General features: G+C 40.0%; 2 protein-coding genes across 5 annotated transcripts; one reads left to right on the top strand and one right to left on the bottom strand.

The window, feature by feature from the left end:
- Positions 1-13,958: 13,958 nt before the first annotated feature.
- Positions 13,959-30,382, bottom strand: TEX55 (testis expressed 55). The gene is made up of 5 exons (XM_065942108.1): positions 30,170-30,382; positions 28,793-30,064; positions 28,112-28,255; positions 24,334-24,396; positions 13,959-14,036 (listed from the first exon to the last, which is right to left on the bottom strand). Exons 1-5 carry the CDS (start codon positions 30,380-30,382, stop codon positions 13,959-13,961), a joined length of 1,770 nt encoding a protein of 589 aa, XP_065798180.1.
- Positions 30,383-88,010: 57,628 nt separating this feature from the next.
- On the top strand, positions 88,011-219,039 carry IGSF11 (immunoglobulin superfamily member 11). Of its 4 annotated transcripts, none has more exons than XM_065942574.1 (7): positions 88,011-88,382; positions 201,277-201,440; positions 203,401-203,608; positions 206,145-206,300; positions 214,002-214,124; positions 215,244-215,310; positions 216,738-219,039. In XM_065942574.1, the coding sequence occupies exons 1-7, from the start codon at positions 88,331-88,333 to the stop codon at positions 217,195-217,197; spliced, it is 1,230 nt and encodes a 409-aa protein (XP_065798646.1). In that variant the 5' UTR covers positions 88,011-88,330; the 3' UTR covers positions 217,198-219,039. The 4 variants fall into 4 exon arrangements, with proteins under 4 accessions (XP_065798646.1, XP_065798645.1, XP_065798647.1 ...); XM_065942573.1 differs by having other exon boundaries at positions 215,160-215,310; XM_065942575.1 differs by lacking the exon at positions 88,011-88,382 and adding an exon at positions 140,754-140,868 and having other exon boundaries at positions 215,160-215,310.
- The last annotated feature ends 69,319 nt before the right edge of the window (positions 219,040-288,358 follow it).

The raw sequence follows: 288,358 nt of genomic DNA, 5'->3' as shown, positions 1-288,358 counted from the left end.
ACTAGAACTAAACAATTCCTTACAAGGTTTGAAAACTGTATAACCCAAGCTACATATATAACTGAAATATGTATTTATATACAATCTAAGTGAGTTCTTTCTGTAGTGCTTAGCAATTCTATTCAGGCAAAAAATCATCAATAAACATGCTCTTTAATTAGAAAAACATTAAAATTCAAAAAAATTCAAAATGTCTTAAGTATCTTTAAAGCTATTTGTAAGTGGGATTTTAAGTTCATAAACATAAAGTAGTACTCATATTATTTGAAACTTAACCTGTATTATGTGTGGAAATGTTGTTAGAACAAAAATACAACCTGCAAACCCTGATGGAACCACCAACTGGTGCAGAGTGTAAATAAGTTATGTAAAAATAACATTGTGTAGATGAAGCTAATTTGTTGACTTTTTTCAACATTTACTAAGCAGAACTGTTTGTAGAGAAGAAACATGAATAAATTGCCTCACAGATCCCATTATGAATGGACAGGACCAAATGATTTCTGACAAGAAAGCTGGGAAACTTTCTCTCTGCTAGACTAATTTTTCTTTTGCTTTTCTGACTCTACAAGGAAACTGGAAGCCCACAAAGGTGCCTGTCTAGCTGAGATTTAGTCAGGAGATAGAGGTTTTCCCAGGGTTCTCAGATTTTTCTTGCTTTTTCTGTGAGGAAATGTGAGGTGGAAATCAGGATGGGTGAATAATACCCGACGGAAGAACTTTATCTCAGTTCTGAGAACTGAACCATATCAAAATAGCTGAGAAAGCAGTTGTACAGTTTAAAGTAAAAGATATTGTGAACAGTCACATGTCCTAACTTACAAAAAAAGTGACAGACTATATTCGTCAGGAAATGAACATCTTCCCCTCTCCCTTGCAGACAGCTCACTCCCTTCCCAGGAAAGCAACCCAGCCCCAAAGAGTGCAGGTATCTTCCCTGCGCAGTGGAATGGGTCTACTCACCTTACCCTTTCCTCCTCCTGGTACTGTGAAGGCTCCCTCTGCACGTTGCTCTGGCCAGAGGTGCTTTTCTACCCTGCACCAGTCCTTTGAACCTCTGGGACCAGGGAAGGGTGGTCTGTGATTGGGAGAAGGCATCTCACATGGGCTGAGCCTGATGCTGCCTAAGCCTGCCTCTCTAGGGCCGGAAGTAACAGGAAACTTTCAGCTAGTAGATTTCTGCTACCCTGGAATGTGTAATTCTGACAGATGGAAGCACCTGGACAGGGTTCAGCTCATCACACGTCTGGATTCCTCGTAGGTCTGGGCATCCTTGAACACACACTCAGGGCTTCTGTTTTGATTTTGATTTGTTTTGCTTTTATTAAAGTGTTTTAATCCTTAATTCTGCTCTTGGGCATTAAAAAGGCCTTTTTTGTTGTCCTGACTGTTCAGTCATGCTGGTACACATTTATGTGTCCAGGGTCATGTCTAGTTTCAATTTCTGTAACTTCCAGATGCTATGTCTATGGGGATAAGAATTGCCCAAGGAACGCCACACTGAGTTGGTCCAAAGACTGATAAGGGGCAGGAGACCTGGAAACAAAGAGGTTGAGATATAGAGAAAGGGCTCAAACAATCATTCCATGTTATCCAATTAATTTCTCCACTTCTCCTCTCCCCTTCCCTTTTTCTTTCAGCCTTTCCTCTGGAGCCATGTGTCATACACTAGCACCAACAATGTCTGAAAAAAATGTTTATTTCAGTGTCTGCATAACACACCATGGATACATGTATCATAGTTTATTTAGCCTGGTGTGAGTGATGGGTCTTGGCAGTCATGTTAGGATTTACTCAATGCCTTAAAATATAGATTTTCAGGGTTCTCATGGGTCAGGACCATCCTTCTAACAGGTTAGGTTTTTCAGGAACAGACTTGGAGACTGAGTATCGTGTGCAGTGTATTTATTAGTGAGTAAATACCCAGGGAAGAGAGAAGGGAGGGTGACGAAACAAGGTTGGCTGGAGAGGGATGTCAGTCTGCCATGCGGGTGGGACAGCCTCAGGAAACTCTGGAGGAAGATGGCCTGTTACAGTCGCTCTGCCTTGGTTCCCTCTATAATCAGTCCTTAGATACAGCTTGCCCTGGGAATGTGGCTTTTTGTAACAAAGGCAGTCCCTGAAGTGGGTGGCAGGGGAGGCAGGAACTGCGGTACTCTCAGGAGCTGGGCAGCATATTCCCCCTTGAAGGGGCCGGCACGGGGCATCTCTGTGTCCATCGCACGACTTATTCTTCCTCAGCTCTGCAGGGCCTGGTTAGGGAGAGCATTTTTCACACAGTGGAATTCTATGCAATTGTGATAGGAAAAATGAGGTCACAGAAAACCACTTCATTACATGGAAATATGTTCAGTTATTTACTCAATATTTATTTATATAAATATGCATCAAGAACTTATGAAGTGCCAAATACTTCCTAAGTACTACAAATAAAAAAAGCAGGTTACAAAATAGTTTGTACAATTCAACACGCTTTTTTTTTTAAAGTATGTATATGTACAAGTTAACTTAAAAGTTAGAAAGAAAAAGATTTTTAAAAGCTAGAAATAAATTAAATATACCAGGATTTTATCTGGATGATATGATATGAATGAGTTTTTGGTAGTCCATATATTTATAAATGATCCATATTGCAGAGAAATACATAAGTTATTAAAAATGTGCTCTTTTGGAAATCTTTGTGGTAAAGTAGCAAGGATCCAGACAAGGACATATGTTTCCATTCATATCTTAGGCAATATATGTTCTATTACTGGGAATATGTGGGGAGAAAACATGAATCTTTTCAAAACAGATTCAGTTCGGTTCAGTTTAGTCACTCAGTCATGTCCAACTCTTGGTGACCCCATGGACTGCAGCACGCCAGGCTTCCCTGTCCATCACCAACTCCCGGAACTTGCTCAGACTCATGTCCATTGAGTCAGTGATGCCATCCAACCATTTCATCCTCTGTCATCCCCTTCTCTTTTCACCTTCAATCTTTCCCAGCATCAGGGTCTTTTCAAATGAGTCAGTTCTTCACATCAGGTGGCCAGAGTATTGGAGTTTCAGCTTTAGCATCAGTCCTTCCAATGAATATTCAGGGCTGATCTCCTTTAGGATGGACTGGTTGGATCTCCTTGCAGTCCAAGGGACTCTCAAGAGTCTTCTCCAACACCACAGTTCAAAAGTGTCAATTCTTCAGCGCTCAGCTTTCTTTATAGTCCAACTCTCACATCCATACATGACTACTGGAAAAACCAAATCTTTGACTAGATGGAACTTTGTTGGCAAAACAATGTCTCTGCCTTTTAAATGCTGTCTAGGTTGGTCATAACTTTTCTTCCAAGGAGCAAGCATCTTTTAATTTCATGGCTGCAGTCATCATCTGCAGTGATTTTGGAGCCCCCCAAAATAAAGTTTGTCACTGTTTCCATTATTTCCCCATCTATTTGCCATGGAGTGATGGGACCAGATGCCATGATCTTAGCTTTCTGAATGTTCAGTTTTAAGCCAAATTTTTCACTCTCCTCTTTCACTTTCATCAAGAGGCTCTTTAGTTCTTCTTCACTTTCTGCCATAAGGGTGGTGTCATCTGCATATCTGAGGTTATTGATATTTCTCCTGGCAATCTTGATTCCAGCTTGTGCTTCATCCAGTCCAACATTTCTCATGATGTACTCTGCATATAAATTAAATAAGCAGGGTGACAATATACAGCCTTGACATACTCCTTTCCCTATTTGGAACCAGTCTGTTGTTCCATGTCCAGTTCTAACTGTTGCTTCTTGACCTGCATACAGATTTCTCAGGAGGCAGGTCATGTGGTCTGGTATTCCCATCTCTTTCAGAATTTTCCACAGTTTGTTGTGATCCACATAGTCAAAGGCTTTGGCATAGTCAAAAAAGCAGAAATAGATGTTTTTCTATATATATGGTTTTGTATATATGTTGTTATATGATATGGGGTAGATCAAAATAATTAAATAATAATTGCAGCAACATTAATTGGACACATGGAATTTCATTGCATGGATAAGCCATAATTTATTTGATCAATTTGTGGTTGGACAATTTTGAGGTTGGACAATTATCCCCACGTTTTTCTCATAAAAATTTGACACAAATCTTCTCTATGAAATTCTCCATGTTCAGTGTCATGGCTGGAAGCATGGTTTGACTACATCATGATTTCACTATGGGGCAGTTTTGGGGATGACAAGGTGTGGCTCCATTGGCGGGCAACTAAAATAAGAGTGTTACGGTCACAAAAAAGGAGGAGTCCTTTGTTACTCAAAGCATACTCCTCTCCCCTGTACCTGCCCACTCTGAGTCTGGAGCTGTCTGAGGCTCTGCCTGGAGAAATGCCTACAGTTAGACACCTCTGTTGGCTTTGAGGTGGGTCAGCTGTCCTGCTTTATCTGTTTTGGGCCCTGAAATCAAACAGATCTGATTTCTGTTTCCAGAAATTATAAAAATCTCAGGTTTCTCTCTCTTTTGCTTTGAGTATTAAAATAGACTTACTTCTTTTGGTAAATATTGACTGTAATTTTAAAGAAGTTTCAGGAGGACTGCTTTGGGATTTTTAAAAAATTTAAAAACACAGAAATAGGCAGACAATTCAGCTCTGTCCTATTGGACTCCCATCTCTTCATAAGAATAAGCCACAATAGCCACTGTCTATCTGGTGTCAACTTACTGAAAATTCTCCTATTAGGAGAAATAAAACAGCCTTTTCAGAGCCTAATAAGATTCTGGCACACATATTATTTGCACCTAAAATGACATAACTCTCTTTGTCTGAGTTTTAGCTTTACAATGTTTCCAACCAAATAACTGGCATGAAGTTTCAAGCACAGGTGCACAACCATCAACAACCATACCTGTCCACGTCCCCATTATGCAAAAATATATGTGCACACATGTGAGCACAAAAACATCAACAGACATTATTATACTTACATACTCACTTCTTATTCACAAGAAAAGATGGTTTACACAGTGTTAACACAAAAGTTGATGACATAATAGCAAAAGAAGGTAAGTGGAAGAGATAGGGTGAGTAAAACCGAGTCTGATTAGTTCTGACATATACACACCCATGGAAGCATCATGTCAATCAAGATGGTGACAAACCAATCAATCACTCCTGAAAGTGTCCTCCTATGCCTTTGTAATCCTTGCTTCTGCCCCCTTTCCCCCCAGACAACCATTGATCTTCTTCCTGCCACTATAGATTAGTTCACATTATCCAGAATTTAAAATACATGGAATCATACAGTAAAAAAAGAGAGAAAGAAATAATAGGAAGCTTTATTATAGAAAGTATCTCCCAATACATACATATATCAAATCATTACATTGTATACCTTAACCTTATGCAATGTTATTAATATATGTCAGTTATATCTCAGTGAGCTGGAAACACTCACAAACATGAAATAACAGAATGCTAATTTAAAAGAAAATAAAACGCATGCAGGAGACCAGAGTAAAACAAGGGAATTCATAGAGTGAGGGAAATAGAAGAATAATTTCAGAAGCCTGAGTCTTCCTGTTTCTACTGTGTCTGAGCCTCATAGCTATTCTCCTTCACTTTCCTGTGTCATAAAATGGACTTAAAACATTAACCTTCACATTAATAAAAAAAAACTTTATAGATATATAATTCATATACTGCAAACTTTACTCTTTTGAGGTGTATAATTCAGTGGTTTTAGGACAGTCAGAATTGTACAACTGTTACCACTATCTAATTCTAGAACATTTTCAACACCCACAAAAGAAACCTCATTCTCATTGCATTCACTCCCCACCACTTCCTCTCCCTCACCCCTGGCAACCACTTATCTGCTCTCCATCTCTGTGGGTGTGCCTGTTCTGGACATTTCACCTAAATGGGATCACATACTATGTGGCCTTTTGTTACTGGCTTTCTTTCACTTCACAGAATGCTTTTACGTTTCATCTAAGTCATAGTCATATATCAATACTCCATTTCTTGTTATTACCAAACAATATTCCATTGTATGTATATATATATATTTTCAACTTTTAAAAGTTGTAGTAGAAAACATATGGCAGTTACTATATTAACCATTTTTAAGTGTAAGTTTCAGTGGAGTGAAGTATAATATATTCACATTGCTGTGTAACAGATCTCTGGACCTTTTCTATTTTGCAGAACTGAAACTCTACCTGTGAAAACAATTCCCCATTTCCCCTCCCATAGTTCCTAATAACAACCATCCTACTTTGTCTATATGAATTTGACTATTTTAGATACCTCATAGAAGTGGATCACACAGTATTTATCCTGTTGTGACTGGCTTATTTCACTTAGCATAGTGTCCTCAGTGTTTATCCATGGTGCAGCATGTGTCAGAATTTCATTCCTTTCAAAGCTGAATAACATTACATTGTATATACAAACCACATTTTTATTTATTCACTCATCTATCAAACATCACATTTAAAAAATCCATTCATCACTTGCTGGGCATTTTTATTGTTTCCACTTTGGGGTTATTATGAACACTGCTATGAATATTCTTGTACAAGTGTTTTTTTTTTTTTTTTAATTTAAAATTTTAACACCAAAAGCATTTCGTATTGGGGTCTAGCTGATTAAAGGTGGTTTTAGGTGAACAGCAAAGGGACTCAGCCATACATATACATATATCTATTTTCCCCCAAACCTGTCTCCCATCTAGGCTGGCACATAACATTGAGCAGAGTTGCATTTGGTCTACAATATGTCTTTGCTGGATATCCATTTTATATTCTGTACAAGTTTTCTTTTTTTTTCCCATTTATTTTTATTAGTTGGAGGCTAATTACTTTACATATATTCTGTACAAGTTTTTGTATGGCCATATATTTTCAGTTGTCTTAGATATATTCCTAAGAGTGCAATTGCTGAGTCATAGATAATGTTAAAGTTTTTGAAGAATTGCCAAACTGTTTCCAAAACAGCTGCTCTATTTTACATTTCCATTAGCCGTATAACTATTCTAATTTCTCTACAGCTTTGCCAACACTTGTTATTGTCTGTCTTTTTGGTTATAGCCATCTCAGTGGATGTGAAGTAACATCTCATTGTGGTTTGGTTTACATTTCCCTAATGACAAATGATGTCATGTTTATTCTTTAAATGGAAGAGGGAAAGGGATGTGTCCCAGAAAAGTGTTCTAGTAGCTTGATTCTCAATTACTGTGAGGAGTAGAGGAGCACAGTGAGTGAGGGTCAGCAGGATTGCTCAGGGAAAAATCTAATATCAATACTATTGATAATAACATTACAAAAATAATAAGAACTTATAGTACCAGGCACTTTTGTAGGTGCTTTTTCATGTTATCTCATTCAATAACATTTGAGGCACTCACACTTCATATCTATAGGAATGACGCATCTTTTAGAAGCATACTTAAGGGATTCATTCTTTCAAGGGAAGTCATACTTATGAATCCTGCTTGTTCTGACATTAACTTTTATTCCCATTACCCTTTTTTCCCTATATGTCATGTCCTCTGCCAGTTTCACTCTGAAAAGGCTGGGACTCCTCTTCCTTTTCTAGTTGACAGCCAGCTCCACCTAGAGTCTCACCTTTCGTGTTTACTCCTGGTCTGGGACTACTTCCTACCACAAAGGGACCTAGAACTGAACATACTTTTCACTGATTGACTCAGTCTGAGTCACTGAGAGTGAGGCTTGATCTCCATTTTCTCCCTTTTTCTTTCAGTCAAACATATTTAGTCAGGAGCACTGTACCATACCAAGTCCATCCCCTCTGGTCCACTGCCTCATTGTGAAAGGTCAAAAGGACAGCTCTGAAATGCATCACACATTGCCAGTGAGAAGGGCTGAAGTGACTGTGGTGGACTAGTTTGAGGTGTTCTGCTTCATGGAACACAGTAAAGTGTTAGGGCTGAAAATCAGTGGACTAAATTTAGTAATTTCAGGTGTTACTGATAACATCCAAGTCTTTGATCACTAATAATATTGTTGATCCTTCAGTATTTGGGTCAATTTTGTTCTACCAGCTGATTAATTATATCTTAGTCATGCCTCTCAAAGTTTTCCCACAGGTTCACTGTAAGTTTATCAGCTTTCACCTAGTTTTGCCAGCCCACAGTCAACAGAAAGACTGCTTATCTGCCTGGAGAATATTTATTGAGTCTGGGCACAGGCACATTTTATGGACAATTGAAGGAAAAACGAAAGAAACTTTCAAGTTCTAAGCATAGATTTTAAAAATATAATTGTTAGACATAAAATTCAGGTATAAAAAAGGGATTTGTGCATGCCTGTTCAAACAGGAACTTAATTCATTGTAATACACCACATAGTTACACCAAGTCACCAGGGAAACAATATGAACAATCAAGTCTGCTTTAATACTCAAATAGAAATTAAATGAAAGTTTCAGACAATAGTAGTATCATATGATCATCTCAGTTATGATTGCTGAGTACTCTCAGACCATGTAGATCTCGTTAAGGCTTTTAGCTTTTAAATACCAGTTTGACTGGTTGCACATTCCACACAATGTAGACACTCTTCAGAGGATAAAGGTAATAAGGAAGTGACATTCTGCCTCTCCCACAGGTGTGTACAGAGTAGTATAACATGTTTCAGTTTTGCTGTAGGTTAAAAATCAGAAGACTATCCCAAGGAATAGATTAAATTGCATCCACTAATGTCAGACTGTAACAGGCAGGGTCAAAGGGGAAAATAGTAAAAATGTCTTGGAGGTATTAAGAAACAAGAAAAGAGATCGTACACCAATTATCTCCTAAAAGTACTGCTACAAATTATTATCTGCACATTTTCTGATTGAAAATTCTATAAACAACTTTGAGACATGATGGATTTGTATGCTTTTGGGAACTGCATATAAATTGCTAATATTCTTTTCTTGATCCTCTTTGGGATTTGTGAACATGTTTCTATTCAGTGCTTTGGAGAAATGAGTATTGAAATATCAATGCACGGATAAGTATATGTGTATATGTTTTGTATGATTAGCCAGAAGTATCTGTAACTGTTCTATGAATTTTACACAGATACTCAGTAGATTTTTACTTAAAAAATAAAAACATATTTAGGCAGAGTCACTATCAATAACCATTCAAAAATGATTTTTCAGAGTGGGCAACAGAACATAGTGTTGACATAGATGGTTGTAAACAATGTTGAGGAGAGATTCATTCTTTGTAGGTTTCACATTTGTTTCTGTTTTGTATCATTTCCTGTACCTGAGGAGAATGAAAAAAAAATTTTTTTTTCCACTTGCAGTTTTGATCTACTTGGTACTATCATATTTTGTAGGGTTAAAAATATATAGAAAATCAAAATATAGATGTCCTTATACTGACTTGAGTTCCCTGGCAGCTCGGATGGTAAAGTGTCTGCCCACAATGCGGGCGACCTGGGTTCAATCCCTGGGTCGGGAAGATCGCCTGGAGAAGGAAATGGCAACCCACTCCAGTACTCTTGCCTGGAGAATCCCATGGATGGAGGAGCCTGGTGGGCTACAGTTCATGGGGTTGCAAAGATTCAGACATGACTGAGTGACTTCACTTCACTTATACTGACTTGGTACAAATAATTTAGATTTTGATAGCTCAGGACTACATGTTGAAAACATCTAGGAGAATGATTAAAAGTATAATATTAAGAAAATTACTAGGGCAGTGACCTTCTTCTGTATGATACTGTAAGTACATAGCATATACATCAGTCAAAACCTATAATGTATAATAACACAAAGAGTGAAAGTCACTGAGTTGTGTCTAACTGTTTGCAACCCCATGGGCTATACAGTCCATGGGATTCTCCATGCCAGCATACTGGAGTGGGTAGCCATTCCCTTCTTCAGGGGATCTTCCCAACCCAGGGATCGAACCCAGATCTCCCACATTGCAGGCGGATTCTTTACTGTCTGAACCACTAGGGAAGCCCAAGAAAACTGGACTGGTTAGCCTATCCCTTCTCCAGCAGATCTTCCTGACCCAGAAATTGAACAGGGCACTCCTGCATTGCAGGCAGATTCTTTATCAACTGAGCTACCAGGGAAGCCCATACACAAAGAAACTTTATGTAAATCATGAACTTTAGTTAATAATAATGTATCAAACTGGCTGACCAATTGTAAGAAATGTACCACAATAATGCAGGATGTTAATAATAGAGGAAATGGGGGGAGGGGATGAGAGTAAGTGGGAACTCACTGTACATTCTGCTTAATTTTTCTATAGACCTAAAACTATTCTAAAAAATAAAGCATATTAATTAAGAAAATCACCTCAATATAAAACCAAAAAACAAACTGAGTATAACTTCTAAATAGAAAAATGGAACAATAAAGGAGGACAAAAATAGAGGAAAAGAAACAAAACAGGTGGGACAAATAGCATAGATTCAAACCCAAATATATCTTTAACAACATCAAATATAAAAGGACTACTCTAATTAAAAGCTTGCCAGATTTGAATAATTATAAAAATTATAACATACACAATTAATATTTATAAGAAAGATGTCTAAAATGTAATAGAGAAAAGTTAAAAGTAATAAAGATGGAAAATATATACCATATAAACACTGAGTAAAATAAATCTGGTGTAGCTATAACAATATTGGAAAGAGTAGTTAGAGTTCATGTTATACTTCTTAATGATAAAAAATTCAATTTACCAGAAAAATATAAGAATCTAAATTTATAAGCACCTAATAACATTAGCCCCAATTACATATATACAGCATAAATTGACAACAATATTGGAAAACTTGAATAACATGTTTAACAAACCTGATCCAGTGGGTATATTTAGACACTTCTCAATAACTGAAGAATAAATATTTTTTCAATCCCAATTAATTCATTCACAGCAATTAACTATATGTTGTATCATAAAGCAAGTAAATACATTTCAAAGATTTGAAATCTTGTTCTATGAATATAGTGCAATTGACTTTGAAATCAATAACCAAAGGGCAACAAGAAACCAATATTTAGGTATTTATATAAATAATCTACTGTCCAAAAATCCATATGTTGCAGAATAAATCATAAAGAAAATTAGAAACTATTTTGAACCAAATAAAGTAAAAATACCACACACTTAAATCTATGTGATAAAACTGTAAGAGCATATAGTATATATTAATAATATATAGCTTAATATATGAAGATCTCTTTCCTATATGCAGGAAGAAACACTAAAAAAATGAATTCTTCAAATAACACCTGTGTACTGTAGACAAAATACAAACCCCCCTCCAAAAGAAAAAACCTACAAACTGAAACAAAGCAAAAAGTCTTACAACTACGTGAAGGTTCTGGACAATAAGTAGGTAGGTTTTGAAGAGGACTCCAAACTTAGAGCAAGTGACCAACATGGAATGAATTCCTCAGTTTTCATAATTTTGACCCCAAAACAGTCATGACCCACAAACATAGTTGTGGCTGCACCAGAATACCTCAAATTCTAATAGAAAACCCATTGCTTTTCTGGAAGGAAAAATCACAGAAAGTGGCCTGGTCAAATGTCAGATGCTGAAGAGTGAGGGGGAATCCTCGAAGAGGGAAGGTCTGTGCATGAACTCTGCATACGCCTTAGGTTGCCTTCTGAAGCATGCATTCATAGGTCAGATTCAAACTAGTAGTAGCAAAGAGAAGTGACCACAGAAGGCAAGAGAGAGTGCTCATAGTTCAAATCTAACCATGTTAACAGCCAGTTAAACAAAAACAAGAGCTTCATCACTTGTCAGAAGAATATGATAGAACACAGTCTGCACAGCACAATATTTAAGGTGTTCAAGATACAATCGGAATTATCCTAGTTACAAGAAAACCTAGAGAATGCAATTCATTTTAAATGGAAAAGACAACCTTTACTTCTTCCTTTCTGATTTGGAAAGCTTTTACTTTTTAAATTTAAAGTAGCTATTTATACCTAATTGCTCTGGCTAGGACTTCCAGTGCAAGGAGCACATGGAGAGTAAATAAGCTATTCTCTATTTTTGTATATGTTTGAAATATTCAATAGTTGAAGAAAATTTACAGATAGACAGCATAAAAAGAACAACCAGAACATATTCTGTTCCTTGAAGGAGAAGAAAGGGGATAAGGGGGGAGGGATAGAAACAGTATTTGAAAAAAATGCTGGCTGCAAAAATCTCAAAATAGATGAAAAGCATTAAAACCCAAAGGTCTGGAACTCATATTTCCTTTAAGACCAGATTTCCCTCTTGTTTAAAACAACTAAAAAAATGAACAACATATAAGAAACAACGGTTTTCACGATATTAGGCAACAAAGGACAGTGCTCTGTGAAAGTCAGGAAAGAAATGAAGTGAGCCTTACAAGTGCTCTAGCCTCTTGTCTTCAGAAAGTTGTCTGGCCTCATAGCCAGGAAAGTGAACCCAAGAAGACCTCGGCAGACCCCTAAGATGAGCAGATGGAGCTGAGATCCTGGGGGAACCATGGTAGCTATAGTTCACAGGATAGAGTGCCAGAGAGGAGACAACTGCACAGAAAGAACTCTGGAATCTGCAGAAGTTCCCCTTGAAATAATCCCATGTGTGGATCAGTACACGTGTGTGAGGAAACTCCCCAAGGCCATGGAAAGAGCCAAGCCAAGGATATTGCCTATGATCACCAAACTGGAAAACCTAGCGTGATTCATGGCGCACTGGGGAGAGTACTCACAAGGGTCTTGCCTCAGCAGTAGGGAATACTTAGTCCTGTGAGGTGAGCAGAAGTAACGCCATGACAGACAGCTTAGATTAGGAGTAGGCCTTCCTACTTCTGGGTGGTAAGATTATAAGGCCACCTGGATACAACCAATCAGCTTTCGCTTAACAGTGACCGCTGTTTGCCAATTAGGAACGGGGCGGAAACCCCCGGGAAAGTCCCGCGCACGTGAAAGTTTTGAAAGATGTTTTTGTGTGTTTGACCAATGAAATTGCTTTGCAAACTTGTAACCAATCCGCTTAAACCAACTACCAATGGCGTGTGCTCACCCTATAAATTTGTGTAACAGCTTGGGCTCGGGGCTCTCTGACCCCGCACCACCATTACTTGTCTTTGCTAGTCAAGAAAAGTAAATTAATAACCTTTTGCTCTACAGAATGGCCCGCCTTCCAGGTTGGATGGCCTCTGGAAGGCACCTTTCAACCGTCCATCATACAGGCTGTGAAGGACAAGATTTTGGCTCCGGATCCCTGGGGCCATCCGGATCAGGTCCCCTATGTCATGGTTTGGCAGGATCTAGTGGAAGATCCGCCTAAGTGGTTAAAACCTTTCGTTCACAAACCTCCTAGCTCTTCTAATTCACAGGTCCTGGTGATGAAGGACCCCCCCCCCCCCCCCCGGAGAAAACCAAAAAGAAAGAGGACCCAAAACTAGTCTTTCAGGAATCATCTTATCCAAACCTGATAGATCTAGAGATCTGGAGATGAGGCCTCCGCCATATGTGCCCCCCTTGCAATTCCCTCTGAGGAGAGAAGCTCCCACAGGTGAACCGAGAGGACTAGGAGGGCCAACGGGAACCGACCATGAGGGGGGACCAGCATTGGGGACCCGGGGGAGAACTAGGGGAAATAGGGGTGGGCAAGACCCTGGGGACCCAGAGTTTCCTTCATCCACTGTTCAGGCACTCCCCGTCCGAGTGGGACCAGCTAACCCGGACGGAGAGCGAACCTATCAGTACTGGCCCTTTCCCACGAGTGACCTGTACAATTGGAAGACCCAAAACCCTCCTTTCTCAGAGAAACCCCAAGGCCTCTTTGACCTCTTAAATTCCATTTTGTTCACTCACAACCCCACCTGGGACGATTGTCAGCAGCTGTTGCAGGTGCTCTTCACCACAGAAGAACGGGAGTGAATTCTGGCAGAGGCGTGGAAACGGGTCCCGGGGGCCGAGGGGAGGCCAACCGCCCAGCCTCATCTCGTGGACGAGGGGTTTCCTCTGTTACAGCCTAACTGGGATTTTGAGCGAGCGGAAGGTAGGGATCGTCTCCGAGTGTACCGCCAGACTCTGAGGGCAGGCCTGCGGGCCACAGCAAGAAAGCCAACAAATTTGGCAAAGGTAAATTTAGTAAGGCAAGAGCACACTGAGAGCCTGGTAGCCTTCCTAGAGAGGCTGATGGAAGCTTTCAGGCAATATACACCTATGGACCCCCAGGCTGAGGAGTCATGCGCTGCAGTTCTGTTAGCCTTTGTAAATCAGGCAGCCCCAGATATTAGCAGGAAATTACAAAAGATAGAGGGATTGGGGGAACAGATGATATAGGATTTACTGAAAGCAGCTGAAAAGGTATTTAATAATAGGGAGACCCCAGAAGAAAGGGAAGAACGAATTCGACGGGAGGAAAGGGAATTAGCTGAGAAGATCAGGAAGGAAGATAGAGAATATAGAGCGAGGGAAAACTGGAAGAACCAGAGGGAGCTAGCCCAGATTCTTTTTGCGGGGATAAAGGCCAGAACAGAATTGAGGGAACCCCGAGACCCCTGGACGGGAGTAAAAGAGAATCCAAAAAGGCAGGCCCTAAAGAAAGATCAGTGCGCCTACTGCAAAGAACAGGGGCACTGGAAAAACGAGTGCCCTAAGAGGGACCCGAGGAGAGGAACGACCCAGAGAGAGAGAGAATCTCCCCTGGAACTTGAGTTCTATATGCGGGGGAAGACAGTGACTAGGGGAGTCAAGACTCGGCACCCCTCCCCGAGTCCTGGGTAACCATACATGTGGAGGGGAAACCCGTTGACTTCATGGAAGATACTGGTGCCCAACACTCTGTTTTAAATCAAAAACTGGGACCAATGTCTAAGAAAACCAGCTTGGTGCAAGGAGCCATGGGGACAAAAAGATATTGTTGGACCACAGAACGAAAAGTAGATCTGGGGACCCACCAGGTGTCCCATTCGTTTTTGGTGATACCAGAAGGCCCAGCCCCTCTACTTGGAAGAGACTTGTTGACTAAAGTTAATGCTCAGATTCATTTTGACCCTGGGGGAATGACAGTCACAGATGGACTTGGACAGCCGATACATGTCTTATCCCTAGCCTTAAGAGATGAATACAGACTTTTTGTGCCTAAGCCCTCAGAGACCATAGCACCAGATGTACAACCGTGGGTCCATAAATAACCGTTGGCCTGGGCTGAAACGGCAGGGATGGGACTGGCCAAACAGAGACATCCGGTCGTCATCGAGCTAAAGGCCGGGGCAACTCCTGTGAGGGTGAGACAGTACCCCATGAGCCAGGAAGCTTGGCGGGGGATCACTCCCCACATTTGACGTCTCATGGATGACCCGCCTCCCACAGGGGTTCAAGAACTCCCCTACCTTGTTTAATGAGGATTTGAGTGAGGACCTCTATGAATATCGGACTTGCCACCCAGAGGTCATTCTGCTACAATATGTGGATGACCTTATGTTGGCTGGAACCACAAAGGAGGCATGCAGCCGTGCCACCTGGGACCTCTTACAGACCCTAAGCACCTTGGGGTATCGCTCAACGAGGATACCACCCTCCAGAAGGATGACAAAGATGGATGAGATCCATCCATCCGAGATCAAAACAACAACCTGATATTGCCTGCCACCCTGGGTCATCACCTGTGTGAACACCTGCACACAACTACACACTTGAAGAAAGAAAGACCCTAACACTTCTCCAGATGACCTGCCTGAGGTTCCCTCGACAAAATGCAACTGTACGAGAGATAATTCAGACTTGCAAAGCATGCCAGCTGATGAGGGCAGAGAAGAAGCAGCACAGGGGAATGAGGTACCGAGGGGAAAAGCCAGGGCAACACTGGGAGATAGATTTTCACTGAGGTAAGGCCAGGCAAGTACGGGTATCGCTATCTGTTGGTTCTGGTAGATACCTTCTCAGGGTGGGTGGAGGCCTTCCCCACTAAGGGAGAGACAGCAATAGTGGTTGCTAAAAAGATCTTAGAGGAGATAGTGCCTAGGTACGGGCTGCCAGTGACTATGGGCTCTGATAACGGACCTGCATTTGTGAGCCAGATTGTACAAGGGCTGGCCTAAGCTCTGGGGACGAAATGGAAGTTACGTTGTGAATATAATCCCCAGAGCTCAGGACAGGTTGAGAGAATGAATCGGACCCTAAAAGAAACTTTGACAAAGTTGGCAATAGAGACTGGAGGGGACTGGGTGACCCTCCTTCCCTTCACACTCTTTCGGGCCTTATAAGACATGGCAAAAATTGGATTGTGCCAGAGGTTGGGGGTTGGTGGATTTGTTCACATACTGGGCTAACCCCATGTTTAAATGTGAAGGTTTTTAACCAGAGTCAAGAATTCTGTGTCTTGGTTGCTGTAATGTCAAAAATCTTATACCACTCTGAAGAGGTTATGTACTCACATTGGGACCGGGAAATGCTAAGACAAAAGAGAGATCCAATCAGTGCGATCACCATAGCAACCTTGTTCAGTCTTGGGCTGGCAGGAGCAGGGACAGGAATAGCTTCACTATCTCTGCAAGGCCAAGGGCTTTCCTCCCTACAAGTCGCTGTAGATGAAGATATAACTCGCATAGAAGAATCAATCAGTCACTTGGAGAAGTCTTTGACTTCCTTGTCTGAGGTGGTCTTGCAGAATAGGAGAGGATTAGACTTGATTTTTCTCCAACAAGGTGGGGTCTGCACGGCTCTGGGAGAAGAATGTTGTTTCTATGCAGACCATACAGGAGTGGTAAGAGAATCTATGGCAAAAGTGAGAGAGGGACTGGAGCAACGAAAGAGAGATTGGGAAGCCCAGCAGGGATAGTTTGAGTCTTGGTTTCAACGCTCTCCCTGGCTGACTACCTTAATTTCCACCCTCCTGGGTCCACTTATAGTGCTATTATTGATACTCACATTTGGCCCATGTATTCTGTTATATCCTGCTGCGTAATCAGAGAATCCTGCGTTGTTTTTCACACTAATAGCTTCTCTTGACTGAATGCCGACTAGTATCATTTATTAAAGAACGCCTCAACACCATTCAGATTATGGTGTTGAGACGACAATATCAGCCAGTGGCCCAGGATGGAGAAGAGGAAGATTCCTCTACTTGAACAACAGACAGGGGGGAATGTGAGGCGAGCAGAAGTAACGCCATGGCAGACAGCTTAGATTAGGAGTAGGCCTTCCTACTTCTGGGTGGTAAGATTATAAGGCCACCTGGATACAACCAATCAGATTTCACTTAACACTGACTGCTGTTTGCCAATTAGGAATGGGGCGGAAACCCCCGGGAAATTCCCGCGCACGTGAAAGTTTTGAAAGATGTTTTTGTGTGTTTGACCAATGAAATTGCTTTGCAAACTTGTAACCAATCCGCTTAAACCAACTACCAACGGCGTGTGCTCACCCTATAAATTTGTGTAACAGCTTGGGCTTGGGGCTGTCTGACCCCGCACCACTGCGTTGGATGCGACAGGAGCCCTAACTCGAGTCAGCAATAAACTTCCCTTTTTGCGAGTTGCATTGTCTTGGAGGCCTTCTCTCTTCCCGCTTGGGGATTCGGACATCAGGCATAACAGTCCAAGATGAACACTGTTCTGCCTCACTCAAAAAAAAATCTTGAAAACAAAGCTGGAAAGGATCAGATTGTTTCCAATTAAATCAGCTGGGTCCCCAAATAAAGTCCAAGAATATTTACATGAATGCCCTGACCCTCCAAAAAATCCAGTACCTACTAAGGTAACACTCATAATATATTGCACCAATCAAAAATTACCAGGCATGAAAGTGACAGTGTGAAAGTGTTAGTCGCTCAGTTGTGTCCGACTCTTTGTGACCCCAATGATTATAGCCTACCAGGCTTCTCTGTCTATGGGATTTTCTAGGCAAGAATACTGGAGTGGGTTGCCATTCCCTTTTCCAGGGGATCTTTCCAAACCAGGGATCAAACCTGGGTCTCCTGTACTGCAGGCAGATTCTTTACCATCTGAGCCTCTGGGCCACCTACCTACCACAATGTTATATGTCAGTTATATCTCAATAAAAAAATTACCAGGCATAAAAACAAGCAACAAAAACAATTATTACAACTATATTTTCTATGTTAAAAAAGTTAAGATATTGACACTACAGAAAAGATAAAAACTAAATTGGGGATGAAAAGTGTACTGTAGATACTGCACAACAAAAGATCAATACCCTTGAAGACAGCAATAGAAAATTGATATATGGAAAGGGAAAAAAAAAGTTAGAAAACATTAATAGAGAATTAGGAAACTGTGAGACAACTTCAATTGCCCTCATATATATATGTAACTGGGGCTCCCATAGGAGAGGGACAAGATAGAAAAGTGTTTGAGGAAACAGTGGCTGCCAAATTTCCAAATATGCTGAAAACCATAAGCCCATAAATTCTTAGTTCAAAGCACCAGAGCATAAGAAACATGAAGAAAAATACAACAATACCACTTTACGTGGGAGTGTAAACTTGTCTGAGTACTTTGGAAAACTTTCGGTTAGCCATCTGTTAAAGCTGAACTTATGTCAATAACCTATGACTTAGCAATTACACTTCTAGGTCTGAACCCAATAGAAATTCGTGCACATGTGCACCGAGACAAGTATATGAATGTTCACTGCAGCATTACTCATAACGACCAAAAAAAAAAAAAAAAAAAAAAGGAAAAAAATCAAACGTCTAACTCAGAATAGAGAATACAAAAATGAAAAGGAATGAATAATATGCACAAGATGAGAGAAACCTAGAAACATCAGTTCAGTTCAGTTCAGTTCAGTTCAGTCTCTCAATCATGTCTGACTCTCTGTGACCCCATGGGCCACGCCAGGCCTCCCTGTCTATCACCAACTACCAGAGTTTACTCAGACTCATGTACATTGAGTCAGGGATGTCATTCAACCATCCCATCCTCTGTCGTCCCCTTCTCCTCCCGCCTTCAATCTTTCCCAGCATAAGGGTCTTTTCAAATGAGTCTGCTCTTCACATCAGGTGTCCAAAGTATTGTAGTTTCAGCTTCAGCATCAGTCCTTCCAATGAATATTTAGGACTGATATCCTTTAGGATGGACTGGTTGGATCTCCTTGCAGTCCAAGGGACTCTTAAGAGTCTTCTCCAACAACACAGTTCAAAAGCATCAATTCTTCGGTGCTCAGCATTCTTTATAGTCAAACTCTCACATCCATATGTGATTACTGAAAAATCCATAGCTTTGACTAGACGGACCTTTGTAGGGAAAGTCTTTTCTGCTTTTTAATATGCTGTCTAGGTTGGTCATAACTTTTCCTCCAAGGAACAAGCATCTTTTAATTTCATGGCCACAGTCACCATTTGCAGTGATTTAGGAGCCACCCCAAAATAAAGTCTGTCACTGTTTCCACTCTTTCCCCATCTATTTGCCATGAAGTGATGGGACTGGATGCTATGATCTTAAGTTTTCTGAATGTTGAGCTTTAAGCCAACTTTTTCACTCTCCTCTTTCACTTTCATCAAGAGGCCCTTTAATTCTTCACTTTCTGCCATAAGGTGGTGTCATCTGCATATCTGAAGCTATTGATATTTTTCCCGGCAATCTTGATTCTAGCTTGTGCTTCATCCAGCCCAACATTTCTCATAATGTACTCTGCATATAAGTTAAATGAGCAGGGTGACAATATACAGCCTTGACATACTCCTTTTCCTATTTGGAACCAGTCTGTTGTTCCACGTCCAGTTCTAACTGTTGCTTCCTGACCTGCATACAGATTTCTTAGGAGGTAGGTCATGTGGTCTGGTATTCCCATCTCTTTAAGAATTTTTTATAGTTTGTCATGATCCACACAGTCAAAGGCTTTGTCATAGTCAATAAAGCAGATGTTTTTCTGGAACTCTCTCACTTTTTCGATGATTCAATGGACATTGGCAATTGATCTCTGGTTCCTCTGCCTTTTCTAAATTCAGCTTGAACGTCTGCAAGTTCACAGTTCATGAACTGTTGAAGCCTGGCTTGGAGAATTTTGAGCATTACTTTACTAGTGTGTGAGATGAGTGCAACTGTGCAGTAGTTTGAGCATTCTTTGGCATTGTCTTTCTTTAGGATTGGAATGAAAACTGACCTTTTCCAGTCCTGTGGCCACTGATGAATTTTTCAAATTTGCTGGCATATTGGGTGCACGACTTTGACAACATCATCTTTTAGGATTTGAAATAGTTCAACTGGAATTCCATCACCTCCACTAGCTTTGTTTGTAGTGATGCTTTCTAAGGCCCACTTGACTTCACATTCCAGGATGTCTGGCTCTAGGTGAGTGATCACACCATCGTGATTATCTGGGTCGTGAAGATCTTTTTTGTACAGTTCTTCTGTGTATTCTTGCCACCTCGTCTTAATATATTCTGCTTCTGTTAGGCTCATACCATTTCTGTCCTTTATTGAGCCTATCTTTGCATGAAAATTTCATTTGGTATCTCTAATTTTCTTGAAGAGATCTCTAGTCTTTCCCATTCTATTGTTTTCCTCTATTTCTTTGCACTGACCACTGAGAAAGGCTTTCTTATCTCTCCTTGCTATTCTTTGGAACTCTGCATTCAAATGGGTATATCTTTCCTTTTCTCCTTTGCCTTTTGGTTCTCTTCTTTTCATAGCTATTTGTAAGGCCTCCTCAGACAACTATTTTGCCTTTTTGCATTTCTTTTTCTTGGGGATGGTCTTGATCACTGCCTCCTGAACATCATCACAAACCTCCGTCCATAGTTCTTCAGGCACTCTATCAGATCTAGACCTTTGAATCTATTTGCCACTTCCACTGTATAATCATAAGGGATTTGATTTAGATCATACCTGAATGGTCTAGTGATTTTCCTTACTTTCTTTAAGTCTGAATTTGGCAATAAGAAGTTCATGATCTGAGCCACAGTCAGCTCCACAGTCAGCTCCACAGTCAGCTCAAAAGAAGCCGGCCTGCAAATAGTATGATTATCGGGTTCCATTTATATAAAATCCAAAAGAGTCAAGCTAATCTAGAAGCTAGAATAGTGGTTATTTTCTGGAAAAGAAAGGGTAGTTATTGGAAAGCAGTCACCATGTGGGATTCTGAGGAGATGAGAACTTACAGTCTTTTGACCTGACTGGTGATTTCCTGGCTCTGTTCAAGTAGTGATAGTCAAGCTGTGCAGATTTGATACCTGCAATTTTCTGTATGTATGCTTGAAAAGTTTTAAAAATGAAAATGTTTCCCCATATTACCAGGAGAAGGAAGAAAAATCATATAATCATCTCAACAGATATAGAAAAATAATTTGATAAAATTTAATAATTCATGGCAAAACTTCTCAGAAAACAAGTTATGAAGGGAACTGCCCTGATACTATTAGTAGCATTTATAAAGCACAATAAACACCATAATTAATGGTTAAATAAGGATTTTTTTTTTTAGATTGAGTGCCAGCAAGGTAAACCACGGTGGCTACTTCTATTCAACATTAATTCTGCTGGTGATCCCTAACCAGTGTTCTGTATCAGTCAGGATTCCAACAGGAAACAGCACTTTCAAAACAGAAAAATTCAAAGAGGTTTATTCATAAAAGTATTGTTTTAAAGAAGTAGGCATTAGGTAGTCACAGGAGATAATGCAATAATCCAAAGCTAGGAAACACTGAACTTTGAGACTGAAAGTCAAGAAGAGGGAACATTACTGTAATTCAGGAGAAAAGAGCTGTATAAAGTAAGATGCCTTAAGAGAACCAGTGACTTCCAGAAAACTCAGGACAGATAGATCATGGAGAAAAGGACAGAGGAATAAATCTAATCTCATTCTCTTTTCTCCTTCCCATCTTTCTCCACAGTTTCCTACTGGCTTAACCCACTATAAATCAAAAGGAATGAGAGCCTATTGATCTAGTCCATGCAGATAGCTTCTCTGCAGGGTAAAGAAGAGATGAAGGTAGATCTGAGGGGGTTATAAGACATGCAAAAAGACAGACAGAAAGAAAAGATAGGGATTGGAAAGGTTAAATATGATATGATTGTATACGCTGGAATACCCCAAATATCCACAAGTACTTGATTAGAAATATTGAGTTTAACAAGGTTGCTGCAAATAAGATCAACAAAAATTAGTTACATATCTATATGTCAGAAATTAGAACCTGAAGTTTTAAAAGTTTCTAGTTATAATAGCATCAAAATTATAAAATACCTGTGAATAAATCCATCAAAAGATATGTAAAATCTTTATGCAAATAATAATGATACTGGAAGAAATTAAAGACCTAGATAAATGGAAAGGATAAAACTTATTGTTTCAAGCTGGTATTCAATACTTCTCCCCAAATTGATCAACAGAGCTGAAGCAATCTCCCCACAAAATCCCATCAGTGTGTGCTAGTGTGTGTGTATGTGTGTAACTTCACAAATAATTCTAAATGCTGAAAAGGAAATGCACACCTAAGAAAAGACCCTGATGCTGGGAAAGACTGGGGGCAGGAGGAGAAGGGGACGACAGCGGATGAGATGGTTGGATGGCATCACCGACTCAATGGACATGGGTTTGGGTGGACTCCGGGAGTTAGTGATGGACAGGGAGGCCTGGCATGATGCTGTTCATGGGGTTGCAAAGAGTCAGACACAACTGAGCTACTGAACTGAACTGAACTGAAGAACAACTAAGATATTTTAAAAGAAGAATAAGATATGAGGACCTGCTCTGGTAGATATTAAAACCTATTATGGGGAATTCTAACTAAGAGATTCTAACTAAGAGCAAGGATCAACAAATATACTACAGGAGTCAAATAAAAAAACAGTGTGGAAAGTACTGTCTTTTCCTATAACGTGCTTCGTCAGTTGGATGTCTGCTTGAAAGAAAATAAAGCTCGACTTCACCTCACATCCTACACAAAATCAATTCCAAACTGATTCGATATAAATGTACAAAGCAAAACAAAACAAAATCCATAAAAAACTTCTACAAGATAATACAGGGACTAAGGTGAGGAGCTTGGGCTAAGAAGACACTTCTAATATAGGACACCAGATGTAATAAAATAAATTTGAATATATAAAAATTAAAAATTCCTGTTCATCAAAAGATAACTTTAAGAGATAAAATACGAAGGCAAAGAGTCAGAGAATATACATGTAACAAGCACATCAACAAAGAGCTCACAACCAGAATATATAGAGAACCATTGCAAATGATTTTAAAAGACAATATAATAGAAAAGAAATATTTCTAAATGGCCAATAAAGAAATGAAAAAGTATGCAACTGTTTTAGGACTCAGGAGAAATAAGTTGAACCTGCAATGATTTATTACTGTTCATCCATTAAAAAGGTTAATGCTGAAAAGACTGGTTAATACTGTTGGGTGTAAGTGGTAAGGATGTAAGACAACCAAAACTCTAATACACACTGCTAGTGGGAGTGTAAATTGGTGAAAATTTCCTTGGAAGATCATTTGATGTAATGTACTAGAGCTGAGCTACACATACTTTAGAATCCAGCATTCTCTCTTGTGGGTATGTACCCAAGGGAAATGCGTATTTATGTGTACCAAGAGACATGCGCATGAAAGTTCCTAGGAAAAAGTTTTGTAATAGGTTATCCTGAAGGTCCATATTTATCACAGAATGAATAAATTGTGGCATTTCAAGTGATGAATGCTATATAGCAATGAAAATAAATGAACTACAGCCACACACAATAGCATGGATTAATCTCACAGACATAGTTTTGAGTAAAAGAATGAACAAATGAATCTCTATTACATGGTCCCCTTTATATAAAGTTTAAAAGGTTGACAAGTCTACACAAATACAGAGAACAAACTAGTGGTTACCAATGTGGGGGCAGGGAGCAAATAATTGGGTGTAAGACAGGCTCAAGCATGTATTGTACAACATGGGGAATATAGACAATGTTTTGTAATAACTGTAAATGGAAAGTAAGCTTTAAAATTTGCATAAAAATTTAAAACTAAAAATATTTTTAAGTCTAAAAAATAAAGCAGTTTGGTTCTAGAAGTCACGTTCTTAACCACTAAATAAAATAAAATAAAAATTTCAAAAATCTGACAAGTCTAAACAAGAGTGTCTTATGGTTCATGTTTCATGGCAAAATTAAAAAGAAAAGTGAGAATGTCTTTACCATAAAAGTCAGAATAATAGTCCCTTTGTGGGAAGTGATAACCTTGAGGAAACCGAAGGGGACTTCTCAGACGCTGACGATATTTAGTTTTTTGTTTTTTAACCTGAATGGCAGTTACAGATATGCTCACTTCATGACCATTGACTGAGTTGCACAAGTTTTGTACACTTGTATATGTGCTATATTTTATAATAAAAAAAGAATAACAAGGTTGCTCTTTTTCTCCTATTCCATACCTGACCCAGCATAAAATTCAGGGGATCCTCTGGCTTTTCATAGACTAAGTTTTCAGTGATCTGCTGAGAGAGAGAAAGATATTACATTATGGTTCTGAACTAAACTTATGTGGTCAGGTTATACCTGAAGTAATATGTTGTATTAACCTAACAAGTACCACAGCAGTTTTTTTTTTTTTTTTTGGTATCACAGTATTTTAAAAAAATTCATATATGTCTACATATTGAAAAATTACTTCCTTACTACTGATAAGTTTAGGTAAATTAAGGTAAAATGTGGATGAATAAAGATTTAGTAATAAACAACAGTGGGTATTTTTCTAGTTTTTAAGATCAAAGAGGTAGTGAGAAGGTTTTGGAGGAAGTTTTTATTTTGAGAATTGTGATTTTGCCAGACTGAGAAATCAGTAAATAATTTACTTCAAAGAACAGTCAAAGAAACTATTTTGAGTAAAAATTTTAAAACACTATGATTTTTACATAGAAACTTCCTAAGGCATTTGATTCTAAAACGTTAAAATGATGTTCTGTGTTTGTAATAATAAATGAGAAAGCATATCAAAGACTTCAGAGACTCACTTTCATACGTTTTGTTGCTGTTGAATAACAAAAATTATTAATAAAGTAAACAGAATTCTCATTTGCAGGGAATAACAATAGGGCAAATTTCTGGTATAAAGTATTTTGATCTGTTTAATGCATGCAAGCTCATTAATTATTTCACATATATTTCTACTGAACACATTTATAACTAGTTTTACTTATCACAATGTTCAATGCATAAACACTGTTTTTTCTTGACAGATGAAGAAAATAGCTTACAGAATGATTAAAATTCTACTTTCTAGGGCTTCTGTCCTTCAGTTTAACAATTAGTAGTTCTTTGTTAAAGCCAGAAAGCCCAGCAGTTAGCATTCTTCCACAAAAGGACATTTTAAAGAAAGAAGTGGCATAGAATAACATTAATAAAGTAAATATCACTTATCCCTGTTATATGAGGACACTGAGATTCACAGAAATTAGGTAATCTCCTCCAAATTACAAAGATGAGAAGGAGCAAATTTAGCTTGGAGACTTGGGCTAATAGATTATGCAATTTGTATACTTTCCTCTACATCCTAGGTCTTTAAACTTAAATTTTTCCAGCTTAAATGTTTTCATGTGAGGTGGGCCATTCTAACCTGGGTTTCCCTGGTGGCTCAAATGGTAAAGAATCTACTTGCAGTGTGAGAGACCTGGGTTCAATTCCTGGGTTGGGAAGGTCCCCTGGAGGAGGGCATGGCAACCCACTCCAGTATTCTTGCCTGGAGAATCCCCATGGACAGAGAAGCCTGGCAGGCTACAGTCCATGGGGTCATAAAGAGTTGGACATGGCTGAGCGACTAAGCATGCATTCTTACTTACAACTTTATAACCACACAATAAAAAGTTACTTCATGTATGTATGTTATTACATATGTGTATAAGCCTTGCTGGATAATAATATTAACATTAAAATACACATTCAAGGAAAACAGAAACAAAGCAATCCACAAAGCAACAAAACTTTTAAATGTGATAATATATAATGCTATATTGGTCAAGGAATGTCATACTTTAAAGAAGGTTCCACCTCCATATCCTGAGGTCAGTAAGATTTGTAATTTCAAGAATTAAAAGTAAATTTTTGACAATTGATATAATTTTAATCATAATAGTATATCAGTGGATTATTTATTGACTCTAAGTAATTCTAGATCTTCATTCAGATAGTTGTCATTAGGCATCAACAGATAGGTAAAAGGAGAACTATAGCTTCATTTAATTTTTTAAAATTAATTAATTTATTTTAATTGGAGGCTAATTACTTTACAATATTGTGGTGGTTTTTGCCATACACTGACATGAATCAGCCATGGATGTACATGTGTCCCCTGGACCTGAACCCCCCTGCCACCTCCTTCCCCATACCATTCTTCTGGGTTGTCCCAGTGCACTGGCTTTGAGTGCCCTATTTCACATAGATGAAACAGTTCAAATAGATGAACTTGTTCATCTATTTCACATACGGTGATATACATGTTTCAAAGCTATTCTCTCAAATCATCCTATCCTCGCCTTCTCCCACAGAGTCCAAAAATCTGTTCTTTATATCTGTGTCTCTTTTGCTGTCTTGTATATAGTGTCGTTGTTACCATCTTTCTAAATTCTATATATATGTGTTAATATACTATATTGGTGTTTTTCTTTCTGATTTACGTCACTCTGTATAATAGGCTCCAGTTTCATCCACCTCATTAGAACTGATTCAAATGCATTCTTTATAATGGCTGAGTAATATTCCATTGTGTATATGTACCACAACTTTCTTATCCATTTGTCTGCTGATGGACACCTAGGTTGCTTCCATGTCCTGGCTGTTGTAAAGGAGAAGGCAATGGCAACTCACTCCAGTATTCTTGCCTGGAAAATTCCCTGGATGGAGGAGCCTGGTGGGCTGCAGTCCATGGGGTCGCTAAGAGTCGGGCATGACCGAGCGACTTCACTTTCACTTTTCACTTTCATGCATTGGAGATGGAAATGGCAACCCACTCCACTGTTCTCGCCTGGAGAATCCCAGGGATGGGAGAGCCTGGTGGGCTGCTGTCTATGGGGTCGCACAGAGTCGGACACGACTGAAGCGACTTAGCAGCAGCAGCAACTGTTGTAAACAGTGCTGCGATGAACAGTGGGGTACACGGTGTGTTTTTCAATTCTGGTTTCCTTGGTGTGTATGCCCAGCACTGGGATTGCTGGGTCATATGGCAGTTCTATTTCCAGTTTTTTAAGGAACCTCCACACTGTTCTCCGTAGTAGCTGTACTAGTTTGCATTCCCACCAATAGTGTAAGAGGGTTCCCTTTTCTCCATATCCTCTCCGGCATTTATTGTTTGAAGACTTCTTGATGGCAGCCATTCTGACTGGCGTGTGACGGTACCTCATTGTGGTTTTGAGTTGCATTTCTCTGATAATGAGTGATGTTGAGCATCTTTTCATGTGTTTGTTAGCCATCTGTATGTCTTCTTTGGAGAAATGTCTGTTTAGTTCTTTGGCCCATTTTTTGATTGGGTCATTTATTTTTCTGGAATTGAGCTGCATGAGTTGCTTGTATATTTTTGAGATTATTTCTTGGTCAGTTGTAAAAGCAACTTCTAATTACTTCATTTTTATGTGGTTTCTTGGGACTTTCCTGGTGGTCCAGTGGTTAAGACTTCACCTTCCAATGCAGAGGGGTATGGGTTGGATCCCTGGTGAGGGAGCTAAGATCCCACATGCCTTGTGGCCAAAAAACCAAAAAAGTAAATAAAAAGAAGCAATATTGTAACAAATTCAATAAAGAACTTAAAAATGTTCCACACTAAAAAAAATGTGGTTTCTTAGATGGTCACAAGTTGGTCATCTTTTGAAAATATTATATTCCTGCCTGGGAAATCTTTTTCTCTCCTTTTTAATTGCCAATATTTTGTCCCTCCTTCCTCAGTCCGGCTCAAACTTTAACCCTTGACCAATTTTATTCCCCTGGCAACCAAACTATCAAATCTCTAATTCCTCTAAAGGGCTTCATATTATGGTAAGAATCATTCATTTGGTGTTTATCATTTACTACCTTAGATTAATACTCTTAATGCATTTGCTGACTGACACTGAGATTATATCCTTTTTATAGCAAGCACCTTTTCTTGTACCTTTTAAGAGCTTCTCCTTTGTCTTTTATAATTACTTTAAAACTCACATTTTAAAAAGAGATTGAGAGGTTTACCTGGAATATTTGCAGAATGTGGTGTTTCTCCATGTATCGAAGTGAAACTTGATAAGGATCTTCATATACTATAGGAGGGAATCGCCTCTTAAAAGGTTGACTGTATACATCAGAAATCCTTTCCTGGTATGCTGAAAAATCATCCTAAAATGGAAATATCCCCCAAGAAAGTCTTTAATGCATAGAAAATTCCCAGAAGTTTTGTTGCTACTGTTGATGTTATCAGTGGAATTTGGTATTGACGGGATCTGAACTCTAGAAACTAAACACCTTAGGAGAGATCTGGCTGGTCCTCCAGGCAATGTAATGTACCTCAGGTCTTGAGAGGTGCCTTAGACATCACCAGTCTACTTTTCCCTTCACAGAAATAACCAACGGACTCCAAATTCCTTTCCTCTGGCAGAAGCTCAGAGAGGGGAAATGAGTTAGTTTCCCAGGGTTAGCAGCAGTACCAGGACTTGAAACCCAGGGTTCCTGCATCCTGGTTCATTGATCCTCCCTGAATGGCCTACTTAGGATAGCTGAGAAGGCAACGCATCTCGTTATCTCCCACCCTACTCCTGCCTTTCTGAATTATATGGGTTACACATACCACAGCATGTGCCCTCTGCCTGCATTCTCCCAGAACCCTGGCTTGATCTCCAACCTCCCAGGTGGGTATCAAATGTCCGTTTAACCTACAGGCTCGACTTCTGTGGGCTGAGGTTTTTCTCGACTGATGATATAGTCCAGTTTAGATGAAATGGAGGGAAACCTTTCAGAGTAGGCTTGTTCTTTGGTTTGTAAAGTACTGTTATCAAATGGCATGAAGACTCGCAGGTCAGCTACACTTTCAGTGTCAGTTTCATTGGAAGTCTTAGATATGCTGGCATCTGTCTGGCTAGGCTCAAATTTGCAGGGTTGCACTTTGAAGTCATCCTTTTCCTCTTCCATGCCGTAGCCAAGTTGTATGAATATGTTGTCATCAGACTGTTCTCCATAGTCAAACAGGTTGTCTTCTGTGTAATCATACTCTTCGCCCAGTAAGTCATCAGCCTGATCAGATTCACCACCAGCTTTGTCAGAGTCAGTCTCAGGGTGTTCATCTGGTTTAGTAGCCTGGTCATGCACTTTGCGGTGAGTCTTTGCAGCTCTTCTGTGGTCAACTTGGTCAGATGATCTCTGATCAACTCGTTCATAAGTTTTTGTCTCAATCAGCCCAGACAATCTACTTTCAATTTGTTGAGCAGTTCTTTGGTCAGCTGGTCGGGGCATTCTGTGATCACTCTGCCCATGGGCTCTTTGTAAAGATGGCACAGATGGCTTTCGGTCGAACTGTTCAGAAGCTCTTCTCTCAGCTAGGCTGGACGTTCTCCGTTCAGTTTGCTCGTAAGTACCTTGTTCAGGCAGGGCAGACATCTGGTTGTCAGTATGTTCAGACCTGACACCATCAGCTTGGCTAGATGCCTTGCTGTCCATCTGTTCTGACATCCTCTGATCAGCCTGATCAGATGTTCTATGACTGGCAAAATTAGCATGGTCAGATGCTCTGAGGTCAGCCTGATCAGATGGTCTTTTCCCCATGTGTTCATCTACTTTGTAGTCAGCTTGATTAACTATGTTGGATTCAGCTAGGCCAGACACCATTTGAGCAGTCTGGTCAGCTGCTCTGTCATCAGTCCAGTCATCTGCCTCCACTTCATACTGGTTCTGCCCGCTGTCTTCCTGGCCATCTGTGTGACTGTCATCTGGGGACTCGGCTGGTCTTTGGATTTCCGAGGATTCGGTGGCAGCCTCTTCTGGAGGCTTTTCCATCTTCTGCCCGGTACCCGACTGGTCCAGATTGCCAGACTCTGTGGGTGGGGCCGGACCTAGGTCGTCTAGGCAACCGTCAGAGCGTGTGTGAGTGACAACAATGCCCGTGGGCTTTCTTCCGGGCCTCCGCGCTGGTTCTTCCAGGCATGCTGGTGAACACTAGTGAGTGTCGGGCAGTGAGCGGGACTTCCTGCGGCTGCCTGGGGACCAGCTGCCTCTGGGCGCTCAGAGTGGATGCGAGCTCAGGATGTGAGCTCAACTCACCTTCTCCCAAGAAGAGGGGTGACTACAGGCTGGTGAGGGCTCTGTGAAACGGTGCCTTAGAGCGCTCCCCTCCTTGCTTTTTTCTTGCAGACGCCCAGCGTTGTGTGTGAAATTGGATCCTACAGGTCTCTCTGGAATCAACAGAACACGCGTCCAACCACACGAGGGCGGCATACCTAAACAGAGGTTACTGCTGCCATCAAACAGACCCATGATTGATTGGCTACTTGTATAACCACAGTTGTAGTGCAGAGTATGATTTTACTACTGGGTACTGTGATTGTAAATGGTCCTGCTAAAAGTTATTTTTCTTTATAAACTCTAATTGGTATTGTGGTGATGTTACCAAACTCTTTTTTCTTAAAAAAACAAAACAAAACTTAAAAAAATCCTGCCTTTACAAACAATGCCAGTACTGTTTTCGGTGGTACCAGGAAGGCTTTAGTCCTTCTAACACTCAAGGTACCAAAGTCATATATGGTTGGAGGGCTGGAAGGAGGAGAGAAAATGCAGTGAGAATGGATTTTAAAAGTACGCCATCCAATGGTCTTACAGCAGAAGGGAGCGTTAGGGTTAGGAGCCAGAGTTCCAGAAAGAAAAGGAGTAAGAAAAGCTAGGGAGAGATAGGAGAAGGAATATTTAACAGGTGGGGAATTTGCACTTGATGGTGGTCAATGGGGTCTACACTTTGATAGTTGCCCTCCCTTTTTGGAATAGATCTTAAGAATCCACTTCAGGCCAGCTTGCTCTCTTTTCTCAGGAGCAGATCAGTACAGAGGTGGTGACTTGGGAGTTTGGCTTTCCAGAGCCTAAATCACTGAGGCAAGCCAAGGATTGGTAATATAATGCCAGATATTCTTTTAATATGGGTTTAATTGCATTTGGTAATTAGAGATAAAACTTAAAATCCAAACGCAAATAGTAGTAATTAAGGAGTGAGAGGGAGAGTGGGTACTTTTGGTGCTGTACTTATGAGCAGGAGAATTGAGACACACTAAAATAAAATCATTTACCTAACAGTACCTAGCACATGGGCTTCCCAGGTGGCGCTAGTGGTGAAGAACCCACCTGCCAATGTAGAAGTTATAAGAAACATGGGTTAGATCCCTGGGTCGGGAAGATACCCTGGAGAAGGAAATGGCAACCCACTCCAGTATTCTTGCCTGGAGAATCTCATGGACAGAGGAGCCTGGTGGGCCACAGTCCATGGGGTCACAAAGAATTGGACATGACTGAGCGACTAACACCCACACACACCTAACACACAGTAGGTGCTCAAGATATGTTTGTTGAATATAAATATATTAAAGATTTGCCTTACTTATTTATCTAAAAATGTGTGAAGCAAATACATTCTTTGTTTGGAATAAAATAGGTGATGGGCTATGGCTTGCAACTTTACGGGGATATTGGTTTTGCAGATTTGTTTTTCCATTTATAAATTAAATATAATTATTGCTGAAGCCGAAACTCCAATACTTTGGCCACCTCATGTGAAGAGTTGACTCATTGGAAAAGACCCTGATGCTGGGAGGGGATCGGGGGCAGGAGGAGAAGGGGACGACAGAGGATGAGAAGGCTGGATGGCATCACCGACTCAATGGACATGAGTTTGAGTAAACTCCGGAAGTTGGTGATGGACAGGAAGGCCTGGCATGCTGCGATTCATGGGGTCTCAAAGAGTTGGACATGACTGAGCAGCTGAACTGAACTGAACTGGACTGATTGATTGTAGAAAAGTAAGTAAAACAAGCATAAATTTAAAAAGCTCCCCAAACACTCAGGGATAACCTTTATTAACATTTTGATGTATACCCTTTGAGAATTTTTCCCATGCAAATCTATATGCTTAATATCTATAGACATGTATTTTACAAAATGGAATCAAACCATGTAATTGTTCTATAAACTACATTGTGATTTAAAACTATGGTTTAAATGTTCTTCTATGTCAAGAAACATAATCCAAAGGACATTGGCTTTTGGCATTAGACCAAATTTGTTCCAACTCTGTATCTGTTACTTAATAGATTGTTAAATTTGAGCAAACCTCTTTATTTTTCTGAACTTCAATTTTCTAATCTGTGGATGAAAATGAGAATAATATAATACTTCTCAGAATTCTTGTGAAAACAAAATGAGATTTTATATATATATATATATATAGTTCATATATGCTTTATAAAGAGTAGCTATTTTAAAATATATATGTAATTTATTATATGCATTAATTTTTTGCTTTTAACAGTGCTGCATTGACTGTCATTGTACAAACATTTTACAAGCTTGTTATATTTCTTCCTTGAGATAAGTTTTCTGTTGCGGAATTGCCTGGGTAAGGAAATGTGCTCTTTCTGGTTCTTTGAAAGTACTATATTTAAAAATGTCTTCCAGAAAAGTTGGGCCAGTCTCTAGCTGCACCAGTAATTTATGAGAATGCTATACAGAGTCTAGTTCTGTATATACTTTTCATTTTCACTTATCTGATAAGTGAAACATATAATTTTGTTTTAATTTGTATTCTTTTTTACATGTTTAATAACCTTGGATTTTTGGGGTAAATTTTCTAGTCTTACCTTGTCTTTTCCTTTTTGATTTGTGAGAGCTTTTTATGTATTAAAAAGTTTAATTCTTCACTATATAAATTGCAAATAAAGTTTTCTGCCTTGTTTGCCACAGAGTTTTATATTTTTGATTATATTGTTTTTGCTGTTGTTGGCTCAGTCTCTTTATGCGTTATAGATCTGTTGAGATTTTCTATTATTTTGAGTCAGTTTTGATAATATGTTTCTAACAATGTGTCCATTTCATCTAGGTTATCTCTCCCTCTCTCTTTTTTGCTATACAGTTGTTCATACTATTCTCTTATAATCCTTTTTACTTCCATAAGGGTGATAGTAATATCCCCACTTTCAATTCTGACTTAAATTATTCACTACTACTCCATTTTTTTGTTCAGTCTAGCTCAAGGTTTGTTAATTTTGTTGATCTTTTCAAGGAATCAAATTTTCATTTTGTTGACTCTCTGTTTTTCTATACACTATTTCATTTATCTCTCCTCAATTCTTTAGAATAGAATTTCCTTCCATCTTCTAGTTTGAGTTTAGTTTGCTCTTCTCCTTATAGTTCTTTAAGGTGTAAAGTTATCAATTGAGATTTCTTCTTTTTTAATGTAGGCATTTTCAGCTCTAAATTTCCTCTGGACCTTAGTGTTCCCTGTATCCCATAAGTTTTGGTATGTTGTGTTTTTATTTCCATCCATCTCAAGGTATTTTCATCCATCCCAAAGTATATATTTCCTTTGTAATATTTTCTCATCCATTGGTTATTTTAAACTGTATGCTTTAATTTCAAAATATTTGTGAAATTTCCAGTTTTCATTCTGTTACTGATTTCTAGTGTCATTCCATGGCATGTATCAGAGAAGATACTTTTTAAGATTTCAGTCTTTCAAATTCATTGACTTGTTTTGTAACTAACATAAGTTCTGTCTTGGAGAATGTTCCTTGAAAAAGAATATTTATCAGCTATTTTGGGTGGAATGTTCTTTATATCTGTGAGGTCTGGTTGGTTTATAGTGTTGTTTAAGTCTTTTATTTTCTTATTGATCTTCTGTCTTGATATTCTATCCATTCGGCATCTGTGTCAGTCCTTCAGGTAGCCTTCAGACAAATCACAAAAGATAAACACAGTTCTTTGAGAACGGAGTGCATTCTGCTTCCTGTGGAACCAGGGACTATGGTTCCATACTGTGAACATGGACTACTATCTTCAAAACTGTGGCTGAGTTGAAAAGCTGGGAGCAAGGACAAGTGAAAATGCTGCAATAATTTTCTACTCTTCCTAAAGTTCCCTCTTTCTTGACTAAGCATTCACTTGGTTGCTGAAAAGCTTTGTCTACTTTCCAGAGTCCCAACAAAGTTGACTTACTGTTTTGACTTATTTCCCCATTGTTTCTACAGAAGGACAGGACCCTGGAGATATCCATTTCTGTCCATACTCTGCCATTTTCACTGCCATCATTACTCAATACCCCAGCCCTCTTTAAAGTTTTGAAAATGAGACATTGTATATGCACATCAGATTTTCAGTTTCTTTTGAAGAATTGGAAAATCTGCCAATACTGGGCTCACAGTTCCACATATCAACAATTGCCTGAGCAGCAGTTGCCCAGTTCAGGGAGGACATACATTCTTGGATTTCCCCACACTATCCTTTCTGCCCCTTAATTATTTAAGCTATCTGATTGGTTCCTCCATCCATTTTAATTTTCAATCTCTTTAGTATTACATGGTGACTAAGAGTTCAGGCCTTGAGCCAGACAAAACTGGGTTGAATGTTGTCTTCGCCACTTAAAGCCCATGTGTCTTTAGGTAAATGATGTGTCCTCTGTGATCTGTAGTGTCTTCACTTGTAAAATGAAGAAAAACACAGCTACTCAATGGAGTTGTTGAGAAGAATAAATGACATAATAAAGAATTTAGGCCAGTGCCTAACATTCAGCAAGTAAATAGTAGTTTGGTTATGAGTTTTAATGTAAGTTTATTAAAGTCATTTTTTATGTCCTTTGGTAATGTTTAGATTTTGCTTTTCTTATATGCTGACCATATTTGTTAAAAAAAGTTATTCTTACAGAGTTTTTGAGTTTTATTGTTGTGAGTTAGATTTTTTTCTATTGTATTTTCTGAATAGCTAATATGTAGGAAAGGTAATTTCTGTTTCTCTTTTGTACTGCCATCTTTTTTATTATTAAATCAAGTATATTTTCAGATTAATTTGATTTTTCTTAACAGAGGTAATGACAATTTTTCCCTCTTCCTGTATAATATTTATATCTCATTTTTTCTTTTCTAATGTTGAGTAGGACTCCCAAACAATGTTTAATAACTATGAAGACTATAGATGTCTTCATTTTATTCCCAAATATAACGAGAATATCCCATTAGATGCAATGCTTCGTTTTGATTTCTGATATACACCTATATAAAAGGGGCTTCCCAGGTGGCACTAGTGGTAAAGAACCTGCCTGCCAATGTAGGAGACATAAGAGACATCGGTTCAATCCCTGGGTTGGGAAGGTCCCCTGGAGGAGGGCATGGCAACCCACTCAGTATTCTTGCCTGAAGAATCCTATGAACAGAGGAACCTGGCAGGCTACAATCCATGGGGTCGCACAGAGACAGACATGACTGAAGTGACTTTAGTGCGTGCGCACACACACACACACCCATGGAAGTTACTTTCTAATTCTGTTTTATGAGGGATTTTAATTGGCTTTGAATTTTATCAACTAATTTGTAGCATCTATTGAAATAATCATATTATTTTCTTCATTAATTTATTCATGTGATTATATCAAGAGATTTAGAAATGTTAAGTCAGTTATCCATTCCTGGAATAAATCTTAGTTGGTTATCCTATTTTTTTTCTTTTAATGCAGTTCTGGAATAAGTTGCTAATATTTTATTTAGGGTGTTTGTACTTTATTAATCAGTAAAATTGCTCTGTTGTTACTTTTTCTTGTTTTATACTTATTAAGTTTTGGTGTCAGGATTATGTTAGCTTTCAAAATAATTTTTAAAACTTTATTTTTCTCTACCCTGTAATTGTTTGTATATGATCTATCCGTCCTTTAAAGCTTTGTTAAAGCTCACCTATAAAACCTCATGGTCTGGTCCTTGGAGGGGGCAGGGCTTATGGTTGTGGTGTGTACAAATCTTTTGTAGAATTTCCAGTTTATTCTATGGTATTGGTCTACTTAGATTTTTCTCCTTCTACTTGAAAAAATTTTAGATAATTCAACTTAACTAGGAAATTATTTCTGCTCAAATTTAAAGCTTCTTGAGCATAAAGTATTTTCTTATAATATTATTTCAATCTTCTCTACATTTGCTTATTTTTCCTTTTTAATTTCCAATATTGAGCCTTCTTTCTTGGTTACTGAGTCATACTTTAATATTTTTTTCAATGTTTCTTTGAACAGAGTTTTAAAATAAGTACCTCTTTTGTTTATTCTATTGTAAGTTCTTTTGGGATATTGTGTTCAGTTGCTCAGTTGTGTCCGACTCTTGGTGATTCCATGGACTGCAACAAGCCAGGCTTCACTGTCCTTCACTAACTCCCAGAGCTGGCTCGAACTCATGTCCAATGAGTTGGCGATGCCATCCAACCATCTCATCTTCTGTCATCCCCTTCTCCTCCTGCCTTCAATTTTTCCCAGCACCAGGGTCTTTTTGAATGAGTCTGCTCTTAGCATCAGGTGGCCAAAGTTTTTGGGGTGTTAAGGCTATAATTGCTTTCTACCAATTATTGTGAAAGTTCTGATTATCATAATTATATGAGCTGGAATATTGATATACATCCAGTAAGTACTCATATTAACATATTATAGCTATTAAAATCCCCTTTCATAAAATATATAAAATACTTCACTGTAAGTAAATTTATGTATGTATATATACATATGAAGTATATATATATACTGCTTTGCCAGAGCAGCTGTGAAGAGATACCCCACGTCCGAGTAAGTAAGTAAGTTAAGTAAGTAAGTAAGATGGTAGGCACTGAGAGATGGCATCAGAGGGCTGACAGACTGAAACCACATTCACAGACAACTAGCCAATCTGATCACATGGACCACAGCCTTGTCTAACTCCATGAAACTAAGCCATGCTGTGTGAGGCCACCCAAGATGGAGGGGTCATGGTGGAGGGGTCTGACAGAATGTGGTCCACTGGAGAAGGAAATGGCAAACCACTTCAGTATTCTTGCTTTGAGAACCCCATGAACAGTGTGAAAAGGCAAAAAATAGGACTCTGAAAGATGAACTCCGCAGGTCGGTAGGTGCCCAGTATGCTGCTGGAGATCAGCGGAGAAATAACTCCAGAAAGAATGAAGGGATGGAGTTAAAGCAAAAACAACACCCAATTGTGGATGGGACTGGTGATAGAGGCAAGGTCCGATGCTGTAAAGAGCAATGTTGCATAGGAACCTGGAATGTTAGGTCCATGAATCAAGGCAAATTGGAAGTGGCCAAACAGGAGATGGCAAGAGTGAGCGTTCACATTGTAGGAATCAGGGAACTAGGATGGACTGGAATGGATGAATTTAACTCAGATGAACATTATATATACTACTGTGGGCAGGAATCCCTTAGAAGAAATGGAGCAGCCATCACGATCAACAAAAGAGTCCGAAACACAGTACTTGGATGCAATCTCAAAAATGACAGAATGATTTCTGTTCGTTTCCAAGGCAAACCATTCAATATCATGGTAATCCAGGTCTATGCCCCGACCAGTAACGCTGAAGAAGCTGAAGTTGAATGGTTTTATGAAGACCTATAAGACGTTTTAGAACTTTTAGAACGTTTTAGAACACCCCAAAAAGATGTCTTTTTTGTTATAGGGGACTGGAATGAAAAGTAAGAAGTCATGAAATACCTGGAGTAACAGGCAAATTTGGCCTTGGAGTACAGAATGAAGCAGGGCAAAGGCTAATAGAGTTTTACCAAGAGAACACACTGGTCATAGCAAACACCCTTTCCCAACAACACAAAAGAAGACTACACATGGACATCACCAGATGGTCAACACCAAAATCAGATTGATTATGTTCTTTGCAGCCAAAGATGGAGAAACTCTATACAGTCAGCAAAAACAAGACCAGGAGCTGACTGTGGCTCAGATCATGAACTTCTTATTGCCAAATTCAGACTTAAATTGAAGAAAGTGGGGAAAACCACTAGACCATTCAGGTATGACCTAGATCAAATCCCTTATGACCATACAGTGGAAGTGAGGAATAGATTGAAGGGACTAGATCTGATAGACAGAGTGCCTGATGAACTATGGACGGAGGTTCATGACATTGTACAGAAGACAGGAATCAAGACCATCCCCAAGAAAAAGAAATGCAAAAAAGCAAAATGGCTGTCTGAGGAGGCCTTACAAATAGCTGTGAAAAGAAGAGAAGTGAAAAGCAAAAGAGAAAAGGAAAGTTATACCCATTTGAATGCAGAGTTCCAAGGAACAGGAAAGAGAGATAAGAAAACCTTCCTCAGTGATCAATGCAAAGAAATAGAAGAAAACAAGAGAATGGGAAAGACCAGAGATCTCTTCAAGAAAATCAGAGACACAAAGGGAACATTTCATTCAAAGATGGGCAGAATAAAGGACAGAAATGGTATGGGCCAAACAGAAGCAGAAGATATTAAGAAGAGGTGGCAAGAATACACAGAAGAACTGTACAAAAAAAGATCTTCACGACCCAGATAATCATGATGTTGTGATCACTCACACTCACCTAGAGCCAGACATCCTGGAATGTGAAGTTGAGTGGGCCTTAGGAAGCATCACTATGAATAAAACTAATGTAGGTGATGGAATTCCAGTTGAGCTATTTCAAATTCTAAAAGATGATGCTGTGAAAGTGCTGCACTCAATATGTCAGAAAACTTGGAACTCCACTGTGGCCACAGGACTGGAAAAGGTCAGTTTTCATTCCAATCCCAAAGAAAGGCAATGCCAAAGAATGCTCAAGCTACTGCACAATTGCACTCATCTCACACACTAGTAAAGTAATGCTCAAAATTCTCCAAGTCAGGCTTCAGCAATACGTGAACTGTGAACTTCCAGATGCTCAAGTTGGTTTTAGGAAAGGCAGAGGAACCAGAGATCAAATTGCCAGCATCCACTGGATCATCAAAAAAGCAAGAGAGTTCCAGAAAAACATCTATTTCTGCTTTATTGACTATGGCAAAGCCTTTGACTGTGTGGATCACAATAAACTGTGGGAAATTCTGAAAGAGATGGGCATATCAGACCACCTGACCTGCCTCTTGAGCAACCTGTATGCAGGTCAGGAAGCAACAGTTAGAACTGGACGTGGAGCAACAGACTGGTTCCAAATAGGAAAAGGAGTATGTCAAGGCTGTACATCGTCACACTGCTTGTTTAACTTCTATGCAGAGTACATCATGAGAAACGCTGGGCTGGAGGAAGCACAAGCTGGAATCAAGACTGCTGGGGAAATATCAATAATGTCAGATATACAGATGACTCAACCCTTATGGCAGAAAGTGAAGAAGAATTAAAGGGCTTCTTGATGAAAGTGAAAGAGGAGAGTGAAAAAGTTGGCTTAAAACTAAACATTCAGAAAACTAAGATCATAGCGTCCAGTCCCATCACTTCATGGCAAATAGATAGGGAAACAGTTACTAACTTTATTTTTTGGGGCTCCAAAAATTACTGCAGGTGGTGATTAAAGCCAGAAATTAAGAGACACTTACTCCTTGGAAGGAAAGTTATGACCAACCTAGACAGCATATTAAAAAGCAGAGACATTACTTTGCCAACAGCAGTCTGTCTAGTCAAGGCTATGGTTTTTCCAGTAGTCATGTATGGATGTGAGAGTTGGACTATAAAGAAAGCTGAGTGCTGAAGAATTGATGCTTTTGAACTGTGGTGTTGGAAAAGACTCTTGAGAGTCCGTTGAACTGCAAGGAGATCCAACCAGTCCATCCTAAGGCAGATCAGTCCTGGGTGTTCATTGGAAGGACTGATGTTGAAGCTGAAACTCCAATACTTTGGCCACCTGATGTGAAGAGCTGAGTCATTTGAAAAAACCCTGATGCTGGGAAAGATTGAGGGCAGGAGGAAAAGGGGACGACAGAGGATTAGATGGTTGGATGGCATCACCGACTCAATGGACATGAGTTTGGGTGGACTCTGGTAGTTGGTGATGGACAGGGAGGCCTGGAGTGTTGCGGTTCATGGGGTCACCAAGAGTCGGAAATGACTGAGTGACTGAACTGAACTGAACTGATATATGAAGTTGAAATTGACAGGATTAGTCAGAATACTGAGAACAGTGTGGAGATTCCTTAAAAAACTGGAAATAGAACTGCCACATGACCCAGCAATCCCACTGCTGGGCATACACACCAAGGAAACCAGAATTGAAAAAGATATGTGTACTCCAGTGTTCATCACAACACTGTTTATAATAGCCAGTACATGGAATCAACCTAGATGTCCATCAGCAGACGAATGGATAAGAAAGCTGTGGTACATATACATAATACAATATTACTCAGCCATTAAAAAGAATACATTTGAATCAGCTCTAATGAGGTGGACCAAACTGGAGCCTATTCTATTCTCAGAATACAGTGTTGTAACTTGACAAGCAAACAGAATTAATTGTCATATGCTTTAGTCACCAAATTTACATTGCTTTATCTTTCAGTGCGCACCTCTTTCCAGAAACTATTTTCACTTTAATAATTCTTTTTAATCTTCAATATGCAATCCTAGCATCTCTTGCTTTAATACAACAGTGAAACCAAGACATTTGAAAATGAGTTTAATTTAAATATTTTTTATAGCTTGGAATTAATATTTCACATGATTTAAAAGTTATAAAATTATTATAAATTTTGAGATTAGAACTAAATAATGTTGCAAATCATGAGGTTATGAGTAACTTATGAATTTTCAAGTACAGTAAAACCTTAGTTATTTTGAAAAAACAGTACATCTGCATTAGAAGGTTTAAGTTATTGGAGCACTTTTTATTTTTTATTTTTTTAGCTTTAAATTCTTTTTTTCAAATAAATTTATTTATTATAATGGAGGCTAGTTGCTTTACAATATTGTAGTGGTTTTGCCATACATTGACATGAATCTGCCATGGGTGTATATGTATTCCCCATCCTGAACTCCCCTCCCACCTCCCTCTCCACCCAATTCCTCTGGGTCATCTCTGCACCAGCCCCGAGCACCCTGTCTCATGCATTGAACCTGGACTGGTGATCCATTTCACATATGATAATATACATGTTTCAATGCTATTCTCCCAAATCATCCCATCCTTGCCCTCTCCCACAGAGTCCAAAAGACTGTTCTGTACATCTGTGTCTCTTTTGCTGTCTCACATATAGGGTTATTGTTACCATCTTTCTAAATTTCATATATATGTGTTAGTGTATTGGTGTTTTCCTTTCTGACTTACTTCACTCTGTATAATAGGCTCCAGTTTGGTCCACCTCATTAGAGCTGATTCAAATGTATTCTTTTTAATGGCTGAGTAATATTGCATTGTGTATATGTACCACAGCTTTCTTATCCATTCGTCTGCTGATGGACATCTAGGTTGCTTCCATGTACTGGTTATTATAAACAGTGTTGTGATGAACACTGGAGTACACATATCTTTTTCAATTCTGGTTTTCTTGATGTGTATGCCCAGCAGTGGGATTGCTGGGTCATGTGGCAGTTCTATTTCCAGTTTTTTAAGGAATCTCCACACTGTTCTCTGTAGTGGCTGTACTAGTTTGCATTCCCACCAACAGTGTAACACCCTCTCCAGCATTTATTGTTTGTAGACTTCTTGATGGCAGCCATTCTGACTGGCATGAGACAGTACTTCATTGTGGTTTTGAGTTGCATTTCTCTGATAATGAGTGATGTTGAGCATCTTTTCATGTGTTTGTTAGCCATCTGTATGTCTTCTTTGGAGAAATGTCTGTTTAGTTCTTTGGCCCATTTTTTGATTGGGTTGTTTATTTTTCTGGAATTGAGCTGCATGAGTTGCTTGTACATTTTTGAGATTAATTCTTTGTCAGTTGCTTCGTTTGTTATTATTTTCTCCTATTCTGAAGGCTGTCTTTTCACCTTGCTTATAGTTTCCTTCGTTGTGCAAAAGCTTTTAAGTTTAATTAGGTCCATTTGTTTATTTTTGCTTTTATTTCCATTACTCTGTGAGGTGGGTCATAGAGGATCCTGCTGTGAATTATGTCGGAGAGTGTTTTGCCTATGTTTTCCTCTAGGAGTTTTATAGTTTCTGGTCTTACATTTAGATCTTTAATCCATTTTGAGTTTATTTTTTTGTATGGTGTTAGAAAGTGTTCTAGTTTCATTCTTTTACAAGTGGTTGACCAGTTTTCCCAGCACCACTTATTAAAGAGAGTGTCTTTTCTCCATGGTATATTCTTGCCTCCTTTGTCAAAGATAAGGTGTCCATCGGTGTATGGATTTATCTCTGGGCTTTCTATTTTCTTCCATCGATCTATATTTCTGTCTTTGTGCCAGTACCATACTGTCTTGATGACTGTGGCTTTGTAGTAGAGTCTGAAGTCAGGTAGGTTGATTCCTCCAGTTCAATTCTTCTTTCTCAAGATTGCTTTGGCTATTCGAGGTTTTTTGTATTTCCATATAAATTGTGACATTATTTGTTCTAGTTCTGTGAAAAATACCATTTGTAGCCTGATAGGGATTGCATTGAATCTATAGATTGCTTTGTGTAGTATACTCATTTTCACTATATTGATCCTTCCAACCCCCAAACATGGTATATTTCTCCATCTATTTGTGTCCTCTTTGATTTCTTTCACCATTGTTTTATAGTTTTCTATATATAGGTTTTTTGTTTCTTTGGATAGATATATTCCTAAGTATTTTATTCTTTTTGTTGAAATGGTGAATGGAATTGTTTCCCTAATTTCTCTTACTGTTTTCTCATTGTTAGTATATAAGAATGCAAGGGGTTTCTTTGTGTTGATTTTATATCCTGCAACTTTGCTATATTCATTGATTAGCTCTAATAATTTTCTGGTGGAGTCTTTAGGGTTTTCTATGTAGAGGATCATGTCATCTGCAAACAGTGAGAGTTTTACTTCTTTTCCTATCTGGGTTCCTTTTATTTCTTTTTCTGCTTTGATTGCTGTGGCCAAAACTTCTAAAACTATGTTGAATCGTAGGGTGAGAGTGGGCACCCTTGTCTTGTTTCTGACTTTAGGGGAAATGCTTTCAATTTTTCACCATTGAGGATAATGTTTGCAGTGGGTTTGTCATATATAGCTTTTATTATATTGAGGTATGTTCTTTCTATTCCTGCTTTCTGGAGAGTTTTTATAATAAATGCATGTTGAATTTTGTCAAAGGCTTTCTCTGCATCTATTGAGATAATCATATGGTTTTTATCTTTCAATACATCTGCATTAGAAAGTTTAAGTTATTGGAGCACTTTTTAAAAAGCAGGTGTGTTAGGTGGCAAGTGGGGATAATAAACAGTTTAAGAGATGTCAATTATATTTTTGAGAAGCTCTCTTGAAAATTAGGCAAGAATGTTTTGAACTTTGCATGCATTTTGTATTGAAATGGATGCTTCTAAAGAAATTAAAAGTTGAAGAATTTCTCCTAAACTGTTAATATTATTGATTATCTAGTTAAATTAATATGACACTGCTCTCCTAAATTTTGGTAATATAATTAATTAAATCAATCTGTTTAATAAATCCACCCATTAAAATATCCTTTTATGACTTTTCAGGGCTTTGCACCATCAATTACCATCAACTACTCCTACCATCATCAATATCCCTTTCAGCTGACTTTAAACATGTTTAAGTTACAAACCAACAAAACCCTCCTTAGGATCCCCTTCCCTTCATAGCCCAGCATCTTAAAATAGCAGCCCATATTTCTTAATCTTACGTTTTCATCCCTCACTTGTCAACTCAGAGCAATCTGGTTTCTGCCTCTGTCATACTGAAATTGACAAAATATTTTTCAGTCCCTATCTTACTCAGTCTCTGCACTGTTTGGTACTGATAGCTATTCTTTCTTCAAGTTGCCTTCTCTGTTGTCAGTTTTCCTAAGTATTAAGCCTTCTTAGTTCCCTTCTAGTCTCTTACACCATTTATTCAGAGGCTCCTGATAGGAGTTCCCATTTTGGGCAGCTGACCAGCTCACATTTCTTTGTTTATCTCATATATGGTATTAGATATACAATGTTGGTGAGTTTCTATGCTAGAGGACCCAGCTTTCCTGGTCATAACTAATTGTTTCAGGATTAGAAATCTGACCCAAGCTGAACCATCAGATGCATACTAAATGAATTATGACATCTGGAATGAAGACAGGAAGAGGGAATCACTGATAGTAATCCAGTCCCATTACTTCTATCCTCCCAAGAGAAAGTAAATGAATCTTTTAGGCTGAGGTTCCTGTAATTGCCCAGTTCCTTTCCCCCTCTGACTGACTGATTGTTCAAACAGTTTCTTTTTGGTTCTGTGAGATACACACAATAAATCCTTTCCCTGCTTAAGTGCCCAACAGTCACTTTTTTTTTTTTTTTTTTATAAATTGACAAGAATAGTTTTTATTTAAGCAAATAAAAATCTTGATTGGCTCCTCTCTCATCTCTGACATTGAACACTGATCGTCACCACAGGGTTCTCTCTAGACCTGCTTCTCATTTTAAACACTTTGCTTGAGCATTTTCACTCAAAGCAATTACCTCTCTTCATGTAATTTAACTTATAGATTTATTTTAATTAAAAATTTTTTGTTTTATTTTTAGTCATTGGATTTTTTTCCTCATACTTCAAAAATCTCCTCCTTTTGGTTACATTTTATAATGTCCTCAACTCTCCATATTTCCCTTGCCTGAGTTGGAAAGAGGAACACAGAACTTTCTCTTATGCTTCTCTTCCTAGCCATCTCTTGTTGGAGTTATTGATTCTCTTCTTACTCTGCATGCTTTTCATAACCTCTTTCATCTGTTATCTTGATGCTGAAAATTTCAAACTGTATGCCTCTAACTGTCCAAAATCCTCACACATATCTCCAAGCACTTACTGGACAACTTCACTTTGCTGATCCAAAGATCTCTTAAACTCAACATGCCCAAAATTTAATTCAAAATCTTTTTCTTAAAATGATGTTTCTTCCTGTGTTGTAAGGTCACCACCTACCTAATCTCCCTCTCCCATGCCTAGTATTGTGTCAGCAAATGATGGCACGGCCTGTCTTTTCTACGGCCTGCAAGCTGAGACTGGTTTTCACATTTCTAACATGTTGTAATCACTTCATGGCAAATAGATGGGGAAAAAATGGAAACAGTGACAGACTATTTTCTTGGGTTCCAAAATCACTGCAGATGGTGACTGCAGCCATGAAATTAAAAGACACTTGCTGCTTTGGAAGAAAAGCTATGACCAACCTAGACAGCATATGAAAAAGCAGAGATATTACTTTGCCAACAAAATTCTATCTAGTCAAAGTTATGGTTTTTCCAGTAGTCATGTATGGCTGTGAGAGTTGGACTATAAAGAAAGCTGAGTGCTGAAGAAGTGATGCTTTTGAACTGTGGTGTTGGGGAAGATTTTTGAGAGTTCCTTGGACTGCAAGGAGATCAAACCAGTCAATCCTAAAGGAAATCAGTCCTGAAAATTCATTGGAAAGACTGATGTTGAAGCTGAAACTCCAATACTTTGGCCCCCTGATGCAAAGAACTGACTCATTAGAAAAGACCCTGATGCGTTATAATAAAATAAACAGGAAATTTACAGTTTTGTATTCCTCTGACCTACAATATCTAATCTGTGTGGACTGTCAAGACCACTAACTTTTGGATGTGCACCCAGGACATACAAAGGGTCAATAGGAAGCCAAACCAACCCTCTTGCATTCTTCCTCATTTATACTCTCTATCCTGTTTAAGTATTACTTTGTGAGAAGGCTAAAGTGAAAGCAACTTTGGATTGAGTTCAAGCTGTCATTCTTGCCTGTCTCTAAACCCAGTTAAGAATCTGTGGTTTGGAGTAGGGAATACAGTTTTCTCTTGTTTTTGCCTTATTTTGTTCTTTTTGGTTGTTGTTCTGTCACTAAGTCATGTCTGATTTTTTGTGAACCCATGGGACTGCAGCACACTAGGCTTCGCTGTTCTTCACTATCTCCCGGAGTTTGCTCAAAATTTTGTCCATTGAGTTGGTGATGCCATCCAACCATCTCATTCTCTGTTGCCCCCTTCTCCTCTTGCCCTCCATCTTTCCCAGCATCAGGGTCTTTTCCAATGAGTTGGCTCTTTGTATCAGATTGTCAAAGTATTGAAGTTTCAGCTTCAGCATCAGTCCTTCCAATGGATATTTAGGACTGATTTTCCTTTACTGTTGACTGGCTTGATTTACTTGCTGTCCAAGGGACTCTCAGGAGTCTTCTCCAGCACCATAGTTCCAATGCATCAATTCTTCATTTTGGTTGGTGTCTGGGAATTTATTTTTCTTTAGCATAAGGCTAAGTTTTTATCATAACTATGTATTTCTGAAAGCAATTTTATTAACACATATTTCACATACCATAAAATCCACTCATTTAATGTGTGGAGTTCAGTGTTTTGCAACCAACACCACAATCTAATTTTAGAGTATTTTTAACACTCCTAAAAGAAATTCCATACACATTAGCAGTCACTCCCCATTCCTCTCCCTTCTCCTCCTCCATTTCATCCCAACCCCAGGCAACCACTAGTCTATTTTCTGTGTCTATGGATTTGTCTATTCTGTACATTTCACATAAGTGGAATCATATGATCTGTATTTGGATTCTTTTTCACTTAGCATAATGTTTCCAAGGTTTGTAGCCTGTATCAACACTTCATTTCCTTTTTAATGTCAAATAGTTTTCATTATTTGAATATACCACATTTTATTTATCTGTTGATTAAATTTACATTGTTTCTGCTTTTTGGCTATATGAATAATGCTGTTATGAACATTTGTGTATGAGTTTTTGTGTGGATATATATTTTAATTTCTCTTTGGTTTACACTTAGGAGTGAAATTGCTGGGTCATATAATTCTCTGTGTAATATTTTGAGAAAGCGCCATACTGTTTTCCAAAATGGCTGCACAATTTTACATTCCCACAGTGTATGTAAGTTTATCCACATCCTTTTCGGCACTTGCTATTATGTCTATTATTTTAGCCATATTAGTAACTGTGAAGTGGTATATCTTTATGGTATTGATTTTCATTTCTCTGATGGCTGATGATGTTGAGCACCTTTTTATGTGCTTATTGGCCATTTGTATGTCTTTTCTGGAGAAATGTCTAATCAGAGTCTTTGCCCATTTTAAATTTAATAAATAATTAAAATTACTTGTATTCACTATTGCATTGAAGAACTACTTATATGTTCTAAACATAAATCCCATATAAAATGTACGATTTGCAAATATTTTATCCTCTGCTGTGTGTTGTCTTTTCACTTTCTTGATGGTATCATTTGAAATACAAAAGTGTTTTTAAAATTTTTATTGGAGTAGAATTGATTTACAATGTCGTGTTAGTTTTAGGTATACAGCAAAGTGAATCAGATATATACAAATATCCACTCTTCTTTTAATATTCTTTTCCCACATAGGCTATTACAAGAGTATTGAGTAGAGTTCCCCGTGCTATACAGTAGGTCCTTATTTTAGTTATCAGTTTTATATACAGTAGTGTGTATATGTCAATATTAATTTCCCAGAGTTGGCAACCTTCTTACCCTCTGGTAACTGTAAGTTTGTTTTCTCATCTGTAACTGTGTTTCTGTTTTATACATGAGTTCATTTATTGGCTTGTTTAAGATTCCACATATAAGTGATAGCATATGATATGTCTTTCTCTAACTTCTCTCTGTATGACAGTCTCTAAGTCTATCCATGTCTTTGCAAGTGGCACTATTCCATTCCTTTTTATGGCTGAGTGGTAGTCCAGTGTCTAAACGTACCACATCTTTATCCATTCCTCTGTTGAGGGACATTTGGTTTGCTTCTGTGTCCTAGCTATTGTCAACAGTGCTGCAAAGAACATTGGTATGCAGGTATCCTTTCGAACACGGTTTTCTGCAGATACATGCCCAGAAGTTGCTGGATGACCAAAAGTTTTAAATTTTAATGAAGTCCAATTAATTTTTTTTCTTTTGTGGCCTATGATTTTGGTGTCACATTTAAGAAACCACTGTCCAATCCTAGATCACAAAGATTTAGACCTGTTGAAGTAAAAAGCTCAATGTATCTCTGGTTTCCCAATCTGCAAAGAGCTTGGATACTTAACTCCTTACAGATTATGCAGAGGAGCTATAGTTTACTAAGGAAGATTGGATGAGTGTGTTACTGTTATGACAACTTGTTGAAATTCATGTAAATGACTTACTCCAAGGAGTAATATAGGAGAGGAGGGAGGTCAGAGCCCCTGGCTGGTGGCAGCTGTGACAGAGAAGCAGCATCCATCCTACTGCCCTGCTTTATGTTGGGACAACTGTCGATGATGCCATATGGATCTAAATTCAGTTAGCTTTAAGTAATTCATTTGGTTTGTGTGGGATTCAGTGATCTAGAATGGGTCCCATGGGTCCAAAGAGGTCTTTCTAAAAGTAACTACTTACAAATTTTAAAATGTAAAATTGACTTTTTATGATGTTACAACATAGAACCTCCATTTCTCCTTTTCCTCACCCCTCCCAGGTAAGAAGAAGAGATGTCTCTGGTGGGACTTTTGTTCTTGTGGGACTGCTTTTCTAGTACTGCTGAGTGACCTGGCATTAATAAAATTTTAACAGTATTAGCAGTTATGATTTCTGATGACCTTAGCCAAGGGAAAGGCTTTTATGATTCTGACCTCTTGTCCATTCTCCTTTTAGAAGATAATTTCATTTATTTACTTATTTATTGTTGTGCTAGGTCTTTGTTGATGTGCAGGCTTTTCTCTAGTTGCAGTGCCTGGGCTTCTCATTGCTGTCTGTGGCTTCCTTTGTTGTAGAGCATGGGTTCTAGGCATATGGTCTTCAGTAGTTGTGGCACACAGGCTCAGTAGTTGCAGCTCCCGGGCTCTAGAGCACAGGTTCAATAGTTGTGGCTCATGGGCTTAGATGCGCTGAAACATGTGGGATAACCCCAACTCAGGGATCAAACTTGTGTCTTCTGCGTTGGCAGGTGAATTCTTTACCATTGAGCCATCAGGGAAGCCTTTGTCGTGTTCTCTTATTGAAAGAAAGTCTCCCATTTTACAATCTTGGAAAAAAATGTTCATTTCAAAAAATGTTTATCATATACTTTTGTGTGCCAGGTAAGGTGGATACAATAGAAAACAAGATAGATAGTTTTTAACCTCAAGAACCTCATGTTCTAGAAAGAATCTTTGGTATGGAAGCAAGAAATTATAATTCTGTGTTAAGAGTTATGAAGGGAGAGACTTCACTGGTGGTTCAGTGGTTAAGACTCCGTGCTCCCAATGCAGGGGCCTGGGTTCAATTCCTGGTCAAGGAACCAGATCCTGCATGCTGCAACTAAGAGTTCGCATGCTGCAACTGAAGACCCTGTGTGCTGCAATTAACCAGTTGCAGCCAAAAAAAAAAAAAAAAAAAAAGAAGAACTATGAAGGGAGAAGTACAAGCAGCTGTTGGTGCAGGTAGATGAGGCACTTAACTCTCAGTTGAGGGGTCAGGAGCAGTGATGTAAGGGTGGCATAAAGTCTGGCCATTTTGTTGTTGTAGGACTTCTGCAGAGCCACAGTCCTGGTGCAGCTCCAACATCTACCAGCTTGTCACCTTGGACACAATTCTTGATATTTACCACCTCCAGTTTTCTCATATTTGAAATGGGGGAAATAATAGTACTCATCTTATTGGTTTTCTGTGAAAATAAATGTCAGTATATATAAATTGCTTAGCACAGTACCTCAGTAAACAATAAAAAATCATCATTATTATTTTGAGAGCTGAAGGGTTATAAGGCTTCCCTGGTGACTCAAGTGGTAAGAATCCACCTGCAGTGCAGGAGATGTGGGTTTGATCCCTGGGTTAGGAAGATCCCCTAGAGAAGGAAATGGCAACCCACTCCAGTATTCTTGCCTGGGAAATCCCATGGATGAGGAGCCTGGTGGGCTACAGTCCATGGGGTCACAAGAGTTGGATACTACTGAGAGACTGAACCAACCCCATGAAAGATTATCAAGGGTTAAGAAGTGCTCAGGAGATACTCAGTTACCTCCTACAAGGTCTGGAGAAGAATATTCCAGGCACGGAGAAGAGAACATGACTTGCCTGGAGGCAAAACAGATCATGGAGAGTTTGAGTAACTAAAAGAAACTCATTATGCTGTAATATTAGATATGAGAGATTGGAGAAAAACGAACAAGGCAGGAGACGTGGACAGAGACCTGATCATAGGCGTGTTTGGCCTTTATCTCCAGAGTATACAGTCATGAAAGGGTTTCTTGTAGGACACTGATAGGATCTGATCTGAATTTTAGGTCATTCTTATTATAATTGAAAAATGGGTATAAGGATAAGATCAGAAGTAGGGAGACTAATAAAAACTTTATTATAGAGGCTCCTGCTTTTAAATGGCCAAGTAAAGATGGCACTAAACTCTTCTGTCAGAAATTAATGCAAGATAAGAACAAAAAATAGAAATGCAAATGAAATCTTTGAAAAAAAAATTAGATGAAATCTCTAGCCCTGAACCATAATATATGAGGAAAAGTTACTGAGAACAGCTGTGGCCAAGTAAGAATATGAAGAGCTATAGAAAATTGCTGCATCTACATATTTCAGACAAAAATGACAAAATTTTCCAGAAAAGACACTATACCCTAAAGGGGAAAAAGCCCCCAACATTTCTGTGGTTTAAGTAATGGGAATGTGCTGTTATTGGGGTAAAGGGTAAAGAGGAGCATGAAAAAGAAATGGAAATATATAAATGTAATAGTTGCTGATATTATGGAGTAATAGATACTGTTCAAGAAAATAGATGATTAAATACATTACAAGTTTGTAGTTATCCTACAGATACACTTGCAAATGTGAAAAATAAAGTTTGTGTTATTAAGGGGCAAAAGAAGGTCCCGAACAGAGTGAACAGAGGGTAAAGAAAACCAACATGAATACATACATGCTTGCATATGGATAAAATGTCTTTGAAAGGACTTACACAACTTTGGTTAGCTGGGTCTCCTCTTTTTAAGAGAATTATGTCCCTGGGGGCCTGGGATGGGAGAGAAATGTTCATTGTACACCTTTGGGAAAGTTTTGAATTTTTTAACATTCCTTTCAAAAAATAACTTTTCTTAAAAGGAAATATTTAAAGTTTTTTTAAACTTGAATATAGTTGTTTTACAGTGTTGTATTAGTTTCTGCTGCACAGTGAAGTGAATCAGACATTTGTGTACATAAATCCGCTCCCTCCCCCACAACTCCCATCCCACCTCTCTAGGTCATCACCAAGCACCAAGCTGAGCATCCTGTGTTTTATAACATGTTCTCCCTAGCTATTTATTTTACACACAGTAGTGTATATATGCCAATTTCAATCTTTCATGTCATCCCACCCCCCTCCCCCCTTGTATCTGTATGTCTTGTTTCTACATATTAAAAATAAAAGAGAGAGAGAGAGTATTTAAGTCACGTGTGTAAGAGAAGATGGTAGCCTGAGCTGGCAAAATGGCAGTGAGGATGGAGAGAAGTAGATGGAGTGGCAGTGTTATCAGTTGGCATGGTGGATGGTGAGGAAGAGAGGTCAAAGATGGCACCTGAGTTTCTGCTAGCTTGGTAACTGGATAGGTGTGCCATTCCACAAGATGAGATACTCAAATTCCCTAAAGATCTGTCCACAGGCTTCATCCTTCATTTTATCTGTAGAGTTCTGTTATGTCATGCCTTTCTACCTCCCACCACTTCAATTTGCACCTCTTTGTGGACAATTTTTATATCTTTTATAAATTCTACATTACCTGGATTGAAGTTGTTGTCACTCAGTTGTGTCCCACTCTTTGCGACCCCGTAGACTGTAACCCAACAGGTTCCTCTGTCCATGGGGATTCTCTGGGCAGGAATACTGGAGTGGGTTGTCATGTCCTCTTCCAGGAGATCTTCCCAACCCAGGGATTGAACCCGGGTCTCCTGCATTGCAGGCAAACTGTTTACCATCCGAACCACCAGGGAAGCCCTTTACCTGGATTATCAAGTGCCAACTAGATGCTAATTCAAATACATATCCTTAACTAATTTTTGGACTAAAGAACCATCAAATTTAGATCTAAAAAGGGCCCTAGAAATTCATCCTGATCTCATCATTTTATTCTACCAATGAAAACCCTAAGGCACAGAAGCAATATGTGACTTAGATTTTTGTTAAAAATTTCCTTATGTTAGAACATGAATTTGCATGCTTCTGATCACTTCTCTTTATCTTTCTTTTAATTTTATTGAAAATAGCTGACATACAATATTGTATTAGTTGCAGGTATACAACATAATGATTCAACATTTATATACATTACAAATTGATCACCATAAGTCTAGTAACTCTCTGTCACCATGCACATATATTGCAATATTATTAACTATAGTCTCTATCCCCATGACCTACTTATTTTATAATTGCAAGTTTGCACCTCTTAATCCTTATCACCTGTTTTGTTGAAACTTCAAGCCCTTTCCCCTCTGGTGACCACAGTTCTATGAACCTGTTTCTGTTTTGTTTTTTTAGACCCCACATCTACATGAAACCATGCAGTATTTGTCTTTCTCCATCTAACACATTTTTCTTAGAATAATACCTTTTATGTCCACTCATGTCACATAGTCAGAGCTATAGTTTTTCCAGTGGTCATGTATGGATGTGAGAGTTGCTCTATAAAGAAAGTTGAGCGTCAAAGAACTGACACTTTTGAACTGTGGTGTTGGAGAAGACTTTTGAGCGTCCCTTGGACTGCAAGGAAATCAAACCAGTCAGCCCTAAAGGAAATCAGTCCTGAATATTCATTGGAAAGACTGATGCTGAAGCTGAAACTCCAATACTTTGGCCACCTATTGTGAAGAACTGACTCACTGGAAAAGACCCTGACACTGGGAAAGATTGAAGGTGGGAGGAGAAGGGGATGACAGAGGATGAGATGGTTGGATGACACCACCGAGTCAATGGACATGAGTTTGAGCAAGTTCTGGGAGTTGGTGATGGACAGGGAAGCCTGGCATGCTGCAGTCCATGGGGTCGCAAAGAGTCGGGCAAGACTGAGTCACTGAACTGAACTGCACTGAACTGATGTCACAAATGGCAAGATTTCATTTTTTTTTCTTTAATGGGTGCCTAATATTCCATTGTATATGTACCACATCTTCTTTATCCACTTATCTATTGATGAACATTTAGGTTCCTTCCATAAATAATGCTGTTATGAACATTTTAGTGTATATGTCCTTTTAAAATTAGCATTTTCAGGTTTTTTTTGGTATAAATACTCAGAAGTGGAACTGCTGGATTGTATGCCATTTCTATTTTTTATTTTTTTTAGGAACCACCATACTGTTTTCTGTAGTGGCTGTGTCAATTTACATTCCTGCTAACAGTATACAAGGGTTCCCTTTTCTTCCCAACCTTATCAACACTTGTTTTTCTTTGTCTTTTTGATGATAGTCATTCTGATAAGTGTTAGGTGATATCCCACTGTGGTTTTGATTTGCACTTCCCTGATATTTAGTGACAGTGAGTCTCTTTTCATGTGTCTGCTGTTCTGTTTGAGTGAATTCCATTATTCTGACTTCCAGATCACTTACGCATTCTTCTGTATTACTTAGTCTGCTATTCATTCCTTCTAGTGTGTTTTAAAAATTTCTGACATTGAATCATTTATTTTTGATTCGGTCATTTTTATATTTTCTAGATCCTTGTTCACATGATCAGTGTTTAGCTCAACTCTTTCCCCTAAATCAGTTAACATTTTTACTATCAATGTTTTGAATTCTTTTTCTGGCAAATTGTTTCCGTTTCATTATCTGTCTCTTCACGGATTTTATTTTGTTCTTTCAATTGAGAGAAGTTCCTCTGACTTTTCATTTTACTTGACCCTCTCTGATTCTGTGAATTAGGTGAAACCATCACCTACTGTGGACTTGAAGAGGTGTTCTTATGTGGAATGGCTCTATACAGACTGTGTGCCCAGGGCCTTTGGTGGGAGGGCTGTATTAGATGTGGACATCAGTTGTGTCTTTCCTCAGGGTGTGCTGGCATCTGTCACCTTGGTAGGAGGTGGGCTGGAGGTGGAGAGGCTAGAGCTGGCACCGAGTGTGAGGAGCGACTTGCTCTCTTCACAGGAGTCGTCACCACCCTGTGAAATTGCTGGAGCGGAAGCCCCAAAGGTCAGGCTTGAGCTGGCTCTACTCCCCATCCCCCGCTCCCCCCGCTTGTTTTCATGGTGTGTGTTCTTAGTCGCTCAGTCATGTCCAACTCTTTGTAACCCCATGGACTGTAACCCACCAGGCTCTGTCCATGGAATTCTCCAGGCAAGAACACTGGAGTGGGTTGCTATGTCCAGGCGATCTTCCCAACCCAGGGATCGAACCCTGTATTGCAGGCAAATTCTTTACCATCTGAGCCACCAGGGAAGCCCTTTTCATGGTAGTCATTTTATTTATTTATTTATTTTTGCTTAAATTTTTCTTGCACTGGATTTTTAAAAAACCTTTTATTTTGTATTAGAGTATACCTGATTAACAGTATTGTGATGGTTTCCGATGAATGGCAAAGGGACTCAGCCATACATATACATGTATCCATTTTCCCCTGAACTTCCCTCCCATCCAGGCTGCCACATAACAGTGAACAGAGTTCCCTGTGCTGTACAGTAGGTCCTTGCTGGTTATCGAGCATGTGTTTTCCCCTCTCCCTGCCCCTTCCTCAGAGGAGGGCAGTGCTGAAGCAAATGGGGCTCCTGGACATACAGAGGTCCTCTGCGCTGCCTGTGTAGGCGACTGTGGTTCCACCTAGACACAGCTTACAGCGGAGTCTTCCCCCAGTCCTAGCTGCCCCAGATCCAGTGCCTCAGCGCTGGAGTGTTCACTGGGCTTGGGCTGGGGCAGGAAATTCGGCAGCTGCAGGACAGATATCTATCTGCCCTGTCTCCCAGCTGGTCCTTGTTCGCAGCCTCTGCTGCTGCTGATTGTCTTGAACCTGCTCTGCATGGGAGGTGAGGTCTGTGTGGTTTCTCTGTATTAGGGAGTGAGCTGTGACAAAGTGGCTGCTCCCAGAAATCTGGACTGCCTCTAGGGTGCTGCTTGAAGAAACGCCAACAGTGGCCACTGCGGCCCCACCTAGGTTCCACCATGGGACTACGTTGCCTCCTCTGAGTCCCAGGATTGAGTTTTTCTCCCCAGTTCTGGCTGCCTCAGGTCCAGCGCTGTACTGTGGCGTGAAGTGAGAAGGGCAGGAGCGTTCAGTCAGTTCAGGCTGGGGCTGGGGCTGGAGGCGGAGGTGGGAAGCCCATCACCTGCTGGAGCAGACCTCTCTTGTCAAGTCGTCTTGTGCATACTCTTCACAGGTAGAGCTTAAGGCTTCTCCAGCCTCTCTCTCTGTCCCAACAATTCCCTGACCAGACAAGGGGGCTTGTCTCCTTCACACAGGACCCCAGGACTGGGATGCCCAGTCTGTGGCTTGACCCACTCACTCCCTGGGGTGAGTCTCTGCCCATCTGATCTCCCTTTTCCTCTGAGACCCCTCCTGGGGGCACAGGTCCTGACTCATCTCTTCTGTCCTACCCAATTACATGTGTATCTTTCTTATAGACTTGGTTGTATAGCAGCCCTTCTGCCAGTTTGCGGTTGGAATTGTTCCACCTGTAGATGTAGCTCCGATGTGCTCTTTGTGGGGGTGACCTCCGTGTCCTCTTGCTCTGCCGTCTTGATCGCTCTTTCCCTGAAACATCTTGGGTCAGTGTCTCTTTCTCTATTGCCGTTATTCCAGCTGGAGTCCAGATTCTTTGGCCTGGACCCTAGAGGTGGCCTTAAAACTGATCTCCTTAGCTTTAGACTTTCTCTTTTATATCTTCCAAATTATAGTAAAATGTTTATTTCTAAAAACATGAGTCTTATTGTGACCTCTTAATTTTTTCACTAACTGTTCTTGGAAATAGATAAAAAGTACAAATTTCTTGGAGGGCATTCATAGCTTGCATGATTTGTAACTAATTCATGTTTCTGATTTCATTTTTGAATATATCTGCCATTGCATCCATACCTGACTACTCATCTTTTCCAAAATTCAATCTGTGCTTTTCCATTAATGTTTATTATTTCACTTTTCCCTTCCACCTGAGGCAACTTTTCCCTTGTTTATTTTTATTGAAGATTTATTTGTCTTTCAAGAGCCTGTTCATTTGCTACTTACTTTAGGAAGATTTCAGGGCAAAGTTTTCCCTTACTTTCATGTCTTTGAGATTGTACCACCAACAGAATAGTATTCTGACAGATTTCTTTCCAGTTTAGTGGTATATGTGTATATGTACTTCTCTCTTTACATGCAGAGACTATTTCTTTTTCATTTTGGTATACTCCACCAATTTTTCCTCTTTCACAACTTTTGCACATTCTAGATGCCCAGAAAAAAATTTGGATTAAATTTGAGGCTATTTGTGTCTCCTCTGCAGAGCTTCAGTGATCTGGAACTGGTTTGAGAACTGAGGTTAGAAACTGGAGGAATTAATCATGAGTATTTAGGTAATAACAGACTAGACGTACTCTTGAGTGACTTGTTATACTTCTAAATGGCATTCTTCACTTGTGGCTTTTTGGTGAAATTTTCATATGTCTACTTATTTTGAAATGTATTACACTTGGTGCAAATTTTTAAAAAGTGAAAAATATTTAATATGACTGACTTCCCAGATTGACTAAATTACAAATGCAAATAAGTTTGCTACTGCAGATATTAATATAAAATTGGAAATAAAATGCTGAATATTTAGAAAAATATTTGAATGAAGAATTGTTTTATTGTTTAAGAGGATGAGTCATTTAGCTGATAAGAGTATGGCCTTTTTGTACACTACGTAACTTTTTCCACTAGAGGGCAGGAGTGACTTAATGATTGCACCAGATCAGTTCAGTTCAGTTCAGTCAGTCAGTCATGTCCGACTCTTTGTGATCTCATGAACTACAGCAAGTCAGGCTTCCCTGTCCATCACCAACTCCCGGAGCTTACTCAAACTCATGTCCATCGAGTCGGTGATGCCATCCAACCATCTCATGCTCTGTCATCCTCTCCTCCTCCTGCCTTCAATCTTTCCCAGCATCAGGGTCTTTTCCAATGAGTCAGTTCTTTGCATCAGGTGGCCGAAGTACTGGAGTTTCAGCTTCAGCTGAAAATGATTGCACCAGGCAATAGTAAAATGCTTTGGGATTATCTTGAAAGACAGTTTCCAATGCAAAACTGGATAAAATGCATTTGCAATTAATTTAAAAACCACATATTCTGTTGACTTTCTGGTTAAGTGGAAATTAATCTCTAGTATTAGCTGTTAAGCTTAGTAGACAAATTGTGATTTATTTTAGAACATTTCTCTCACCTTAGTTTTCAGTTTTATTTCTCATTTCATATATTGATGTGTTAAGTTCTGTTCTGTGGTAGGCTCTGTGCTTTTCCTGGGAATATAAAGTCAAATAAGACATACCCTAGCTTCAGAAAACCCCGTTTCATTAAAAAAAAGTTTTGAGGTACAAATATGTATATGACATAATGCATTGAATGCGTACAATGAATGAGGCACTGTTCTATGTGTTTTACTTCTGTTGTCTGACTTACTACTCACAACAACTCTGAGAAGTATTAGGCATTAGTATTCCTGTTTATAGGTGTAAATAGAGGCTCAAAGAGGTTAAGTACCTTGCTAAGTATCACACAACATTTAAATGGTGGGGCCAGTGTTTGAATTTAGGTAATATAACATGACACCTGGCCTCTTAATCATTGTGCTACTAAAGTATTTCCCGCAATAAGTTCTATTCTCAGAAAATAATCACTTGTGGAGAAATGAGACATCCTGGGGAAATAAATAGTGTCTTATGAATTAAGTGCTTCCTCTTGAGGACTATGATAGAGTGTCAATAAAGGTACTTATCTTTCTCACCTGGATTCTGAAGTTTAATGGATAAGACGAGATTAGGGGCCAAATAAGACAAAAGATGGGGCCAAAATATCACCATTATCACTGATAGAAACCAAATTGCAGGATTTGGCTTTAGGTCTCTTTGCCAGGTGGGCCTGTTGATGCTGAGCTCAGGACTGGCAGTTTCTCCTTAGCCCTCTATGAAGGGTAGCCCAGGCTTAGTAAGCCTCACCCACAGCCTTCCAGTCAGTGCTTGCTCCCAGAAGAACAGAGTCCCTAAAGGAGCAGTGATATGAGTTTTTCCCATAGATACCTCATACCCCTCAAAAGAAGGCAGACTCCAGTTCAAGCATGCCTAATTTATTCTTCCCAAATTATCTACCAGATAAATCACTCCATCTCCTTGGAGCAGAGAGACACCAGTAATTACAGTGAAGTAAATACCAGAAGTAGTGGCAATGCATGCCTCTAATATTTTCTCTCTCCTGTCAGCTGCTTACTAGTTACTTTTTTTTTTAGAAAACCATTGGCTTCCCCCAAATATGTATACATCCCAGTCCTCAAGCCTGTGAATGTTAGGTTATACGCGTCCCAGTGGTAAAGAATCTGCCTGCCAATGCAGGAGACATGGGTCCAATTACTGGTCCAGGAAGATCCCACATGCCATGGAGCAACTAAGCCCATGTGCCACAGCTATTGAGCCTGTGCTGTAGAGCCTGGGCGCTGCAACGACTGAAGCCCACACGCTAGAGCCTGTGTTCTGCAATGAGAAACCAGTGCAATGAGAAGCCAGTGCAATGAGAAGCCAGTGCACTGCAACTACAGCAGGGCCCGCATTTGTTGCAACTAGAGAAAGAGTCACACAACAGTGAAGATCCAGTGCCAAAAATAAATAAATAAATACATCTTTTTAAAAGGAGGAATTATGATGCAGGTGGAATTAAGTTTGCTAATCAGCTGACCGTAAAATGGGAGATTATCCTGGTTTATCCAGGTGTGGTACGGACTGAGTGTGTTCCTCCACAATTCCTGTGCTGAAGCCTTAACCACTAATGTGATGGTATTTGAAGGGGCCTTTGGGCAGTAATTGGTTTTAGATTAGGCCATGAAAGTGAGGCCCTCATGATGGGATTAATGCTCTTGGAAGAAGAGGAGTATCTCTGTGAGCATCCATGGAAGAAAGGCCCTGTGAGCATAAAACAAGAAGGCAGCTGTTTGCAGGCCAGGAAGAGAGCTCTCATAGGAGCTCAGCTGCACTGGCACCTGATTTTAGGCTTCCAGCCTCCAGAGCTGCGAGAAAACAAATGTCTTTTGTTTGAGTCACATAGTGCACATATTTGGCTGCACTGCTCAGCTTGTGAGATCTTAATTCCTCAAGCAGGGATCGAACCCACGCTCCCTGAAGTAGAAGCATGGAGTCCTATCCACTGGACTGCCAGGAAGTCCCCGTGGTACTTTGTCACCACAGTTCAAGCTAAGAAAAATGGGTACGGTTACCCTTAAATGTCGAAGCATCACACAGATGGCAATGTGACAGAGTATAGTCCTCCTAATTGTGGAAAAATAGACTTTTTGACAAAACAGTGTTTGATGCAAGTGGGACGCCTGGTCCAGAGGAGGGTATGGTGTGGATCAGAAGGAGTGAAGCTCAGTGAATTAAAAAGCAGAAACTCCACAGCTGTCTGCCTTACCTAAGGCCCCAGGAGATGAAATGAGGCCTGTGTGACACAAACTTGTAGCCCATCAAGGCAGATGCCACTTTCTCTGTTTCCCTATTATATGCCCTGGCATTTAATAAAGGCCCAAATATCCAGTCTTTCCCAGTTATGCTCCTGGACATAAAGAAAAGAAACATTGTGCAGCTTGGAAATATAAAATAGCACAAATTTACAACCTAGAGGCAAATGTGACGAGGGCATTAGTCATCTGCAAGGAGACCCAAAGGGAAGAAAGAATTTCATACAGGCTCAGGAAATCTGATCTATCTAGCCCCTTTCTCCATTTGGAGAGTACTCGGAGTTTCTGGACTTTATTATCATCAATAAAAGTTGTGTTTCCTTTTATGAAGGGAAAGCCATCTATGTGTTCATTTGTTCTAGTGGCACATTTATGCCCAAGAGCTTGGGCCATGAGGAGTAGGCCAGTTAAGAAAGCCTTGGGGACAAGCATGTCCACCAAGAGGTACTTTCTCACCAAGATGAGTACTTGAGAGATATGACCGTTTAACCATGGTAGATTTAATTTAATACATCCATTGCTCATTTGGTGACTCCTTTTTAACTACTAAACATTGCACTTAGGTATTTGCTAGAGATAAAATATGTAAGCATATAGTTCTTGTCCTTAATAAGCTCAAAGTATACTTTGAAAAAAAGACATGTACATGGATAGCTAGAACACAGTATAAGTAAAAAATAAAGATGTTTATGAAGCAATCTTCAATGGCCCCAGAGCATCCCTGTGTGCTCTTGGGGATATGCCAAGAATACAAGGCTCTGAGTTCCCTTTCCTCAGGGTTGCATTTGCAGCAGGCAATCTTGAGCATAAAGGAATGTCTCCCCGAGACCAAAAAATACGCTTGCTGCCTACTCACTGTAAAAGTGTAGTGTTCCTGTCCTGTGATGCAGCCCACTGCATATGTGAATGACTCTCCAGACCATCCTGCATCATCCCTGTGAGCCTTGGAGGACCCGAGGACCCAGCACACAGGAAACTTTGGCTACCACTTCTGTCATCATGAAGTCCTCTGTCTTTAATCTAGACATCTCATGTCTTCTGCCAGCACCATGAAATAGTAATAAGCTAGTTTGTCAGCTTGTATGTAGACACTTCACAATTTCTTACTGCCTTGGGGAAGTAACCTGAGACTTGAAGAATGAATATGCATTGTCTAGGTTGACAAGAAGGTCACGTGTACCACTTAGATAATACTGAGTCAGGCAGAGCTGCCCTATGATGGCTTTCGCTCTCTTTAACTCTGAGCCTCATAGATCTACCTGGTTCATTGGTTCTGTTCTTGGAAAAATGATGTGCATATTCTCCTTGCAATAGATCTTTAATAGTTCATGGTTCCTAGTGTAAGGGAGAGGGTATCTCTGATCTAGGCATGAGCCACAATCTGAAGTGTGTGTGTCTGTGTGTGTGTGTGTGTGTGAGAGAGAGAGAGAGAGAGGGAGAGAGAGAGAGAGAGAGAGAGAGAGAGAGGTTGATTCAGATCCTTGCTTTTTCAAATAATTCTGTTTGTTTTGACTTTGATACTTTTCCTTGGCTCATTTTAATGTGAAAATTTCCTGAACCTTTAGAATGAAGAGGGTTTGGGGAAGAGTTTTTGTTTGTTTGTTTAATTTCACAGAACTTTGTCTTTTGTGTGGTGTTAAAAACATGGTGGCTTGCATTCCAGGGTTTTCTGGCTTTGTTTACCTGTACAACTTTGGCCCAGACATTCTTACTCCTTTTCTCACATTCGGCTCGAGTTTGATTGCACCTGCATCTGTTCTCATTGTTCTGCCCTCCCCTTGTACTCCTGACTGTAATAACTTCTCCTTCCTGAAGGATCTGACTGATAAAGGGGTTCTGTTGTCAAATCCATCAGAAGATGCCTTTGTTTCCTCCACAAAACAGGCACCCGTACCATACAAGTTTTGTGGCTATTAATTGGTCATCTACACATCTATTTGTGTTTTGTGGTTTGTAAGCAATATCTTGTTATTCAACTTTCAAATAAATGTTGTTCTTGGGTTTTTGACTTTGCTATCTAGTTGCCTTCCAGTTTTCATGTGAAGATTTGAAACAATGAAAAAATTATGCTGCCTCTGCCCCTTCTTCTTAGGATCCATATTAAAATTCTTATCAAGTGTAACTATTTATAGCATTAGCTGGGCCACTGTAATCATGCCACATGCTGTCCCTGACGCATCTACCTGAGGCATTTTACAAGAATACTACAGCTTTATGAAGCTATCCTTGAAAATGTCTTCAGATCATTTTCCCTGTTGTATCTAGTATATCTTCTGATCTTAATTTGATTTCTCTCTTGGAAGCAATCTTGTTGATTAGCTGACATGAATAAATACCCTTGGTAGTTCTACTTATCATGATAAATTATTTACATATTCAGTTCAGATTAACCCTTATTTTGGTCCCATTGTTTGTGCCAGGCACTGTTAGCTAGGCATCAGAGGCACAGAGTTGAATAAGCTGTAGACCCTGCACTGAGGAGCTCACAGGTACATTTGTTTGCTGGTGTTAGGGATGTGTCCTCACCTCAGATGATGTCAGACACCTAAAAGCAACCTCTGATGTGGAGAAGAAATTTGGACATTCTATTATAACTAGTAAAATTTCCGGGAGGTAAAAGGAAACAAAGAATGTTACTGAACCTCGCGTTATTGTGGAGGACAAGACTCTGAGTACTGATATTAAAAGCTCCTGGTGTTTGTTAATAATCTCAAAATATATTATGAACACATACACCTGGAGAAGCAAATGGCAATCCACTCCAATATTCCTTCTTGGGAAATCCCATGGATAGAGGAGCCTAGTGGGCTACAGTCCATGGGGTCACAAGAGTCAGACACAACTTAGTGATTAAACAAAAAATACATACACACACACATATATATGATTGAATGTTTATGTTCCTCCAAAATGCATAGGTTAAAACCTTAATTCCCAAGGTGATGGTATTAGGAGATGGGATCTTTGGGAGATAATCAGGTTGTGAAGGTGAAACCCTCATGGATGGGATTAGTGCCCTTATAAGAGAGGCCCCAGAAGAGATCTCTTGCCTCATCTACCACTGAGGACACATAGTGAGGGATGACAGTCTACAAGGAAGAGGGTCTCACCAGACACTGAATCTTCTGACACCTTGATCTCTGACTTCCCAACCTCCAGGCCTGGGAGAAAAAAATTTCTGTTGTTTATAAGCCACCTAATCTATGTTTTAAAAAAATTTATTGGAGTATAGTTGCTTTACAATGTTGTGTTAGTTCTGCTGTACAGCAGACTTGAATCAGCTAATGTATTCACATGTATCCCCTCTTTTTTGGATTTACTTCCCATTTAGGTCACCAAAAAGCATTGAGTAGAGTTCCCTGTGTGATACAGTAGGTTCTCATTGGTTATCTATTTTTTACATAGTAGCATATAGATGTCAATCTCAATCTCCCAATCCATCCCACCCCCTTTCCCCCCATGGTGTCGATACATTTGTCCTCTGTGTCTGTGTATGGTGTTTTATGATAGCCTCCCAAGCAAAGACTATATATATATATATATATATATATATGTAAAATTTTTGTGATGAGAGTGCTTATCCTAAAGACCAGTTAGATCACTTATTCCCAGGAAGACTAGGAAGGGAACTGGGAATAAACAACAGAGAAATAGTCCATGAAGTTAACTCAAGGAATTAGAAAAATAATCCACAATTTATAGTGCTACATTTGTGTTTAAATTGTCAATTGAGACTTCGTGATTATAGTTTTATCTTAAAACACAATACTAACAATTTACTTTGAAGCTGTGTTATCCTTACCTGGTACTCTTCTTTTTATACCCCCTTGAGGCAGGATAGTTTTGTTTGTTTACCTTTGAGAACCCTGCTTGTTTTTGAAGTTTTGGTCACAGAGGCATGCTAAGTTGACATTTGCAGTGAAAGTTTATCATGTCTTCCAGATCCTTCTCTTAGGATTTCAGTAAAATTTAGTTTTCTGTGGTTATAAATATTTGAACATACAAACTCTGAAGACTAAACACAGATGAACAGAATTTTATGTTCTGAACAACGAAACTTAAAACTGTTGGTCCTTTAATGGACCGGAACCCGGTGGTCCGGAGTCGACGATGAGAGAGTGAAAGAAGGAGAGAGGCTAATATTCCCTGAGTTATGCAGCTGGCTTCAGCGCTCCAGGGAATCAGCCAGAAATAGAGAGAGAGAGAGAGAGAGAGAGAGAGAGAGAGAGAGAGAGAAAAGAAAGAAAGACTTGGGGACCAAAGCTCTGATGGAGCAAAGGTGTTTTAATCAACATGGTGTGGGCATATATACTGTAGTTATTCTCAGCAAAGATAAAGATTAAAATTCCAAACTTACAAAACACAAGGCGATCCCTATTAAAGAGAGAAGAGGGAACTTATCACCATAATGAGACACTAACAAAGGAAATGCCTGGATTCCTCAGCCCAGGGAAAGACGTGCCTCTCCTCTTAATTCATGAATATTCAGGAATTAATAAGGGCCAAAGGTTTCCTGACAGATCCGTAACAGCACATGGGAAGCCTCCTGTTAAATGCTTCCTGACAAAAACAATATCAATTAAACAGAAATATTAAATGATGAGCATGATTACTACTGTGCTTCATGAAGTTTAAGGACATATAATAAGTAGTGAAATTTGTCACCGAAGTATTATCTGTTGAAGAATAGTATAGGCATAATCCATAACTGTAGGGATGATGTTGAGATTATGAGATTTAATACATTATACACTATTTTCTGTATTAGTACTCCTAGAAGAAATTTTTCTTTGTTTTTGGCACCTGGAATAGTTATGCTGCTCCTAAACCACTGTTTTGTTTACCTTGTAGGCACCTTGGACTTTCTAACTGATCATGTTTCTATTTGCATTACCTGTCAGGAAGTTCAGAGTCAAATCTGTGGCTGACCCATAGTAAGTTTGAAGGCTCTTCTGGCATATGTTATCTATCCTAATCTGACACCTCATCTTACTTTCACTCTGCCATTATTTCTTTCCATTAATTTCTATTATAACATATTCAGTCAATTCAGTTCAGTTGCTCAGTCGTGTCCGACTTTTTGCAACCCCATGGACTGCACCCTGCCAGGCCTCCCAGTCCATTGCCAACTTCTGGAGTTTACTCAAACTCAAGTCCATTAAGACAGTGATGCCATTCAACCATCTCATCCTCTGTTGTCCCCTTCTTCTCCCACCTTCAATCTTTCCCAGCATCAGGGTCTTTTCAAATGAGTCAGTTCTTCACATCAGGTGGCCAAAGTATTGGAGTTTCAGCTCCAACATCAGCCCTTCCAATGAACATTCAGGACTGATTTCCTTTAGGATGGACTGGTTGGATCTCCTTGCAGCCCAAGGGACTCTCAAGAGTCTTCTCCAACACCACAGTTCAAAAGCATCAATTCTTTGGGACTCAGCTTTCATTATAGTCCAACTCTCACATCCATACAAGACTACTGGAAAAACCATAGCTTTGACTAGAGAGACCTTTGTTGACAAAGTAATGTCTCTGCTTTTTAATATGCTGTCTAGGTTGATCATAGCTTTTTTTCCCAAGGAGTAAGCATCTTTTAATTTCATGGCTGCAATCACCATCAGCAGTGATTTTGGAGCCAAAACAAATAAAGTCTCTCACTGTTTCCACTGTTTTCCATCTATTTGCCATGAAGTGATGGGACCAGATGCCATGATCTTAGTTTTCTGAACGCTGAATTTTAAGCCAACTTTTTCACTCCCCTCTTTCACTTTCATCAAAAGGCTCTTTAGTTCTTCACTTTCTGCCATAAAGGTGGTGTCATCTGAATATCTGAAGTTATTGATATTTCTCCCAGCAATCTTGATTCCAGCTTGTGCTTCATCCAGCCCAGCATTTCTCATGATGTACTCTGCATTTAAGTTAAGTAAGCAGGGTGGCAATATACAGCCTTGACGTACTCCTTTCCCAATTTGGAACCAGTCTGTTGTTCCATGTCCAGTTCTAACTGTTGCTTCCTGACCTGCACACAGATTTCTCAGGTGGCAGGTCAGGTGGTCTGGTATTCCCATCTCTTTAAGAATTTTCCATAGTTTGTCATGATCCACACAGTCAAAGGCTTTGGCATAGTCAACAAAGCAGAAATAGATATTTTTCTGGAACTCTCTTGCTTTTTTGATGATCCAGCGGATGTTGGCAATTTGATTTCTTGTTTCTCTGCCTTTTCTAAATCCAGCTTGAACATCTGGAAGTATATGGTTCACGTACTGTTGAAGCCTGGCTTGTAGAATTTTGAGCATTACTTTACTAGCATGTAAGATATTGTTTTAATTCTTTGATGAGCCTCTAAATTTTAATTAAGAGATTCAAATAAACAAAGTGAACAGCTCACATAAATAATTATAAGTGGTAAGTATTTACACAGTCTAGCTCAGTTGTGCTGTGTTGGTACTGAATATGAGGAAGCGGGTAATTTCTCTAAACTCTATATGAAGAACTCAGACCCATAATGTAGAAGGAAACAGGAAGTCAGGTTTAATAATTTCTCTCATTGGAGCATCTCACACCTTGTATGTTCTGAGGACTGTGACTTCAAACTCTCTTCCTTTTCTTCCCTGGTCTCCGTGTTCAGTACTTGCCTTACAGTACAGATCCAAGAAATGTTACAAAGGGAGACTTCTTGCCCCCAGATATCTTCCTTGTTGCCTAAAATTCTACCAGACATAGGTTTATTTGGACAGCCAGCAAATGCCTGTGGATAAGTACAGCTTTATAAAACTAACAGAACTTTAGAGAGCCCAAACAATTCTCTTTTTATAAATGAGGAAATTGAGGCTCCTTGAGGTAAAGCAATTTGCCCAAAGGTGTACAGTTTATAAATGGTAAAAACCAGGAGTGGAAGTCTTGACTCAAAACCCAAAGTGTATCAGAAAATAGATTTTTAAAAGAACTGTATAGCATGGTATAGTTCGTTATATATATTTGGTGTATACTTGAGCTTCCCTTGTAGCTCAGTCTGTAAAGAATCTACTTAGCATTTGTAACATTCTCTACTGAATGAGTGTTGCCTCTGGAGCTGGTGGGAGACCACCTAGGTCTTATGGATTCGGTATTCATCTAGGTATGATGGTCATGAAAATGAGAATGGAAATCCAGTAGAGGAGGAAGAGGCAGACTGGAGAAATGAATATGTGAGAACAAGAAGCAATAAACCAGAGAGGGAAAAGAAATAAGGGATAAGACTGTGAGGAAAAGCAGAGGCAAATGGAAAAGATAGAGACAAAAACAGTAGTGAAAGAGACAGAAGAAGGAGAATAAAGGGGAGCAAAATAAAAACAGGCCAGAAAATGGGACTCTGAGAATGAAAAGTGAGTAAGAAAGACACAGTGAAGACTAATAAATGAAAGGGATGAGGAAAGCCCCCCATAGGCAGTCAGATGTTCAACCAGATGTTGTAAATAGCAGATGGAACAGCACATTTAATGCTTAATACTAAAAGAAATTGGATATTTCTCGTACTTTCTAAGTTGTGGAAAGGCACCAATATGTTGCCCTAAAATGAAATCAATCCAACAGTTAAAAAAGTAAACAAATAAATAAAAACCAAAACTTTCTGGATAAAATTTTAGAAAGAGGAACTTCATTAATATATTAATAGATTTTTGGTCTACAGGGAAGTAGTTACACTAGGCTATTAAAAACAACTGTCACCCTAGGTAGGGTCTATCTTCCTTTAAAGATGCAAATTAGGCAAGGACTCTCAAATGTTACTTTGGATAAGAAAGTTACAATTATCTGCTATAATAATGTGCTCTTTGGTTCTTGCTTTATTTCACAGTGGCTTTAATTAAAGGCCTAGTGATGTTGGAAAGTCACATTAATTATTCATCTGCAAACATTTACATAGACTTCCCTGCTCCCCTTCAATAAATTATCAACTTCACATCTCCATAATTTAATCAAAATGACTAAAAATACACCATCTCCAGTCCCTGCCCCTCCTCCCTGGGCTTTGTCTCTTTAGCATTATTTGTTACTGGAGAAGACTTCCCACTGTTATGAAGAAAGAAGAGAAGAAAATCTGTCTGCTGAAATTGTGTGGCTAGTGTTTAGTTTTTTTTTCCCACACTGTCATATTGATTGGAATAAAGCTGTAGTTTGCAAACGTCCATAATTTTTTTGGAGCAAGATAAGAGGTACTGTGGAATCATGCTATTATTAAAAGACAACATGATGTTGGGATATATTAATAGAAGCATAATAATTCAAGAATAAAGCAGCAGTTTCTCCTATAAGTCTCTGAGTGTGAAGAATCAAAGCTTCAGCCACTAAGCATATAGAAAACTCTTAAAAAGGGGAAACTTCTAGGGGTCACAGTTGAAGGACAAGAATAAGTACAGTTAGACAGCCAAATGTAAAATTAGAAATACCACTTAAACTTTTCTCAAGAAGGCAAAATGTGTGATTTGATAAGTAGTTACTTAGTAGGTCTACAGTTTGGTCTAACTCTTAAAGGTATGTTGGCAAATGGTTAATTCCAAGGACTCACAAAGGATGGTAATGGGAAGAACATGGACTTTGGAGTCAGCTGGACCTGAGTTCAAATCTGAACTCGGCCATTTATGAGTGCTCTGATTTCAGACACTTATTGAACTTTTCAAAGTCTTATTGATAATGCCTTGGCCCAGAAGCATTTACTTGATCACAAGGAGCAGAAATCCTTTCAAGCCCAATTAAGTATAGCAGATTTACTAAAAGGAAACAAAGGAATCCCATGAAACACACATACACTAAATACAGCCCAGTTTTATAGAATTGGAAAGCTTACAGACCGCTTTTATTTTTCTCTGGATATTCTCGTAGATTCTCTTATTTATGATTCCTGTCTTAAGATTTGTATTTCCTAAACTAAAAAGGATCTAGATAAACGGAAGTACATCTCATGTTTGTGGATCCAAAAACTTAATATTGTTGAGAGAACCATACTTCATAAATTGATCTGGAGAGTCATACAGTCCCTATCAAAATTCCAGCTCTTTTTTTTTTCCTTATGTACATTGTCAAGCTGACTCTAAAATTCACATAGAAATCCCAGGAGAACTAGAATGATCTTGAAAACAAAGTTGGAAGACTCATACTTCCTGATTTTAAAACTTAATACAAAGCTATAGGAATCAAGACAGTGAGGTTATGGTGTGAAAATAGACCTATCCAGTGGAATATAATTGAGAGTCCCCAAATAGATCCATACATTTAAGGTCAGTTTATTTTTGACAAAGATGCCAGAATATTCAATAGTAAAGAGTAGTCTTCTCAATAGGGGGCACTGAAGCAACTGGATATTCATATACCAAAGAATGAAGTTGGACCTTTACCTGTAGCACATGCAAAAATTAACTTAAAATGGATCAAAGACAGAAAGTTAAAAGTGCAAAACTCTCAGAAAGGAAATTAGTCTATATCATTATGACCTTGGATTAGGGAATGGTTTCTGAAATATGACACCAAAAGTGCAGGCAACAAAAGCAAAACCAGATAAATTGGATTACATCAAAACAAAAACATTTGTATATCAAAGGACACTATCAAAAGACTGAAAAGACAATCCAAAGAATAGGAGGATATGCTTGCAAATAATTTATCTGATAAGGGTCTAGTATTCAGAATATATAAAGGACTCCTGCAGCTCAGCAATAGAAAAAGGCTCAAAATGAAAAGCAACACAATTTAAAAATAGGCTAAGGACTTGAATAAACATTTCTCTGAAGAAGATACACAATTAGCCAATAAATACGTTAAGATGCTCAGTATCATTAAGAATTAGGAAAACACCTGTCAAAACCACAAGGAAATACCACTTCACACCTACTAGGAACTATAATCAAAGGGGTAATAATAATAAATGAGATGATAATAAATGTTGGCTAATATGTAAGGAAACTAGAAACTTTAAACACTGTTAGGGAGGGTGTAAAATGGTATAGCCACTTTAGAAACAGTCTGGCAGTTCCTCAAAATGTTAAACACAGAGTTTGCTATATGACCCAGCAATTCTACTACCAAAATACAAAAACTTGTACATGAGTGGTCATGGAAGCATTATTAGTAATAGCCTAACATGGAAACAGTTCACATATCCATCAACTGAAGGATGGATAAACAAAATATTGTATATCTATACAATGATTTCATAAGAGGAATAAAGTTCTGATACATATTAGAACATGGATGAGCCTTGAAATAAACTACTAAGTGAAAGAAAACTGCCATAGAAAACCACAGACTATATGATTCTGAGTATATGAAATGTCCAGAGCAGAAAAATGGATAGAGACAGAAAGTATATTAGTGGTTACCTAGGAATTGGAATTGGAGAGTGACTGCAGATAAATATGGAATGTCTTTGGAGAGAAGAAAATGTTTTAAAATTTACAGTGGTGATGATTGTACAACTTTGTGACTATACTAAATACCATTGAGTCATACACCTTAAATTGGTGAATAATGTGATAGATGAATTCTCAATAAGGCTTTTTAAAAAAATTCATATTTTCTGACCAGCGGTGACTCTAGCTTACTTACTGGGAGCCATGGGGGAAGGATTTAATGTGACATCTAAGGCTCCCAAGCCAGGCTTCAACAGTACGTGAACTGTGATCTTCCAGATGTTCAAGCTGGATTTAGAAAAGGCAGAGGAACAAGAGATCAAATTGCCAGCATCCACTGGATCACCAAAAAAGTGAGAGAGTTCCAGAAAAACATCTACTTCTGCTTTGTTGACTACGCCAAAGCCTTTGACTGTGTGAACCACAATAAACTGTAGAAAATTCTTCAAGAGATGAGAATACCAGACCACCTGACCTGCCACCTGAGAAATCTGTATGTACGTCAGGAAGCAACAGTTAGAACTGGACATGAAGCAACAGACTGGTTCCAAATTGGGAAAAGAGTACATCAAGACTGTATATTGTCATTCTGCAATAACATATTATTAATAACAAATAATATATTATTTAACTTATATGGAATCAAGATTGCTGGGAGAAATATCAATAACCTCAGATATTCAGATGATACCACCCTTATGGCAGAAAGTGAAGAAGAACTAAAGAGTCTCTTGATGAAAGTGAAAGAGGAGAGTGAAAAAGTTGGCTTAAAGTTCAACATTCAGAAAACTAAGATCATGGCATCCAGTCCCATCATGTCATGGCAAATAGATGGGGAAACAAAGGAAACAGTGAGAGACTTTATTTTTCTGGGCTCCAAAATCACTGCAGATGATGACTGCAGCCATGAAATTAAAAGATGCTTTTCCTTGGAAGAAAAGCTATGACCAACCTAGACAGCATATTAAAAAGTGGAGACATTCTTTTGCCAACAAAGGTCCGTCTAGTCAAAGCTTTGGTCCTTCCAGTAGTCATGTATAGATGTGAGAGTTGGACTATAATGAAAGCTGAGTCCCAAAGAATTGATGCTTTTGAACTGTGGTGTTGGAGAAGACTCTTGAGAGTCCCTTGGACTGCAAGGAGATCCAACCAGTCCATCCTAAAGGAAATCAGTGCTGAATATTCATTGGAAGGACTGATACTGAAGCTGAAGCTCCAATACTTTTATCACCTGATGTGAAGAACTGACTCCTTGGAAAAGACCCTGCTGCTGGGAAAGATTGAAGGTGGGAGGAGAAGGGGATGACAGAGGATGAGATGGTTGGATGGCATCACTGACTCGATGGACATGAGTTTTAGAAAGCTGCGAGAGTTGGTGATGGACAGGGAAGGCTGGATTGCTGCAGTCCATGGGGTCACAAAGAGTCAGACATTACTGAGCGACTGAACTGAACTGAAGTCTCCCAAACTGGGTCACAGCTTGTCAAAAATGTAATTTGGGAGTAATTGATGATTATTTTCTAATACAAAAATACCCTGTATATCTCAATATTGGGAGAATTCAATGAGATGTAAGAAACACCAAGAAAGGTGCCTAATTATGTTCTCCTTTACCAAACTGCTTTACCTTTCACTTCTTGAAAGATTGAAACAACCATGGTTAGATATATTACAATTCTTTGTGGCATGGTTACCTGGGAAGATGAAGCAAGCTGAATCTATGAAAGTGACAAGGTGAAAGTGAAAGTGTAGTCGCTCAGTTGTGTCCGACTCTTTGTGATCATATCGACGGTATGTAGCCGCCAGGATCCTCAGTCCATGGGATTTTCCAGGCAAGAATACTGGAGTGGGTTACTATTTCCTTCTCCAGGAGATCTTCTGGACCCAGCGATTGGACTCAGGCTTTTGAAAGGTGGTGACCTACTGAGTTTATGTAGTTAAATTTGATACTCTGGATTTCTAATAAAACTTTTGCTATATGAGTGTGGTTTTTCAGATAAGGGTTAGTCTGTGGCCTCAGTCTTAATCAGATCTCTCATTCGACTGTGGCATTGTGCTGGCTACAAATAACCATCAGTGTTTCTCTTCATGTTTTCTTGTACTGTTTCCTCTGAGAGAGCAGCCATCAACAGGTAACAACTCCTGCAAGGTCACCTCGGGGACTTCTGATTATGCAAACTAAGCCTTTCTCAGAAGTATGAACATTTATTTTGGTATCAGTTTCTTTATATCCCCAGATAGCATAAACTAGATTAAGTAGATCAGATCTTTTTATAATTACACAGTTTTGCTTGGCTCCATTGGTGATGGAGAGCAGAATGCGTTGGCACTGGTTACTTTGACATAGCCAGAAGTATCTCTGAATCCTGCATAGTCTCAGAATATACAAAATGCTTAGCAGTTTGAGAGCCAGGATCCGGATGATACTAAACACTTATGCTGTAGATAAATATAGGGCAGCACTGCTGGTACTTCTGCATCTGTTTTATACATGGTTTATTTTTAATAGGCCGCTTTCACACTACTTGTTGTCACCACTTCGTGTTATAATAGGTAGAGTGGGAAAGTGGATAGAAGATGGAATTTATAGTCAGACAGACGTGTCAATTCCCCATTATTTCTACAAGTAGGAATTACATTCCCTGTATATGTCACTTCACCTTTATGTGATGAACATAATTCTTCCTGAGCTGGGGTGAGGAATAAATCATGTATGTAGAACCATCCTGCACATATTCTTGCTGAGGAACTAGGGTTAAAAGTTAGACTATTTATTTCTTTGGTCTAGAAGAACTGTAATATAGCGTGTGCTCTAAAGTCAGAACATCTGAATTCCAACTTCACAACATACGTATTTTAGTCTTGGTTAAGGTGCCTTATGGACCTCAGTTTCTGCCTTTGTAAATGGAAGATACTTCCTAGTAGTATTGCTGTCAGGGTTAAATGAGACAATGCAAAATGCCCTGCACCCAGCAGGGGCTCAAAAACATCACTCCTCCTACCCAGTGCTTTTTCTCCCAGAGCTGTCTCCTACTTTAGAGAATCATTGCTCTATGGAATTGCAGTGCTGGGAAGACAGAGATCTCCATTGCCATTGCCATGACAACAGAATCAGAGACGTGAAAAATTTCCTACCAAAGCAGTGAGCAACTGTTAACAAATAGCACCTTTTTAATCGGTAGCAAGTATGTGATTTCTTTCCTCCTCTTTCCCTCTTTGCTTTAACTAGTGCCACCAATCCTAGTTGTTTACTGTGAAAGGATCAAAAGGAAAGGATGAAGATTGATTTTCTGATTGGGTAAATGTTAGCAGTGCTATCTAATACATTACTATCACCTACCTATTAATTGCTGGCTTCAGAATACTGTAGAATATACCTGGGGTTTTATTATTATCTGAAATTTAGACCTTTGCAAAGTTAGTATCTGCATTTTCAGATGTATTTAAATTATACTTTACAATCTTTACAAGTTAAAATAGTTGTCTAGTCTTTCTTTCACCCTCCAAATAGGATTATTTCTAAGAGGAATTTTTCTCCTCTTTGATTTGACATATCTAAAGTTGATTCAGTTAATTTCTGTAGTAATATATTTCACTCCCTCACAGTTGTTATGGCTTTAATAGACTTTTGCTCTTTTACTATGTTACATAGTATAATGCTATTTTAAAACAATATATTCCACATAAAACATATTTTAAAAGATTGCACTGAAAGCCTACTTCCTTAAAAGCAGTTTGGTAGAACTGTGACCAAGGTCAAGGTTCAGGGATCAGTAAAGAGTTATTTCACAAAGAAGGTTAGATGGCAAGTAATTCTGACTTAGAAAGCAGAGGGTGTGTCCCTGTATGTTACGGCCCAGCATTCTTGCATCAAACTGATGAAACAAGTGCCAATTCATTGTCCCTGGAATCACCAAGGGTGTCCAATCAATATAGGACCCAAGAAATATTCCCAATAGTTGAGCTTTAGTTTGAAGTACCACCAGGTGGCGCTAAACCACAGCTAGGACAGGAATAGATATGGATCTAGCAAGAGGACCTCTGGAATTCCTGGCCAGTTAGCCAATGTATTGATCTCAGTTTTTTTTTTTTTTTTTTTTTAACCTCATACTACTGTTGCTATGGATTTTGCATGCTATAATTCTTTATTTTACACTCAACAATTATGCCTGGATTTTTCTATGCCTGTTAAATTGGTGAGGGACTGCATCGAAGCTCTGCACTTTTAGTAGTTGGGGGACAGGGTAGGTGTGGTTGTGAGACAAAAGTATTTGTTAAAGCAAATGAGCCTTGAAGTCTCTCATTTCAAAGATCCATACACAAGTTTTCTCAGTTTGTTCTATGGATATATCTTGATTCCAAACACTAAATGAATTCAAATATTTGCTTATGACTGCAAAAAGTTTTTGGTGAAAATATAAGCTCCACAAAATGGATATTTTATCCCCTTGACGGCAGACTTTCAAATAGAGTCAGTGATCTACACTAATGATAACAAGAACGGCAGATAACATTACTTGCCAGGCCAATTATCTGCCAGTCCCTAGTAGCAGTAGCAGTGTTAGTCACTCAGTCGTGTCTGATTCTTTGTGACCTCATGCACTGTATGTAGCCTTCCAGGTTCCTCTGTCCATGGGGTTCTCCAGGTAAGAATACTGGAGTGGGTTGCCATTCACTTCTCCAGAGGATCTTCCCGACCCAGGGATCATACCTGGGTCTCTTGCTTTGCTGGCAGATTCTTTACCATCTGAGCCACCAGGGAAGTCCCTATAATAGGCATTTTCACATATGTTACCTCATTGAATCCTTACGATAACCATGAAGTAGGAAATAAGATAATTTTTATAAAGGACACAGTTGAGGCAAAAAGAGGTTAAGTGGCTTTCTAAAAATTATTAAAAAATAAAGCAGAGTTGAAACTGAGCAAACCTTTTGTCATTTAGAAGTTCAAATGCAAACTCTACATTTGCATTTGCCATATTTGATTTTAGATATCAAAAAGGCATATGATAGAAACCTGCCAAGACCCACAGGACAAGAAGAAGTGTATTATTTCCAGAAATTTGATATATAATATAAAATATCTGCCTATTTAAAAAGCTACAGTAAAATCTTAGTAAGAGCCATATTACAGATATATAAAATTTACTTAAGAGTAGGTCTCTTAGCCTGGGTTCCCATGAATATTTGTTTTGAGTCAAAGGCATATTTAGAGTTGGTTTATTTAAAAAGTAACTTCAGAAGAGAGGGTTAATTGATGAGGAAGTGAAAAGGGAGGGAGGAAAAGCCAGTTAGGTTGTGTTCATTGTCAGCTGGTTACTACTGATCATGCCAGGACCTTCTGAGGAGCTTTCGAACTGAGAACTGTAGCTTGTATGCAAGGAAGAAGGATTATCCACTGGCTCCATCCCACATTGGTCAAGTGTCCCTGTAAGTGTGGGGATCCTTGTGCTGCCAGATTCCTGCCGGTGTCCCAGGCAACAGTGTCAGAGACGCTCCCCAGTAGGAAGGGGTACTTGGTATAGGCCACTGTGAAGCAAGTCACTGTTAGGTTATTCATTGGGAAGCTGAGCTAAGCCTCCAGCAAGGCTGGAATGAGAGGTAGGGCTGAGAAGATCTAACACAGTGCACAGGAAAGGTCCCTAATACTAGGGGACAGTTCCCTTAGAATTATAGAGTGTTAACATGTGGGTTTTGGTAATAATGAGTAAATACATGTTAATTTTTCTAAAATGGTATTAAGGCTATGAACCAACTTATTAGAAGTAAAATATCTTTTAGGCCATCTAACTTTTTCCTTATTGTGTTACTATAAACATCAGTGTGCCTCACTGTTTTTTAATTTGAATTCTATTTTTATGGTTGCTTCTGATTTTATTATTAATGGTACACAAAATCCAGATATTATTGATTCCTTCAAGCTCATTAATTATAAAAGTTTAGATTAATTTTTAAGAGGATGTTTAACTATGTAAGTTAACTATGTAAGTCTATATCTTTTAAAGGAGAATATTCATGAACAGATTCAGAAAACAGGATAACATCTAAATCAACAATTTTTTAACATTAAAAAGTAGCAGAAGTATTATCAGTTCTGATAGTGAATCAGGTTGCTAATTCAAATAGAGATATCAAGGTCTAGTGGAAAGAACAGTGGCCTTTGAGTCCGAAAGGTTGGGTTTTACTATGTGGTTTTTACTACTTAAAAGAGTTGAGTGATCTTGACAAAGCAGTTCAAAGCATCTCTGAATCTCAGTTTTCTTCAGTTGAAAACATGAGTAAAACCATGTAACTCACAGGGTTTTTAGTGAGGATTTATATGAGACTACATACCCTGAAATACTTAACATGGTGCCTAGCATATAGTAAGTATGCCATAAATATAGGTGAAATTAAATCTGAAATGTATGCCCAACTGAGTATACCAATCCATATACTGATATGTATGTTACCAGACCAGAGGCCATCGTTTTGAAATATCTGGTTCTTGTTATGGCTTGTTTCTTCATATCTTTTGAGTACTAGCCTAGAAAGATCTCCGATGGCTCTCATCAAGTACGACTTTCCCCATTTGAAGTATGTTAGTGAGCATCTCTAATGCCCTTCTAATGCCCTTTTTCCTTTCTAGGAAAAAACCTCAGAACACTTTAATCCTAAAGACAGTGTTCTTTGTGGCAAGCAACAGAAATGGATGGTGATTAGTTAAAGCAGAGAAAGTCTAGGACGTTGGGTAACTGGTGGAAAAGATGGGAAGTCTAAAGGATCAGAAAGGAAGCTAGGTAGCCAAAACGACGCTGTGGGAACAATCCAGTGAGGTCTCACTGGGCAGTTCCTGGCACCACCACCACTGCTGGCGCCGTGTACTGGATGCCACACCTGGCTGCCCTGACTGCACGCTGGTTGCTAGGAGGCGGGGAAGCACTTCTGGCTTCTGCAGTGGAGAGAGTGCTCTGCTTCCCATTGAGAATCAAACTTCGGGGAATTCTATGAACACTGGAAGAGGGTCTTCATGCTTAACAGTCAAAAAATGTTAACAACCAAAACATTTGAGTCTATCCCTTCTGATACCCAACATCTGCCCATACATTTTTCTTTATGTTTACACTTAAAAATGGGCTTCCCTGATAGCTCAGTTGGTAAAGAATCCGCCTGCAATTTAGGAGACCTTGGTTCAATTTCTGGGTGAGGAGGTTCCCCTGGAGAGAGATACGCTACCCACTCCAGTATTCTTGCGTTTCCCTGGTGGCTCAGACGGTAAAGAATCCACTCGCAATGCGGGAGACCTGGGTTCGATCTCTGGGTTGGGAATTCCCCTGGAGGAAGGCATGGCAAGCCACTCCAGTATTCTTGCCTGGAGAATCTCCATGGACAGAGGAGCCTGGCGGGCTACAGTCCATGGCGTTGCAGAGACAGACACGACTGAGCGACTGAGCACAGCACACACTTAAAAACTAGAATCCCCATGGACAGAGGAGCCTAGCGCGCTACATTTCATGGCATCTCAGAATCAGACATGATGGAGCGACTAACACAGCACATATTTAAAAACATTCCCAATAGCTGAACTTTAATTGAGGTACTACCAGGTGGCAATAAACCACAGCCAGTTCAGGAATAGATAAGGACCTAGCAACAGGACCCCTGGAATTCCTGGCCAGCTATTAATCCAGGAGAAGAGGGCAGCAGAGGATGAGATGGTTGGGTGTCATCTCGGACTCAATGGACATTGTTGTTCATTCGCTCAGTCGTGTCTGACTCTTTGCGACACCATGGACTGCAACAGTCCAGGTTTCCCCGTCCATCACCATCTCCCTGAGCTTGCTCAGACTCATCCAGGTGTCATCCAGGTGTCTCCTTCAGTGGACATGAACTTGGGCAAACAGCAGGAGATAGAGACAGGGAGCCCTGCTGGGCTGCAGTCCATGAGGTCTCAAAGAGTTGGACATTACTTAGTGACTGAAAAACAATATTTAAAAAATGTATAATGTGCGTTATCTTCCTTACATTGGAAATATAACCCAATTCTTCTCTTCCAGTTTAGAAGACAACCCAAAGTCTAATATTAGTTACATTTTCCAGATTTAAGTTCAATGGGTTGTTCTTCTGTCATGATAGTATTCAGTCTGTGAACTGACTGTAAAATTATCTGCCACCATCATGTCTAAATGAAATAGTAAAGGAAAAGGAAAGAAACAGAAAGCTAGTTAAAATTGTAACTATATAAATAACAGGAAAAAATGAGATTATTGTGGCTACAGACCTTATTTCTGAAATAAATCTTTATCAACCCTAAATCTTAGAGGTTATTTTAGTACACTCTTAGAAAGCATCTGAGTTTCATTCCATGCCTTGAGCCCAGAATTTAGGAATTTAAGCATGCTATTTTCTTACTTTAAGCAGTCTAGTGCCATTAAAAGTAGCCCTACCCTATAGTTCTTCATGCTGACTTTACTGTCCTCCAAGAGTGAGAACCAGCTTTCTCAAAGCCTTGCTTTCATAGGAACTTAACGAAATGGTTGTATAATTTTTTTCTCCTTTCATCTCTTAATGTAGTGAATAGCACTATTTTTCAGATAACCCAATCTTACATTCCTGAAATAAATCCAATTGATGTGATGTATTATCCTTTTCATATTTCACTGGACTTGATTGCTAATATGCATTTGCATCTCTTGAGATGATGAAAGTTGGACCCTTTTCCTTTCTCCCACTAAATTTCCAATATTTGATATTCAGTATAATACTAGCATCATAAAATCAGTTGAGGAGTGTTTCCTACTTTTTCTGTATTCTCATAGTTTGCAAAAGATTGGAAATTTTAATTTCCTGAATATATGATTAAAAGTGCTATTAAAATTGTCTGGATCTGAAGATTTATTCATAGGAAGATTTTAAACTATTATTTTAATTACCTTATTCATATGAGATTATTCAGTTTTTCTCTGTATTTTTGAGCAAGAGTTTATAAGTTATATTTTTCTAGGAATTTGTTCATTTCTTTCAAGTTTTCACATTTATTGGCATAAAATTATTCATTATTCTTCTTATCTTTAAATGTCTGCAGCATCTATACTGATGTCTCTCCTTTTTTATTCTGATATTATTTGAGAGCTCTCCCTCTCTCATTTTAATTTTTGATTAGTCTCACTAGTCTAGTTAATTTAATTAAACTTCTCAAGGTACCAACTTTTGACTGAGTTTATCTTCTCTATATGTTTGTTTAATATTTTATTAATTTTACCCTTTTCTTATCTTATTCCTTCTAATTTCTTTGGGTATATTTTATTTTCCTTGTCAAACTTCTTAAGCTGTATCTTAATTCATTAGTGTTTAGGCTTTCATCCTTTTTTTAAAACATCAAAGTATAGTTGATTTACAATATGTTAGTTTCAGGTATATAACAAAATGATTCAGTAAAATATACTATGGTTTTCAGATTATTTTTCATTATAGGTTATTATAAGATATTGAATATTGTTTCCTGTTTTATTTATTTTTTTGACAGTCTCTCATTCATGTCCGACCCTTTTTGACCCCATGGACTTTATAGCCCATGGAATTCTCCAGGCCAGAATACTGGAGTGGGTGGCCTTTCCCTTCTCCAGGGGATATTCCCAACCCAGGGATCAAACCCAGCTCTCCTGCATTGCAGGTGGATTATTTACCTGCTGAGCCACCAGGGAAGCCCATTTCCTATGTTACACCTTGTTGCTTATTTATTTTATAGATGGTATTGTGTATCTGTTAATCCCATATTCCCAAATTATCCCCCTCCCTCTCTTTCCTTTTTGGCAACCATAAGTTTGTTGTCTAAGACTGCGTTTGCTTTTGTTTTGTAAACAGATTCATTTGTATTATTTTTAGATTCCATGTATAAGTGATATCTACAATATTTGTCTTTCTCTGTCTGAATTTCGCTCAGTATTATAAGCTCTAAGTTCTTCCATGTTGCTGCAAAAGGCATTATTTCATTCTTTTTCATGACTAATAGTCCATCGTGTATATATATATATACATAGTACTTCTTTATTCATTCATCTGTTGATGGACATTTAAGTTGCTGCCTTGTCTTGGCTATTGAAAATAGTGCTGCTACAGTCATTGGGGTGCACATATCTTTTTGCTTTAGAATTTTAGTCTTTTCTGAATATATGCCCAGGAGTAGGACTACTAGATAATATGGTAGCTCTATTTTTATTTAAGAACCCTCCATACTCCTCTCCACAGGGCGTGTACTAGTTTACATTCCCACCAGCAGTGTAGGAGGATTCTCTTTTCTCTACACCCTCCCCAGCATTATTTGTAGACCTTTTGATGATAGCCATTCAGACATGAGTGTGGTGCATTATAGCTTTGATTTGCATTTCTCTAATAATTAGTGACACTGAGCATCTTTTCATGTGCATGTTTGTCAACTGTATATTTTCTTTGGAGAAATGTCTATTTAGGTCTTCTGCCCATTTTTTGATTGGGTTGTGCTTTTGTTTTATTTTTGATGTTGAGTTGTATGAGGTATTTCTATAATTTGGAAATTAACCCCATATTAGGTGCATCATTTGCAACTATTTTCTCCCAATTTGTAGGTTTTTTTTTTTTTCATTTTATATATGGTCTCTTCTGCTATGCAAAAGCCTTTAACTTTGATTAGGTCTCATTTGCTTTTTTTTCGCTTTTATATCTTTTGCCCTGGGAGGCAGATCTAAGAAAATATTGCTACAATTTATATCAGAAAAAGTTTTTAGGCTTTCATCTTTTTTCATGTAGACATTTAAGGCTCTAAGTTTCCCTCCAAATATATATTCTAGCTGTGTTGGACAGGCTTTGATATCTTTATTATTGTTTTCTTCTAAATACTTTAGCTTCCTTTATGATTTAGTTTTGGGTTTTGAATTATTTAGAGGTGACTTTATAAGCATCCAAATGTGCGTGTGCATGTGTGTGTTTTCATCCTGTTATTGATATACAGCTTAATATAATTGTGACCAGAGAATGCATTCTGATTAGTTTCAATCCTGTGAAATTTTGCTTCAATCACTGATCTACCTATTAGGATGGTTATTCAGTGTCAGGTGGCTCCATGTTAAAGAATCTGCCTGCCAATGAAAGAGATGCACGTTTGATCCCTGGGTCTGGAAGATCCTCTGGGGAAGGAAATGGCAACTCTCTCCAGTATCATTGCCTGGGAAATACCAATGGACAGAGAAACCTGGTGGGCTACAGTTCATGGGGTCGCAAAAGAGTCATACACAACTTAGTATACATTTCTTAGTGATTAAACAAGTGTGTAACAAGCACTGTTAAGGTACCAATATTTCAGCCATAAATAAGATAGATTAAAGTCCCAGTCTTCTTTGGTTCTATTGAGTGACAGAGACAATAAACAAACATGATTATTAAGTAAACTGTAGTGTATTAGAGATTGAGTGCTAAAAAAAGTACAGTAGGGAAAGGAATTTTAAAATGTCTTTAAAACTTTATCTTACATAGAAGGGTCAGTTAAGGCCTCACTTCAGGTGACGAGTACGACTTAAAGGAAGTGAAAGGAGAGGTATACAAAAATCTAGTGAAAGAACAATTTCAGTGGCCCTGAGGTAAACATTTCCCGACAAATGTTTGTCTAATGAAAGTCTGTCTAATGAAAGTCATGGGTTTACCAGTAGTCATGTATGGATGTGAGAGTTGGACTATAAAGAAAGCTGAGCACCGAAGAATTAATGCTTTTGAATTGTGGTGTTGGAGAAGACTCTTGAGAGTCCCTTGGACAGAAAGGAGATCAAATGAGTCTATCCTAAAGGAAGTAAGTCCTGAATATTCACTGGAAAGACTGATGCTGAAGCTGAAGCTCTAAGAGTTTTGTCACCTGATGTGAAGAACTGACTCCTTGGAAAAGACCCTGCTGCTGGAAAAGATTGAAGGTGGGAGGAGAAGGGGACAACAGAGGATGAGATGGTTGGATGGCATCACTGACTTGAAGGATATGAGTTTGAGTAAGCTCTAGGAGTTGGTGATGGATAGAGAAGCCTGGTGTGCTGCAGTCCATGGGGTAACCAAGAGTTGGACATGACTAAGCGACTGAACAGAACTGAGGTAAACATGTTCCTGCTTATTCAAGAAACACTGGGGAGATCACTGTAGTGAGAGCTGAATGAGCCAAGGGAAAACAGAAGAAGAGATTAGAGAGATAACAGGGGACTAGATCACACAAGGCCTTGTGGTAAACAGAATAATGTCCCTTTCCCCACCAAAGATGCCTACTTCCTAACCCCTAGAGCCCATGGATATGTTGCCTTACATGGCAGAGGAGAATTATGGTTGCAGATGGAGATAAGATCTTTCTTCAACTGAACTGGAGGTGAGGAGATTATCCAAGTGGGCCCACTCAAATCACAAGAGTCCTTAAGTGTGGAGGGAAGCAGGAGAGAGAGTCAGAGGGATGGCAGTGAGAGAAGGTGAGAGGTCTATGTTGATGGCTCTGAAGATGGAGGAAGGGGGCTGTGAGCCACAGAAAACAGGTAGCCTCTAGAAGCTGAAGAGGTAAGGAAATGGATGCTCCAGAAAGGAACACAGTCCTGCTCCCTCTGTAGATGAGAAAGCTACCATGTGAGACTTTGGACTTTTGACTTCAGAACTATCAGATAATAATTTGTGTGATTGCATGCCATTACATTTACACTGATTTGTTACAGCAGCAATAGGAATCTAATACAAGCCCTTTTGTTTATAGGACTTGTACTTTCACTCTCAGTGAGACAGGAAGCTATTGGCAGGACTTAGGTCGAGGAGTGACTTGACCTGACCTAATAGGGTAACTCTGGATGCTCTGTTGAGAATAGCACATACTATTAATAGAGGATTCCTTCTTTCTTCTAGATTTTAGCTTGACTTTTCTATATTTTATTGAGAGCTCATCAATTCATGTAAGATTAAAAAAATAATTTCACATTTTTTGTAAGTCGAGGTCTCTCATCTATTTTGTTGTCAGCAATTAAAGTTTGATCTATACTTTAAACTTCTATGAAAAACTCATCGAATTTGAAAAACATAATATTATTGGTTGCTAATACCCCAATGTATAGAATCAAGTGACAGAGGTTGAAACAGATTATTTTAGATTCGTGAAAACTGGTAAAGAGAATTTGAAGAATACTTCAAAACTATTTTCCTTATAAGAAAGAATAAAAAAAATTTTCAGGTGTCGTAAAATGCTTCTTATGCTATTGCCCTTTCCAAGTCCTAAAAAACCTAGCAGTTCTGTTTAAAATTTGCCATTACAATGAATTCAATAGCACTGTTAAACTGAACCCTGCTCAGAGAATGACTTTGTCTAAAAACAAATGTGTTCATACTAAAATGGTTTCAGAGAAAACAGCTAACTTTTCTCAAGATGAATGAAGATGTGGAACTTCACTTCGGCAATACTCACCATAGTGATAGGGATTGGCTACAGTGAGGGGGTGGGGGACGGAGATGCTATTTGCCCTCCTGTAAGTCCTGTCTAGCAAGCATTAACAGAGGCGTAGGCAAAAACAGATATAGGAAAGACTAATCTGTTTATCTAGGTTATAAATTGATCCAAAATTTGAGGAGGATGTTTTAAAATAACAAATGATCTATTTATGTCTTAACATACAGTAGACACTTATTAGTTTGCTTGTCGTTTTACTCTCATGATTCCACTATTATCTTCTCTACTCCTTTATTATTATTTCAGACTTTACTGCCTCTTCACAAAGGGGAATGGGGAAGAATTCCTCTTAAACTTTACTTTTAAAAGGATCAGGCTCATAAGAAAAGAACTAAATAGTGCCATTTGCAGCAACATGGATGGACCTAGAGATTATCTACTGAGGGAAGGAAATCAGAGAAAGACAAATATCATACGATATTACTTATAGGGAAAGTGAAAGCTGCTCAGTTGTGACCGACTCTTCAATCCCATGGACTGTAGCCTGCCAGGCTCCTCTGTCCATGGAATTCTCCTGGCCAGAATACTGGAGTGGGTAGTGTATCTGTTCTCTAGGGGATCTTCCCAACCCAGGAATTGAACCAGGGTCTCCTGAATTGCAGGCGGACTCTTTACCAGCTGAGCTACCAAAGAAGTGCTTCACTTATATGTGAACTCTAAAAAAAATGTACAGATGCACTTATTTACAAAATAGAAATAGAGTCACAGACGTAGAACAAGCTTATGGTTGCCAGGGGGAAAGTAGGGAGGGGGGATGAACCGGGAGATTGGGAATGACGTATACACCGTATTTAAAATAGGAACAAATAAGGACCTGCTGTATAGCACAGGGAACTCCATTCAGCACTCTAATTGCCTATATGGGAAAAGAATCTAAAAAAGAGTGGAGATATACATCTATATATCTACATGTATAGCTGATTCACTTTGCTGTATAGCAGAAACTAATACAACATTGTAAATAAACTATGTTCCAATAAAAATTGGAGGAAAAAAAGGACCAGGCTCTGCTCTAGACTATATATGGTTATAAACAGTGAGGTTAAAATAGTTACAGAATGAGTTACGGGCTCAAACAAGGATCAACAAGAAATTTTCTAACTTTATGAATGATATTCTTATAAAATATTCCATAGACATTCTCTAAACATAAATTAACCTTTAATTACATACCCGAATGGAGAAGGATAGGTGGTATTAATAATTTAAAATAGCTAATTAAAATAATTTATATTTAGCTTTGTAAAGCCTTTTAATTCCCTCCACAGTTTTTCTTTTCTAATTATGTTTCTCCTAAACTAATCATAAATTTAATTTTCTCTTCTTGAATGCAGAGTAACTGACTGTGGAAAGAGATGGTCTCGAATTTTGATGGGTGGAGGAGAAAAACTGGCGTAGGACTAAAACTTGAATTTGGATAACTCCTATTTAAATATTGACAGGTTGACTGTATTCGAAGGTCATCAGTGTTTTTTATTTTTTAAGATTTTTTTTTTTTTAAATGTGGACCATTTTTAAAGTCTTTATTGAATTTGTTACAACATTGCTTCTGTTGGTTTATGTTTTGGTCTTTTGGTCATGAGGCACGTGGCATCTTAGCTCCCCAACCAGGGATTGAACCTACCCTCCCTGCATTTGAAGGCGAAGTCCCAACCACTGTAAAAAGACCACCAGGGAAGACTAGGTCATCAGTGGTTTTGATCCAAGATTAATATTCACTATAACATAGTCCCTTGCCCCAGTTGCTTCTCTCTGCATTTCTTCCTTGGTCAGATAGAACCCTATCTGAGTTCCAGAGGTGAGGGCGGTGCTTGTCTTATTCAAGTTTTACCGCTATTCCTGTGCTGGTGGGGGGTGGTGGTAGTGGGATGAATGTTGGGGAGGCAACAGCAGCATTAAGGTTTAAGAAAAATAGCTTTAAGACATTATGGTGGATATAGAATTTTTTAAATGTTGGTTTATAAAGAGATTAAAGAAAGACTCTGTGGTGTGGTTGAAAACTTTTGGGTTGGTCCCGGCTCCACCCATTGGTGTCCATTGATCTTTTGGAGACTTCGTGTCTTAGTTGAGTGAAGAAGGGGTAATACTACTTACCTTACATACTCCCTGGGGTTGCCATGAAGATTAAATCAGACAATATATGTGTAAGCACTTTGAAATTTATAAAGTATTATACAAATGAAAGATGCTGTCTGTTGCTTTAGCACTCAGAATAATTAAGAGATTTAAAGAAATCCTACTGTGGTTATAAGGCAGACTAGAATAAAAGAGTTGGTAAAACTCATTACTAATAAAAAATTTACTCCGAGCACATGCCGGGAGTATAAGCTCTGTGAATTAAATAGCACATCTTTTTTTCTTTGTTTCCTGTGAGAGTGTCCTTTTGAACGCCTCTGTGTGCAGCACTTGGAGTTTCCAGTACTCTGATCTGCTTCCTTTGAGTCCACCATCTACCATCTGCCCCCATACTTCTGGGCAGCCAGATTGCCTCCTGAAATCTGATCAGTCCCAGTCTCCCTTCAGAAGCCACGCTTCTTTTTCAATTAGAAGGACTGTTCCACGGAACTGTGAGCTCTCTATCCTCTCAGTAACACAGCAGCTCCTGTTTGGGAAGGCAGAGTACACTATGGTGACAAAGAGGCAGGACAGCTCTCTTCCTTTGCTACACGACACTGTAGATGTATCCCAAGTGCCACTGGAAGCCATGTAAGGGTAAGGCTCATATATTTTGTGTTCAGCCCTCAACCCAGTGCCTTACACAGTGTGCTCAGTAAATATTTACTGAACTGAATTGCTAAAAAAGTGTATCATATCAGGTAACTTGCTTTTCAAGGCTTTTCAGCCTCAATTACTAGATTATTTAATTATAGAATAAGTATTTTATCTCTGTATTTAAATATAGGATTATAGTGAAGCAAAGTTCTGCCCCAAGAAACACCTTGCTCTTCTCCTTATATTACTGACTCTTTAAAAAAATTTTTTTTTCCATTTATTTTTATTAGTTGGAGGCTAATTACTTTACAATATTGTAGTGGTTTTTGTCAATATTACTGACTCTTATACCTTACTTGGGCCTGGGTTAGAATGTAGGAATAAGTACAAGACAAAGTCAGGAACTGAACTGGATGGATTAAAAAGAAATCTAGTCCTTACTCTGGAGTTTAAAAGAATGAAGGAAGTGATGAAATATTTAAAATGTTTGATTTCTGTTAATATAAAAAATTCTACACTGTCATATCATTCATTTCTTGCCATTAGAAATCTAGTCATGGATTCTAGCAAGCTGGAAATAGCAAAATTGAGGCATTTAAAACTCCTAAACAAATTGTATCTTTTCAGGGCATTCTTGTTAAAAGTGATTGGTATTTCTTAATGTGGTTCTTTTTTAAACTTGAAATTGTAATAGCAACATTTTCAGAAGAGAAAAAATGCATCCCTAATTCCACCATCTTGATACTAATTTTTATGTATGCCTCCCAATCTTTGTCCAAATGTATAGGCATTTTTTTTCTTTTTGTCTTTCTTCTGTGCTTTCTATTTTCGTTTCTGAGTTGCCCTGGAAGGACTGTATCTGCCAGATGGGGGCTCAGAATTTCTGAATGGCTCCAAGAATTCTAATCTATGCTGCTGTAGAAATTATCCAGGACAGTCTGACATTACAGAGGGCGTTATGTATGTCCTCAAATCTAGAAGGCTTGGGTGAGAGACTGAAGTAGAATGGGACTATGGGCTTTAAGAAAGAGAGCAGCAACCTCATTGTTAGAGAAATGAAGACAAGGTTTTATAAGGAAAGATACAGGTAGATATTTAAGTAAAATAATTTCAGATGCCATGAAGGTCTCTCTTCCCACCCAACCAAAACAATAAACAAAAAAATAGAAACCCAACCAAAGTGATCAACTACCACAACAAAAACATCTCTAGTTAACATGAAAATAAATTTTTCTAATTTTACTACTCAACAAATACTTGAAATTAGTTTAAGAAAGCAAAAAGGTTTAAAACAAAATTTTTACATACTGTTAAGTTGACCTAAGTCTTCCATGGTACTGCCCCTATGCTCCTTTGAAGAAAGAAAAGGGGTAGTTAGAAAAATAAAAGATATAGGACAAACTTCATCAACTCAACTTTGCCAGGGTCAGGTTTTTTTGGACTATTTAGGCTACAAAAGAAAGGACCGGGAGAAAGTGAAAGGGCGAAACAAACGTGAAAAGAATCTTGGAGGTTGGGACGCAGGCGGTGGTGAAGTGCCTCGTGGAGCTCTCTGGGGCTCAGGACTGTCACCACGGGTCCGCGGAGTGGATCCGGGGAGGAGAGGGGCGCTGGCTGCCTGCGAGGAGGACGCCCGCCTTCGGTCCCCGGCGCTCGCGGAGGCGTGCGGGGAGCGGGCGTTTCAGCTCACAGGTGGCCACAGCCGCGCCAGCTGCGCGCCGCGCCCGCTCCGCGGGTGGGCCGCCAGGCGTCGCGCTGGAGCCGCGGTTGCCCGGGAGACCGAGAGGGGCGAGTGGGCGGCGCGGAGCCGAGCCGCAGCCGGGCTGCCGCCCGAGTAGCCGGGCGAGAGTTGGGGGGAGTGGCTGTCCCCAGGCGGCGCGAGGGGCCGGCGGGTCCTGGGGCAGTGCGAGGTGGCCGTGGCGCCGCGGGGCGAGGCCGGCGAGCCCGGGACGCACCTGCGCGCAGCTCAGCCTCTGTGAAGCCGGGCGGCGCGGGAGCGCCTGGTCTGCAGGTCCCACCGTCCCAGCCCCGCCGGGCGGACTGCGGCCAGGAGGCTAGTCTGTGAGGTCCGGGCTGCCCCAAGAGCGTCGAGGGCCCGGCCCGCGCCTCGGCTGCCGCGACGAGGAGCCGGGCGGGCGGCGGGCGCGCTCCCCGCGGCCCCGGGATGACTTGTCGCGGCTCCCCTCTGGCGCCTTTGCTGCTCTTCTCTCTGCACGGTGAGTGGCCCTCCCATCCTCTCCCCTCCTGGTGGGGCCAGGCGGGGCCGGCGGGCCGGGGGGGAAGGCTGTCTCGCCGGGGCGGGTCTTGGGAACCCAACTTTCTCGGGGGCCATATTCGTGAGTGTCGGCGAGGCCCCGCACGGCTCAGGTGTTAGGATCCGAGAGGTGACTGCGCCCCCCGCCCGGCTACCGCTGGTCCTGAACCCGACTCCGACCGTGACCGCGTCTTTGCCCCCTCTAGATAACGAACTCCCTTACTTTCTGGGTCCAGGGAGAAACGGGTTTTAGAATCGTTTCCGTTACCAGGCGGCTGCAGGAACATTGGAAATGTTTTTAAAATAATTGGAACACTTTAAGTTGCAGTTTTCACCAAATCGTTAAAGAGCATGTGCCGGTTATGACTGAAAATGTGATCTCTATTAAAAAACACACACAAAAAAACTGTACAGTACGTACACGAGATTTGAAAACAATTTATTTTTTAATGGTTGAGCTTCTTCCCCAAGGAATTAAATCGATTTACAAAAATACATAGAACATAGCCATATTAGAACAAAAGAAATAAACATGTTTAATTTTCTTGTTAACTGTCTTCTAAAAATATACATTTAAATTTTGATTTCTACTTAATCTTCTTAAATTTTACGTTCTAAGACTAGCTGTCGTGTTGAGACCCTGTTTTCATTTTATACAAGTGACTTTTTTTGGTGTGTGTGTGTTTCCTGTCCTGTGGAATCAAGTTTTCTGTTCCTTTTAATTCATTGTTGAGATTTACTGAGATTTATTCTGAAGGCTTTTATTTAAAAAGCAGGATAACTGGTTTATGGAGTTTTGTGGTTAATACTGTTTCTTTTTGAAGATACTGGTATGTTCCCCATAATTTTATAACCTTATTTGAACTATTAATGTACCCATAGATCTTGAAGTAACTTAATTTTAGTTGACTTAAATTTGTACAGATTCAGTTTAAGGGCAGGGAGAAATACAAAACTGCATATCTTTTCCATAGGAGCAAGAGAAGGAAATGTTCAAAATTATAGATAACTTTTCAGGACCTTAGTAGGTATATATTTGGTGATGATGTACAAAGTGACATTTGTATGTGCTTTATATAAATATGTACTTGCCAATTAACTTTGTCTGGTCACTACTTTGAGAAGGCCAATATTTTTTCTGTCCAACTTTCTTTTAGCGTGAAATGAGATAGAGTAAGTGAACTTTTAAATAATCCCTCGGACATAACTGAAACTGTTTTAAATATTACTGTGAGAACAGCTGACTATTTTGGTAAAAAATATGTTGTTAGCCTTCATCTGTTACAATAAATGCCACCCTCTTCTTGTAAATAGCGTTTGTGTATGGTTGAGTTTTGAATTATTAGGCAGTACTTTTTAAAAGAGTTGGTGAAATTTGCAGAATCAGCCTTACAAGGTCATCTGATGTGTTTTTTTTCCTTCAGCAGATCTATTCCTAAACATACTGGGATGTTTTTAAAGACTTCCAAGGACATTTCAGCCTTTGTGATAATCTATTTTGTAGAGGTACTTGTGTGCCTCAAAAAACTGTTCATTTTTTCAACGAGTGTTTACTGAGCCTCCACTCTGGGCACTTGGGTGGGGCAGGATAGTGTTGGGAGACAAAGATGCACGAGTTTCTCCACCTGTAAAAAATACCTTGTCCACCTCCTGTAAGGAGTTTGCAGTTTTCAGACAAGCTGCAAGCATGCACAAGTGAGTTATGATACAAGGAATATATGAGTGCCATTTGTTGTTGTTGGTGGTGATATCAAGGGAGACTTCATGGAAAAGTTTACTTTTGATCTGGACTTTGAGTAGGGTTTGAATTGGCTGAGATGGGAGTGTTTGGTTTTCTAAGCCAAAGAAACAGCCTGGCTGTAGGATACGAAGTAGAAAGTGCCTGGACATATTCTGGAAAGGCCAGGCTATTGCTGCTGGAGCAGGAGATATGTATGCAAAGCAGGAAGGGCTAAAAAGGTAGTAAAAGGATGATAGAGAATGTTGACTGCTGAGTTTAGGTTTTATTCAGTGGGCCATGGACACGACACTGATACTGTTTGCTTAAGAGGGGGTGGGGATGAGGATGAACAGCTGCTGAGTGCCCAGCATAACCGTCTCCAGGAGAGTACCAGGTCCTGACTGCATATTAAATTCCTGAGCCAGGCAATGGCAGCGTTGGCATGGATGGACTAGGGCCCATTCTGAGAATTTACAGTGTGGAAGGAGGGGGAAAGGTGGATTTCAGGTGCAACAAAGTTGGCTCCATTACAGAAGGGCAAAAGGGAAATGGATGCCAGATAAATAACCATGATGGCAGTGGCCACTACAATGGGAGAATAAAGGTAGAAATAGTCTTTTACATTTTGGAAAGAAAATGATGGTCAAGAAATTTTTTTTTTTTATTTCATTCTCTGTGGAGTAACTTCAAAGGCAATTTAAATTGAAAAGTTAACTTCTGTTATGTTCTAAAAGTGGGTTTAGTTCAGTTCAGTTGCTCAGTCATGTCCGACTCTTTGCGACTGCAGCACACCAGACCTCTCTGTCTATCACCAACTCCCGGATGCCCTCCAGCCATCCCATGCTCTGTTGTCCCCTTCTCCTCCTGCCCTCAATCTTTCCCAGTATCAGGGGCTTTTCAGCTAAGTCAGCTCTTCTCATCAGGTGGCCAAAGTATTGGAGTTTCAGCTTCAGCATCAGTCCTTCAAATGAATATTTAGGACTGATCTCCTTTAGGATGGTCTGGTTGGATCTCCTTGCAGTCCAAGGGACTCTCAAGAGTCTTCTCCAGCTCCACGGTTCAAAAGCATCAATTCTTCGGGACTCAGCTGTCTTTATAGACCAGCTCTCACATCCATACATGACTTCTGGAAAAACCATAGCTTTGACTAAATGGACCTTTGTTGGCAAAATAATGTCTCTGCTTTTTAATCTGCTGTCTAGGTTGGTCATAACTTTTCTTCCAGGGAACAAGCGTCTTTTAATTTCATGGCTGCAGTCACCATCTGCAGTGATTTAGGAGCCCCCCAACATAAAGTCAGTCACTGTTTCCACTGTTTCCCTATCTGTTTGCCATGAAGTGATGCGACCATCAAGGCTATGGTTTTTCCAGTAGTCATGTATGGATGTGAGAGTTGAACTGTAAAGAAAGCTGAGCGCCAAAAAATTGATGCTTTTGAACTGTGGTGTTGGAGAAGACTCTTGAGAGTCCCTTGGACTGCAAGGAGATCCAACCAGTCCATCCTAAATGAGATCAGTCCTGAATGTTCATTGGAAGGACTGATGTTGAAGCTGAAACTCTAATACTTTGGCCACCTGATGCAAAGAGCTGACTTATTTGAAAAGACCCTGATGCTGGGAAAGATTGAGGGCAGGAGAAGAAGGGGATGACAGAGGATGAGATGGTTGGATGGCATCACCGACTCAATGGACATGAGTTTGGGTAAACTCCAGGAGTTGGTGATGGACAGGGAGGCCTGGCGTGCTGCGGTCCACAAGGTCACAAAGAGTCGGACACGACTGAGCGACTGAACTGAACTGATGGGACCAGATGCCATGATCTTAGTTTTCTGAACGTTGAGTTTTAAGACAACTTTTTCACACTCCTCTTTCACTTTCATCAAGAGGCTCTTTAGTTCTTCTCTTTCTGCTGTTAAGTGTGGTGTCATCTGCATATCTGAGGTTATTGATATTTCTCCCAGCAATCTCGATTCCATCTTGTGCTTCATCCAGTCCAGCATTTCTCATTATGTACTCTTCATATAAGTTAAATAAGCAGAGTGATAATATACAACCTTGACGTACTCCTTTCCCAATTTGGAACCAGATCTCCTGACCTGCCTCCTGAGAAATCTGTTTGCAGGTCAAGAAGCAACAGTTAGAACTGGACATGAAACAACAGACTGTTTCCAAATTAGGAAAAGAGTACCAGTGGGTTAGGTATATCTAAAGTGGTTTTTTTTTTTTTTTTCATTTATTTTTATTAGTTGGAGGCTAATTCTTTACAATATTGTAGTGGATTTTGTCATACATTGACATGAATCAGCCATGGATTTACATGTATTCCCCATCCCGATCCCCCCTCCCACCTCCCTCTCCACCTGATTCCTCTGGGTCTTCCCAGTGCACCAGGCCCGAGCACTTGTCTCATGCATCCAACCTGGGCTGGTGATCTGTTTCACCATAGACAATATACATGTTTTGATGCTGTTCTCTCGAAACATCCCACCCTCGCCTTCTCCCACAGAGTCCAAAAGTCTGTTCTGTACATCTGTGTCTCTTTTTCTGTTTTGCATATAGGGTTATCATTACCATCTTTCTAAATTCCATATATGTGTTAGTATGCTGTAATGTTCTTTATCTTTCTGGCTTACTTCACTCTGTATAATGGGCTCCAGTTTCATCCATCTCATTAGAACTGATTCAAATGAATTCTTTTTAACGGCTGAGTAATATTCCAAAGAAGACATACAGATGGCTAACACATGAAAAGATGCTCAACTTCACTCATTATCAGAGAAATGCAGCTCAAAACCACAATGAGGTACCATTACATGCCAGTCAGGATGGCTGCTATCCAAAATTCTACAAGCAATAAATGCTGGAAAGGGTGTGGAGAAAAGGGAACCCTATTACACTGTTGGTGGGAATGCAAACTAGTAGAGCTGATATGGAGAACAGTGTGGAGATTTCTTAAAAAACTGGAAATAGAACTGCCATGTGACCCAGCAATCCCACTCCTGGGCATACACACCGAGGAAGCCAGATCTGAAAGAGACACGTGCTCCCCATTGTTCATCACAGCACTGTTTATAATAGCCAGGACATGGAAGAAACCTAGATGCCCATCAGCAGACGAATGGATAAGGAAGCTGTGGTACATAAAGTGTTTTTTGTATTACTTGTGGTTCCTTAAAATAGCAGGTAAGCTTCCAGAATCTGGAGAAAATATGTAAAAGACAACATGAAATGAAAATGAGAAGAATTATGAGCCTGAGTGTTAGCATTATGAAACATTTACTGTGAACTTCCATTGCCTAGCTTTAACTTTACTTATGGAACTTTTTGGAAGGATTCACTTTTTAGTAAAAATTTGTAGTTTGACCTACATGAAAGGTGACAGCCACTGGGTGAAAATTTTAGAGAAATTAAGTTCAGTATTCAACATGGACTACTCAGGAAGCAGTTTACATATTAAATCAGCAAGTGCTTCAAAAATGTGATGCTTAGAACTGTTGTTAGACCCAAGGTAGTGATGCAGTGGGTAAAGACCCCCCCCTCCCCGCCCAGTATGTGGCCAATATGTGGCACATTTTCAAATGTGTTTTCACACTTTGACAGTGGAAGCATTTATAATGAAAGCCTCATCTGAATCTTCAAGCTTACGCCATGTGATTTAGTGTCACACCAGGCGGTGTGCTGATGCACAAGTTTCTTTAGTTGTTCTGAGTTACACAAAACACCATTCTGGAAGTGAAAATTGGGAAAATTGTGGCGTTCCCCTAAAATTCTCACCTGTAACTGGTTCATTTAGAAAAGGGATTCTGATCTGTTATCTACACCTGTGTATCAGTTTATATTTCAGGCAGTTTGAGGAAGGATTGCTGACTTTCTGGTAGTCTGATGACCTCAGGTGAAGACAGTCCCCTCAGTTTCCTCGTCCCTTGTTCGATGAGGACTCTCTGGCACTTACACATCTAACTCTGTGTTTTGAGAGCAGCTTCAGAACATCTGGAGGCTCTGAAATCCTCCCTTGATTGTACTTGGAGAGAAGCTAGTTTAAGAGAGGTTGTCAGTTCTTGGGTGGTATTCAACATACCATCTGATTTGAGCTGATTTTGGTCTTAAAAGTGGGAAGTTAATTAGTTTACTTATTAGTTAAGCTGATCTTACTAAACTGGAAGGATTTCTTCCCATTACTGTTTGGGTAATTGATTTCCTCTGTGCCTGGTTTCCTACCACGTAACAAGGACTGTAGTAGTAATTTGCATCGGTGATGGTTTTAAAATTGCAGAAATGTGAAGTCAAAGAAAGAAAAATCTGTTTCCTAATTTCATAAATCAGAGACTCAGTCATTGATCTGATATCAGTTCATTGTTATCATTATTAGTTACTATGTAGAATGCTGTATGGTGTGGTTCTGCCTCAGTGATGTGTTATAGGGAGATCATGTTTTCATAAATATCATTAATTTTTTGTTTTTGTAGAACAAGATTAAACTAATGCAATTTACCAGTGTGAACAAGAAGTCTATTCAATAAAACATTCTTTGAAGTAGTCTACTTACTGGTTTCTCTTCATTTAGCATTTTCATCTTAAGAGGAGTAACAAACTGACAGATTAGATGCACACTTATTTAGAAGAGCATTGCCTGTGAGGAAGTTGAGGTCTCAGAAGTGCTGAGTTCAGGAAACTCTTGTATCACAGAAAGTTCTTTGGGAGAATCTTCAGAGAATTAGGTTAATGTTGCTGTTGTTTTTCAGTAGCTAAGTCATGTCTGACTCTTTGCGACCCCGTGGACTGCAGCATGCTAGGCTTCCCTGTCCTTCACTAGGTTAACATTAGTGGCTAAGAAAGAAAGTGGGGGGGGGGGGAGGGAAAGGAAAATAGTGGGTCAGGGTTTAGAGTTGGGATGATGGTTAAAGTAGGTTTGTGGGAAATTCAAAATTTTTTTCATGGTGGATCACAACTATGTAATAATGCAGTCTGACATTCTGAATGTAACTCTAATGTAATGGCGCCACTTCTGGGCCATTCTTTTTTTTTTTTTTAATTTAGTTTTTTATTTTAATTAGCGGGTAGTTACTTTACAGTATTGTGATGGCCTCTGCCATACGTCAGCATGAATCGGCCGTAGGGGTACACGTGTCCTCTCTCTCCTGAATCCCCCTCTCACTTCCCTCCCCACCCCATCCCTCCAGGTTGTTACAGAGCACCTGCTTTGGGTTCCCAGCGTCATATATCAGACTCGCAGTGGCTATCTGTTTCACCTATGGTAATGGATATGTTTCAGTGCTGTCCTCTCAAGTCATCCCACCCTCTCCTTCTCCCACTGAAAGACATAAAGTCTGTTCTCTATGTCTGTCTCCTTTGTTGCCCTTCATAGAGGATTGTTGGTATTATCTTTCTCAATTCCATATATATGTGTTATTATATGATATTTGTCTTTCTCTTTCTGACTTACTTCACTCTGTATAAGAGGGTCTAGATTCATCCACCTCATTAGAACTGACTCAAATGCTTTCCTTTTTTTAGGTGAGTAATATTCTGTTGTGTATATGTATCACAACTTTCTTATCCATTCATCTGCTCTTGGACATCTAGGTTACTTCCATGTCCTAGCTATTATAAACAGTGCTGCAGTGAATATTGGGGTACATGTGTCTTTTTCAATTATGGTTTCCTTAGCGTGTATGCCCAGTATGGGGTTGTTGGACTGTATGGTACTTTTATTCCTAGTTTTTAAAGGAATCTCCCTATTGTTCTCCATAGTGGTTGTACCAGTTTGCATTCCTACCAACAGTATAAGAGGGTTTCCTTTTTTCCACGCCCTCTCCAATGTTTATTGTTTGTAGACTTTTTGATGATGGCCATTCTGAATGAGATGATACCTGATTGTTGTTTTGATTTGCATTTCTCTAATAATGAACAATGTTGAGCATCTTTTCATGTGTTTATTAGCCATCTATAGGTCTTTATTGGAGAAATGTCTGTTTAGGTCTTCTGCCCACTTTTTGATTGGGTCGTTTGTTTTTCTGGTATTGAGCTGCATGAGCTGCTTGTATATTTTTGGAGATTAATTTTGACAGTTCTTTCATTTGCTATTACTTTCTTCCATTCTGAGGGTTGTCTTTTCACCTTGCCTATAGTTTTCTTCATTGTGCAAAAGCTTTTAAGTTTAATTAAGTCTCATTTGTTTATTTTTGTTATTTACGTTACTCTAGGAAGTGGATCATTGAGGATCTTGCTGTGATTTATTAGAAGACTCGTTAATCTGAAGTTTTTTAAATGAAAAGAAATTTAAAATTTCACCAAAGTCTATTGAAGATCACATCAGTGGAAGCTTAAGACATGTTCACATTTGTTTTCTCATTAATGTTGTTTCTTTTCTCTCTTTCCTTCCCATCTTCTCCTTCCATTTTGGAGAATGTTATGTTCTGTTAGTAGCATCAGATTCTTCTTAAGTAAGTATATCTAGCTATTGGATATTGTAGTTGCTTCCAGTTATTCTGTTTTACCTATTCCAGGATTGATATCAACAAATAAAACCCCTGTAGCCAACCAGGCAGACCCAGAAATCACCTTAAAAGCTAGAATTGGTGGGTGTGTATGAGATTGTGGACCTGGTTCTACAGTTTCCCCTTGTTCCATGAGGTTAACTTTATCATATAATTGTGTGTGTGTGTGTATGTGTGTATATACATTTTCCCTAAAAGACAGTACCATGCCTAGCATAGAGTAAGTGCTCAGTAAATAATTGTGACTGAATGAATGAGTGGTTACTAAAGCAGATGGTACTTCCCTGTGCTTGGATTGCCTGAAAAACATGCTTTTTTTTCTGTTAAAGAAAAATAATTTCTTTAAAATTTTCCTCAGGGATTTGATTTGATTGTCAGCTTTAGCTGATCCTTAAACCTTGCTATGTGTTTTGTGAAACAGAGGTGAAAGCGTTCTATTTTCACAGTCTTTTCAAATTCTGTGACTTTACAAGTTTATGTAGAAATGCTGTACTTATATACCTTTTAAAATTGCTTCTTAGCTTCTCTTTAATCCTAAAACTTTGAAGTTGTCTATCTCAAGAATTTTTTTCCCCTAAAGAATTTCTAAACATTTTGCTCCATGTACTGAAGAGTGATGTTGGACTTTTGGGAATCCGTTTAGAACCTCGAAGTTTCCCATTCATGTAGCTGGTGTTCTTAGTCCTGAAGGCCTGTATGTTGGAACTAATATCCCAAGAATAGAGATAATTAATTAACATCTCATATGGTCTAAGCTTCCCAGGTGGCGCAGTGGTAAAGAATCTGGCTGCCAACTTGGGAGAGGTGTGTTTGATCCTTTGGCGGGGAGGATTCCCTGGAGGAGGAAATGGCAACCCACTTAAGTATTTTTGCCTGGAAAATCCTATGGACAGAGGAGCATGGTGGGCTACAGTCCATGGGGGTCTCAGAGAGTCAGACATGACTGAGCAATGAGCATGCACATGGCATGGTCTAAGCCCTCTCTCCCCTTTCCCACGTGCATCCAGTACTAGAAAAGTTTTTTTAGGAATTAGGAGCATTAGCTCAGTCAGCCTCACATGGGAGGCATTATAACCTCCTCCTGGTGGGGCTTGCTAGTTGTCCTCCCCTTTCATTCCCTTTCCTTCCCTGAAGTCTATGTACTTTAAGCCACAGTTTCTTCCTGCTGTGATTCATTCCTTAGGGACCATCCTTTCAGTCTGCAGTGATGTTTATATCTCTCAAAATGTCCAAAGCTGTTTTCTAATCATAACTGCATCCTCAGCAATGTGCTTGCAAATGCCTTGATGTTATCATCATTTAAATTTAAGTATCAACAGTTTTAAGTATCATTACACTAATCTTTGTTTCTTTGGACCAGGCACATCACTGTCAGCTATACAACTTCTGTCAGTCATCATTGGTCAAGATCGTTTGCCAGAACACAAAATTCGTGGCAAAGGAAAAGTCTGAAGTGTAGTGAACATCACTTGTTGCAGAACATATTCAAATCAGGCTGGTTAGCATTTGATGTTTTCATTGGTTAAGAAAGTTTGTAGTACAGTTAACTTTTGTGTATTGTCCGTGTGTAAATACAGATTGCTGTACTTGTACTTGTTGGCCAAGACTTAAGACAGTAGGAAGAACACATGAAAAATATGTTAACAGTACACTACAAAGATTCTCAGACTTTTTGGTGTTAAGGATTATTGGGACCTTAAAGATTATTAAGTGCCAGGAGTGCTTTGTTTATGTGGGTTATGTCTGTCGATATTTACCATGTGCTGTGCTTAGTTGCTCAGAGGTGTCTGTCTCTTTGTGACCCCCGTGGACTGTAGCCCGCCAGGCTCCTCTGTCCATGGAATTCTCCAGGCAAGAATACTGGAGTGGGTTGCCATTTCCTACTCAGGGATCTTCCCAACCCAGGAAAGACACATCTCTTGTGTCTCCTGCATTGGCAGGCTTATTTACCACTAGCACCACCCAGGAAGCCCACAAATTTACTATATTAGAAGCCAAAAGTGAGAAAATTAAAAAATATGTATTAATCAATTAAAAATAACAGTAATATATTCATTATATGTTGACATAATACATTTCTGTGACACATGTGGGTTTTTCTCAAGCCAAAAAATATTACCAAGAAGAGTGGCATTGTTTTACATTTTTAGAAATCTCTTAAATGTCAGGCTCACTGGAAGACAGCTAGATTCTCCTATCTGCTTTTGTATTCAATTTATTATGATGTTTTGGTTTGGTTGAACGACATGAAGAATATCTGGCCTCTTACAACTATGTATTTGGAAAAGGAAGGAGTATGTTGATAACATTTTCAGATAATTTTGTTTATTCTTTGATATTCCACCAAAATACTTTAAGTGGTAGTATCTAAAAGATTGGGCTTCCCGGGTGGCTCACTGGTAAAGAACCCACATGCCAATGCAGGAGACACAAGAGGGTTTCATCCCTGAGTCGAGAAGATCTCTTGGAAGAGGAAATGGCAACCCACTCCAGTATTCTTGCCTGGAAAATTCCATGGACAGAGAAGCCTGATGGGCTACAGTCCATGGGGTTGAAAAGAGTCAGAAACGACTTAGCAACTGAGCACACATACATCTTAAAGACTGGTTGCAGTGAAGATTCTGAAACCATATCAGTAAACGTTTTTTACTCCGTTATATTAAAGTTCACTTTAATAGATTTTAAACACTGCACTTTAAATGGATCATATACTCATGCGTGTTTTTTTGGTAGCATTATTCATTGATTGTTTGAAAAATGTTGGTTCACCGATGCAGATCTTGCAGATGTTGACATGTATTGCATTTTATAAAACATAAAAAGATAATCACATTTAATACCGACATTGACCTCATCAGCACAGCCTTTTAGTGTTGGGAAACTGTTAAAGTTCACAGTGGCAGATACAAGCTTTCCAAAATTTTAATATTTATTACAACTTTATCATTGGCAACAGATAGTTGTTGGTTACTTCCCTCAAAATGAGAGTCTTGCTTTGTTTGGTTTTGAGAAAATGTCATCCAGCTTCCTAAGTCTGACTGATTAGTCTGTGAGTTGTTCTTTCAAGTACAAGGGCTAATCCAAGGGAAAGGGGATGGTTGAGTTAGCCTTGAACTCTAACTGCTGGCCCAGCGCTTCTCCTTAGGACCCCACTTGACTGTATAGCTGCATATGGGATTCCTATTTCATGCTGCCCATTCTGTCACACAGAATACTAGAAAAGGTCAGGATGCAATGAAACTGCTGTTGTTGCTTCACAAAGACATTTAAAAAAACTGGATTTCTTTTTTTAACCGTGAGTGCGTGATGGTGATGACTGCAGCCTTCTCCCACGGTTTCGTGACAGTGCCTTGACTTATGCCAAGGTGCCAGTAGTTTCACCCACCACTGCTTCTGCACCATAAGTGCAAATGTCAACTTGGGCAAGAAGGCAGAAAGTACTTTACCAGTATTAAGAAAAAAGCTTTTACCTCTTGGACCTTCTGACAGGATCTTGGAGACCCCCATGGGTCTATTGACTAGTCTTGAAATGCTGGTATAGTGTAATGAGATGTTAGTCTTTTTTTTTTTTTTAAAGTTTTAGGCACAAATAACTGCATAATTATTCTATGTTATGGGGGATGGCATTAAATGGAGTTTGTATGCATTTTAAAAAATAAATACTATAGTGTAAAATTCTTTATTTTTGTATAATTTTTTAAATTGTAAAAGTGGCATATCTTAGCTGTAAAAATTCAAACATTGCAGAAATGTTTAAGAATTGACTCAAACCCACCTCCACCCACTGAATTCTCTGCTTTTACTGTGCATTGTTCCAGCCCTTTCTTGAACCACAAACAAAGCCTGCATGTGTATGTATTTTTTTTTTAAATAATGCCATAAATACTCTTCTGTAACTTATTTTTAAACCATAACAATTTAATATGGGTATTTTACCACATCTATTACATTATCCTTAGTGATCATTTGGTATTTCACAGCATGTATAATTTATTTAACTGTTTCTCCATTATTAGATATTTATGTTGTTTCTAATTTTTTATATTAACTTTGTAGCAGACATCTTTGGACACATAACCTATAAATTTGTGTTGAAATTTTTATTGTCTAGGTTGCCCAAAGTGAAATTTTTTGGTTGTACATGTTTAGCATCACATAAAATAGCATCACGTAAAAGTTTATGGGTTTGTAGAGTCAGCTCAGATTTGAATTCTTGACTTGTCATTTATTTGTTCTATGACTTTGGGAATGTTATTGATGTCCTGAGCTTGGGCTTGATTATCTTGTAAAGTAGAAATAACCTTCTCAGTGTGTTGAGAAGTACTCAATTAAGTGAAATGACACATCTCTAAACTGTGTAGCATAGTGCCTGGCAAGTAGGAAATGAAAATGCTTGGTTAGTGGCAGTTAGTCATAAGAATTGCTAAGCCCCAGTTTGAGTCAGGAAGCAAGAGTCCTAACCAGGGTTATCAGTGGAGGTGTGACCTGGGACCCATCAAACTGCTAGTTCTCCAGGCCTGCTTGCTTTTGCAAAATGAGGGATTAGGTGGTTAGGTGATCTCTTCTTTTCCAGCTCTGTGTCTTCATGGTTCTTTAACTTGGTTTTCAAGTATTGAGAATATCGGCAATAAGATAAGCTGGAGAAAGCATATGACTGGTGTTAACATATTTATAAAGCTTTTCCTAAAATAGTTATTTGACTTACCTTGCCCTCTCCCCCTATTAATTTAATAAAACTTTTTGGTGATACCTATTCTAGGAAATAAAACCATCTCATCTGTTGTAGAAAGATTATAAAAAGTGGTTTCAAATATAAAAATTATATTTTAAAATTAGCTTCTGTTCACTTTAGCTCAGGCTATGTACATACATCTTTATTTTCTTAAATCCTTTGTAGCATAGATAGGTATTGTATGTGCCAGGAGAGGGTTAGTTGTGAACAGACTTATGAAAAAACGTTTTACCATAATCACTGTATCCTGGTCCTTTAACTTGATTTTTAGGACCTTTCTCTGCTTTTATCACATAATGACTGCTCTTGGTCTAAGCCAGGCATTTGTGGTTATTTAGTCGCTGAGTTGTGTCCAATTCTTTGTGACCTCATGGACTGTGGCCCACCAGGCTCTGCTGTCCATGGGACTCCCCAGGTAAGAATGCTGGAGTGGTTTGTCATTTCCTTCTCCAGGGGTCTTCCTGACTCAGGGATTGAACCCACATCTCTTGTGTTGTCATGTGAATTCTCTGTTGCTGAGCCACCAGTGTCTAAAATGTATCTGGACTGGGTCACATGATGTTTATAGACATTTTTGTAGTGCTGCTATTGACTAAAAGTGAAAAGCCTGTGAGCTTTTAAAAAACAATGAGTTTTAGTCAAGGAGGTAGTGATGAAAGCTTTGGAGGGGTGTGGTTGGACACATCTTAACTCTGACTTATGTCATTGATAGTGTTTCCCAGCTGTTCTTTGTGAATTTTCATGAAAGAGGATGTTTTTATGCAAAACCAGGTGGTCTCCCAAATGGACAGTTGGTCACATTGACAGAACTTCCAAAATAATTCTAAGATTTTGTAAACTCACTGCCTACTGTGTTTTCTTGGTATGATTTGTTTTCAGATTAAATTTTTTTCTGAAACTAAAACACACTAGTAGAGAAGATTCTTAAGGTTTGTCCTCCAAAGTAGTTTTAGAAACAAACATGATTCGTTTTCATAAAAATACTTTCTGAAAATGTGACTTTGAATTCTTGCTAATTTGTGATTTCATTGTCCTCAGAGCAAAGCATGTTTCAATTGCCCTTTGATATCTCCAGTTTCCATGTTAACATTTGCACTTCTTTGGAGAAATAAATTGTGCTCTTCCCTTCTCCCTTCCTAGTTACTTTGGATTCACGTGGTTGAGTTGTCTTTCTGATTAGTAAGAAAGTGTAACGTTGTGAGCCACGGGGAACTGGACCACTGAGGCCTCTTAGAGCCCTTTAATTCCATAATGTCCTTGATCTGACGAAGCCGCTCAGCAAATCTCTTCACAATTTCCACGACCAAGCCATCTGCCTGTATTGAAATAAATCAAATCTGCTTACTCTGTCAGTGTCTAACGAGTTTTCTATAAACTGATGATGTTGACCATGAGCACAGAAATAATTTGCAATCTTGAGCACTTCCTCTTGAATTCTCATCTAAGATTCTCTTGACAAAGTGGAAGTCGGCCTGCCAGCTTTCTCTTTGACTTGAGTCAGAGGGTAACGGATCTGTTCCCCCACTCCCCGTGGTGTAGTTACTCACTCAGGGGCAGTGAGTAAATTTCTTCTTCAGCTTTTCCACATCCAGGTTAAACTTCACAAAACCTGTACTTGCCCTTCTACTTTATATATACTTGCTAATATAGAAACATACACACAGTTATCTAATTTTACATGTTGCAGTTTGCATACACACACACACACATTTATGTTTAAATCTCAGGCAGACTGATTTTGTATGTTGCCCAAGCTTCTGATATTGTCTGGACTTTGGACACTGTGGCAGCATCACACTGGGCAAGTGTATAATCCCATGGCCTGTGCCTAGGCAAAATAATAATAATTATTATTTTTTTCACATCTGAGAACCACCAAATCTAAACCGTTTCTTCTTAGTGTTCTTAATTTCTTGCTCTCCTTTCTTTTCTCACTACCTTCATTAATTTATATCCTTAAGTTTACATTATTCTGACACTTTTCTAGTGGTTCTTTATTTCGCCTTTCTTCTCTTTGATCCATCCTTTATTCTGTGCCAGGTTGCTTTCCTGTCAAACACTGTTTTCATTATATCCCTCCCTTCCTTCAATAGCGATAACAACTGCATACTCTGAAAATCTTTAATTAGTCACTCAGCCTTTTCCTTTATGTGAGCTAAGTTTAAGTAGCTTCCCACTTTCTTCTAACATGTTCCTGCTGCCTTTCTAAAATTCGTACTTTGTTCAGTTCACTGAGGAATGACATACATAATCATTTTGGGGATCATATTTCAAAGTTGCTGTATTTATTAGAAAAGAGAGTAGTGACCAGGACTAAAATTTGTTAAACCATAATATACACACAATAGTGTAGTAATATTGAGTAGTACTTAGTGAATATTAGTCATGTCATACTTAGGTATCATATCATACTTAGGTATCATATTATACTTAGTGAATAAGTCATATCATACTTAGGTAGCCATCATCTAGATCCAAAGGCAGTGCATTGCCCACATCCAGTAGCCCCCAGAGACCCTCTCAATCATCCTACCATTCTCTGCTCCCCCAAGGTAACCACTTTTTAAAAAATTTATTGAAAGTATAGCTGGTTTACAATGTTGTGTTAATTTCTGCCTACAGCAAAGTGATTGAGTTATGCATGTATATGCTTTTTATTATTCTTTTCCATTATGGTTTATCACAGGATATTGACTGTACTTCCCTGTGCTATACAGTAGGACCTTGTTATTTATCCATCCTATATTAGATAGTTTGCATCTGTGAATTCCAAACTCTTGATCCTTCCATCTCCATTTGTCCTCCCTCTTGGTAACCACAAATCTATTCTTTATGTCTGTGAGTCTGTTTATTTTTTATAGATGTGTTCATTTGTGTCATATTTTAGATTTTACATCGAAGTGATGTCATATGGTATTTGTCTTTCTCTGACTTTACTTAGTATGATAGCCTCTGGATCCATCTGTGTTGCTACAAATGGCATGATTTCATTCTTTTCCGTGACTAATACTCCACTGTATATACCTCATCTTCTTTACCTGTTGATCTGTTGATGGGCGTTTAGGTTTTTTCATGTCTTGGCTATTGTGACTAGTGCTACTTTGAACATAGGGTTGCGTGTATCTTTCCAAATTATAATTTTGTCTGGGAATATGCTCAGGAGTGGGATTGCTAGGTCATAGGGCAACTCTGTTTTTAGTTTTTTGAAGCATCTCCACACTGTTTTCCATAATGGTTGCACCAGTTTACATTCCCACCAACAGTGTAGGAAGGTTTCCTTTTTTCCATACCTTCTCCAGCATTTATTATTTGTAGACTTTATAATGATGGCTGTTCTGATTGGTGTGAGGTGATACCTCATTGTAGTGTTGATTTGCATTTCTCTGATAATTAGCAATGATGAGCATCTTTTCATGTGTCTATTGGCCATCAGTATAGCTTCTTTGGAAAAATGTCTATGGAGGTCTTCTGCCCATTTTTTGATTGAATTGTTTGTTTTTTTTTGTTACCAGGTTGTATGGGCTGTTTGTATATTTTGGAAATTAAGCACTTGTTGGGCACATCATTTGCAGGTGTTTTCTCCCAGTTTGTAGGTTGTCTTTTTGTTGTTGTTAGTGGTTTCCTTTGTTGTACAGAAGCTTATAAATTTGATTAGGTCCCATTTGTTAATTTTTGCTTTTATTTCTATTACTTTTGGAGACTGACAAAGGTAACCACTTTTTGACTTCTAATACCAGAAATTAGTCTGTTTTTAAATTTATATAAGTAGAATAATTCTTATTCAGTATGTATTCCTTTGTGTCTAGCTTTGAAAATTCACCACTGATTATGTGATTTATCCACACTGCCACATGTAGCTGTAATTTCTTTACCTCTGTTACAGTATAGCACTTTAGTGTGTGAATATAGCACTATATGGATTTATCCATCCTACTGCTCATAGACATTTGGGTGGTTTCTAGTTTGACAATGAACAACAAACACTGCTGTGAGCATTCTTGTATGTGTCTTTGGACACATAATCAGAGTTAGGAATACACTTAAGAAACAAATTGCATGTATTCAGCCTTAGTAGATACTGTCATTTTCCCAAAGTGACTGTGCTGATCTTTACACCCTCCTAGCAGTTTATCCATTTTCTCTACATCCTGGTGAATATCAAGTACTGTCAACTTGTTTTACTTTAGTCCTTCTGATGGGCAAATAAAGGTATCACACTGTGTGTGCCTTTTGCAGGTATTTTGTACTTGGTTGATTACTAATGAGGTTGCTCACCTTTCCCCCTTCTTACTGGCCATTTAGGTGTCTTCTTTTGTGAACTGTCTGTTCAAGTCTTTTACCAGTTTAAAAAAAATAGCTTTATTGAGATATAATTAGCATACCATATTTTTCACTTGTTTAAAGTATACAGTGATTTTTGGTGTATTAAATTGGTAATTTTTAGGAATTGTGGTAAAATGTTACATAAAATTAGCCATTTTAAATTGCCGACATCTGTTGGATCATGGAAGAAGCAAGGGAATTCCAGAAAAACTTCTGCTTCATTGACTATGCTAAAGTGTTTGACTCTGGATCACAACAAACTGTGGAAAATTCTTAAAAGAGATGGGAATATCCGACCACCTTACCGTATCCTGAGAAACCTGTATGCAGGTCAAGAAGCAAAAGTTAAAACTGGTTCCAAATTGGGAAAGGAGTATGTTAAGGCTGTGTATTGTCACACTGCTTATTTAACTTATATGCAGAGTATACCATGCAAAATGCTGGACTGGATGAAGCACAATCCAGAATCAAGATTACCAGGAGAAATATCAACAACCTCAGATATGCAGATGATACCACTCACATGGCAGAAAGTGAAGAGGAATTAAAGGGCATCTTGATGAAAGTGAAAGAGGAGAGTGAAAAGGCTGGCATAAAATTCAGCATTCAAAAAGTGAAGATCATGGCCTCTGGTTCCATCACGTCATGGCAAATAAATGAGGAAACAGTGACAGACTTTATTTTCTTGGGCTCCAAAATTGCCGTCTATGGTGACTGCAGCATTAAATTAAGACACTTGCTCCTTGGAAGAAAAGCTATGACAAACCTAGATAGCATATGAAAAAGCAGAGACATCACTTTGCCAGCAAAGGTCCATATAGTCAAAGCTATGGTTTTTCCAGTAATCATGTCTGGATGTGAGAGTTGGACCACAAAGAAGTCTGAGCACTGAAGAATTGATGTTTTCAAATTCTTCTCCAGAATTGGTGCTGGAGAAGACTCTTGAGAATCCCTTGCACAGCAAGGAGATCAAACCAGTCAATCCTAAAGGAAATCAACCCTGAATATTCATTGGAAGGACTGATGCTGAAGCTCCAATACTTTGGCCACATGATGCTAACTCATTGGGAAAGACCCTGATGCTGGGAAAGATTGAGGACAGGAGGAGAAGGGGACGACAGAGGCTGAGATGGTTGGTTGACGTCATCAAGTCAATGGATATGAGTCTGAGCAAATTCTAGGAGATAGTGAAGGACTGGGAAGCCTGGCGTGCTGAAGTCCATGGGGTCGCAAAGAACAGGACACCACTGAGCGACTGAACCATAGCAAACCTTTTGCCATTCAGTGTGAAATTCAGTGGCATTAACACTTTCACAGTGTTGTCCAACCACCATTACTGTCTGTTTCTGAAACATTTTTATCATCCCAAACAGAAATTCAGTAAATATTAATAATAGCTGCCTGTTTATGCTTCCCCAGGCCCTGGTAACATCTGATCAATTTAGATATCTTTGAATTTGCCTAATCTAGGTGTTTCATATAGGTGCAGTCATACAGTATTTGTCCTTTTGTGACTGACTGACTTCACTTAGCATGGTTTCAGGGTTCATCCATGTTGCAGCAGGTATCAGAACTTCATCCCTTTTTGTGACTGAATAATATTTCTTTGTTATATATATGCTACTTTTATTTCTTTACCTTTTGACAAGCCCTTGGGTTTTTGCCAGGTTTTTTTATTTTTATTTTTTGATTAAGGCAATCACTTTTTATTATATAGTACCAAAGGCATGATCTATGAAAGAAATATTGGTAAGCTGGAATTTTAATTCAAAATTTCTGCTCTATAAAAGACAATATTAAGAGAATGAGAAGAAAAAAACACAGACTAAGAGAAATACTTGTGAAAGACACTTCTGATAATGGACTATTGTCCAATATGTAATACAACTATTAAAACTCAACAATAAAAAAACAACTGCCTAATTCAAGATGGGCCCAAAACCTTAAAAGACATTTCACCAAAAAGACATTCAGATAGCAAATATACACATAAAAAGATGTTCCACATCATATGTCATTAGGGAAATGGAAATTAACACAGCAATAACATATCCACTACACACCTACCTGAATGGCCAAAATCCAAAACACTGAAACACCAAATGCTGATGGGGATGTAAAGCAACAGGAATTATCTGTCATTGCTGTTGGGAATGCAAAATGACACAGCTACTTTGGAAGACAAGTTGTCTGTTTCTTATAAAACTAAGCATACTCTTATATGATGCAGGAATAAGAGGAGTTGAAAACTTAGGTAGACACAAAAACTTGCACACAAATGTTTTGACAGCCTTGTTTACAGACTCTAAACTGGAAATAAGCAAGATGTCTTTCTTTAGGTGAACAGATAAATAAATGGTGGGACATGAAGACAATGGTATATTATTCAGTACTGAAGAAACATGAACTATCAAATCGTGAAAAGATATGGAGGAAACTTGAATGCATATTACTATGTGAAAGAAGTGAATCTGAAAAGGCTCAGTTCAGTTCAGTTCAGTTGCTCAGTTGTGTGCGACTCTTTGTGACCCCATGGACTGCAGCATGCCAGGCCTCCCTGTCCATCACCAACTCCCAAAGATTACTCAAACTCATGTCCATTGTGTCGGTGATGCCATCCAGCCATCCCATCACCATCCAACCATCCAAGCCAGTAAACTTTGAAAGTCTGTGTATCTTTTTTCCCCTTGATTTGTTTAGGTTTTAAAAATACTTTTGCCGAAATACAGGCACTTTATTGGTTATATGGGTCACAAAATCTTTTACCTGTGACTTGCCTTTTCACCTTTATACTTTAGTATCTTTTAAAGAACAGTTCTTAATTGTAATTTATTTGGTTTTGACACTTTTTTCTTTTTGACTAACACTTTTTGTGTCTTGGCTAAGATATCTCTGCCTGTAATCTTCTAAAAGCTGTACTGTTTATCTTCTATATTTTGACCTGTAGTCCCCCTGAAATTGGTTTTTCATGTGTGTGATGAGAATTGGGAGTCAAGTACTAAAGCTTACTTTTTGTGGTAGTTTACTCTTTTACATTTATGTCTAGTCTTCTTGGTTAAGTAAGTGCTTTGAGTTGGTTTTATATTTCATTTTACCTCCAGGAGCTAGTATATTGCCTTGCACCTGGTAAGAGATAAGTAAATGCTTATTAATAATGGTCAGGTTGTAAAGGCTCATTTCCCAAAAGACACATAGGGACCCATACAGAACAGTATGAAATCTAACTTTCTTCTTAAATTGATGTTGTTGTTGTTTAGTTGCTAAATCACGTCTGACTCTTTTGTGATCCCATGGACTATAGCCTGCCCAGTTTCGCTGTTGTGAGATTTCCCAGGCAAGAATCCTGGAGTGGGTTGCCATTTCCCTATCCACGGGATCTTCCTGACCCAGGGACCGAACCCACATCTCCTGCAGACAGGGAGGTTCTTTGCCACTGAGCCACCAAGGAAGCCCACTTCTTCTTAAATAGCATTCATATGTTAGTTTCCAGCGTTAATTTCTTCTCGCTGTGTTTTGGAGACCTGTCTCCCGCCGCCTCCTCTGTCGCCACTGCTGTCTTGACCACCGTCATCCTTCTCCTTCGTTAATACCATCCTCAGCATCTGGAACTGAAGCTGAGTTCTAAATCTCATGATCTTAATTTCCCCATTATGTAGTACTCTCCTTTTAAGGTAATAATTTTAGTTTTATAATAGTATTTTATATTGTTGAGTACCTTGCATCACAACAACGTCACCTTCCATTTGTTTTGTCCCAGGAATTTTAATCTGTGGTCCAAAAATCATTTTCAGAGATGTCACAGAAATTTTTGTGTTGTGTTTGGTATTTTCTATGAGAATGTCTCAGCCTTTAAAAGTTTATTCTTTAATTTTCCAATAAACTGTTCATAAACCCATGCTATTACACCACTGTACTTAGGCATTGTGGGTCATAGAGAGTATTCGATATGGTACTTGGTCTTAAAGAACCTAACACATGTGTTCAGTTCAGTCGCTCAGTTGTGTCAGACTCTTTTCGACCCCACGGATTGCAGCACCCCAGGCCTCCCTGTCTATCACCAACTCCCAGAGTTTACTCAAACTCATGCCTATTGAGTCGGTGATGCCATCCAACCATCTCATCCTCTGTCTTCCCCTTCTCCTCCCGTCTTCAATCTTTGCCAGCATCTGGGTCTTTTCAAATGAGTCAGTTCTTCGCATCAGGTGACCAAAGCATTGGAGTGTCAGCTTTAGCATCCGTCTTTCCAATGAATATTCAGGACCGATTTCCTTTATGATGGACTGGTAGCTATGGTTAGAATTGTAAGCACAGTTACAACTTGGAGATTTATGTGAATCAGAAAAGGAATAATTGTGGAACACGTCAGAATCAGGTGAAGAACTGAAGTGCAGATATGTCGTAAAGTGTCAAGTGGAAGAAGACAGAGGCAGGTGGTTAATGGCCGTGTGCACTGCCCATGGTCTTCATCCCAGTTGATGAGGCAGAACACCCTTGTTTTTTCTGTACTCAGCAGTTTTTAAAGAGAAAAGGGTTTGTTATGGTTCAGGAATCTGAGGATAGAAAGATGAAAAAGTATACAGTCTAGTCTTTAGGACTCCATGAGTTTAGTCTAAAAGACAACATTATTATTTAATTTGTTACATTAATGGTATGAATGCAGTCTTGTCTTCTGCTCAGTCCTCATTGTTGTTTTGACAAACCAAGTCATTTTCCTGGGTGGTATGGTTCTAGGGGTCTGCCAGCTCTGCAGTCAGCCACTTTCAACATGCACCGGAGTGATGGCTTGGAGGCTTTGCAGAAGGCAGGAGGCCTCTGGGGCAGTGCTCCTGGTCCCCAGGGGCCTGCATGAAGTGTGAGAGAGACCTGGTAGTGCTTGTGCATCCTGGTGAGGGGACCATGGAGGTCCTAGGTTAGAATGAAGAGACCTGCATGTGCAGGAATTTCAGCATCAGAGACAAGTGGCCAGTACCCCTGTGTAAGGATGGGAACCAGCACACACGCAACACTGGTCCCCATTCAGCATGACCACTGGAAAGAATACCCCACAGAGCATCAGTCTTAACCTGCTACTCCTAGGCTAATAAACAGTGAGTTAAGATACTTTATAGGAGAGAGGCCAGTAAAGACCCAGAGGACTTTGTGTGGCTGTGAGGGTCAGCTCTCTTCTCTGCCATGGGGTAGTTTGAGAACTCTCTCCTTCATGCAGTCAGATAGCATCTTGAAGAAAAGCAGGATGAGGGGAAGGAAATCTAAAAGACAGCATTTATGTGAGCCATCTAAAAGAGACATTTGTTAGATTACTTAAAGAAGTTGTTCAGATTATTGGATCAGCCTTAGAGGAGTAGATTGGGCTGAATTTGGTTATTCCCTTCATGCCCACTATCCATCCTGTTTTGGGGTGAGTTGTTGGGAAGTGAGAAGTGGTAAGAAGATCATATTAGTTTGAGAGAAAATGTACCTTTTTTTTTTTTGCATATGCTTGTTTATTAACAAAGAAATGCAAATTTACTTATTGCTGTCCTCTTGATAACATTAGGTTTAGATGCGTGGCCAATCCCACAGAATCTAATGGCCTCCTCTGGCCAGATGCGCTGGTATTGAGATTTGTCCTAGTTTTTAACTTAAGCTGATGTACCAACATGGTAGCAAATGTGTAAGCAATTGCAGGAACCATACTACAGTGCTTTATTGAATCTCAATAAATGATCTTTTCTTTGAAGAAAAGCCTCTTTATTTGCTTGATCACTTGGAGTGCTTTTTAAAAATACTTGGATTTGGCAGGCTTTTTGGATACTGAGGTGCCCACAGTGAACTGAATGTGGTTAAACAGCTTGGAACATTGGAGCTGAATAGGCTCTGGGCACATGTGCCAAAGGGTAGCAAGCCAAGCCATCCTGTCTCCAGAGCCAGCCCTGCCAGGCTTCAGCTCTGCTGCTCCACCACTTCTGGATGCCTCTCTAAGTCAGCATGTTTCTCCTGCTTTTATGTCCAAGTTTCCAGTCTAGATGTCAAGTTTCCATTAAGGTTGTAGCTGCCATGATTGGGGACCCTGTGCCATGCGCCATTGCCCAGGCATTTTAGGTATGTTTACTTGGTAATCCTTAAGACAAGCCTGTGAAATAGATGGATATTAACCCTGTTTCCAAGCAAGAAAGTTGATTGTGTGGTTGGAGAGCGAATGAATTTCAGTACCTAGGAGAGTAAATGCCTAGAAGAGTAAGCAAGATAATATATAAAGTACTTAGTACTGTGACAGGCTCAGACAGTGATTGGATTACATTTTCTCTTTTAAACTGACTTTGTGGTGGTTTTGTCCCCATTCTGTGACTTCACTGGACAAGAAGTTGGGGGACTTCTATTTGAGCTGTGTGAGCAAGACTTAAAACACCGTTAGAACCTAAGCATGTGGAGATTGTGGTGCTCCAGCTTGTGAAAGTCAAAATGAAACCTAAACTGTGAGGGAGTAAGCAAGTCCAGCACAGCTGTGTTTTTTCCTTCAAGAGGACTGCTTTAGTCTTTGCTTTTATGGATTAGATACCAACCCTAAAAACCCCTTTTTCTGCCTCCTTCCCTCTGTCTCTCTCCCCTCCTACCTTGCTGGTGCCTTATGGATTTGCTTGGTGTGCCTGGGGAATAGTATAGCATGAGCCATAAGAGTTTAGAATTTTGTTTCTATGTATTTCACATAAGTTTGCATGTTGGAAGATTTGTAAGTTCTCAAATTCAAAGGGGAATGATTAAAAAATTATTATTCCAAGAAGAAACTGTGCTTGGCCTGTGGGTTAGACACTGCAGCTGGTAGAAGTACACAACTCCACTCCTGCCTACATTGAGCTGACAGTTTCCAAGGAGGGGAGGGAGGAAACACTTTTTTGAATGCTTACTAGATATTCACCCTTCAAGTATACATGATATAATTAGTTTTTACCACATCTTTGAATATTTCCATTTTATAAACAAGGAAAGGTTAAATAAGGCCACAGCTCTTATGATTTTGGTATCCAAAACCTACTCTCTTCTCACTTCAGGAAAAGGAGAGCAAGAAAACAGTCATTTCAGCTTGAAATCCCCTTTTCTCCTCTTCCTTCTGGGCCTGGAAAATAAGGCTTGTGCTTCTGGACCCAGGTTGGATGTCACCTCCCATGTGGTTTCCTAGAGTTGGCTTTTTCCCTCCCTAAATCCATAGTGTGTCGTTCAGACTTTAGCCCGTCCTGTTATCCTGTTCTCTGTAATCTGCACACTTACTTCTTTGTTTTACCCTCTTCCTTCCTTACCTTTAGGCACTGCACCTGGCACACAGCCAGTGCTTAATAGATATTTGCTTTATAAAAATGAAGTGATGATTGTACAGTTCAAGCTATACAGACAACTGAACTTCCGAGAGACTTTATGGAGCAACTGGGAACTAGCAGTCTCTCTCAGCGTCTGAGAAGGATTTAGCTGGGCCCAGGGGAGGCGGGGCCCAGCGGATTGGGGAGGGTGGGAATGGGGGGGGACAGCCTTGGAAGTGGTCCCATGTAGAGGAGCATTGATGGCTCCTGTCAGGAAGCAATGTGAGTTAAATTTGGATGCCACATTTATTATTTCAGCTCTTTGAAAACTGCCCCTAATGATATCTCTCTTCTTTTGTTTCCTCAAAATTAATTATCTTTTTGTAGCTATGGCAACTCATTTGAAACTCTATTATGCTTGTAATCTGTACCCATTGAACTATTTGCTTCAGCATTCTAAACATTTTCCTGCATAGTCAATAGTTCTATATTTACAGCGTTCTCTTCCTTCTGGTGAAAATTGGCTTTTCCCTTTAGATTTCTAAAGATGAGTTAAAAAAGAATTAGGAGTGACAGCCTGACTAATGAATTACCATAAATGACCATCATCTTTGTCACTAACGTTCATGCCATTATCTGCTCCTACTGACATACTTCTAGGCCGTCTTTACTTTGAGGAGCTTTGAACGCGTGGCACACACCACCCTGGTTTCCCTGATTTCCCTGGTTCTCAGGGCCCCTATACCCTCACCCCTGGGAGTCACCTCCCACCCTCCCTCGCGGGCTCCAGCAGTTCAGCGGGACACCCTTCGTGCCTCCTTGCCTAGCTTTGGTCCAGCTGGTGACACTGTGTGTGTGTGTGTCTGTGTGCGCGCGCGCACGCGCTTGTTCTCTTTCTGTGTGCTGTTCATTCTGTTGCTAGCCTTCCCAGCTCAGCCTTCCTCCTGGTTTCAGACAACTTGTCTTTTAATTTTCTGCCTGCAGGACTTTTGCACCTGCAGCCTAGCTCTCGCGGGTAAACTAGATGGTCAGAGGGTTCCCTGTTTCCTTCTCTTTTTAGGTCAAGTTTGTTTAGCCTTCAAATCTTTTTCTTCATTGGAATGTGAGGCACAAGCCAACTCTCCCATTGAGTGGCTGACTTAGATGAAGAGATGGCCCTAATGCATGTGGTGCATAGAAAGAGTCTGTAACACTGAGTCCCCTTGTCATCTTAAAATGCCTTTTCACTTATAATGCATTGGTAGGCTAAGAATAATGTATTAATAGCTGACAGGGAAAGAAATTATGTTAAGAACTTCAGTCTCCTTAGATCACAGTAAACGTGCTTTTAAAGCTTTTACAACCTTGTGATTGGTGTTTGCGTCCTCCCAATAGATCAGTTTCCTTAGTGAAGTTACGCAGTGGTGGTGGTTACACTCTGTGCTGGGTCTCTGTCTCTGAAACACTTGTAGTTGTGTTAGATAAGCTGAATCTTAACATAAGAATTTGAAGCTGACTCCTGTTACTTGTATGGTTTTTATCTCTAATTAAGTGACTCCCTGTTGCTAAGAGCAGTAATAAAAATGTTAACAATTTCGTCTGAGACTGTCATTGCTATAGTGTTACTTATACCACAGTAGCTTATGCTGGGAAGATATTCAACAAAGGTTAATGGACCCAGAAAATGGTTATTTCTCTGAGAAATAAGGTTAGGGGGCTTTATCAACAGTTATATCCGATGTTTATCATCATTTGTAAACAGCATCTTGGAGAATGCTTGTTTTTCTTGTCCTCTTACCTTATTTTTGTACTTTAGAAATGTAAAATCATTCTGTTTCAATTGTGTTTATTTTAAAAATGCTTTTAAGCTGTTTTAGTATTTGCTGAATATTTACCTTCCAACATATGTGACTTATACTTTAATGGTAATAAAAAAGCATATAAATAAATATTGATTGATCTGCTCTGGGGTTTACTGTTGAACGTTTCATACTAGAAGGGGAGACTTCTTATGCTTTCAGGGGCTTTTTGAGAACATTTCTGCAGCTGTCATACAGTCCCAGAGTGGTAGATCCAGAAAGCATCATCAGCCCCTGGTTTCTTTTCTTTGCTCATCTCTTTCTTCCTTCCCCTCCTGCCTCTATTCTGGCACTATTCAGGTTGTATAATAAGGAACAATAAAGTGTAAGTGGCAGAGTTGAGACCAGAATCTGGGTTAATGCTCTTTCCAATAAAGGCCAAGCAATGTTTCAGTTACTTTTTCTGTCTTGTTTACACTAATTTTAGCTGCTGTAAAGTCAAACGTCATCTCTTCCTAGTGTCTGTCTCTATCACACCACCACCACAACAAAATATTACACAAGAAAATTGTACATATACCATGAGTGTACACAGGTGTGAATAAATAGCACATGTGTTTGTGTGATTGTGGTAGGGTCATTTAAACACAATGCAGGTGTTGTGTGCACTGTATATAAACGTACATATATATGTGTCTGTATATATATATATATATATATATATATATATATATATATAAAATATATATGTATATATTAGATTCCCTGCCCTTAGCTAGTAGTATGCTTCTGTCATGTCTTCCTATTCTAGACTGGGTAAGAGGAAGCAGACAAGAAAATACGCAAATTTCATTTCAGAATCTGTAGCAGCTGGAGTGAACGTCAAACAGATGGGCTTTTCCACCCTGATTATCCTAACTTCCTAAATTTAGAAATACACGCTTTAAAAGAATGTAAATTACCCGAGGGGTTGGTGTAGCACATGCCAGGCAGTGCTAACGAGTGCAAATAGATGTCATCTGCTGACTTAGATGAATCTCATCTCTACTTCTGGGTCTCTGTTATTTCATTCCCTTTGGATTTGTTTTATGTCACTGCTTTCCTTTCTGAAAGTGTAGTGTCAAGACTCTTTTCACTATATATATATATATATATATATATATATATATATATATATATATAGGTGAATATTATTTTAAAATGGTGAAATTTATATAGTGTCTTAAACCAAAATAGTGTTTAATCTGTCTTATTGCTCAAAATTCTTTCTAACTAGTGGGAAAGGATAGGAAAGAGATGTTAGATGAGCAGTTTCTTGTATCTTAACTTTGCAGCTAATTAGCCAGGTGAATTTGGACAAGATACTCTGCTATCAAATGGGTGAACTGGCCTCAGTGGTCTCTTAATGTACCTTTCAGTTATAATGTTCTTTGTTTCTGAAAATTATCTGTATCTAAATTATTTTGTGCAGTGTTGTGGCCGAAAAATCTAGCTCAGTGCCTGGCAGATAGTAGGTATTTAATAAACATTATCAAAAGAATCAATACAGTCTTACATTTTCAATGTACAAAATTCATTGGGCAAATTATTTCAGAGCTAAGTGTTTTATAGCCCACCCTGTCCCTATTAGAATAACTATATATATTTCTCTTCCTGTGTCTTACAGTTGAGGAGATCAGCAGTCATCCAGGGACATAAAAAGCAATGTCCAAATAAGTGAGGAGGTTTGAATATACACATAACCTCCATTGGAATGTGAGTTGAATGGGGAATCATATTTTATGCAAGTTAACATGTCGATGGAATCTCCTTTATTCCAAAGTTACAGAAGGGAAAGCAGAAAATGATCTGTAAGTCCGCCACCAAGGAAGGTGAATGTTCGTTATCAGAAACGACCCAAAAGCTTCACATTAGGGGGTGAGTAGGAGTTCAGGAAGTAGGGGGTAATGGTGAAGGGAGGCGCACGAAAGAGCCGGCCCTTCTGGCAGAGAGGGTAGCTGAGCAGAGTACAGAGGCGTAAAGTAGCCTGAGCCGCCAGCAGTTCTGCGTGCCCGGAGGGTAGGGTTCCACGGGAGCAGGGGCCAGAGGTGGGCCAGAAGGTTAGGCCGGCAGAGGGATCTGGGCTACCGGAGAGCAGCGGGACGCTGTCCCAGGTTCTTTAGGAGGAAAAACTTGTTCAGCTTTGTTCTTGTGACAGTTTGACTTTAGCAGCAGGGTGGAGGATGGATTGGAAGTGGACCCGAAGAGAGATGGTGAGGTCAGCTAACAGGTTGTTGTGGTAACTCAGGATCATGTGAGGTTCCTCATGGAGGCTGATAGATGACGTCCAAGAAGAGAGGTACGCTCTCGGTGAATCTTTAACATAAAGTCGACATTGATTGCTGTTTCAAGCTGTCCGCCTCCCGAAGTGAAGATTTGTAAAGAGAATATTTTTCTGCTCAGAATGATGAAAATGTAAGTAGGAAAAATGTGTTAAGTTTGTGAGAGTTTCATTAGTATATGGATAAATGTGAGTAATTGAAGTATGGAGCCTGAAATCTAGCCATTTGCAACTATGTTCTAGTTCTGTAGTGGGCGCCCAGGCTAGACCTTGGAAATCTAGATAGCATGGTAGACAAAGAAATTCAGTTTCAGTTAAAACAGTATTCATCTGAGCATAAACTAAACCAAATCAGTGATCTCACCTTGCAAATGATCACTCACCTCCCTTGGTGATGGACTTACAGATCATTTTCTGCTTTGCCTCCTGTAACTTTGGAACAAAGGAGATTCCATTGACATGTTAACTTGCATAAAATGTGATTCCCCTTTTAGCGGGGAGGTACACAATTATGAGGGCTTCCCAGGTAGCACTAGTTGTAAAGAACCTGCCTGCCAATGCAGGAGACATAAGAGACATTGGTTTGATGTTTGAGTCAAGCAGATCCCCTGAAGGAGGGCATGGCAACCCACTCCAGTGTTCTTGCCTGGAGAATCCCCATGGACAGAGGAGCCTTGCAGGCTACAGGCCATGGGGTTACAAAAGAATCTGACACAACTGAAGCAACTTAGCATGCATGCACACAATTATGAGTACATTGAATAAAGCATGTACAGCCATAGTGTAGCCCTTATTTGGGAATTCTGTAAGGTTTGGGAAATGTCATAGTGAGTAATCCTGAGAAATGGCAGGTCTTTGTGGTTTTTCTTTTCTTGAATTTGCCTGGAGAGACTAATCACTGATGGTTTGCCAGGTTCTCTGAATGTCTGACGATCTGTAGGCCTCAATGCTCTTTTTAAAGATTCTGATTAAGTTGTATCTTGCACTTCCTGGAATGGGTCCTCTCCCATGGTCCCAGGAGGAGGGAGCAGTGTCTCCTCTTTCTTTTTACCTTCGACTCCCCAGTAGTAGTACATTAAACTAAAGTAGGCTTATTAACTCTAGCTGCCCTCCCACACACCACAGTGAAATGGTTTTTAAAAATTTACGTCCCATTTACTTAGGGTATTTTTGGTATGGAAATGGAACATGATTTATTTGTTTAGTTTGGTTGAGGTAATTACAGCCTTTACTGAACCATGATTTTGTGGAAGGTAGTAAGATGGTGAGTTGCCTGTGACTGGGTCACTCATCTTACTTTAGAAGATGAGTGGACATTGATTTTGTTTTTTTTAATCCACTTTGATATGGTATAGTTTGAGTACAAAAATCTGCATCCATTTTAAAGTATACAGTTTGATGACAGTTGTATATATCTCTGTGGACCCACCACTGAAGTCAGGATATGGAACATTTCTACTGCCTCTGTAGATTATCTGTCTCATTTTGCTTCCCTCCCTCACTCCCTCTGTCTCTTGCCTCAGGAAACTATTGATCTGCTTGCTGCCCCTGTGTATAGGTGTGCATTTTCCGGAAATTTTGTAATTGGGATTAAGCAGTATGTGCTCCTTTGTGTCTAGATTCTTTCACTCAGTGTGGTAATTTTGCCATGTGTTTGCATGCATCGATTTATTGCTTTTTATTGCTGAGTGGAACCCTTTTGCAGGGGTATACTACAACTTGCTTTTCCATTCTCCTATGGAGGAACATTTCAGTTATTTTCCAGTTTGGGGGCTATTCTTGTATGAATCTTTGTGTGAACACAATCCTTTGGGGTAAATAATTTTTAGTGGAATGGTTGATGCTTAACTTTCTAAGGAAACTAGCAAACTGTTTTCTAAAGCAGTTGAGTCTTTTTTTTTTTTTCACCCTAACTACTAGTGTGTGAGAGTTTTAGTTGTTTTCCATTATTGCCAAGGCTTGTTGTGGTCAGTGTTTTAAAATTTTAGCCATTCTAGTGGATGTGTAGTGTGTTCTCATGGTTTCAGTTTGTATTTCTACGATGACTAGTGATGTTGAGCATCTCTTCATTTGCTTAATAGTCATTTGTATAATTTCTTTAGGGAAGTGAAAGCGAAAGTCGCTCAGTCATGTCTGACTCTTTGCAAGCCCAAGGACTATACAGTCCATGGAATTCTCCAGGCCAGAATACTGAAGTGGGTAGCCTTTCCCTTCTCCAGGGGATCTTCCCAACCCAGGGATCAAACCCATTTATATTAGTTATTAGGGAAATGTTTGTTCAAATTCTATTGCCAATTTTTAAAAAAGGGTTTGTTTGTCTTACTGTTGAGTTTTAAGAGTTATTTGTGTACTCTGGATACCATTTTTTTGGTCAAATATAAGTATTGCGAATATTTTCTGCCTTTTTGTGGATTGCTTTTTTACTTTATTAGTGGTGTCTTTCGAAGAGCAGAAGAATTTTGAAAAGTCCTCTATAATTTTTTTCTTTTATAGTGTTTGTGTTTTGTGTCCTGTCTAAGAAATGTTTACCAAAAGTTGCAGGTATTTTCTCCTATGTTTTCATCTATGAGATTTATAGTTTTAACTTTTACATAAATGTCTATGTAATGCTTGGAATTGATTTTTTGTAATTCAAGGTGAGTTAAGGGTAGATATTTACTTTTTTAAAATGCAAATATTCAGTTGTTCCCAATACTTTTTGTTTAAATGATGTTCTTTTCCTCTGTTGACTTATTATATTGTTATCCTTATTATTTCTTTCTCTCTATTTAATTAGTCTTTACTCTTCTTTTTCTAGCTTCTTTCAGTGGAACCTTAAGTTACTATTTTAGACCTTTTTTCCTCTCCAACATAGGCATGTATAGCTTTAACTACTTCCTAGTTAAAAGAGTAACTTAACTAGGCTAAACTCTCTGGCTTCTAAACTGCTTCTCTGAACTGCTAGGGCTTCCTATTGCAGTAGCATCTCTTGTTGCAGAGCAGGGGTGCATGGACTTCAGTAATTGTGGCACGTGGGCTCAGTAGTTGCAAGTCTTAGGCTGTAGAGCATAGGCTTAATAGTTGTGGCTTACAGGCTTAGTTGCTCCACGGTATGTGCAATCTTCCTGGACCAGGGATCAGACTTGTGTCTCCTGCATTGGCAGACAGATTCTTTACCATTGAATTATTAGGGAAGCCATTCCTTTTAAACTGATGGCAACTTGTTTTATGGGGAACACATGCTAGCTTTTGGCAAATGTACAATGTGCACTTGAAAATAATGTATATTTTGAAATTATTGGAGGTCATGGTGGTTGATAATGCTATTCCAATTCTCTTTTTTCATTATTAATATTTTGTTATGTCTTTTAATTGCTGAAAGATGGGTGTTAAAATCTTCTGTTGTCGTGGAATTATTTGTTTCACTCTAGTTCTGTCTGTTTTTGCTCGTGCTTTTTAGCATCTGTTATGAGGCTCTTACACAGTTAGATTGTGATGTCCTTCTGATGATTATCTGTTGATCTGATGATTATCTATTATTATCTGTAATAATGTTATCCATTAGCATCTATGCTAAGTTGCTCAACTGTGTCCTATTCTCTGCAACCACACAGAGTATACTCACCAATCTCCTCTGTCCATGGGACTTTCCAGGCAAGAATACTGGAGTGTATTGCTATTTCCTCATCCAGGGGATCTTCCCAATTCAGGGATCGAACCCATGTCTCAGGCATCTCCTGCATTAGCAGGCTAATTCTTTACCACTGAGCCATCTGGGAATCCCACTTTTGAGCTATTCTTCTTTATTCTATTTTTGGTGATTGCTCTAGAGATTATAATATGCATCCTTAACTTGTGGTACATTTAAATTTGATATTGTACCATTTTACCTAAAATATAAAATCCTTACAAACATAAAAATCCATCTACTATAATTCTCACTGTCCTTTATATATTTTTGACATATGTCTTGCATCTACATGTGTTATAAACCTAAAAGGCAATTTTTGTGTCAAATGGTCATACTTATTTTAAAGAAATTCAGAGAAAAATATTGTTTTATGTTTACCTAGATAATAGACATTTCTGATACTTTTCATTCATTCATGAAGATTCAGGTTTTCCTCTGTCTCAATTTCCCTTCAGCCTGAAGAACTTTCTTTAGCGTTTCTTAATGTGTAAGTCTGCTCGTGACAAATTTTCTTAGGTTCCTTTATCTGAAAATGTCTGTCAGTCTTTCATTCTTCAGGGGTATTTTTGCTGAATATCTTATTGCTAGGTTGGCAATTTAAAAAATTATGTTTCTTTGGCTGCGCTGTGGGGTCTTAGTTGTGGCATGCAGGGTCTTTAGTTGTGGCATGTGAACTCCTAGTTGTGGCCTGTGGAATATAGTCCCCTGACCAGGAATCAAAGCAGGACCCCTGCATTGTAAGCACCGAATCTTAGCCACTGGACCACCAGGGAAATACCATCGGTTGGCAGTTTTTAGAATTTATTTTTCTCTTTTGCAAAGAATAGTGTTCAGTTGTCTTCTGCCTTCTGTGATTTTGGATAAGAAGTCTATAGTCACTGAGATCAGTTCTTCTCTGTATGTAAATATTTTCCTTTTCTCTGACTGACTTTAAAATTTTTCTCTTAGGTTCCCCCCCACTCCCCAAACATTTTGACTGTGACTTCTTAAGTGTAGTTTTCTTTGAATTTATCCTGTTTGGGTTTCACTGAACTTCTCGAATCTGTAAATTTATGCCATTTACCGCATTTGGGGAGTTTGTGGTCATTATTTCTTCATATATTTTTCTCTGCCCCATTTGTTCTCTCTTCTCTTTCTTGGAATACAGTTACTGTAAGCCAGCATTCTGAAATTGGTACACATTACCTATTTCTTAGATTCTGTTCCTGTTTTTTAAATCTTTTATTTCTTCTTGAGTGTAGATGGTTTCTACTACTCTGTTCTCAAGTTCATTTTTTTCCTTCCTTTATTTCCTTTCTGCTTTAAGCTTATACAGTGAGCTTTTAAATTTCAGATTTTTTCCAAGTTCTAAAATTTTCATTTTGTTCTTAAAATGTTTATTTGCCAAGATTTCTTTATTTTCATTCATTACAAGTATACATTCATTGTCTTTGTTGAACGTTCTTGTTAAAGCTAATTTAAAATCCTTGTCTGCTTCATTTTGAGATTAGCATCTGTCAGTTATTTTTTTGAGAATGGATCAAATTTTCTTAACTTTTTATATGTGGGTAATTTTAGAGGGTATTTTTGACATTGTGAATGTTACATTGTGGAGACTGTTTCTCTTATCCCTCTCTGAAGTTTATTGATTATTTTTTTCTATTGTAAGCAGATATTTAAGTTGGCTAGACTCAAACTGCAAACTCTGCCATCCCTGTGGTGACGACAATGGTCCTGGTCTCATTTCAGGCTGTCTTAGCTTTGCCTTGTACATACGTGGTTTGGGTGTCAGCCACAGACTCGTACAGTACCTGTACAAAACTTTGGACTGTCTTCCTCTATCCTCTGCAGGGTTTCTCCCTCACTGTCTGATTTCCTTTGTTGCTTTGGGCTGTGATTTCTTCTGCCAGAAAGATGATGAATTTTTCAGTGGGATTTTTAATCTCCACATGTTGTGGCCATGATGAGTGGCAGTTCATTTCATAGTTTAGACTAATTTTGGTTGGGTCCCACACAGATATGCTTCAGAAGTCTGCCAGAGACTAGGGCAGTTTTTGTTAAGAGTTTCATGTTCTGCTTGTCTGGCTCTCTCCTTATCAGGGTCTTCCCTCACGGTCTGATTGCTCTGGTTTCCCTGAACTTCTGTCCCTGGTTCTTCGGGTCATTAAGAGGGATAGGTTTCTTAAAGTGAGAGTTTAGTGGTTCAGCTCCACCACCACCCCTGTGGCTGTTTTCAGGGCAAAGTTGCAGACTTGAAACTCACATCACACCATCGCTTCTTCCAAGGTTAGACTTCCCTTCCAGACACGTTTTCTTTTGTTCACTTGCTAGAGCCCTCAGGTAGTTGTTTTCTCATGTGTTGTCCAGACTTTTAGTTGCTATTTGTGGGAGGATTAATTTATAGAGGTTTATTCTTCCAAACTGGAAATAGGCCTCACAATGATTCTTTTTTTCCCCAAGTACCTTTATCTCAATAACCTCTTAAGTAGGAAGGTTGGGTTGGATCACTTCTTAGTTCATTTTTAGCTAGTATCATTCCTTGAGTTCAAAAGTATATTTTCTTAAGGGGACCTGGTGGCCTGTTCTTGGCTGCTGTTCTTGAGTGTTGAAGTATTAAGAGAAGCATCTTGGTGTTTGCTCCCATCTTTCTTGCCTATCCCTTTCTTGCTGTGTTCATTATCTTTATTCCTTTTAATCAGGGCTACTGGGAATCCCGGGTGGATCTCCGTAACCTCATGCACACTGCTTTGCTAGAGGAGGCCCAGTACTTGGATATACTCTGTGTGTGATGTCCCCTGGTTCTAAGTCCAGTTGGCTCTGAAATCGGAGTCTGAGGAAGGGAGACTGGCTGAGGACATGCAGAGCCCCTGAGGGCAGCCTCTGGGATGACTCTTCCCTTCCTAACTTCCTCTGCTTTCCCTTTATCCCTTACGCCTCCATCTCTTCTTTCCCCTTGCTTGCTCATTCTTCTCCCTCCTCTCCTCATTCTTCTGATTAATTTTACTAGATTAATATTCAAAATCATATCAAAATAGTATCTTATGTTTCCTAGCCAGTAAAACATTATCTTTTTAAATTGTCTGTTTCATTTGAAATCTAGGTATAATATATTTTAAGGTAGATGTTAGGTCTTTTATAGAACCTAGCCTTCCTCACTTTGTAGATTAGCTGAAAATAGTGTGACAGAACAGTAGGAAGTGGAGCAAGAAACTCCATGAACTCCCAATTCTGTGGGAATGGAATTACCTGGAAAGGCTGAGTGTAAACAAAATAATCTTTTTATCTGTTAGTTCCTATCGATTCTCTGTTCAAACTCCTAAATTATTATTAATATTAGCTTTTCTTTTGGTGGTGTTATGGATATTTCAAAGGGTGTGTTATGGAAGAAGGTGCGAGATGGGGAGAAAGTTTTGATAGAAGAATTTCAAATATCTTACTTGAACACTGTCGGTTGGTCTGTAGAATTTACAGTCTGAGAGACTGAGCACAAGTGATTACAAGTAGATTAAGGAATGTATACTCTTCATGCTCATGGGCATGTTTATTTGTAAAAGAGGCTAAGCCCTACTTCAAGAAAACTTCAGAGACTTATTTAGAATGACCAACATTATCTGAAAGAGGTCTTTTAGGGGACGATGTGCACCATTAACATTCAGCACAGCTTCCTCATCCTGGAAACTCTTTGATTCTTTTCTTTTCTTTCTCTTTCTTCTATTCTGATTTCAGTTTCTATGCAGGATCTTTCAGCACTCAGATTTAGACTGTGAATTGCAGACAAATGCATGGCAGAGAGAGGAATAGAGAAAAGTAGGAGAAAGGTTGACTTTCCTGAAAAGATTTCACAGTGAAACTTTATTTTTGGTTTAGATGTTTAGGAATTGATTGAGTTCAAGGCCACATTCCAAAGCTTACTGTAACAAACTTTGAACTATCTGTTTCTGTATTTGTTTTGACCTTCATTGCAGATTATAAATGTTGCTCTTTCTTTTTCTTTCTTGGAGGTACCTGAAATAAGTAATCTTGAGTAGGGGTCATCTTGCTTTAGTTATTTTTTTTAAAACCAAGAAATGTGTATTCTTCTGGATGGAAGACTGTCAAGATTCCAGCGCACAGTCATTCACTGTATGACATTGGTCAAATTAATCACTCATGAGTGTCAGCTTCCTCATCCATATAATGAGCTAAATGGAGAAGATAAACTTGAAAGTCTGTGTCAGTTTTGACTCAGTGATTGGGAGGACATTTGGGAACTTTGAGGAGGGCATGGCAACCCACTCCAGTATTCTTGCCTGCAGAATCCCATGGACAGAGGAGCCTGGCAGGCTATAGTCCACAGGGTCGCAAAGGGTCGGACACGACTGAAGCGACCTAGTACAGCACAGCAGGGAACTTTGATGAGGCTGTTTTAGTAGAGGGTTTGAAACTGAAGCATCCTGAAAGAAAAAGGAGGAGGTAGTGGATGTGAATTACATATTTGGGCAGCTTGACCTGAAAAAGGAGAGAAATATGACAGTAATTAGAAGAGTCAGCAGGGTCAAAAGAAATTTTTCAACAAAACAAAAATTTTTGTTTTTTTGAAGCCGTGAAAGGAGGGATCCTAAAAAAGGGTGCACCTGAAATGTGAAGTGGATGGCTGATGAAACAAACAAGATCTTGGTGGAGGCTGAGAGATGCTCTAAGTCAAGGAAGGAGTTACCCTACCTCCTGTGGGATAGGAGAGAAGGGCAAAAACTGAAACGATGGACACCACAGTGTGGTAGAGAGACCGTCTTGAATTTCTTCTAGAAAAGGTGAAAAGTGAAGTGTTTGCCAGGAGTTGAAAGAGTAGGATGAGAAAGGAATTAAGAAAGATGAATCTTTGGAAGAGCTGTTAAAGACTATCTGCTATGAACTCAGTGAGAGATGAATAATGGGAATATCCATCTGAAGTTGCATAGTGAATCAAAAAGCAACTTTTCAAACAAACTTTTCTGTTCATTTTGTCTTATATTTTTAGATTTGTGATTTTTGTTCCCCAACAACTCTGGGTGTCAGTTGGTCACTGGTAGTGTACGCACCTTGCTGTGTTTCTCACCTTTTTTTTTTTTTTTTTAACCTGAGACCCTGTTTCTTAAGAACCTCCTTATGAATTAATTTTTACAAAGCATTAAGTAATTTTGGGCCAGTACAAGCTAATGTGGTTAAAATAAAAGTGATCTTAAATGAACATTCTGTTATTAAGTAGTATTGTTGTAAAATTTATGTTTAATTTATGTTTTGATTTAGCATTATAAATGAAGAGACATTTTGACTTTTTTACTTAAGTGATATGCAGTATGATTAGAAAAAGTAAATATTTTCATAACATTTTGCTTAATCATTTCTAATGAGAATTTTTCAAGAGCTTGTGTTTCTACTGCCTTTTCCTTGTAGCCCTGAAGGAAACCCATTGTAATGAAATGAAGGAACCCATTGTAGCTGCTGTTTCAGTCATTGGTGGGACATAGAAAGGATCTGAGACAAAATTAATTCTTTAAGATTGCTGTATTCCATGTGATTCAAATAGGCATGCATTGAGCAGTTTTAAGTTACAGATGTGATTGTGATAGTTCCTTTACAAAATGGTTTTATCCCTGTGATTATTGAGTATCACATTTTTGAAAGTGCTCATTTCTTTTAAAATAATCTTAGAAATGGTTTACTTTTAAAAAAATGTTACTGAACATTTCTTTCTTGGAATAAGGTTATGCATTCACATAGCTCACATTTGAAAAAAATAAATAAAGGAATGGTGGTGGTTTAGTCACTGTCATGTCTGACTCTTGTGACCTCGTGGACAGTAGCTTGCCAGACTCCTCTGTCCATGGGATTTTCCAGGCAGGAATACTGGAGTGAGTTGTCATTTCCTTCTCCATGGGATCTTCCAGACCCAGGAATTGAACCCGGGTCTCCTGCATTGCAGGCAGATTATTTGCTGACTGAGCTATGAGGGAAGCCCTAAATAAATAAAATAAAAGAATAAAAATAAAAGTAAATGAATGCTTCATTGAAAGATTTTCCTTGACTCCACTCCTCCAGTATGTCTCCTCCACAGGGCAACCTGTGTATTGTTAGCTGTTTTTTTTTTTTTTTTTTTAGAGTTACTTAAAGTACAGCCCCCCTCCTTTTTTCCCTACATAAGTAGAAGTACATTACCTGTATGTTTTTTCATTTTTTTTAAGTCTGCATAATATTTTGTTGTGTTAGTGTACCATAACTTGTCTTCCCTGTTGATGAATACTTAGGTGGTTTCTAATCTTTTACTATTATAAAAAATGCTAAGATGAAAAAATTTATACACACACACACATTATTTTCCATGTGTAAGGAGGTTGCTGAATTAATTTAATCACATTAAATAAAGTACCATTTGTCAGATTTTAAGATTACATGCTTTGGGACATGAATAGAAAGTACAGATTGAAATACAGTGTTGTACTGAGGCATCAAAAATAAATAAAAATCTTACTTTGTCACCCCATGTAGTATTTTGTCTTATTTTTAAAAAAATTATTTTGAGGCTTTCATTTTGAATACAGTAATAGATAATAAATATTTCAAGCTTACAAATATTTCAAGCTATTTGTAAGTAGTTTTTGGGCAGATGACACATTGTGATGGCTGTCTTTACTCTATGTTGATGGAAAGTCACTTTTGATGTTGTATCTGTATCTTCCCTTTTTTTCCCAGTGGATTTTGAAGTATTGGAGACATTTTGCAAGGTGTAAGAAACTTGACCAAATAGTGCAATATATAGAACTGGTAAAAATTATCTTGAGTTGAAGTTGCAGGGTTTAATGTTTGCATTTTTATTGACATATTTCAATAATTCTTATGTTTTTTGTAGTTAACCAGTGGTTCTTAATAGATATCAATAAACGATATATGACTAAACAGAAATCAGTTTAAAGCCTTAGTACTGTCAAAGTCACCAGGCTGTCTGTGTTCACCTGAACAGACAGCCAACTGAGTAGCAGGTCATAAGCTGAACCCTTCTTCCATTATAGCCATATGTGCTCCCTGAATATGTAGAAAGAGGTTCTCAAAAGTTCTGTTTTAAAAGTTTAGATATTTGAATACCTATTTTATTATTGACTTAAAAACTGAATACTGTCTCATTGAACTTGAAGGGTTTTTTACAGTAGTTAAGAAACACTGAAATTGGGAAAAGTCAAAGAAGAAAAAGGATTTGGAAGTTGTGATCAGTGTCTGCTCACCTGCATTTGAAACAGTAATTGTTACTTAAATTCTCTGGAAGCTTTTCATGTTTATTTGTCACGTACAATACTTTATGTTAAATGCTTTGCACAATACCATAGGAAGCCCACGTAAGTCATAATTCAATTATTATTGTCTAAATATCCTTGTAGCAGCCACATTCTGAGTCAGCTCTCTAGGGTTAGTAGGAGAGAGGAAGGGAGGTAGCTCTTGTATTTGTTCCCTAAATCGTTAACTTAGCCACATCCTCAGACTGAGAAACTGCCAGGAGTAATTGTCAGAATATGAACTTCCAGGCACTGCCCCAGATGTACTGTCTGAGAGCCAGGAATGATTTATGATTAACTCATTGAAAAGGCATTTGGAAATTGGTGAGGACATCAGATAACAGAGTTATTGCAAAAACAGTTTGAAGGAAGTGCCCAAATCATAGACTTTGCCACCAAATCGCTCTTTGTAAAGATCCCACCACAACTCCAGTGCTATCTGAGTGGTTTCTCTTGTCCTTGAAATGCTAACCTAGACCTGACCTGGAGCTGCGGAATTTCAGATTAGAGAGACACTTTAATCTTTTCTAAGAAGCTGAGCTTGCTTCAAGCTTTATTAACTTAGTTCATGATTATCTAAAATAGTCTTAGTCCTGTTTACCATAGATAACTCTACTTCTGTTAGTTCTGAAATAGTGAAGCCAAATGTCACTGGGATCCAGGCCCAGGGAACTCTGCTTAGATGTCCCATAGGCGCCTCAAACCCAGCTGGTGTGTAACTTGTCACCTTGCCCCGGACCTGATAGTCTTTCTCTCATTTTTTCACTGTAGTAGGCTGTGAATACCCTAAGATGAATAAAGACACGTTCTCTGTCTTGGACATTGAATGCAAGGGGAGATTTATGGAAGGCTTTCCACTTTAAAAATATTATCCTGTGCGTAGACTGGATCACAGTGAATCAAGGATAGTGGTGAGCAGGCTATGTTTGGAGAAATCAAGGAGTGAGATGGTGATGGCATGAACCAGAGTGGCAACAGTGGTGATAGAAGTGGTGGATAAATGAAACAAATTTTGGAATTAGAATCAGTGGCACTTGGTGATGGACTGAATGTGGGGAGTTGGGGGGTGGGGCAGCTCTGGTGATCCGATCAAAGGTGATTCCCAGCTTTCTGACTCAAGCACTAGCATCAGCCTGGTGCCATGTACTGAGGTAGGAAACTCCACACTGGAGAACAGGTTAGGTGGGGGCAAGAGTTAAATTTTGAGAATTATTAGACTTGAGATATCTTTAGGAAAGTCAACTGTCTCTTGTACGTTTCCTCTTATCAATGACATTAATCCTCTTCATTCAGGCTAGAAGTCCAGAAATTATCCATAATTCTTTCATTTTCCTCATTCTCTACATTCAGTAGAAATCTTATCAACTCTATACCTCTTGAGAGCTTTCTGAACTCTTTTTTTCCCCTTTCGCCATTACTAGTGCTTATTTTAAGCATTGGTCATTTCCCCCTGGACTGTTGCACTAGCTTCCTAATAATCTCCAGTTTCCTATGATCCTCTTTTCAGTCCAGAGTTCTCCATACCTTTTTCTGCCAGATCACAAAGGATTCTTCTGTGCTGGGGGAGAGGGAGTGGGAATTGAGGGGCAGTGTCCAGCCACTGTTTCAACCGGGAGAGCTTTGGTTTTTTAACATCTTGGGTTTCTTTGTAAAATTTCATTTGAAAGTACATTTAAATTAATAACATAGGTCAGTCAAAACTGGAAAACCTCTTCGCCTATTGACTTTTCATCCTACAGACAGTTACTTGAATGATATTTCTAAAATGAATCTGATCATGTCATTCACTGCTTAAAACCTTTCAATGACTGACAACCTGTAGGGTAAGGTTTAAAATTTATAGCATATCTGTATGACCTCTTGTGCTTCATCTTCGAACATTTTCACCGGTTCTGTTCCCAGTTTCTTTCAGTTCCCTGAGCCTCTTTAGCTTGGTTCTGGTTTGCTTCCTTTCTTCCACCCCCTTCCCCACACCACTGCCTTTGACAAGTCCTTTGAAGCCCTTCTCAGATGTTATCATTCCTATAAAACAGTTATGGGTCATCTCTGGACATAATTAACTACTCCTTTCTCTGTATCATTTCTCTGCCCCCATACTTATACTAGTTTGCACCCTGGGCATTGGACCTGAACATGTGCATACATGTCTGTCTTAGACTTACAGGCTATAAACCCCTTGGGCATTGGGCCCACGGTATCCTTTGTCTGTCTATTGTAAACACAGTCCTTGGCCTGTGGTGGACTTCCATCAATGTTTGTTGATGTAAATGCAGCCAAAATTGGCAGGAAGAGCTGCTAGCTTTTGTTAATTCTTAGAAATTCAAGGTGTTCGGAATGTAAATATTGGGTCCTTTGGTGCCCCCAGAGCCAGCCCTATTCTAGACAAATACTTGGAATATGAACACATGTTGGTTGGTGTGATAATTGTTCTACTTCGTCGATTGTGCCAGGCCCCACCTGATATCACGTAGCTTGTGGGGTGACTTTTAGGAGTGCATAAAGTTTTGCAGTTTGGCATATTAAAAAAAAGCTTTATTGCAGTATAGTTTACGTACCATAGTTCAGTTGAGTTCAGTTCAGTTGCTCAGTCATGTCCGACTCTTTGTGACCCCATGAACCGCAGCATGCCAGGCTTCCCTGTCCATCACCAACTCCCAGAGTCCATCCAAACCCATGTTCATTGAGTTGGTGATGCCATCCAACCATCTCATCCTCTGTCATCCCCTTCTCCTCCTGCCCCCAATCCTTCCCAGCATCTGGGTCTTTTCAAATGAGTCAACTCTTTGCATGAGGTGGCCAAAGTACTGGAGCTTCAGCTTAAGCATCAGTCCTACCAATGAACACCCAGGACTGATCTCCTTTAGGATGGACTGGTTGGATCTCCTTGCAGTCCAAGGGACTCTCAAGAGTCTTCTCCAACACCACAGTTCAAAAGCATCAATTCTTCAGTGCTCAGCTTTGTTTACAGTCCAACGCTCATATCCATACATGACCACTGGAAACACCGTAGCCTTGACTAGATGGACCTTTGTTGACCAAATAATGTCTCTGGTTTTTAATATGCTGTCTAGGTTGGTCATAACTTTCCTTCCAAGGAATAAGCGTCTTTTGATTTCATGGCTACAATCACCATCTGCAGTGATTTTGGAGCCCAGAAAAATAAAGCCAGCCACTGCTTCCACTGTTTCCCCATTTGCCATGAAGTGATGGGAGTGGATGCCAGTTTCTGATCCAGGAACTGGATCTTAGTTTTCTGAATGTTGCTCTTTAAGCCAACTTTTTCCACTCTCCTCTTTCACTTTCATCAAGAGGTTCTTTAGTTCTTCTTCACTTTCTGCCATAAGGGTGATGTCATCTGTTTATCTGAGGTTATTGATATTTCTCCCGGCAATCTTAATTCCAGCTTGTGCTTCATCTAGCCCAGCATTTCTCATGATGTACTCTGCATATAAGTTATATAAGCAGGGTGACAATATACAGCGTTGATGTACTCCTTTCCCTATTTGGAACCAGTCTGTTGTTCCATGTCCAGTTCTAGCTGTTGTTTCCTGACATACATACAGGTTTCTCAAGAGGCAGGTCAGGTGGTCTGGTATTCACCTCTCTTTCAGAATTTTCCACAGTTTGTTGTGATCCACACAGTCAAAGACTTTGGCATAGTCAATAAAGCAGAAATAGATGTTTTTCTGGAACTCTTGCTTTTTCGATGATCCAGAGGATGTTGCCAATTTGATCTCTGGTTCCTATGCCTTTTCTAAAACCAGCTTGAATATCTGTTAAGTTCATGGTTCATGTATTGCTGAAGCCTGGCTTGGAGAATTTTGAGCACTACTTTACTAGCGTGTGAGATGAGTGCAATTGTATGGTAGTTTGGGCGTTCTTTGGCATTGCCTTTCTTTGGGATTGGAATGAAAATTGACCCTTTCCAGTCCTGTGGCCACTGCTGAGTTTTCCAAATTTGCTGACATATTGAGTGCAGCACTTTCCCAGCATCATCTTTCAGGATTTGAAATAGCTCAACTGGAATTCCATCACCTCCATCAGCTTTGTTCATAGTGATGTTTTCTAAGGCCCACTTGACTTCACATTCCACCATTTACCCATTTAGACAGTGCTTTTCAGTATACAGATTTGTGTATCCATCACCATAGTGTAATTTTAGAATGTTTTTAGCCTGCCAGAAAGAAAACTTATATCCATTAGCAGTCATTCTCCCCTCTCTCACACCCCTTCCTCGTACTGGGCAGCCTCTAGCCTATTTTCTGTCTCTATAGAGTTACCTGTCTGAACATTTCATATCAGTAGAATCCTACAATATGTGGTCTTTTATGAATGCCTTGTTTCCCTTAGCATAGTGTTTTTGAGGTTCGTTCATATTTATCATGTATCAGTACTTCATTCCATTTGTTTAGTGCTGAATAATATTACATGTGTGGATATACAAACTTCTGTATATCCATTCATCAGTTTGTGGACGTTTGGATTGTTTCCATTTTTTGGCTTTTATAAATACTGCTTATGAACATTGACGTACAGGTTTTATGTGGACATATGTTTTCATTTTTCTTGGATATATATCCAGTAAAATGTCTGGATCTTGAGGCAACCCTCTGTTTAACTGCTAAACTATTTTCCAGAGTGGCTGTTCCAACGTGGTCGCACCATTTTACATTCTCCCCAGCAGTGTGTCAGTTTCTCCACCTCTTCACCATTACTTGTTGCTATCTTTTTTTCAGGAACATGACATTTTTTAAAATTAGAGAATTGTTTTACAATGTTGTGTTGGTTTCTGCCATACAGCAACATAAATTAGTCCTAAGTATACATATATCCTCTCCCTCTTGAACTTCCCTCCCACCCCACCATCCCAACCCTCCAGGATCGTCACGGAGCACTGAGCTGAGCTCCGTGCATTGTAGCTATTCTAGTAGGTTTGAAGTGGTATCTTATTGTGGTTTTGCATTTTCCTAATAACACTAGGCATATTTTCATGTGCTCATTGGCCATTTGTATGTTTTTTTTGAAGAAATGTTTTATTCAAACCCTTCGTCAGTTCTTTTAATTATTTTTTGTCTTTTTATTATTAAATTTTAAGATTTCTTTGTAGATGTTGGATGCAAGTTCCTTATCAGACATGTGATTTATAAATATCTTCTCTCACTCTGTTGATTGCCTTTTCGCTTTCTTGGTGGTGTGAAGCACAAGCATTTTAAATTTTGATCAAGTTTAATTTATCAGTTCTTCGCTTTTTTGCTTGTGCTTTTGGTACATATCGAAGAAATCATTGCTAAACTCTGGTTCAATTTCTTAAACTTCTCTTTTTCCATTGAACTTTTTTCTTCACTCCCAAAGTGGCTATGGAATCTTTGTAGTTTATCTGACAGCCTGTGACTTTTTATAGCCCCAGTTTCACAATGCTGGGTCCATAAATCAGGTAGACCAAAATTGCATGAGTGCTTGGAGGTAGGGTGAGGATGGTAACTATTTGTCTTGCTTTCTGGAAGAGGTATTTGCTAGAATCTTTTAATCTGGTGAATAAAAGCTTTTAAAATGTAGATCCAAATGTTGTATAAACAGGCCTCGCAATCTTTCACTAAATGTTTAAGGAATACTATCTAAATTAACTGTGTGCTGGAATCTTGGACTGTGGTTTACACTTGTATGTATGTAATAAGATATTTACAAAAGGGGAGTATTTGGGTGAAGTCTACCAGTGTAAGTTAACAACTGGGAGACCCATAACACCAGATTCATGTCTGCTATGTAAAATTATTCAAAATGTGAGTAACCTTCATAGTCTTTATTGTTTATTTCACATTTTGGAATATGTTTGTGATGATTCTGGTGCAATTCCCTGTTCTTCCTTTTAGTGCCAGTTTAAGGAATTGCTAATTGTCCATTCTTGCTGGAAAGTACTGATTTCCATTTGAATATCACAGTCTTTTTTGCTAAAACTTTCCTATGGTTGATTCGAGCAAATACAAGAAGCCTTCTGTTTGTGGACTGAATGTTCAGCCAGCCGTGACGTGGCCACTATTCTCAATGAAGCTTATTCATCACTTTCTGTGCTGGTGCATTGTACGGGCCTTGCCGAGGATCCTGGGGACTTTGAATGGAGAGCTTCTCCTCTGCTTACCTCCATACCCTGTTGGTATTAGGCAGTTCTGCTCTCGATCTTTTCCAGAGCTTGTGGATAATTAGGTCTTTTTGTTTTCCATTGATTCCCAATAGTGTCATGGAGATGATAGGCACTGATTGAGAATCTGTTCTTTTTCTAATAAGAGAATGACAGCTGATGCTCTGAGAGGGAGTTTCGTGTTTTCTTTTTGTATACTTGAATATTTGTCTTGGACTCAGTGTCATTTTACACATAGACAATATTATATTTCTACAAAATAAAATGAAATGCCTGTTGATCTTAGATTCAGAGCTTATTACTCTCTAGGTAAACTAAACTTTTTTATATTTAATATTGTATACTTGTTGAATAATTAGGTTAAATTTGCGGATTAATTGTGGAATTTCACATGTAGATAGAGATGTTCAGATAGAAAAGGAGTTTTTTTTTGTTCTAGCCCATGACTAGAAGGTAGTTGCAGTTGTTATAAAACTAAGCCTATTATATACTTTGGAAAAATAATGTGCCCTGAAACGTAGCAGGCACTTACTATGAGAGCCTGAGAGAACACAATCAGATCACCATATCATGGATATTGGGACTGCTTCACAACCGCAGTGTTTGGATAAGTGCTGTTCCCTGTGTGTTGGTTATGACCAAATGGGGGTATACGTATCCATGGTAGAATACCCATCATAGAATAATATTTGAATTGTTTTGACTGCGTCTTACAACAGGCTTATTTTTTCAAAATATATATTTTAAAAATTTTATTTTATATTGGAGCATAGTTGATTAGCAATGTTATATTTACTGTATCACAGCAAAGTGATTCAGTTATACATGCACATGTATTTTGAATTCTTTTCCCATTTAAATTATTACAGAATATTGAGCAGAATTCCCTGTGCTATACAGTAGATCCTGTGTGTACATGTCAACCCCAAATGCCCAACCTATACCTTTCTGTCTAGTAATCACAAATTCATTCCCTAAGTCTGTATATTTCTGTTTTGTTAATAAGTTCATTTGCATCATTTTTAAAGTGATATTAAATGATATCTGTCTGACTTATTCACTTGGTATGATAATTTCCAGGTCTATCTTTGTTGCTCCAAGTAGCATTATTTCATTCTCTTTAATGGCCGAGTAATATTCCATTGTATATATGTACCACATCTCCTTTATCCATTCATCTGTTATGGACATTTAGGTTGCTTCCATGTCTTGGCTATTGTCAACAGCACTCCAGTAAACATTGGGGTGCCTGTGTCCTTTTGAACCATGTTTTTCTCTGGATCCATGCCCAAGAATGGGATTGCTGGATCATGTGGTAGCTCTGTGTTTAGTTTTTAAAGAAACCTCCATATGCTACTCCATAGTGACTGTACCAATTTACATTCTCACCAACAGTGTAGGAGGGTTCCCTTTTCTCCACACCCTCTCCAGCATTTATTGTTTGTAGACTTTTTGATGATGGCCATTTTGACTGTTGTGAGGTGGTATCTCATTGTAGTTTTGATTTGCATTTCTCTAATAATTAGCAGAAAATTGGAGATACCAAGGGAACATGTCATGCAAAAATGGGCTCAATAAAGGACAGAAATGATATGGACCTAACAGAAGCAGAAGATATTAAGAAGAGGTGGCAAGAATGCACAGAAGAATTGTACAAAAAAGACCTTCATGACCCACATAATCACAATGGTGTGATCACTCACCTAGAGCCAGACATCCTGGAATGTGAAGTCAAGTGGGCCTTAGAAAGCATCACTATGAACAAAGCTAGTGGATGTGATGGAATTCCAGTTGTGCTATTTAAAATCCTGAAAGATGATGCTGTGAAAATGCTGCACTCAATATGCCAGCAAATTTGGAAAACTCAGCAGTGGCCACAGGACTGGAAAGGGTCAGTTTTCATTCCAATCCCTAACGAAGGCAATGCCAAAGAATGCTCAAACTACCGCACAATTGCACTCATCTCACATACTAGTCAAGTAATGGTCAAAATTCTCCAAGCCAGGCTTCAGCAATACGTGAACTGAGAACTTCCAAATGTTCAAGCTGGTTTTAGAAAAGGTATAGGAACCAGAGATCAAATTGGCAACATCCTCTGGACCATCGAAAAAGCAAGAGAGTTCCAGAAAAACATCTATTACTGCTTTATTGACTATGGCAAAGCCTTTGACTGTGTGGATCACAATAAACTGTGGAAAATTCTGAAAGAGAGGTGAATACCAGACCACTTGACCTGCCTCTTGAGAAACCTGTATGCAGGTCAGGAAACAACAGTTAGAACTGGACATGGAACAACAGACTGGTTCTAAACATGGAAAGGAGTACGTCAAGGCTGTATATTGTCACCCTGCTTATTTAACTTATATGCAGAGTACATCATGAGAAATGCTGGGCTAGATGAAGCACAAGCTGGAATTAAGATTGCCGGGAGAAATATCAATAACCTCAGATATGCAGATGATACCACCCTTATGGCAGGAAGTGAAGAGGAACTAAAAAGCCTCTTGATGAAAGTGAAAGAGGAAAGTGAAAAAGTTGACTTAAAACTAAACATTCAGAAAACTAAGATCATGGCATCTGGTCCCATCACCTCATGGCAAATAGATGGGGAGACAGTGGAAATAGTGTCAGACTTTATTTTTCTGGGCTCCAAAACCACTGCAGATGGTGATTGCAGCCATGAAATTAAAAGATGCTTACTCCTTGAAAGGGAAGTTGTGACCAACCTAGATAGCGTATTAAAAAGCAGACACATTACTTTGCCAACAAAGGTCTGTCTGGTCAAGGCTATGGTTTTTCCAGTGGTCATGTGGATGTGAGAGTTGGACTGTGAAGAAAGCTGAGTGCCGAAAAATTCATGCTTTTGAACTGTGGTGTTGGAGAAGACTCTTGAGAGTCCTTTGGACTGCAAGAAGATCCAATCAGTCCGTCCTGAAGGAGATAAGTCCTGGGTGTTCATTGGAAGGACTGATGCTGAAGCTGAAACTCCAGTACTTTGGCCACCTCATGCGAAGAGTTGACTCATTGGAAAAGACCCTGATGCTGGGAAGGATTGGGGGCAGGAGGAGAAGGGGACAACAGAGGATGAGATGGCTGGATGGTATCACCGACTCAATGCTGCGATTCATGGGGTTGCAAAGAATCGGACAGAACTGTGTGACTGAACTGAACTGATGGGTTGTCTTGGTATATACTTGCTCTGCATTCTCCACTCCTGTTGCTTTCTCTCAGCAGTCACTGAGTTTCACGGACTCACTGAATAAGCCTGTGACCTCTATTCTAAGAGGAAGCCTGGCTCTGGATCTCTGTGGAGTTTACAGTGAGTTTGGGAGGGCTGCTCTTGCCCTGAAGACTGGGTGCTTCCAGAGGAGCTGGCTGGTTCAATAGTTTTCATTTGAGGGACTGTCTTGCCCCAGGCACATTTCAGGAAACACTTACCTTCATAAGGTTTAGATTGTCTGCGTTCTCTCTCTTGATAGCCCACAAACAGATGAAGGCTTGGCAGAGCTTCTCCTCTGCTTACCTCCATACACTGTTGGTATTAAGCAGTTGCATTCTTGACCTTTTCCAGACCTTGTAGATAATTTTTGTAGACCTCTTTGTTTTCCATTGATTCCCAGTAGTGTCATGGAGATGATAAGACTGATTGAGAATCTGTTCTTTTTTTTAATAACAAAATGGCAATTAATGCTCTTAGAGGTAGTTTTATGTTTTCTTCTTGTATTCTTGAATGTTTATCTTAGATCCAGTGTCATTTTACACAGACGTACACGATATTACATTTCTACTAATTCCTCCCCACCTATCACCACAGACAGACAGACAGACAGACACACACGTACACACTATACCCTTTCACATTAAAAACAACTCTTCCCCCCAAGAAATAGGATGTGGCTCTGAATTCTTTGATTTACCTACTTTAATTCTAATCTAAATTTATGTGTAATAGTTGATAATGATTTACTTATTTGAGTATGATCTGTGATATAAGTGATTTTTTTCCTTGAAAATAGTTCTGATTCCAACAGGTCAACACATTCTAGGTGTATTCTGCTGAATAAAAATGACTTATCGTCTGCTACTTAAAAAAATAAAAAATTAAATGTTTCTCTAAGTCATTCTGTCTTGGTGGTTTTCCTTGACGTGATGCGCGTTTTCTTCACTTCCCACCTAGATTATTTTCTAGTATGTTCATAACTGGCCTCTATCCCTCCCTGTCCTCTCTCCCTTCAAATCTACCTACTGCACTTCTGAAAGAATGACTTTAATGAAAATGCAAGCTCTTCTCCTGGTTAGAAAAATGCCCTGTGGTTCCCATGTGTTTTGGGTAAAGTCTAACCTATAAAGTCACTCTTTAAATCTTCGTGGCTTAACTTTCTGCACTTTTACTGTTTACTGCTTTGTCTCAGAGTCTGTGTGGTAAACATACTGCCTACTTTTATGACCCCCCGATTCCTTTCATGTCCCACTGTGTCTGGCATATCCTTTGTACTCAAAGGTTATCTCCTCTCAGGAGCCTCTCTGAACAGGCCATCTGTCTTCATCTGTGCTCACACAGTATCGTATTGTATATAGCACTTCTGATATATCACTTTATTGCTCTGTGTACCAATACTTCCGTAAAATGTAATAAAAATGAAATAGAAAAGTGAGGTATAAAGAAGACTGAGACTAGAAAACCTCATTTCAAAATTATTAGATTCAACAGAACTAAAATTACTAAGTTTCTAAATGTTTATGCTCAGTTTTTGAACTTAACTAAGTTGCATTTTGAGCAGCACTGTTTTATAACTTATCAGTTTTGCAGTTCTCTGCAGGTGTGTTTGCTTCCCTGACTAGTCTGGGGCTACATCTTGTTTGTCTTGTGTTTTCTTTGTCTGACTTTCCCTCCTTTGTCCCCTGGTCCTTTCCTCCACCTCCCAACCTCCCGCCAACCCCAAACTAGGTCGTAAAATAGTACACGACACAATCAGTGAATGTTGAGTGAATTAAGTGTAGCAGTGGTTTCATTACCTTTTGGTCACAACTGGCTTGCGCTTCAGTTTGCAAAGTCACGTGGGTAGAGCTTTGTGTTCATTCATACAGGTAGTACTTGGAACTTGGTGATGCCATAGTGAAGTTCTGTTGGGGAGAGGGCTTGCTGACTCAGTTTGCAGTACATGCAGTCATATTGCACTCTGCCTAATTTCAGTTGTCTCTGCATGCACGCAGGACATCTCCACATTCTTAGCACAAGTGATAAAATAGTTCTCTGCTGTAGAGGAGGAGTAGAGAACTAGTAACACCACTGAAGCAAACTTTTAGCAAATAGTTGCTTTGAGGAGAATGTTTGCTGCCAGTTACAAATGGAATGCTTCTAATTTTTCTGGTTTTGCTGACATATCACATGCACATGCCAGGTCTTCTGGGATGATCCTTGGGGACCTCCAGCCCTCACACCTGGTTCACAGTTCATTAGTCTGTTTGTCTTCAGGATCTGCCTTTTTTTTGAAAGTTGTGGTTACCCAGCTTCAGGAGCTGAGAGCTTGCTGCATATCTGTGATTTTGAAACAGGGTTCTACTGTGGTGGAAAGCCCTGGAAACCTGAGTTCCAGCCCAGGCCTCACTTCTAGTGGATCGTATGACTCTGGGCAGGTCATACTCCCTTTATAACTTGTGTCCTCGTTTGAAAATCCAGACTAGATTATTTGTAGGGTTTGTCCTTTAACGCTTCCCTTTGGTTCCTGTGGGAATTGATGTTTGCCTGCTTCGATTTTTGTCATTTAGCTCTGGCTGGTGACTGTCATATATGTACTGTGGCAGCATTTACCATATTATATTGGTATTCTCTTTGCTTTTTTCCCTCCCCTAGCGCACTGTAGTTTCTTCAAAGACATCTTATTCATCTTTGTGTTACCTATTCTTGGCCCAGTGTCTCAGTTCATGCCCATTAATGTTGGTTGACTAGTTAAGCTGCACTCTGTCCTTTGTTTTTGCTACAGAGCTTTGTTTAGCACTGTACCTACCAGGGAAGGAACCTTGCATTGGTTGCATATTTGATATCCAGTTAATATATTGCAGAACTGTTCCACGTTGTGGATATCATGAAATGCAACTGGAGTGATGCTGATCAGTCACATGACTGTGTACAGCAGGTGAGAGCTGTGGTTATTCTTTGACTGTTCTCCTCTGGAGGGTTTCAGTGATTATTAGCTTGATGAAGGGTTTTGAGTTGGTAGTCCACTGTCTGGTCTGTCTTGGTCTCTGGAAACTGAGAGAAAGATGTGAGTTCTCTGCCCACAGCCTGCCAAGCCCTGCATGACAGCCTGCCAAGAATCTCAAGTCACATGCCCAGAGAGTGGCTGCTACATTTTTCCTTGCTCATCTTTTTCAAGGCTGCTGTTGTCGGGCTCTCTGCCTGGTGTCCCTGAATTGTAGCTCTTTTAGTTCTCTGGGTGGTGAACTCCAAACATTGTTGAGCAGCTGATGCAGTCTTTACTGGGGCTGGATTACCTCCACTGAGTAGGCTAAGCATGTGTCTCTGCCACCACATTGCCTGGCAGGATTTGCAGCCACGACCTGAACACTGAGCCCATAGTCCTCAGTCCCCACGACGTTCCGCAGAATGTCCCGAGCCCACAGAGTGCGCCAGTGTGGCATGTGCAGCAGCCTGTCCTAACCCCTGTCCTGGAGGAGAGGACCCCTCGTCCTGTTTGGTGAGCTCATGGACTAACCCTCGTGCTCATTAGCTTCTCTAGGTAGGTATCCATTGCGCGTCCTGTCTGCAGAACCGAACCCTGTGCCTCTCAGTAAGAGCTGTCATACACCAAAGTGTTCAGGTACCATGAGGAAGATTTGTACTTTGAGTTATATTGCGATGGTGGTAATAGATTAAAACTGAGCCTCTACACACATTTTCTTGATCCACGTGTTTGCAAAATGGTTCACAAGGTTAGAAATTTAATAGATGGAATCTAGTGGAATGACAACACTAATTAAGCTCAAGTTTGTAGAACCAGTAGCCTTAAGTTTCCTTAACACAGTGCTCTAAGTAATAGCTGTGGTCTTAGAAGAACCCCATTGCCCTGAGTCACCTATTCTGATGAGAAATGTGGAGAAAAGAGACAATTGTGAGTCTGGAGGAGAACTTTGAAAATTTCCCTTTTTTTCATCCTTATATGGCCTTTTCTTTCCAATTAATTTCTGTGTTGCTTTGGGAGAATTTATTTTCTGAGCTGCAGTTTCCTTCTTTGTAAAAACAAGATACTGTCACTACTCACTTATGTGGCAAATTAAACATTAAGCATCACGTGAAGGTGTGTACTTGTTGTGGTGTCCGGCTGATCTGTGGAAATCTAATAAAGGTTCCTTGTCATTTCCCGTGAAATTGAACATATAAATCCCTCATGTATATTTATGCTGAAAACTAGGAGAAGATGTTACAAATAGCATCAAGTAGAAATTGAGGCACTTAATGAAAAAAATGTAGTGAGTATTTCTTAGGCACCAGGCACTGTGAGTGGAGGAGAAGACGGCTTCCTCGAGCTGCTGGCGGTCTTATCGGGTAATACAGAGAAACAGGCAGGCGTTTGCAGAGGGTGTGCTGCGGGGGTGTGGAGGGAGGGCGCTCGTTCCTGCGGCGAGAAGGGCAGAAGCGGTGGCCAAAGGTCAGGCAGGGTTCCTGAGGGAATGTTCTTTTAAAAGTTTTTATTGGAATATAGTTGATTTACAGTGTTGTGTTAGCTTCAGGTGTCGGCAAAGTAAATCAGTTATACATATAACCACTCTTTTTAAAAAAATTCTTTTCCCATATAGGCCATTGCAGAATATTGAGTAGAGTCCTCTGTATACAGCAGGTTCTTATTAGTTATCTACTTTATAGACAGTAGTGTGTTTATGTCGATCCCAGACTTCCTCCATGGTCTGGTGGTTGGTTCAGACTGCCCTGGACATTCGTTTGATCCCTGGTGGGGAAGTTTCATGTGCCTTGTAGCGTGGCCAAAAAAAAAAAAAAAGTATTTGAACTGTGGCTTGTTGACAAGGGGAAGGAGGTTCCAGGCAGAGGGGACTACACGGGGAATACACCAGAAAGACAAAAAAGTGCAAAGTAGCACGGAGCGTGCATCAAGTTATTCAGGCTTACTTCATTGTGACGATGTGGCCAGTGCTGGGAGAGGAAGCTGTTGATGGCAGACCCACAGAAGGCCTTTCTGTCATGCTGTGAAACTTGATTTGTATCTTATGGAGAAAGGGCTCGTCATCCCAAGGCCCTGTTCTGGGGTGTGGCATGCCCAAATCTGCATTTTATTTTTTTGTACTTGAAGCATAGTTAATTTACAATGTTGTACCAATCTCTGCTATATAATAAAGTGACTTAATTATATACACATAGACAGCCTTTTTTAAAATATTTTTTCCATTATGGTTTCAGATTTGCATGTTAGAAGTATCCCTCCAGTTCAAGAGCATAGAATCTACTGGTGAGAGATACAATGTGGAGAAGGTGGGGCAGATGCTAAGAGGCTGGTGCAGGAGTTCAGAGGAGAGACAATGAGAGTCTGAACTGAGAGAGCATGTGGCAGGAGGGATGAAAAGGAGGACACCAATAGAGGAGGTGGAATCTGTGATTTCTTCATCTTAAAAGGTGAAAATGAACCTAGGGGAATCGTCTAGGTTCTTGCTTCAGTTGCACAGGAATGGAGAATAAAGGAGGAAGGTCAGATTTTGGAAAAAGAAGTTAAATTCAGTTCTGGACAGATTGAATTGGTGCTGCTTGTAAAATGTGACCCAAGGGAAGGGAGAATTAGGAAACAGTTCAATATGTGGGTCTAGGGCTTAAGGCAGGTCAGAGCCAGAGATGTAGCTTTTCATCTTGATCAATAATGATGATGTAGCATGCAAGTAAAATGGTTCCTTTGTACTGTGACAGAGGGACAGGCATTTGTAATATTGAATATATCACAAATGAAGCCGTCAGTAAAAATGTCTGGTAGATACCCCTCTCTTCCTACCTCAGTTCTCTTGTTTGTAGAGATAGGATCCCGTTATCTCCCTTTTCTTGCCCAATCCCCATAGTGCCTTTTCATTTGAAATACTGCTTCAAAATTAAGTAAGATTGAACTTTGAAGAGTCTTAAATTTTAATGTGATACTTTGCATAACTCCAAGCTGTATTTTAATGTGGCTTCGCATAACGTCTGATACCTCTGGGAGTCCTTATTAGCAATTTATTATTATTATTATTATCATTAGCTCTCAGAAAAAAAGTTGAGAGAAAATTATTAGGACAACCAGATGCATTCTCTAGTCTATAGAAGGGGTAAGTGTGATGTCTGGCAGCCGTGGCCTTTTGTCCTCTCACTTGGCACACCCTGCCGCCGTCTCCTGGGGGCTCTGCAGATTTAGGTCAGAAGCAAGGTGTCACTGAGAGGCAGTGCTCAGTGACAAAGTTTTCGAAGCTCCTACTTTCTTGGAGAATCTTCCACATCCTCACTTTATTCCTGCCATTCCCTCTTCTTTTCTTCATCCTACTTCAGTAAACTTAGGAAATCTTACTCTTGGATATTTTCATTCTATTTGTTTGTGGTCTATACATATTTTCCTTAGTTTTCTTCTTGTTGGTGTTGAGATTGAGGGCAACCTGTCCCGTTACTATCCTCTTCTGTTTGAATATGCATAGAAAATCAGCCGTGCTGCTCTGCTTTCCTCGAAATTATAGCTTTACCTGTTTTAAATTTTTCTTTCCCTCTCTCCTACTGTCCATTAAGATGACAAGTACTCTAGGTTCAATTACTGCTGCTTCCGCTGCCCCCGCGTTCCAGATATACCTCTTAAGGTTCTGTGCTGTGTTGCTCTACCTCCATGACAAACCACATTGCCTTAAATACCTCTTATACTGGGATGTTCACTGTCTCATATGGCTCATTTCATCTTCAGCGTCAGTTGTCAAAGCACCTTCTTTATATAACACGTGATATTGTGATATAGTAACCAGTGTACTTTCTCTTCCTGGTATTCCCTGCTGCCCTCTGACAGTTTTACTTTCCCTGGTTAGCAGTGGAGGGAAGAGACACATCAGCAGAGAAGAGGCAAGTGTCTGGTTGTTGAGTTTCAGAAATTTACAGTGTCTGAGTCTGACTGTAAAACTACATTTGGAAAAGTCAGGAGAAAAGAATTTTGTAGACAAGTTGAGAAAGAACCTTCTGGAGGAGGGCATGGCAACCCGCTCCAGTATTCTAGCCTGGAGGATCCCCATGGACAGCGAAGCCTGGAGGGCTACAGTCCGTGGGGGTCACAAAGAGTTGGACATGACTGAGCAACTAAGCTCACAGGAGTTGAGAGAGCCCAGATACTGGCCTTGTACTTGAGAGGACCTCTGGGAAGGGTTGATGAAATCTAGAGGAAGGTGGACTTCTCCTTAAGACTTCACAGCAGAACTGCAAAGATTACGTTTCTGCCCCTTGGCAAGATGGGGACTCATGATCAAAATTAAGTTTAGTTACTGAAAAAAATGTAGAGAATGAAGTTATCACATTTCTTGCACATTTCTGATATGTAGACTGAGATTTGTATGTATTATCTCTATTTTGAATAACAGTGAGATGCAGTGGAAAATTGCACAGGCTTAGAAACCAGTTTAATTTGGGTTTAAATCATGTAATATCCTAGTCAAGTTACTTAATCTCTCTGAGTCTATTTTTTTCATTCGTGTAACTGGAATAAAAATACCCACCTCGTGGGAGTGTTTTGATGCTTAGATGAAAGATACATACAGTCTCTAGAGTGATGTCTGGCTTAGTAATAGGCACTCAAAATATTCTTTTCATTTAATTTTTTCTCTCAGTATTGCCTCTTATTTTGTCCTCTCAAGACTTAATAGAACATATCTAAATACCTCTTTCATCTTATGGGCTTACACATACTTGAAGACGAGTATCCTTAGCAGTGCCTCACACCGTCTTGCATATTTGAGAAGCAGTGTGATGTATTGCATTCTGGAGTCCATTGCCTGGATTTGAATCCCAGCTAGGCCTCTTACGAGCTTTGGTAAGCTACCTAACTTCTTTGGCCCTCAGTTTCCTTGTTTGTAAAATGGCATAATGATAATATTACCTATCTAGAGGTGGTTTTGGATATTAAAGATGCATGGTAGTTAATTAGGCATAGAATAAGTAGCTCTTGGTGACAGAGACAGTGGTACCTGGTTACCTGGTCCTGTTTTATTTTCCTCTTTAGAGCCAGGCCAAGACTGCTTTTTCTTACCTTCCTGGCAGTTAGGTTGGGGCCGCTTATTTATTCTACATAGTAGATTATAAGTGGAGGTGACAGGTGTCATTTATGAGCCAAAGCACTTTGCCATATGGGTTGCAGAGACCTGCGTGTTGAGTTGATGGTATCACAAGGTGATACTAGACTGGATGCCTGAGTCACCGTTTAGTAGAGGACTTTTGGATCTACAGAGAGTATTGTGTGAGCAAGAAGTAAACTTTGTTTAAAGCTGCCAAGAATTCAGGGTTAATTTGCCTAACCATGGGGCATGATGTAGTCTATGAAGATTAATATATTGTGGCTATTATGATTACTGACTAGTTGAATACTAAATGAAAGAAACTGTCAAGAGGCCTTTTCATTGAAGGCATTAAGGAGAGAGGAGGGGATTTTATTAAGGAAACAGGGCTAAGAGAGGGACATTAATTTTTCTGTTTGATAGAGGTTACATGAAAGTTTATGTCTGGGTGATAAAATTCTTTGGTTGTCGTCTTCTTGCTCCATATCCTATAATAGAAATTTACTTGTTTTAAAGGTTCTTGTATCTTGTTAAACTTCAAACAGTTGTGTTTTGGAATGGTAATTGATAATTTTATTAGTCAGTGAGTTAGCTCAGCTTGTAAAGAATCTGCCTGCAATGCAGGAGACCCTGTTCGATTCCTGGGCTAGGAAGACCCCCTGGAGAAGGGATAGGCTACCCACTCCAGTAGTCATGGGCTTCCCTGGTGGCTTAGATGGTAAAGAATCCACCTGAAATGTGGGGGGCCTGGATTTGATCCGTGGGTCAGGAAGATCTCTGGAGGAGGGCATGGCAACCCACTCTAGTATTCTTGCCTGGAGAATCCCTATGGACAGAAGAGCCTTCAGGGCTACAGTCCATGGGGTTGCAAAGAGTAAGACACGACTGAGCGACTTAAGCACATTATCAGATACCACTTGATAGTACTGACATCAGCACAAGAGGAGTTTGAAAAGATAGCCCCAAAGTTAGAGCTTGTTGTTACCATTAGCCAGAGAAAAAAGTTGGGAAAATAAACTTATTTATAAGGAGAAGATAGTGACTTCACTTTTGGGCATTGAGTTTGAAGGGTATTAACATGGTAGTTGGAAGTGTGACTTCTACTTCTCTTTGGAAGCTGGGCTAAGAGTGCTTTAGATGAAGACTTTTTGTTGTTACCCTCAAATAACCCCAGTCCCTGATTTTATACTTGATAGAACATATCTTAGAAATTTTAGAACAAGTTTGTGGAAATATATGATTTATTATATAAACTTTGGACAAACTTTCTGTGAGCACATCTTTTGTTCAGTGAGAGGTACAAATTTATCTGCTATATGTAATAATGAAAGCTATATGAAATGAGTAAAAAAATTTTTTTAAGGAAAGGTACTACTGATGAAAATAGAAAAGTAGAATGGCACTTTAAAAAATATATATTTGGCGTTGTGAACAAAGTAATTTTTCTTTTTCAGGACAAAGTTTCTTCAATAAAAAGATAAAGAGATGAGAATTTCTTCTCTGTCAAATTTAATCTGTAGCCATCTGCTGCTGTATCTCATTATGTTCTTCTGTAATTAGAGCAATTAGGATGAGGCTTGTACTATATATTGGTCTTGGAAAGAGGGTTGATCTATTTGCAGGCTCATTTTGAGAGACTGGAGATTAATGGCCTAATCTTTTTTGTAAACTGATGGAAACTGAGAAATGTTTACTCAAAGAAGGGCAATTTTTTCTCTTCTCTGTAGTGTTGCTTTCTTATCACTATGGTGATGAGGTATCTTGATAAATATGTTTTTTAATGAGATTAACTCAGAAGATAATAGAGAAGAAAGATTGTAGAAGAGTGGAGAGGAGATGAGCTCTGTGGAGTGCTGATTGTGGTAGAAGCCTCTCCCCCAAACTGAACTGCTTGTTCAAAGAAAGGAATGGAGAATAGGAGGAGAATTGAAAGGAGACGTGTTAGAGAAGCGCTGAAGTCTCTTTGGGGGAGTCAGACACATGAATGTGGTTTGTGTGCTGAATAAGAGCACTTGGATTAGGTGCTGTAACAAGATGTGTTAAAGAATTGTGGGACCCCTTGAGCAGGACTGCACGCCCCTCAACATGCGCAGCTAGAATTAGTGTGCGTTTCCATGTCCTGGACGGGACTGAGTTCTTCCTCGCTGCTCCGTTTCCCTCCTCGCTCTTTCATCTTCATTGCAGCTACTAATACATTAGTGGTGATTCTCATTACCAACAACTAAACTGTTGCGTTATTTTCCAACTGATCTTTGTTAAACCATTATCTACTACCACTCAGTCTACCTGTGGCCACCAAATACATTTTTATGAAACATCATTTCTGTCTCTCTTTTTATTGACATGCTTTCTGCATTGTCCAAAATGCCATGCTTCTTATCCTGGTACTCAAGGATATGAATCCTAGCGTTCATGTCTCTTGAAAGGAGACTGACCCATGTTATCATCCATAGATCTTCTGCATGAATCCTACTATTTGAAGCTAGTTTAGTGTCTTCCTTGTCTTAGGAATGTTTCATGTTCATGTCTGTTGCTGATTCTCCACATGAGCTGTTTTTCTTTCTGAAACCCTCCTTGTTTCTCCAAGTCCTAATCCGTGGTCCACCTCAGTACTTAAATATCCTCAATATTTTCTACCACTATTGTCTTTTATGTTTTTATTTAATAGTCTGTACAGTGCTCAGAATAGTTGTTCATAATGTAATGGAGGCTGAAAAGTTGGTGGTGATTGAACCATGCACCTTTAAAGGAAGTGGAAGAACTTTAGAGATTGAGATTGGCCCTTCTTGTTCTGAATTTCAAGTGGTTGTGGCACCAGGTCTCTGGGGACTCAGACAGATGAGTCAGCTGAAAGAAATGAATTGGGTCTTTATTTCGTTTATTCGTTTAACCTTCTGTCAGAGCCCTGGTGGCACTGAATTCCACTATGCTCAGACAGTTGACAGAGACGACCATTTTCTCTAGTTTTAAGGGGACTTATCCTGGATGCACTGAGTGTGTTTAGCTTCTGGGTGGGTGCCCGGGGCTGCATGCATGGAACAGTTAATTCTAGGGGCTGTCCGTGCTCCGCTCTATTCAGATCAGAGCTTATTTATGAGTGCCAGGCCACTGCTGAGCTTGGCACATGCTGGTGGGCAGGGGAGGCCTGCTGGCTCTGCACATATGACAAGTTCTGCTCCTGCTGCGTGGGGCTTATGCTGGGGTGAGAGAGCAGCAGAGGGGCAAAACACTGGGAGTGAGAGACTGGGAGTGAGCAGCAGGAGCAGAAAGAAAAGGAGGTATTAAAACACACACACACACACACACACACACAGAGGGGATTGGCACCACGTTCCAAGTCGAAGCGGCCAGGGAGAGCAGGATTGTCTTTCTCAGTATCTTGCATCTTTATCTGGATCCTACTATCACCTGGAAGTAACTGACTCCAACCTTTTCTTCATTTACACTGTAATCTATGCCTTATCCCAACTCTCCTTTAAAAAGGTGTTAACTCTGTAATAAAGGTGTCCATATTTTACTTCTGCAGAGTTACCAACGTCTGTATTTTAGCTATGCCAGTGAGACCCTGATCTGCATTTCTGAAACTGTTTCATTTATCCTTGAATTATACCTCCAAAGCATTAAGCTATAGGTTTTACAGTCATGGCATCTGCCCAGAGTGACCAGGACACAGCTGTTCAGCGCTATAACCATACTTTATGTTTCCAGCACATAGCTTTTATTGCTTCAAAATGGCAAATTAAGAGTGATAGTGGTAAAGAACCCACCTGCCAATGCAGGAGACGTAAGAGACGTGGGTTTGATCCCTGGGTCAGGAAGATCCCTTGGAGGAGGACATGGCAACCAACTGTAGTAGTCTTGCTTGGAGAATCCCATGGACAGAGGAGCTTGGCGGGTTACAGTTCATATGGTTGCAAAGAGTTGGACTCAACTGAAGTGACTTAGCATGCCACAGGAATTGCACATCTGTGCAAATGCATCCATTCAACAACTGCTTATTAAGCAAGTATTCTCTGATGTGAAAAATGTGAAGATCCTTGTCCTCACAGAACCTCCATTTTGGCAAAGAGAGACAGACAATAAACAGTAAAAAAAAAAAAAAAAAAAAAAAAAAGATAATATATGCTATGTTAGGAGGTGGTGTGTGCACGGAGCAACAGAGAAAGGAGAGAACGGCAAGGAAGTAATGAGCATACATATAGATTAATATTTTCTATTTTAATACATTTAAACATTACATTAAAAATATATATAATTTGAAGAGATTGTACTTTTTCATGGATTTTTAGGACTAGGAGGAGTTGGGCATTCAGATCCTGGTTTCTGGACCCTACAGGAATAATTGGTTGTTTAGTCCTGTCCACTTGGGACTGGAAAGGACAGGAATAACCACCACTCCTCCCAACTGAAGTCTGTGGACCAAAATTTAGTGAGAAGAGGCTCCAAAGCAGAGAAAACAATGAATTTTCCCTTTCTGTTCTCACGGACTTGCTCCTTAAAGGTAGAAAGTCACTTTGTTCTAATATTTGTCTTCAATGTACAGCAATAATAATTTGAGTTTTAGGTATTTTTGATTAAATGCTTTTTGATTGAATAGATTTAAGTATGAGTTTGGGAATACGTCTTCCTGAAAATACCATTCTTCATTCTTTATTTACACACTGAAATATTCAGGTGCAAAGAAGGGCTTAAAATGGTGAGCGGGGAAAGCGTGTGTTTCCTTTATCAACTGATTCTGCTTTCAACCTCCTATGCTCCCCTTTTCTTCCTATCACTTCTCTTTAGGATATTCAGTGTTACTAAAATGAGGAACTGTATTTCAGAGTCAAGATCAAACCACATGGCCTGGCATAGTCCTCAGTTTTTGATGTTCTGTTTTCCATGTGCACACATTAAACTTTTTCCCTTAGGTATTTATTTTCTGTTGCCGGATTTTCACTCCCCAAAGTTCGCTAATCTGACTGGAGCTGACCTAGTAATTTACAACGTGCAAGTCGCTCTCTACTGTAGGCCCCGTCTGTATCAATGCCCAGGGTGCCTGTTACGTACTTCAGTTATTCAGTGCTTTTTGCTCTCCAACACTGTAATTGACTCTGCTTCTGTTTCTTCAGGTTGTCCTCTGAGGTAGCTGTCAGTACATCTTTCAGTGCCAAGGCTTGCCAGGATGCTCCTCCAGGCTCTGGTGGGGTGTGCAGAGCTGGGCCAGGCTCCGTTGTGTCAGCCTGTGTTTGCCTGTTCTGCTTCAGCTGCCCAGCTGCGTGTGTGTGGAGGCAGCACAGCATTATTCTTGGTTTCTTTTTCAGGTACCTTTCCACCCCGCCACCAAAATAAATAACCTATGTGCCAATACCTGCAAAAGAAGAAACTGTTTAATAGAGAAGTGAGATGGAAAGGCAGATTTTAGGGTTTAAAGATTTAAAAATTTTTTTTAAAAGATCAGTTGTGCTCTTTCATAAAACTTGTGTATCTATTTGAAATCTGATAGTAGTTTTGAAAACCATAGTAATGAATGTATTGCTGAGAAACAACTTAATGGTACTACTACTACTAATAATATAGTATTCTAGTACTAGATTTTAAGTATCAAATCCCTTTCTGCTGGCATTTAAACTGTCACCTTGAACCACAAAAACCTATGTGAATGTGATTCAAAACCAGAGTCAGAACCCTTTCACTCTAAACTGGCATCTGTTTTGATAATGCCATTATTTTCCTAATCTCAAAGGCTAGAAAAACCATGGGTTGATTTTCTTTCTTTCTCAGTATCCTCTATTTCTGTCAAACTTTCCCATCAGTTTTTCCTTCTGATGTTTCTCACCTTGCTTATGTCCTCTACATTCCCAAAGATCCCCTGGCATAGGTCCTCTTTCCCTCCCACTTGGTTTGATGTGATGATGTTTACAGTATTGGCCAGTGCCCGCCTCCTCCCTGCTCTTTCTCTTATGCTTGCCCTCTTTTCATTTGGCGATCTCTCTTATTGTTTTTAATGAAAAGGTTAAACACAGCATAGTCCATACAATATAAGATTCAAGTTCTTAACTTTTCAGTTTTAGAAATCAAGCTCGAGGCATAAAGGGAATTGGTGAGGAAGATGCCAGATCTGCTCTTCCAGTCCTCAGAAAAGTAGAGCTTGGTGTGGTGGCATAGAGCTCCCATGTGCCCAGCAAGGGAGGGGGACCTGAGACAGCTCTGCTAGTGTCCATGGCCGGGATAACTTAGGAGGCAACAGGGAGACGCCTGTGTGCAGGGAGGGGTGTGCATGTGCCCAGGAGAGAGCCAGACTTGCAGAAGGCTTGTGGGAGGGATGAGGACGATGAGGGCACGATCTGGGTAGACCTGTTGGAAGAGCCTCAGGTGTTTGCAGGGATCAAGGCAAGTGATGCTCTTCACCCATCCTGTCTCCAGATCCCCCAAATCTAGTGTTTTGTAATACTTTCAGAATGTAGATGTAACCTCTGAGAAAGAAGAAACCAGAAATCAGTTGCAATTACCCTGAATTAACTGAAATTTAGTTGGACCATTCAGTGGAATGGTGGCCCCCAGACAGTCGTTCAGTTCAGTGGTACAGAAATAGGCTCCAGGGTCTTGCATGCTTGAAGTGCTGCTTGGCAGTATGTCTACCTGTTACTCTAGCTCTTTTCCAGGGCCACCTTCCTAATCTTGCCCTTTCCACGGAGGACTCCACCTGGCTGTTTGTAATATGTGGCTCGGATTTCCAGGTTCTTCATAGTCCATTTCCACCCTATCGTTTCCCACTGTTTTCCAAATCGACCCTCTCATTTTTGCAGGCCTATCTCTTGATTAGTCTCATATCTGCCAGAGAATTTAGCTTCCCACCCAGCTGATCTGTATTTGCTTATATTTTTCCTCTTTATATTCAGACAAGGGTGGTGCCTCTCCTCTCTTACGCCAGTCTAAATCCTATCCATTTTCAAGGTTCAGCCCAGATTGCACTACTTTTCTCAAAGGTTTTTTTTTTTTTTTTTTTTTTAAATTTCAAAGTCACAACCCTAGTTTAAAAAACAATTACAGTACTGCCTAGCACTTAGTTACATAGTGCTACTTGTGTCTTGATTTTTGTTTTGCAGTCATTAATTTTTATTTATCAAACTAGAAGATATACTTCTTGGGAATATCGGTTGTATGCCACCATATTTTTCTTGCATTCTCTTGAATATAATACTCTGTGCACATGATGGGCATAGAATAGTTGATGGAAAATTACTCATTAATTAGCAGGGTAGAAGCCATTGCTTCTGCATCGTACACATTTTGTATGTGAGATGAATTTTATCTGTTTTACTCTGTGTATTTCTACATCTCTGCCACTCTCGTAGTTAAAGAAGCAACAGTGGGTGGATGCACTGTGCATGTCTCTGACGAGTAAACAAAACTGATTTGCTATATTTTTAGAAAGCTTGATGGTCTTCTTTTTTCAAGTGTCACCTAAAAATAGGTAGCTGAAATAAGTACTTTGAGAGTTTTAATGCAGTAATACTTTGGTACAAAGACTTTTGGAATATGGCCACCTATAGGTTTAACCTCTTTAGTTATTACTTTCTCAGAGTTATTGAAATACCTTATTTAATTTTTTTTAATTATGAAAAATTAGGGCTTCCCAGGTGGCGTTAGTGGTAAAGAACCCACCTGCTAATGCAGGAGATAAAAGAGACCCAGGTTTGATCCCTGGGTTGGGAAGATCCCCTGGAGAAGGAAATGGCAACCACTCCAGTATTCTTGCCTGGAGAAGCCCATGGACAGAGGAGCCTGGCAGGCTGCAGTCCGAGGGGTTTCAAAGAGTCGGACACGACTGAAGCAACTTAGCACTATTAAAAATTACCTGACATTAATTAGCATCCCTTGTAGATACAACCTCAAAAGAATAATTTTATCATGGATTCCAGTTCTATGTTTTATTTGTTTGAAAGAAGCTCTGCTGCTTTCCTGTCCTGTTCTGTATTCCTTTTTTATTCAATGTTTAGAGCCTCTTTGTTGGAGGATCATCTTCCATTAGGTTTTGGAGAGGTTAGCTCTTCCTTTCCCATATTACCTCTCTGGCTGTAATAATTCCCTGGAGTCCCAGGGCAGGCAAGACGTGAGAAAGGAAGGAAGGAGCTGAAAGCTGAGAGGCTTCAGGCATGCAGGACATGATCCCCCTCTCACTCTCACTGGCTGTGCATCTGTTTTCCCCAGGTCACAGGAGAACTCAGAACCATTTTGTAGAAGTTGGTCAGTTGTCCTTCTTTCATTCAGTTCAGTTCAGTCACTCAGTCGTGTCCGACTCTTTGTGACCCCATGAACCGCAGCACGCCAGGTCTCCCTGTCCATCACCAACTCCTGGAGTTTACCCAAACTCATGTCCATTGAATCAGTGATGCCATCCAACCATCTCATCCTCTGTTGTCCCCTTCTCATCCTGCCTTCAATCTTTCCCAACATCAGGGTCTTTTTAAATGAGTCAGCTCTTCACATCAGGTGGCCAAAATATTGGCCTTTCAGCTTCAACATCAGTCCTTCCAATGAACACCCAGGCCTAATCTCCTTTAGGATGGACTGATTGGATCTCCTTGCAGTCTAAGGGACTCTCAAGAGTCTTCTCCAACACCACAGTTCAAAAGCATCAATTCTTCTGTGCTCATCTTTCTTTATAGTCCAACTCTCACATCCATACATGACTACTGGAAAAACCATAGCCTTGACTAGACTTTGTTGACAAAGTAATGTTTCTGCTTTTTAATATGCTGTCAAGCTTGGTCATAAGAGTAAGCGTCTTTTAATTTCATGGCTACAGTCACCATCTGCAGTGATTTTGGAGCCCAGAAAAATACAGTCAGCCACTGTTTCCTCATCTATTTGCCACAAAGTGAAGGGACCAGATGCCAAGATCTTAGTTTTCTAAATGTTAAACTTTAAGCCACCTTTTTCACTCTCCTCTTTCACTTTCATCAAGAGGCTGTTTAGTTCTTCTTCACTTTCTGCCATAAGGGTGGTGTCATCTGCATATCTGAGATTATTGATATTTCTCCCAGAAATCTTGATTCCAGCTTGTGCTTCCTCCAGCTTAGCGTTTCTCATGATGTACTCTGCATATAAGTTAAATAAGCAGGGTGAAAATATACAGCCTTGATGTACTGCTTTCCCAGTTTGGAACCAGTCTGTTGTTCCATGTCCAGTTCTAACTGTTGCTTCCTGACCTGCATACAGGTTTCTCAAGAGGCAGGTCAAGTGGTCTGGTATGCCCATCTCTTTCAGAATTTTCCACAGTTTATTGTGATCCACACAGTCAAAGGATTTGATATAGTCAATAAAGCAGAAGTAGATGTTTTTCTGGAACTTTCTTGCTTTTTCTATGATCCAGCAGATGTTTGTAATTTGATTTCTTGTTCCTGTGCCTTTTCTAAAACCAGCTTGAACATCTGGAAGTTCACGGTTCATGTATTGCTGAAGCCCGGCTTGGAGAATTTTGAGCATTACTTTACTAGCGTGTGAGATGAGTGCAAATAGGGAGGACCTATAAAACATGTATCCTTTTTCACATGTAAAAGGAGGTAGTACATTTAATATTTTTTAAAATTTCAAATGACCCCTTAGAATTTGAGTTTTGTAATACTCTGCTTTTGGAGTCTTATCTGAGTTTTTTTAATTAGGCAACTTTAAAAAAATGATAGCATCACCAACTCAATGAATGTGAATTTGACCAAACTGCAGGAGATAGTGAAGGATAGAGCAGTCTGGGTATTATAGTCCATGGGGTCGCAAAAGAGTTGGACATGACTTAGCAACTGGACAGCAAACAAAAGAATGGTGTGATGTGTGTGTGCACAAACACATATGTGCATGCACGCATACATACAAACACATACTTTCCTACCCAGTAATGACATTGGTAATAGCCTGTCACAGTAGGGTTATTAGAAATTGTCCCTTATTGTGAGAATAAGGAAGAAGATGAATTAACTTTGGGAAGAATCTTTCCCCATTCAGTGATAACTGCTTGTCAGTGACTAGTTAAAAAGAACTAAATAAAATAAATAGAAAATCCTCTACAAAGAAAAGGAGTACAACTACGTTTATTCACTTGCTTGCTTATGCACTTATTTAACATGTTTCAGTAGATGGTGTTAAGGAAAAGCACTTGGTACCATGAGAAACAATGTACAGGAAAGGCGGCCTTTCTGAGAAGGACTCTTTAAGGAAATGATGTCTCAGTTGACACTTGAAAAGCTAATAGGAATCAGAGTAAAGGATGGAAGAAGGGGTTGTTGCCTTGAAGGTTGGAAATAGCTGTGTGCGTTGGAGGACCTGAGGGCTGGACATTTGGCAAAGCGACTGAGGGGCTGAGTGGCAGGTGCTAGAATGCAGCTTCATTTAGAAATGCTTATGTTTAGCTTTTAAAAGATGATTCTTAGGTTCAGGATTGACAAATAGCTGTGGAAAGTGAAATAGTTTGTTTTGGATCATCAGTTTGCCAAAACAGTAGATTCTTATACAGTCATGTCTGAATCTTATTAGAGAATGTAAAGCAAGCCTAGAGGAGAGATTTAACACAGGTCATACTGTGGTCAGTAGCCTTTATAAACCTTTTACTTTAATGAGTGGAATACCTAGACATTTACTTGATATATATGTATATGTTATTCTGTTGCTGAATTGTGTCCTACTCTTTGCAACTCCATGGACTGTGGCACGCCAGGTTCCCCGTCCTTCGCTGTCTCCCAGAGTTTGCTTAGACTCATGCCTGTCGAGTCTGTGATGCCATCTGACCATCTCATCCTCTGCTGCTCTCTTTTCCTTTTGCCTTTGATCTTTCCCAGCATCAGGGTCTTTTCCAGTGAGTCGGCTTTTTGCGTTAGGTGGCCAGAGTATTGGAGCTTCAGCTTCATTATTAGTCCTTCCAATGAAAGTTTAGGGTTGATTTCTATTAGGATTGACTGTTTTGATCTCCTTGCAGTCCAAGGGACTCTCAAGTCTTCCCTAGCACCACAATTTGAAAGCATCAGTTCTTCACTGTTCAGCCTTCTTTATGCTCCAGCTCTCACGTTCATACATGACTACTGGAAAAACCATAGCTTTTGACTATACAGACATCTGTTGGCAAAGTAATCTCTCTGCTTTATAATACGAGGTCTAGGTTTGTCATAGCTTTCCTTCCAAGGAGCAGATGTCTTTTAATTTCATGGCTGCAGTCACTATGTTTCTGCCTCTATCTATATATCTATATTTATCTATATGTGTATCAGTTCAGTTCAGTCACTTAGTCGTGTCTGACTCTTTGCGACTCCATGAATCACAGCATGCCAGGCCTCCCTGTCCAGCACAAACTCCCGGAGGTTACTCAAACTCATGCCCAATCCAGTCGGTGATGCCATACAGCCATCTCATCCTCTGTCATCCCCTTATCTTGCCCCCAATCCCTCCCAGCATCAGGGTTTTTTCCAATAAGTCAGCTCTTCGCATGAGGTGGCCAAAGTATTAGAGTTTCAGCTTCAGCATCAGTCCTTCCAATGAACACCCAGGACTGATCTCCTGATGGACTGGTTGGATCTCCTTGCAGTCCAAGGGACTCTCAAGAGTCTTCTCCAACACCACAGTTCAAAAGCATCAATTTTTTGGCGCTCAGCTTTCTTCACAGTCCAACTCTCACATCCATACATGACCACTGGAAAAACCATAGCCTTGACCAGACAGACCTTTGTTGGCAAAGTAATGTCTCTGCTGGCATTAATTCTTGAAACTCAGTTTTCTTGGCTTCCCCATGTGTTTAGTAACCTTTAGAACTTGGGTTACTTCACTGAGAGTATAACAATATGTTTGTGTTTAGAACCCTTCTTTCAGTACTTATTTAACTTTAGAATGTGTATCTTTTTTTCCCCTCTCTCCTTTCCCTTCCCCAGCTTATCTGTTAGGTAGAATTACAGAAGGCAGCCGGAGCAGTTGTCTCTTCCAGACGTGGTGCTGTGTTACCAACTCCTGTGCAGACAGAGCCCCCCACATTCCAGAGTTACCCTGGGCATGGAAGTGAGATGAAAGGAGAGGAAGGAGCTCTGGGTAGGCGGGTGAAGATGTGGGTGTTCACTTTATGAAAGAATACACTGGATATAGAGATTAGGAAGTAGTGAATATTTTTTTACTTGGCTGTCTTAAATTTAAGTCTATATTTGGCCCTTACTAGGGAGAAATATCAAGAACCTCAGATGTGCAGATTACACCACCCTTATGGCAGAGAGTGAAGAGGAACTGAAAAGCCTCTTGATGAAAGTGAAAGAAGAGAGTGAAAAAGTTGGCTTAAAGCTTAACATTCAGAAAACTAAGATCATGGCATCTGGTCCGATCACCTCATGGGAAATAGATGAGGAGACAGTACAAACAGTGTCAGATTTTATTTTTTTGGGCTCCAAAATCACTGTGGATGGTGACCAGCCATGAAATTGAAAGGCGCTTACTCCTTGGAAGGGAAGTTATGACCAACCTAGATAGCATATTAAAGAGCAGAGACATTACTTTGCCAACAAAGGTCCGTCTAGTCAAAGCTATTGTTTTTCCAATAGTCATGAATGGATGTGAGAGTTGGAGTATAAAGAAAGCTGAGCACTGAAGAATTAATGCTTTTGAACGGTGGTGTTGGAGAAGACTCCTCAGAGTCCCTTAGACAGCAAGGAGAACCAGGCCATCCATCCTAAAGGAAATCAGTCCTGAATGTCCATTGGAAGGACTGATGCTGAAGCTACAATGTCAATACCTTGGCCACATGATGCAAAGAACTGACTCATGTGAAAAGACCCTGATCCTGGCAAAGATTGAAGGTGCAATGAGAAGGGGATAACAGAGGAGGATGAGACGGTTGGATGGCATCACCGACTCAATGGACATAGGTTTGAGTAAAGTCTGGCCATTGTTCATGGACAGGGAGGCCTGGCATGCTGCAGTCCGTGGTGTCGCAAAGAGTCAGACATGACTGAGTGACTGAAGTGAGCAATGTTGTTTAGTTTATATTGCTATTTTTGTCTTCTGCAAAAGTTTATTTTCTTTTTTTAATACTTTATTTTATATTGGAGTATAATTGGCTAGCAATGTTGTGTTAGCTTCCAGTATACAGCAAAGTGATTCAATTATACATATATCTATTCTTTTCAAATTATTTTTCCCATTTAGATTCTTACAGAGTGTTCTGCAGAGTTTCCTGTGCTATAGAGTAGATCCTTGTTATCTATTTTAAATAAAGTAGTGTGTACATGTCAATCCCAAACATAAAAAAAAAAAATAAAAAACAGACATTACTTTGCCAACAAAGGTCCGTCTGGTCAAGGCTATGGTTTTTCCAGTGGTCATGTATGGATGTGAGAGTTGGACTGTGAAGAAAGCTGAGTGCCGAAAAATTGATGCTTTTGAACTGTGGTGTTGGAGAAGACTCTTGAGAGTCCCTTGGACTGCAAGGAGATATAACCAGTCCATCCTGAAGGAGATCAGTCCTGGGTGTTCATTGAAAGGACTGATGCTGAAGCTGAAACTCCAATACTTTGGCTACCTCATGTGAAGAGTTGACTCATTGGAAAAGACCCTGATGCTGGGAAGGATTGGGGGCAGGAGGAGAAGGGGATGACAGAGGATGAGATGGCTGGATGGCATCACCGACTGGATCGGGCATGAGTTTGAGTAAACTCCGGGAGTTTGTGCTGGACAGGGAGGCCTGGCGTGCTGCAATTCATGGGGTCGCAAAGAGTTGGACACGACTGAGCGACTGAACTGAACTGAACTGAGTATAATCCAACTGCTTTTCATTTGGGTAAAAATATACTCCTTTGATATTGGGCTTCCTTGGTAGCTTAGATGGTAAAGAATCCCCCTGCAGTACAGGAGAGCTGGATTCAATTCCTGAGTTGGGAAGATTCCCCTGGAGAAGGAAATGGCACCCCACTCCAGTATTCTTACCTGGAGAATTCCATGGACAGAAGAGCCTGGTGGGCTACAGCCCATGTGATCTCGAAGAGTTGGACATGACTGAGTGACTAACACTTTCACTTTTTCATAGTCTTTTGATATACTGTCTTGGTGCTACCTTTGTACTAATCTAAGTCTGGAGGTCCTTTTGTATGTAATTGGAGATTTGTGATAAGGAAGTGGAAGTTGCCTACAAGAATGAGTTTGTGTAATCTTCTATAAGCCCTCATAAATAAGACAAATTTTTATTTGTGTGGGGTGTTTAAGGAGTCATCTTATTTGGAGTTATATTGTATTACCTGTGAAAGAGCCATATGCTCAGTCTTAAAAGAGAAAATCTAATAGCTTAAAAGTATAAAATGTCTTTTCTTCTTTTTGTTTGCACCTTCTCTCTTGCTTTGTTTTTCTTTCTGCAAGTAACTTGTGTATTTGCTGTTATATGCACACGTACCTTAAGTTAGTGTTTTCAAACCCTTTTCTCAGCCTGTGACATACTGAGAGGAAGTCCACAACACTGACCCCCTTCCCTTCCTCTTTAGTACTGCCCATTCTTTAACCCACCCTCATCATCTATGTGTATGTTAACTGTTTATGAAATGCTGTGTTATGTTGACACTTTATGAAATGCCGTAGTTAATACACCATCATAGCTCATTCAACTTTCTGAAAATTTTCCCACTTACTTGGTATTTTACTTACAAATCTGCAAAGAAAGTATGCAAACCCAGAAGGTAAAGATACCCAAGACCATCTTTCCCAAGGTCCCCCAGTATACAGAATGCCACAGATGAGTCAAGAGGTAGCAACTGGAAGAACTCAAGAGAAGTGAGTGCATCCTTTAGGCTTTGGCGGGGCTGGGGGTGGGGGAGTTGGTGGAGTGTTGGAGTGATTTTAGAAAACTGTGGAAGTCTGACCGAGAGGGCCTCTCAAGGATCTTTCTGGCTCTAATATTCTGAGACCTAAAAAATGTTGCCTAGCCAGGGACCACTGAAAACAAAAGGTTTCTGTGCATAGTGGAGCTCACTGTACTCCTGACCCAGGAAACCTGGCAGTGATGCCCATCATAAGACTGTCATTAGTCAATTAAAATCAATACCAATTAGTGAGTATTAATTAAAATTACTCCCTCCCTAAGGAAAAAGACATTGATTCTTTGTTTCTATATATAGATAAAAGCATTGGCTCTCTTTCTATATTTAAATAAATATAAGTATAATTTTTCTTCCCCAAATCAGAGAAAAGTAATAACGCTGAATATCTTTAATGTATCTAATAATAGTAATCTTGTGCCTTTAGGTTGCATGACTTATAGCACCTCAGCACCATCAAACAGCGCTCTGTCTTTCATTCTTGTTTCACATAGTTCATCTGCCCTCATCGCCCATCTCCACGGTCCCCTGTCCACTCGGGAACATAATTCTCCCCCACGGCTAGTGTACTTCCTCAACCCTCGTTAGAATGATGGTGCCACAGAATCAAAACAGCTGATGTAAATGAAGAGAAGTGTTATTTCTGTCACAAGTACTTTGATTATTGTATGTTTATTGTGTAGTTTTTGACTTCTGGGTGAATGCCAGTGATCATTGTTGTAGCATCCTATTTTCAGAGAGACAAACCACCGAATTACAGAATGTCAGTGGTAGACTGGGCCGTGACGAGCCCGGCGACCTTCAAGTTTTAGCATGCATGGATTCCCTGTGAAGCTTATTAGAGATACCTAGGGTTTGGGTTTTTACCACCTCAGGTTCTGATTCTGAAGTTCGGTCCTTGAATCAGCAATTTTAAACACACACCTCAGATAATCCTGGTGCGTGTGGCTCAGGGACCTTGTCTCTGTAGGTCACCAGAGCCCAGTGAGTCCCTCTCTAGCACACCCAGGTTAGGAATATGGGCTGCTCATTCTGCAGTTTTACAATGTAGCAAAGTGGCCACAAATCTGCTACCTTTGTGGGCTGAGGTTTTAAAGACCACCAAAGACTTGGTTGCCAAATCCAGTGTGGTCGACTTGCAGGCTTCATAATATATTGACTTTAAAATACAAGTTGATTTTGTGGTTTTTTGTGTGTGTGCCTCTGTGACTCTCCCCCGACTCCCCTGTCCCCTTACTTTTACCTTCTCCTGGTAGTCGCCTTACCCTTCTTCATTCATCCTTACTCTCTTTCTCCAGTTCCCCTTTCTCTGCCTGCCCCTGAACCGTGGTGTGCTATGGAGTTCTGGCTCTTATTTTTGTCTTTTCTTGAATGACCTTTTGTTCATTGTTATGACCTCATGGCCCCTTTGTTCGTCTGTGACTCTTAAACCTTGCCCTTGACCTGTTTTTCCCAGCTACATCCTGAGTATTTTCATTTGCTTGTCCCTTAGAATTTTCAAACTCAGTGTCTAAAATTGAACCCCAAATCATTTTCCCCCAAACCCTTCTTCTACCCATCTTTCATGTTTTAGTGAATGATCCCACCAGTGGCCTACCCAAAGTGCTTGATAACCAGAGTAGATTATTTTTTGACACCTTTCCTTTTTAATATAAAATTATTTTCAGTAATGATCACGAAATGAAACAAATTATAATGGCCAGGAAATAAATTTTTCTCATTTTGAAATTTGTGTTAAATATAGTCATGCCAATAACAAAGTAAATACTACAATACAAAATGAAAACTTCTGAATCACAGGAATAAGATTATATTGATATAATAATTGAAAAAAGAGGGAAAGTATGTGAAAAAACACTTCCAGAAGAGTTCAATTCACAAGTTTCAGAGAGTGATTTGCAGGTAGAAGCACAGAATTGAAATAATTCAAGCCGTATTTCTTCCCTTAAAATCACTGTGCTAATTGATGTTTACTAGGACTCTACTCTTCAAACACAGGACCGTGTAGTTGGAGACATTCGTGGGTTGGAGACAGGATCTGCACGTGAAGAGAGCTCCAGTGTGTATGGGAGGCCAGGCCGTAAAATTACATAGATATAAATCCTGTATAATTCGTGATTTCTATAAAATAACTTCTATGTGGAATGTAATGTTTATTAAAGGTTAAGTAATAAAAATGTGCCAAGTCAGTGTTTCCATATGTATTATATTACTAAAACTTAATCATGGCAGTTGTTTAGACCAGCACATCTTCTCAGGGAGTAGTTTATTAATGATAACATTGTTTAGAATTACTGGTTCATGGTGAAAAGAAGCTGACTCTCGTCTACTTTGTTATTACCACTGTTTTTAAATTGACTGTAAACGGTGCACCGCAGTGCTGTCCAGCTCACTCTGCACTGCGCTCAGTCGCTGTTGTGTCCGACTCTTTGTGACCCCATGGACTGTAGCCTGCCAGGCTCCTCTGTCCAGGGGGATCTCTAGGCAAGAATACTGGAATGGGCTGCCATGCCCTCCTCTTGAGGATTTTCCCAACCCAGGGATCCAACCCAGGTCTCCTGTGTTGCAGATGGATTCTTTACCAGCTGAGCTGCCAGGGAAGCCCCCAGCTCATTTCTATGTCCTTACTGTTCCACTGGATCCTGCCATCACATGTTCACCTCAAGCCAGGCACCTTAGAATCACATTCAAAAATTTCTTCTTCTTTTTTTTTTTTTTGAGTTTATTTTGTTTGTCTTTTTTAAACTTTTCCATTATATGGTTAATTCATTAATTGAGATTTTCTTTTTCCTAACATGAACATTTTTGGCAAATTTCCCTTTACCACTTAATAAAATAGCTTTTTTTTTTGAGCAGTAACTTATATACAGTAAAATTGACCCTTTTTCTAGTGTACGGAGCTGTGAGTTTTGAGAAATGGATATGGTTGTATGAGTGTGAGAGAGGCTGTGGGCCTGCGGACACCTAGTCCTAGAGTCTCTCTGCAGGGCTTCATCACCATAGCCAGCTTTTAGGACCACAGGCCCTATAGTAAGTGTCAGCAGCACTTTCCAGACCAGCCCAGGACCAGCCACATCTCAGCAAGAACCAGTCGAAGGAAGAGAGCCACCAGTACTTCAATACACAGATCAAGGCCCTCTTCCCCCCCTCACTGGAAAGATCTTGTGAGCCTCTGTATATGGTATTCCTTTTTTCCTCCTTTATCATCTGAATTACTAGGAGAAACAAATGCTATTAAATATAATAAATCAGTCATCAGAGCTAATAATTTCTTTGTTGGATGTGGATGTATATGCATTATTACACAGCCTTATGGTATACATTTTATATGTACAAATTTAGCACACTGCTTTTTATAGAATTACATATTCTGTTTTTTATCACCTAATATTAGAACATGATCATTTTCCCTTTTCCCTAAATGTTTTTCAGAAGCATTTTTTTAAAAAGTTTTATAATAGTTTGTTGAGGCAGCATTTCTTTGGATTATTGCTGGACATCAAGATTGTTTTAAAATGTTCACCATTTTAAATAATCCTGTGATACAATTCTTTGTAAATCTTTGCATCTTTGATTGTTTCCTTGAGATAGATTCCTTGAACTGGTATTACTGGGCCAGGAAATAGGAACAGTTTCAAAATACTAGGTAGTAGATAATTTTAGTGATCCTTTAAGCCGGTGGCTCAGTCAGTAGTCTGCCTGCAATGCAGGAGACCTGGGTTTGATCCCTGGTCTGGGAAGATCTCCTGGAGAAGGTAATGGCAACCCCCGCATTCCCTCCAGTATTCTTGCCTGGGAAATCCCATGGACAGAGGAGCCTGGTGGGCTACAGTCCATAAGCTGCAAGAGTTGGACACAACTGAGCGATTAAACCTATCTATCTAAGCCTTGACTAAGGGCTGAGCTACATTACCTGAATATAGCCTTTTCATTCCACACATTTGTTATTTTTTAATAAAAAAAAAAAACGGCAGCACCAATTAAAATACCAACCTGTGTGCACACATGTATGTGTATGCATACACACATCACATCACACACACAGACCAACTGTTCTATCTAATCAAGGTTTTCCAATCCATCCTCTCCTAAAAAATGCGGGCACCTACTGTCTGTCTTTTCTCCCTGAGGGACCTCTCACTTCTGATATTAATTACTTTTCTCTGTGAATTCAGATGACCAGCTAAGAATAGCTTTGGTAGTCACTTCTGGGGCAGAGTCACATATCTTAGAATATTATTCCTCACCTATTACTCATGAAGAGTAACATATTTCTTTGAGGAATTTATTGCTGTTTCCCTTGTCTGGAGTATGGTCCTACCTCTTTGCTGTTGAATTGTTCTTCTCCCTGTATTTTTGAAGTCCTGTCAGTTTTCTCCTTTTCTGACATCTGGCAGTGTATGTAATCTGAGTTAGACATCTTAACCTAGTGGCTTTGATCTTCTCTAAGCAGAGCCCTATGGCCTACAGTTCACGATAGATAACCAAATAGAATAAAAATTGACTCCTTGTTTTTTTTTTTTTTTTGCTTTTATTATTTTTTTTCATTTATTTATAGTAGTTGGAGGCTAATTACTTTACAGTATTGTAGTGGTTTTTGCCATACATTGACATGAATCAGCCATGGATTTACATGTGTTCCCCATCCTGAACCCCCCTCCCACCTCCCTCTCCATCCCATCCCTCTGGGTCATCCCAGTGCACCAGCCCTGAGCACTTGTCTCATGCATCCAACCTGGACTGGCGATCTGTTTCACACGTGATAGTATACATGTTTCAGTGCTATTCTCTCAGATCATCCCACCCTCACCTTCTCCCACAGAGTCCAAAAGTCTGTTCTGTACATCTGTGTTTCTTTTTCTGTCTTGCATATAGGGTTTATCGGAGGGCAGATAGCCTGTTTTCATTTCTTACCTAATCTAGGTATCGCCTCCAAAGTGCAGTCTTTAACATCCAGTGAAATCTGGTATATCCAACTTTATTTTTTAGTAAAGTGGAGTTCTCTCTCAGCACATGTTTTGCAGGTGTCTCTGCAGTCCATAACATTCAGCAGAAGTAAAATTACTGCTGGGAGGAAAGAGGGGAGTTAGCACTTGGAACATCTGAAATGGGATGTTGGCTTTTGTTGCTTTTGTGTTCCGCACCATGCTTAACTCAGCACTAAGGACAAAATTTACCCTGGTAAATATCTGTTCCCTGTCCATCTGTACTTCATTTTACTGTTATAATAATGTCTTTTGTAATAGTGAGGTGTTGAAGAATATTTGTTTTAAAGTATGCTTATTAATCCTTCAGGTCAACATCTGATCTCGTCATTAACTCAGCTTTTTACTCACTGCACTTAAATCTAGTGTTGTTAATTTTTGAATCATTCCAGTGGCAGAAGAAATCATGGCTATCGCATGTTTTCATTTCTTGAGGTTACTGTTGTGAATATGCACATATGCCTTTGTAATAATGTTCTTTATTTTGCTCCTTTTTTGCCATTTTTTTAAGATTAATTTTTAATCGGAAGAAAATTGCTTTATAATGTCGTGTTGGTTTCTGCCATACAACAATGCAAATCAGCCATGATTGTACATATATCACCTCCCTCTTGAGCCTCCCTCCCCTCTCCCCCCACCCCACCTGTCTAGGTCATCACAGAAATCCAGGCTGGGCTCCCTGTGTCATATAGCAACTTCTCACCAGCTCTTTATTTTACACATGGTAGTGTACATATGTTGATGCTACTTTCTTCCATTCAGCCCACTCTCTCCTTCCCCCACTGTGTCCACAAGTCCATTCTCCAATATCTGAGTCTTATTCCTTCCCTGCAAGTAGGTTTACCAGTACCATTCTTCTAGATCTCACATATATGCATTAATATGCAGTATTTGTTTTTCTGTTTCTGACTTACTTTACTCTGTATAACAGGCTCTAGGTTCACCCACCTCGCTAGAACTGACTCAAATTTGTTCATTTTTATGACTGAGTAATATTCCATTGTATATATGAACCACAATTTCTGTATCCATTCATCTGTTGATGGGCGTCTAGCTTACTTCCACATCCTAGCTATTGTAAGTAGTGCTGCTATGTACGTTGGACTAAATGTGTCTTTTTCATTTATGTTTTCTCAAGATGTGTGCTCAGTAGTAAGATTGCTGGGTCATATGGTAGTTTATTTCTAGTTTTTTAGGAATCTCCATGCTGTTCTCCATAGTGGCTGTATCAATTTACATTCCCACCAACAGTGCAGAGGGTTCCCTTTTATCCACCTCCTCTCTAGCATTTATCATTTGCAGATCTTTTTAATGATGACCTTTCTGACTGGTGTGAGGTGATTCCTCTTATAACACCAGTTTTGTTGTTTTCACTGGTTTGGAATGTTGGAGATTAATGCACTGCTTACTGCAAGATCCCTAGGCTCTCATATGAGACGTCTATGCGTACATTGTGATAAAGTAAGGAACGGGAAAAATTAAGTTACCAAGTTTAGTCACAAAATATACCTATATTCCCTCTTGCTTTTCCCTCTTAAAAGTGTGAGTAGTGATCACAGTGATGTTGGCTTAGGATGGCTTCTGGATTCTGGTCCACTGCCACATTTATCAGCTTTTCTCTCTTCTTCCTTCATTAGAGAACAGCAATGATATTCATCAGTGGCAAGGTTAGTTGTGAACTTTAACCCTTCTTTTATGCAACTTTGAATTTTTTAAAAGTTCCATATCTTGTGAAGTATTATAGAGGAGTTTGCAGAAATATTTCTGATTCTGAGGAAAGAAGTGACTTGCAAGTGATTGTAGAATAAGTAATGTTAAGTTTATGATTCCCATTTTGTTTTGGATTCCCATTTTGTTTTGGATTCCCATTTTATTTTGGATTTCCAGTTTTGGACTTCAGTACCTTTGACTTTAGGAAAAAAGCTGTACAGCTACTATGAACATCACTCATTTTGCTAATGTCTCCTAATCAAACCAGAAATATGTAACAGGCTCAGTAGCCCAGAGAGAGTAGGAAGGTAAGGAAATTTGGGAGGTGATGTCCTTTCTTGGAGATAAAAAAGGGAATAATGGTTTCTTGAGTCCTGTTCTGGTTGGTAACAGAACCGCCTGTTCTTTACTCTGCTGGTAGAGAAGGCACTTTCCTCTGAAACCTCTCCTAGCAGTTGCTTGCTATTTCAAAGTAGAAATTACTTTTACTCTGTAAAACAGAGGTGACTAGTAACTGCATTGAAAACTTCGTTTGAAATATGTTGCTTGTAAAATAAGTGATGATTGGAGGAAATAAACTCATCTGTAAGGCATGAAGAGCATGGTGATTAGGAGCATGCTTAGATTCTGGAGGCAGACTTCTTATGTTCAGAATTTGGCTCTGTCATTTAGCAGTAAATTACAAATTACTTAAGCCCTCTTTGTCTCACTTTTCTTATCTGTATATTAATAGTAGCAATACTTATTTAAAGGTTGTAAAGATTGATCTATTACATGTGAACTTAGGATGGTTCTTAATACATTTTAAGTGTTCATTAAAGGGCTAGATGATATTAAAAATATCATTATTTTAAACAGAAACATCACTTGAAGCTTTCTAATACATAAATGTGCAGTGTTTTGTGAAAAGAAATCAGAAAAATAATACCACTCCATTTTGTAGAAGTAGCAAAGTCTAATGCTTGTGTGTATGTGTCTAGGGAAATCAAGAAATGTTAGCTATAATGGCCAACTGGAGAGTACCCTGTCTGAGTGTGTTTAATTTAGATTAAGAGCATAAAATACTGTGATCACCAAACCAAACCCATTTTTCAGTCAAGTTTGGTCTATGGCTCACTTGTTTGCAATCTCTTGGTATGGAGGAAATATGCATGGTGAATAGTTTAGCTTTACAGAAGGACATAAGAGCCTAAAACTGTGCTACCCATTGGTCATACATGGACATTAAATTAGTTAAAATTAAAATTCAGTTCCTCAGTCTCACTAGCTACAATTCAGGTGCTTAGTAGTGACTTGTGTCTAGTAATATATCAGATAATGTATATATAGAACAGTTTTATCATTACAGAAAGTTCTGTTGTGTAGAATGATCTAATGGTTTATAAAAATATTTACACATTACTTTCCACCAATTCATATGTACCTTCATGAGAAATGGTCAGGTCAAAGGCAGTGGACTAGTAGTTTACAGTAGTATGGAACTGGGAAGATTTGTTTTCTGGTTGATGTTTACATTATAGCTACTAATCCATTCCTTAGCAGAAGTCTATAAGTTTGTTTTTGAAGTATTTTTAAGAAAGTGTTTTGGTGATTGTAGGCTTTGGACATTAGTGGATCTTGTTTGAGGAGAAAATTCTATAGGGTTAGGGGAATGGAAAGGGTGGTTTTTCCCACTGGACTTCAAAGAATACATTACCAATGTCTTTCTAGGGATGAATGGCAAAATTGAGTTGAGGTATATATGTGTTTGCATTTAGGTGTACTTCCCACTAACTCAGAAAAATACATCAGTGAGAAACTTAAATATTCTTCATAGAATTTATAAAATGCTTATTGCCTTGTACGTTTTTACTGTCATAATGATAATGGTGCATCTCTTATTGGTAATCAGTGTTTACTATTGCCCTTTACCATGTATAATGGGAAATAGAACACTTTTAATCATTTAATGATGATTTGAAAAATTTTCACTGTGTTAAACAACTGGAGGAAGCTTAAACAGGTGATGGGGTGATGTAACAGATCAGATTCCTTAGGGCTCTTCAGCTTAGAGGATGGGATTATATCTCTATTTCCAGTCATGATAGAGCCCATGTGTTACTCCTTAAACAAAAGAAGAATATAGAGGGAGCATGTATATGGCTATGGTTTCTTTAGAAAGAGCAGTAGCCTCAAATATATGTGCCTGGGGTGGGGGACTACCAGTTTTTCCTGAACGAATCTGTACTCCCATTCCTGACTCAATAATTATATGGAACAACAGACTGGTTCCAAATGGGGAAAGGAGTACATCAAAGTTGTACATTGTCACCCTGCTTATTTAACCTATATGTAGAGTACATCATGCGAAATGCCAGGCTGGATGAAGCACGACCTGGAATCAAGATTGCCAGGAGAAATATCAATAACCTCAGATACACAGATGATACCACCCTTATGGCAGAAAGTGAAGAAGAACTAAAGAGCCTCTTGATGAAAGTGAAAGAGAAGAATGAAAAATTTGGCTCAAAACTCAACATTCAGAAAACTAAGATCATGTCATCTGGTCCCATCACTTTATGGCAAATAGATGGGGAAAAAATGGAACAGTGAGAGACTTGTTTTTTTGCACTCCAAAATCACTGCAGATGGTGACTGCAGCCATGAAATTAAAAGATGCTTGCTCCTTGGAAGAAAAGCTATGACCAACCTAGACAGCATATTAAAAAGTAGAGAATTTACTTTGCCAACAAAGGTCTGTCTAGTCAAAGTTATGGTTTTTCTAGTAGTCATGTATGGATGTGAAAGTTGGACTATACAGAAAGCTGAGTGCCAAAGAATGGATGTTTTTGAACTGTGGTGCTGGAGAAGACTCTTGAGAGTCCCTTGGACTGCATGGAGATCCAAACAGTCCATCCTAAAGGAAATCAGTCCTGAATATTCATTAGAAGGACTGATGTTGAAGCTGAAACTCCAGTACTTTGGCCATCTGATTCGAAGAACTGACTCATTGGAAGAGACCCTGATGCTGGGAAAGATTGAACCCCAGAGAAGGGGACGACAGAAGATGAGATGGTTGGATGGCATCACCAACTCGATGGACATGAGTCTGAGCAAGCTCCGGGAGTTGGTGATGTACAGGGAGGTCTGGCATGGTGCAGTCCATGGGGTCTCAAAGAGTCGGACATGACTGAGCAACTTAACTGACTGAACCGAATTCTTTGTTTTCTGCCTCTTTTTTAAGCTTTTTCCACTGGCAACTGTCCCCTCACCTTCCAACCTAATTAAGTTATTTTGAACCTTGGGTTTGAGGACTGTAACCCATATACCGATTTTTATTGGTGAATTAATTTCAGATAGTGAAAGTGAAAGTCACTCAGTCATGTCCGACTCTTTGCAACCCCATGGAACAGTGCATGGAATTATCCAGGCCAGAATACTGGAGGGGGTGGCTGTTCCCTTTTCCAGGGGGTCTTCCAAACCCAGATCTCCCACTTTGCAGGCGGATTCTTTGCCAGTTGAGCCACCAGGGAAGCCCGAATTTCATATATTACACTCACATTAAGTGACTATATCCCTTCTCTAAGAGGTGAAGTATGCAGAGGCATATATTTGAGATATGTGCATTTTTCTGTATATTTATGTTTCAAAAGTTTTACATTAAAATATGAAGTATAGCTAATTTTATCTTATTTGTCAGTGTTGGATTTATTTACTTTTGGTAAATAGTTTTTCTTGCTAATCTGTCAATTTAAAGAAATTTATTGTTCTTTAATTTTGTATCTGATTATAAACGTAACTATTACAGAGGATGAGATGATTGGATGGCATCACTGACACAGTGGACATGAGTTTGAGTAAACTCCAGGAATTGGTGACGGACAGAGAGGCTGGTATGCTGAGTCCATGGGGTCGCAAAGAGTTGGACACGACTGAGTGACTGAACTGAACTGAACTGATTATAAATTTTATTTATTTTGTTATTTGCTGATAACACACAAGCATTCAGAGCTATACATTTTCCTGTAAGTGCTAGTTTGGCTGCATTCCAAATATGTCAGGATTATAGAGAAAAACATCTATGGCATTCCATGACAAAGCCAAGGGGTTAATTCAAACCTGACCCATCATTGCCACAGGGAAGACCCCTCACCTTGATTATACTTTTTTTAAGGCACTCTGGGGGAAGAAACTTCGAGCAGCGTGGAGAGAATCTCCCTGAAGTCTGTTAGGAATCACTGAAAAGTCATTAAGCAGATACCTACCTGGATACATGGGAAAGAAATAAAAAACTGAATCAGAGATCCTCAGTTTGGCCCAATTGGAAACCCACAGTTTACTCAAAGAATTTAACGAAAAGATAAAAAGGCTGATTGACTTTTGCACCTCTACAACATAAGTTCTGAATTAACTTTAATATCTGCTGAAATGTACCTTCACTTCATGTCTTAATCAATGTTGGGGCTCAAATTATGGTTATTCCTGAGGATTCTAATAAATTTAAACAATTTAAATTTAAACCCTGAATATAGGGATCCTATTAAATTTTAATAAGGTATCCCCTATACTCTTAGAGAAATTACCAGATATATAGTAGAGAAAGAACAGGCATGTCTTACTGTACCCATTGAAATTAATGCCTTGCCTAAATTCCCCATGGTCATAGCATTTATTGCCCCCAGATATCCTGAGTTTAGCATGAATGCTCTGACCCAGTGAATGATACCTTGAATTATATCTTTGGCACTTACAGTTGGCTTGGAAACATAGGATTTCCTTGAATTTTTCCCCACTCCTTGATTAAAATAGCTAATATTGCCCAATGTAAATGAGAATAAAGCCCTCAAGAACTAAAACCCATATATAAGACCTTTTAAGAGAAAGGGTGATGATTTGTACCTTTTTTGTTAACACATTTTAACAGCGCAACCTGGCCTGTTTTTAAACTCAGATAGAATGAATGGTGCCTCTCAGTATATTGCCATAACCTTTGAACCATGATCCTACCTATTAAGGTCTCCCTAATATTATGGAGATTACTGACTCCATCTAATCAACAGCTTACAGTCATAGATTTGGCTAATATGTGTTTAACAACAGAGTCTGTTTAGTTTAGTTTAGTCTGTTGTTTAACAACAACATTGAAACAGAGTCTGTTTCAATAGCTTCTGCAGTGAAGTCTGCCTCTGTCTTTGAAAGGAGATAGTACATCTTTGGCCAGCTCTCCTTGGGGTCCATCATTAGTCCTATTATTGCACACAGACTTCGTGGGCAAGATCGTAACCACATCCAGCTTTCTACAAAAGCACAAGTATGACATTGCCTTGGTGACATTCTCCTCCAGGGAGATCCACTTCACGCACTTATTCAGGACAAAGGACATGGGCCATTGCCCCACACATAGTGCAGGGCCCTGCGGTTAACAGTCCTGAAAATTGTTTGATAAACTGAGAGCCACTCTATCTCTGACACTGTCAAGAAGCAGCTCATGGCTCTTTCAGCACCCACAAATGTTCAAATAGGCTAAACATCTTTCTGGGCTTGGAGACAACATATTTTTCATTAAAGAATTTTACTTAAGCGAATATATGCTGTTACTTGCAAACCAGCCAATCTGAAATGGGACTCTGTACAACAAAAGACTGTGAAATCTGTCCAGATGGTGACACAGTGGCACTCCTGTTGGTGCCTCTCCTCCCACCCCAAGACTTCTTAATTGCAGGGGCTTTAGCAACCTCCTCTCATGCCTCCTAGAATCTCTGGACCACCCAAACTGCCCACCATTGTCTGTTGACTTTTGATTGTATAAGCTGGCCTCCTGGGCTTCACGCTGTTTGCCCTTAGATTGAGAGATCTGGAAACAGGCTCTTCTAGGCCTGAGCCATAACCTTCTGGACTGTCTCAGCCTGCAGAATCTCTTTTTGTCTCCCCAGAAGCTCTTCTCTGTTGAGCTGCAATGAAACACGCCGTCTGTATGCACACTCGTCTTCAGCCGAAGACTTAAGGGGAACCCTGTGTAGAATCTGGAACTCATTATTTTTACAACTTTACTCTCTTTTTACAGCTTTTAAAGACTTATTCCACAAATTCCACCCACCTCAGCAGCCCCGAATTTGAATTTCTGCCTTTTTAGCTTAGGGAGTGTGCTATGTTCTGCTTGAACTCAACTTGTCTTCACTAAGTCTAGGATGAGCCTCCAGGAAGGAGACTGGGATTGTCATGGGACTCACCTTGCTATAGTTCTGATGCCCCTTTTCCAAGTTCTGAAAACAACTGCTTCATGTATTTTGCTCTGTTTTATAGCTATTTGTGCACAGTGAGAGGGAGAATATGATACTGTTTGGTCTTTTATGGCTGGTAGTAGAAGTTTTATACACACACACACACACACACACACACACACAATTTTTTTTTTTTACTAGTAGTTGGTAACAGCTTTATCCTAACCATTTCAAGTAGTATCATTGGCTTTATCCAATATTATGCTATGTTTTAATTGTACATTATACTAAGCTTCATTTACAGGATCTAGACCAGATGTTGATCTAGATAGTATAATCATACTTTTATTTCTTAAATAGCTGTTGAGTTACTTGTAGGTTTTTTACAGAACTTATCTTTACAGTAATATGACCAGATTCAGCTGCATATAATTATGGTACATGGTTTATATATATTATGCTTTACACTTTTTACTGAATTCAACTCTCGAAATAGTTATAGAACTTTAAAAAATACTTTTGAATTTTTATACAGTGTAATGAGATTATCATAAATGGAATATTCTGGTATTAATTATAGCCAAAAAGCTTTTGTATTTTCCCTATGATAGAGTAAGTTTTCAAACATCTGTTTAGTTTGAATTCATGCAGAAACATTAATACTAATGTTTGATTTTCTAATTTAGAGAATATTTAATAATGTTTTCATGGGGATTCTGGCCTGATATGTTAGAAGGTGGGGAGGCATGAAACATAGATAATTGAAATTATTTAAACTACCAATTTTAATGTCGTCTCTATAATTTTAATCTCTTTCCATCCGAAAACTTTAAAATAACTAAGTTTCCTAGAAATTATTAGAATGGGCTGATTTCACAGTCATTTTCTTTCTCTCTATCACCCATCATTTGGCAAATGTCCAAATGAATAGTGGAATAAATAACAGTGCAAAAGATAAAGAATCATGAATTTCGGACTTCTTATTTATAAATATTTGAGATTTATTCCTGGGTATTTGCTTTTCTGTCTTTTGTACAGTAAATCTGATACAGTGGAAAAGACACTGAACTGGGCCTTGAGGTCTAGTACTAACGGTGATTTCAGACCTGTGATTTCCCTGTTGTGGGGGAAGTTTTTCATTTATGAAATAAGTGAATCGGTTTAGATGATATTTAAGATCACTTTCTACTCTTAAATTCTGAAAAACTTCAAATGAAAAATTAAACATTAAAATGACACTATGATCTAGGATTTACCTTTACTTTTACATGAAAAGTTAAAGAATCTGTGAGCTCTGTAGGGAATGGCACATAAAGTCATCCAAAATAAATACTTTCAAAGAGACTCTTAATGAAAGAAGACAGAAGAGCAACGATGGCAAATGCCATCTGGTCACTGATTTGGTTTCCGAATACAGTTTGGGTGACTGATACTTTAAGGAATAGAAAATTCACTGTAGGCAGGAATAGCAGTCTCAGAGTTCCCTAAGCTTAATACAACTGGGAAATGAAAGCTAGTAAATAAGGGAAGATTGAAGCAATCTGTACAGCTTAAATGCTTTTTTTCTTTAAGCTTCAGTTTATAAAATTGAGAAACTATTTCTAGACCACTGTCTGATTTAAAAGCCACCTGAGTAAGTGTACCACCCCACCGCTAGATTGGTGGGAGTTTGTCATTTTTGTCAAACCTCAAAGATATTGCCTGAATTGATTGTTTTTTCTTCCAGACTGTGTTCCCATCTCCGTTGGCACAGTTACAGTTTTGCCTAAGAACACTTGCCACTAAATATTGGTGTGTGGGCATCTGGAGAAGGCTATTTCTATCACCTCCTAATTAAAAAATAGGAAATACTCTCCTACACTGTAGGTGGAAATGTAAATTGGCACAGCCAGTATAGAGAACAGTATGGAGGTTCCTTAAAAAAACTAAAAATAGAGCTACCATATGACCCTGCAGTCCCACGTTTGGGCATATACCTAGAGAAAAACGTAGTCTGAAAGAATACAGGCACCCCAGTGTTCATTTCAGCACTGTTTACAATAGCCAAGACATGGAAGCAGTCTCAATGTCCATCAACAGAGGAATTGGTAAAGAAGATAGTATACATATGTATATAAAATAGAGTATTACTCAGCCATTAAAAAAGAAAGAAACAATGCCATTTGCAGCAACTTGGGATGGACCTAGATATTGTCATGCTGTAGTGAGGTCAGAGAAATAAATACCATATGATATCTCCCTTACATGCTGAGTCTAAAATGGTACAAATGAAATTATTTACAAAACAGAAACAGACTCACAGACTTAGAGGATTTATGGTTGCCATGGGTGAAAGAATGGGGGTGGGAGAGATTGGAGTTTGGAATTGACAGGTACACCCTACTCTATATAAAATGGATAACCAACAAGGTCCTACTATATAGCACAGGGAACTCTGCTCAATGTTATGTGGCAGCCTGGTGGGAGAGGAGTTTGGGGAAGAATGGATAGATGTATATATATGACTGAGTCCCTATGCTGTCTACCTGAAACTGTCATGACATTGTTCTTTGGCTATACTCCAGTATAAAATAAAAAGTTTAAAAAGCAAGGAAATGATTATCTTAAGTGGAACAACTAATGAACTTTAAACTGAGCTGCTTATCTGATTCAGCCTTCATTTTTCAGACATTTTTGTTTGTTGTTAGTGTTTTATACACATACACATAACTTGAGATGTAATGTTGAGACTGGTCATTACCTTGTAATTGAGGAGTGGGTTACTCAGATTGGGGATTGTGTGGACCTCTGGCCTCAGAGTCACTTTCCCCTTTATTGATCACTTCGGAGTCTGGCTTCAAGGAGAGAAGTGAGATAAAAGATGTTTCCTTTGAGGATATTTTCATTAGGAAACTAGGTTGAGAATGGCCTTCAATTTCTCCTTTTTATGTGCCATGGAAAAAAATTTAATCATTTGAAAATTGTAGCTAATGTGGCAGTCTTATTTTTCTCCTAATCTTCAGCTTAGCAGCTACTTTATTCATGCAGTTTTTTTAATACTGTTCCTTTTTCTTTTTTGGGGTATCCAACCCAACTGATTTTTATCTCCAGATTTTCAGGTTGTTTATGTGTGTATATGTATATGTTTGTGTGTATGTATGTGTGTATAGACACACATGTACACCAGTGCTTCTATGGTTTTTAATTATTCAGTCAAAAGCCATTTTGCTTCTAATAGTCTTCCTTTTGTGTGGCTGAATCTGAAAATCACAGACAAATTTGAATGGCCATGGAATTGTCTGAAGGATTACATTGGAATGATGTGAGACTCTTTGTCCAGCTCATAGAGCATTGTGGGAGTGGCCTTCTTGGGTTTGGGGCTTAAGGTGGTATGTCGTGTACAAGGACAAGTTGTTAGGGCCTAGAACTGCTGCTTCTAGTATCCAACCGGAAGCTGTTTGGGGAAGGGAGAAAAGGAGTGAAGAACTTGTAAGAATCACATGGAAGGAACGTATTACTCAGGTTGTAAAAGTAGGTGTATTACCTCACATCTGAGAGTGCTTTATGATTTTCAAAGCCCTTTGCCTCAGAAGTCAGTGAAAGCAGCTTCTCTCGTTATGACTACAGTGGGGCTGGAGAAATATCACTCTAACGCCATTATTCTCAGGGACCGCTTAGTTTTTGCAGAGAAGTGGCAGCTGTGCAGAAAGTTCTCACCTGCTCGGAATCTCCAGTTCCCCATCATTTTTTCTCATGCCAAAGAAAACACCCCTCGACCAGCCTGTCTGGGCTTCCTCTGAAGGTCGTTTGATGAAAATTCAACTGAAATTGTCTCTGAACCTGAGGCAGCTCTGGAAGGGCTGGATAACCAGAGTGGGCGCCCACACACCCTCTGCGCTGAGCACATAGTCCTAGGACGCCAGGGAAGAGTCATACCCTCCAGTTTACCGTTTGGGCTCTTGTGAGGCAGTTGCAGACCATGAGTCAGCCCTGCTTCCATGGTATTTCTCCTGAGACCCAAGGACTCAGCACTGTACTTAGGCTGAGAGAATTAAAAGTGCATATCTTCTGTATACCATTTATCACTGTTGTGTTTGATTGATTAACAGCTGTATTTCTGCTAAATTGTAGATTCCGTGAGGGTAGAAGCTGTGTCTCCTGTTTGCCGCTCGCCCTGGTGCCTGGCATTGGGTTGGCTGCCTGAATTAATGTGTAAAATGTGATCAGCCAGGGCTCCCATGAGCCTCGGGGCCGAAGTGGAAGCATGAAGAGTATGGTTCTCCTGTGCTTCCCAGACCCTGGACCCCAGCCAGTGCCTCTTCCTTCTCTCCCCCTCCTCCCGTCTCCTGCTCACCACACACACCGGTACTCTGGCTTAGTTCCCTTCTCATGCTAGAAAGAATTAGCGATATTCTTTCCTATTAAATAATAATATACCTGTCATTATTTTCTCCCTATTCCTCATCCATTTAACCTGTTTTGTCCAAATCCTTTATTGCCTTTCCTTTCCCTATATTTTAATAAGGGGACCCATAGAAATTTATCTTCCTGTGACATGCAAATTACCAGATGTAAATATATGAACTGAGCCAGTAATAAGACTTCACTGTTTAGTCAGAGAACCTACTGGTGAGAAAACATCCCAGAATTCCTCGTGGGGAGACCTGCTGGATTCTAGTGTAGGTTTTAACAGGCACCCAGAGGGTAGGAATGGCAGCAGTGAGAAGATGCATAATACAGTCTGTTCCTCAAAAGAGTAGGTCTTGCAGGGGAACACTCGTTCATCTAATGTTGTCATTCCCACTGCAGCCCTAAAACTTCTTTTCCTTTCTAGGCAGTGGCGCTCTGGGGTGCCATGCTTTTTCTGACGACATCATGCTTCGCGACAGCTGCCTGGGTGCAGGCCCTCTTCATGACGAAACCTGATGTTTTATGTGCCTCTGTTAATCCTAAACTTGAATGTCAAAGTTAAGCCAGAACAGGGGAACAGTGACTGCAGACTAGGGCAAGTTGGTTCCCGAAGAATGACTGTAGTCCTTTCTTGCTTTTACCTGACATAAGAGCCCTTGTCAGTGGAGTAAACTCTTCTCATTTTCTGGTTTTTCTAGTTTTAAACTTTTCACTCCGGTGTAATGTGCAATGGACATGAAGTCACAATCTTACACTACTGTCATAACACTCTTATTTAGGAATAGTAGGTGAGGTAAATGCTGTTCTTCTGGACCAAACATTGGGACATCTGTTAAGCCTCAAAAGATTTTTTTTTTTTAGTTAAATAGGCTCATTTTAGAGATTAAATCTGTTGTGAAGTGCTATAAATATGTTGCCGAATATAAGTGCCAAAGAAAAACAAGCATACCAGGCTTGCTTAGTTCTATTTTTTAGTGGTTAATCTTCCACAGAAATATGAGATTATAAAGGACTGTGTAGTATTTTTAAAAACCATTACTGAATTCTGCAGTTTTGTAGGATTTATATGTAAGAGTGTATGTGTGCGCACACACACACGCGCATATATAACATAATATGTGTATTTTTTATCTTCTCATCTGTCTCTTGCCACTGCAGTTCTGTGGTTGCTATGGAGAAGGTTATGATAAGGAAAAGCATCAGAAGGTTAAAAGTTCTTCCTGCCTCTGGGACAGAAATAACCATCCCGCCGCCCCATCTCTTTACGCCCTCCCACTCCTGTGATGATCTCCAGTCCTGCACCACCTATTGCTGACAGAGGATGGCTTCATGCTGTAGTTTAAAAATGACACGGAAGAGCTAATTCTCCTCTTTTTTTACTTGTCAGCTTTGTCGTGTTATCATTTTAGTAGAGGCACAAAATGAAAGGCAAGAATAGGAACATTAGGGTGAATTGTCACTTCGCACATTTCTGCTTTGTGTGGGTGGGCCTTTTTCTTCTGTTTTATTTGTGTGTTTAAAATTTTAGTTTATTCTTATATTTGCTGGTCAGAGGGAGGACAGGCTTAGAGAAAGGACCTGATGTAGAACAGTTTGGATTTGGTTAATCTGCTTAGAAATAACATTAATCAGTGGCTCAGATACTGTCAACAATACAGGGCCTTCTAGCCCCATTACCTTCCCTGATCGTTCTCTTCTTGCTTGTCCTTCCTCTGCAGTCTTTGGTTTCGTTTAGATTTGCCTTTTTATTTCTACTGGGTTGTTTCCTACTCTTTCTTTGATATTTTTATTTCATATTTAAATTTTTGAACTTCACTCCTGCTTTGTTATGTCAATGTATTCAGTCTTTTACCTTTTTACTTGGGTCATGGAGGATATGAATATGCAGTAATCCATTTACCAAAAGCATTTTTCTCTTAAATATATGCTTAAGCATAACTTTATATATAAAAAAAAACTAAGATCATGGCATCTGGCCTAACTTTATATAGCTGTTAATAATTAAAATAACACAGCTGTAGGTATATGTCAAAAATAAGTATATGACCATTATTTTCTTGGGAAATTTCATGCCATTGGGACAATTGTGATTCTAGGTGAATATATACTTTCTTCTTTTTTGTTACCTAGTACTACTAAGATAACTTTGGTTATCTTCCTGAGATCAGATTCAATTATTATGCATTAAGGGATTCCTTTAAACCAGGTCCTTAAGGTACCCTTCATCCAAGTGACTTTGTGAAGATGATATTTTTGTCCCTTTTCTTAAAAATGCAAGAAAACTTAAGACTCAAAGGGTTTAACGTGTCCAAAGTTACACAGCTAGTAAGTAGCTGTCCCTGGATTCTAAGTCCTGCGCCCTTTCCATTGCTACTAGGAGGCTGTATGAAGTAGTGGTTAGGAAAGGCCCTGGAGTCAGACTAGACACTGATTTGAATCCCAGTTCTATCTGGGAATTTTTTCCTTTTAGTTTTTTTTAGCATCTTTGGACCTTGGCATCTTATGTTTAAAATATGATTACTAATCCTCTCACTTCCCAGTCTTGTTTGTTGGTAGGCTTATAAATGTACTTAGAATATTTGGCATATAAATTCTTGATGAATATTATCAAACACATATTGAACATTTGCTGTGTTATTGACCTGGGCATATAGTTTCTACTCAGAATCTGTCGAGGAAGTCTTCTGACAGTTTTAAGGAGGTACAGAGTGCTGTGAAATACAACAGTTCTGGAGGCCAGGGAAGATTTGAAATCTGAATGATAGCTAGGAATTAGAAGGATCATTATGGGGTGTGTGTGTGAGTATTTCAAGCTATGGGAAGAGAACATATAAGTCCAGGTGAGACACTGTATTCCTGGACCTGAGAAAAGTCCATGAGGGAGAAAGGGCTGTGAGACTGGTTAGAAAAACAGGCAAAGGCCATATTCAGCAGGTCTGAAGGTCATGGAAAGTACTTAGACACATTGTGTCAGGATGTAATTCTGATGTCATTCATATTGCCTCTGTCTGCATTCTTAGATTTCTAAGTTTCTATTAGGATAGATAACAAAATTCTCTATTTTCACATTTTTTAGTTGCAGTATAATTGATATAAACAATGCATTAAAGTGTGCAACATACTGATTTGATATTTGTGTACTGCAAAATGAAGGGGCTTCCCAGGTGACTCAGTGGTAAAGAATCTGCCTGCCAATGCAGGAGATGTATGTTTGACCCCTGGGTCTGGAAGATCCCCTGGAGAAGGAAATGGCAACCCACTCCAGCATCCTTGCCTGGAAAATCCCATGGACGGAGAGGGGAGCCTGGTGGGCTACAGTCCATAGGGGCACAGCGAGTTGGGCGTAACTGAGTGCCTGAGCACACACAAGAGCACATTGCAAAACGATCGCCACAGTATGTCCAGGTAACATCTGTCACCATACGTAAAATTTATTTTTCTTGTGGTCAGAACTTTTAAGATTTTTTCGCCTAGCTCATTTATTTGAAATTTGAAATATGCGATAAAGTTTATTAACTCTAGTCATCATGCTGCACATTGCATCCTCATGACTTTAGAAGTAGAAATGTGTGTCTTTAGACCCCCTATTTGGACCACCCTCTTGCCTTAGACAGGTAATAATCTGTTCTCTATATCCTTGACCTTGGTGTTTCTGTTTTTTTTTTTTTTTTTGTTCCACATATAAGTAAGATAATATGATATTTATCATTTTCTGTCTGATTGTACTTGGCATAATGTTTTCATGGTCCATTCACGTTATTGCAAGTGGTGAGATTTCATTCTCTATGGCTGAGTAATATCCTACTGTACATATATATCACATTTTCATTATCTGTTTATCCATCTGTGGACCTTTGGTTGTTTCCATGACTTAGCTATTGTAAGTAATACTGAAACAAGCATGGGGGTACAGAAATATTTTCAAATTAGTGTTTTCATCTTCTTCAGGTAAATACTGAGAAGCGGAATTGTTGGATCATATGGTAGTTCTAGTTTTTAATTTTTTGAGGAGGCTCTATGTTGTTTTTCATAGTGACTGTGCCAGTGTATCAACATATCTCCACAAACAGTACAGACATGGATTCTCTTGTCTCCACATCCTTGCCAACAGTTTTTATTTCTAGACTTTTTCACATAGCCATTCTGACAGGTGTGAGGTGATATCTCATTGTGGTTTTGATTTGCATTTCCCTGGTGATTAATGAAAGGTGAGGTTGAACATTTTTCATATACCTGTTGGCCATCTGTATGTCATTTTTGGAAAGATCCTCCGCCCCTTTTTCAGTTGGACTGTTTGTGTATTTTTTACTGTTGAATTACATGAGTTCTTTTTATATTTTGGATGTTAACCCCTTATCAGATATTTTTTCCATTCTGTAGGTTGCCTGTTTGTTTTGCTGATCTTACTTCCTCCACATTTTAAATCTCTTATCTTTTCATGTTGTACACACTGAAGAATGCTTTAAACTAGTTAGATAAGCTGTTACTGACACAAACATATTCTGCAAATCAAGAAAATTTTTAAAAAAGTAGTGTTTAGTTTGGAAAGAGGCAGTATTATTGGTGAACAAGAATAAAATTTCAGTTGAGTCGTTTTTTTAAAAAAGAATTTAATTGGCTTCAGAATATAACATCCTTCCTGATGGTTTCAGATGGCTTTATTTGTTCATAAATAACTCGACTTTTGATTTAGCCTCTTTTATCATATGAATGCTTCATTAAACAAATGGAGCTCGCTCATTATAGCCAAGTGGGGCAGTATTCAACCACATGGTGAAGTTGAGAGTACGTGGTTGTATTTAACAGTAAAGGCCATTTATCTGGCCTTTTGCCATCTGGAAACTCTAGTTAGTATTCCCAATATAAATCTTCAATCTGCTAACCTGATTGATACTGGCGTTTAGCTATAGTATCACAATGTCAGAAAGGCCTATAAAAATATAAACTAAAGAATTCTGTAATTTCTTTAGGGAACACAACAAAACTACACCAGGAAAGAAAAGTACATTCTTCCCACCCTAGTCATTGTCTGGGTTAAAAGCCTACATTTTAGAAGTTCTTTAGAAAACTAAACAGTAAAAACATTTTTACTTTCCACTGCCTGGAAAAGGTCAGTGACTTGCATGTTCAAATTTGGCAAAAGGTTGCCCCTGTTAGTAAAAAGCAACCCTGAAACTCTGAAAACACTGAATAAAATAGCTCATAGAGTGTCAATTTTCTCTCCCTGTGCCCTGCCCTCTGTGTAAATAGTGATTTCTGAAAGCATGGAGATTTAAAAAAAAAAAAAAAAAGCCTATCATATAATCCTTGGGGCATTCAGATTTACTTTTAAATCATACTTATTCCTAGGACCTGTAGAGGTGTGTAAGAAATGCTATTCATCTATTTAAGTTAAATTCAAATTTGAAGCTCTCTTCTTATCAAGCTGGCAGTAAATTTAATATCACTTATTATTGGGGCTCCCTCCTTCATACTGCAAGGGCTCGTATAGAGCCAAAACACTGGCAGAGGGACCCCTCTGGTCCTCTATGGCGTAATTACTAACATTCCCCATGTTTGAGCTGCAGAGTTGGCTAAAGTTTAGCTCTGCAACTCTGTGCTGTGTAGAACACAGGGCATCTTGTGGTGCAGAGGCCCAGTGTCCAGGGGCAGCCGTCTTTTCTGAGGCATTGTGGTTTCCCTTGGCCTCTGAGGTAACAGAGCTTGGAACCCCTCTTCTCTGGGAAGTTGGCCGGGCATCCATTGCCTTCCTACCAGCCCCATTTCTCCTCTCTCAAGCTCAGAGAGAGCCCTTCCTGCCTCCTCTTCCTCAGGACTGTTTCCTCAGTGAGCCTAGGCTTTCCCTAGAGATAGGAAGCCTATTTGTCTTTGCTAGTTCCAGCTTTCCACCTTTCAAAAGCTTCTGAAGTGAGGAAATACAGAGTGCTTAATTAACAAAGAAAGTCTAGAAGAGGTAGGGGAGAAGAAAGAGAAAGAGCTTTCAGTGTTTTCATTTACTGCCTGTTGTTATCAACATCTGTCCTATTCATATCTGATCATTATATATTGAGCATCATTTCTGCATTTGGAGAAGTGTCCACTTTATGAATCCATCTTCCCTGGGTCAGAAATAGAACTCAAATTTCTAGCCTCTTCTGCCGCTTAGACGTCGTTCTCCAGTTGGAGGCACTGAGGTGAAACCGTGAGTTGGACAAGAACCATGTGCAGAACAGGCTCTGTGCTGAGCATGGACCATGGCAGAGAGTGTGGCTCTAGGGGAGGAGGTGGTGTAGGGTTGAGTGCCTGGTGGAGACCCGGCATTAGTATTAGTTGCGGTAGGATTCTGACATTTGGGGTTTGGTGACAGGGACAGATACAGCAGTTTTCTTATCAAGCCAGTTTTAGAACATAGTTTTGGGTGTTTTCCAAGAAATTTAGCCCTGAGCTTGCTTTTCTGGATGTCTCAGTGATTGTGTGAACTCATGAAAATCAGATTAATCTTGAATCTCTTCACTGCAAGGGATCCAACCAGTCAATCCTAAAGGAAATCAGTCCTGAATATTCACTGGAAGGACTGATGCTGAAGCTGAAACTCTTAATACTTTGGCCATCTGATGCAAAGAACTGACTTAGTGGAAAAGATCCTGATGCTGTGAAAGATTGAAGGCGGGAGAAGAAGGGGATGACAGAGGATGAGATGGCTGGATGGTATCACTGACTCAATGGACATGAGTTTGAGTAGGCTCTGGGAGTTGGTGATGGATAGGGAGGCCTGGTGTGCTGCAGTCCAACTCACAAAGAGTTGGACACAACTGAGCAACTGAACTGAACTGAACTGATGACCCAAAGAAGTTAGGCCCCCATGTAGTCTTCCCAATGCCCTCTTTCCTCTCTGCTCAAGCTCCAGTCCATTTTCTGCCCCCATGGTTTTCCTTTTACCACAATAACAAATTTTTTAAAAATGTGAATACATACTGTATATAGTTTTTGTTTCTGTGTTCTTTTGCTTAGCTTACTGCCTTTGATATTTATCCATGTTGTATGTGTCAGAAGTTGGTTCCTTTCTGTTAATGAGTAATTTTCCAGTGTATGGCTATGCCACAATTATTTTTTTCATTCTTGGGTTGGTGTGCATTTGAGTTTTTCCCAATTTTTCTTGGCTATTGTGAGTAAAAATGCTATGAACATTTGCATATAAGATTTTTTTGTGTGGATGTATGTTTTTACATCTCTTGGAGAAATACCTAGGATTAGAATTTTTGGATATTATGGTTAAATACTAACTGCAGTATGCCAGGCTCCTCTGTCCTCCACTATCCCCTGGAGTTTGCTCAAATTCACGTCCATTGAGTTAGTGATACTGTCTAACCTTATTATACCTCTTCTGCCTTGTTCCCCTTTTGCCTTCAGGCTTTCCTAGCATCAGAGTCTTTTCCAGTGAATCAGCTCTTCACATCAGGTGGCCAAAGTATTGGAGCTTCAGTATCAGTCCTTCCAGTGAATACTCTGGGTTGATTTCTTCTAGGATTGACTGATTGGATCTCTTTGCTGTCCAAGGGACTCTCAGGAGTCTTCTCCACTGCAATTCAAAAGCATCAGTTCTTCGGTAGTCAGCCTTCTTTATGGTCCAGCTCTCACATCCATACATGACTACTGGGAAAACCACAGCTTTGACCAAATGGATCCTTGTTGGCAAACTCATGTCTCTGCTTTTTCATATGCTACCTAGGTTTGTCATAGCTTTCCTTCCAAGGAGCAAATGTCTTTTGATTTCATGGCTGCAGTCACTGTCTTCAGTGGTTTTGGAGTCCAAGAAAATAAAATCTGTCATTGCTCCCCCATTTTCCCCTCCCATTTGCCATGAAGTAGTAAGACTGGATATCATGATCTTAGTTTTTTGAATGTTGAGTTTTAAGTCAGCTTTTTCACTCTTCTCTTTCACCCTCATCAAGAGCTCTTTAGTTCCTCTTCACGTTCTGCCATTAGAGTGGTATCTGCATATCTGAGGTTGTTGCTATTTCTTCCAACAGTCTTGATTCCTACTTATGATTTATCCAGTCCGGCATTTCACATGAGGTACTCTGCATATAAGTTAAATAAGCAAGGTGACAATATACAGCTTTGTCATACTCCCTTCCAAGTTTTGAATGAGTCAGTTGTTCCTTGTAAGGTTCTAACTTGCTTCTTGACCCACATACAGGTTTCTCATGAGACAGGTAAGGTAGTCTGGTCTTTCCATCTCTTTAAGGATTTTCCACAGTTTGTTGTGATCCACTTAGTCAAAAGCTTTAGCATAGTCAATGAAGCAGAAGTAAATGTTTTTTAGGAACTCCCTTACTTTTTCCATGATCCATCAAATGTTGGCAATTTGATTTCCGGTTCCTTTATCTTTTCTAAACCCAGTTTGTACATCTGGAAGTTCTCAGTTTATATACTACTGAAGCCTTGCTTGAAGGATTTTGAGCATAACCTTATTGGCATGTGAAATGAGTGCAAATGGTACAGTAGTTTCATTCTTTGGCATTGCCTTTCTTTGGAATTGAAATGAAAACTGACCTTTTCCAGTCCTATGGCCACTGCTGAGTTTTCCAAATTTGCTAACATAGTGAGTGCAACACTTTAACAGCATCATCATTTAGTATTTGAACTAGCTCAACTGGTCCTATTCTTAAATGCTGTAGCTTATGGTATGTTTTAAAAATCATATATTGCAAGTTCTCAAACTTCTTTCTTTTTCAGAATTTGGCTGTTTTAATCTTCACTTTTACACATACATTCTAGAAGCAGTTGATTTATTTCTACAAAGTAGTTAACTGGAATTTTGATTAGGGTTGTATTAAATCAATGAATGAATTTGGAGAGACTTGACATCTTAACATTATTAAAATTGATGGCCATGGCTTGTCTTTTTATTTAGGTCCTTAAATTTTTCTCAGGAACATTTTATAATTTTCATTGTATAGGTGATACAGATAGTTTGTTAAAGTTCTTCCCAAGTGTTTCATCTTTTTGGTGCTATTGTAAAAGTGATATTATTTTAAATTTTAATTTCCAAATATTCACTGCTATTGCATAGAAATATAGTTGATATTTGAATACTGACTTCGACTTCTGCAGCCTTGGTCAACTGATTTATTAATTAGAGTTAGAGTTTGTTACATTTTAGTAGGTTCATTTGAATTTTTAATGGAGATGATTGTGTTATCTACAAATAATTTGTATAATTTTTCTTTTCCAGTCTATATGACTTTTGTTTCTTATCCTTGCTTATTGCAATGGCTGGGACCTCTATGTTGAAAGGATGTGGTGAAAGCAGATATCCTTGCCTTGTTTCTGATCACAGAGGAAAGCAGGTTTAGCCATTAAGTGAAAGTTGTCTTTTGTCATTAAATATAATGTTATCTCTCTTTTTTTGTAGATTCTTGTTACCAGTTTATGGAAGTTTATACTCTTCCTTGTTTGAAGAGAATTTTTATAATAAGTAAATATTTTTGTCATTTTTTCTGTACTCATTGAAAAGATTACATGCACACATACACACACATTTATATTTTTTAGTATATTGGCTTGATAAATTATGTTGATTTCAAATACTGAATGAATGTTTCATTTAAAGGGTAAATATCACTTTTGTCATGATTAATTATTTTTCTATATATTGCTGGATTCAATTTGCTAATAATTTGTTAAAGGCTTTATGCCTATATTTAGAAGGGATGTTAGTCTGTAATTTTCTTAGCATATATTGTCTTTGTTGGATTTTGGTATCAGGGTAGTTTCAGCCTCATAAAATGAGTTGGGGAGTGTTCCCTTTTTATTCTGGAAGAATTTATATATAGAATTGGCATTATTTTTTCATTAATCATTTGGCAGAGTTCACAATTGAAACCATTTGGACCTGGTATTATCTTGGTCAGTGGATTCTTAAATGCAAATTAACTCATTGTTTTAAATGAACATAGGGCTAGTCAGGTCATATGTTTTATAGACAGCTTTGGTAGTTTCTGTCTTTCAAGGGATTTGTTCATTTCATCTGTATTTCCAAATATATGTTAGCATAAAGTTATTTGTAATATCCCTTTGTTATTCTTTCAGTGTCTCTAGGATCTGTAGCTACGTCCCTTCTTTCATAATGGTAATTTATATCTTCTCTTAATCAGTTTGGCTAAAGATTGATCAATTATTGACTTCTCAGAGAACCAGCTGGTGATTTCAGTGATTTAATTCATTAATAATTTTCCTGTCTTCATTTTTAAAATTTCATATTATCTTTAAAAAATAATAATTCTTTTAATTATTTATTTTTGGCTGTGCTGGTTCTTTGTTGCTGTGCATGGGCTTTGTCACTGTGCGTGGCTTTTCTGTAGTTGCAGAGAGTGGGGGCTACTCTTTGTTGCAGTAGATGGCTTCTCATTGTGGTGGCTTCTCTCATTACAGAGCATGGGCTCTAGGGTGTGTGGGCCTTAGCAGTGACAGCACATGGGCTCAATGGGTGCAGTTCCTGGGCCCTCGAGCACATGCTCCATAACTGTGGTGCACCAGCTTAGTTGCTCCATGTCATGTGGGATCTTCCTGGACCAGGGATCAAACCTGTGTCTCCTGTATTGGCAGATGCATTCTTTATCACTGAGACACCAGGGAGGCTCTGCATTCTATATTATTTTATACTTTTCTTCTTTCGACTTGCTTCTGATTTTTGTTTATTTCTTAAGGTAGGTGCTAAGGTTGTTGATTATAAACCTTTCTTCTTTTATACTATGAGCATTTAGATGCTATTAATTTTCCTCTGACCTCAGACATGGGGTAACTCCTCTCGGTTGCTGCCCCTGACCTTGGATGTGGGGTAGCTCCTCTCAGCCGCTCCTGCGCCGTTGCAGCCTGGCGCTCTTGGTTACAATGGTGTGATCACTCACCTAGAGCCAGACATCCTGGAATGTGAAGTCAAGTGGGCCTTAAAAAGCATTACTATGAACAAAGCTAGTGGATGTGATGGAATTCCAGTTGAGCTGTTTCAAATCCTGAAAGATGATGCTGTGAAAGTGCTGCACTCAATATGCCAGCAAATTTGGAAAACTCAGCAGTGGCCACAGGACTGGAAAAAGTCCGTTTTCATTCCAATCCCTAACAATGGCAATGCCAAAGAATGCTCAAACTACCGCACAAGTGCACTCATCTCACACGCTAGTAAAGTAATGGTCAACATTCTCCAAGCCAGGCTTCAGCAATGCATGAACCATGAACTTCCAGATGTTCAAGCTGGTTTAGAAAAGGCAGAGGAACTAGAGATCAAATTGCCAACATCTGCTGGATCATAGAAAAAGCAAGAGAGTTCCAGAAAAAACATCTATTTCTGGTTTATTGACTACGCCAAAGCCTTTGTGTGGATCACAATAAGCTATGTAAAATTCTGAAAGAGATGGGACTACCAGACCACCTGACCTGTCTCTTGAGAAATCTGTATGCAGGTCAGGAAGCAACAGATAGAACTGGACATAGAACAACAGACTGGATCCAAATTGGGAAAGGAGTACATCAAGGCTGTATATTGTCACCCTGCTTATTTAACTTACATGCAGAGTACATCATGAAAAATGCTTGGATGGAAGAAGCACAAGCTGGACTCAAGATTGCTGGGAGAAATATCAATAACCTCAGATATGCAGATGACACCACCCTTATGGCAGAAAGTGAAAAGGAACTAGAAAGCCTCTTGACGAAAATGAAAGAGGAAAGCAAAAAGGTTGACTTAAAGCTTAACATTCAGACAACTAAGATCATAGCATCTGGTCCCATCACTTCATGGGAAATAGATGGGGAGACAGTGGAAACAGTATCAGACTTTATTTTTGGGGGCTCCAAAATCACTGCAGATGGTGATTGCAGCTATGAAATTAAAAGACGCTTACTCCTTGGAAGGAAACTTATGACCAACCTAGATAGCGTATTAAAAAGCAGACACATTACTTTGCCAACAAAGGTCTGTCTAGTCAAGGCTATGGTTTTTCTAATGGTCATGTATGGATGTGAGAGTTGGACTGTGAAGAAAACTGAGCATCGAAGAATTGATGCTTTTGAAGTGTGGTGTTGGAGAAGACTCTTGAGAGTCCCTTGGACTGCAAGGAGATCCAACCAGTCCCATCCTGAAGGAGATCAGTCCTGGATGTTCATTGGAAGGACTGATGCTGAAGCTGAAACTCCAGTACTTTGGCTACCTCACGCGAAGAGTTAACTCATTGGAAAAGACCCTGATGCTGGGAGGGATTGGGGGCAGGAGGAGAAGGGGATGACAGAGGATGAGATGGCTGGATAGCATCACCGACTCGATGGACATGAATTTGGGTAAACTCTGGGAGTTTGTGATGGACAGGGAGGCCTGGCGTGCTGCAATTCTTGGGGTCGCAGAGTCGGACACCGCTGAACAACTGAACTGAACTGAAATTTTCCTCAAAATAATGCTTCATTGCCTCCCATAAAATTTTATATTTTGTGTTTTAAATTTTATGCAATTCAAAAAATTGTCTGATTTTCCTTGAAATTTGGCCTTTGATCCATGAATTATTTAGAAGTGGATTTTTATAAACATTCGATGATTTTCTGGATTTCTTTCTGTTATTGTGTTCTAATTTATTTCATATTCTTTGTGTGATTTTTAATTATTTTATGTTTGTTAAAGTTTATTTTATAGCTCAGATAATGAGCTGTCTTGGTGAATGTTACACATGCACTTGAAATACTATGTATTTCATGATGTTGGGTAGTGTGTCCTAAAAAAATCTCAGTTATGTTAAGTTCATTGGTAGTGTTTGGTCAGCTAGTTCAGTTGCTCAGTCGTGTCCAACTCTTTGCGACCCCAAGGACTGCAGCACGCCAGGGTTCCCTGTCCATCACCAACTCCTGGAGCTTACTCAAATTTGTGTCCATCGAGTTGGTGATGCCATCCAGCCATCTATCCTCTGTTGTCCCCTTCTCCTCCTGCCCCCAATCCCTCCCAGCATCAGGGTCTTTTCCATGGAGTTAACTCTTCACATGAGGTGGCCAAAGTACTGGAGTTTCAGCTTCAGCATCAGTCCTTCCAATGAACACCCAGGACTGATCTCCTTTAGGATGGACTGGTTGGATCTCCTTGCAGTCCAAGGGACTCTCAAGAGTCTTCTCCAACACCACAGTTCAAAAGCATCAATTTTTTGGCACTCAACTTTCTTCACAGTCCAACTCTCACATCCATACATGACCAATGGAAAAACCATAGCCTTGACTAGACAGACCTTTGTTGGCAAAGTGATGTGTCTGCTTTTTAATATGCTATCTAGGTTGGTCATAAGTTTCCTTCCAAGGAGTAAGCGTCTTTTAATTTCATAGCTGCAGTCACCATCTGCAGTGATTTTGGAGCCCCCCAAAGTAAAGTCTGACACTGTTTCCACTGTTTCCCTATCTATTTCCCATGAAGTGATGGGACCAGATGCCATGACTGTAGTAGCAATCATATTATCACGTTCATCATGACATTGCAAAACCAGGTCTATCTTTGTGGCTTGCTTCTTTATACATATCATTTTAATCACATTACTCAGTTTTACAAAAGGATTTGCAAACCCAGATATTCATAGCAGATAGGCGGGTATCCTGACTGAGTAAAGTGGACCATATTGTAAACAGCAGGGAGTGGTGGGGACTATGGCAATGGGGAGAACTCATAATTTGTCTGAAAAGGCAGGACTAATCAATTGCCATGAGAAATAGAGGCCCAATATTACTAACACCTACAATTTTTAAAGATAAGTTGGTAATCTAGAGTTTTATATTATTTAGTTGTAATTGAAGGTACTTAAAAATGCTGAGTGGGTCATATAAGCCGAACAGAATATCTGTGTAAATCACATGTAACCTTGCTAGTCTGTAGTCAGTCTTGTAAGGGAATTCCTAAATGGAGTAGGACATCTGTGCCCTAAGCCAGGTGTAAAATCAGAAGAGGGTGATTGTAGTGGGAGTCTCACTGTAGAAGATTCCTGTAAGGTCACATCACGTTCTAGGAATTATCGCTGAATAGAAGTCACCCATGTAACAGATATGCCGTGTCATGAAGGGGCCAGATAGGCATGTGTGTATACTTTTGATTGCTTGCAAAGTCACAGAGGGGCATGCTAATTAATGTAGAGTATGAGCATTGATTCAGTACAAGGCCTTGGCCTCCCTCTGGACCTCTGTCTCATCTCCGGGCCTGCTCTAAGGAAATAGTTTCACTGTTTGGGTCCCCTGGCATGCAGTTTGCCCTTGGCATGTTTCTTGAGGAATGCTTGTTGTTGTTAACGGGAAGTCAGTGAGAAGGCACTGCTGTGACCTTTAAAGAGACGCCGTGATATCATGGAATTACAACACTGTAATACCATGGGACATGTATACAGTCAGAAGATGAAGATGTTTACCTTTATGGTAGACTGCCTTGGTATACCAACAATCAAGTATGCATATTGTTTAATATGGCATAAAATGAAGTAGAGACTTGGCAGTGGTCCTATAAATTGATTAATGTTGATGACCTGTGCATAATAGAGCCATCTACATTGATCAAATTAACCAAATATTTACTCTTCATTTAGTTTAGTGCTGTGTTGATGGCCAACACCTAATTTAATGTCAGTTAACACATTGTTTTCTAATTAAGATTGCAGTTAATATTATGTAATGAACATCTGGTGGCTCAGAAAGTAAAGAATCTCCTTACAATGCAGGAGACCTGGGTTCAAACCTTGGGTCAGGAAGATCCTCTGGAGTAGGAGATGGCAACCCACTCCAATATTCTTGCCTGGAGAATTCCATGGACACAGGAACCTGGTGGATTACAATGTATAGGGTTGCAAAGAATTGGACACGACTGAGCGAGTTAGATTTTCATTTTAACATTATATAATAATAATAGTTGTAAAGATAGATTATTTCATCTGATTAAAAATTGCTTGAAATATGAAGAGAAAATGATTTCTTTAAAAATCCCTACAATGTTAGAGACTTGTGTTATTCCATAATTTCTTCTGGGAAATGAATATAGCATAAAATTTTCATTTTTTTGAAATTTATTTCAGTTTGATGGAACTAAAAAACTGAATTTGAAAAAACTAAGTGAATTGTATAACTTTTGTATCCATGAAATAACACTTAAATCATGTGGGAATCATGTAAGCCAATACACATTATGTGACAGCTGATACTAACATTTTGGGTGAAAGGACAGCATAGGTCTCCCCAAGTACCATAACATCCTTTGATGCTTTGCTAACCATATTCCCAGAGCACTGTTCTGGGAGTTGGGCTCATCCTGAAATATGAAAACATGCTCTGTAGACATTGGCAAACACTATTTCAACATCTCAGTTGGAATGCTGTGCCAATGCCCCTTCTGAACTTCGAGTGTTCTGGCTCTCATGGAGTTGTAGGGGAGGCCTTGTGTCCTTTGAGTCCAGCCCATCACTGTCAAATTCCTTTGTTCTCTTGGCTGTGTAGTGTGGATGATCCTTCTTCAGATTTCTAAGGATTCTTTGCTGCCAGCTTTTTTTCCCTCTAACATGTACCTCTTAGTCTGAAAAAAAAAAAGTGAATCTTTCTGTTTTAAATCTTGGGAAATAGAGGTTTAAAGAAAGAGTATAGACAACTGTTATTTATGGTTTCAACTCTTGGGAGGAAACAGGGCCATGTGCTTTATGTTTGTCTTGTTTAATTGCTAAGAGTCATTCAGAATTCATGAGTTGACTTAATTTTTCTTGGGCAAAAGTACTAAGAAAAGATTCAAGTCTGCAAAATGCTGCCAATTCAACTCTTAAATTATGCATTTTACATGTAAACATTGCAAATTGTAAGATATTTTAAATGAATTTTTAATTCAGTTATTTAACATTAAAGTTTAAATTCTTGCCTAGAGTTTCAAACATGGAAGTACACTCTAAAAGAAAGTATTTCATTAAAAAAATAATAAAATAGAAAAAAATTAATTATTTAAATCTTGAAACACACTCATCTCCTTCCTTCTTTACTCTTTTGAAGAAATTTTCATTTTTATTCAGTATGTTAAATAGGAATCTTGAGACACAATCACAAAGCAACTTTTTGTTTTCCAGTAGTCTGTTTAAATTTATTCAAGATCCACTTTTTCTAGATGAAAATTTAAGCAGGTTACACATTTTTTTCTGATCACTCTGAGTTTAAAAATAAAGCAAGAAAATCTCGATTTATACACAGATATATATGCGTAGTTCTCAGAATGCTAGTGATCCACCCAGTAGTCCAGAGGTCAGCCTCCAGCTTCCTTCTGCGAGTTGTCTCATTAAATAGCCCTTTCAGACAGAAGCTAAGGCAACCCTGCGCCAGCTTTTACGTGTGTTCACCTCTCATCCACTCAGATGTCCTTTGCCGTGACAGATTCAGGGAAAGTAGGCCCTTTTGCTGGGTAGGAGTGGAATGGGACTGACTGCACACCACACCTCTCCACGAAGTCTCTTTACTGACATTCACACCTCAGCAATTTATTCTCTATGTAGTCCTAAAAGTTACATTGTCAGGTTTCAGCCATCTTTGTGCAAATCCTTCAGTACAGTCAGTCTTAAAATTTGTTTTGATATCTTGTATCTTATATCTGACATTTTAGGGTGTTGGATGACTTGCCAAATTCTGTTCATAGAGAATTCTGATAGCTCAGAAACATAACAGACTGTTTATGTTAAGTTCTGTATGTGAGGCTGACAGCAGAGAAGATACATTAATGTTTATAAATAAATTGAGTTTTTAATTGTACAGTTTTGGTCTTCTTAGTAAAGAAGTGCCCCATCACCTTAATCATATTACAAGCGATAATATCATTTGCTTTGGAGATATGGTCTGGGGAAGAGTTTGAAATGGTAGAAAATATACTCCATCAAAAGTCAGAAGAAATAGGTCCTAGTTTTAAGACCTTTGGCAAGACTATCTCTTTGGACCATAGTATTTTCACGTGCAAATTGACTTGTTGAGTTTTTATGGTGGGCTTACTGTATTGGAGTTATTTGTGTACCTCACAGTATTCTAATGAAATTATCTTAAGTAATTACACTGATCAGAGTATGATTACAAGTTGTATATGTTCAAAATGAAAGAACACTGCTTTATAAGACCCTGATCTTTCCCTGAGGGGTTAGGAAAGGCTTTTCTGATAGAAGATAACACTTGAGTTGATAGGAAGAATGAGTAGGAGGTTATTAAGTAAAGCATTGGGTGTGGAACAGAGCAAATCAGAGGAAAAGCAGAAGACAGAGCAAAGGCTCTGACTGAAGAAGTCAAGAGAAATTTAATTGGTAAAATGAATCAGATTTGATCATGGATTGGGTTTGGGTGATAGTAAGAGAATAGAAATAATCAGTGAAGATTTCTAAATTTCTGACTTGTCCAACTTGATTTCTAGTTGAGCCCTTTGCTAGCACAGGGAACTCTAGAAAGGAGCAGATAGGTATATAGGGGATGCAGGCATAGAGATGGAGATCAGGAATTTGATCTTGGACAAGTTGACTTGAGGTACCTTTGAGATAGCTACTTGGAGATACGAGAAGTATTCAGATGTGGAAAGAAAACCAGAAATAAATTATATCACTGAAGCTACAGGAAAACTCTGTTTCAAGGAGAGGACAATAGTCATTACTGTTAGATGCTCCTGAGGGTCCAAGAATGAATTCAAGAGTTTTGGAGCCATCAGGAGATCTCTGGGAAACCTAGGGAGAACTGTTGTTAAGAAGTCATGGTGGCCAGAGTGGATTAAAGACTGAATGGTAGAAGAGTCTGGAGAAAGTGGGTATAGGCCGCTCTTTCAAACAGATCAATGGTGAGGTATCAGAGAGAGGGCAGCTCCTGGAGGAAACTATGGGCTGGAAGGAGGGAGGAGTTTTGCACTAAGTGGAAATACTTGAGTATGTTTAAATGCTGTCAGAAAGTCTTAAGTGTAGAAGGGGGAGGTTGAGGTTACACGAGAGGGGACAGTCTATGATAAGGTTACTGAGAGGGCCAGGAGGATGGAATATAAATTATGCTCAGATGAGGGGGCGGGGTTCGCCTTAGATGAGCTTCTCTAAGAGGAGAGAGGAAAAAGAGGACTAGGCAGATCGAAGCTGACTTGTAGGTTTGGAAGCAGATGAGGGAGTTTTCATCTGATGACTTTATGCAAAAATCCGTACTAATTTAAAGTTTTGTGATTCTGTAATAGAGTAGTGATAATAATAATAAACATTTATGGACTAATCTCTATGTGCTATGTGGTGGTTAATTAATTAAGTATGGTAGTTAAGTATACATTCTCTGTAGATAAAGTGTCTGTATTTGAATCCAAGGCTTACTACTTTCTATGTGACCCTGGGTGTTCACGGGAAGGACTGATGCTAAAACTGAAACTCCAATACTTTGGCCACCTCATGCAAAGAGTTGACTTATTGGAAAAGACCCTGATGCTGGGAGGGATTGGGGGCAGGAGGAGAAGGGGACGACAGAGGATGAGATGGCTGGATGGCATCACCAACTCGATAAACTTGAGTTTGAGTAAACTCTGGGAGTTGGTGATGGACAGGGAGGCCTGGCGTGCTGTGATTCATGGGGTCGCAAAGAGTCGGACGCGACTGAACTGAACTGAACTGATGTGGCCCTGAATTATGTGACCTAGAACTGGTTGTTATTCTCTCTGGGCCTCAATATCTTATATATAAGCTATAAAATATATAAGATCTCCAGGGGATCTTCCCAATCCAGGGATCAAACCCAGGTCTCCCACATTGCAGGAGGATTGTTTACCAGTTGAGCTACCTGGGAAGTCATAAAGTACCTTATAGTATTAAATGAGAGAGAGAGTGTGTGTATGCACATGTGTGTGTATGCACATGTGTATGTTTATATATCCAGTTCCAGTTCAGTCGCTCAGTCGTGTCCGACTCTTTGTGATCCCATGAACCGCAGTGCACCAGGCCTCCCTGTCCATCACCAGCTCCCGGAGTTTGCCCAAACTCATGTCCATTGAGTCAGGGATGCCATCACCCATTTCATCCTCTGTCGTCCCCTTCTCCTCCTGCCCTCAATCTTTCCCAGCATCAGGGTCTTTTCAAATGAGTTAGCTCTTCACATCAGGTGGCCAAAGTATTGGAGTTTCAGCTTCAACATCAGTCCTTCCAATGAACACCCAGGACAGATCTCCTTTAGGATGGACTGGTTGGATCTCCTTGCAGTCCAAGGGACTCTCAAGAGTCTTCTCTAACACCACAGTTCAAAAGCATCAATTCTTTGGTGCTCGGCTTTCTTTATAGTCCAACTCTCAAATCCATACATGACTACTGGAAAAACCATAGCCTTGACTAGATGGACCTTTGTTGACAAAGTAAAATCTCTGCTTTTTAATATGCTATCCAAGTTGATCATAACTTTCCTTCCAAGGAGCAAGCATCTTTTAATTTCATGGCTGCAATCACCATCTGCAGTGAATTTGGAGCCCCCCCAAATAAAGTCAGTCACTGTTCCCACTGTTTCCCCATCTATTTGCCATGAAGTGATGGGACCGGATGCCATGATCTTAGTTTTCTGAATGTTTAAGCTTTAAGCCAACTTTTCCACTCTCCCCTTTAACTTTCATCAGGAGGCTTTTTAGTTCTTCACTTTAGTGCTTAATTGAATAGTCATTAGAAGGACCGATGCTGAAGCTGAAGCTCCAGTACTTTGGCCACCTGATGCAAAGAGCTAATTCGTTAGAGAAAAACCTGATACTGGAAACGATTGAGGGCAGGAGGAGAAGGGGGCGACAGAAGATGAGATGGTTGGATGACATCACTGGTTTCAACGGATATGGGTTTGAACAAACTCTGGGAGATAGTAAAGGACCTGAGAGCCTGGCATGCTGCAGTCCATGGGGTCAAAAAGAGTTGGACACAAATTAGTGACTGAATAACAGCAATGTGGACTTGCTATGTGTGTTGTCAGCTAAAGTAGTGACTGAGGGAGCAGTCATCATCAGCCATCAGCATCAGATACCACCTTCATTACATTCTTCTGATGATGAAAGTATTAGCCTTATTTTACAAATAAGCAATGTAATCAGAGAATAACTGACTTATTTGAGGCCCCACAGCAAAGCAGATGAAAGAGTCAGATTTCAAAGTAGGCCTTATCCAGCTTCAAATCTATGCTTTTATGAGTTTTGAAAGCAGCTTATATAGAATATTTCTTCTGTAGTTATCTCAGTGCCTGAGATTTCGTAGTTAACCTTATGTAAAAATGAGAAGTATCCAGCATTATAATTCAACTATACTTCAGTAAAAAAAAAATTAAAAGATGGGAGGTAAGTGAAGTCAGTCTTGCACAGCTGCTGCCACCCCCGAGTCTGCCCTCTGCCAGCAGTCCTGCTCCTGCCTCTCATCCCCAGCCCTGGTCCTGCCAATCTCCTCTTCCTCTACTGGAATCCTGACATGTCTTGGTAGTTTTCCCACCTACATCTCTATCTTTCATTCTTTACCTTTCACTGCCTCCCCCCCTTTTTCTCATTTGTGTCAAAGATTGTGTAACTTCAGCTTGAAATTAGTGATTTGAGGGTTGAGGGTGTACGTTATCCTGTACAGTTAAAGGGGATGGGGCACATCCCCTGTGCTGCTTCTTTGGAGTGACATCTGAAGAATGAAGTGATGGAGGTTTTGTGCCAGCTTGCTGTCCACAGTTACTTTAAAATTTTTATTTTATTTTATTTATTTATCTATTTTTGGCTTTGCCGGTTCTTCATTGCTGCACAGGCTTTTCTCTAGTTGTGGTGAGTGGAGGCTGCTCTCTAGTTGTGGTGTGTGGACTTCTCATGGCAGCGGTTTCTCTTGTGGAGCATGGGCTTTAGTGCATTTGGGCTGAGTAGTTACAGCTCTCAGGCTCTAGAGCACATGCTCACTAGTTGTGATGCATGAGCTTTGTTGCTCTGTGGCATGAGGGATCTTCCTGGACTAGAGATTGAACTTGTGTCTTCTGTATTGGCAAACCAATTCTTTACCACTGAGCCGCCAGGGGAGCACCCACACTTACTTTTAAAAACATCTCCACTACATTTATAATAATCATTGGAACAAATACCCTCCCTTTACCTATTTCTACCCAGGAGGTGGCTTTTTCCTGCCATTGCCTGTTCTGTGATCAAATGACCTTTGCTGTTTGCCTCTTAGGTTCTTTCAATTTTCCTTTTTAAAATTGAGAGACTTTCCCTAAAGTTATTTAACTTAAAAACTTTTCCTGATGTTATCAAGTGCTTTATATTCTACCACAGATGGCTCATTTTATGAAACATTTTATCCTGCAAATTTAACTCCCCAGTTTCATCAGACTATATGTGAAGAACAGGAAGTTTTATAGAATAAAGATGCTATGAACATTTATTTTTTATACTAATTATAATCATAGAAGTATGTTATTTTGTTACTTTTTTGGGAGAACTGAGATAATATCACTTCAAAATAAAACAGTTTGAGATACTGCCATGGACATAATGTATTTTTCATAGAATAATTTCTTTGTTAGATTCCTCTCACTTAACCTCCTGTTATTCCCATACTGTTCTACAGTCCCAGGGGGCAGGCATTCTTTTCAGAAGAGATAACAGTTGATTTTGACTTGCCAGGAATTAGCTCTGGTAAGTTACTGTTTCCTTTTTTAAAATTTTAATAACGATACTGGGGTATAATTTATACTACAAAGAACTCACCCATTTAAAATATAAAATTAAGTTATTTTTAGTAGACTTGTAGGGTTACACAGCTATCAGAATAAATCAGTTTTAGTTTTCCATTGCCCTGGAAAGTTCCGTTGAACCTATTTGCATCAGTCTCTTTTCCTTTCTCTCTAGTCCGTGCAGCCAAGCCACTGATTTGCCTCTTCTCACTATGGATTTGCCTTTTCTGAACTTTTCGTATTAGTGGAATAGTACAGTATATATAAAGAGTTGGACACGACTGAGTGACTGAACTGAACTGAACTGAGGCTTTTGAATCTGGGGTCCTTTTACTTAGCAAAATTTTTTTGAGAGGCTCATCCATGTTGTAACATGTATTAGTAACTTGTTGCATTTTATTTATGCATAGTATTTCATTGTATGGATATACCACGTTTTGTTTATTCATCAGCTAATGGATATTTATATTTTTTCCATTCACAAGTATGAGATCAATAATGCTGTTATAAGCGTTCATAGTCTTTGCATGGACATATATTTTCATTTTCAATCTACTTCGGTAGATTCCTAGGAATGAAATTTCTGGGTTGTATGGTAAGTTTACTCCATGTCTATGTTAAATTTTTTTAAGGAACTGAAACTATTTTCTGAAGTTATTGTACCATTTTACATTCCCAGTAGCAGTAAATGAGGAGGATTCCAGTTCTGTATACCCTCATCAGTGTTTCATATTGTCTGGATTATAGCCGTTCCAGTGGCTGTGTGATAGCCTTATTATGGTTTCAGTTTGCCGTTTCCTAGTGAGCATCTTTCCATGTGTTTACTAATTACCTTTGTTAAAATACTTACTCAGATTTTTGCCCATTTTAATATTAGGCTGTCTTACTGTTGAGCTGTAATAGTTCTTTATATGCTATAGACAAATCCTTTGTCAGGGGTGTAGTTTACAGATATGTTTCCCAGTCTATACTTTGATTTTTTTATCTTCTTAATTAAACCTTTTGAAGTACAAACTTTTAAAAAATTTTAGTGAAGTCTAGATTATTGTTTTCTTTTATGATTTATGGTCCTGGTGACACATCTAAGACCTCTTTGACTAACCCAAGGCCACAAAAATTTTCTCCTATATTTATGTCTAGAAGTTTTATAGCTTTAATGCTTTCATTCAGGTTTATGATATATTTTTGAATTGATTTTTGTGTATGTGGTGACGTAAGGTCTGAGTTAAACTTTTTGCATATTAATATTGAACTGTTCCAGTATGATTTGTTGAAAGGACTATTTTTTCCCATTTAATTGTCTTCTGCCTCTGTTGAAAGCATTTGATCATAAATACAGGGTTTATTTCAGAACTGTCAATCCTGTGCCATTTGTCTGGGAATCTGTTCTTATGCCAGTACTGCACTGTCTTGATTGCTATGGCCAATTTATAGCAAATTTTGAAATCAGATAGTGTAACTTTTCCAAATTTCTTCTTCTTTTTTGGTATTCTTTTGGCTATTCTAGTTCTTTGCCTTTTCATGTGTTTTATAATTAGTATCCACAGGAAGTCTGCTTCAATTTTTATTGGTTTTACTCTCTATCTGTAGACCAGTTAGGGTAGGATTGGTGTCTGACAATACTGAATCTTCCAACTCATGAGGGTTGCATATCTGTCCTTTTATTTAGTCTTTTTTTATTTTTATTTATTTATTTATTTTTTAGTCTTTTTTTTAAAATTTCTTTCATTGAATTTTATAGTTTTCAGGGTATAGATCCTGGACATATTTTGTGAATTTACAGTGTTGTGCAATGATGCTTTAAAATATTTTCAGTCTATGTCTCATCCCTCATCACCATTAAAACTTTGCTCAACTGCTTTCGGTTAATTTTTCCCAGTTTGTATTCGAATCTGGCAAAAATAAGATAGTGTTTTATAAATCAGTAGCCTCTAAAATTTTTATTTATAGTTTCTAAGAAGTAAAGGGATGACCAATTTTTATTACTTTGACTTAGTGAATGGCCAGTAGATGTTTAATAAGTACTGTCATGGCAGTCTGTCTACATTACTGATAATATAAAACACAAGCTCTCTCTGAAGGGATTTGGCCTATCACATGACCTCCTGTTCCTGCTTCTCTAGGTGTTGCGGCTTCCCTGGAAGTCTCCGAGAGCCCTGGGAGTGTTCAGGTTGCCCGGGGTCAGACAGCAGTCCTGCCCTGTACGTTCACCACCAGCGCCGCCCTCATTAACCTCAATGTCATTTGGATGGTCATTCCTCTCTCCAACGCAAACCAGCCTGAGCAGGTACTTCTGTTCCATCCTGTGCTGCCACTGAGATTTTAATCTTTTTATAAGAGGTGGGTAGGAAAGTGTCTTGAATACATATTTGATTTCTAGAATAAGGTCATACTTTCAGTATGCCTGTGCTGTTTTAAGTCCTAGTCCTACATTGTTAGCCAACTATCAAAAGAAGCTATCCTCTTTGTGAAAGACTTTAAAAAAAATTAAGACATGTCAAGAGGATCCTTCTGAGGAATATGTAGGAATCTGGAATCTTATCAGAAGACATTGTTGATAGGAAATACTGAGACAGTAAAAGAAAGGTATATTTTGACAGGAGGGGACTGGCACTGACATAGGTGGATGAGCAAGTACTTTTTAAAGGTAGTGATAATACTATTAAGGAAGTAACTTTAGATAGTATTAATAATGCTTGATTTATTTGGTTAATTGCAGAAGTATTTTAAAATAAAGCCAGGCACACTAGTCATCTTCCAAGATGTTCAAATAGAAGCTACTACCTCATAAGCTATATCAGTTACAGGTAAAAGACCCCATTACATGTGATACCCATTACAGAAAATAATGCTCAGAAAATTAGTGAATCGTGACCATGACTATACCTTTCCTTCCCAAAGTTAACTTATTTCTGTTATGAAGTTTTTCTGCTTCAGTAGAATTTTTACTGCCTAAAAATATTTGATAAGCCAAGTTTTCTGATAGGAAAATTAAATATATGTGTTTGACAGTAACTTCTTCTAGTTCTTTTGTCCATGGGCCTTTTATAATTAGACTGAGATCATTTTGTTCAACCTCATCATTTGAGGAGTCAATGATAGAGGCAAGGAAAGACTTGCAAATATTTACAGGTAGAGCTTGGATAAAACCAGGTACCTCACTGTCAGCCTAAAGAGCCTTTTTGAAACTTCATTCTGAGTCCTCTGTCATGAATTCAGTTCAGTTCAGTTCAGTCACTCAGTCGTGTCCAACTCTTTGTGACCCCATGAATCGCAGCATGCCAGGCCTCCCTGTCCATCACCAACTCCCAGCGTTTATTCAAACTCATGCCTAGTCGGTGATGCCATGCAGTCATCTCATCCTCTGTCGTCCTCTTCTCCTCCTGCCCCCAATCCCTCCCAACATCAGGGTCTTTTCCAATGGGTCAGTTCTTTGCATCAGGTGGCCAAAGTACTAGAGTTTCAGCTTCAGCATCAATCCTTCCAATGAACACCTGGGACTGATCTCCTTCAGGATGGACTGGTTGGATCTCCTTGCAGTCCAAGGGACTCTCAAGAGTCTTCTCCAACACCATAGTTCAAAAGCATCAATTTTTTGGTGCTCAGCTTTCCTCACAGGTCAACTCTCACATCCATACATGACCACTGGAAAAAACCATAGCCTTGACCAGACAGACCTTTGTTGGCAAAGTAATGTGTCTGCTTTTTAATATGCTGTCTAGGTTGGTCATGACTTTCCTTCCAAGGAGTAAGCGTCTTTTAATTTCATGGCTGCAATCACCAGAATAGTTGGCTTTAATAAATAAATTGACATAAGAAAAGCAGTCATGGATTGTAACTCTTCTTCCCTTTTTTGACATTCATTTATATCCAGTCTATAACTTGATCTTATCATTTTGTGACCTAGTAAGCATGAGAATGTCAGTGCTAGTTTAACTTTTTATTTTGAAATTAATTTTTTGAACTGGTAAAAATATTTATGGACCAAAAGTAAGGTATCATAAAATGCACTTTATATATTCTGATGAGTTAGCTAAAGATACAGTGTTGTTCCAGTTTGGTATGTAGGAATTTAAAACCCCTGGATACCTACAAATAGGTGCTATAGTAAAAAGTTGGTGACAACTTTAAGATTAGAAATAAAATTTTCCGATGTTTGGTATAGTCTGCTCTTTACTGTATAGTTCCTGTTATGTGTTTAAAAGGAGATGCATTGGCCAAATGATTTCTTTTGCTTTCCTTTGCAGGTCATTCTCTATCAAGGTGGACAGATGTTTGATGGTGCCCCCCGATTCCATGGTCGGGTAGGATTTACAGGCACCATGCCAGCCACCAATGTCTCCATCTTCATTAACAACACTCAGCTGTCAGATACAGGCACCTACCAGTGTTTGGTTAACAACCTTCCAGATAGAGGTGGCCGGAATATTGGGGTCACTGGTCTCACAGTTTTGGGTGAGTGACAGGGCATGTTCCAGGTACTCTGGCTTTACTTGCAAATTTACTCCCAGGCACATTTACTTCTGCCATTTCTTCTGCAGACTCTGACTGCTGTGTCTTTTTCCTGTCCTCTCTCCTTGTAGCCACATCTGGACTCTGCTTCTCTGTGCTTCTTCATATAGTCTCTGCACCCATTACTCCATTTCAGGTGGTTCTCAAAAGCTTACTTCTTAAATGACTTTTCCTGAAGGTGGAGAAAGGCAGTAAAAATACCATCAAAAGTAGCCCCTCACTTTTCCTAAGCTTTTTTGTGTGTGCCCAGTCACTTCAGTCATGTCCTACTCTTTGCAACCCTGTGGACTGTAGCACCAGGCTCCTCTACCCATCAGATTCTTCATGCAAGAATACTGGAGTTGGTTGCCATGCCCTCCTCCATTTGATATTCCCAACCCAGGGATTGAACCCATGTCTCTTGTATCTCCTGCATTGGCAGGCGGGTTCTTTACCATTGGTGCTACCTGGGAAGCCCAAGCTTTTATAGGATAAGACATTGTTGGATGCAAATTAAATCATGGATGTTTGATAACGTGTAGGGAGCAGGGAGCTTCGAACACATGAGAATAAATTTGCTACTACTTACTATTTATGTGATGCTAAATAGGCCCACAACTCTTCTAAGCTTTAACTCTTGTTCTGGCAGAATTTTAATAATACCTCCTTTTACTTTCAAAACTATCATTGTTTGGATGATAAATTATATGATCAACTCAGTCTTAATACTGAGACCAAATAGATTTAGAGCCTTTTCCAAGGTTATGTGGTTTTCCCTGGTGGCTCAGTTGGTAAGGAATCTGCCTGCAACACGGGAGACCTGGGTTTGATCCTTGGGTCGGGAAGATCCCCTGGAGAAGGACATGGCTACTCACTCCAGTATTCTTGTTTGGTAAATCCCATGAACAGAGGAGCATGGTGGTCCATGGAGTTGCAAGAGTTGAACACGACTTATTAACTAAACCACCAACAGCCACCAACATCAAGGTTATGTAGACTTTGAATGACAGTAAAGCTCAGATTAAAATGTAGATCTCTTTGCTCAAACCAGTATTCTTTCCATTATACCATGCAGGTAGACTTAATTTATCTTTGCTAAATTAACTTCATCCTAAACATGTTTTATTTCTCAGTTCTGCTGCTTCTGAGATAAAGTGCTGCCTCATAAATGGATGTTTGTGGTAGAAGTGGCTACATTGAGCTCTTTTGGGGAGACTGAGAAGTACTTAGAGAAGGCTGATGCTCTGGACTGTCCTCCATCCTACTCAGGTCTCAGAATCGACTCCAGGATTTCTTGGCACATGCTCCCCCTTTTCCCTTCCACTGTTGAGTCACTTGGGGATACCAGTGTTTTTTACTATAAAACTACCACCTTCTTCCTTTAGTGTTCTTTCTTGGAAAAGTTTGTGTTTCACATCCTTTGTGTCCTTATCTTTCTTAATGATAATAAAATGTCCATGTGTTACTATCAAGTAGTAGATATACTTGAACCTCATTCTAACTCCCCCTACTATAGAATAGAAGTTGGTATAAAGTTAGTGTGTCTGGTTTTGTTAGTAGAGTTAACTGTGTTCTTAAGTAGAGTTAAGACCAATGTTAAGGTGGTTTTAGCAAAGAGTAGCTGGCAGGGTAAGTGAGTACTATTCCTTGAAATATCTTCTTTACAAATGGGCTCTTTCATAAATAATTAAAAATTTTTAATTATGGTAAAATATAACAGAAATTTACCATCTTAGCCAGTTTTTAAGTGAGCAATTCAGTGGTGTTTGGACTAATCTCCAGAACTTTCTTCAACTTGCAAAGATAAAACTCCACCCATTAAATGACATTTTTGTGTCCCCTCAGCTGCTGGAAGTCACTGTTCTGTTTTCTTTTTCTGTGAATTTGAGTACCCTAGGGACCGCATATAAGTGGAGTCATACATTATTTGTCTTTTTATAACTGAATTTTTTCACTTAACATTATATTCTCCAGCTACCTCCATGTTGTAGCCTGTGTCAGAATTTCCTTACTTATCAAGGCTAAATAATACTCCACTGTATGTCCATACTATATTTTGTTCACCCATCTATCTATAGACACTTGGGTTATTTCTACCTTTTAACTATTGTGAATAATGCCGCTGTGAACTTGTGTGAATTCAGTAATGCTTTTAAAAGCAATAGGTTGACAGAGGATTTTAAAAATAATTTGGGTACAGATCTTTGGAAGAATAAAACAAGTTAAACTAAAACCATAAGGTATCTTGAAAATGTAATCAGAAGCTGTTGCCCTTTTTACATACTTGCTCCCTGCCAGCTGAAGCTGTCGCCCCTGCACTCGTGACCAAGTCCTGTGAACAGTAGACACCATTCACTGGCCTTGCTCACGAGGAGGTCTTCTGGTATGTGCTCCCCAACAGTGCCCTCTGAGCTTCCAGTGTGCTGAATGTTGATGTGTCTTCTGTCATCCTCTGGCTCATGGTAAATGTGTCCTCTGTTACTTACTCTTCCTGTTACAGTTCCCCCTTCTGCCCCACACTGCCAAATCCAAGGGTCACAGGATATCGGCAGCGATGTCATCCTGCTCTGTAGCTCAGAGGAAGGCATTCCTCGACCAACTTACCTTTGGGAGAAGTTAGACAATACCCTCAAACTACCTCCAACAGCGACTCAGGGTATGTATGGTGTTGCTTTGTCCATTTAATTCATTATCATGGAAAATTTCAATTCACAGGTGATTCACAAAGTAATTAACTTTAATAGATTTTGAGAGCTTGTTTGGAGGTTCTAGCAGGGGAGCACAGCTGCTCGTATACCCTTGACTGAAGACCGGTCCTCCTCTATCGGGGATGGTCGTCCTCTTCGACCGAGCGCGCAGCTCCGGGAGGGACGCACATGGAGCGGTGAGGGAGGAAGGGGACACCCGCCTAGCCAGCCAGATCAGCTGAATCAACCCTGGCGATCAATGGGGTGACAGATGTCGCAACCAGATCGCCCTGACATCCAAAGAACACACTGTATTTGTAACTGCTGAAAAGCTATCAGGATTGTTTTGTGTTTTCAGCTCTAAAGAGAATAAAACTATTTTCTTTCATCTTCTCATTGCTGACTTTATAAAATGTATCTTATCCAGTGGTAACTATATATGGAAATTCTGTTTCTTTGTGGTGAAGATTTAAAATAGCTAATTGGTAGTTTCTTTGAATTGCTAACTGTAAAATAATCCTTGAAGTTTGTAACTGAGAATCTACTTTCTACTTAAGAAACAATTGCCTGTGTTAGTATGAGAAACATCCACATAGTTATGAGAGGGTTAATCATCCTTTTCAGCCTCAAGTCTAATTAGAGGAGGAAGATGGGAAAGAGAGCAGGAAAAGGCCTCAGATCATGGGAGATTAAGGAGTTAATCACAGCAGAGAGGTAAAGATGGAGGAGGCATGAGTATCATTGAGGGCTTACTGCATGTAAGTCCAACTGCTTAGATTTGATATTAAAGTAAACATCCTTGAAAACTGAGGAAAATGTATGAAATGAGGGAAATTCTATAATTATATATAATTTCTATTTCAAGGAGATAAATTTTTGCTATCTTGTGTGTTACATCATCTCTAATACAGATCATATCTCTTCTAGCATCCTCAGGGAAGATTTACAGATCTTAAGGAGCTGGCAATTAATGGGGAGGTCCCAAACAATCTTAGTTATGCTTGATAAGTTTGAATCATATTGATGGTGTATGCTTGTCATGGGAAGGAAAGTCCTAAGTTCTATGGTGAAGTTGGACATGAAAGAACCAGGATCACCAGCCTCTTAAGAGCATTTCAGTTTCCTTTAAGAATTCCCACAGAAATTATTAATGGATCTTCCCATCACTTTTTAATTAACCTACCCCAGTATTATTTTAAAAACCAATTTTTCACCATAATAACTTCTGGGTTATTCTAATAATGATTACTACAATGCTGTTGTTCCTTACTGATTTTTTATTGCTAGATGTTTTAACCATACAGTGAGGCTAAATAGCCTTTTTTTTTTCTTTCGTGGCCTGATTTATTAATCTTAATGTTGTAAGTGGCATGTTTAGAATAGCTCTTATCTTTAAATCCTGAAAACTATATTCAAGTCCTATATTGTCCTAAATAGTAACTATTTCTATGACAGTTCACCTCTTTGGGCCTGTGTTATCCTTTTTGTGTGTGTGTTGTCTTTTTGTAAAATAAAGGGATTTAGCAGTATCATCTCTAACTCCTCTGTATCAGTATTAAGATTCTATGATTTATAGCATTTCTTTGAAATATTGGTCTGAGTTTGGAATTGCAAATAAAGTTTAAAAATGGTTGTATGTAACCTGTGAGTATCTGTAGAAAGAGCCTTCCATACCTACTTGTTTCTGAATAAATAGATATTAGTCAAATTTCTTGATATCTTCTTTGCAACTTGCATATTCTTTGGTACTTGAGGTGTAAAAGTGAACATTAATGCCAAAGATGACAGCATGTGTCTTGTAAATTCCAACTCTGGATTGGTTGTCAGACTTAACTTTGGATAACTTTGTCTATTATAATAATACACATTAAGTGAGTCTGATTTTTAATTAAATGTACCTCTTAATATCTGCATTAATACAATAGACAAAATAGCATATAATCTCAAAATAACTTAGAATTCTTTTAGAAGATTTATTTTACTAATCTGTATACATTTGCTTAACATAAATTCAGTATGCATTCCTGAGAAAAGAATAACTGCCACCAGAAGAGGGCACCCCAGAAGTCTGAGTAGTGACAGAGCATAATGTGTGGGGATTAGAACTGTCCTTGTATAGGAGCTAGCTTGAAGGAGCTCCTTCTGGGACAAATCTGGGACAGTGTGAACATTGAAATAATAATGTAATCCACTGAACACAATGAGAATCCCTGAATCCCTGCTGATAGACATAAATAAATGGGGGGGAAAGGAGAGCCTTTTCTTACATTAGAATGGCTACCAGTGTTGGTAGAAGGAATGACAGTTAGAAAATCATCCCTAATGTCAAAATAGGAGCTGTCGTTGATGAGAAACATGTTTACTAGTTCCAAAGTATTTCCCCGCAAATAACTTACTAATCACAAAGAGTAACTAGTAACTTTATAGCAGAGAGGCCTGGTGGACACCACTGTAACCACACAACCAGTGTTGTGACAAACTGCTGTTGTGTGCCTCGTGTCTTACGCACTGAGGACACAGCATCGCTGCTTCAGTGTTTCTGTCAAAGCGCATCACCTGAGTCCAGCCACCAGGAAATACCCAGCAGGGAATGAGGACACAGGCAACTGTCCTAGACTGAAAGGGACTGAGGAGTCAGAGAACAAACTTAGTGGTTGCTAGGCAGGGGCGAGGAAGAATGGGGACGGGATAATTAGGGAGTGTGGGATGGACGAGTACACACAGCTCTATGTAAAATGGATAACCATCAAGGACCTGCTGTATAGCACAGGGAACTCTGCTTAATATTATGTGGCAGCCTGGATGGGAGGGGAGTTTGGGGGAGAATGGATACATGTATATGTATGGCTGAGTCACATTGCTCTTCCCCTGAAACGATCACGACTTTGTTAATTGGCTATGGATGGAGGTTCGTGACATTGTACAGGAGACAGGGATCAAGACCATCACCATGGAAAAGAAATGCAAAAAGGCAAAATGGTTGTCTGAGGAGGCCCTACAAATAGCTGTGAAAAGAAGAGAAGCGAAAAGCAAAGAAGAAAAGGAAAGATATTCCCATTTGAATGCAGAGTTCCAAAGAATAGCCAAGAGAGATTAGAAAGCCTTCCTCAGCGATCAATGCAAAGAAAAAGAGGAAGACAACAGAATGGGAAAGACTAGAGATCTCTTCAAGAAAATCAGAGATACCAAGGGAACATTTCATGCAAAGATGGGTTCGATAAAGGAGATAAATAGTATGGACCTAACAGAAGCAGAAGATATTAAGAAGAGATGGCGAAAATACATAGAAGAACTGTACAAAAAAGATCTGCATGACCCAGATAAATCACAATGGTGTGATCACTCACCTAGAGCCAGACATCCTGGAATGTGAAGTCAAGTGGGCCTTGGAAAGCATCACTGTGAACAAAGCTAGTGGAGGTGATGGAATTCCAGTTGAGCTATTTCAAATCCTGAAAGATGATGCTGGGAAAGTGCTGCACTCAATATGCCAGCAAATTTGGAAAACTCATCAGTGGCCACAGGACTGGAAAAGGTCAGTTTTCATTCCAGTCATTAACAAAGGCAATGCCAAAGAATGCTCAAACCTCCGCACAATTGCACTCATCTCACATGCTAGTAAAGTAATGGTCAAAATTCTCCAAGCCAGGCTTCAGCAATACGTGAACCAAGAACTTCCAGATGTTCAAGCTGATTTAGAAAAGGCAGAGGAACCAGAGATCAAATTGGCAGCATCCTCTGGATCATCGAAAAAGCAAGAGAGTTCCAGAAAAACATCTATTTCTGCTTTATTGACTATGCTAAAGCCTTTGACTGTGTGGATCACAATAAACTGTGGAAAATTCTGAAAGAGATGGGACTATCAGACCACCTGACCTGCCTCTTGAGCAACCTGTATGCAGGTCAGAAAGCAACAGTTAGAACTGGACATGGAACAACAGATTGGTTCCAAATTGAGAAAGGAGTACGCCAAGGCTGTATATTGTCACCCTGCTTATTTAACTTATATACAGAGTACATCCTGAGAAATGCTGGGCTGGAAGAAGCACAAGCTGGAATCAAGATTGCTGGGAGAAATATCAATAACCTTAGATATGCAGATGATACTACCCTTATGGCAGAAAGTGAAGAGGAACTAAAAAGCCTCTTGATGAAAGTGAAAGAGGAGAGCGAAAAGGTTGGCTTAAAGCTTAACATTCAGAAAACTAAAATCATGGCATCCGGTCCCATCACTTCATGGGAAATAGATGGGGAGACAGTGGAAACAGTGTCAGACTTTATTTTTGGGGGCTCCAAAATCACTGCAGATGGTGATTGCAGCCATGAAATTAAAAGATGCTTACTCCTTGGAAGGAAAGTTATGACCAACCTAGAGAGCATATTAAAAAGCAGAGACATTACTTTCCAACAAAGGTCCGTCTAGTCAAGGCTATGGTTTTTCTAGTAGTCATGTATGGATGTGAGAGTTGGACTGTGAAGAAAGCTGAGCGCCGAAGATTTGATGCTTTTGAAGTGTGGTGTTGGAGAAGACTCTTGAGAGTCCCTTGGACTGCAAGGAGATCCAACCAGTCCATCCTAAAGGAGATCAGTCCTGGTTGTTCATTGGAAGGACTGATGCTGAAGCTGAAACTCCAGTACCTTGGCCACCTCATGCGAAGAGCTGACTCATTGGAAAATACCCTGATGTTGGGAGGGATTGGGGGCAGGAGGAGAAGGGGATGACAGAGGATGAGATGGCTGGATGGCATCACCAACTTGATGGACATGAGTTTGAGTAAACTCCAGGAGTTTGTGATGGACAGGGAGGCCTGGCGTGCTGCGATTCATGGGATCGCAAAGAGTCGGACATGACTGAGCGGCCGAACTGACTGACTGATTGAGTGGTCCAAAAATCATGGTTTTCTTGAATGATGACATTTGTTAATGTATTGAAGATGGATTTCCACAGATGGCTTAGTTTAAGACTAATGGCATTGGGACATTGATTGCAAAGTTAGAAAATATCCTATAATGTACCCCAGAGAATATTATGGTATTAAATATCTTACTAGAAAGCCAAGTAGGGATATGGTGATTATGAGCTTTGGGCACAGACAGACCTCATTTTATGTGTTGTTACTTGTGTACTGTGTGATCTTGGACCAATTGCCTAGCTACTTTGAACTTTTCACTTTTGAAAAGTACAGAATATAAAACTTAAGGTTTGTAAAATTAAAGAGACATGTAAAACTCTTAGTATAGTGCATGTGGTACACAATAGACACTCAAGAGAAGATAGTCCATTTATATCTTTGTTGCATAACTTTCCGTGTGCTGGGTAATTTCTGAGGATGGTGATACCGTGATAAACAAGAAAAACCCAGTCCATTATCCTAATGAGACAAGTAGGTAAGAAATTATAATAAATGGGGTAAGTTCCAGCACTAGAGAATACAGGGAGCTGGAAAACACATGGGAGAGATGTTTATGAGAGCCTGGGAAATCAAATAGAACATAGAGGAGGAGAAAACAAGTTTCCCTCCAGACTGGCCCAACTCTCTGAGTTCACTGAAAAGCCCAGACATTGGTAGCCATCAGAATTGTGTGTTCTTAAGGAAAAGGAAATAACATACAAGTGTGAACCAAATAACTGCCAGGTGTATTGACTTGGGTGTGTACAGTACAATTCAAATGTCTTAAGTAGGATACCCATTTAGTAAGAATATCTATATAGTATGGGTTGGATCATTTAAATTCTTCCACTGAAAAGCAATAGCAAAAACAAAACAAAAAAAACCCCCTCCTTTTCCTGGCCTGTATACTGATGTTAATTTCCGTGTGTGTTTGATGTTTCAGTCCTTGTTAACACTACCCACTGTATTATGTTAGAATGCAGTGAGATAACCCTGAGGGCTGTTGCTGTCTCATTAAAGTACTTGTCTCATTAAAGTACAGGGCTGCATTTGTCTGGTTTATCATTGTATCCCCATCCTCGGAAATTAACTGGTACACAGAAAGGTGCTCAATACATATTCATTTCTTCAATGACTCTGCTTCTGCCTTTGATCTATGAAGATTGCCAGCAGGAACTAGGTAAGTCAGTCTTAGTTTCATGTCAGGGTTGTCAGCACAGGGTAGCGAGAGCCCCGGGTGTTGCCCGAGGAGTGTGGACTTTGCGCCAGAAGCGTGCAGTCAGGAGCCTCTCCTTGTGTGCTGCTGTTCTGAGGAGCTGAGGTGACGGATGGTTATGTTCTGCCTAAGGGAGGCAGTGAAACCCTGAACTGAGAGGTAAGACAGCCCTCCTTCCAGCTGTAATTCCTGTTGCCCAGTTGTGTAATCTTATTACTTTTCTGAAGCCTCAGTTTCCTTATCTGTTCAATGGGATTAATAATAATACTACTTCTAAGAGTGATTGTAATGATAAGGATAATAGCGTATAAAAGCTTAGCTAGTACTTGGCACATAGTAATAACTATTAACTTTGGTTTTTATCAGATCATTTACATTTTGTTTATAAGGAATAAATAAACTATCCTCATGTTGATAAATGACTGAAATGTGAAGCCCTGAAACAGTTCTTTGTAATATCATTGTGATCACCTTGAACATGCCCTGCTGAGAGCTCCTGCTGTGGGGAGCATGACTGACTGACAGCCTCAGCAGCTTCCTCCAGCGTCCAGCACTGCTTCCCAGCCAGGCAGGCTTTGCCTGGACTGCTCCCAGCCAGTCACCAGGCTCAGGGGGGCTGCTAATACAGGCCTGTTCCTGCAAGGAGCGAGATGCCTGGAACAGGTGACTTTGTGTCCAGGACTCCCCGTCAGCCTGGTGAAACTTCAGCAACATTGTGATGCAGTCTGAAAACGCCCCCTCCTTTCTTTCCTCTCCCCTTCATGGTGGTCAGACCTGTACTGCAGTCCGAGCCTCTCCCTTCGTTTCTCCAGGTTCCTCTCCGCTTCCTTTACTGCTATTGCCTCCAGTAAACCTCTGTCCACCTTGTGGAGGAGCTGGACTGAGGAATGGTTATAATCATTATTGAAAGGGAGTATCAGTCTACACCTTGGAGCACAGAGTGGATATTTTCCCCATTAAGAATGAAGCAAATATTAGCATAATGGGTTTAACCTCAGTTTTGTATTATAGCATTTCCTCAGAATTAAAATTCAGTATTTATGATCGTAGATTCTCTAAAACAGGCATTAGCCAACATTTCCTCAGGGAAGGCTACTCACCTTTAGGACCTCACGTTAATCTGCAGATTAGGCTGTGAGACTGCCCTTATTTAGGACAGTCCTTTGTAGCTCTTCCTGGTAGTCAGCTATTAAGAATCTGCCTGCAACGTGGGAGACCTAGGCTCGCTCCCTGGATTGGAGATCCCCTGGAGGAGGGCATGGCAACCCACTCCATTATTCTTGCATGGAGAACCCCATGGACAGAGGAGCCTGGTGGGCAACAGTCCATGGGGTCACAAAGAGTCAGACATGACTGACCAACTAATTTCACTTTTTTCTGTAGCTCTAGGTCTTTAACTTTATTTTATGATTTAGTCTTTAACATTCATAAACCAAAAGCTCTCTCCAGAAAAACAATATTGATAGGTCTTCACTGTTCATTTTTTTTATAGCCTCTTGCTGATTTCTTTGTTTTCCTGTTTTCTTTCCAAAATCCTCACTTGACCGTTATTTTTGTGACAGACCAGGTCCAGGGAACAGTCACCATCCGGAATATCAGCGCCTTGTCGTCAGGTTTGTACCAGTGTGTGGCTTCTAACGCCATTGGGACCAGCACCTGTCTTTTGGATCTCCAGGTCATTTCTCGTAAGTATGTGAAATTCTGGTGTCCACTCTGTTTCTGAAATGCCAAGATCTTCATTAAACCAGGGAATGAAGAGTTTCGCGTAATGAGACTTAGGTCATTTGAAGAGAAAATAGAAATTGTTTTGATTTTAATCATTAGTGAAAATGTTACAGAAATATACTAGTGTACTTTTCAGCCTCAGCAGTACGACTTGTTCTTTATGGTAAAAATGTCTTCTCCTCAGGATCATTAGAATCAAATCAGTTCTGATTGTGTAGCGCTGGAGACATATAAAAATTTGGAGTTACCTTCTGGTCGTGGCAAGACCTTTTTGTATTTTCTCCTAATCCCTTATGTCTGCTAAAATGTTGGGTGCCCAGGTCATACCTAAGTAGTGCAGATGTTTTTTCTCTAGTTGAGAATCCTGGGTTATTTGAATTCCAGCTGCAAAAGGGAATGATCTGACTAAGAGGAGGTGATAAGTTATCCCACTGCTTGCTGGGTTCATTGTGGGCAGGTTAGGCAGGTAGTCGGCTTCCTGGGTAGTTCAGTGGTAAAGAATCCACCTGTAGTGCAGATGACCTGGTTCAGTCCTTGGGTCGGGAAGATCCCCTGGATGGGGGCATGGCAGTTCACTGCAGTATTCTTGCCTGGAGAATCCCATGGACAGAGTAGTCTGGTGGGCCACAGTCCATAGGTTGTAGAGAGTTGGACACAACAGAAGCGACTCAGCATGCAGGCACATAGACAGGTAGTCAGGTATGGTCTTTTTCCTGCTCTGCTATGGTGGTGACTCTCCTGCAGCTGTGAGTTGTGTAAATGTTTATTCATTCAATAAGTGTTTCTGAGCCTGTTGTTTTAGTCCTAGCCACTGGGGATACAGAAAGTTAAGCAAGATTTAACTTTAGATGGATGCAATACTGTAGGCAATTTTGTGCATTTTAAGAAGATTCTTGGGTAGTCTTAACTATTTATGAAGTTGTATGAGCATATTCTATTTCTCTCTCTCTCTCTCTCCTTTTTTTCTTTAAATATACTTTAAATATATTTTGCAGCCCAGCCCAGGAGCATTGGACTAATAGCTGGAGCCATTGGCACTGGTGCAGTTATTATCATTTTTTGCATTGCACTAATTTTAGGGGCATTCTTTTACTGGAGAAGCAAAAATAAAGAGGAGGAGGAAGAAGAAATTCCTAATGAAATAAGGTTTGTGTGTCAGATAATTTATCCTGACATTGGTATAGCCAGTGTCTGTGTTTCTATTATATTTCTATTTGGCAGCTAAGGCTTGTTTGCTAATATTATGACTTTAACCAAGACAGTTAAAGTGGCCAAATGATCGTTTCTTGTATGTTACATCACTCTTTCTCATTGACTGCTCAGCTTTATTTACTGGATCATGGATGGGAAGCAGTGGCTAGTCTAGCGTGTGCCCAACGAGGAGGACACAAGTGAAGAATCTCCTCATTTCCTCCCGTAGCTTCAGGGTGGGTGGGATTAGGTGGCTGCCATAGTAGAAAAATTACTTTAGAATGTGTATTTAATATTGGCATTTATAAATGATGAGTTCATAAACAAGAAAGAACACCACCTGTACACATAGACCAAACCAGCATGACTTGGTTGAAAACAATTGAGTCAAGAATGTGAACATCGTCAGGAAAGAATGTCAAATGATATTGAGAGAAAGGTGACCGTTGGTGTACTGTGGGAGTCTGGGGGTTCAGGCTCGGTCTTAGATGGCATCACATCAGTATCCTTATTAAAAATGACATACACAGCTCCAGTTTAGTCTGTCTTCCCTTGTGCCTCGAGGCTTTTCCTTTAGCTCCCACCCTCTTCCTGGACCATACTTCCCGTTACTCTTCATCCATCTCTTCAATACATTCTTCGGTCAGGTCTAAGACTAGTCCAGGCACCACATTCTCACATAAGTTGACTTAGACTCTGGTCTTGGGTAAAAGAGTTGTCTTTTTTTTTTTTTTTCATATGAAACATCTAATAAAATGCCTGGTACTCAAGAAATGTTAAGTGAATTAGTTAGCATCTTAGATTAACTTAAAAACTTGTCTTAGGCTCTTATAATTCTTAAGGGTTTGGACAGATTTCATCCCAGTGTAAGATTAATGGGAAAAACCTCTCATCAGCACACCACAGGGATTTCTCACATACCCCCAAATGCAAATCAAGCCAACCCTACTAGTTTTTTGAAGTTGCTATATCCATAGGATGGTTTCCTAGCTATTTTATAGAAGCTAGCTCAGTGGATTTCTTCATGGACTATTTTCCTATTTAGAGCACTATCTATACACACACACATATATACACATGTATATATAATATTTCAATTACATTGGAAGACATAGTCTTTGGAAGATTTGATACTACTTTTTTTTCTCTTGGAGACTGAGATGGCTGAGGGAGAATTTTTCTTAAGCATTGTCTTAAAGGGAATGAGCGTCAGCACCGAGGCCTGGTGTTTGCCATGTTTGCTTTCATGAGAAAGTGGTCTGTCCTGAGGGGGTGAATTTCATAGACATGTTAGCCTGAATATGAGAAGAGAGTCCTGGGCAGAAGGGTAGGGTGGACATCAAGTAAGTTCTGACAACAGCTTTACTTTTGTTCATTTTCAGAGAGGATGATCTTCCACCCAAATGTTCTTCTTCTGCCAAAGCATTTCACACGGAGATTTCCTCCTCGGAGAACAACACACTGACCTCTTCCAATACCTACAACAGCCGCTACTGGAGCAGCAACCCCAAAGTGCACAGAAACACGGAGTCGTTCAGCCACTTTGGTGACTTGCGCCAGTCCTTCTCCCTCCACTCGGGCAACGCCAGCATTCCAGCCATCTATGCCAACGGCAGCCATCTGGCCCCAGCCCCGCAGAAGACCCTGGTAGTGACGGCCAGCAGAGGGTCGTCACCGCAGGCCGTGTCCAAGAGCAATGGTTCTGTCAGCAGGAAGGCCCGGCCTCCGCCCGTACCGTCGCTGCACACTCACTCCTACACCGTCAGCCAAGCCACCCTGGAGCGCATCGGCGCTGTCCCTGTCATGGTGCCAGCCCAGAGTCGGGCCGGGTCCCTGGTATAGGACGCCGGCGGAGGGCATGTGCAGAAAAAAAGCTAAGGATGCCCTCATTCCAGGGGGAGGGTGGGGTGGCAGAGCTGGGAAGGACAATTTCCTGACAATGATTCTAGTAAAAAGCACAAAGGAGGAGGCCGTGCTGTGACCTGGCCACTAAGATTTGTAAACCGAACTGGAATGTTCCGGCATGAAGACATGTTCCCCCACCCGAGCGGTCTCAGGATTCCATTCAGAAAGCTGGATCTCACAGATGTGCCAAGCCAAGGAAGGAGGTGTAAGAGCAGAGTAGCACTGAAAACCCATCTGCAGTCCAGACGGGCTTGTTTTTTTAATTCACGCCTAACGTAATAATTTTTCAAGAGAATAAAGTGCCACATGGAGTTTAAATAATGAAATTATTTAAAAAGATAGGTGTCTTTAGAAAACATGCTGAGCACCCCTGTGCATCGTCTGGCCTCTCTCCATCCCCTCCCGCTGTAGGGGCCACGTGGCATAAATGGCGAGTGTTGGTCTTCACAGGGCTGGCTCTTGTATCATAGAATCAAAGCTTTTTACACCAACAAAAGTCAGTGAGGAATGGGTGAAAACTAGAAACTTCTTGGAGAAGCCCCGTCATATTTATTTATTTATCTCTTCCTGGACCATGAATTTCATATTTGGAGTACTGCTATATTGACAGATTATTGCCTGTCTATGTTTTTCTGGGGTCTGTTGTAGGTCAATGACAATTACTGTTCCTTATTTCCTGGGAAAATATTTTTAAAAAGAAAACTGTTGGTTTTTTTTAAGGAAAATAAGTGAGAGGCATTGGGTTAGGAAAGTAAAGACTACTGTTAACACCATGTTCATTGAGAATGTGTGGATTGAACCCAGCAGGAGGCCCTTCATAAAAGACCTAGGTCCTGCAGGCGCGTGGAGAGGAATTCCTGGCAGCCTGTCGGCAGGGCCGTCCAGGTCTCCCTGCTGTCACGCCAGGCGGCTCTTAATGAGGGCAGCACCCCATGCCTTTGTACTGTGGGAGGTGAGTTTTCCTTGTTTGCCAAGTCCAGATTTCTAGGTTGTTAAAGGGAGGGCAGGAGTTGCTTTGTCTTGTTTTTTCTTTTTGTTTCCATAATGATTAGATTTGCAAAAGAGATAAGACTGAGACAAAAGGAATGTCTTCAGATAGGCTCCTGGGAGGCTCTGCCCTGTATTTGTCACAGCCCAGGGTTGCAATTTTGCCCAAATGCGTTTTGCACCACTGTGAAGAGACCTGTGATCATACCTAGCCTGGAGCCCACCAGGCGACCCACAGACTCGCCACTGGGTGTGCTCTGTAGATCTGGCCATGCTTGTCCCGGTGACAGTCTCGCCTTAATCCCACTTTAAGCAACACACGAATGGTTTCGTCCCAGATTTGTTTCCTAAATCTTTTATGACTCTGACCCTGTGATGCGATCAGGCCATCTTTTCTTTCCCCCTTATTGTCTTTCATTCTGTCATCCCACTATGCTTTTTGCCCTCTTTTCCTGAAAGAACAGTCGTCACAGGAAGTGGCCTCCTGGTTAAGACTTATTTGAATAATGGAAACCAACAGCTGCTGCATACATTATTTTTCCAAGAGGGCTAAGTTCTGAACCTAACCACTGCAACCATCCCAACATTGATGAAAAGCTGAATTTACTCTAGCATTACTTATATTTTCCATTTGATGGTTCTTGACTTTGTAAAAATTTAAATAAATGAATGTCTATACTTTTTATAAAGAAAAGTGAAAATACCAATGACAAAAAAGATGATACTGTCAGATGTTGTTTCAAAAACATTTATCTTGCATTTCTTTATTCTTTCTAATTATCTAAAATTCAATAAAAGTTTATTCATATAAAAAATTGTTTTTACTTGTATGCTAATGATGCATGATTTTGTATTTAATGTACTCTTGATGTTATAAGCATTTTTCCATTCTGTTAAATTTTAATGAGCTTATAGTATTCCAAAAATTACCTAGCTCCACTCTTTTTTTATCCCCCTGGCTGTGCTAGATCTTTGCCGCTACATGGGCTTTCCTCTAATTTCTGAGTGTGGTGGCTACTCTCTATTTTCGGTGTGCAGGCTTCTCGTTGCTGTGGCTTCTCTTGTTGCAGAGCATGGGCTCAGGGTGCACAGGCTTCAGTAGTTGTGACACATGGGCTCAGTAGTTGTGTCTCCCAGCCTCTAGAGCACAGCCTCAACAGTTGGATGCTTTGTTGCTCTGGGGCATGTGGGATCTTCTTGGACCAGGGATTGAACCCGTGTCTCCTGCATTGGCAGACAGATTCTTTACCACCGAGCCACCAGGCAAGCCCAGCTCCATTCTTTAGCATTAGAAGTTTGACACTGACTCAATGGACATGAATTTGAGAAAACTCTGGGAGATGGTGAAAGAAAGAGGAGCCTGGTGTGCTGCAGTCGTTGGGGTTGCAAAGAGTCGGACACGACTTAGCAACTGGTTAACAACTCTTACAACATAACTGTTATTGTATTTGAAGGGAGTTTCTTACAGACAGCACATTGTTGAATCATATTTTTGTATCTACAAATACCTATCTTTTAATTGGTGTATTTAGACCATTTACACTTAAGGTAATTGTTGATATATTTAGGGATTAAAGTTGCTAATTTTTTTTCCTCCTTTTTTTCTCCTTGATTTCCTATTATTTGCTACTCTTTTTTTACCTTCTTGTGGATGACTTAAATAATTTTTAGGATTTCTCGTCTATATTTTAGTGCTTTTGAGTATATCACTTTGTACATTTTTTACAGTGTTTATTCTAGGAATTATAATAAGCATATATAACATCACAACCTACTTGTATCAACATTGTACCACTTCCAATGAGGTGTGAACACTGATTCCACATATATCCCTTTTCTGTCCCCACTTTAAAATATCTTTTTCTTGATCATAAGATGGTGTATGATTTTCATTTCAATCATCAAACACAATTTAAAAACTTATGAGAAGTTCATTGTATATACTCATGTATGTGGTTTTTCATTTTTCTTTTTTCCTTTTGGTCCAAATATTCCTTTTTAAAAATCATTCTTTTTCTGTTTAAAGAACTCCTGTTAGCCAATTTGTAAGGGTAGGTCTGCAAGCAACAAATTCTGTTAGTTTTCTTTTGTCCAAAAAATGCCTTTATTTCCCTTTCATTCCTCACTGGGTATAGAATTCATGGTTGATAGTTCTTTTCTTTCAACCTTTGAAAAATCTGGAAAGTATTCAGCCATTATTTCCTAAAATACTCTTTGAGCCCCACTGTCTCTCTCAGATCTTTCTGAGACTCTGATGATGAATCTTTTGTTTCACAGGTTCCAAAGGCCCTCTTCATTTTTTCAGTCTATTTTCTCTGTTGTTCAGAGTAAATCCTCCTGATCTGTCTTCAGGTTTACTGATTTCTGTCCTCTGTTGTTTCCATTCTTCTATCAAGCTCAGCCACCAAGTCTTTTAGTTACTGTATTTTATTTTTTAGTTTAATAACTTACATTTGATTTCTTTTTAAAAGAAAATTGTTAATTTAAATCTCAATCTATATGATATTGAGATGTAATTTACACAACAAAGTTCACTTATCTAAAGCTCACAATTCAGTGTGTTTTTAGTATGTTTACAGAGTTGCACAAACATCACCAAAATCTAATTTTAGTACGATTTTCATCACTCCCAAAAGAACCTGTAGCCACTGAGTCACTCCTTATTCCGCACCACCTTCAGCCCCAGGCAACCACAGATTTACTTTCTGTTTCAACAGATTTGCCTACTCTGGAGATTTCATATAAATGATGTCATACAGCATGTGTATATGTGTGACTGACTTAATTTACTTGATATATTTTACATTCATCCACATTGTAGCATGTATTATAACTTCATTCCTTTTTTTTTGCAAGATTTTCTAGTTTTTCAGCTAGTTTCAAGAGAATTCATAATTGCTCATTGAAGAATTATTGAAATATTTTTATCATGACTGTTAAAAAATCTTGTCAGATAATTCCAACCTCTGATTCATCTTGATGTTGGCATTTATTGATCACCTTTTCTCATTCAAGTTATGATTTTCTTGGTTCTTGGGGTAATGTGTGATTTTTTTCTTGGACGATTTCGGATATTATGAGATTCTAGAACCTCTTTTTAGTATTTTGTTTTTTAGCAGGCATTCTCTTTGTTGAGGTGTGGCACCAGAGCCAGATGAGTGTATGTGTTGTCTGCTGGGCCCCATATCAGTGAAAGTGTTGACAGGGTCTCTCTGCAGATGGATGGGGTAGAAGGACGCTCCCCCTCAGCCCACTTTTGCCCTCTTGCTGAAAGCAGAGCACGGACTTCAAGCGGGAGTGTATGCTCAGCTCCTGCTGGGCCAGCTGGCACCCAGGAAGCGGGAGGCAGAGTGCTGACTCACTCCACTTGTTGCCTCGGGTGGTAACAGAAACTCAGCTCTGCCCTGCCTCCATCAGTGGAGGCGGAGGGACTAGGAGTGCTCCTCACTGTACCTCACTGGTGGGATGGAGGCTACCCTTCCCTGTTGGGCCTGCTGAAACTGGGGGGTGCGGGGGGTAGGGAGAAGTGGAGTGTCAAGTAACCTGCTTTGTATCACCTCGTCTCACCTTGTTGGTGCTAGGTGTGAATGTAGGCTCAGCTTCCCAACTGGGGGGTACTGAGAGTTGTCTTCCCACTTGACAGCGTTGCTGTGCTTGTTTGTTGTGTTATGTCCAGGTTTTTTTTCATTGTAAGTAGGAAAACTTATCTTACAGTAGGACTTGTAATGGTGCTACTCCATCTTGGTTGGAACTGGAAATCCTAGAACTTTACTTTTTAAAATAATCAGCAGTTAAACACATCTTATAGTACTCTACTGTTTGATAGCTTTGAGGATTCTCAATTGTGTACTGAATAAAATTCTTACTCCTCAGCGTGACTCATCCCATTCATTCCACTAGTGGTTCACTATCTTTCCACTCTCAATGTCTGCTAGTCTTCTACATGCAAATTTTGCTCCAGGTCTGTTTATCTTTTCTTGAATTAACTTGTTCTTTTCTTTTTTTTCCCTCTTTTTTTTTTTTTTCCTACTCCCTTTCCCCCTACATCATCCACCTGCTACATGCTAAGTCACTTCAGTAGTGTCTGACTCTGTGTGACCCCATGGACTGTTGCCTGCCAGGCTCTTCTGTCCATAGGATTCTCCAGCCAAGAATACTGGAGTCGGTTGCCATGCCCTCCTCCAGGGTATCTTCCTGACCCAGGGGTCGAACCCATGTCTTAGTCTCTTGCATTGACAGGCAGGTTCTTTACTACTAGTGCCACCTGGGAAGCCCCCATCTTCCACTTATCCCCATCCAAATCTTCCTGAGCCACGAGTACAAATACTATGTGTTCCATAGAAAACCCTTTTTCAGTCTAGTGAGAAGTAACTGCTACTTCTCGCTGTTCGTATAGCATTTACAACCCATGAGGGAATTTTCATAGTCTGTATTACATTCCTGTTTTTGTATGCATATATTCATGTATTTGCATACAAGATTGAACTCCTCTGCTGGACTACAACTTGAGTTATGCCAGAATCAGTTTTGATCCCTTATTGAGTGCTAAACACTGTTGTAGGAGTTGGAGGTAAAAGAGAAAATCAGTGACCCCAGCTGTCCTTGAGGAGCTCATGTTACAGGAAGAATCAGACCTATAAGCAAATAATTACAGTTAGTATTGTAATTATATGAATATATATAAACACACACAATCTTAAGCAGACAGGAGGATTTATTCTGTCTTCTCTAGAAGAGGATTTCTTCTAGATCTTTGTTGTGGTCACAACACTTGGCATATTGCTTTGCTCGGAGAAAGTACTTCAAGGATATGCTAACTTGATGAAACCAAACATATAGGATTGGTCTCTTAATCTCAGGTGTTAAAAGTAGTAGTCAAGTATCAGTAAATTCCTTAAGTAATTGTGTATCAGAGTCATTCATCCAAGGGGCAAATGATTGTATCACTTTCCTTGGTGGTATTTGCGGTTACACTAGGGATGCAGTATTCTTTTGCAAAAGCTGTAGAGATAACATAATAAATATGTTGATTAGGAAGAAACCCATGTAAATTAGCTATGAAGTGTTTTAGATAAAAATAATAATAGCTATTACTTGTTTTGTGCTTTCTACATGGCTGGCACTTTTTAAAATGCATGCATGCATTAGTTCATTTCACCTTATCACAATCCTATGTATAAGATAACCATCACTTATATTTTACAATTCCAGAAGCTGAGGCTATGAGAGGTAAAGCAGTTTGGCCAGACTCATCAGTAATCTGCCAGGAACCCATGTCTGGAGGAGAGATCTGGGGTCCTAGTTGTTTTGCCTTCTAAGGGCCTTCTTTCAGATAGCCATCTAACGTGTTTAGTAAAATAATGCTCAATCTTACAGTAAAATATGGAGAAGTGAATGCAATGCAGACTTGTAAATTTTATGTGTGTATAGTTATTTATAGTTTTCCCTCACAGCTCCCTTGTGAATAAGGTATTCATCCCTATTTTAAGTAAAGGCAGGGTACAAAATTCTGACTTAATCATAAGACATTAATGATAGAGACAAAAGTATTAAAGCAATAAGTGTGAGTGCCTGCTGTGTATTTAACACTGTGATTTCAGTTGATATCTAATTTTGGCAGGTTGGATAACTAGATAATTTAGACTAAAAAAATTCCATTGAAGCATCCATCAATGCTTCCTACGTTCATCAGATTTACAGATTTGTATTTTAGGCTTGAGCAAATTTTACGTCTCTGCATAAGTACATGTATGCATTATAGTTGTCCATTTTATAGGACAAATTAAAAAATTCTTGAAGGATCAAATTCTTCTACAAAACAGAGATAACAGTAGCTACTCCAGGTGGCGCTAGTGATAAAGAACCCACCTGCCAATGCAGGAGACATTAGAGACATGGGTTCTATCCTTGGGTTGGGAAGATCCCTAAATAACCCAAACTAACACACACAAACACTCATTGAGTGTTTACTACAGCCAGACACTATGCTATTCACTTTACATCCATTATTTCATCAGTCTTCACAATCTTAAAGGTGTGTGCTAAATAGCTTCAGTTGTGTCTGACTCTTTGTGACTCCATGGACTGTAGCCCTCCAGGCTCCTCTGTCCATGGGATTTTCCAGGCAGGAATACTGGAGTGGGTAGCTGTTCCCTTCTCCAGGCGTTTTTCCCGACCCAGGGATTGAACCTAGGTCTCCTGCATTGCAGGCAAATTCTTTACTGTCTGAGCCACCAGTGAAGCCCAAACACTCAATATTAGCCATTATTAGTAGTAGCTTAGAAGTTTAAGTTTGTAGGTGACAGTTAGGTCTTTTACCTACTTTTGCCTGGAATACCTACTCAGTATTCCAACTCTTCTTGCCAGAGGTGCTGTTTGAGTGCTGGTGCATATAAACTAGCCCTTTGAGATTCTTTTTGTTTTAAGAGAAAGGAAAAGACTAGGCAGTCTGACTAAATAAATGCTTGTTTCCTAGTTTCCCATAATTTAATAGAAAATAATAGATCTATATTCTGATTACCATCAATTTTAAATTACTGAGACTAATTAAAAAGGAGGGTGGGGAAACATCAGCAGTTATAGAGCACCAACTGTATGCCAGACAGCATGCTAATCACACTGTGCATCCTATTTAATCATCACAACACACTTACACGTTCAGTGTTATTCTAATTATACACATGAGGAAACCAAGGCTTTGGGTTAAGTAATTGGCTCAAGGTCACAAAGCCAGTAAGTTGTAGAGCCCATAGTATTGCTCATGTATTTTCATAGACTGTTCCTCCATCTAGATAGCTGATAAATGTTAAAAGTCTTGGCATTGCCTCAAATTTGACATGGCCTAGACAGGACTCTCAATTCCTTTTAATCATTCTTCGCCCAAGTGTTTTTAATAGTTGGAGATTTCCATCTCTGACCTTATAAAAATTATTATTCTCTACAGAGTCAAGTTTTTGAGTCTTCCTTTTTAACTTGTATGCATTAGGGAGTTCCACAGCCTTTTATTTTTTTCCATTGGTCTCCTAGTGTATTTGCATTTTACATAAAATATTGATCCCCTCACCACCTTGCTGTCCACAGAGCTGTTATGAGAGTAAGAGGATTTGAAGAAATTCTCTTAGAGGAGAAGATTTGAGGGGGGACAAAATGTCCTTAAAGGTGCTGGGGGAGTGTGTAGTTTCCCCAGTTCTGTCTTGCTGCAGCAAAAATTCGAAGCGATGGACGGACTGATGTTACAGTTCAGTTTTATTTGGCAAGCAAAGGAAAATACATCTTTGAGGCATGAGGGCAGGCCGACCCAAAAGATGAGGAGAGAAGAGAAGCCCCCTAGCTCAATTTTGTCTCCTCTTTTTATATGTATTTTTCCCCTCCCCCTGAGCCTGCCCTATGCAAATTGGGCTAGCCCGGAGGCTGTTTGGTTTACCTGAGGTTCTCACTCTGGTCCTGGGACCTTCCTTTGTTCTATTTTTGCGGGCTTTTTCCTTTCTTTGTCCTTTAGCCACTGCCGTTATGGACTCCTTTTTCCTATTCTAACTACCTACCAAAGGCACTGGGTGAATTTGATAGAAATTGCTAACCGTTTGTATAGATTGATTACCCTGGACCCTGAGTTTCATCACTTTGTAACTGAATTTAGTTAAAGTTATTTAGTCTTTCTAGCCTTATCTTCATCTTTAAAATGAGGATCATCATGGTTCTGAGGATTTGATTAGATAATGCATGTAAAATGGCGTAGTCAACAAATTGGAGCTGTTGATATTTTAACTTTGTAAGTCATTTATTTGAATTTTATAAGGAAGGGGAGAAAAGTTCCAGTGGAGAGACTTCAGAAGATCTGAGTCTCATGTACAACCAGCTAGTCATGCTCCATCTTCTTCATTTTCTTTTTCCCATTCATCAAGTTGCTAGGCCATGTCCACCCCTCCAACTTCACAGAGCCATTCCTTTATGATGATATTGGTAGAGGCTGTGCTTTTCCAAGCTGCAATCCCTTTAGTGTTGACATGACAATTGCAAATGCCCAGAGAGTTTAAGGCAATGAGATAATTGGACCAGATGGGTGATAGTGGCTGGAGACTTCAGCCAGCCTGGAGACTGGCTCTGTGCCCACAGTTTAGCAGCTACACAACCCCCACAGAGACTTGCCAGGAGACCCCAAGGCCCAGGGTGGTCAAATCTCTGGAATCTTCAAGAGAAGCAGGAAGTACTGATTTGTTTATCTCCTAAATCGTGTAAGTTGACAATGAAGTATTTAGAAAGTTAAACCTTGTTCAAGTTAACTATGCCTGTCTGCGGGTGTTAGTTGGCCTGTGGTCCAATACTTAGGATCTCTCTCACACGAACAAACCATTTCTAGTAGCTCCATGAATTAAGTAGCCCCAGGGTACTTAGTAGCAGTGCTGGGGCCAAGATTCAAATGGTAGGCAACCGGGCTCTTAATTGCTAGGTTTTCTTAGGTATAGTGCTTTGTGATATTGATGCTTCCAGAAGGAGAAATGTGCCTTTGTGATCATTTTTAAATTAAGAGAAAAATTTGAATGGTTTAGATCAGCACACCCCTCTCCCCAGTTCTTAAAAAATCTGGGCTTCACACTTGGAAAGGAGGGGACACGGCTGATGTGGGCATCTTGACTTCTTGGGCTACGTTCTTCTGAAATAAGTTGAACTGAAAGCCCCCATTGTGTAAACTCCCAACCCCCGTGCCCCCAGTGAGAAGTCATGAGTAAGTCTTGAGTCTCCACATCTCCAGCGGCCTGTGGAGGAAAACTCTTCATTAACAATGCATTGATTTGTGACTGCACTTTTATAAAAAGAACAGCTTTAATAGAGGCCTCTGCAGCCTTTTTTTTTTTTTTGAAGTGCAGTGTGTTGGGTTACTTGCAAAGCACTGAGGAGGAATTAACTTTTAGATGGGTACAAGGAATCTTCCGATGTGTTGCTGCTAGCACTTTTTTTTTCATTGAGTATATAAGTGAAAAGAATGTTACATTTCAGGGAGGATTATCAGGAAAGAGAAGAGAATTTCTTCTCAGTTGATGAAACACAGCCCAAAGGGGGGAAAATCTTTCACCTAGCTGACTTTAATTATTCCATATGATGAAAAAAGTTCCTGTTTCTGCCTGAAAAAGAGAGTGAAAACTTGTCATTTTAGTCTTGCACTACAAAATTTATAAATATGCTTAAGAGAGGAAAACAGAGCTATGTAGAAATTTTCATCAGACAAGAGGAGGACTGAAGCCTTAGTCACTCCTGTCCAGGAAAAGGAAATGATTTATCAAGAGCTTACCATGTGCCAGACACAGTCCATACATTTTCTTATTTATTCTCACTTTGAATCCATGAGGTAAGTATTATTTTCCCCAAGGTGTTAGAAAAGGCAGTCATCCTGATTTCCCTCGACCTCCTGTCTCCCTTCTCTACCCCCAGACACTAGTGGCTTCAGGAAGAGGAGCTGCTTGGGGCTGGCAATCTATTGGAAAGTAGGCAAGGGGGAGAAGGCAAAGTGGAAGATTTTTCCTATAATTTTGATAGCATAGTAAATAAACCTGGTTTCATTTCACCTATTTATTTAGGAGGGCTGCAGGAGACTGTGAGGGAGCTAAACCTCCCAGCCCCCAACCTTCCCTTTGCCATTACTGCCTGCATAGAAGCCCAGGCTGTGAACTTGGCATTTCAATATCCTTCTCCTCCTCTTTTTCCCAGCTGCTTTTCCTTTAGCCTCTGTTTCCCCCCTTATTCATTTGGACTATCATGATGGTCTCTTTAGCTGGGCTTCCAGCCTTCAATTTGTCCATTTCCAATCCACTCTCTACACTGTTGCTGGTTGGAAATGTGATATAACACCTCTGCTTATTACACTCCTTAAATAGCCTCTCATTGCCTACAGAAAGAGATTGAACAAAAAGTAAAAGATGGTAGATCTCATGAAGGACCAACGAATTACCCCAGGGTTCCTGGGGGTGAGTCAGGCATCTGCAGCTTTTGAAGCTACTCAGGTGATGAAACTGCATCCTTGTTAGATCCTGGGACACAGATGCCCAGGCCGTTGGCATGGCACACAGGCCCTCTGGGGCCTTGCCCTTGCTCAGCTCTTCAGCCTCACTCCTCACCACAACCCCTACTTTACCCTACGCACCTGCCATACCAAGATGCCCCACACCTCACAATTCCCTCTGCAGAGTCACCCTGCCCTGTTCTGCACCGCCCTGCTCCATTCTTCTATCTAGAATGCTCTTCTTCTCTCCCTTGCTCCTTGGGGGCAAACTCATCCTTAACCTCAGCTCAGGAATCACCTCTCAGCAGAAATGAGTACTCTATCTTTTGGACCTCCATTGTACATCTCATGTCCCTCTGCAGCCCCAGCACATTCATTTCTTCCAATGTCTGCCATCCCCAGGGTAGATTTCCTCCCTCATCTGCCATCCCCTATGTAGATTTCCTCCCGTGTCTGCTATCCCCCAGGTAGATTTGCAGCACCTTTGCTTTTGAGTCCTCAGCCTGTAATGTTTATGGCTAATAAATGTTTCCTGAAAAAAAATAATCTAGTTTGCTGTTAATTTGAGGTCACATAGGATTCCAGTGAAAGTGCTGCACGCAATATGTCAGCAAATTTGGAAAATTCAGCAGTGGCCACAGGACTGGAAAAGGTCAGTTTTCATTCCAATCCTAAAGAAAGGCAATCCCAAAGAAAGCTCAAACTACTGCACAATTGCACTCATTTCACACTCTACTAAAGTAATGCTCAAAATTCTCCAAGCCAGTCTTCAGCAATACATGAACCATGAACTTCCAGATGTTCAAGCTGGTTTAGAAAAGGCAGAGGAACCAGAGATCAAATTGCCAACATCCACTGGATCATCGAAAAAGCAAGAGAGTTCCAGAAAAATGTATATTTCTGCTTTATTGACTATGCCAAAGGCTTTGACTATGTGGATCACAATAAACTGTGGAAAATTCTGAAAGAGATGGGAATACCAGACCATCTGACCTGCCTCTTGAGAAATCTATATGCAGGTCAGGAAGCAACAGTTAGAACTGGACATGGAATAACAGACTGGTTCTAAATAGGAAAAGGAGTACGCCAAGGCTGTAAATTGTCACCCTGCTTATTTAACTTGTATGCAGAGTACACCATGAGAAATGCTGGGCTAGATGAAGCACAAGCTGGAATCAAGATTGCCTGGAGAAATATCAATAACCTCAGATATGCAGATGACACCACCCTTATGGCAGAAAGTGAAGAGGAACAAAAGAGCCTCTTGATGAAAGTGAAAGAGGAGAGTGAAAAAGTTGGCTTAAAGCTCAACATTCAGAAAACTAAGATCATGGCATCTGGTCCCATCACTTCATGGGAAATAGATGGGGAGACAGTGGGAACAGTGTCAGACTTTACTCCAAAATCACTGCAGATGGTGACTGCAGCCATGAAGTTAAAAGACGCTTACTCCTTGGAAGGAAATTTATGACCAACCTAGATAGCGTATTAAAAAGCAGAGACATTACTTTGCCAACAAAGGTCCATCTAGTCAAGGCCATGGTTTTTCCAGTGGTCATGTATGGATGTGAGAGTTGGACTGTGAAGAAAGTTGAGCACTGAAGAATTGATGCTTTTGAACTGTGGTGCTGGAGAAGACTCTTGAGAGTCCCTTGGACTGCAAGGAAATCCAACCAGTCCATCCTGAAGGAGATCAGTCCTGGGTGCTCATTGGAAGGACTGATGCTGAAGCGGAAAGTCCAGTACTTTGGCCACCTCATGCGAAGAGTTGACTCATTGGAAAAGACCCTGATGCTGGGAGGGATTGGGGGCAGGAGGAGAAGGGGATGACAGAGGATTAGATGGCTGGATGGCATCACTGACTCCCTGGACATGAGTTTGAGTAAACTCCAGGAGTTTGTGATGGACAGGGAGGCCTGGCATGCTGCGATTCGTGGGGTCGCAAAGAGTTGGACACGACTGAGAGACTGAACAGAACTGAACTGAACTGAGGACTCCAGGACTGTAAATCATAGGCTCTTCTGTCCTGCTTCCTGCAAGAAACTATGGCAAAGAAATATTAGGTAAATTGTGGATGCAGTAAAGTACTCTATCTCTTATCTATGGCCCCAGAGAACCATCCCAATGCACATGTGCTTAAAAAATATTAAAATCAGGGTGTATGGATAATTGGTAACTTGTTTTTTAATCACTTATATTAATCTATTCTTATTCAGTGGTTTTTAAGAAATATTTATGTAGCTAAATAGTATTCCACTATAGTGTTATCACATTTTTAATCTAGTGTTTCTCAGATTATAGCTCACAACTCACTAATATGTTAGGTGAGTTGCAATCAATACTTTAAAAATGAAATTGAATGTATTGTATGTAGTAAAGACATGTATTGTCTCATGAAGCTTTTGTTTCAGATTATATATATATCTGTATATAAACATGCAAATGTATGTTTGGTGTCTGAATATATATACAATAGTCAAAACATTTTAAAAGCTACTGTCTTTAACATTCTCCAAAAGCAGGACATTTCGGTTACTTATACTTTTTATAGTTGTAAGTAATACTGTAATGGCTTTTTCTGTGGATAATTTTTTTGTTGTGGTTGCATTGGATTTTAGTTCCCTGACCAGGGATTGAACAGGGGACCTCAGCAGTTTGAGTGTGAAATCCTAACTACTGGACTGCCAGATAATTCCCTCTTGATAATTTTTTGAGTTTGTTCCCCTCAGAACATACAGATAAGGCAAATAATTGGGTAAAAAATATTCATTTTCAGCCTCTTGATTTTTTTTTTGGGCCAAGTTATTATCCAGATAGCTTACAGCAAGTTACCCCATTAGCAATAATATATGATACATTGAAGTGATTTTTTAGAACTGGGACCTGAGTAAGGAGCATCCCAGGCCTTCAATGAGGGAGGAAAGCATATCCTAGGCACCAAAAGCAGAATAATCAAATGAATTGGGCCAGAAGTCCTAGAAGTACCTATTAATTTTGATGAATAGTAGGTAGTGCTGTGTATGGGTGGTTGTTGGAAAAGACCAGGAAGTAGGTCAAATAGCTTGGGGCCAGGGTTCAAGGGGTTTATATGCCTTGCAGAGTTTTGGGTCTTCATTCTTTAAGAACTGGAGCACCGTAAGATTCAAAAGCAGAAAAAGAAGAGATAAGACCGATATTATAGAAAGACAAAATGGTGGAGAAACTAAGCTTTAGAAATGAGTTACGGGTTATTTCAACAATTCGGATAAGAAATGTCAGGAAATTGAACTAGCGTCAGGAAAATGGAGTTAGAAAAGAGGATCCCCGCTTTGAAAGACACTCCTGCCACTCCCTAGCACTTAGCACACTGCTTTGTCCTAGAAACACTTCCTGATTGATACTTTTGGCGGGGGGTGGGGGGCGGCAGGAGGAGTGGGGCGATGTGCATGCGAGCTAAGTCGCTTCAGTAGTAGCTTCTGTGCGACCCTATGGACTGTAGCCCGCCAGGCTCCTCTGTCCATGGGATTTTCCAGGCAAGAATACTGGAGTGGGTTGCCATTTCCTCCTCCAGGGGGTCTTCCTGACCCAGGGATCGAACCGTGTCTCTTACATCTCCTGCACTGGCAGGCACGTTCTTTACAACTAGCGCCACCTGGGAGATGCTTCCTGATTGAAACTTGGGAAAGGGGTAATGTAGGATGGGTTATACCTAATCCCCTTAAAAGCTGTCGTTTGCATTGGTACAATGTTTTCTCTTTCTTTTCTAGTATTGTTCAGTCCGGTTGATATGTACCGGTGTCCTGTATTACACGATACGCACGACACCAGTTCTCTCTTTAAACTTTTAGGTCTCAGGCGTGGGTGACGTGGGTTGTTCAGTAGCTCTCGGATGACACTTGCTGCAAACTGTAGGAACTGCATCTCTTTAAAATTCCACACTTGGGTTTCTGCGGGGTCTGAGGTGTAATGGGTTAGTAATAACACTAATCCCATCAACCTCCCATGAAAACCAGCTTCACTGTGCCGCAGCACACCACATTCTGGCTTAATTGTTGTCCATCTCGGAATTCTAAGCGAGTTAATAGACATTGTCCAGCGCTCACACTGTGCTCTGTGCTGCCACCGTGTGGCGAGAGAGGCGTAGGGCGTAATGCGGTGCCCTGGTCATGGAATCAGGCGACCTACAGCTCCGTTACCTTCCTGTGGGTCATAAGACCTCCTTTGCATATGCAACTGGTTTGTTATGTGGCTTAAATAACGCTTATGTGACAACATGTGTAAATTATGCATAATGCGGTTGTCCTAAGACCTTCTCAGGGACTTACACTCTAGTGGGGTGTAATATAAGCAGTAAACGATAACGACACAAAAGACCTATTATATGCATATGCCCGCAGGAATAACACCACCAGCTAACACTTTGTGGTAGTGATACCCCGGGAAAATTGAGTTCAGCTGGGATCCTCTCTCCCAGGCTTCCTTCGAGGGGAAATCCATGCCCATAAACAGGTCCATTTTATCCACGTTTTGAAGATGAGAAAATTGAGGCATAGAAAGGCTATATAACTTGCTCAATGTCATAGGTTCACTAAGGGGCAGAGCTGGGATTTGAACCCCAGCTTCAGTTTGGCTCCAGAGCCCTCGCTCTTATTCTTTACCCTACAGTCTGCCTTGGTTTATTTTCACTGCTGCTACTGCTCAGTGTCAGGAGAGAAACATGAGAACTGAGGTTTTCTGTCAGGGACAAGAGTTGCCAGAAAAAGCTGAGCCTGAAAGTGCTGGTTCTAAGCACCAAAGCAAAGGTGAGCTCCAAACTGGGGCACCAGTCCACATGGAGAAAGGACAGGCAAATGGTCAGAATTCAATCCGAGGTTCCAGGGCTGCATGGAGGAACACGTTTGTTTAGGTCCTCAGAGGAACCCCAGGAAGGTTGGCAGGGGAGAGATCCAGCTACAGGTCTTGAGAAGCTGCATAAAAGGACCTGCAGATCAGGAGCGGGAGTCCAGTGGGAATTCATCTTCCTGACTTGATGATTATGGTGTAGGTAGAAAAAGGGGAACTGGTAGTCGAGTCAGTTATTAATACCAACTTCCCTGGTTCCACTTGCTTTGTCACTGGGTCCAAGGTCTCAGGCAGTTTAAGCCCACAGTGGTGGTTAAATGGACATATGTGATTTGTGCCACAAACCTTCGTCTGGGGACCTGTCTTTCTTGATTCTCTGTGTTTCATGTGGGTCTGATCGGTCCCCTCCCTCCTCGCACAGCTCCAGAGAGGAGCATGACTAGGCGTGCGCAGTCTGAGATTTGTTTGCCAAAGCAGCAGAAGACGAAGAAGGCGGGTTGGAGTTGGTTCTGTTCTGCTGGCCTCAGTGACTGGTTCATGGATTATGTGCTGTCACCAAGACCAGCCAGTGCTATCAGAACAGTACTGTCCCTTCCTCTGACACCATGAGCTACATACACAGGGTAAGTTGAAACTACTCTTGGGCCATCTTGCCTGGCCAAATGAAGGTGTCTCTTTTTGGAGAGGATGAGCCCAATGTGCGGAGATAGCAAAACTGAGAGAGAGCCCAGAGCACCCTATGGAGTGCCTGAGTCTGGCTGTACGTGAAGGTCTAGCTCTAGGCCTGTGCTAATATGGTAGCCGCTAGCACCTGTGGCTAGTGAGTACTTGAAATATGGTTAGTCCAATTTGAAACACCCTGGGATGTTTCAAGATGTCGAAGATGGAGATGTTGAAGACATTGTGTGTAAAAAAAGTATGAGCAACAGTTAATGGCCACAAAGGAAGCCAACATTCTGTGTAATAACAAAGTAAAGAAAATGTTTCAATAACTTTAATTTTCTGATTACATATTGAAAGTAGAATAGTTATAGATGTATTGGATTCCTAAAATATACTATTAAAATGAATTTCACTTGGATCTTTTAATTTTTAAAATATGTCTCTTTAACAGTTTAAAAAATGTATGTCTTACATTCTACTTCTGTTGCTTAACACTTCTCTAGACTTTTTACTTGTAGTAGCCAATAGATTCCCTTTTTGTGTGTGTATGTGTTCACAATAAAATCTATCAGAAAACACTGACACATTACAGGGGCAGGTATCACATTTATTGATTCTAATTTGGAATGAATTTTTGTCCTTGCAAGTGAGAGTTAGGGTAGGCTCATATTGGATCCCAACTTGGGAGGACAGGGAAACAGAAGTGCCACCACAGAGAACCCTATGTACATCGCCAGGATGGAGACCGCAGAACATGAAGCTCTTCATGTATGTGGCTCCTCTGCCCTCTCAAATTACATCTGTTTTCCTTATTTCTGAGCACTGGACACAAACCTATAGATGAGAGTTAGACATTTCCCTTTGGGCAGTCCCTACCACAAAATCTGCATCTTTACAACCAAATTATCAGGTGTTTCTGGTCAACCATGTTCAAAGATTTGAAGTCGTTCTTGATCACACCACCATTCCCTACTTCTTATTTTCAGCAAAACAGACTTTGGAGCCAGATGAGCTTTGAAGTCTTGTATCTGTATATAAATTCAATTCATCGATATGAAAATTGATTAGTCAGGAAGCTTGTTGGATCTTTTCATGCTCTTTGTCAAAATTCTTCCCAAGTGATGGGAGCAAGCGATTGATATATACTGGCCCTCCCTTTCTTTAGGAGAAAGCCCCTAGTCACCTCTTCTGACTCTCGGCATTTTAACTGCTTTGGTTAAATGATCTGCTTGATTGCACTGCCCCCTTGTGGTAACAGCAAATGTTGGTTAATAATGCAATCTATAAAAAAGAATAGTCAAGGATTAGAAAAGTTCTATTAATTTGGTTTTCATTTACTTACTTGTTTTCATATGTCTCAAGAAGAGACACATCATTTGACTAATTTACATATTAAATTAATGCTTGATAACAGATCTTATTCATTAAGTTAAAAATAATTAAAAAGCATACTTCAGTATTAAGGATGAAAGAGAAAAAGAGCAGAAAGGGGAATGATAGGTGTAAGAGACAAAGACCGACCTCAAGAATAAGGTAGAGAGAGAATAAAGAAAATAGTTTTAAAAATTAAAGAGACACTGAAAGAATGAGAAACACAGAAAGAGACATAGAGGGAAAGAGACCTTTAAAGGAGAAAAGACATCCCTGTGGAAATGAGGCTCTGGTAGAGCGCAATAGTATCTTCCAGAGGATTGTTAGCAGTTCAATACAAGGACAGGGGTCATTTCTGGATGATGACTAACTGGGCCTTCTGAGGAAAATCTTCAAGAGGCATCAGGGTGCTGCCAGCTGAGACTCCCAGGGCTGAGCAGGTAGGGTACAGTGGACAGCTGAAGATATAACATTTGATGTCTCTCCTAGTGCCTCTGAGTTTGCTTCCAGTTCATTTCAGTTCAGTCACTCAGTTGTGTCCGACTCTCTGTGACCCCATGAACCACAGCACGCAAGGCCTCCCTGTCCATCACCAACTCCTGGAGTTTACTCAAACTCATGTCCATTGTGTTGGTGATGCCATCCATCCACCTCATCCTCTGTCGTCCCCTTCTCCTCCTGCCCCCAATATTTCCCAGCATCAGAGTCTTTTCAAATGAATCAGCTCTTCGCATCAGGTGGCCAAAATATTGGAGCTTCAGCTTCAGCATCAGTCCTTCCAATGAACACCCAGGATGATCTCCTTTAGGATGGACTGGTTGGATCTTCTTGCAGTCCAAGGGACTCGCAAGAGTCTTCTCCAACACCACAGTTCAAAAGCATCAATTCTTCGGCATTCAGCTTTCTTCATAGTCCAACTGTCAAATCCATACATGACTACTGGAAAAACCATAGCCTTGACTAGACAGACCTTTGTTGGCAGAGTAATGTCTCTGCTTTTAAATATGCTGTGTAGGTTGGTCATAACTTTCCTTCCAAAGAGTAAGCGTCTTTTAATTTCATGGCTGCAGTCACCATCTACAGTGATTTTGGAGCCCCCCCAAATAAAGTCAGTCACTGTTTCCACTGTTTCCCCATCTATTTGCCATGAAGTGATGGGACCAGATGCCATGATCTTTGTTTTCTGAATGTTGTGCTTTAAGCCAATTTTTTTCAGTCTCTTCTTTCACTTTCATCAAGAGGCTCTTTAGTTCTTCTTCACTTTCTGTCATAAGGGTGGTGTCATCTGCATATCTGAGGTTATTTATATTTCTCCCAGCAATCTTGATTCCAGCTTGTGCTTCTTCCTGCCCAGCATTTCTCATGATGTACTCTGCGTATAAGTTAAATTAGCAGGGCGACAATATGCAGCCTTGATGTACTCCTTTTCCTATTTGGAACCAGTCTGTTGTTCCATGTCCAGTTCTAACTGTTGCTTCCTGACCTGCATACAGGTTTCTCAAGAGGCAGGTCAGGTGGCCTGGTATTCCTATCTCTTTTAGAATTTTCCACAGTTTATTGTGATCCACACAGTCAAAGGCTTTGGTTCCAGTGGGCATCTCTAAATGTCCTATAGGAAGGACTGTAGGGAAATGAGGACGGAGGGCCACAAACATAACAAGTGACAAGCAAAGTGTATCTTGTTTGGGAGTGTATTAGCTCAAGCTGCTGTAACAAAATGCCACAGCCTGGATGGCTTAACCAACAGAAATTAATTTTCTCACAGTTCTGGAGGCTAGACGTCCAAGATCAAGGTGCCAGCAGGGCTGGTTTCTAATGAGACCTTTCTTCGAGGATTGCAAGCAGCTGCCTTCTCACTGTGTCCTCACATGGTGGAGGAAGGGAGAGAGAGAGTTCTGCTGGCTCTTCCTCTTGTAAAGCCACCAGTCCTATCAAATTAGGACCTCGCTCCTATGGTCCTTATGACCTCATTTAACCTTAATTAAAATGGGGCTTCCCTGGTAGCTCAGTTGGTAAAGAATCCCCCTGCAATGCAGGAGACCCAGGTTCAATCCCTGGGTTGGGAAGATTCCCCTGGAGAAGGAAATGGTGACCCACTCCAGTATCCTTGCCTAGGAAATCGCATGGACAGAAGAGCCTGGAAGGCTACAGCCCTTGGGGTCACAAGAGTCAGACACGACTTAGTGACTAAACCACCAACACCACCTCCACCTCTTAAAAGTCCTTTCTTTAAATATAGAAGTATTGAGGACTTCAACATATGGACTTTAGAGGGGCCAAGTTAGAGTGTTGGAACATTAATAGTGAGAAAGTCCTCTCCCATCTCAGCAGTGTGGTTGGCCTGGTGAGAGGTGAGGGAGGTACTACAGAATGGAGGGGTGGTGGGCAGTGTGGGGATGATGAGGTCGGAAGGCTTGGCCAGGGGGATGAGGCCTTCTACATCTGTGATGGTCATGTCCTCACATCACCTGCCATGTGTCAGAGACAGGAAGAAAATAGTAACTTCAGCCCCAAGAGGACCAGAGGAGAATTTGCTATTTGATCATGAAGATGAACTTGTAATTACTCTCAAGTGTAACGACCCACTCAAGAACCATGTCAGGAAAAGGGAGCAGAACTGGGTTCTAATGTTTTCACCGGCAGGGGCTTGGTTTCATTATTTAAAACTGCCCGCACCTCTCTCAGTCTTGTGATTGCTAGGAGACATACAGGTAATGGTGCCAAGGGAGATAGCAAGGGGTGTGGGCTGATGTACACATGAGGACTGACTGAGGGCAGTGGAGAGAGACTGAGCCACACACTGCTGAGCTCCGCATGTACTAGTAAACCCAGAGGTGCTTTCTTTAGCAGAGAACCATTATTAGCTGGCCGTCTGGTTTACTACAAAGACCACAGACAGCGTATTAAAAAGCAGATTTTACTTTGCTGACAAAGGTCCCTATAGTCAAAGCTATGGTTTTACCAGCAGTCATAAACAGATGTGAGCGTTGGGCAGTAAAGAAGGCTGAACTCTAAAGAACTGATGTTTTTGAGCTGTGGTACTGGAGAAGACTCTTGAGAGTTCCTTGGACTAAAAGGAGATCAAATCAGTCAATACTAAAGGAAATCAATCCTGAATATTCATTGGAAGGACTGAAGCTGAAGCTCCAATACTTTGGGCAACTGATGCAAAGAGCTGACTCACTGGAAAGGACTTTGATGCTGGGGAAGAGTGAAGGTAGGAGGAGAAGGGGAAGACAGAGGATGAGATGGCTAGATGGCATCACTGACTCAATTAACATGAGTTTGAGCAGACTCTGGGAGATGGTCAAGGACAGGGGAGCCTGGTATGCTGCAGTCTATAGGGTGGCAAAGAGTTGGACAGTGCTTAGTAACTGAAAACAACAACAGAAGTCCTTAATTCAAGGGCATGTTTTCTCAGTTACAGGCATGGGGGAATATGTGATCCCTGGACCTTGCTGTTGAGTTGGACGGCATTGAACCAAAGGCTAGGATCTGGTTTGGGGAGCAGAGGTCCCTTTGTATTCACTTCCTGCAGAGTGGTGCTGGCGGAAAGGCAGCCACAGGACTCCTCTCCCATGGTATCCTCATAATGAAGCAGACGTGGTTAGTCCCTAGCTTATCCTGCAGCCAGCCTCTCCTCGAGTCAGGAAAGAGTGTAGAGCAGAGTCATAATCAGCGTGTTCACACGTCCGTTAGGGATGTTACAAGAGGAGAAGCCGGGGTGACTAGGAGCTCACACTCAGAAGGCTGGGCCGTTTTGCTGTTGCTAGAGAAAAGGCACCCAAGGGACAGGGAACTAATGAAATTAAAGTGCCATGTGAGTTCAAGTAGCTTGAAGATCTTGCCTAAGTCTGTTAGAAAGTGGGGCACACCTGGGCCAGTTTCACAGAGCTCAGTATCCCCAGACCAGTGGCCGGCTGTGGTAGGTGGACACAGCCACCTTATCAGAGGCAAGGATAGCAGAGGCCAAGGGCGGTCCCCGGGGGAGCCGCACATCCAGGGTCAAGAACCCCCAGAGCCCTGGCGCAGCACCTGGGGAAGTGACTCGGCTCTGAAGGCTTCCCTCTTGCCTCCCTTGCATGCAGATCCATGAGCTAGCATGCAGGCAGAGCAGTTTTGGCAGCATAGTGACCAAGATAGGAGGAATCCTCTCGGGGCTTTGTGTCCAGGAGACTGAAGGCCAGTGATGAGCTCAGCCAGCATGTGGAAGAGACAGCAGTTGAGAGATGGGTGTGAGAGGAAGTTGAGGGACTCACTGGTGTCTAGGGGAGAGGGCTGTGTGTGTGTGTGTGTGTGTGTGTAGAGCTGCTAGCCAGAGTGCAGGGTGTCACATGGGGAAAATAAATAAGACCTTTCTGCCTCAATCAGCAAGCTCAGAGGAGAAGCTTCTGTGTCGGGTCACCTGCCTCCTGGTTCTCACATTCCCGAAGTCCTGTGTATTTGCTGTTGTATTTACTCCTTCTGGGATACAGTCGAAAGCCCAGTCTCTTGGAGAGGAGGGTATTCCTTTGCAAGGTCTATTTCAGTGAGTTATATGGTTGGTAATATAACTGCCTCTGTGTTCAGGGACCCAAGGTCGACAGTCCCCAGGATCACATCTTGTTGGAAGGACAGGAGCCAGTGTTGGGTGTCTGAGTTATGGCTGGTGCCTCCTGAGATTCTGCTGGCTGGTGACTCTGCTTTGACCTCTCACACCCTAGAGACCCGCCTGACCTTTGGTTGCCTCCTGATATCATGATAGTAGGAGGAGCAGAGCATCAGGACCTGCTTGCAGAACTGAACTGTTCCAGGATTTTATAAAGTTCAAATCCCTCCTTTAGAGGAGGGGTTGACCTACTTTTTCTGTGAAGGACCAGGTAGTAAACATTTTAGGCTTTGTGGATTGGTTTCTGTTACAGCCACTTAATTCTGCCGTAAAAGCAGCCGTAAACAGTGTGTAAACAAATGAGCGTGGCTGTGCTCCAGTAAAACTCTCTTTACAAAAATGAGGGGCAAGCTACTGCTTGTAGTTAGCCCACAGGTCATAGTTCATCGGTCCCTGATGCAAAACACCTTTATAATCCTCTTCATGCTTAAACTCCTGCCATCACCATTACAACCTATTTTCCATAGTTAGCAGGAAAGATGGGAGGAACTTGAAAATCCAGGATATTTGTTTTGACTCTTCTCTCTCTTGGCCTTTGATAAGCTCAGGTATGTACCACTGGTCAATTAGCATCTGAAAACCATCTGGGCATGAGTTACTATGCAGAGTTCTGAGTGTCTTCCCCATTGTCCTGTAGCAATAAACAAGTCAAACAATATGATTCTATTGCTTCCACCTAGAAAGCGAGGGGAATATGGAGCAGTCCAACTTCAATTGTTGTTGTTTAGTGGCTAAGTTGTGTCCAGCTCTTTTGGAACCCCGTGGACTGTAGCCCACCAGGCTCCTTCTGCTCATGGGATTTCCCAGGCAAGAATACTGGAGTGTGTTGCCATCTCCTTCTCTAGAGGATCTTCCTGACCCACTGATTGAACCTCATCTCTTGAGTCTCCTGGCTTGGCAGGCCCAACTCCAACTGTACCCCAATGATAAAAGGAGTTTCTAAAGTGTTTTCCTGGCGGCTCAGACAGTAAAGAATCTGCCTTCAATGCAGGAGATCTGGATTTGATCCCTGGGTCAGGATGGCAGCCCACTCCAGTGTTCTTGCCTGGAGAATTCCATGGACAGAGGAGACTGGCGGGCACAGTCCATGGGGTACCAAAAATTTGGACACTACTGAGTGACTAAAACTTCCACACTTTCACAAACTGTTTCCATATAAAAATAGAATTCAGGATAAAGTTAAGAAAACTTGGGTGCTATAAGTGCAAACATAATTTTACTGGAGGTTGCCATTTTTCCCGTCTGCCAGCTAAGAACAAGAACAAATGTTCTCCTGTAGCCTCATGCAAAGGATTTATGACTAGACTCATGGATTTTGTTGGGAAATAAGTAAGAAATAGTGTATCAGGGTTGTTTTAATTTGTGTTTCTCTCATTAAGAGTGAGGTAAAGATCATTTCATATGTTTATGAAACGTTTCTTTATCTGTGAATTTATTTGTTACCATCTGCTGCCCTTTATTTTATTAGGTTATTCCTCTTTTGTGCTACAGTTTTTTTTGAAGAGCCCTTTTATACTTATGGAAACTGGTGGTTTTTTTTTTCCCCAGTATAAGTTGCATTTCCTTCAGTGTGTTCATTTGTTTTTTAGCTTTTCTTGTTTTTTAATGTAAACATTTTTTTCTCTTTTTAAAAAATATTTTATGTAGTCAAATAGAGCCATTTTTCTCTTTCTTGCTTCTGAAACTTGTCATGTAGGAAGATTTTCCTTTTTTCCAAGTTAAAAAGAATATACCAGTTGTTCTTTTAGTTCATATATGACTTCATTGTTTGTATTTAAATCTCCAATCAGTTTGGAAATTATCTTGGTGGTTGATGTGAAGGCAGACTCAGTTTTGTTTTCTCTCTTGTTAACTCAATATTAAAAAGTCATTTTCATATGATTTGAGATGCCGTTTTTTATATATCAAATTATCATTTGCCTCTCCCCTTGGCTTTTCTTCTGTCAGGTGGTTTCTGGCTGGTTTATCTTGTTTCTTCTTCCAATTGAACGTTATAATTTATTTGTCTACCTATAGAAAACAATTCTACTGGTATTTTTGCTAGAGTTCCATTTGTGGGTTAACTCAGAATTAAGATCTTTATGATGTTGCATCTTCTTGTCGAAATATGTGGTAAGTTTCTATTTATTCACATCTACTTTAGTGTCTTTGTGAATATTTATAATTTTTATATATTTTATATCTATATAAATTTTATAAATTATATATATATTATACATATAATTCATATATAAATATAAAATTATTTATAATTTTTACGATATTACTTCAGTTCAGAGAACTTCTTGAAAACTTCTTGTTGAACAGGTTTGCTGGTGATGAATTATCTCAGACTTTATCTGAAAATGTCTTTATTTTGCTTTCACATGTGAAGAATATTTTCACTGTATATAGATTTCTAGATTTACCATGTATATTTTTCCTTTAAGCACTGTAAACGTGTCATTTCATTAGTTTCTGGATTGCACTGTTTCTAATGACAAGTCAGTGATAATTCTTAGAATTTTGGAGTCTTTTTTATATGACTGCATTTCTTTTTGTCATTGATTTTCAGAAATTTGACTTAGTGAGCTTATGTGTCATTTTCTTTGGTTTATTTGGATTGTGGTATATTGAACCTCTCTAGTCTGTGGGTTGATGTTTTCATTAAGTTTGGAAAATTTTCAACCATTATTTCTTCAAATATTTTTTGTTGTGTTTTATTTATTATCGTTATTATTTTACTGTAACATTGCTCTCCTTTCCCACTAGAAATTGTCACCTTTACATCAGACTCCTTGATATTACCCAGTAGCCACTGAGGTTCTATTCACTTTCCCAGCTACCCCCACCCCCCACCCCACTCCCCAACCCCATGCCTGTGCTTTTGTTTGGATAGTTTTTATTGTCCTGTCTTTATATTCACTGATGGTTTTCTCTTCAGTGTTCAGTCTTCTATGTCCATCTAGAGCATTTTTCGTTTCTGTTTATCAGTTTTAAGTGATGTAATTTCTGTTTGGTTCTTTTGTGTAGGGTCCACTTATCTCTTGATTCAATATATCTATTCTCATAAATCCTTAAACATATGTGTGTGTGTGTGTGTGTGTGTGTGTGTGTATTCAGTTGCATCTGACTCTTTGCAACCCCATGGACTATAGCCTGTCCATGGGGTTCCTCTGTCCCTGGGATTTTCCAGGTAAGAATACTGGAGCAGGTTGCCACTTCCTAGTCCAGGGGATCTTCTCTACCCAGGGACTGAACCCTTATCTTGTTCGTCTCCGGCATTGGCAGGCAGATTCTTTACCAAAACATATTTATATTAGCTATTTAAAGTAGTTATTTGCTAATTGTAACACATCTGTCATCTCTGTATCTTTTTCTATTGTTTTCTTTTTTAATGGATCACATTTTCTTACTTTTCATGTCTGGTAATTTTTGATTGTGTACAGACATTTTAGGTACTTTTTAAAAAGCCTTACTTTTGTTGTCTTCTTTTATAAAGTGTTGGGAGGTTCTGTTCAGTCAGTTAATTTAATGGAGGATCATTTGATGATTTCAGGACATATTTGTAATTTATAGTAGACTTTACAGTATGGTTAGAATAAGGAGATTCATTTTGGGCTTTTCTGAACTCTCAGTTGAATTCTTGGAGTGTGTAGTGAGGTTTCTTTGCATTGAGTATTCCAATACTCAGTTCCAATACCCATGTCTCGGTGCATTCTTTGAACTTTGCAATCTCTACTCAACCACTCAATCAATACACAGGTCTCATCCCCAGTAACTGTTCTCTGTTACACCTCGTTTACTCTCATCTTGTGCATCATAATCTTTGTTGAAATGTTGAAAATGCTAAGAACCTTTTGCAGAGTTCTTGTTATTCTCCTCTGTGAAGCATTTTTCTTTCTAGAACAAGCTTCCACAAATTCCATTCCCTTAAGGTCCTGATCTTCAAGCTCTGTTTCTTCAGGTAATAAACACAATTTTCTCTGCATGAACTTACCTCTCTGAACTATGGCCCAGAAATTGCTTTCATACAGAAAGTCAAGGAGAGCATACAGTTTACGTCATTGCTTCTTTTATGTGATTCTTATGGTCCAGCATCTGAAAATATTTACTTCATAGATTTGTCCAATTTTATGGTTAATTCAGTTCAGTTCAGTCGCTCAGTTGTGTCCAGCTCTTTGCAACTCCATGGACTGCAGTATGCCAGGCCTCCCTGTCCATCACCAACTCCTGGAGTTTACTCAAACTCATGTCCATTGAGTTGGTGATGCCCTCCAACCATCTCATCCTCTGTTGTCCCCTTCTTCTCCTGCCTTCAATCTTTCCCAGCATCAGAGTCTTTTCAAATGAGTCAGTTCTTCACATCATGTGACCAAAGTATTGGAGTTTCAGCTTCAGCATCAGTCCTTCCAATGAATATTCAGGACTGATCTCCTTTAGAATGGACTGGTTGGATCTCCTTACTGCCCAAGGGACTCTCAAGAGTTCTCTCCAACATCACAGTTCAAAAACATAAGTTCTTCAGTGTTCAGCTTTCTTTATAGTCGAACTCTCACATCCATACATGACTACTGAAAAAACCATAGCTTTAGATGGACCTTTGTTGACAAAGTAATATCTCTGCTTTTTAATTTGCTGTCTAGATTGGCCATAGCTTTTCTTTCAAGGAGCAAGCATCTTTTAATTTCATGGCTGCAGTCACCATCTGCAGTGATTTTGGAGCCAAAGAAAATAAAGTCTGTCACTGTTTCCACTGTTTCCCCATCTATTTGCCATGAAGTGATGGGACCAGAGGCCATGATCTTTGTTTTCAGAATGTTGAGTTTAAGCCAGCTTTTTCAGTCTCCTCTTTCACTTTCATCAAGAGGCTCTTTAGTTCTTCTTCACTTTCTGCCATAAGGGTGGTGTCATCTGCATATCTGAGGTTATTGATATTTCTCCTGGAAATCTTGATTCCAGCTTGTGCTTCTTCCATCCCAGCATTTCTCATGATGTACTCTGCATATAATTTAAATAAGCAGGGCAACAATGTACAGCCTTGATCTACTCCTTTCCCAATTTGGAACCAATCTGTTGTTCCATGTCCAGTTCTAACTGTTGCTTCTTGACCAGCATACATATTCCTCAGGAGTCAGGTCAGGTAGTCTGGTATTCCCATCTGTTGAAAAATTTTCTACAGTTTGTTGTGATCCACACAGTCAAAGGCTTTGACATAGTTAATAAAGCAGAAATAGGTGTTTTTCTGGAAATCTCTTGCTTTTTCGATGATCCAACGGATGTTGGCAATTTGACCTCTGGTTCCTCTGACTTTGTTATGGTTAATTACTGTGGGAATATTAGTTTAATATCAGTTACTATCAAGGTCAGAAGCAGAGATATGATCTGCACTTTTTTTCTTGTTCTTGTTATGTGATGTTCAGGAGGAAACTTTGTAGATTAAATAAGCAAGAAATGTCCTGCTTCCATTTTCCTGCAGATCCTGAAATCTTCATCCATGGACTATAAATATGTCCTTATCTCTAGAGCAACTCTCTAAACCAATCTAGCTATCACATTCTGCCTTTGGAGTTTTTACTCTTTGGAGTTTGTCACATTTGCCTCTGAGGTTGTCAGTACGTTGACCCTCAACTCTTGAGGGACTCTTTCCTGGCCTGAACTCCCTCTGTATCCTCAGGAACTTTAAATCTCATGCCACAGCTGTGTCCTTGCCTAGTCCTTGTGTTTGGGTATCCCTTCAGCTGAGGGAGAATTCAGTTCTTTATAAAATGATAAGAGAAGCATGCATCACCAGTCTCTAGAGTCACAGTAAGTACAAAGACACCCCAGTTCACGTGAGCATGGCCTGAGAACTCAAGCCAGAAACCCCTGGGGTGGTTGTTGCCGACAGCACACCCTTTGCTGCAAACCTCATAGGGATTAGTAGTGATTTTGCCTCTGAAGCTTCTATCCTTTGTGGCAATGAGGCTGACACATCCCTGGAATTATAGATTCATACGGCACAGCTGTTTAATTCCCATAGAGAACTAACATAGTTTCTCACTGTCATGCTGAGATGCTCTTTCCAAAGTCTTTTTCCAAAGGCAGCATCCCCACTCCCAGCCTTTCCATCCCTTCTACCAGGTAGCCTGGTGAAGACATGCAACTCTTCTAGCAAAGGGCATAAGGATGCTGATTTCTTTTATTAATTCATCCTGGGCTGCAACTGCACTCATATGACATCTGGGCACAATTTTATTTTATCTTCTTTGACCTACAAGAAGCTTAGCTTCTCCAAATTTATTTATAGAAACTCATATATCAAAGAAGAGAATAGGGAGTTTTTCTATGATGTGTCTCTTAGCAAGAATCTGCAGATGTTACATGCATCTCTCCCTCATTGCATATATGCAATCTCTCTTTGGAAAGGCCACACCTTTCCAACAAGTAACAATCATAGGCTATTTGTTTAGTCCTGTGAAGAGAAAAAAACTCCTTCTGTGGTGGTGCCAGGAAATTGAGACCCCATTTAGGACATTTTCTGGGGAATATCTGATATATCATTTAATATAAATGTTCATAATTTGATTCAGAGCCCTTCTCCAAAAAAGTCTCAGGCAGCTTATTTCATTGACCACGGATTATGTTGCTTTATTTCCTCTCAACACTTCATGAATTAAGGAGATTTTTTTTTTTTTAAATCAAAGAATGAGTGAGAAATGTAATTTGGAAACAACACACAATAAACATTAATTTCATATAGAAGCCAACATATCTGGTGTTGCTGACTGTGATGTTCCTCCCTTCATCTGTGTGGCTGTAGTCTCGGGGCATATTTCCTGGGTCTCAGGGAGGGGCGTCATCTCCTGAGCCCACTCTTTCCCCCCAAGTCTACTGCTGAGAGTGTGCCTTTCCTTGTTTGGACCCTTGGTGAGACAGAAACCTACTACCTCCCTCACATGACCTTCTATAAGGGACTTAAAAGAGAAAGGCACTGCAGTTCCTTTTCTCTGTGTGACGCTCTCTTTGATTCTTCTGGTTTTCCTCCGGCTGTTCCCTCCCCGTCTCCTACTTCAGTGTTTCCTTTACTGCCCATTGTGGTCCTGCTGGTCTTTAGCTGAGAGGCTTTTCCCGGTCAATTATTCAGCCCTTGCCCCTCCCGATGGTGCATTCCCATATTGCAGGCACGTTGCATTATTAAACATTTTCATGATAAACAATTCAGAGCAGCATTCAAAATTAAAAACATTCATCCCGAGGCAAATAAGAGCTCTAGTTTATTGGACTGTGCTTTCACAATAATCTGATATTCCTCCGAAGCAGGTTCTCAAATTACATTCTGAGTTGCTGGATGACAGGATATCTTTTTAGAGTCCCAGGCCCTAGTGACCCTCTCTGAATCTGCCCTTGGTTGTCAGTAAGGCAGTTCTCTCTGAAGCTTTCCTCACCGAGCTGATTTTCTACTGGAAAGTTTCCCCTGACTTCTACCATCCCTCTTTGAGAAGTAGGAGCTGGTTTGCCTCCTCCATCACCCATTAATTCTAGGTGAACTACATTGTATTACTGTCTTAATTAAGTGTGCCAAGCTCAGCATCATGTAAATGAACAGACCTTTAACGTTCTCACCATTTCTGGAGGAATTTTCTTTATTTTATGAAGTCTCTAGTAGGGTAATCTCAAGTTCTACCTCATATGTTTCTTAAATAGGCGGCATTTCCTTTAAAGAGCTATTCAAATCTGTGTTTACAGAGGCAGAACTGCAGAAATGGTGGATGCACTGCTTCCTCTAAGACTTCACAGCTCAGATCTCTGTACCTGGTTCTCAAATGCAAAATGATGATCATAGTAGTGTCCAGCATTTAAGGTTATTGTGAAAATACAGTGAGCTGATAAATGTGAAGCACTTTGAACAGTGACTGAAACATTATTCTGTGTGTTAGCTACTATCGCTTTTATTTGAAAGGATTTCTTATAAATATATACTTTAAATGTGTATCAAATTCATGTTGTATTTAATGCTATTCTATCCCTCCAGTGCCTCAGGACCACAGATTGTATACAATAAATTGTCTTAGCAGAAGATCATATATATATATATATACACACACACACACACACACACGTGTGTGTGTGTTCAGTTGCTAAGTCATGTTCGACCCCATGGACTATAGCCTGCCAGGCTTCTCTGTCCATGGGATGGATTTCCAAGGCAAGAATACTGGAGTGGGTTGCCATTTCCTTCTCCAGGGGATCTCCCCAACCCAGGAATGGAACCTGCATCTCCGGTGCCTCCTGCCTTGCAGGTAGATTCTTTACCCGCTGAACCATTTGATTTGGGAGGACCACTGATTAGATTTGTGGTTAGGTTTCTCCAGGCAGAACCTGAAAGAACTCCAGGTTGCGTCTGGGCTTTACCACCTCGTGGACCATCTAGGTATTGCATTCCTGCCCTAACTTGCTAAGTTTCATCCTTTCTTTCAGTCTCTGCCAACTGAGATAGCCCCAATTTTACCTTTGCTCCTCCTCCTCTTCCTCTCTCCCCAGAATCAGTGAGTGTTTACATGGCCCAAGATTAGAGAATGATGGAAATCAGGAACCTCAGTGTCATTTGCAGTTGAATCTGTTTCCCCAGGGCCTGTCCCCTGTAACTGGATGGAGTGCCTTCCTGGCCCCTCTCCTCTCATCAGTCCTATTTTAAGTGACTCATTTAGCTGTGATCCTACTGTTACTATGAAAAACTTGCCTGTTTCCGAGGCCAACAATTGATTGCGTTTTCCTGGGCACTATTGGAATCCTTTAGAGGCAGTTCATCCTCAGCATGATGTAGGAAGACCAGTGGTGATGGCAACATATGTTGTTTGAGGCATTTATTATTTACCAGATATTAGAGACTGGATGTGTGTGTTCCTATAAAATTCGTATTTTGAAATCTAACCTCTTGAGGTGATGGTATTTGGAGATGGGGTGTTCAGGAGGCAGTTGGGTCATGAGGGCAGAGCCCTCATGAATGGCCTTAGGGCCTTTAAAGAAGAGATGCCACAGAGCTCCTTTGCCTCTCCTGCCAGGTGAAGTTACAGTGAGAAGATGGTTTGTGAACCAGGAAGTGGGCCTTCACCAGACGCCAGTCTTAGACTCGCCAGACTCTAGACTGTCGGAAATAAGTTTCTGTTGTTTATAAACCAACCAGTCCACGGTAGTTTTGTCATAGCAGCCTAAGATACAAGATGACTGGAAATGTGACCTTACACCAGGGTAACCCTATTATCAGTTCATCCAAGTTCAGTTCAGTTCAGTTCAGTCGCTCAGTCGTGTCCGACTCTTCGCGACCCCGTGAATCGCAGCACGCCAGGCCTCCCTGTCCATCACCAACTCCCGGAGTTTACTCAAACTCATATCCATTGAGTTGGTGATGCCATCCAGCCGTCTCTCTCAGGTAAAACATATAGTCCTGAAAATTATTATTATTTTTTGTAGAGATATAATTGACACGTAATATATTACTAGTTTCAGATGTATAACATAATAATTTGACCTATGTTTGTACTGTGAAATGATCACAGTAAAGATAGTTAACATACATCACCACACATAAATTTTTTCTTCTGTGATGAGATCTTTTAAAATCTATTCTGTTAGTGACTTTCAAATATATGATACTATATATATATATATATATATATATATATATATATATATATATATAAATAACTTTTTTATTTTGTATCAGACAGGTGCTAGGTCCTGAGGTATAGATAGCTGAACAACAGAGGCTTGTTTTCTGCCCTTATGTAATTTATATATTGGTGGTAGAGACAGTAAATAAATGAGAAAATAAAAGTAATTAACATAACATATTAATACATAATAATATAACCATAACACCAATTTCCCATAGATCTCTACCTCTGTCTTGCAGACTGGAGGGGTCTATAGGCTCCTCTGTTTTAACAACTCTATTACAAAGCTTCCAGGAGAGTTATGTTGAGAATTACATTAGAAAACCTAAGTATATTCATGGTGAAAAGTATGACGAAATAGGACATCAATCTCTACCACAGTAGAACAGGAAAATCTCTTCTCAGGTGGTACCTCCTCCTGAAGGCTTCCTTGATTGCCCAAGACAGGCAAAGAAATCTCTGCTTACTCTTTTACTCTAGATATACCCTGTGCTTATATTGATTTTAGGACTTACCCTATAATACTCAAAAGTTATGACCAACTTAGACAGCATATTAAAAAGCAGAGACATTACTTTGCCACCAAAGTCTGTCTAGTCAAGGCTATGGTTTTTCCAGTAGTCATGTACGGATGTGAGAGTTCGGCTATAAAGAAAGCCGAGTGCCAAAGAATTGACACTTTTGAACTGTGGTGTTGGAGAAGACTCTTGAGAGTCCCTTGAACTGCAAGGAAATCCAACCAGTCCATCCTAAAGGAGATCAGTCCTGAGTGTTCATTGGAAGGACTGACGTTGAAGCTGAAACTCCAATACTTTGGTCACCTGATGCTAAGAATGGACTCATTTGAAAAGATCCTGATGTTGGGAAAGGTTGAAGGCGGGAGGAGAAGGGGATGATAGGGAATGAGATGGTTGGGTGGCATCACTGACTCAATGGACATGAGTTTGAGTAAACCCTGGGAGCTGGTGATGGACAGGGAGACCTGGCATGGTGCAGTCCATGGGGTCGCAAAGAGTCAGACACGACTGAGCGACCGAACTGAATTATAAGACTCAAGTTAAGTCTGTCCTGTGACTATACCCCTTGAAGGCAGGAGGTTGCAATTATTTGTATTTTCCCAGGGTCTGGTGCGATGCTTGGCACTAATATCTGCTGAAAAAAGTTTTTGTTCAGAACACTGATCATGCTAATTGAACTCAAAGCTATCAGCTCTTCTCTTGATTGAAGTTGGGTCCGTGCCTACTAGAAGCTGCTGTGGATGTACCTAATAAAACAGGTTAACCTAATGTGTTATCATTATGCAGGCCACTCCCCATGCCCCACTCCAGTCTTCCATGTCTGGAATATTGTCTTGCTTCTGCCTCATGGAAGCAGGTGAATCCCTTTCACTTCTCCCTATTCTCAGTAACTCTGATGACACCCCATGCTCCTGCTTACCTGATCCTAAATCACCAAAATTAAGAACTTTAAACTGAAGCAACAGTTACCTCAGCCAAGAATTTCTTAGTAAGAATCCATCAGAGACTATAGACAGTCCCAGGGGAATGTGGCCACAAAACCCACAAGTAAAGCCAGTGACCCAGGTGAGGAAGGCATGGCCAAAGTCATATCTGGAGTCTGAGATCAGAGCTGATCTTGACAAGAGATGGTGGATAAAAGGAAGAGAAACCAGTTAGAATAATTCTCATTTTCTGCCTGTGATTCTGGTAAAACATATGAAAGTCGTGGTTCACATATGGTGTTTACACTGTGGATTTGAATGACCTAAGCTATTCTATTTGTAGGATGAAAAAAAAAGTGTTTCAAATTCCAAAGGGATTATAACAGTATCTGCCTTTCAAGTGGAATAGGGGTGACATATTTCATATCAGAGGAAAATCTGTTTATACATCTGTATGACTTCCTTCTAGTCACAAAGGCTGGAAGGGGAGAAAGAGCAAAGCATAAAACTTCAAAGTCTTTCCTGTTCTTTCTTTTGCTAATATGCATAATGCTGCAAGTTTTTTGGGGGTGGGGGTACTGAAGGTTGAGATAACCCATTGTTTTATCAAAGGACATAAAGGAGGTTTTTTTTTTTTTTTTTTTTTTTTTTAATGTATGCCAACATGGGGCTTCCCTGGTGGCTCAGATGGTAAAGAAGCTACCTGCAATACAGGAGACCCGGGTTCAATCCCTGGGTCAGGAAGGTCCCCTGGAGAAGGGAATGGGAACCCACTCTGGTATTCTTGTCTGAGAATCTCATGGACAGAAGAGCCTGGTGGGCTATAGTCCATGGGGTCACAAAGAGTTGGAAATGACTGAGTGACTAACATTTTCACACATGCCAGTGTGAGCACAAGGCTACATTGGAGTGGGAACCAAATTACTCTGATTGATAAAATGAGGGGAACCGAGATGTGAGATTTGAGGTACGAGGTATAGGCATGTCTGTTGTGCCGACTCCTGCATAGCCCCAGATCTGTAATAAAGTCAGTTATTTTCTTCATGCTTTTTGAGGAAATCAAGGAGCAACTGAGTTCTACATCCATAGTGTCTGCATTGGGTGTAGCAGAGCTTCTCAAATACCCATATACATGCAGGTCACTGGGGAGCTTGTTAAATTTGAAGATTGTGATCCAGCTGGTCAAGATTCTGAATTACTAACAAATGTCCAGGTGTTACCAGTACCCCTAGTCTCGAAACCACACTTTGAAGAAATGCAGGTGGATTTAACTTAGAAAAACCTTGAGAACATAAACCTTCGAGCTCCTCAGATATCTTAGGGGAAAGTATTAGACTGCCCACTAAACACAGGAAAAAAAAAAGATGGAGTCAGTTTTGTTAAATCTCAAATGACAAGGAGAGGGCAGCTGATAACTGAGTTACAGGATCCTGAATTTTTGGATTTGGGGGTTTCATGATTGAAAGCTTCCTGATTTGCTTTTCATGGTTCCTTTTCTTCCTTTTTTCTTTCTTTCTTTCTTTTTTTAAAAAAATTCTCCTCTGTTTCTTCTTTTCCTTTCTCATTCTTATTTGCATTTTGCTCTCATCACATGGTATCCACTGGAATCCTAGGAAGAAAAGTCAAGCTTGCCCTGAAAGTGTCACGCCTAATTAGTGTCCTAGAAGTCCACCCTTTCATTAGTATTCGGACCTGGTTTCAGCCCAGGTCATTAATGGACTCTTTTCTCTGAGGATGATAATTATGTGTGACGCTGATGTTCCCTGCCAGTCTGGGGATGTGTTATCACTGTGGTGGGCTCATCACAGAGTTCAGTGGGCTGGATGAAAGCCGTTCCACCAAGGAAACATCTTTGGACATTGCAAGCAAAGTTTCAGTCATTATCAAACCTGATGCTGCTGCTTGACTTCATGTGGGGTTTATGTAGTTGCTGCTGGATGAGAGCATGAACACTGCTAGATACCTGTGTACTGTTGAGTCACCCGTAGGTAGTTAAATGCAACAGAAACAAGACTTCCTTCTTTGAAATCAGCTCTAATCTAGGGCACTCCCTATTCTGACTTAGTTAATATGAACAGTGAAATTGTGTATTCGTATAACATTCTCAAACACCTCACATGTTCTCAGTCTTTCGTTCTGTTGACCATTCTCCAATCTAGTCTTTTATAGCTTTGTGTTTATCAAAGAACCTCTGCATATTTTCCTTTTAGATGCATATGCCCTTATTGCTTTCTAATTCACTTTTATTGCTTCATCACCTTCCCAGTGGAAGATGACTTGTCACTTCCCCTGGCTTATTCACAGGGCAGTGTGTTCTACAACACTGTATACAAGCATTTCCCTCCCTCAGAGCTGATATTGCTCCTGATACCTCTCAGAGTCCTGGCCAAATAGACACATTGGAGTGTGGACGGTGGCTCTTCCTCTGCAGCAGGTGATTGACTAGGCTGGGCCGCGGAGGGTAGTGCCAGGAATGAGAACCAGGCCAACAAGTGGCTAAAGAACCAGGCAGAGAGGCTAGAGCCTGGGGCCACAGTTTCCTGGCAAGCAATGCCGTGAAGGTAGCCTACCATCCAGGGAAGGGGTTAGGACCTGCAGTTCTGTAGCAGCTAAAGAGAGAGAGAGAAGTGAACCAGAAAACTGAGGTTCCTGAGAACAGCTGCAAAATCAGGTTGTTTACTGATGCCGTCTTCTGTCCCAGACTTTGACAGATGCTTCTTGCTAAGGTTGAATCTGTTCCTTTGAGTGGCCGCCTCTCACTCTGCAGATGGAAATGAGTGAAATAACTTGCTTGGGTGGAGGATGGAGTGGGAATCGAGGCCACAGAGAGAAAGTTCCTGTTGTAGACACTGTTGTTCATGTAATTTTGCATACTCAGGTATCCAGAATTACAGGATGATCCAGGAATACTGCAGTCTGGAAGGGACAACACCAGTCATACTGCAGTCTAGATTTTAGAAACAGTTATATGGCACTCATGTGAACTTTACTGCCAGCACAAAGCCTAGCACCCAGTACATAATAGGTACTCTTCAAGTTTGCTGCACTCAGCTGGATGAAGTGTAATCAGACTCAGGTTTGTCAAAATGAAGGCTCTGGCTGTGTGAATCGGGTAGCAGAGAAATAACATGAGTTAAACAGGGCAGAGATATTGAGAAAATGGAACAGAGCGATAAGAGGAAGGCTGCATGTTTGGAGAAGGGCTGTCAGAAAAAGAATGCGGTGTGAGAAGACCAGAGGTGAGCATCCCCAGAGTGGCTTAGTTCAGCCTCATTAATGACTTAGAGGGCTGGCTGCTTCTGTCCTGATCTCCATGCACATGGGATGCTTTCCCTCAGGATGGGCCTTCCCTTGGTGATGAGATGGCTGCCTCCTTCCCATGGTTGCATAGTTATTGTTGTTCAGCCGCCAAGTTGTGTCTGACTCTTCCTGACTGCATGGGCTGTGGCACGCCAGGCTTCCCTGTCCTTCCCTATCTCAGAGTTTATCCAAGCTCTTGTCCATTGAATTGGTAACGCCATTCAACCATCTCATCCTCTGTCATCCCCTTCTCTTCCTACCCTCAATCATCTTGCAGACCCTGCATGTAAGAAGGGTAATAAAGGGATGGAAGGTGAGAGGCTGTGTTCCCAGTCTTGGTCTTTAGAAGTGGAACTGACCTGCTCTGTTTGGTGCTGAAGGTGTGTGTCAGAAGCCTTCTTTTAGGAGATTTCCTTTAGCCTGGTTCATTGTATAGCTCTACTTATCCACAAGAGAAGTTGTTTCTCTCTCTCTCTCTTTTAAATGTGTTTTTTTTTTTTTTTTTTTTTTATCATGGTAAAAGTCACATAACATAAAACATACTGTTCTAACCATATTCAACTACACAGTCCAGGGACACTAAGTACCTTCACATTGTTGTGCAGCTCTCACCATCATCCCTTTCCTGAGTTTTCACATTCCTAAACTGAAACTCTTCCCATTAAACACTAATGCCCCGTTCCTCGACCCTGCCGCTTTACCTGCTGGCCCCTGGCATCTACCCGTGTACTTTTTGACTCTGAATTTGATTATTCTAGGTACTTCTTGTAAGTGGAATCAAACAGTGTTTGTCTGCATGTAATGTATATTGGAATGCATTTTTAAGGTTAGGCAAGTTGTTTCACTTGGTTTGATCTGGTGGCTATTCTGCATCATTCAAGTTTAAAGACTGACTTTAAACTTGGGGCCACAGTGGATGTTCATTCCCCAAATCCCTCTCTCCTTACCAGCTAGATGTCTTGTCACAACTTTCTTCGCCCTTCCAGACCCTGCTTCCCTTGCTATAAGCCCAGGCACATCTACTTTCCAAGGTCAAATTTGAACCAATGGGGAAATGAATTTCTGAGATTTTTAGATAGCCATGTGGGGGAAGTTAAGAGAAGGGCACATCTTTAATAGTGTCCCTTGTTTTACTGGATAGCTGTTCTGTCCAATCTGCCTTCTCTTTAAGCTCATTCTTACAGATGTATTTCAGATTCAGAGAGGCCAGAGTGAATGTCGCTTTCCTCCTAACCCACTTGTAATGTAACCGACTTGGTGCTAACCAACTTGTAATCATGTTTTCCAGTTACCACTAAGGTGCTTGCCACATTCATGACATTATAGTTTTAGATTTGGAGTTTGTGTTTTACTCCCTGGTAGCACTTAGTTATAAATTCCTTGGCTAAATTCAATTGGAAAATGAGATTCTCCTTATCTCAGTCTCAATTTCCTCATGTGAGAAAAGCACAAAAGTTACTTTTTATGCTCTGTCTCCTGAGGTTTAAATGCCAGTCTCACCTCTTGTACCCTTGACACATTGTCCCAAGATGGTCTGACAATCGAGACATTTTAGATGCCATAGGATATTTCATAACTTTAAATATTTTATAGCAAGTTAAATGTTAATTATATGCTGGTCAGGGAAGAAAATCGCTGAAGTATTTAATTAACATTTAATTTATTAGTCATCAAATATTTAAGTAGTTCCTATCTGAGGGACTTTTCCTCTTCATTAGTTGCAAGTTGGCAACAAGTTACCATTGTTAGTTGCTGCAGCTCCTACTAATCCAGTGTGATTGCTTTTCTGTGTGCATGGTCAGTCGTGTCCAACTCTTTTTGACCCCATGGTCTGTAGCCTGCCAGGCTCCTCTGTTCTTGGGATTCTCCAGGCAAGAATACTGGAGTGGGTTGCAATTTCTTTCTCCAGGGGATCTTTCCAACCCAGGGATTGAACCTGTGTCTCTTGCATTGGCAGACAGATTCTTTACCACCGGGAAGCCTGATGACCTTTCTAGATTTCTTTAAAATACCTCTGTATACACATCCAGATAGACCAAATATAGAAGGACATATTTCTAAAGCCCCTTCCCCCCATTTTTGTGAGTCCAGTTGATTGCTACTTAGACATATTTTCTTGTAGAAACCCTGTGTTTTTATGGGACTTAACAGTTTGAAAACTGCCTTAAAATTTTCATGATTTCAGTTCACCTTGATACTAGCAAAAACTTTCATGAAGTTTGTAGAGTGGGTAGGAGCACTGATATCTTATGGAGTTGGATTCTCAAAGGGTTTGTGTAACCTCCCAGTGTCACTGTGGCATAGGTGGAATTTGGTCTGAGATTTTCTGCCTGTAAGTTTAGCCTATTTTGTGATCAATGTGAGTAAGATGGTATTTCAGCTTTGAAAAAGTCCTGACAGTTATTTCATTGACCAAATTCATCTTCTAACTTATTATGAGTGGAAAATGTGGCCTATATATGTTTATTGAATATATATTTGAATATATGTTTATTTAAGTACTGTGTATTTTTCAATTTATTGTTTGCATGATTCAGTTCCTTTAGATTTTTGCTAATTTTTGGTCTAGTAGGTTGACCCATTTCTCAAAGTATATTGAATCTTCCTAGTATATTTGTTGTTTATTTAGTAAGTTCTGTTTGCATTTCTAATACTTTTTGCCTTACATCTGCTGTGTTATTTGGTGACTGTGGTATTTTCTTTATAAATAGTGCAAAATACCTCTTTGATGTGTTTGATGTTTTCATAACCTTGCTGATTTTAAAGTGTTCCATTCAACTTACCTTTTATTTATATTTTCCTAGGTTCTGTTTGTATAGTTCTTTATTTTTAGCCTTTCATTATCACTTTAAGTATTTCTTGTAAGCTTAGGGTTTTTTTGTTTTAGTTTTTTATTTTTTATTTTTTTTGTTTTCATTTTTTAACAAATAAGTCTGAGTTTTGTCTTTTGTCTTTAATGGGAGAATTCTGTCATGCCCAGAACAAGGACTGGTATGCTTGATGTTCTATCTCTGTTTTTTGGTTTCTATTCATTTACATAGTTGCATCCTCGTTTTATTTACATGCCTGGTTGAGATATTGAAGCATGTAAGTGAACATATTTTAGGTGTTCTATTTGGTTATTTTGATATATTTATACATTTGTAAAATCATATCTTCAATCAAGATAACAAGCATTCCTATCACCTGCAAAACTTCCTTGTGTTTCTTTGTAATCCATCCCTCTCTTCACCTCTGGTTTCAGGCAAACACTTCTGCTTTTTACTAATATAAATTAGTTTGAATCTTCTAGAATTTTACATGAATTGAATCATAGAATACGTACTTTTTTTTGCCTCACTTCTTTCAAATGGCATAAAGATTTTGATTCATCCACTTTATGTAACAGTTGTTTTTAATAGTCTATAGTATGGATATAGGATAATTTACTTATCCAGTGACCTGTTGCTGAATATTTGGGTGGTTTCTAGTTTTTGTACTTTATGAAGAATGTTGTGATGAACATTCATGTAGAAGTCTTTGTATGGACCTATGCTTTCATTTCTCTTGAGTAAATACGTAGTAGCAAAATAGGTTGGTTATATGGTAGGTACACATTTAATTTTATAAGACTCTGCCAAACTATTTTCCAAAGTGGTTAAACCATTTTACATTCTGACCAGCAGTATATGAGAGTTCCATTGTTTCATGTCCTCACCAACACAGAGGATTAGAATAGGACCCAGAGTCTACATAATATTCTGTGTTGAGTTATTTGATATACAGAGAACCAGAGAAAGGCAACCAATATTGAAGGGAAAAGACAGTAAATAGATGCCAACTCTGAAATGGCCCAGATGTTGGAATTATCAAAGTCTTTTACCGTGTGTTGTAACTATGCTCCATGAAGTCAAGGTAAACACATTGAAAATGAATGGAAAAATAGGAGCTTTCTACAGAGAAATAAAACTATAAAGAAGAATCTAATGGAAATTTTAGAAGTGAAAAAATATAAAATAGAAAAGTTCACGATATGAACTCAATAGTATAGTGAAGACGTAGAAACAGGTCCATAAATTTGAAGGGAACCTGAGAACAAAGGAATAAAAGATTTAAAAAGTTAACAGAACCTCAGAGACTCATGGAACGATATCAAAAGGTCTAACATACATGTCCTAGGATGAGAAGAAACAGATACTGAGGCAGAAAGCACATTTAAAGAAATAATAGCCAAATTTTCCTAAGTATGGAGAAGATATACCCATATGTTTACAGATTCAGGAAGCTTGGTGAAACTTGAACAGCACAAAGTCAAAAAAGCTGTAGCCAGATGCATCATAGTCAATCTGATGAAATAAAGTCTTGAAGGCAGCTAGAGAAAAGTGACATTATGTAGAGGGAAACAGTGATTAGAACAACCATGGATTTCTCATCAAAAACCACGGAGGGCAGGAGAGGGTCAAACAACTTTAAGTGCTTTAAAGAAATGAACTGTCAACCTCAAATTCTACATCCAGTGAAAATATCCACCAGGAATGAAAACAAAATAAAGACATTTTTTTTCTCAGATGAAGGAAAGCTAAGAGAATTCATCAGGAGCAGAACTACTTCTTAAGAAATACCAAGGAAATTTTTCAGCTGAAAGGGTCCTCAGGGTTAAACGCAGAACAACAGAAATGGCAAGTCTCTGGCTGAATAGAAAAAACTATTGTTTTTCTCTTAAGGTTTTTCAAGTATGTATGACTGAAAAAAGCAAAAACTTGTAAGATTTTTAGTATGTGAACATACAATATGAAGGACCATTATAACATGAATTTTGGTGGAAGGACCTTTATGGTTGGAAGGCTTTTACCTTTAATATGAAGTGGAACAAAATTAGCTCCAATTAGATTGAGAAGGTTCCAGAGCAGCCACCAACAAACAAGATAAAACAAAAGATATAGAGTCAAAAAGCCAATAGATAAGTTACAGTGGAATAGTAGAAATATTTAAATAATCCAAGTGAATATCTTTTCTTTTCTTTTTTTTTTGGTGTTGATTTGTTAAAGTTGACATTCATTTCATTTGTTAATCTGGAAGTTGTACTTTTCTTCTTGTTCCATTTTCTGCTATTCAAACTCATATATTTATTTCTCTACTATTTATTTTAAAGTATCTTGCCTATTCCCCTCATCAAGACCCATATCTTCCCTTTATTTTTCCTCTCATTATCCCAATAAAATAAATCTGTATACTTTCACTATCCCCATCTCATTAGCTCCCAGCCTCAACCCAGATGAGACTTTTGGAAGACATCTTTTTTTCCTCAAGTCCAACCTCAAAAGTTTTGTGGAAATAGTTTAGTACTTTTAATTCTTGAATATTATCAGCATGTTAGGTGAACAGCGGAGCAATGGTAATGACCATAATAGACAGTCTCTAAGCATTTGTTGGTTTGTTTTGTTTTTTTGGCCATGCGGCACATGAGATCTTCCTTCCCTGGCTGGGGATCAAACCTGGGTCCCCTGCATTGGAAGCACAGAGTCCTAACCACTGGATTGTCAGAGAAGTCCCAGTCTTTCAGTATTTGTGGATATTGGGAATTTGGTCATTCTTTTTAGTCTCTCCTTTGAAACATGGTTTGTAACCTAGGAACCGAGTTAGATCTGGTGTGGGCAGTTAAAGGACCTTTAAACCTTTCATATCCTTAGGAAGTCCCTGCCTTCCTCAGTTGACTCGCATTAAGGGGGGAGATCCTCTTAAGTAGAGAAGAGCAGAGTGGTTGCCTCTGAACCCTCCGGTGGTTTCACAGGGTGGGACATCTCTGGTCAAGGGGGCAGATGGAAGCATTGTGCTAATTACTAAGCTGTTGTCTGTCACCTACAAGGCCACCCTTCTTCACTTCGCTTTGTGATAACCTGTCAACTGCACTTACACTTGGCTAACTGGTTCCTGATTAGAATTTGCCAGGAGGGGGGTACTAAAAGGGTACTAAGGCTAGAGGAGGAAGATGGGGTTTATTGCTTTCTGTTTACTTTTGAGTGTCCCCAGTAAAGCTTCTTCACTCTGGCAGCAGAACTTCCTTTCTGTCACAGCAGCTGAATATGGTTTGCAGTTTTTTCCGGCACCTGGAGAATCAGTCTCATTGCCCCTCTCAGAGACCCCACATCAGCTTATACTCCCTCCTCAATACACGGTGTCCCTCTGGAGGTTTTGTTTTCCTTCTCTAAATTGTAATAATTACACACTTTCCCATTGTTCCTCCAGCCCCAGGAGTGTGGTAGTTTCTCGTACTTGCTGCCTCCATGTTTCCCTACTGTTGTTTTATTCTTTCATTTTCCTTACAAGTGACTTTATACAAGTCTTTAAAGTCTCTCTATTCACATTTCTCCTGTGGTTTACCTGACTGCCTTAATTGATACAAGACCTCATGTGAGCTCATACCTGGAACCACAGAAATGATATTTAGGCAAGGACACTATGGGGGCCCTTGAGACTCATAATCTTTGTAGAAATAGGAAGAGGCACGAGCATTCTCATTTTTTAGATCCCCAGACCCTGTGTGAAAAGGATGACATGGACTATGGCTTCTATAGTCAAGAACCACCCCTTTCCAGACCTGGAAGTCACATTTTTCTAGAGCTGACAAGACTGAGCAGGAGTGCCCAGATGCCCAGGAAGCTTGGCAGTTATGTAGAAGCATGATCTTCAGCCCTATAGAGAGTCTGCAAAGCCAGCCAAGAAGGGTTGGTCCTGAGAGGGATAGAGTTCATGTTGCAGAACTCCATGGAGTCTGTGGTCAGAGCCTGTAGGAGAGCTTATGGCAGCCATGCTCTGGTAGCTGCTATAGGTCACATCATCAGGATTTGGGGAAGCCAGGGGAGACTTGATCTGCAATGAGGAATCTGGGCAACGTTTTGAAGACTGCTTGGCGTGTGACTAATACTCATATCTTCTGTTTATGGAATACTCTAAGACATGTTATATGTATTATGTTCATTAGTCCTTATGAGAACCCATTTTGTGAAGATGGAAGTAGCTTTAAATAGGTTCAGTATTTTACTCAGTCATATAGTCATGTGGTTAGTAAAGGTTGGGCGTGCACTTCAGGTCCAGGTCTGTCTTGAACCTAGAACTCCTAAGTGTTAATTCTTTTAAAAAAATATTTATTTATATTTATTTCTTTATTAATTATTTGACTGTGCTGGGTCTCAGTTGTGGCATATGGTATCCTCAGTCTTCATTGTGGCATGTAGGATCTTTAGTTGTGGCATGCAGATTCTTAGTTGTGGCATGTGGGATCCAGTTCCTCAGCTAAGGAGCAAACCTGAGTCCCCTGCATTGGGACTGCGGAGTCTTAGCCCCTGGACCAACAGAGTAGTCCTGTAAGTGTTATTCTTTACCTTCTCACTCTGCAGAAGTTTTGATAGGTGAGAAGTCAGTATTCCAAGTGGGAGAAAGAGCATCATGGTTTTTTGGCTGTACCTGCCTAGTTCCCACTCTTCTCTGTCAGACTGATGTTAGTTTTAAAATAATAATTGATGTCTGCTTTATCTCTAGGCAGTTTGAATTTTTCTCCTCTGGTTCAAGTTGTGCTTGCTTTTTGTTAACCCAGCATAGCTCTTGAGAGAACAAATCACTTTTCTTTTTTCTAATTGTTCTCTCTGTCCCTCCAGCCTGGACTTGCTTTCATGTAACTAATTGATCCTTAAGCTATATTGGGTACTTTCCCTTGAGTATAGAAAGATTGCTGATTCTCCTATAGCTATTTAGCCTGCATGTGCAGAGAGTTAATATCACATCAAGGCACTGAGAGAGAAGTGTACTTGAGAAGCAGAGACGGGAAAGATCACTGTCTTCCCTCTTATTAGATAACAAATTCCTGAAAGGCAGAGCTCTGTTTACTATTACTGTCACATTGTTAAATTGCATTAAATAACTGACCCAGGGATTTTGTTTTAAAGTATTTTATAGCCTGTCCAGGGCTTCCCAGATGGCTCAGTGGTAAAGAATCCACCTGCCAATGCAACAGCTGCTGGAAACGTGTTTGATCCCTGGGTCCGGTAGATCCCTTGGAGGAGGAAGTGGCAGCCAACTCCAGAATTCTTGCTTGTGATATCCCATGGACAGAGGAGCCTGGTGGGCTATAGTCCATGGGGTTGCAAAGAATTGGACACGAATGAGCATGCATGCATAGCCTGTCCGATAAGAAGGGCATGACTAGTCATCTGCACGTGCTTTTGCCAGGTTGTCCTCAGGTCTGATATTATTGGTAGTGATGTGAATGAAGCTGTTTGATGGGTGTGCTGCCACAAGAGAGTGGTGACTCTTTGTTATTAACAAACAAGCACTGCTACTTTTTAAAAGGCAAAACTATTTTGAACCAACACTCTACATTTTTATTTTAATTGTATAATATTAGAATATTTAAATTCAAACCTAGTGTGGGAATCATAAATCTGAAAAGGGAGTTTCTAGGACCACATCATGGAGATAGCATGTGGCAATGGAAAGAGCACTGGTTTTGGAGTCAGAAGACTTGATGCTTGGTTTCATCTCTTACTAGTGGTGTGCTCTTGTGTCACGTAAGATCTCGAAATTTCATCCTTCTTATTTCTAAAACAGAAATAGAACCCGCAACTATATCATATCACATAGTACCGGTATCAGTTAGGGTGAGGTCAGCTGCAAGTAACAGAAAATTCAAGTTAAACTGACTTAGGTAACAGTGAGACTTTATTAGAGTATATAATTGGAAGGTTAGGGCCTCAGGTTTGGTGGGATTCAGCAAACCAGTAGGGTCATCAGGAATTTTGTTTCCTTTCAGCTCTGTCTTTTTGCCTTTCCTGAGAATATGCCCCATTGCTGTCACTACTCCAGGCTATGAGCTTCCTTGTCTGCGTTCGGAGTGTGGACACAAGGAAACTGTCTGGGAGTTTTTCAGAAGAGAGATGATACATCTCCTTACAGATCTCTGGAAAATTCAGTGTGCAGTGTTATTGACCCAAATTGTGTCGTGTTCCTATGCTTGAACCAGTAACTCTAGCCTGGGGTCAGGATAATAATTATTTTCCTGCATGTTCCATGTCTAGAACCAGATGTGGCATGAAACATGCAGGGCACAGTGGGCAGGATGTAAATTCTAGGATGGGACTCTTGGCAGCTACCAAGAGACCAAGAGATGGGGAAATGGAAGTTAGGGTAGTAACCACAATTTCCATGAAAATAACATTGAGGATAAAATCAGGCAGCTTGTGACTGTGGTTATTCAAGTTCTGTGTCCCAGAGATCCTCGGGAAGCACTTCTGAGGGTGTGAGCAGGACACTCAGCCCCAACCAGTGCTCAACACACACACCTTCAACAAAGGCAGCTCTGACTGGTGAACTCCGGAAAAATATTAGATACGTATAAGCACTCTATATGGTATTATTATTATTAATAATGTAACAAAACTATTATCTTAATTGGTTTGGTTTGTATCCTATAGACTTTGCTATTCACTTTCTGTTTTGCCGAGAGAAGAAACAGATCATTTCGTATCTTGCCAAAGTCCAAAGAGTGTTGAGTAATGCTGATGCCAATAAGTTTATGTCATTTTCTGCTTGTAATATATTTGAAAGCACCTTTTCTGCACCTGCAAATGCAGATTGGTTTCTGTTTACTGTTGCAAGAGACACCTTTTATTAAGATGTAAGCAGAGCGGAAATAAAATTATAGAAGGAGTCTTCAGTTTTGACCTTCTTGACTTTGTTGCTAATAAACTGTCAAGATAACACATTACCTTATACAGAACACCTTAAAATATTCAAGACTCCACTGGTCAGATTCCTTAACCAAAGGAAAGATAAATCTATGTATAAACAGGTAGATTACCAATTTATATTGTCTCCTTCTTGTTTATCAGTCTTTGAAGTTCAAGGCCACAGTGGCTTGAATTTTTCCTGTCTGAAAGGTTAACTTGGTGTTTTTGGATAAGGACTCTTAGCTCTTCAGTCTTCTGACCTTGGAATGTCATTCAAACTAGAGTCTCCCTCTAATGTGGCCTCAATTATTCAATATGCCTTTAATCTTACAAATTAACCAAATCCCTTCCACTGCCCTTGCCTGAGGCTCAGAGTAGACCTTTATCAGTTAATGAAATTTGACTTGAAAATTTTGAGGTTTTTATCATTTATGTTTAATTTTAAACTCGATTCTCCCCTTTATTATAAGAGTTAAAGCTGTATGAAGAGCCGTTTCCCCCAAAGTTTGAGAGTATTATTTTAAAACAATAGATTTTATTCAAATCCTGAGGATAAAATGGTCCCATCACATATGGGCTGGCATTGGATATAAAATTTCTTCATCTAGCATTTGACTTGAATTTAGGAGCTCCTGTCTTCTGCCTTCTTCTCTCTCTACTTTCCTCCCTGCTTTTCTTTCTTTTCCTCCCCTCTCTTCCTTCCCCCTCCCTCACCTCCTTCTCTCAAGAGTTGTAGGACTGAGAGCTTTGTCCTTCTCTGCCAACATTCCTTGGCTTAAGCCCCTGCTTCATAAGTTACTGAACTAATGTGTAATTTTGCTCATGAGATAAATTTTCTATCCTGAATTTTATGACCCAAATGGGACTTGGGGCAGGGGCATCATATTCCCTCGTGTTCCCTGCACCCCAGCCTCAAGTCCACTTAAGGCCCCCACTCCGCCCCTTCTGACTTTGCCCAGGGCTGTGATTCATCTCTGGGTTCTCGTGACATCCTTCTAGGGCTCCTCTCCATCTACCTTGGCAGGGAATCTGGAACATTGAGGACCGGCCCTTCTTTACTGGAGCAGTTCTGTTCAACAAAACTCCGAGGACTGCCTGCTGGTCGGGTGCCGGCTGGCGATGTCAAGGTCCCTTCCACCCTGTCCCTTGAAAGCTTTCCTTCCTTGAAACCCCCACCGACTTCCTTCAGAGATCTGTCAGGAGTGACTGCGCGTGTCGCTCAGATTCCCAATGGGAGAATCTCTCTCCCGTGATTTAATCTCCACCTTGGAGCTTTTGCCTCTGGATGGCCAAGGACTGTTGCATCAACCAGGCTGGGCGGGCTGCCGTGAGTCCTGTGCCTGCTCACCCTTGACGAGGCTGAGGCCGGGGCCTCCTCTGCTGGCTCTGCTCACAATGTACCCTCTGTCTGCACGTGGGGCTCATCAGGGGGGGAGGCGGTGTCCTGGACACCATGGCCACCCCTGGTGCTGGCACACATCTCCCTGGCTGCTGCCACCTACTTGTGCTCTCCTGCCCTCCCCAGGAAGGACTGAATCCCTTGACAGGATTTCTAGTTTTTTCTCTGTCTCAGGCAGAGGGTACACATTGTCATCAAAGGATTATGCTTGTTAAACTAACCCCAGGAGGGGCCGTTGTCTGTCACCAAATTTGCAGCCCCTTCGGATAAGCTGAGCTGGCTCCTCGGAACTCACCTGTCCTTCTCTCGGCCTCATTCCCACACCAGTGTTTGCAGACTGGAAATGTTTTCTGTATTCAGATTGTCAACATTCAGATGCAAACTCCTCTGCCTTCCGTGTGCCTCTGGGCAAGTAAATTCATTTTCCTGGGCTTCAGGTTCTTCAGCTGTAAAACTGAGACTGCCCTTTTATCTGCCTCAGAGGCCTCCTCGAAGGCTCAGACAACCTATTGTTTGTGAAAAACTTAACCCAGTGCTCGGTGCAATGTCGGTCGGTGCTCAGTAAACACCCTTAATGTTTATTTAAATCACACCTATATTTGGTGGCACTTCTGTTATCTGTCAGTATTTCCATATTCATTATCTGATTTAAACCACCCAGTAATTCTGGAAGGCAGAAGTTACTGTGTCTGTTTTCCATATGCAGAAACCGAGGCTCAGAGGAATTGAGTAATTTGTTCAAAGTCAAGCGGCTAAAACCTCAGACACTTGCTCCTTGGGACTTTGGTCTGTGTGAGTTCCAGAGTGTCGGCTCCCCTCCTCACTGTCCCCACCTCACAGGGATGACCGACCCAGTGCAGCCAAGTTCCCAGGGTCTCGTCCAGGAAGCTCCCCATTAGAGGGGGCATTATCCGTGTGTGCCCTCCTAATTCAGAATCTCACGTTTCTGAGAGCTCTTCTTCCCTGGGTTCCTGAGTCAGCCTCAAGCCTGCCCAGGCCCCCATTGCTTCTGGGTCAGGGATCCCCGAGCACTGGGCACCCTTCGACCTCCCTCCTCATCCCTGCCCTGACCATCCTAGTTGTTCATCACTGTTCACCACCTCCTCTTGGCCATGAGATGGTTCTTCCTTCCAGAACACCAGGGTGCCCTCCCATACATGCTGTGGCCTCGTGGTTGGAGAGGGAAGCTGGGTCATGCAGGATTTCAGAGCGCAGGGGTCAGGCCTGGGAAGCCCCCGTCCAGAGTGCATAGGGACACGTAAAGTGAGGGGCAGCCCAGAGGGGCAGCTGATGTTACGTCCCCTGGGATAGCTCAGTGCCTTCAGTGTGAGCCCAGCCGGCTGCTTAGTACAGCCATTTAAAGGTCTCAGAGTGTGGATAAACATGACAGAGACTCCAAGGCTTCTATGAGTATATGAAAAATTCAGATGTAACCTTTAGATTGGGATTAACATTTCTTTCTTTCCTATCTCTCAGTCTTAGCATGTATGGTCAGGGGTGCTCCTGGATGTTATGAAGCTGCTCAGGACGATGGGACGCCATGGTCCGCTGTGCTGGAGACATGCTGGACTAAACTGGTTTCTTCACTGGAAGCCTTTTCACAGTCCTAGTATAGTATGGACTCACATTCTCCAGGGAGCGCTGCTAGCAGCGTTCCCAAACCTGTTGGACCCTGGGGTTTTCTCTTTTTTTCCCACCGAGTGCCCACTGCAGCAAGTATTTCACTGGACTTGGAGGTGGAACCTGGGACCTGGCCCTGATGGCCACCAGCAGCCGTGTGACCTGAATAAGACGCTTCCACTGTGTGGGCTGCAGCCCTCTCAGCCTCCTAATAAAGATGTGGGGCCCCTTAATGATGTCTTGCACATCTGCCATTCCGTCCTTGGGATGGCACACATTTCACATGTTTCCTGGGAGATGGAGAGGGGGAGGAAGTTTAAGGGGAGCGAGGAAAGGGCCCAGTGTGATCACTCCTGGGTAAAGCAGTCTGTTTACCTTTTATTGTCCTACTTCCTTTACTTGGAACCCAGTATGCTTGTGAACCCCCCTTTCCACTCCCTGCACCCCTGTCATGGCTTTACTTATTGTTAAGTCACTTAGTGGTATCTGACTCTCTGCGACCCCATGGACTGCAGCTCACCAGGCTTCTCTGTCCCTCACCACATGGCTTTACCAACCCCTCCTTTCCTCCCTAACTATGAGCAGTCATCAAGTCCTGATGCCTGGGCCTCTGAGATCCATCATGCAGTTCACCTCCCTCTGTCCACATCCCCTGCCATCAGCATCTCTCAGCTTTACCCCTGCAACAGGCTCCTAGCTGATATCTCAGTTTATGTCTTGCTTCCTAAAATCCATTCTCTATGATGCCAGCTTGAAACTTCCTCATTGGAAAAAAAATTTATGTGAGATTTCTTTTTCAGGTGGCCCTTTTCCAAGTATGCTAATGGCTCTAGGATGGAATAGTGGTTGGAATGTGAAAATTGGTCTTTTGTTGCTATTTAGCTGCACAGTTGTGTCTGACTCTTTGTGACCCCATGGCCACCAGGCTCCTCTGTCTAAGGGATTCTCTAGGCAAGAATACTGGAGTGGGTTGCCATTTCCTTCTCCAGAGGATCTTCCTGACCCAGGAATCAAACCCAGGTCTCCTGCATTGCAGGCAGATTCTTTACTGATAAGCTACCAGGAAAGGAAGATTGGCTTAATGAGACTTACTTGTCCATTCATTTAAAAAATTTTTTCCAAATATCTTCTATAAACACTATTCTTGGTACTGGGCACATAATGACAGACAAGTTTACCCCTACAGTGGTTATAGTCCAGTGCATTGGTCCTCAAATGTCAGCATGAGTCCATCCACAAGGAGGGCTTGCTAAAACCAAGTCTGGGTCCAACCTTCAGGGTCTCCCAGGTGGTGCTGGTGTGACTTTTCCAGGGACCACCCTTTGAGCACCAATGATGTAATGAAAAGGAGAGAAAAGTACATGAGTAAGTAAGTGAAATAATTGTCAGTTATAACTCCTGCCATAAAGGAACATCCAGGGTCTAGAGAGGGTCTTACTTAAGGTGAGATGGGCAGAAGTTCCCTCTGAGAAGGCAATACTCAGGCCTAGACCTAAAGGAAGGGTGGGGGTCTTGCTCTGTCTGGAAAAGAATATTCAACAAAAATGAGCCTGTCCAAAGACTGTGTGGTGGGAAAGAGCTTGGCGTGTTTAGGAAACACACGGAAGGCCAGTGAGGCTGGAGCACAGAGAGAAAGGTGAGGCTCAAGGGAGATGGAGGGATAATCACGTGGGGGCATTCAGGCTTCAGTGAAGGTCTTATCCTGGATGCAGTGGGATGCCTCTGAAGGAGTTTCAGGCCAGCTGTGGAGTAGAGAGTAAATGTCAGGGAGCAAGTTGGTAGTTGGGAAACCAGCCTCAAGATTGGTTGCTGTGGTCCAGGGGAGAGAAGACAGTAGCTGAGAGTAGGATGCAGCAGTGGACCTGGAGAGGAGGAGATGGGTGAGAGGATGGATTTTAGAGGCTGAGCCATCGGGACTTGGTAGCTGGGTGTGGGTGGAAGAGCGTGGGGAGAGTGCAGAGTTAAAGATGGCTGCCGAAATGAACAGGGCCCTCTGATGGGATTAGTGTTTTAAAGATCTGCTCAGGAAGACCTAGCGTTGCATACATTGAGCATTGCGTACATTGCCGCCATTGAGTGTCTGCCCTCATGCATGTACCTGGTGCCCAGGGAGAGGGTTCCTGGCATGGCTTATTGTCCACACACTCACTGCTAAATCCTTGAGGGGAGCCCCTCCCCACCTCCTCACATCAGTTTCCATTCTACCTGTTGACTGGTTGCTCACCTTCTTGTCTCCTAATCATTTCTGTAGAGAAATCCATGTTACACATCACCAGGGATTTGTCTGGCGTGTGGAAGAGAAGGCAGGCACATCAATGTGGGAGCTTGATAAGCCTGCATATTATAAGATGACATCCCTGGAGGTGCAGGGTGGGGCTCAGGCATCTGAGCTATGGCTGGTTTGCATGATACTGATGTAGAGGAGAAAAACCACTGACTTACATGCTGCTCTGCACAGTGCGGTCCCAGGAACCACAGCATCAGTGTCACTTCCAAGGCCGTTGGAAATGCAGAGTCCAGCCCCCTCCAGACCTTGTGAATCATAATCTGTATTTTAATAAGACCTCTTGTGGTTCAGTTGCGCAGTCAAGGTCAGTAAGCTATGCTCCAGATGGTGTAGCCAAACTGACCTCCATGGTCTCTAATAATGACCTTTGGAGAAGTCAAGAGCCTGCCTCGGGCTTTGGGGGCTCTGGTTATTCCTGTTTTATGACTTTGTTCAATGTTATTTGCACAAAGAGCTCAGAATCTGCCTCTCGTTTTTGCTGTGTCCTGGGCAGGACTGGGTACATCCCAGTCCAAGGTGAGTGGCTGGGGGCTGGGCCCCTCTGTGTCCTGGGTCCTCTTTCTCCTCGGGGTGTGTTCCTACATGTCCCTGCTTATCTGTGCCCCTGAGGAGACCGCTCTGTTGGCTGCAGTTCTATTGCTTTTAAAATCTGTTTTATATTCCATTATGCGATTTCACTGTCCTCCCTCTCATTCAGCTGGAGTGCATGTTCCATTCCACTCTAAGTGCTGAACATTTCATCAGATGGTCTCCGATTAAAATCCAATAAAATGTAAAGCAAGAGAAAGTCCAGAATAAAGAAGATGCCATACAACACATGAGGTCTGAATGAAATTCTGTTTCAGGCCTTCCAAACACATTTAAGAAACCAACCTCCAGGGGCCCTAAAAAGAAACAAAATGACAAGAAAAAAACTCCCTCCTCCTGCTTCCTGCCACGCAACCTGTTTTGTGTCTAACCTGAGAAATGAAATATTGTGTCTGAGGACCTCCAGAGTTGGGTAATTTATTAGGTATGCTCCATGTGGGTAACAGATATTATTATTATGTGTGTCTGTCTACCTGTACATTTATCTGTCATCTATCTGTCTACCTACCTACCTACCTATCCGTCTATCTGTCTATATCTGTTTTGTACCAGAACTGCAGCTTCCGGACTCTAGGAGCCAGTTTTCCCAGGCCACACACCACTTGCCCCTGACTCCCTTTCTTGTCCACTCCCTTGCTCACGGCTGTCTGTCTGCATGACTCTTGGCCTCCTTGAGTGGTACTTTCTCTGCCGGGCACCATCTCTCTCCTCCCACAGGCAGCTCTTCCATCCAGGGCAAAAACTGACACCATGCAGTCAGAACAGCTTTGCTCTGTTTATCCCTGACAAAGTGCCTGTTTCGGAAAATGGACTGTCAACTCGTTCCCAATATATGTTTTCTTGTCACGGTTCTCATATATGTAATTAGATGCATCCAGGGTATATTTACTCTCTGCCCCTTCATAATTGTGCTCCCCCGCATCCTGCAAAGGAAAATGTTTCTTCTACATAATTCCCCATTGCGTTAAAACATCAGACAAAGCTGCAGCCAGACACACTGTCATACACACGCTGACACCTCTACTCAGAATCTCCATTATCATTCTTAGTGGAAAGAATATTTTGCTTTGTGCAGCATTTTTTCTCTAGGAACTTAAGGAATTGTCATAATTGCCTGGGACAAAGCCTGGGTGATGCGGTCAGAGAGACAGAATGCAATTAATTTTGTCATTGATTTGGGGATGGTCTGTCTTCCATGGTAAAGCAGGCTCACTCATCCCTCCATTTTGTGCTAATGTACATTGTACATTAAGAGATAGAGTGGGTAGGGTGAGGTGGGGGTGGGGAGGAGGCAGCTATGCACATGAATAGATTCTACTGTTTATGTGCAATTTTTTTCTGTTCTGGTTCCCAGAGAGGGAGTGGGAGAAGGGAGCTGAGCTAAAACTCAAGTCACTTGTTTTCGTTGTTTGTTAAACCGGAGGAGGAGAAGAACGGCAGGGAGGTTCTGTGTTATCTGTTATTCAGTTTTAAATATTTCAATTATGCTTCTCCATTGGTATGGAAAATTGAGAGTTGGCTATAAAATGCTTGTAAAAATAACCGTACTTGAAGCCGTTTAATTACTTTAATGAAATGAAGACAAATATTTGTGAGTGAAGAGCATGCTCGTAGATAATGCAAGTAGAGAACATGTATTATTCAGCAAATGACTTAATTAGTTTTTAATTAGTAGAAATTGCAATAATTTTTCAGCATATCTTTTATTGGAATGGTTTTTAATAATAAAGTAGCATGTGGGTATCCTTTGTAGAAAGCCATTTGCTGTAGAGCAGGATAACAGATTTGTTGTTTCAACTAGAAAAATTTCAATTCTATTATAAGCTCATTATAGCGCCACTTGTCTGAGCAGTGCTCGAGGTGGTGCTTCTTCTAGGGCTTCCTGGGTGTGTCATCTGCAGCATGCACACGTCTGACTACGTGAAGTGACTTCAAGATGATTTAGTTTCTAGATCCTTTCACCCTTTGAAAACCTAGAGGTTTTTCATTTAGCCATTCATCCATCCATCCTTCCATTTATCATTCATTCATCCATATGTTTAATATTTATGGCATGCCAGGGATGATGGTACTAGGTGTTAGATATTTAAAGGTTTCTAAGACCCAGGGCCTTTGAAAAGTTCAGAGTCCACGAGGGGAGCGAGACACATAAAATGAATAATTAGAGTTGATCTGGTGAATGGCATCCTACAACCAAGTATCAAGTTGTTTTAAAACAAAGATGAGGGAATTCTTACTGAGGGCTTCAGACACTGTCATCCGGAAGAACTGACTTTCAAGTTCTTGGAAGGATGTCCCGACAGTAGGAACTTTAAGAAGAGAAGCAGGAAGGTGTGGAAATGCCTGATGTGTTGAGAAAACAGTCTCTGAGGGAAGAGAGAGCAGCTGGAATGGAGGTTTTCCTGGGCCTGAAATGCCATGCTATGGAAGGTACTTGAAATGAATATCTTCTCTGATTGTTAAAGTAGTACATGCTCATTATGGAAAATCTGGAAAACACAAAGAAGTATTATAAAGAGTAAAATAAAAATCACTTGTAATCTTACACGTTGTTTGTGCTTTGGTACTTTCTTTTTCTTTATCTTTGCAAACAAACTCACTTAAAAAAAATAAGGATGAGATTGTGCTTTAGAAACAGCCAGCTTTATATCCTGTTTCTTTCACTTAGTGCACTATAAGCATTTTCCCATGTCATTCAAAATTCCTTGTAAATGTAATTTTTAATGGCTATGTAAGACTCTACAATATGCATGTTTGTATGGCTTATGATTTATTTAAGCAGTTCTCTCTTGTTGGGCATTTTTATTGATTCCATTTATTACTATAATAAATAATGCTATAATAAACATATTTGTACATAAATTTGCCTGAACTTCTGATTACTTCCTTAGGGTAGTTATCTAGAATTGAAATTACTAGGTCAAAAGCTATAAGAATTTTAAGACTTTTGGTGCATATTGTCTCAGTGATTTCAGAGTGGAAGAGGATTAGCAATATAAAAGTTATACGTCTTACTGGACAGTAGGGAGTTTTTTTTAATGTTTTTAACCATCGCCAGCTTGATAGAGAGAAAATAGTATCTTGTTGTTGAGGTAATTTACATTTCCTTATGGTTATTTTTATTTAATATGTATTTTAATCAATTGCTAGTGATAGGTTCTATGGTTTCAGCAGCCATTTGCATTTTTTTCCTTAGAATTGTCTAATCCTTTGCCTGTTTTTCTAGGATTTTAATATTTTCATTATTAATTTTATGAATAGGTAAAATATAGTGAAATCTATCAAAAGTGTCCTTTGAGATTTCTTCCATTCCTTAATGTTTTTAATGTCATTTTACTTGGCATTCTTGGGGATTATAGAGGTAAATCTACTGCCATATCCCAGCCTATGCAGTGATAATAAGCTTTCATCTGTGAGCAGTGAGGCCTAGGTTGTTCAAACTTATACATACATATATATAATATAATTCACATGTATCTGTATGTGTGTGTGGGTATCTATATGTACATGTAGACATATATGTGAATTAAACATTGGAAAGGAATGAATACTTTATTCATTAGCTTTATGTTGTATTATGTACCAATATGTTTTCATATTGCTACTTTATAATACCTTTTCAGAGAATGGGATGCCCACCTCTTGGAGCCCTAATGAAAAATGAAAAGTTGTGATTGGGTGTTGTTACCGTCAATCATGTTTAGATTATATTAGAGGAGGTTGTGACTTCTGAAAGGAGAGAGAGAAGAATCAGGTCCTGTTCTGGGAACTTGACTGTGGCATCTAAACCAGTGAACGTGGTGTGTGTGTGTGTGCGTGTCTAGTTTGGCTCAGGCCTTTGAAGCGGTTCAAGGAGAAGTGATATCTGATGATTTCTTAATGTTATCTTGAATAGAAAATAAAGGGACTTTGTTGAAAAAAGTGTCTGATTGTTATCTTGGCCTTTCACTCACTGCCTTAAAAAAGAACTGATTAATTAATTTGTGACCAACCAAGGAGAGGTTATACTGAACCCTGGCCAAAAATTCTTCTGAATCCTCCAGTTCATGTAATCTGTGTCAAATAACCTCATCAGCAACTTAGAAGGCAAACAACAAACAAAGAAAGCTATTTAAAATGACTATATATTAAACATATCTTGGAGAGTTCCTCATTCCTCTTTTAGGGTATCTCAAAAAGATATTCTTGTCTGTTTTAGAGTACCTTTGTCAAGTTCTACACCCCTCCCTTCAAAAAATACCCCATTAGAAACAATTAGAAATGCAGACAAAGATAAATGTACATATATATTTTCACAGTATGTTTATTAGTAGATTTGATGAATTGACATTTGAGATCAATAAGATGAATGGTGAATGAACATATCACCCTTGAATGTCTCAAAACACCACATAAAAACAGGAATTGAGGGAGTCCCACTCCCAGGTGGGGTATGTGAGCATCCCATCCCAACACAGACCCAGCAAAACTGGCATCTAAAAATATTGCCAAACATATACTATCCCACTATGAACATGACTATAGGAGGAAGATTACATGTAGGACCATTCTCTGTTAAATGAGTTCCTTGGCTCAGTCCAAGAAGAGGGATAGAAGTAATTTCTTTGAAGTTCTGTAGACAAGAAAGGACAAGCAGATTTTGGACAACGTGGGGATGGGGTGAAGTGGTCTAGTTAAGATGATGCTTAATTGAGTTATTTCCACAGCAGTGTGGTGAGGCCAGGTTGGTGGGAACGTCCTTCTGCGTTAGTACGTTGGTCCAAGGGGCTTCAGTGACAGGCAGCACGTGGGCATGGCACAGGGCTGCCTCTCTCAGAGGGCATCTGTTGCTTAGGTTCTGTTTATTTTCAAACTTGAGAAAGGCACATCTTTGCTGAGAAATCAGCCTTTTAGAAAGTCATTTCAAAGTGAAAGAAACATTTACTCAACTGACTCTTGTTTTTCATCCTCTGGCCTTTTCAGCCTGCTCATCTTAACAGTACTCTCAGTGTCTGCAAGCTTCCTCACCTCTGACTCATCTCTGGAAGCTCTACACATGACTCCACACTTAACACAAATGAACCTCAATTTCCTCCACTGTAAAATGGAACCAATGCATTGTACACCTAGCTCGGTATTTTGATAACAAAATAAAAATTGTGTACATGAAAGTGTCATGCAAATATGAGGTATTATCATACCTCCACACGTGTTAGCGTTCATCAATAAGGCCATGATATGCCCTGAAGATACGAGAACGAGTCTCATTTTGCATTTTGCCTTCTCTGGGGCAAAACAGGCTTTCCCCAAAGCAGGCTGTTCGGTCAAAATAGCTGTCATCATTTATTGAATGAAATTATGGAACCTTGTTATTTGTATCCTACATCGTTTTACCCCCAGGAGCAAAGGCATGTTTTATTTAGTACAGAGCAGGTAGAACCTTGTAAATTCCTCTTCTGCACCACAAGGTGGTGCTCGTGTATCCAATAAAACAGTTTGCCCCGCCACCGAATCCAAAATCCTCTTTATTTCAACCCTAATTTATGATCAGAATTTACAACCCAGTGCCATAACTTTACCTTACCTAAGCCATCAATTCTCTGTTCTTCTTTTAAAAATTCTCTTCCTATGAAATTACTAGTCTTTTTTTTGAGGGTTAAGTTTGCTTTTGGGACAAATCCATGTCTACTTTTTGAATTATTGACTCATGATTTCCACAGGGGCTAGTTCTGCCCTGTCTTCAGTGGGATACTACAAGATCCAGTCTTGAGCTTATTTGCCAACCTGATGTTTCAGTGTTTTCTGATGGGGAGTCTAGTAGGAGGAGGACGTGAGGGCCTTTTCTGTATTGTTGAGATAGTGCTCTGTAGAAGGAGTTTGCCCCCCATTTTGGGGGATCTGTGTAACCTGTGGGCAAGTTACCTGAACTTTCTGACCTTGCCTGACCATTTTATCCTCTCTAAAATGATAATAAAGGAGAGAGCAATTTCTTTGGAGTGTTATGGAGATTAAAGATAGATTATAATGTAGTTTTATCTCATCTATAAAATGAAATGATAATCATAGTTATCTCTCAGGGTTGTAGACTAAGTAAACTAGAGGAAACATGTGAAACTCATAAGCACAGGGCTTGGGATTTACAGAGTACTCAATGAACGTTCGTGATTATTGTCATGATCATCAAGGATGCCATAGACTCTGTGCAAGGGGCTGGGAGTCGGGCTGATGGGCCCTGCTCTTAGATTTCTTGGCTCTGTGTGACTGTGCATCGCTGTTTCCCTGGCCATACGTGAAGTTGGTCATAACTGCCTGAAGTGGTAGGAGGTTTTGTCTCTTTTCTTTCCTTTTCTGATTCCTTTCACCCCTTTTTCACTTAAGGGGAGAATAAATTATTTCCATTTAAACTGCCCACCCCCAGTTCCTTTGGAATATGAATTTGTATTTCTGTAAAAGGGACCTGAGTGAGAGTATAGGAGTCCTAGTTTTCTTCCTGCAGTGCTGTCAAGGAGCCGTGTAGGATTAGAGACAGCAGACTGGAAGCTAGGGGGCTCCGGATCTGCAGACTTGGAAATAAAATTCCTTGTGAATTTAATGATAGCCATTCTCTGATTTGATGATTCTTTAAAATGGGAATGGTAAAAATTTTTTCCTATCAGACAGGATTATTGTGAAGATAAAATGAACTTGCAAGATGTGAATGATAATATTGGGGTTCTAGACATCGCCACTACAAATAGAGGCTATCAGGTATCTGATGATGCACGTGTGTGGGGGTTAAAAGAGGTCATACTTTTGGAAAGCTGAGTCGACAACATGTGACTGATGTAGCAGTTTTCAATTATAAAATCAGGAAGTGAGAGTATTACATATTTTCTCTTCCCACTCTCCCTCACACACACGTACATACTCCCACACTCCAGTTCCAGTTTAAAATATAGGACAATTATTTGTCCCAATGGAGTTGAAAATGGAACAAACAGTAAAATATGGGTCACTCCCAACTCTGTTTGGGATATCTAGTAATTTTGCCTTTGGGGGGAATGTGAACATTTATTTTCTAGGGCAGGGATCAGCCTCGGCATCTCCTTAAGAACCCTAGTGGACAAGGACTGCCTAGACATGAGTAGGCATAGGGCATCAATAGGGAAGAAGGCAAAGAGTGGATCACAGAACAGGAGTGGGGGTGGGAAAGAGAAAGAGAAGAGGAAGACGGAGAAGGATAAAGGGGTCCTACATTTCTGGGAGTGAAGGCAGTTCAGATGTAGGGTTGAGGAAAAGGGGAAAGATTGGAAGCTCGTGTGTTAGGAAAGTCACGGCTGGAATCCCAGTGGTACTGCTGGCTGAACCTGTGACCCTAAGTTCAGTTCAGTTCAGTTCAGTTGCTCAGTCATGTCCGACCCTATGACTGCAGCACACCAGGCCTCCCTGTCCATCACCAACTCCTGGGGTTTATCCAAACTCATGTCCATTGAGTCGGTGATGCCATCCAACCATCTCATCCTCTGTCATCCCCTTCTTCTCCAGCCTTCAATCTTTCCCAGCATCAGGGTTTTTTAAAATGAGTCAGCTCTTCACATCAGGTGGCCAAAGTATTGGAGCTTCAGCTTGAGCATCGGTTCTTCCAATGAACATTCAGGACTGATCTCCTTTAGGATGGACTGGTTGGATCTCCTTGCAGTCCAAGGGACTCTCAAGAGTCTTCTCTGACATCACAGTTCAAAAGCATCAATTCTTTGGTGCTCAGCTTTCTTTATAGTCCAACTCTCACATCCATACATGACTACTGGAAACACCATAGCCTTGACTAGATGGACCTTTGTTGACAAAGTAATGTCTCTGCTTTTTAATATGCTGTCTAGGTTAGTCATAACTTTCCTGCCAAGGAGCAAGTGTATTTTAATTTCATGGCTGCAATCACCATCTGCAGTGATTTTGGAGCCCAAAAAAATTAAGTCAGCCACTGTTTCCCCATCTATTTGCCATGAAGTGATGGGACCAGATGCCATGATCTTAGTTTTCTGAATGTTCAGTTTTAAGCCAACTTTTTCACTCTCCTCTTTCACTTTCATCAAGAGGCTCTTTAGTTCTTCTTCACTTTCTGCCATAAGGGTGATGTCATCTGCATATCTGGGGTTTTTGATACTTTTCCTGGCAATCTTGATTCCAGCTTGTGCTTCTTCTATCCCAGCATTTCTCATGATGTACTCTGCATATAAGTTAAATAAGCCGGGTGACAATATACAGCCTTGATGTACTCCTTTTCCTATTTGGAACCAGTCTGTGTTTCCATGTCCAGTTCTAACTGTTGCTTCCCGACCTGCATACAGGTTTCTGACCCTAAGGGATTATGTTAACTCCTCTGATTCTCAGTTTCCCTAGTTCTGAAGTGGGGTCACTAGTATCTATCTTTGCATGGTTGTAGTTAGTTTAGCAGCACAAAATATCCACTGTGTATATGTATGTGTTCTTGCCCAGAGTTGCAGCTGCCTGCCTGCCACACTCTTCTAAAGAACATCCCTTCATAGCCTTCTCTGTTGAAGCTCAGGCAAATTGTTCTGTTGTTCCCTATGCAAAGACTCCTCTTGAGAGCATCCATCATTGTCAAAAATGTGCAACAGAATGCCTCCAAGGATTATATTCTCAGACCTCTCTTTCCAGCCCAACTCTGAATGTATAATCAACACTACTTGGGGGTAGTTTTTCAAACAAGCATTATTATACCTAATCACACTGCCTGTTAATCTTCATTTCACCATTCTAATCACAGAGATATATTGGGGGAATGTTAAATACTTTGCTGAAATCAAGGTTTACTATATTTGCCACATCCCTCAAGTTATTCCTTGGTAAGGCATTCTAACAACTATGTCTTGTGAATATTTCAGAAGGTTTTGTTAAAGTGTGCTAAATGTCCTCACAATTGCAAACTAATGTGTTGGACTATAGTTGGTACAGGAACTATTTCCCCCTTGCTTTTAAAAACTCAAGAATTATTCTGTCTTCAGCCATCTAATATTGATACCTTCTTTATTCTTCATGATTTCATCATGATAACATAGATTAACTCTGAGATACAGGTGCAAATTCCTTCAGTGCTGGAGATTAATTAGTCTGAATTCTTCTACATGTGTTTTTTTTTTTCTTTTAAAAATAAAATAATGCTTTGTCTGTCAGTTTGGGCTCTTATCACAGAATACCATAGACTGAGTGGTTTAAATAACAGAAATTTACTTCCCACAGTTCTGGAGGCTGAGAGGTTCAAGATCAAGACACTGGCTGATTCGGTTTCTGGTGAGAACCCATTTCTTGGTCCAGAGATGGGAATCTTCTTATGGGTCTTCACATGGTGAAAGGGGCAAGGAAATTCTGTGGGGTCTCATGTATAAAACCCCTAATCCCATTCATGATGGCTCCACCCTCATGACCTAATCTCTTCCCAAAGCCCCCACATACTAGTACTATTACACTCGGGGGTTAAGATTGCCATATCTGAATTTTGGGGTGACACAAATGTTCATTTCATAGCATGGTTCTTTTTTTAATGAAACTTTTTATTTTGTGTTGGGGTTTAGCCAATTGACAGTGCTGTGATAATTTCTTTCAGGTAGACAGAAAAGGGACTCAATCATGCATATACATGTATTCATTCTCCCCCAAACTCCCCTCCCATCCAGGTTGCCTCATAACATTGAGCAGAGTTTTCTATGCTATATAGTAGGTCCCTGTTGGTTACCCATTTTAAATATAGTATCATGATTCTTTTATAGTACAGTAAGTCCCCTACACATGAGCCTTCAAGTTGTGAACTTTCAAAGATGCAAACGTGCGTTTGCTCATGTTTTGGGTACCTTACTGTACAGTACTGCTGCTGTGCAACATCAGGGAAAGAATGAAGAGAGACAAGAGGAAGAAGATGTAAGTGAAGAACTGAACTGATTCGCAGTGCAGGAAATGGCAAGGGGATTTTCTTTCTTTGAGAAGGCACTGTTAGTTTTGAGGTACAGGACTTGAATGTAGAAAGGTATACGAAGGTTGCAGCAGCCGTTCAGAATGCAGTCCAGTGCTACCATGTCATCTATGATGAGAAAAACAGAGCTACTACCCAGATATCACTGGATGGTTTTTTAAGGAAGGTAGATAGAATTGAATCCAGCAGCGAACCAGAACCTGTGCCATCATCGTCAGGCATGAGTGAAACTGCAGGGTGCTCTCCATCTCCTATTGCTGACAGTCCTCAGCTCCGCCTCCTCTTCCCACTCCAGTCAGTAACTATTCTTGCCTGTTCACCTGATGCCAGCCCCTGTATGCCAGCTCTTGTACAGTACTACTGTACTTTCAAGGTACCGTGCTGTAAGATTGAAAATATTTTTTTTGTGTGTATTTGTTTTTAATGTATTGTTTGTGTGGAAAATATTATAAACCCATTACTGTTCAGTTCAGTCGCTCAGTAGTGTCCAACTCTTTGAGACTACATGAACTGCAGCATGCCAGGCCTCCCTGTCCATCACCAACTCCTGGAGTTTACCCAAACTCGTGTCCATTGAGTCGGTGATGCCATCCAACATCCCATCGTCTGTCATCCCCTTCTCCTCCTGCCCTCAGTCTTTCCCAGCATCAGGGTCTTTTCCAATGAGTCAGCTCTTCGCATCGGGTGGCCAAAGTATTGGAGTTTCAGCTTCAGCATCAGTCCTTCCAGCGAACACCCAGGACTGATCTCCTTTAGGATGGACTGGTTTGATGTCCTTGCAGTCCAAGGGACTCTCAAAAGTCTTCTCCAACACCACAGTTCAAAAGCATCAATTCTTTAGCACTCAGCTTTCTTCACAGTCCAACTGTCACATCCATACATGACCACTGGAAAAACCATAGCCTTGACTAGACGGACCTTTGTTGACAAAGTAATGTCTCTGCTTTTTAATATGCTGTCTAGGTTAGTCATAACTTTCATTCCAAGGAGTAAGCGTCTTTTAATTTCATGGCTGCAATCACCATCTGCAGTGATTTTGGAGCCCCAAAAAATTAAGTCAGCCACTGTTTCCACTGTTTCCCCATCTATTTGCCATGAAGTGATGGGACCAGATGCCATGATCTTAGTTTTCTGAATGTTGAGCTTTAAGCCAACTTTTTCACTCTCCTCTTTCACTTTCATCAAGAGGCTCTTTAGTTCTTCTTCACTTTCTGCCATAAGGGTGATGTCATCTGCATATCTGAGGTTATTGATATTTCTACAGGTAATCTTGATTCCAGCTTGTGCTTCTTCCATCCCAGCATTTCTCATGATGTACTCTGCATATAAGTTAAATAAGCAGGGTGACAATATACAGCCTTGATGTACTCCTTTTCCTATTTGGAACCAGTCTGTTGTTCCATGTCCTGTTCAGTACAGTACTATATAACTGATTGTGTTGGTTGAGTACCTAGGCTAACTTGACTAAATGAACATGCTCTCAGAACTTACTCTGTAGGAAAAACAGTGACTCAATTTGGATGTTTTTTTTAGAAATTTGCAAGCACTTTCACATGCTTTATCTCATGTGATCGTTACAACCACTTGAGAGGTTAGTTGGACTAGTTGTTCTAGTATATCCATTTTAAAGACCAGAAAACTGACAATACAGGCGGTTAAGTAATTCATTCACTATCCCACTGCACCTGTTGGCAGAGTTGTGCTCTACAAAGCATGGGACTTCTGAGTCGGATTTTGAATGTCTTGTTACATACGTACTTTATTGTATGTGTATTATTTTTAGAAGAAAGTAAGCTACAATTGGGCTTACCTCATGGCTCAGCTGGTAACGAATTCACCTGCAATGCAGGAGATCTGGGTTCGATCCCTGGGTTGGGAAGATCCCCTGGAGAAGGGAAAGGCTACCCTCTCCAGTATTCTGGCCTGGAGAATTCCATGGGCTATACATATAGTCCATGGGGTTGCAAAGAGTCCGACACAACTGAGCAGCTTTCACTTTTAGACTTTCAGAAGCTACAAATAGGCAAGAATACACACACATATGTATATATAGTGCTGTATAATAGAATATTCCAAGATGATGGCAGTGTTCTATCTTTGTTTACCCAGTTATGGTAGCCACTCACCATACGTGGCCATGGAGCACTGGAAATGTGGCCTGTGTGAATGGGGAAATGAGTTTTAAATGTTATTTAATGTTAACCGAAGTGTCCACATCCTACAGAGCCCCATGCCCAGGAGTAAGCGGGCAGCATCTATCAGCCTGAAACCCTTTCCCAGAGCTAAGAGAGTCGGTAAGTCTACTCTCTTAAAGGGGTGACTCCTGGGTGCACTGAGCATTCACCCCAAGGAGACAGTTTGGAGCCCCAGTGGTTGCTTGGAAGCTTTGCAGGGTCAGCCACATGGACTTGGGGACTCAAGTGCATGGGGAATTAAGCTCCATCTCTGCACATCTGAGTCATAGTGTATAAATTTTAATTCACTGCATGAGCAAGCCTCAGGCCCTTGGGGGCTTTTGCCCTGCTGAATTAATCTTACAGGGTTGTGCCATCCTGCATATAATTCTTTGGTTATGTGCTCCACTTTCCAGTTCTACACATTTCAAAGTTTGGATCTCTTCTTAGGTAATTGGTTCTGTTGGTTCTGCTTAGAAAGAACATAGAGTTCCTTGACCACCTCCCTTGGAGTCCTGCAATCAGGGGCCCTAATAAGCAGAAGGTCTAGTGTTTAGACACTCCAGTACTCTTGCCTGGAAAATCCCATGGACAGAGGAGTCTGGTAGGCTGCAGTCCACGGGGTCGCTAAGAGTTGGACACAACTGAGCGACTTCACTTTCCCTTTTCTCTTTCATGAATTGGAGAAGGAAATGGCAACCCACTCCAGTGTTCTTGCCTGGAGAATCCCACGGACGGGGGAGCCTGGTGGGCTGCCGTCTATGGGGTTGCACAGAGTTGGACATGACTGAAGCGACTTAGCAGCAGCTAGTGTTTAGAGCATGGTCTCTGGTGCCAGGCTGCCCGGATTCAGATCCCTGCCGTGCCACTTATCAGCTGTAAGACCTTAGGCAAGCATATAAGTGCTCTGGGCCTTTCCTCCTCTGTAAAATGGAGATGATAATAGTCTTGCCTACTTCAGAAGGTTGGGAAGAAGGTTAGATGAGTGACTCAGTTTAATAGTACCCAGCATAGTGGACATATTGGTGTTTGCTGTTGATACCGTTATAGGCACACGCCCACTCTGGTCTCAAACACCAAGACCAATGGAAATTTAAGGAACATTAGGCTTGCTTTCTGCAGCTGTGCTATGAGAGTTTTCCTGTTAATCCTGCCTAAACTGTAGGGTACGTACCTAGTTTCTGGAGTCCTATCTGTGACCCCTAGACTCCACAAGGCAGTCTCTAGTTGCCACTAGACTTTCCCAGGGTTGAGTCCTGTCTGCCTGCTGGGGGCCCATGCCAAACTTTTGCTTATGGTTCTCAAACCACCTGCCTGTACTTCTGTTGTGAAGTGCTAGGAGCTTGAGGGACCTCCTGTCCCACTCTGGTGGGTTTGTGCATTTCCCAGGTTCTAACCCCTTTGTTGTCCTGCGCCTCTTCCTTTCATCATGTCTCCCTTTTATTTCTCATCAGGCATTGTTTTGAAGGCCACATTAGACATTAAAAAAAATTTTTTTTTTCTTTTGTAATTGCTTCTCATGAATTCTATATTTGTTTTTGGCAATAAGATCAAAGCCTGTCTTTAAATTTTGAAATCTGTTGATACAAATTCAAGCATTAACTTCTTTTTTGAAATCTAGGACAAGTACAAATTAGTTAATAAATTAAACAAATATTATTTAGTGTCTGCTATGCATGAGGCCCTGTGCTTGGTGCTGGAGATACAGGGTTTTGCATAATTTTAGGCCTATAGGAGAGTCTCCAAGAATGGTTGCTCAGTTACATTCTGTAGAATTTTAAGCCCAGAGTCACACTTTCCTGGATGACTACTGTACCTTCAGAGAGACATGCCTCAGTGACTATAGATGGGAAGGAAAAGTGCAGCTCAGATAAAAGGACTGAAGACAATGGTGTTATCACAGGGTCTTCTGTCTCTCAGTTCATGGTCATCCTGCTCCATGGATGTATCTACCTGTCCGTTGCAAAGGATGGCAATGGGTCAAGAAGAGACAAATCCCTAACCTTATCTATAGCAATTCACTAGTGTGCTGCAAAATGGAAATGGCAAGGTTATCAGATCTCCCCAGATCTGAAGATGTGTTTGCAACTGTAAATCTGAATTCACATATCTCATTTTTTTTCAGATCTAAGACTGTTTGTCCCTGGTCTAATCAGTTACTCAAGAGGAATTTACAGAGCAAAGCACTGAGACACATACTCACAAACACGCCTTTTGGGTTTATTTGCCTTTTCAAATACAGGCAGTTTAACCTGGGCGCTATTTACCATGTTCTGTCTTAGAGGAGAGAGATATAACTACTTATGTCAGGTTTACTGGCTCAAGAAGTCCAGGTGCTACTGGAGGAACCCAGAAGGGCCCCCCCGGGCAAGGGCTGAGGCCTCAGGGTTAGAAGGCCATGGTGAGTGCAAGCATATGTAAACGGTTCTTAATATTATGCTACTAAGACATGGTTGGTGCTTGGAACAGAGTAGGGAAACAGAGAGAAGGAGTAATGAGAAATCCCTGCTTGTTAATATGTGTATTTTACATGGCATCTTTAAAGATGAAACTCTGCTTACACCACTTTACTCCAATTCAGTGAGTTTTACAGGACCACAGGGGAACGTGTTCCAGTTTGAGCAAGCTGAAAATGTCTTAGAGCTGACAGAATAATGAGTGTTTTTTCTTTGTTTAATATTTTTGATCCAGATCAGATAACTGTGGTTTCTGTCATTTCTACCCACTATCTCTTTTGCTGTTTTCTGACTTCGTTTCTTTCACTTACTAGAGGAGGATTTCTAATTTCTTGTGTGTATTAGAAAGTCAAATATACGTGATTATTTCCAGTTTTTCTTGAGAATTTTCCAAGATTATTTAATGACTATTTGATGCTCTGGTTAGTTAATTTAAAAACTGATGAGAAAACATAATATGTTTTCTCTTCCTTTTCTATTTTGTGCTAGTTGGTGTATTTCTAACCCTGAGTTGAAGATTCACCTGTGACTAAGGTTTGGCTTTCCAAACCCCTGGGCTATCAGGACAGAAGGAAACTTTTTCCAGACAAAGGTGTGTCTAGACAAGCTCAACTGGAATTAGATTTGCAGTTAGTAATTGCATGAATATTTAGAAGAAAGATTTTGTGTTGTCCCTGAGATTGATTCTTCCTCAGGGAGAGGTTTATTAACATCTTTTTTCCCCCCATTTATTTTTTACTAGTTGGAGGCTAATTACTTTATAATATTGTAGTGGTTTTTGTCATACATTGACATGAGTCAGCCATGGATTTACATGTATTCCCCATCCCGATACCCCCTCCCACCTCCCTCCCATCCTATCCCTCTGGGTCTTCCCAGTGCACCAGGCCCGAGCACTTGTCTCATGCATCCAACCTGGGCTGGTGATCTATTTCACCATAGATAATATACATGTTTCAATGCTGTTCTCTCGAAACATCCCATCCTCGCCTTCTCCCTACAGAGTCCAAAAGTCTGTTCTGTACATCTGTGTCTCTTTTTCTGTTTTGCATTTAAGGTTATCATTACCATCTTTCTAAATTCCATATATATGCGTTAGTATACTGTATTGGTCTTTATCTTTCTGGCTTACTTCACTCTGTATAATGGGCTCCAGTTTCATCCATCTCATTAGAACTGATTCAAATGAATTCTTTTTAATGGCTGAGTAATATTCCATGGTGTATATGTACCACAGTTTCCTTATCCATTCGTCTGCTGATGGGCATCTAGGTTGCTTCCATGTCCTGGCTATTATAAACAGTGCTGCGATGAACACTGGGGTGCACGTGTCTCTTTCAGATCTGGTCTCCTTGGTGTGTATGCCCAGGAGTGGGATTGCTGGGTCATATGGTAGTTCTATTTCCAGTTTTTAAGAAATCTCCACACTGTTCTCCATAGTGGCTGTACTAGTTTGCATTCCCACCAACAGTGTAAGAGGGTTCCCTTTTCTCCACACCCTCTCCAGCATTTATTGCTTGTAGACTTTTGGATAGCAGCCATCCTGACTGGAGTGTAATGGTACCTCATTGTGGTTTTGATTTGCATTTCTCTGATAGAGTGATGTTGAGTATCTTTTCATGTGTTTGTTAGCCATCTGCATGTCTTCTTTGGAGAAATGTCTGTTTAGTTCTTTGGCCCATTTTCTGATTGGGTCATTTATTTTTCTGGAATTGAGCTGCAGGAGTTATTTGTATATTTTTGAGATTAATCCTTTGTCTGTTGCTTCATTTGCTATTATTTTCTCCCATTCTGAGGGCTGTCTTTTCACATTGCTTATAGTTTCCTTTGTTGTGCAAAAGCTTTTAAGTTTAATTAGGTCTCATTTGTTTATTTTTGCTTTTATTTCCAATATTCTGGGAGGTGGGTCATAGAGGATTCTGCTGAGATTTATGTCGGAGAGTGTTTTGCCTATGTTCTCCTCTAGGAGTTTCTGGTCTTACATTTAGATCTTTAATCCATACCCCACTCACAACTATGGATAGGTCAACTAAACAGAAAATTAACAAGGAAACACAAACTTTAAATGACACAATGGACCAGCTAGACTTAATTGATATCCATAGGAAATTGCACCCCAAAACAATCAATTTCACCTTTTTCTCAAGTGCACATGGAACCTTCTCCAGAATAGATCACATCCTGGGCCATAAATCTAGCCTTGGTAAATTCAAAAAAATTGAAATCATTCCAGTCATCTTTTCTGACCACAGTGCAGTAAGATTAGATCTCGATTACAGGAAAAAAATAATTAAAAATTCAAACATATGGAGGCTAAATAACACGCTTCTGAATAACCAACAAATCATAGAATAAATCAAAAAAGAAATCAAAATATGCATAGAAATGAATGAAAATGAAAACACAACAACCCAAAACCTATGGGACACTGTAAAAGCAGTGCTAAGGGGAAAGTTCATAGCATTACAGGCTTACCTCAAGAAACAAGAAAAAAGTAAAATAAATAACTTAACTCTACACCTAAAGTAACTAGAGAAGGAAGAAATGAAGAACCCCAGGGTAGGTAAAAGGAAAGAAATCTTAAAAATTAGGGCAGAAATAAATGCAAAAGAAACTAAAGAGACCATAGCAAAAATCAACAAAGCTAAAAGCTGGTTTTTTTGAAAAAATAAACAACATTGACAAACCATTAGCAAGACTCATTAAGAAACAAAAGGAGAAGAACCAAATTAACAAAGTTAGAAATGAGAATGGAGAGATCACAACAGACAACACTGAAATCCAAAGGATCATAAGAGACTACTACCAGCAGCTCTATGCCAATAAAATGGACAACTTGGAAGAAATGGAAAAATTTTTAGAAAAGTATAACTTTCCAAAACTGAACCAGAAAGAAATAGAAGATCTTAACAGACCCATCACAAGCAAGGAAATCGAAACTGTAATCAGAAATCTTCCAGCAAACAAAAGCCCAGGACCAGATGGCTTCACAGCTGAATCCTACCAAAAATTTAAAGAGCTAACACCTATCTTACTCAAACTCTTCCAGAAAATTGCAGAAGAAGGTAAATTTTCAAACTCATTCTATGAGGCCACCATCACCCTAATTCCAAAACCAGACAAAGATGCCACAAAAAAAGAAAACTACAGGCCAATATTAACATCTTTTTATTATCTTTCCCTCTCCCTCTTTCTCTTCTTCCCTTCCTCCTCCTCTTCTTTTCTGGTATGAGAAACTAATTTCCTAGTATGCACTAGGAAATAGGTTTGGAGAAGTTAAGGAATTTGCTTAATTCAGCTGCTGTGTAAACCCAGCCCTGTTTGTTTTCCAAAGTTTGTTCTCATTTCACTACATATTTACTTTCTCCATCTCTAAATCTAGGAACTCTATGAGAAATTCCTAAAAGCTTAGTATTTTTTGCCCCTGAGATAGTAGGGATTGTGATGATAAGTAAAAGTGATATCTCACCCTCTTTTATAATTGACATGTGTGTTGTGTGCTAAGTTGCTTCAGTCTTGTCCAACTCTTTGTAACCCCATGGACGGAAGCCCACCAGGCTCTTCTGTCCCTGGGATTCTCCAGGTAAGAATACTGGAGTGGGTTGCCATTCCCTTCTCCAGGGAATCTTCCCAACCCAGGGATTGAACCCAGGCCTCCCATATTGCAAGCAGATTCTTTACTGTCTGAGCCACCAGGGAAGCCCTAGGTAATTTACATACAAGTAATAATTTACATACAAGTTCACATACCTCACTCCTTTTTTTTTTTTTAAAGGGTGGGGATAATCTCACTTTACAGATAAGGACACGGAAGCGAAAATCAATTTTCTAGAGTACCTCCCTGGGTGCAAGCAAGAACACATGTCAGACCTTATATCTTGTAGCTGTCCAGAGCATCAGTACAGAAGAGACACAAGAGGGTCTGTGCCCTAGCCCAGGCTCTGTGGGTATCCTCTGGCATTCTCTGCTTACCTCACTCAGCCCTCACGGGTGGCGGTGGTATTATCTGCTTCTCTGGCTTCCCTATGAGTCAAAGACCTGCTCCAAGTCTGCTCGCTGCCTCCTGT

This window comes from Muntiacus reevesi, chromosome 8, assembly GCF_963930625.1.
Source record: "Muntiacus reevesi chromosome 8, mMunRee1.1, whole genome shotgun sequence".
Classification (NCBI taxonomy): Eukaryota; Metazoa; Chordata; class Mammalia; order Artiodactyla; family Cervidae; genus Muntiacus; species Muntiacus reevesi.
Note: the sequence above shows the minus strand (reverse complement) of the source record. Positions and strands in the feature narration are given on the sequence as shown.

Coding starts and splice junctions, on each gene's coding strand:
- TEX55 (XM_065942108.1), bottom strand. CDS start 30,382: ATGGGTCTGTTTGATGGCAGCAGTAACCTCTGTTTAGGTATGCCGCCC. Junction 30,065..30,169: donor ACCCCTCTTCTTGGGAGAAG/GTGAGTTGAGCT, acceptor GACACTCACTAG/TGTTCACCAGCATGCCTGGA. Junction 14,037..24,333: donor TGAATTTTATGCTGGGTCAG/GTATGGAATAGG, acceptor TGTGGCCCGCAG/GCCTGCCCTCAGAGTCTGGC.
- IGSF11 (XM_065942573.1), top strand. CDS start 88,331: ATGACTTGTCGCGGCTCCCCTCTGGCGCCTTTGCTGCTCTTCTCTCTG. Junction 214,125..215,159: donor GGATCTCCAGGTCATTTCTC/GTAAGTATGTGA, acceptor TATATTTTGCAG/CCCAGCCCAGGAGCATTGGA. Junction 215,311..216,737: donor GAAATTCCTAATGAAATAAG/GTTTGTGTGTCA, acceptor GTTCATTTTCAG/AGAGGATGATCTTCCACCCA.